This window comes from Maniola jurtina, chromosome 4, assembly GCF_905333055.1.
Source record: "Maniola jurtina chromosome 4, ilManJurt1.1, whole genome shotgun sequence".
NCBI lineage: Eukaryota > Metazoa > Arthropoda > Insecta > Lepidoptera > Nymphalidae > Maniola > Maniola jurtina.
In genome coordinates, this window is record NC_060032.1 from 1,477,445 (window position 1) to 1,765,802 (window position 288,358).

The 288,358-nt window shown below is 36.9% G+C and overlaps 4 protein-coding genes and 2 long non-coding RNA genes across 12 annotated transcripts; 3 read left to right on the top strand and 3 right to left on the bottom strand.

The window, feature by feature from the left end:
- Positions 1-14,634: 14,634 nt before the first annotated feature.
- Positions 14,635-126,957, bottom strand: LOC123864504 (neuroligin-4, Y-linked-like). 3 transcript variants are annotated; one of them, XM_045904987.1, is made up of 11 exons: positions 126,727-126,957; positions 44,158-44,856; positions 43,446-43,663; positions 39,965-40,114; positions 33,014-33,214; positions 25,229-25,721; positions 23,742-23,826; positions 21,491-21,685; positions 19,298-19,449; positions 18,868-18,986; positions 14,635-15,735 (listed from the first exon to the last, which is right to left on the bottom strand). In XM_045904987.1, exons 2-11 carry the CDS (start codon positions 44,775-44,777, stop codon positions 14,777-14,779), a joined length of 3,192 nt encoding a protein of 1,063 aa, XP_045760943.1. In that variant the 5' UTR covers positions 44,778-44,856; positions 126,727-126,957; the 3' UTR covers positions 14,635-14,776. The 3 variants fall into 3 exon arrangements, with proteins under 3 accessions (XP_045760943.1, XP_045760941.1, XP_045760942.1); XM_045904985.1 differs by having other exon boundaries at positions 23,736-23,826; XM_045904986.1 differs by lacking the exon at positions 126,727-126,957 and adding an exon at positions 46,148-46,186 and having other exon boundaries at positions 23,736-23,826.
- On the top strand, positions 57,299-76,947 carry LOC123864521. Its single transcript, XR_006795805.1, has 3 exons — positions 57,299-57,398; positions 60,445-60,446; positions 76,902-76,947. It is a non-coding gene; the product is annotated as an uncharacterized LOC123864521 (long non-coding RNA).
- Positions 126,958-183,596: 56,639 nt separating the features above from the next.
- LOC123864354 lies at positions 183,597-190,683 on the top strand. The gene is made up of 3 exons (XR_006795757.1): positions 183,597-183,612; positions 190,177-190,348; positions 190,588-190,683. It is a non-coding gene; the product is annotated as an uncharacterized LOC123864354 (long non-coding RNA).
- LOC123864352 (inactive ubiquitin carboxyl-terminal hydrolase MINDY-4B) lies at positions 189,322-218,604 on the bottom strand. Of its 5 annotated transcripts, XM_045904714.1 has the most exons (12): positions 218,548-218,604; positions 211,433-211,589; positions 202,661-202,746; positions 202,001-202,230; positions 199,231-199,414; positions 198,459-198,524; positions 195,905-195,975; positions 194,553-194,700; positions 193,642-193,779; positions 193,162-193,241; positions 192,413-192,547; positions 189,322-190,139 (listed from the first exon to the last, which is right to left on the bottom strand). In XM_045904714.1, exons 2-12 carry the CDS (start codon positions 211,539-211,541, stop codon positions 190,076-190,078), a joined length of 1,311 nt encoding a protein of 436 aa, XP_045760670.1. In that variant the 5' UTR covers positions 211,542-211,589; positions 218,548-218,604; the 3' UTR covers positions 189,322-190,075. The 5 variants fall into 5 exon arrangements, with proteins under 5 accessions (XP_045760670.1, XP_045760672.1, XP_045760669.1 ...); XM_045904716.1 differs by lacking the exon at positions 211,433-211,589 and having other exon boundaries at positions 218,408-218,566; XM_045904713.1 differs by lacking the exon at positions 218,548-218,604 and having other exon boundaries at positions 211,433-211,749.
- A 24,937-nt stretch (positions 218,605-243,541) lies between these two features.
- On the bottom strand, positions 243,542-245,336 carry LOC123864224 (U-scoloptoxin(19)-Tl1a-like). Its single transcript, XM_045904510.1, has 3 exons — positions 245,151-245,336; positions 244,415-244,558; positions 243,542-243,677 (listed from the first exon to the last, which is right to left on the bottom strand). Exons 1-3 carry the CDS (start codon positions 245,224-245,226, stop codon positions 243,550-243,552), a joined length of 348 nt encoding a protein of 115 aa, XP_045760466.1. The 5' UTR covers positions 245,227-245,336; the 3' UTR covers positions 243,542-243,549.
- Positions 245,337-274,320: 28,984 nt separating this feature from the next.
- Positions 274,321-287,803, top strand: LOC123864572. The gene is made up of 15 exons (XM_045905122.1): positions 274,321-274,531; positions 275,426-275,553; positions 275,920-276,047; positions 276,427-276,544; positions 277,053-277,217; positions 278,048-278,174; positions 278,420-278,554; positions 279,615-279,695; positions 280,298-280,433; positions 281,623-281,735; positions 283,463-283,588; positions 284,067-284,240; positions 285,584-285,751; positions 285,957-286,046; positions 287,642-287,803. Exons 1-15 carry the CDS (start codon positions 274,376-274,378, stop codon positions 287,792-287,794), a joined length of 1,998 nt encoding a protein of 665 aa, XP_045761078.1. The 5' UTR covers positions 274,321-274,375; the 3' UTR covers positions 287,795-287,803.
- Positions 287,804-288,358: the final 555 nt, after the last annotated feature.

Consider the following 288,358-nt stretch of genomic DNA (forward strand, 5'->3'; position numbering starts at 1 on the left):
AATTGTCTTTTTAAACGACTTTAGACGGTTTTATACATGCCTGTTTGTGATAGGTATTTGTTTATATTTTTATTTATTTATTTGGGACAGTAAACTATTTTATATTATGTATTAAACTATAACTTAAATATATCAAATAAAATTGGCAAATATCTAATCAACTACCTACACTATCAACAGCTTAGCAACAGAACTAGAACCATTCATGGTACTTCTCGAACTATTTATTAGATTTTGATAAATTAAATGTTCATAACTTCGTCTCGTTAGGGGCAACAGATCCAATATTGTATACATAAAAAAAGCCACGAGACTCCTTAGAATCCCAAATTAACGCGGACGAAATCGCAAGCATCTTCTATCATAATATAACTCTTATGAAAGGAAAATAGATCACACTAATATTACAGAGGTTTTAGTACAGATTCATATCTTAGGGCGTTTACGCAGTGCATCTGATCCGAATCCGTGAAAATATGTTCCGACGTAGTCATAGAACTATTTCTATGGAAGCTTACGCACTAGCTCCGACTTCCGTCATCCGAGTTCTCTCCGTCATCCGTGAGAATATCTCGGATGTGCAAAGATGTCCACTGAATTAGTGCGTAAGCAATATTCGAGTTCGGTCCGAGTTTTTCTATCCGTTTTTTCACGGACTCGGATCGTACGAGCGCGTAACCAGTCTTAAGATTAGCGTAGCTGCTACGGAAGTGCTTCATATAACTCACTCGCTATATTATGAAAATATAATGGCTATACATTTTGCTTTGTGCCTGGCAGTGAAGAAGCCACATTTGCCACCAAACGACTTAACGAGCTCACTATCTCAGCGTCGACGTCTCAAAGTGCTTGCCAAGGAAGCATTATTCTAATGCATGTACCATTACATACATGTACATTGTACATTGCAATCGTAAAAGGGATTTGTGGCTCCTTGCTTTTAAAACATCTCGCTCTCTCTGCGTCATATTTCTCATTGTTCATGGTCGTAACCCCTTTCCATTATCATAAAGGTAGGTGTTCCCTAGGGATAATAATGCAGTGGGCCCCGCATACAATTCGACTGAGTAGACAGTATTTTTGCTCTAGGTTTAACGATTACTATTATTTCGTTTTTCATTTATTTGCAAGATCATTACAATCATTTAAAAAAATATTTACGAAGAATGAAATGACGGAAACAACAAAAAATAAAATTAAGTGTAAAAATTAGGTAACCCCCTTACCATTATCATAAAGGTCATCTACCTTTATGATAATTTCCTCGAGATAATAAGACAGTGGGTTCCGCATACAACTCACCGCACCGCTTCAAGTAAACTTGACGGTAAACTTGACCGTGTATAGCCAGCAAGAATCATATTAATTTAGACCACGATTACTTAGTTTGCATTATGAAAGTCATAAGTTACCCACAACGTTTACATACTGTCCGAAACACGGCCGAATTGTAAAAGTCAAAATCGGCGCTTTGAATCGGGCACGCATCTGGTTACCGACATAGGTCAACGTTGCTTACCAGCTAGTTTCTCAATATTTACTCATGTGATAAAGCTTCGAAGAGCTTCAAAACCAACAGGCTAAACAGGCTTTTTGAGGCAACAAGTGTGAATTAAAAATTTATAACACCCCCGACAAGTGAAGGTTACAGTAACTAGAAAAGAGCTGATAACTTTCAAATGGTTGAACCGATTTTCTTGGATTATAGCTAAGAACACTCTCGATCAAGCCACCTTTCAAACAAAAAAACTAAATTAAAATCGGTTCATTAATTTAGGAGCTACGATGCCACAGACAAATCAAATCAAATCAAATCAAATTTCTTTATTGCGAATTTGGGTAAACAGTGGAGATGTTACAAAGATAAAAAAGTACAGCCAAATTCTGCTTATAAGCATGCAATATGTTACATTAAATTAAGATACATTTTTGTCACACAAAAAATAAATAAATAAAAATAATAATTAAATAATAATAGCAAAATGTCCAAAATTAAAATACAGTTATAACTTTTCTGAGAGGTAATCATTAATTGAGTAATATGTATTTTCTAATAATAGTTTTTTCAATTTTCTCTTAAATAAAGGAAGTTCACGGGTCTCAATTATATAGCTGGGCAAGTGATTATACAAAAGTGGCCCAGTGGAGAAAAAACTTTTAGAAAAATGAGCAGTTCTACAAGAGGGGTGCTGTAGTTTATACGCATGTCTTTTACTTTTGAGATTTTTATACAAGTCCAAGTTTTGTTTAATAAAAATGATAGTCTCATAGATATATATACATGGCATAGTCAAAATATTATACTTCTTAAAATAGGGTACACAACTGTCCGTCATTTTTAATCTAAATATTGCCCTTAGACATTTCTTTTGCGCTTTGAATGCAGCCTCTTTTTCAGTAGAATTACCCCAGAATATAATGCAATATCTCAATAGTGAGGCAACATATCCATGATAAACCGTCAATAGTGCTGGTACATTAACCGTTTTACCTAGCATATAAAGTGCAAAGGAGAATTGGTTCAGCTTAGTGCAAATATGAGTTACATGCTCTTTCCAATTTAGGTTACAATTAATATTCAGTCCTAAAAATTTCGTTACATTCACTTCATTGATAGGTTTGCCCTCATAATTTATATCCAAAGCACACGACCTGTTTTCTCTAAGTGCAAAACTCATGAGGTTGGTTTTATCTAAGTTAATTTTAAGTTTGTTACAATGTAGCCAATTTATGATTATATCTAAGGTATGGTTGATATTACTTTTAAGGTCATTTATGTTTTTGTTTGCAAATATAACAGTACTATCATCAGCAAATAATACCATGTCATGCTGAGTCACATGCCTCGGTAGATCATTGATATAGATAATGAATAGTAGAGGACCCAAGATACTACCTTGAGGAACGCCGCGTTGAATCACTCTCGACTGTGAATGATAATTAATTTGCTTTTTATATTTCCAGCAGATTTTAGATATCTGAGTTATTTGTTTTCTATTTGTCAAATATGATTTTATAAGGTCTAATACATTTCCTCTCACACCGTATGCATAAAGTTTATTTAATAATACGTCATGATCGACGAAGTCGAATGCCTTGGTTAAATCCATAAATAAAGCACAAACTGGAATTTTGACGTTTAGATTATGCACAATAGTGTTAAGGAATTTATAAACTGCCATATTTATGGTCTTGTTTTTACGAAACAGTTTAGACAGATACACAGATACATAGATTAAAAAATATTATCAATTGTTTCGTCAGTAAGTAGGTACTAAGATCTGATAAAAACAGAATTGAATATTAATTATTCATTATTATTGGATAAATCAAGATAATAATATTATTGGAAAATTAGTTTCAAGTTTGTTACCACCAGGATATTATGTTTGTGAATTATTAATTTAACAAATAGGTGGCCAAATTATCAGTAATTCAATTTGGGGTTTAGTTCGTAAATTGTTTTAGAATTATGGCAATAGGTAGCTAATTTAAACAAACACGAATTAAGTATCTACACTTAGTTATTGGTAATAAACGATTCATTAGATTTAAATTCCTCCTTGGAACCTGGCGACCTTTGACCTCCCGTTTTTTCCACGCACGTGCGAACTGTGGAACCAACCCCCTTCAGCAGTTTCCACTAAATTTTAACTTGAGTTTATTCAAGGCTTCTCTGGTGCTGCAAATGTTCATGGCCATCAATAATCACTTTATATCAGGTGACCTGCCTGCTCGTTATTTACACAACCTAAGTTCACCACGTAAGTCAAAATTAGCAACTTTGCAGCAGAGAGAAAGAACTTGCTGTTTTCAGAGGTTTGGATTGTGAGATGGATATCCTGCTTTTTATTCATGTTTAGGTTCAATTAGGTATAGATATAGTACGCGACAGGCTGAGATGGCAATCGGGGTATGAGGCGGGCGGACGCCCCGGAAAGCCGTAGCTTGCAGCGTAAGTATAGTGCGCGACAGGTGAAGATGGCAACCAGGTAGGAACGCCCCGCACACCTGCACAGCCCGCGCGCTAACCCACTGCGTGTGTACGCGCGTGTATGTGTGTATATTTTTGTGGGTGTTTGTGTGCGGGTGTGTTTGTGTTTGTGTGTGATATGATATCGCATAGGAACGCATTAAAATATGAAAGGATCATGAGACTGCTCTTACAAGACAACACTTCATATAGAGCCCTACTTATTAGACGTGTATGTGTGAGTGTGCTTCTTCCTTAGTAAAGGAAGAAGTTGTGTGCGGCATCATTCGCTCCAGTTGGCGTAAAAGGGGATTAGAGTGAATGATGGTACGTAGCTCCACCACGCCACGTACGGTGAGCTTCTGCCTTCCCTTGGTATCCCATCGTCATACTGGGACCCTCGATAAATCAAGAGATCAATATGGCACATAAAATACCAATGAACAGTAGCTCCCCCCCCACACACGTCATCATTCAAATAAACAGCGCAGCGTATGCAAGCATACTTTAGGAAGTGGTGCGTTCCACTTATGATCCCACGTTGCAGCCGAAGCTGAAATAGCATTTTTATAGTGGTGCCCTCCCACTACAGACCTGTAATAGGTTTCAAGGACGGGTCAGACTCACTGCGGGAATATCCACAGGCCTTAACCCAACCTTCAGTATATAATATGCATTAGCGTAATTTTGTATGGGTATGTTATTAATATTGAGTAACCACTGCAAGGTGGTTACGCATTCCAACGAATGTCAGAATACAAGCAGAACAGCAGTATTACCTGCCCTCTGTGGTCAGTCTGTTATTAAAGCACATTAGAATCATCTCAGCAAAGGATTCACAAAGCACCTAAGACACTAGGCTCTCCTCAGTTAGGATTTACAAAGCATCAAAGGCACTAGGGTTCTCCCTCGCATAAGTTTCATCCAACGCGCCTGTTATATGTCAGATAGTTAATATCATCGCTAGCCATCTCAAGCAAAGATCACCGAGCATCCGGCGGACATGCGGTTCTCCCCGCCTGAGCAGCCACGTCGTCAACAGTTCAAACATAAATCGCTTTTAGCTCTTAGAAAGTATCGCCCCTATATAACAAATATATCTGTGTAATTAAAGTGGTCCCTTCTATTAGAATATTTGCTTAGAGTGTTTCTCTCCAAGCACCAACTTGGTCCGTGTTATCAACTCAGTATTCTTTAATATAAACTTTATGTATCGCCCCAGTACAGAAGTTAAACAAATTAATTATCTCCGTGCATTACGACGTCCGCGCAGACACCGTCCGCCGACGCAAATGCACGCGGTCCCGCTGTGCGGGTAACGTCGTCCACGTTTTGATTTTGTCTCTGCTCCGAGCGCTAACGCCCGCGCACACATCGTTCGCGACGCAATTCGACCGCGGTCGATCGCGTCTCTGCATCACCGACGTGCCAAACGGTGTTTGCCTCTTTTCGAAAATGCGGACGGCCCACTTTACGATTAAAACATCTAAAGGAATTAATTTTATGTTCGTATGTGTAAGTACATCTCTACAAGTATTCACTGACCTGATTTTGATAAAATTGAAGCAAAAATTTTAATACTATTATTATATAATTTTATAACACTTGGGTGTAAAATCTAGGGTCGTTACATTCAACCCCCTAAATTCTATGAAGAATGCGAAAAGAATACCTTCTATGAAGCATGCTGAATAGAATTTACACTAGGAAATATAAGTCCTGTTTATTTTGCACTTTCAATGGCCATCCCCCCGATCTTATGATTCTATGTTAGCCGAATCTATCTAAAATTTTTATTCTTACACCCAGATCCAAAAGCGATCCATGCTTGACACTTAGTTTGACTATTTATTGAATTTACATCATATATCATTTGTTCTACACACTTCCCTTTCATAACTTACTACTTTATGCTCACTTCTTTGTCATATCATTCATCGTTAATCAATATACATAATATTTACTCACACATTCACTTGACAATATCCTGATAATATTCTCATAATATTCTCTCGTTTCTAAGCAATATTAAATATTTGATCACAGTACTTACGTATTTCCCACTATCCCCTTTTTAATTACCTAAGCGTCAATTCAATAATTCTTGTTTTCCCCTAGTTATGGTGTCTAGTGCTCCATCTATCAATGTTTCCGTTTGTTAAGCTATCTATTCATTTATTACATCTTAAATTTTCACAAACTCTGATTTTATGACTTCTTAATATAAAACTTATTAAGATTTCACGTTATAGCATGTGTTATGCTTTAACATGATTACCCTATAATTCCTCTTAAAATCCACGTCTCCATCACCTATTATCCATCATCGATCAATATATTTAACTCTTTCGCTTCGACAAACTAACTTTCTGTCTTTCGCTCTGTCCACCTTTCATCTATTATTTGTCTTTCGCTCCTTATTCTCTGTCATTTACTCCGTCAATCATCAAACATACCATCTCTTATAACCTTTGCGCCTATATGCTTTAAAACAGGATACGTGTACACTAGCTAACACTCACAATCACGACACACAACCAGCTACCACAACCCCCTGTCAATTAGACAGTTACTACATTCTTACTTCCTTCTCTTCAATCATCTTTTCCCCACAACCCCCTGATAACAAGTCGTTTAAGCCTTTATGAACTCAAAATTTCCTTACTCTTTCCATTTCACGAGCAACAAATTGTAGGCTTTCGCCTACTTTACCCTACTCTAGTTAGCCGTTATGACCAATCCTGGTCACGGCACCAAATTGTAACTGAACTAACGGGGTCCTAAGAAACTCTACCCTATTTTTCCTTCGGATCTTTCTAAAGATTACATTTTAAAACAATTTCTTTAAAGTGGCACGTGTATCGTATAGCGGTAGGACCCCTTGTAATGTTGTGTCCATAATAAACCAAGAACTTTTAGAGCGTCGGAAATAATGAGTTCATCAGACTTAAACGACTTTACGGAGTTCAAGTATTGAAAATGTGTGATTGCGTATAAATATTTATTTAGCATTTGGTATGGTGAGACAAGTGCTAGTTCGAGAATTAAAATGTGTGTTCCGCATAGGAACGCATTAAAATATGAAAGGATCATGAGACTGCTCTTACAAGACAACACTTCATATAGAGCCCTACTTATTAGACGTGTATGTGTGAGTGTGCTTCTTCCTTAGTAAAGGAAGAAGTTGTGTGCGGCATCATTCGCTCCAGTTGGCGTAAAAGGGGATTAGAGTGAATGATGGTACGTAGCTCCACCACGCCACGTACGGTGAGCTTCTGCCTTCCCTTGGTATCCCATCGTCATACTGGGACCCTCGATAAATCAAGAGATCAATATGGCACATAAAATACCAATGAACAGTAGCTCCCCCCCCACACACGTCATCATTCAAATAAACAGCGCAGCGTATGCAAGCATACTTTAGGAAGTGGTGCGTTCCACTTATGATCCCACGTTGCAGCCGAAGCTGAAATAGCATTTTTATAGTGGTGCCCTCCCACTACAGACCTGTAATAGGTTTCAAGGACGGGTCAGACTCACTGCGGGAATATCCACAGGCCTTAACCCAACCTTCAGTATATAATATGCATTAGCGTAATTTTGTATGGGTATGTTATTAATATTGAGTAACCACTGCAAGGTGGTTACGCATTCCAACGAATGTCAGAATACAAGCAGAACAGCAGTATTACCTGCCCTCTGTGGTCAGTCTGTTATTAAAGCACATTAGAATCATCTCAGCAAAGGATTCACAAAGCACCTAAGACACTAGGCTCTCCTCAGTTAGGATTCACAAAGCATCAAAGGCACCAGGGTTCTCCCTCGCATTAGTTTCATCCAACGCGCCTGTTATATGTCAGATAGTTAATATCATCGCTAGCCATCTCAAGCAAAGATCACCGAGCATCCGGCGGACATGCGGTTCTCCCCGCCCGAGCAGCCACGTCGTCAACAGTTCAAACATAAATCGCTTTTAGATCTTAGGAGGTATCGCCCCTATATAACAAATATATCTGTGTAATTAAAGTGGTCCCTTCTATTAGAATATTTGCTTAGAGTGTTTCTCTCCAAGCACCAACTTGGTCCGTGTTATCAACTCAGTATTCTTTAATATAAACTTTATGTATCGCCCCAGTACAGAAGTTAAACAAATTAATTATCTCCGTGCATTACGACGTCCGCGCAGACACCGTCCGCCGACGCAAATGCACGCGGTCCCGCTGTGCGGGTAACGTCGTCCACGTTTTGATTTTGTCTCTGCTCCGAGCGCTAACGCCCGCGCACACATCGTTCGCGACGCAATTCGACCGCGGTCGATCGCGTCTCTGCATCACCGACGTGCCAAACGGTGTTTGCCTCTTTTCGAAAATGCGGACGGCCCACTTTACGATTAAAACATCTAAAGGAATTAATTTTATGTTCGTATGTGTAAGTACATCTCTACAAGTATTCACTGACCTGATTTTGATAAAATTGAAGCAAAAATTTTAATACTATTATTATATAATTTTATAACACTTGGGTGTAAAATCTAGGGTCGTTACACCACTCGATGCAGAATTTTTGGAGACCCCACATTTTTGGATGTAACATTCGTCAGGTCAATTTTTTTCGTATAAAATGTAGCCTATGTCACCCGGACTATAATAACGAATTAATCCACACTTCATTTATCAAAATCGGCTCAGTCGTTTAGGCACTAAGGTGTAACACACATAAATACACACCTACATAATACATACATAGTGGCAGTGGGCAGGCCATGCTTGTCGTAGAGGCGATGGCCGTTGGAGCCGGAAAGTCCTTGAGTGGAGACCGCGTTTAAGCAAACGTAGTGATGGACCGATGATATTAAGCGGCTGGCGGGAAGTGGCTGGATGAGGAAGGCTGAGGACCGGGCGTGGTGGCGCTCTTTAGGGAAGGCCTATGTCCAGCAGTGGACGTCCACAGGCTGATGATGATGATGATGATGATGATAATACATACATCCTACACTGCTAAAATATAACCCTTCCTTTTGGCTTTGCCGTAGTCAGGTATAAATAACCAATAAAATATGTTTATCATGTTAACATAATAATAACCTATGCCTACATTAGTACCCATACCTATTTACTAAGCATTAGCAAATACTCGTAGCTCCCCGTCGGGAAGGGTCGACCGTTGGCCTTGAGCCAGGGAACTACTTTGGCAAAACATTACGTAATGGAAAAGCTAATAATATCACATCTACATCCAGACATCCATGGTTCTGATCACATTAAGTATATTATTCGTTCGAGGTTAATCCATTTCCAATATCTGTACTAACGTTTGCCCCTGATTTTGGGTGGTCATAATATTATAATGCGTAGTAAGCAAGCGTAGTGTGGGACATCCTCCAGCACGATCGACCGACGTAAAAAGAGCCTGGATGAGGAAGGCTGAGGGCCGGGTGTGGACCACCACACCCGGCCCTCAGCCTTCCTCAGAGCACCAGCTCTTAAGGGAAGGCATATGTCCAACAGTGGAAGTCCACAGGCTGATGATGATGATGATATACTAGTGAATAGCCAGTGTATGTTACAACGCAAAAAAAAGTGCCTAATGCATTGGTTAAGTGGTCTTAAACCATTTTCGCCATATTGCCTTTTTCATGACAAAATAATTTAATTGAATTTCTAATTCAATTTTGGTTTCAATGTCCTACACCAAATACCAAAATTCAAAGCTTGTGACTTTTTTTGTATACGAGCTAGAAAACTGTGACACGGGGACAGATAGACAGACAGGGCACTCCGGTTAAACAAAATGAAAATGAACCGACATGAGCTAGTGAGCTTTGAAAGTATGAAATTTCAAAGCAGAATTAGTTAAAGTACACTAAACAGCAAGCTGCAATTTCCTAACAAGCCAGTTTATAAAATGCATCACAATTTACTTTAACATTATATTTCCTACGTAAACTATTATCCCGTCTCCTGTACAAGGCCGTACGGGGACAAAGATTTATCCTCCATTAAAACGTGCTTACCGAGGATATAAACTTTTTCCAGCGAACGCAGCTACTTTCGAACACAGAATTCTCATAGAAGTGGTAAAAATTATCCGTAGAAGAACCGGAGAGACCGACTTAGCTCAAGGAGTAACGAAACTGATGTGTCACGGAATACATAGCTGTTCTGAGAACCGGTAGAAGTTGGGGTGCCAAAGTTATTTTTTAACCCCCGACCCAAAAAGAGGGGTATTATAAGTTTGACGTGTGTATCTGTGTATCTGTCTGTGGCATCGTAGCTGCTAAACTAATGAACCGATTTTAATTTAGTTTTTTTTTTGTTTGAAAGATGGCTTGATCGAGAGTGTTCTTAGCTATAATCCATGAAATACGGTTCAGCCGTTTGAAAGTAATCAGCTCTTTTCTAGTTACTGTAACCTTCACTTGTCGGGGGTGTTAAAATTTTTTAATTTACACTTGTTTAAATTCAGATTGAAACGTCTGTAGGCATTATTGTAAAAAAAGACGTGTTTGCTAAGCTTTAGAGTTGATTTTCAATTATTTTCACCGTAAGGAAACCTGTAGATATGTCTGAGAGTGCTCCGAAAGATGTGTGAAGTCTACCGATCTGAACTTGGCAACTATTCACGTGGACAAAACAATACTCATTCTGAAAGGAGACCCGTGGTATGTAGTGAGCTGCCGATGGGTTGAGATGATGATCAGTTTTTTGAGCTAGAGTTATCTCTATTATTATGTTAACCATGATTATTTCTACCTAGTTAAAATAGGCCACATGCTGCCCTGGTATTAAAGATAGGCAGCATACCATTTCTCTTTTAGAATTCTGTGGTATTGTTATGTCCTACCTATCTTGTTGGAAATTAAAAGAGCCGGTGAACTGGGTAAGGCATTGTTACCAAGTTACCCCCTACTTCCATTCTTACTTACCTTTTTGCGCCATGCATATAATATACTAGAGGATGCCCGCGACTTCGTCCGCGTGGATTTAGATTTTTATAGATCCCGTGGGAACTGTTTGATTTTCCGGGATAAAAAGTTCCCTATTTTGACTACTGGGACGCAAGCTACTTCGGTACCAAATTTCATATAAATCGATTAAGAGGATGGGTCTTTAAGAATCCCGCTTGAACTCTTTGATTTTCCGGGATAAAAAGTAGCCTGTATCCGTCCCCGGGATATAAGCTAACCGTGTACCGAATTTCATCAGAATTAATTACACTGTTGGGCCGTGAAAAGGTAGCAGACAGACAGACAGACAGATAGACAGACAGACACATTTTCGCATTTATAATATTAGTATGGACTATTCAGGATAGAAAGAACACGTACCTACATCAAACAAATACGCTAAAGTAAGCTCACAGTTATCTTATTTCAGGACTATTACTTATTCCGTGACAGCGCTCTCCATTTTCTTAATGCACGTCGCATTATCCTTGAATCCCATATCATTCAAAATGCTAGCAATAACAAGTACACTGGCATCATAATGTCGCGACCTTTATGTTGTGGAATACCGCACGTCGCTATGATAAACTAAAGGCTTTCCTAGGGAGATTATGTTGAACATTTCGTTATGTTTTAGTGTCGTCGCAAATGCTGATATCGAAATGTTTAAGTATTTGTACAGTAAAGGAAAACACAGGGCATGCCTAATAGTTCTAAAAGTTGTATAAGTCTGCCAAACCATACTTTCCCAGCGTGGTGGACTATGGTCTAAGCCCTTCGCAATCTGACAGGAGACGCGAGCGACAGTTCGGTTTAAGGTTGATATGATGATGGTTATCATTGATTTTTTGGTAACATTTAATTCGTCTAAAAAATCTGTATTATTTTATATTAAAATCTGACTGACTGACATCAACATACAGCTCAAATCCTCGAACAGAAATGAAAGACAAATATAGTATGAAAAGGAAAACTAATTGAGTGACGTGTTGATACGTCAGTCAGTTAGTTTTCTAAGGATCTTTAGGGGATTGCAGATGCATTTCGTCACCGTGTTTGTCCATTTGTTTGATTCACTGTTTGCAACCTAGATCTCCATCTCAAACGTTTTTTAGAGCTTCGCTTCAAAAACATTTTATTCCAAGTCCTACATAATATCAAGATTTACATAAAATAAGAAAGATATTATAATATGCTTTCTTTTAAGAATAGTTTCCTCTGAACCTATATTTTCCGTGCAGAAAAGGTTTCCTTTACGCGTATGTAAATATATGGCTACTACAGTGTTTAGGTTATGGCAATAGTACAAGCTCATAACCCCATAAATAGTTTTATCGCAAACATAAAAGCTGACGTCAATCGCTGTTTACGAGTTATATCGCTATCGATAAACTTGTGCTTACCTCGATAGTTTGACATCACTTTGCCATATTGTGTATTCTCAGATCCGAAGGCTATGGACCAAAATTCCTTGAATGCTAGGCCTACGTTTTGTAGCAAGCCTATTTCGTGTGTTAAACACGGGTATGTAAATACTCAAAGATCTGAAGATAAATTAAAGGCTTTCGTCGCTTGTACAGTAGGGTCTTGGACTGTAGTAATAAAATGATATTGTGATGTTTTGTTTAGGGGTAGTTTTTGGGCCTAGAATTCACGGCGTAAACGACAAATGTACGAACGTATGAACGTAATTCCACTATCAGAAGACGTTGGAGGGAGATCCATTATTGCTAATCGAATCTTTGAAGAGCAACCTCCGATTTACTAGTTCTTCTCGCCAGGAAAGGTATTCCGAACCAATGGTAGATGCATTTGACTATTCAAAAGTATGAAAATGTTTCTATTCCTATGCAAGTAAATATTAGTTGCCTAAACAGTGAAGGAAAACATCATGAGGAAATCTTCATGCTTGAGAGTTATCCATAACGTTTTTGAAGATGTATTGTGTGAAGTCTACCCAATCTGCATTTGGCCAGTACAAAGTGCTAGATACTATACCGTACTTATACTATACCGAAGGTCCAACAGTTGTGGGCTCTCAGTCCAATGTTTACAGGTTTGTTTATCTCAGCCCACAAGCAGTTCAAGCAGAATAACTACGTTTAAGTTACCAAAAGTTAAAAAATCGTCACTGAAGAAGCGAGTGATGACGTCGTTATTTCATAAAGATAATTCATTATTATGTTTTTGAAAATCATCAAGCCTTATGTAACTCAACGACAGACCGAATGTGCTATTTTTATATTCCTTTACAATTTCACAACCACGACAAAAAAACAGCACAAAACGTTTTAAAACACAAGTTTAAATTAAAAATGTATAACTTCCCCGACAAGTGAAGTTACTGTAACAGTAACTAGAAAAGAGCTGATAATTTTCAAACGGCTGATCCGATTTTCTTGGATTATAGCTAAGAACACTCTTGATCAAGCCACCTTTCAAACAAAAAAAAAACAAATCAAAATCGGTTCATTAGTTTAGGAGCTACGATGCCACAGATAGATACACAGATACACACGTCAAACTTATAACACCCCTCTTTTGGGTCGGGGGTTAAAAAAGACCGTTGTTTTACTAGAACTAGAGCGTAAATTGCTCGCTAACCCTTAGCTGTATAGTATAAGACATGATAATATTCTGTTATGGCCCTTTGGACATGGTATTTCATGAGCCGTTACTAAATATGGGACACATTTATTACCAGGGAGCGAAAGTACTCTTAACCGTCATAGTTTGCGCCTAATGTGTTGTATGACCAACATATTTTTTAGTCTCGGGCTCAGAGATGAAATATTATTATGTTACTAGAGGATGCCCGCGACTTCGTCCGCGTGGATTTGGATTTTTAAAGATCCCGTGGGAACTGTTTGATTTTCCGGGATAAAAAGTTGCCTATGTCAATTACAGGGACGCAAGCTACCTCGGTACCAAATTTTATACAAATCGGTTAAGCGGATGGGTTTTTGGGAATCGCGTGGGAACTCTTTGATTTTCCGGGATAAAACGTAGCCTTTGTCCGTCCCCGCGATATACCTAAGCTAACCCTGTACCAAATTTCATCAGAATTGGTTAAACTGTTGGGCCGTGAAAAGGTAGCAGACAGACAGACAGACACACTTTCACATTTATAATATTAGTATGGATTAGGTTTGTTATAGAAACAAGTGTAAATTAAAAATTTATAACACCCCCGACAAGTGAAGTTACAGTAACTAGAAAAGACCGAAAATACCTGATAACTTTCAAACGGCTGAACCGATTTTCTTGGACTATTCCTCGCCTACGATCCAAAGTATCAGAGTTTTCCAAAACATAATTTTCAAATAAATAATTATGTATCAAGGCAACGTCCATCTTGACAGCTTGACACTTGTCAATGGACATAATATTATGAACCTAACGGTTATGTAACCTTCTTTTCTACAAGAAAACTAGAAAAGACCTGATAACTCTTAAACGGCTGCACCAATTTTTTTGGATTATAGCTAAGAACACTCTCGATCAAGCCACCTTTCAAACAAAAAAAACTAAATTAAAATCGGTTCATTCGTTTAGGCGCTACGATGCCACAGACAGATACACAGATACACAGATACACAGATACACAGATACACAGATACACAGACACACAGATACACAGATACACAGATACACACGTCAAACTTATAACACCCCTCTTTTTGGGTCGGGGGTTAATAAAAATGCAAGAAAGAAATATATTTGATAATTTATTTAAAAACAGTATTATACTGCGACTGAGAGAATCAATAACGTTCATCCCTAAAAAAACATTCTCATACATTTATTTACACTTCTCGAATTCGATACTTTTAGATAGTCTTAAATTAGTTTAAATGTCACACTCGCATTTCGTCGATTGCCGCCTGAGGGAGATTGGAGGGATGGAGGGATTTCCCTCTTCTTAGAGTCGCGTGAGGGACTCTAGAATTGTCCTCCCTCCCAGGTGAATCAGCCGAGCCGTTTGGAGGATATTTCTGTCTCAAGTCGTGCATCGGCGGTGAATTACTAAATTGGTTCAAATTCTTGGGCAACGTTGCGTAACTCCCCACTTGGGGATAGCTTACATTTGGCAACCTGAAGCTGCTATTACGACTGCCCAATTTACTAGGCAACATCATATTATCTATACTCAGGGTCGGGCTGGGCGATTTTGGACCGTCCAGCGGGCCCTTAAAGTTCAAATTTGACATGCTCGTATCGGCCATCATTTTCTTTCTATTTTGCCGTTCGATGTCCACAACTAAACTCGGGGCGATGTTCGGGTCGATATGATAATGGGAGTGTTTCCCTGATATTGTTTCGAAGTGTTTCTCGTTGAACCGTTGCTGTTTTCCCCGGGAGCGGGACTTGTCCCTTTGGTAGTACACGCCTGCGAATATAAGGACGTTTAGGATAAGTAGGGAGCATCCAATAGCGATCGTTACGCTCAACGCTGTGGAGTACGCCGCATAGCCCGCAGCTTCCAAATTGGCTAGAGTATTATCCGTGGCGTTGAGAGTCTGCAAATCTCTAGTTGGTATGATCGTCGCGCACGTAGCTAATATCGAATCGACGGTGGTGAGAGCTGTATCAGAATAGGCGGTGCCGTTTCGCCTTATCGGATCGTTATCGGTATTCCGTGCTAAGGGATCCGGTCTGACGATTCCTTCGTAAAGATCTTGTTCGTTGTGGTTTCTGAACAGGTTGTGCCGCGCGGCGACGTCTTCCATCCCGGCTCTGTGAAGCTCGGGTACAAGGCGCAACCAGACTGATAGTTGGTGCGCCCGGAAGTGGTTCTTCATTCGTGGTTTCATGCCTGTTGAATAAAATAACAAGTTTAAATTAAATCTTTTGACTATGAGACTGGGTTTATGAAAACAGCAGCACCGAATCTACAATGCGATTTTTTTCGATTGACTTTTAACAATCCCTACTATTAATATTATGAACGCCCAAGTGTCCTGTCTATTACCTTTTCACAGCCCATCCGTTTAACTGAATTTGATTTGGAAACGGATAGACTACTTATTATACCGGAAAACTAAAAATTTACCATGGGATTTTTAAAGAGCCTTCCAAATCTATGCTTTAGAACATTCAGACATCAAGTAATGGCTAATAATTCAATAAGAGCATAATTAATTGATCAATTAGGTTCAATTAGAATAGAATAAATTACAAGTTCATTACTTAGTGTACAACATATTGTCTCCAAAAGGGGTAACTGTGGGTATGTAAATTATTCGAACCTTTATTTTGGTTGTTTTGACATAGCTTTGACCTCACAAAAGAATAAATTTCAAGGGTGGGGTGTAATATTTTCAAAAGACAGTCAGCATTTTGCTCCTGAAAATAAATTTACATTTTAATAGCGCAGCCTTTCTGAAAAATGACTTTGCATAGAAATTACTACCGAGCTGTTGAGATAAATTAGGTATGCTAAGTAGAAATTTAAACATAAAATCCATACTTATAATATACTATAGTTACACATTATGAAAAAGCTGTGATAGCCTAGTGGTTCGCCTGCTAATCGGAGGTCGGGGGTTCGATCCCGGTCACGCACCTCTAACTTTTCGGAGTTGTGTATATTATGTAATTAAATATAATTTGCTATATCGGTGAAGGAAAACATCGTGAGGAAACCTGCATGCCTGAGAGTTCTTCATAATGTACTCAAAGGTCTGTGAAGTCCAATGCGCACTTGTAGAGAGAGAGCCAGTGCGTACCAGACCTTCATTATTTTATAAAAGCTGAAAGTTATTCTGCATATTGTCCCCAACATAGGGAGGAACGATCAGGACGAGGAGGGTGGCTTTGGGAGATAACACGTAAAAAAGGTATAATAAGATTTTTATATTTTCTTCGGAACAGTGTTAGAAATCACTTCATGCGTTGCTAAATATTTATCGTGGCAGCCCTCTGCCAGACATTTTTAAACTTTTAAACTTTAAGGGTCAAGCCAAGATACAAGCTATTTAACTTAAAAAATCTTGCATCTTGGAGACAGATATTGGACTGTTATGCTAGGAAAACAACAAATTTCTAAAGAAATTTAGAAAGTTTCGTAGAAGGGGAAAACTATTAATTTTAATCATTTATAATTCCTAAAAGCAAGGTCCATTTGTGACTGCATCGTCTATAGCCAAGAGAACAGAATCTATTATCAATACAACGCTTATTTATTCAGTTCTCGTCGACATTATGCGATAAGACACGTCTGCACCGCAATATAAACAGTATATAAATAAAACCACAGAATTCAAAATAGGTAAGAATAGAATATACCTACAAAGTAACTTTATAAATACCAAAAGTTAACTAAAAATAACTTTTCTAAAGAATACTGGAAAACTTTTGTTCTACAGCTTTTCACAAAACTTAATATTTTCAATGAAAAAAAAAAACCAAAGTTTTTGTTGTACACTCTGACACTAATAATATATTTAGCTCTGTATTTTTAGCATTAGGTGATCGTTGACCTGGCGGCTAAAAGAAATGATCAATTTTTTTTAAAGTCGCAGGATAAAATATTATTGAGTAAGAATTAGTAATAAAGTTACCCTTTATTTAAAGAAGAATGAAAAGAAAATAGAAGGTGAGAATATGTTGTGCAAAGGCGTAATTTTAAAAGTACACGTATTTGCATAGCGTTACAGTTTAATTCACGTTGCTTCGGACACTAAAGATATTCGAAAATTCTTTCGAATTGATTCTATGACTGAGTGAATTGCTAAAAATTGGCATGACAGCGTCCCGATATTAAAGACAGCAAATACCATTTCTATAACCTAATTTACAATTCTGTGGCAAATGTAACTAGAAAAAAGTATTTTTCCTCGATAGGTATGACATGGTTTTGTATCCTTTCAAGTGAACTGACCTATTTTTCGAACTCTACCACAAAGCTGTAAGCGATTTAAGACTGGAATTATAGACAGACACGGAAAAAGCACAGTAGGACATTGTCGAACTAGGAACTTTAGCGTCACAGTAAAATGGACCTTAAGTTTCTTGTTTTAAAGCATGCATATGCCCAAGCCAAACTAACCTCTTTTTTCCACTACACCTCTTTCAGGTTATCTAAGACCATTGGGAGAGTCTGTTATCAATAAAATGCAGATTTATTCACTCGTCTCAAACGTTCGCACGATAAGGCACGGCTTTTCTACTAAAGTATCGTCATAGTTTAGCAACCGTACAGTTTGGTAACAAGATTTGGTCAGAGAAACGGCAAGTGTGACGATATTGACTTTGTATGTGCCTATTAAATGATTGTTATTATTATAGGTATCTTTCAAAAGTGCTGGGTAAATTCAAAGTATAAAGCACTAAATTAAGAAAACCTATAAAAACGTGAAGAGCCCCGTTGCCTGTAGAGTTAAAAGGTTAATTATTGCTATCGGTATCGTTCAAGGGGAGTGGGAAAATTCAAACTAGGAACAAAATTTAGAAAAAGGAGATATAAATGTGTAGTACACATCAGTGTGAAATATTATTACAACAGATGCATTAGTAACGCTACGACGTTACAGTTATTTTACACACTAGGAACGTAAATCATAATGCACCATTGCTGTTGATAAAAATTTGCAAAACGCTACTGTTCTGGTAATAAAAACTGCAGAAAACAGTTAACTATCTTTGCTCATGACTTTCTCCGCTTGTATTTAAGATAAGATTTCCCATAAGAATTCTATGATTTTCCGGGATAAAAATGTAGCATAAATTCGTCTCTGGGGTGCAACTTATCTAACCAAATTCACAGATAGACAGATACAATATATTGGCATTCATAATATTAATATGGAAGTATTGATTTTTTGGCAATATATTTGGTGCCCTTATGAATTCTATCGCCCTACTGCATTATTGCTAGACTGTGTCTCGACAGGAAAGTATTTTTCTACGGCACGACATCTTTTCATACCCTTTCGAGTGCACTGACCTATTTCTAAGTACTTTTGGTGCGTTGAGTCGTACTCCTCCCAGTTGACGCCTCGGAACTTGTTCCTCTCCCTCGACGCCGGGAGGAACGCTTCTTGACGAGCGTTGTCGTTCGGATTACTGTGGACAATTGTGTTTTTTTTTTAATCTCATTAAAAATTTATAACACCCCCGACAAGTGAAGGTTACAGTAACTAGAAAAGAGCTGATAACTTTCAAACGGCTGAACCGATTTTCTTGGATTATAGCTAAGAACACTCACGATCAAGTCACCTTTCAAACAAAAAACACTAAATTATAATCGGTTCGTTAGTTTAGGAGCTACGATGCCACAGACAGATACACAGATACACAGATAACCCGAAGCTAAAATTGGCCTACAACTATTTGGATAAACAAACAAATCTTACTGATTAAGCTTGTTTACTCACCCGGTCTTCGCAAAGTTGGCCACGAAGAGCATTATGGACTCAGATAATGCAGTTTCAAACTTCGTGTAGTTTTCCGGGAAATGACCAAAGCCGTCCACTAGCGGTGCGCCGAATATGTATGGTAATTCTTCGCCGTGAACCGCTCCCATTCTCTTGAAAGGAAAATGCAAAATTAGGCATTGATATAAACAGCTAACTATTCGATAGCTTTTAAGAAAAAACTTAGTTTTATTGTACACTAGAGGATGCCCGCGACTTGTGCCCGCGAATGTGCGCGTGGATTTCGGTTTTAAAGATCCCTTGGGAACTGTTTGATTTTCCGAGATAAAATGTCAATTGCAGGAACGCAAGTTACCTCGGTTCCAAATTTCATGCAAATCGGTTGAGCGGATGGATATTTAGGAATCCCGTGCGATCTCCCGTCTCTTTGATTTTCCGGTATAAAAATTAGCCTATGTCCATCCCCGGGATATAAGCTAACTCTGTACCAAATTTCGTCAAAATCGGTTAAACTGTTGGGCCGTGAAAAGGTAGCAGACAGACAGACAGACGGACAGACAGACAGACAGACAGAATGGATTAAACAAGAAGAAGTTAAACAGCACTAAACCCCGACTATTACTCGCAAACTGCCGATAGATAGCGATAGCTCGGTGTATTTTAACATTGTACTATATTTATGTTATATTTATGAACTATGTCACTCGGACAATAATAACGAATCTATTGACACCCCATTCATCAAAATCAGCTCAGTAGTTTAGGCGCTAGGGTGGAACGCACATAAATACAAACCTACATACATGCATACACAGACTGCAAAAATCATAACCCTTCTTTTTAGCTTTGCCGTAGTCGGGTCAAAATACCGAACACTAATTAAATAGATCTAACCAGGTCTAACCTACATTCAAACCAAATTGTTAGCTATAACAACTTGGAGCATGTTTTATGTAAGAGTATTTTTAGGACCCAAGCATCCGTTTCGAGACTAATTAAGTTTTCATATCATACGGCGTTATGCTATTAAAAGTTGCCAACATTTTAACGAAATTTTAAATTTAAAATTTTACATCAAGGAAAAATTTTACTCGTTCCTTCATATTTGATTTAAAATTAGAAAACGAGTTATGTGTATTTTTTAACTAAGATACAATTTTTTTCCTTGATTTTTTTAAAATTAATTTATTCATTATAATATGCACAAACTGAATAGGTATATTTCATTTGATAATGTGTTAAGTAATCGTAAATACTAACCCCAATGATAAGTGGTAAGTACCTGTTTTACCGTTTAATTTTGTAGCAAACTAGTGGGAGCTCGTGACTGTCTGCGTGAATACAAAAGAATACTATAGGTATGCCAAATTTCGTGAAAAACGGTTCAGTAGTTGACCCGTGAAAAGGCGACAGGCAGACACTTTCGCATTTATAATAATTTATGGATTTTTCTTACATGACTGTATTAATCAAAATATCTATCCTAATACTAATAATAAATAATTTATCAATGGTTGCAACCATACACAGCATACTTAGTTGTCACCAGGTACTCGTACATTAATATAAGACGATACCGCGATTTAACTCACATCTAACGCCATCTATTGGTAAATGGTGCCAAGCAAAATATTAAGTTACGCCCAGCCGCCTTGTTATGAGATATTAAAAGTTAACAGTCAATTAAGGAATTCAACAGCACCGCCGTGCGACACTAAACGCCGCTTCGAGATCATAATTATCTCATAACTTGAAAACAACTCCCCATTTGCATGTTTCGACGCCTGATTATTAAGAAAATAAACTTTTATTTGGGTAATTTAATAAAACTTTACGGTGAATTTTATTTTTTGTAGTTACAACCGGTGGTTTTTAACAACTACCGGGTACCTCAGAGTTATATGGGGCTATTTGTTTATTTATTTATGTTGAGCTAATAGTAAAATTTTACGACCACTTTGCGGGCTTATTAGGGGAGTTCAGATACTTACAAAAGTAGAACATTTTTTGGGTAAAATACCTAAATGATCGTTTTCATTCTGGAGTAAAACTTCTTTAGAAGCGACTTGAAAGTTCAAACTAATTTAGAAGATAGGTTTTTTTTTTTGATTTTTTTTTGTACTAAAGCTATAAATGCCAGAAAACACAGATGCTGGATTCGGAAAAAGGGAATCTAGGTTTTATTCAATTCACCTGCGGATAAAACCCGTCTCTGGTCTGATAGTCAAACACGTAAAAGAATGTTTTAGTAGGTCTCCCGGGCGCGTCCTCGTCCGTCGCCGTAAGCTTCGGCCCTCCACTCAGCAAATCCCCGCTTTGCATCAGAGGGGCCACGTACTGGGCGTCCGATAAAGCAGACACGGTCGCGTCTCTCGTGTTTATTGGGTTCTGGAATTGAAAAGTACTTTAATGGAAAACATTACGTACGTTTTAAAGTAATTGCAGTGTTACCTAATACCTTAGACCACGGATACATTTATGAGTTTTACTCACGTAAGTAGCTTACGGGATTAACTTACGACAAAACTAATGTAAGCACTCTTATAAGTACATTTACCTTAGTAAGTTTCATCTGTACTTTTTGTGGCACCAAATAAGCACTTTTACTTCTTCTTCTAAAGTTGTCAACTAATCGCGTAAGCTAATTACGTCAGTATTTACCTACTGGTGTAATCTCAGCTTTGTAAATCATCATTTAGGTTACGAGCTAGACTTGTGACACGCGGACAGATAGACGGACAGACAGCGGACCCAAAAAACCAATTCCGCATTCCCAATTGTTCCTTCAACCTTATCAACTAAACTCGAAGCGAAACCATTTCCAAGTTGCTTCAAGTCGGACTAAGAACGTAGATAAATGTTGATAGCTCTAATAAATAACAGCAATCCACCAACTGACGGCTTGATAAAGATCTGTTCCAATATAAACTTAGAAGTGATAACAAATTGGACCGATTCTGCAGCGAGGCTGGTGAAAAAATTACCTGACTTGATAAATATACTGACTCGATATGGGCAATATCACGGGGAGATGGAAAACGTTAAGGATTCAACAGATATAAAGCGAGACGACGCGCACACGCGTTGTGTGTGCCCAAACCCTTAAAGTATCGAAAAAGGCAATAACGCAAGAAGATGGAAAACCTTAATCAAGAATTCGATTATACAAGAAATACTGGTGTATGTGCAAACATAAATAATTGAAGTCTACAATTTTTGTTCCAGAGGTAATCTAATGACATTTTCTATTACGGCTTGCTGTTTCGCCCCGTTACACTGTGTCCAACCATTAAATACATTAGAGAGCCTCTGAATGACTTTGGGAGAAAGGTCTAAAAAGATTTTTTACACATTTATTACCTGTTATCTCCCAAAAGTCTGGCACGCGCTGGCTCTTAGTCCAAGTGTCTTAACAGGGCTCTCTCCGTCACTCGTTTCATACAATCGTAGTTCCAATTTCATTTGAATATTAAGCAACCAAAGTCCATGAAATTTTGCAGACATATTCTAGAAACTAATATCTGTGTCTGTGGTGTTTTAGATTTTTCCAAAAATATGTAGTTTTAAAATTACAGGGGCTCAAAGATTTGTATGAAATTTTTTAAGACCGCGTAACTTTGAAACCGAATATTTTAACAGAAATCTGGAAAACCACAGACATAGATATTAGTTTCTAGAATATGTCTGCAAAATTTCATGGACTTTGGTTGCTTAATATTCAAATGAAATCGGAACTACGATTGTTGTATGAAACGAGTGACGGAGAGAGCCCTCTCAAGTAGGAAATTTACAGTTTATTTTAGAGTGAACAAAAAAACTGAAGTAAAAAGCTCCTCTATTTGTCAAAAAAATCAAAGTAAACTCGAACTTTAGAGTGAAGAAATCCTCTTCACTAAAAAAGTTAGATCTACACTCAAGGAACGGGAAAAGTTTGCGAAAAACTATCTCTTGTAGAGCTATGGCTACATTAGAAAAGGTACTATCTACGCATATAATATATCTAATCTAATAAAAACTCGAAATATTAAAAATGTAATAAAAATAGAAGAATATAAAATTTAGAAATCATCAATTTAGAGCTTTAAATTGAAAAAAATTCATATCAAAAATTATGCTTGGTAAATAAAATTAAATATAAACATTTACATACTACCAAAGTCCAAAACTTATATTCTTGTGTTGTATAACTTGCATAAATAATTATTATGGAAGAATCGGAAAACCCAATACCGACTCACATCAATTACACCAAAAAAACTCATAATTTCTTAACGCATTTGATTTAACTACACGTTTAATATCAAGAAGCAGAGAAAAAGAAAAATAAGTGTACTTAATCGTAGTAAGGTTGTGGAGGAGAAAATGTTGAGGTCCATTTTTGTGCAAAATTTTGGTTGTACACAGAAAATCTACTTAAACTTAATATAACTAAACAAACCTCTACCGTTCTTTCCCAATCGGTGTACTCGTTGACGATCGTGTAAAATATTTCACTCAGGTGGTATGTATAGGAATTCCTTACGTAGGTTCTGTAAAAAAAAAAGATTTCATTAATATTCTTTTATACTTTCTTAAACTTAGCTAACCCGGTGTATGACAACTAGCCCAAGCAGTATCTTTTTAACCCCCGACCCAAAAAGAGGGGTGTTATAAGTTTGACGTGTGTATCGTGTATCTGTCTGTGGCATCGTAGCTCCTAAACTAATGAACTAATTTTAATTTAGTTTTTTTTGTTTGAAAGGTGGCTTGATCGAGAGTGTTCTTAGCTATAATCCAAGAAATTTGGTTCAGCCGTTTGAAAGTTATCAGCTCTTTTCTAGTTACTGTAACTTTCACTTGTCGGGGCTGTTATAAATTTTTAATTTACACTTGTTATCAACATCACATCACGCGCTTAGTATGCGAGTTCTATGAAATACTGGCATGTGACGTCACAATATTTACACTATTGAGCATGGATCTTAGGGTAAATGATAAAGGGATTAAGCCATCGTCACGCACTTTTGAGAATATTATGGATAACTCATAGGGCTTTTCCTCACGATGTTTCCTTCAACTATAAAAAAAAGTCATTTAATTGCTTAAAACATACATAATTCCGGAAATTTGCATATTATAATATGTGGATGAATTTGTGGCATAAACTAGTTACAAATAATTAAGTAACCAAAAAAAAATTCGAAAGATAAAAACAACCATCGCTCGTTATTTGGATCAGCAGTTTTATGTCACACGCAAGCACTATCTTCCCGAAATTATCTTACGAGCAATCGCCCTCCCATTGTTTTATTATCCTTTAGGTTTACGAGATCCGATAAAATATGAATTATGAGTATCACACTGCCTTTAACACATCCCGGAAACGAAATACAGGGAATAAGGAAAAGACGACGACTATATTTGATAACTTCCCTGGCACAGTGGTGAGCGCTCCCGGGTACGATTCCCGGGAAAAATAATTTGATGAGAATGATAGAAATAAATCGATGATAATTAGATGATACCCGCAACGTTACCCGCGTGAAGATTTCAATCCCGCGGGAACTCTTTGATTTTCCAGGATAAAAAGGACTTATGTGTTAAGTCAGGGTATAAGCTTCATTTCAGCCAAATCCATCCAGTAGTTTTTGCTTGAGAGTAACACCACACACACACATACACACACACACACACAAACACACACATACATACTACGGCAGTGGCTAGTTACAACTCTACTGGTAAAGCCGTGCCGCTAAGCGACTTAGCGTTTCGGTACGATGCCGTGTAGAAATCAATGTATTTGGATTTAATAAAACTGCCATACCCCTTCCAACTTAGCCCGCTTCCATCTTAGACTACTTTATCACTTACCATCATGTGAGATTGCAGTCAAGGGCATAACCTATCTAAAGGACATCGTAAATAATCTTAGTAATTTCTATAACTAACCTCAGCATCCGATCTCTTTTTTCAGGTTCAATACCATTTTGAACATCATGCGCCGAAAACTTCCACAGTGCTTCACATGTCACTACACCGAACAACAAATCGTACTTATTTTGAAACAACCGTCTCCCACTATCACTTCTTTTTATATGAAAGTTATTGTGGTTCATGTTATTTAGAGGTCCAAAACTAGGGAAATCTGAACTTGAGTGTATCGTTAAAAAGTCCTTAGCAAAATCTGTTTTTATAACAACGCCATCCACAGATGGTCCAAAGGCTGTTAAAAAGTTCGGTGGAGATATGTCTATTGATAAAAGTTCTTCTATTGTTGCGTCTCGAAGACAGTCTACTATTACTTCGTGGTCTTTGGCGAGGTCCTCGGGTATGGTACAGTTCATGTGTTTTGCTAGTTTTAGAGAATAGTACACTGGGTCGTCGACTATTGCCCATGAGCTTAAAGCTGATCCTGATAAGAGTATGGCGCGGTGGAAAAGACCTGAAAAAGTGGAATGGTTAATAACTATTACTTACATCATCCACAGGTTGTCATTCCTTATAGTATTAGGCCAGAAATGTGGACAGTAGCCCTAAAAGAAAGAAAACCCTTGGGAAACAAACCATCAACTCCCGTTATCATCATGAGAACACGGGTCTCTTCTCAGAGTGAGAAGGGTTAAGGTCATAGTCTGCCACGCTAGCCCAATGCAGATTGGCAGACTTCACACACTTTTGAGTACATGGAGAACTCTTAGGTATGCAGGTTTCCTCACGATGTTTTCCTTCACCGTTAAAGCAAGTGATATTTAATATCTTAAATCGCACTCCGAAAAGTTAGAGGTGCGTGCCGGGGATCGAACCTACGACCTAGGAGGTGGACGTCCTAACTACCTTCTAGTTAAGCGGATGGGTTTTTAGGAATCCCGTGGGACCTCTTTGATTTTCCGGGATAAAAAGTAGCCTATGTCCGTTCCCAGGATATAAGTTAACCCTGTACCAAATTTCGTCAGAATTGGTCAAACTGTTGGGCTGTGAAAAGGTAGCAGACAGACAGACAGACGTTCGTTCGCATTTATAATATTAAGTACTAGAAGATGCCCAGGAATCCGTAAAACTACAGATACAGATATTTATTTTCAGAACGCGCCTACAAAATTTCATTGAGTTTGTTAAGTTAATATTCAAATGAGAATCAAACTACGCTCGTATGGAAAGTGCTGGAAAGTGCGCATTACTTCTCTTAAAGAAAAACTGAACAACAAAATTTTACCTATTAGTATAGATTTGTCATAAGTTAAATTAATGTTTCATATCAAAGGGCGTATTTTAGTAGAATCACATAATCGTATTAATTATAATTAATGAGATTCGATCTTATTCACGTGTAGAAACTAATTACTCCTTCGCAATCTGCTAAGCTAATTAATCTTGTATATTGCTTGAACAAGAATAATACATTTACCAAAACATGTGGAGTACTCGAGCTACTTACATAATGAAGTGATGAAAGTATCTTCTACTTAATTACATTTAAATAAAAAAATCTTTTTAGGGTTTGGTACCTCAAAAGGAAAAACGGATCCCTTATAGGATCACTTTGTTGTCTGTCTGTCTGTCCGTCGTGTCTGTCAAGAAACCTATAGGGTACTTCTCGTTGACCTAGAATCATGAAATTTGGCAGGTAGGTAGGTCTTATAGCACAGATACAGGAATAAATCTGAAAAACGCGAATTAGTGGTTACATCATTAAAAAAAAAAAAAAAAATGTGTTTCAATTTTCAAATAAAGATAATTATACCAAATGGGGTATCATATGAAAGGGCTTTATTTTTACATTCTAAAACAGATTTTTTTTTTATGTGTAATAATTTTTGATTTATCGTGCAAAATGTTGGAAAAGATACCCGAGTACGGAATCCTCAGTGCGCGAGTCTGACTCGCACTTGGACGGTTTTTTTTCTATAATCTAATCCATTAACAGAATTGGGTATCGCAACAGGTTGAAATAGCAATCGGGGAGGAAACACCCCGCACAGTAGCCCCCGTGCTAACCCGTTGCGGGCGAGCGCGGGTGACGTGCGGGTGTACGGGGCGCCCGCGTCCGCCCGCCTCATACTCCGATTGCCATCTCAACCTGTCGCGGACTATACTTTATCATTACACTAAGGGCCTGTTTCAGAACCGCCAGGTTTTTATCTATCAGATAAATTTGATATTTTGACAGATTACCAATACAAAAACTGTCATAATGTCAAAATTCGTTAGTGTTAACAATTAAACTCTCAGATAGTAAAATCAACCCGTATAATGCAATGTAAATCGGTCGGAGCGCAAACAGCAACTGAAGCTTGTCGTTCCACGCCACGTCCTCGCCCTAGCGCCATCTTTTTCGTCTCGATGGAGGGGGCTCTGACGTCACGACCACAGCATAACCACCAACACCAAGCAACACAGAACGTGAGAACGAGGTGTTGCCAACACGGCCATGCTGCATGGTGCCCGCCCCGGGCACCCCACGAGTCGGGATAAAATTACTGCAAAATAAACAACCGTTAACACCTGATTCACATTACCTACTTGTAAGGATCCTTCCTAACTTCCTAAGGAATATTGCCCATTCATTGTCACTTATCACTTCACAATCATACGACAGCTCGCAACTTAACAAGACACCTCCACTATGTACTCGTAAGATCCAGGAATATTGTCCATTCGTTATCACTCATCACAACAACAGCTTTCAATTTAAAGAACAAAACAACCGCATCTAAAGGGACTTTGCCACACTTAGGGGACCAGATTTGTCGTAGTTGAAAACCAACTGCACTTAAAGAGCGTTTCGCTCACTTAAATGCAGCAAGTTGGTCAAGACCACTTGCACTTAAAGAACATTTCGCTCACTTAAGCGTACCAAGTTGGTGAAGACCACTTGAAGATCACTTGCACTTAAAGAACATTTCGCTCACTTAAGTGTACCAAGTTCACCTTCAAGTTCCAAGCATCATAGAAGACCACTTGAAGACCACTTGCACTTAAAGAGCATTTCACTCACTTAAGCGTACCAAGTTCGCCATCAAGTTCTAAGCATTATAGAAGACCACTTGAAGACTACTTGCACTTAAAGAGCATTTCACTCACTTAAGCGTACCAAGTTCGCCATCAAGGTCAAGCATCGTAGAAGATCACTTGAAGACCACTTGCACTTAAAGAGCATTTCACTCACTTAAGCGTACCAAGTTCGCCTTCAAGTTTAAGCATCGTATTCCAATGTGATATTTTATATTCATGGTACAATATTCCCAATTATCTTTCGAATATTTTATCAAAGTTCAAGCTTCGTATCCCAGTGTGATATCTTATATCCATGGTGCAATATTCCAACTAATTAATCTTCCAAAATTTTATCACGGCTCGCTGTATCAATTATGTTGCTATACATACTTAATTTTAAATAGATTACTCAACATAATACACAAGGTAGCCTTGCCAACACGGTTTTTAATACTCCATGAATATTCTTTAAAGAAGCAATGCATTAGCACTCACGATTAAAATCAGATCATACCTCTTTACTAAATCTCAAAATTCTTTACTAAATTCTGAACACATACTCAATGCCATAGCATCGTGCACCCACACAGTGCTCCGACACTATTCATCCACGTATGCAATCACCACACTATCTTTATCTACCGCGCATCCACGCAAGGGATCACCGGTGCATACAATCATATTTGATCTCATCCATTTTATTTTAACTATCAATGATTTATTATTATAAACGGATCATTTGATTGTAAAGCTGGTGCTATCAAAGTTAACTTTAAATAATTATTATCATACTAAAACTATCACTTTTTAAACTAATCAATATCTTAACTGCAATTATATTAATGATTTCACTAGTTCACTGCATTATTAATTACGAGGGTTGGTCACCAAATATAATCTTATAACCCACAAACTATTTTAATTCATGAATTACTCTAGTATCAAACAATAATAATAATTGGTATTTCATATTCCATATATGCAAATATTAATTACGCTATCTCAAATAATTATTAGGTTAATTAAAAATGATAAACAGAGAGTCATGGATTATGAGCGACACCGATGCATGCCACTGCCAAAACCAAGACTTTCTTTTTAACTCATTCATCTGTCCATTCACGCAGGGAATTCATCTACTGCCACTGTATGCTATCGAATATTTCTATTCGCACAATATACTCTTACTGTCACTCTTTATTATTTTCGGCCTGTCCTGATTATAGCACAGAATTGCAGCTGAGAGCATAAAAATGTTGCATTTGTCTACCCTCTCAAGTTAATAATACCCACTTAGCTATCCGGACAAGAATATTTCTTTGTTCAACGCAAATGTGAAGCTTTTACCCAAATTTGTAATATTAGGTATTAACTACCAACATAAATCATAGTTATTTTTTTTTTTAAATATTATTCTAATTTGCATTATTAATGATATACTATGACTTTACAAACTAAATAAAGCTTCATTATCATACTATACACACCACAATCCGTAATTATTATTTGTTTTTGAAGCAGGTACACATCAAATGCAACAAATTTTTGAATTGAACAGACTACAGGCAATAGTTCTAACTCTGAAGAGAAATATTACTTTCATCGTTACTAGTCTGTCTGTGTCTATTTTATTAAAATATAATGTACAATCCTTTTACCTTCGTTCTAGTTCAATCTAATCGACTTGTACATGTATACAAAACGGTTCTCTGTTTGGATGGACAAAAAATAGCTAAAATGCTTTCAGAGGTCAATGTGTATACGAGTCTACTACTACTACATTACTTTTCTCGGGGATAAACCAAATCGGATCACTCTGTTACATTCCGTCCAAGCAAGTTATTACTCCCTAGTACCCAATAGGTACATACCTATAACGTAAAAATAAATTCGCTTAACGCAATTGAATCAAAAGGAATGTTAACACATTTTTTTTTTATTACCCTTTTGTAATTCTGCTAAAAACCCTTGTATCAACAAAAAAATTCAGCTTTATCTTTAAATAGAAACCTTACGTAAAATTATTCATCTTGTATGCCAAAAGTACGCCCTAATATTATAACGATCTAGTCAAACATCATATTGTAATGCATGGTAAATTATTTTGACGATTCAAAAGCATTTGTAAAAGTTTACTTGAATTATTATATCATATTCTATTCTAGTCTAGTCTATTCTATTCTATTGTATATTGAATAGTATATCGAAAAGGGGATGCCTATGTCGATGAGCACGCAGAATATAAAAAATAAAACTTAAACTTCATATGTAAATAATCTTTACTGTAATAATTTAAAGTTATTATCTATCTAATTAATTATTTACTTAGGTAGCACTAAGGTAAACCTGTACAGTACTTATTTAAAACTGCAACAAAGGCTCTTTTTTAAATATTTACTGATTTAAATAACCTGTATAGCAATAATAATAGATAAAACAAAAGAAACATTATTTAAACAAAACTAAAAAAAAATGGCTAATCCAAAAATGTTACTACAGTGTGCATGAACTATTGAATGAATATACCTCAATAATATGATAATACGATATAAGAAGATTGTAATAACTTTGTTAACCACTTTTTATTTGTAAGTACTTTTTTTAAAGTCTGATTAGTTATAATAGGACATAATTTGAAAACTCCCATAATCTTTATTTATATGTGACCTTTTTATTTTATTTTTATTTAATGACCATATAATTAATTCATAATTTTTGCTATTCATATTTCATAAGAATTGTAATATTACCTTTGATTATTTACATATGTTTTACTTTGCAACGCCCCAACGGGGCTTCATGTTGTAATATTATGATATTTTTTTATTTATGATGTAAGACATGAATGCAAATAAAGAAAGAATAAAGAATTACCTCTATAAAGATACGAAAATTCTAAAAATAAGTCACTCGTATGCGCTCCAAACTTGTATTCCTATCAGGAAAATAATAACAGGATATATACACTCCCAATTATGCTTTAAAAGAAGAACAATTACGAAAACTTCCCTAAAAACTAGTATTATAAACGTATGGATGTTATTACTTACCCACACAATTATTCAATGTAGATAATATGAAGTACTAAAATGGATACTTGATATCATGTGCGTAAGTACCTACCATTGTAAATGTAAATAGCTGTAATTCCTGATATCTAAAAGACTGTTATGCTCTTTATTGATAAATAAATGTTTTTAAACTGAAATCCCTTTACTAACGATTTTGATATGCGCGGACAACTACTTCCGGTATCCATAAACGCCTCGTGACATGTATCAAAAATATACACTTTTTAACCCCATATATTATGTAAAATTTACTTACAATTAATATAATAACTTATTATTATAACATTAATATTGACATTTAATTAAGAGACATGTTACCATAGAAATTAATTCACTTTTTGGTCTCATCAGGATTATTTGTACGGATTATTCCTGATGAGTATTAAATATTTGCATGCTTATGAAGTAGAATATGAAGGTCGCTACTTAGTTATAATTTTGAACTCAACAACTGATATTCAGCAAATAAATAAATTTCATTTCATTTCAGTATACGAGTTCGGGATTGGTTATCATGATTTATATCTGAGCTAACATTTCACCTAAGACATTCTTCGATTACTTTTACCACTACCACTATAACATTTTAACTTGTTCGTCACGTATACTACCCACATGTTTAATATTTTTATTATAAAAACTTCTATGTAAATAACTAGCTCAATCGTCACACGTTTTTAAATTATTATCTTCTAAGGACGTATATTACTGATGCTACTATAATAATTGACCCACTATAATTTAAATAATATTTTGTTCGAAAAAAAGTTGAGACAAACGTGAATTTAACATTTAGTTCCAAAATAAAATTCGAACAAACTAAAAGTTAACCATTTTAAAAAACATATTCCTTTGAATTTGGAACTAAAAGACAATTTCGTTTACCGATCACTATTCCCACGAGGACCACTTATAGACTGTACGCAATATTAAATTGTGCCAGACTTTTAGCTGATACCTTCAACTTAGTTTAGTAACGAATTATCTCACCTGACTATACAAAAGTTTGAGAATACGATTTAGTAATTTAAACCATATTCACTTAATCTTTAATAATTATTCAAAGTACTCACAGTTTCGGTATCTTTACGAGATACCTTATTACGTTTCCATCGCGGCCGACGGTGTCCTGGCACTTGAAGACCTCTAGGTGGAAAAGTACGTTTGCGTTTCGACCGATTTTTCCTCAAAGCGTAAGTTACTACACACTTCTGATGTTAACAATTAAACTCTCAGATAGTAAAATCAACCCGTATAATGCAATGTAAATCGGTCGGAGCGCAAACAGCAACTGAAGCTTGTCGTTCCACGCCACGTCCTCGCCCTAGCGCCATCTTTTTCGTCTCGATGGAGGGGGCTCTGACGTCACGACCACAGCATAACCACCAACACCAAGCAACACAGAACGTGAGAACGAGGTGTTGCCAACATTAGCTATGTTAATCATGAATAATATCCCCTTTCCACTACTAAGCGTAAAAATTGTGCTAGGTGTAGGTACGACAATAGTGTAACGGGTGGGGTTTGTACCGCCGACCTTTCGGATTTCAGTCCGCTCCTTAACCGTTGAGCTATTGAGTTTCTATGTATAAGTCAAGGTCAAAGTCAAAATCATTTATTCAAAGTAGGTACTATTGTACTCCTTTTGATGGTTAAAATTGTTAAATACCTGGCATGACAGTCGGTGATATCATCAAGAAGTTGATACAAGCAGCACCAGACCCGTGGCCCATCAGGGTGATGTTCGTAGGGTCACCACCGAATAACGCAACGTTTTGCTGCACCCAATGTAGTGCTGCTATCTGGTCCATTAACCCGTAGTTGGCAACCCTGGCCTTTAGGTGTGGAGAAGGATTCGCGTTGAGGAAACCTGCAATTTATTGCTATGCTATAGAATAAGATCATGGTTATAGGCGTAACGCATACTGAGTAGGTTAATGCGGTAGTGGAGTAGTGGGGGAGGGGTGAGAGAGGGGTGCCTCTCAGAGAGGCAATGCTTAGGTCATAGTCCACTACGCTGGCAAAATGCGGTTCGGCAGTTTTCATACACCACCAGATTATTATGGAGAAAATAATCACGCTGTGAAATTTCGTAGTGCGAGCTTATTCCTATAGTTCCTTTCTAACATTTTAATGCGGAACCCCGAAAATTGGTTTCAGCCGCCGTAAATCACAGAATAATGCACAATGGCAACTTCTTATCTAATTTAATATCCAAATCCTATACATAATAAAGTAGTTCAAGTAATATTTCCTCTCCACACGTACTCGGGTCGAATACCAAATGGAATATCGACGCAGTATTGGCAAGTGAAAAATTTCACCCCCTAACCTCATAATTTACACCGCCCAAACCAAACTTCAGCGTCGCCCGCTACGTAAGTATTGAAAGTGCAAATTACAACATTTTTCTTGATATACGACGTTTCTTGATTTTCTAATTTCTTAAGAGGGGTCTCTCCGTCACTCGCTCCATACAAACGTAGTTCGTCTCTCATTTGAATACAAACCAATCATACTCAATTGAATTTTGTAGAAACGTTCCGGAAACTAATCTTTCTGTTAAAATATTCGGTTTCAAAGTTACGCGGTCTTAAAAATTCACATACAAATCTTTGAGCCCCTGTAATTTTAAAACTACATATTTTTAGAAAAATCTAAAACACCACAGGCAAAGATATTAGTTTCTAGAATATGTCTGCAAAATGTCTGCATTTCATGGACTTGGGTTGCTTAATATACAAATGAAATTGGAACTACGATTGTATGGAGTAAGTGACGGAGAGAGCCCTGTTAACGTATGTCTTTTTTAGTTTGAGGACTTTTTGAGGGCTGATCTTTTGTCGTTCGACAAAATGTCAATTTACATAAATAAAACCAAGTTATACCACCGAGTAGTGAAGTGATAATTATATTAAACCACCCGTGCGAAGCTAGAGTGAGTCAGCTAGAAGGTAATTCAATAAAGAAAATTCCTTGCAATTTTATAAAAATTCTGCTTTATTGAAAGAAAATCTACTCTATTTGTATGAGGTTTTCTGTTTAGAAATACATAGTAGGAAAGCTGACGCATTCGTTTTTCAATAGGGTTAGAACAAGTTTATTTATCTCGACAACGTTGATAGATTTCGAGCATCGAATCATAATAACAATAGCTTGGAAAACAGTAGGTACCTACTACTAATTTGTATATCACAAAATTTCCGATCTAGATTTATAGACATAAACTTGGGCCTGAAAATAAGGAAATTAAGTTTTAACGTCATTTATACACAGTAAACAGATAATATAACAATCGATTACTACAAAAATAGAATTACATAAATTATATACCAAATGAATTGCCAAATATTCTTATAATTATAATAATATTTTCACATTCCGAAAATGTACATTTTGAAATGTATATCTCGAAATCTATCAACGTTATCGAAGTGTGCAAGTTCGTACTAAGCCCACAAGCAAACACCGTGCAAGTTGAAAACCGCCAATCCTGTGAAATTCGATTTCAGAGATCTCCCCCAGTTTACTTATCGAATCACAAGCAACATTGGATTCACTTGCAGTACAGCTTTCAATGGCCATCTCATTTCACGGATAGAAGCCAAGTAATATAATTTAGTGCCTTCGCACATGACTACATTATCACGCGCCGTCCAGGGTCACCTGATGTTAAGTGATTACCGCCACCCATCAACATTTGCAGCACCAGAGGTACCGCCGATGCGTTGCCGGCTTTTCAGGAATGTGTTGGTCCGCCCCTTGAATAACCCCACGTTGTAATCTAGTGGGAATCTGTATTTTATCTTCGGTCATGTATATCAACGGTTTAGTCGTACGCTTTATTAACGTGGATATATTTGCTTTCCAATTTCACCCCTATTTGCATTTATAATATGCGCTCGGATAACTTGTTCAGACGATTCAAAGGGTGCTTTAAGAATCCGTAGCAAACAGAAATTCAATACAAAAACGTAAATGAATAAATAGTAAACTGTGGGGAGATTATAGGTATTGTTTATTAGTTGATGCCCGCGGGCTTCGCCCGTGTGGATTTCGGTTCTGTAAATCCCGTAAGAACTCTTTGATTTTCCGGGAAAGTAGCCTATGTCCTTCCCCGGGATGTATCCCAAGTCTGTACCAAATTTCATTAAAATCGGTTCAGCGGTTGGGACCTGAAAACGTAGCAGACAGACAGACACACTTTCGCATTTATAATATTAAGTATGGATTAGATAAGATGATGCCCGTGACTTCATCCATAATGAGATGGCCTTGCCATCCGTCATACGGTTTTGTGACTGTCGGAAATTTGAAGCCTTGCTCTTAAAAACAAAAATCTCGCACGAAAAGAAATAAATTAGTTAAGATTCTGAGTAATTGTAGGAAAGGAAGTATAAAAAACAAAAGGGCAAAATAAATTGCTCTAAAGCTAAATTGCGTTAGGGTCGGTCATAAATTAGATAAAAGTCGTAAATTTTAACTTAGAAATCTCTACAAGTGTACAAAATTGTAATCACGTGTTATGAGAGTGGTCTAGACAAGGCAAGGGCGTGAGAAAGTAAAAGGTACGGCCCATTAAGGGAAGTTTGAAATACATTTTATTTTCAGCCAATTAGCCATCAGCTAGGGTAATTCTGTGCGCAAGAGTGAACCAATCAGAAACCGAAATTTCGCTGGGTTTTTTTTTTCATTTCAGATCATGGGCGTAGACAAACATATCCGTGTGGACGTTTTAAGTCTACACTGGGAACGAGAGAGGGACATTCGATTGAGGTCTGGCTCAACGTGCAGTAGAGCCTAACAGTGAATATTAAGTGTAGAAATATATTGAAATTGTGTAGTTTAATAATAGTAAATTATAAATAGAATAAAATAGTGTGTATCCGGACCAGCAGAAGCTGATATATGGTGATGTACTAATTTACATTTAATTTTAAACTAGATTATTTGAAAATCAGTTCCAAAAAATCTTGAGTATAGAATTACCTCACAAACTAAACTAGAGATGGTATTTGAGATATTAGGAGGTGTTACAATATTGTGTATAGCTATTAGATTTTGAATCCGAAATTAGAGAAATGGGACATTTCTCTTTGTGGAACTAAGATTCAAATATATCTAGAACAAATAATGAATATATTATAATTTATACATAATGTGTGTTCTTAGACTTTTCTTTGTCATGTGTAGGGTTAGATTCATAGAATAATTAAAATTTATGGCATGTGTGTACCTATTTAGGACATAAGGTTATACATAATATCTAAAGCCGAAAGGGTTTTTCGTTTGAATGTTTGCTTTTCCCTTTCAATAATTAGTATGGCTTAGGAAGCAAATATTCGGCCGGGAATTAATTATTGTAATAAAGTTACTTAATTTCCAGTCTAAATAATAAGTTCAGTTTCTCTTCTTTTTTTTTCTAAATACTCAACTGTATGAGTAAATAAACAATTATTTACCAGAAATAAATGCACTTGGGTATAACTATCATCTTTTATTTTGCTATATTTAGATACATTTCCTAGACATTTAATAATGGAGATTCAATTTGTTTGGAGGCTAGGCTAACATATTATAATATTAACAAAGCCATAGATACAAAGAAACCATGTGTCGAACTAACTCGAACTCCAATATTAAGATTTTCTCATATGACCCATTTACCAATCACAATTCCTACTATTAAGTAAAATTTAGGCTAGTTTTTTTTCAGCAATTCATCTATTTATAATACTAGCTCTTATTCAGCATTAAATAGGGAATAAAATTGAATTAGCAGTCTAATGCAGTCTGATGGAATGACATTTGTCGTTACAATTATTGATTTGGTAGAAAAATTACTCAATAGCTAAAATAAGGTGGTGTGCTATAAACTACTAGCTACCGCGGTATAAACATCGTCTTCATCAACATGAACAGCTTTCACCGGCTCACTACTGAGCGCGGACTTCATAGAGAACTCTCGATCAAGTTTTCCTTCATCATATGGTATTTTATACCATTATGTGAAATTCTCACGATGGTTTTTCCTTATACTTTTATTATCACAAAACGATTAGTACTAATATACCAAGAATGCTCTCCACTACTAAAGATAATAGGGTTGGCTGGGTTCGAATCCCAGGCTAAAGACACCTTAAAGTGAACTTGTCGAGGATACTTTCGAGTAACAGCTAAATTTCATCTACCTACTAAAATACCCTGAACGAGACAATGGAATACACGCTGCCTCCGGAGGACAGATGGCGAGGCAGGTAGGTACCTTTTTTTTTATGGTGTACCGATCTTTCCCATCTTAGTCTTAGATCTTTTAGTTCTTTTTAGGTAACATTATCTGTTAAAACCGACGCCAGCTGAATTTGTGAATCACCGAGTTTTGATAAGATAAAAATACTAGTTTTGCTGTACTTTGTAATTTCTTTGCTTGATATTTTATGGTACATGGTTGATTGGTGACGTACCAACAGCGAGATTCCGGCACAAAGCAAACACGTCATGTCTTTATACAGCTGGACTCTCCGAACTAATAAATTGGCCAATTTATTGACAATCAATCAAACAAATATATAAATATACAAAAATACCATAGTTTTGGGGCGAGCCCAGAGCTCATTGAAAAGAACCTAGGTTTCCGTACCTAGGCAATTGAAAACGCTTCGCAGCGAAAATAGGAGAGTCCAATTGCTGAGCCCCACATAACATGGATCAAGGCTGAATTTCAGCGTAGGTATTTCCCCCGTGCTTAAGGAATGCCGGTTGGTCTCAAACCGATGGCCTAAATAAGGCAAATACACGTATCAACTGATTTTCCACACTAACAGGACGTTCTAAATTAGCAGATCTCTCCACTCATTATATCTATTTTGAGGAACTGAAATATTACATTAATTTTTTTTATAATTCAATCCGTGTAAACCTGTTAGCTGGTTGAGAAGTCTACGTGTTCACCCAACGTACTGTACCAATTAATTACTTGTAAATAACTCATGACTTAAATACCTAGGTGTTTCTATAATTCAGCTGAGTTTATTTCTTATTTTTATCTCCTCATAATGCCTAATCTTAACCACTAGTATAGACGATCACAGCGTACCATCACAATAAGGACCATCTGGGTTTTAAAAATCCCGTCGGATTTATTGATTTCCGAGATAAAAAGTAGTCTACACCTTTCACTTCATTAAATGATTAATTATTTGTGGTATGTTTATTGTGTTTTATATATTATGTGTTGGATCAAAAAATAAATCTTATTCTATTCTATTCTAAATGTGGGATTTAGTCAGCTTCTGCCCTCTTAGAACTTAATATACAGATATGGACTGCAAGCTGACAGCAAAGTTCCAATTGGCTTGCAGTACAAATGCAGTCCGTCTATAAAGACCCAACTGCATCATTACTTTTTAACCCCCGACCCAAAAAGAGGGTTGTTATAAGTTTGACGTGTGTATCTGTGTATCTGTCTGTGGCATCGTAGCTCCTAAACGAATGAACCGATTTTAATTTAGTTTTTTTTTTGTTTGAAAGGCGGCTTGATCGAGAGTGTTCTCAGCTATAATCCAAGAAAATTGGTTCAGCCGTTTGAAAGTTATCAGCTCTTTTCTAGTTACTCTGACCTTCACTTGTCGGGGGTGTTATAAATTTTTAATTTTTACACTTGTTATTCCTTAAATTCGCAGTCATATGCACCGAAAAAATAAATCAAATAACCTGCGTTAAGTTTTTTTTTTAAGTATGGGAAATAAAATATTAATAAAATACGGATTGTGAAAATAAAACGTCTCCTTTGCCAATAAGTTTACAACACGTCCCAGCTCGACTAATGAGTCTGTTCGTTCCCAGAAAATTATCTTAATTAGACCAATTGGGAATATTTTATTCCGAGCCGCAAGTTTATTTCGCTTTGGGAGACAAATTCAGACATTTATTTAATGGGGCTTGACACTTGAAAATTTAATAATACAGTTATTACAGTCGCTCAAAATAATGGGTGGTAGAATAAGATTAGCGAAATTAAAGAGGCCTTTGGGAGGCTGAGTACCTATTTTACTTCTTATCTTAATTGTTCCTACTAATATTTACTGCTTCTTGAAGTTAGTTTAAAATAATAGATTTTTGTATTTCAAATATAGTATCGTGCCCTTAGACCAAAAGAGTTTCAACTCAAAAATCTCGCCTTTTGAGATAATCTCATTTTCTCATTCCTGACTTTATTATTTGTAAGGGAATAAAACTGTGGTAGCTGCATTGGTCTATTTCCAAAACACAACAATTCCTCCCATATCTTTTTTTTTCAACTTTAATATGTAAATTAAGTTTATTTATTTTTTTAAGTGGTTTTTTGAGTTTTTATTTTTGATTTCAGATTTAATTTTTGAAAGTACATCAGAGAAAGGTTTAAATTTAATTATCATATTTTGTAATTTTGTCGTAAAATGAGTTAGTAAGTAAATAAAACAGCATCTGTAGCACTTTTTTGAAACACTTCAATAAAGATGGTGGGCTGAAAAAAGCTGTTCTGTTTTGCGGCTATTTTAAATACGAACGAATGTAAAAACCCAGCGAGTAACTGTCGATATGTATGTCCACAAATATTGGCAGTACTAATTTGACTCACCCAAGACTCCGAGCCTGTAGTTCAACGTGACAACAATGAGGTCGGTATAGCTCGCCAGAACAGCGCCGTCGTACGGGTTGCCCGAACTCAGCGAGTAACTGTCGCCGTGTATGTACACCAATACTGGCAGTGCTAATTTGGTTTCATCCACTGAAATAAAACTTAGTATTAAAATTTCAATAATGGCACATTACACTGATATTATAAAGGTGAAAGGCGTGTTTGTGTGTGTATTTGTGTGTGCATGTGTGTGTTTGTGCATGTGTATGTGCGTATTGGTGCGTGCGTGTGTATGTGTGTGTGTGTGTGTGTGTGTGTTTGTCTAGTTTGTTAGGTAGGTAGTAGGGACTCTTTCACGCAAAAACTACTGGAAGGATTTGGCTTTTGGAACACACAAATTTTGTTTGGTATGATCCATTTTATACGCCCTATAATAATACGCCTAATGGGTCGTACCAAACAAAATGCATGCAAATTGTTAATAACAAGTGTAAATTAAAAATTTATAACACCCCCGACAATCCAAAGTATTTGAGTTTTCCAAAACATCATTTTCAAATAAATAATTATGTATTTAGGCAACGTCCATCTTGACAGCTTGACATTTGTCAATTGACATAATATTAAGAACCTAATGGTTATCTAACCTTCTTTTCTACAAGAAAACTAGAAAAAAGCTGATTACTCTTAAACGGCTGAACCAATTTTTTTGGATTATAGCTAAGAACACTCTCGATCAAGCCACCTTTCAAACAAAAAAAACTAAATTAAAATCGGTTCATTCGTTTAGGCGCTACGATGCCACAGACAGATACACAGATACACAGATACACAGATACACAGATACACAGATACACAGACACACAGATACACAGATACACACGTCAAACATAAACTTATAACACCCCTCTTTTTGGGTCGGGGGTTAATAAACATAGTTTAGAACATGAATGGTGATAATACAATTTTGCATTCAATATTATAATTGAACATGTCGCCACTTTCTCTGTTCGTAAAGGATAGCAATAATTAAATTTATTGGCTCTTGTGACCAACAAATGAGCACAGATAACTTTATCAACATGAATTCTAATTTAATATACAACCATTGGACAAGATTGAATTATAATATAATACACTTTGTATTCCAAAACAAAGTTATTGAACATGTTATACAAACTACAAAGTCGCTTCCTCACAAAGAAAATGCACAAGATACCTGAATCCGTAGCATTTTCAGGTGCTATAAGTCATTCGAGCAATCTTGTTACCTTGCATCTTAGAGCTCATATGACAGTGTTAAACAACTGTACATTATGTATCTATTTAATAACATCTAAATGTAAAAAAAAAATGTTTCTGCAAATAATAATCTTGTATCTTGTATCTGTACCTACTTCTTATAAAATACTAGAGGATGCCCGCGATTTCACCCGCGTGGATGTAGGTTTTTGAAGATCCCGTGGGAACTGTTTAGTTTTCCGGGATAAAAAGTTGACTATGTCAATAACATGGACGCAAGCTACCTCGCTACCTTTCACACAAATCTGTTGAGCGGATGGGTCTTTAGGAATCCCGTGGGAACTTTTTGATTTTCCGGGATAAAAAGTAGCCTTTCTCCGTCCCCGGGATATAAGCTAACTCTGTATCAAATTTCGTCAGAATCGGTTAAAATGTTGGGTCGTGAAAAGGTAGCAGACAGACAGACACACTTTCGCATTTATAATATTAGTATGGATAGTTGGTCATAAGTCTACCTAGTCCCTATCTAAATCATTGATAACCCCTAGTCCCCTTACTATTACTTATTATAAATGCGAAAGTGTGTATATGTGCGATTTACTAGTATCTGACATTTTCATGGCCTAATCTTGAAGTCACTCACACCTTTCATCACTGCTTCGTATTTTATCTGATACTGATACTCCATAAATCCAAATACGTTCAAGTATTTAGAAGTTATGATGGCAGAAAAAAACACATTGATATTACGTCATGAACCTTGAAAACATTACACCTCTTTTTTCGGACAGTCGTGTAATAAGAATCGATTCTAATTTAATCCTTGACGAGATTCGGTATGGAAAATATTGTAGCATACAGACATACTAAGGCTTCTTTAAATTCCAAAAATTATCTACTCCCACGTAGGTATCAATATCAACAGAAAATAATTATAAGAGGCTAAATATGCCAAGCGAACAGCAACATTAGTTCTCAATAAATAAATTATAGAATCCAATTTCAGACTATCGTCACAGAGAAAGGATAGTTATTGTCTATTCCCCATCACTCGCTTTATACGGATTCATGATTTACCCACACTATCTCCCAGACAACCCAATCCTTCATGTCAGCCCATTTCACGTCGGATGACGTCATCTATATTGCTGACGTACTCACAAATTGAACAGGGTCCGATGAGCACCGAAATTGACATAACTGTCAATTCGCTTGAATGATTTAATACTAAACATGTTAATATGGCTTCACTATTGGGAATCGGTAAATGATTTTAGTAAGGCCCATGTCCAGCAGTGGACGTCCACAGGCTGATGGTGATGATAATGAAATGATTCGTTGTATCGCGAATTGTATGGCCGGTGGCAATCGCAATGGTTGGCACGGATCTAGGTTTTTGAAAACCCCACGGGGACTCCTTGTTTTTATGGGATATACTCGTACCTAATACACCACAGGGAGGACTAATTGTTGTCACAGAATGCTTCGTCTGCCAGGTGATTTGCAAAACTTACTTATTTTTATTTCCCTCCCCATTCATTATATACTATATGTATCTATTAATTTATTGAATATTGATAGTGAGTCGTACCATGACTGAAGTGCCCACTTGTGATAAAACTTGTTGAAGTAAGCTTTAGCAACTCATTCGTTACCTGAAAAGTACCTTAAATACTGTGTAAACACTAATGGCAAGATAACTTACTGAAATTGACTTGCTGCAAGTATTCAAACCATGCACGTCATTTCCCAAAGATTTTGAAAAAAATAATTCGCTTTTAGTACAGAAAAATTAAATCAATAGCAAATTCAAATGGTAAATTAAAAAAAAATTAATGTACCTACCTCCAGCTTTACACAAATTGGCTAGATAATTTCGCCTTAAAACTGCGACGAAATAGGCCAGTTATAGACACCTTAATATTATTAAAAGGTAAAAGACAGCATAGCTGAAATATTCTTGATGATATTTTAAACTAAGTTATCTAAGCTTGGAATCTGGAGACCAACATAAGATTCTAAGAACTCCTATAAGATCAATGAGGACGACATCACAGGAAAAGTTTTTAGGTATAATTTATATAGGTTCAAAGGATGAATTCTAAGTTCCAAGAATTTGCTTGAAACTCTCATTTTTCTTAACGTGGGTACGTATAAGATTTATGTTTATTGGTCTGTGGACTTAGATCGAAATTCGTAGAACTTCAGAAACAACCTTTTATAAGCTGTGTATACTTACTTTGCAAAGGAGCAAAAATGTTCAAGTAAAGACAATCTTCGCTTTGATTCTTAAGATAAGGCATCAGTCTTTTCAAATAATCTAATCTGCCCTTAGGCATTTTTTCTAGTAAAATCCTCTCGTCTTCAAGATCCAACAATTTCTGAGGACAGGATGGCCCCGGCAGGTCGGAGACCCGAACACCGTCCCAAGGCGAGGGCGTTCGAGTTGGGCTGAATCTAGAACAATATAAAAGCTAACTTTGTGTTACTTTCGTCAACCTGTGTAAAAAAATAAAAGAAATAAAACTCAATTATATACATCTTAGGTAATTGACCTAACTTAGTAATAAAATAGAAAAGGAATTGAATTTCGAAAACAGAGTCATAAGCATTGAACACAATTTAATTCAGGTCTCCAGGCATATTTTAATGCTTAATATGCTTCGTAATACATGAAGAGGTAGCCACGGATTGAGGAAACGCGTTGACCTAAAGCTACATTCAAGTAGAGTTCATCATCACTCAATCAGTCAATCAAATTTCATTATTGCGAATAGGTATACATCATCATCATTCTTAACCAATGACATAGATAACATAGGTCTTTTATAGGGATTCCCACAAGCACAGTATTGTGCCACCTGAATCCAGAAGTTCCATGCTACTCTCTCTAGTCTCCGACGGCTCCGCTATTCTTCGAATTTATGATTAAATAAATAAAAATATCTCACCTGTTTGACCCAACTGGAGGCGTAGCGTACGGAACACCTAAAAAAACTTCCAGCGGACTCAGATATCTGTGTTCATCCATTGCCAAAACTATCCCCTGTAATTTCCCATATTTAGTCTGTACTATCCTACTGCTTATCCTAAATCTGATATTAGACTTCGGAACTGGGTTTGAAGGGTTCAAATAATATCTCTTGTAATCACCATAGTCACTGTACCCGTTTCTCTCATGATTATAAAAGTTAGTACTATGAGGAAACTCTTCATTGTAATAAGGATTTTTATCAAAATTGACATTTGTATATTTTTCACCGGAATTAATACTATCTTGTTCGTCGTATTCTTCACTCGGTGAATCATTTTGTACACTATTGATATTTACTTTATTTATATTTAGTTTATTTAAATTACCACTGTTTTTATCACTGTGATGGTTCATGTTTGTTGTGTTGGAGTTAGCTGTTTTTAGTGATAGAAAAATAATCAATAGAAAAGAATATAAATTAAAACGTACGAGTGTGTTATTATATGATTTGTTTTTTCTATTATTTTTACTTTTATCATTTTGACGCATTGCCACGTTTTTAGTCCGCGCTTTATGAAACTGTCCATCCGGAAACATATTTCGTCATGTTATCATTTTTGTTTTGGATTTATCACTAGACTCGTCCATTGCAGGCTTCAAATGTTTGGCGTTGGATCTGAAACAAAAATAAATTGCATTTTATATTGGGTCATCTCAGTGTTAAGTTTTGGTTTTTCAATACAAGTGAACAAATGTTTAACTTCCTGTCAAAATATGTACATTTGAAATAAGTCATTATCATCATCATGATGAACCCGTAGCCGGCCCACTACTGAACACAGGTCTCCTCTTAGAATGGGAAGGGATTTAGGCCATAGTCAGCCACACTGGGCCAGTGCGTATTGGTAAACTTCACACACCTTTCAGAATACTATGGAGAACTCTTAGGTATACAGATTTCCTCACGATGCAGATATTTTCCTTCATCGTTAAAGCAAGTGATATTTAATTTTTTAAGACGCTCATACCTATGACTCTAAAAAGTTAGAGGGACGTGCCCGGGATTGAACCTTCAACCTTCCGAACAGGAGGCGGACATCTTGGCCACTAGTCTATCACGGTTTTTTGAAATAATTGTAAGTAGAGATTGGAATAAAACTGCCTTGCTCTATTGAAATAATTATCCTTATTTTGCAAATTCTGATAAATCTTCAAGAATTTTCTTCGTTGGTTAACGAGTCTTTGAGGATAATTCTGGAGGCTTGTTGAAGGTATGAAATTGATGTTTAGGCGTCATTGTAAATAACTTTAATAATATCTTTACCATGAACGTGGCTTTCTCTGGAAACTTTACTTAATAACGAAGGAACTTAAAAGTCTAGTATAGAGTAAGCTTAGTGAAGTTTCCACATATTTCACCTCAAGATGTAAATTAATTTTAAACAATTTTGCAATTTACGTAAGCATAAAGAAAGTGAAACACCTAAGTAGGTTCTAAAACTTTGTCTATAAAGAATTTGAGCGTGGTAGCACTTGGTAGAATTTGAGGGCACTACTAAAAAGTTTTTTTTAACTGGGACAGTATGGGGAAATCCAAAACCATAGGAGATACAGAAAAACTGTCTTAGGAAACTTCAGTTTTTTTGGGAAAACAATTTTGGCATAGTCAATTTTTTGGTCAAGCGTGAGTTGTCCTTAAAATCAATGAAATTGACTAAATTTTTTTAAATGCTGATCGACTCAGTTTCATTTAAAGATCATTTCATTGTATGGAAAGAAAAAAAAAGAGCTGAAGTTTCATAAGACAGTTTTCCTGTGAAGCGTAGATGTGGCCGCAGCTTTAATAAAATATTGTAGCTGCACTTATACGTATTGCTTTCATATTTTTAAATTAATAAAAAAAGCATCATTTTCTTCGCTACAAAACTCATTTACGATATTAAAAACCGGATGAATATTTTACTTACAAGAGAAAATGTGAAGATAAAATTTCTATTGCGAACGTGGAAGGTGTCTACTTGAAGTTTCTTGATGTCGGGAAGATTCAAAGAGCTAATGAAAGAATTCGTTTTATTTGCGTAATCAAAACCTTATTTTACGACGGTGTAGGGTGCTTAAATTTTTATTAGACTCTTAATATAAAAATGTTCTTTAAGAAGCAACTAAGAACGGTTATTAACAGGGAAACGACGGAGTTTTTCGAACGGGATTTTTAAAGGAGTGGTTTTTAACTATAGAATGAGAGCAAGCACGTGCCAGGCCTTCGTTATTTTATAAAAGCTGAAAGTTTCTCGTCATATTGTTCCCACCACAGGGAGGAGCGATCAGCAACTATGAAGTTTGGATCATGGTGGCTATGGGAGATAACAGGCAATAAAGGTCGCTAGTGTTCCAATAAACTTATTGGCTTTAACTGTAATAACATAACATTTAGAAAGTAAACAAGCATCCGAAACAATATTATGTAGGTATCCATACCAAACTAATTTATGTTAGTATTGGAATTATCTACGGAATCCAATTAGTGCAGTGAATAATGAACAATAGTTAATTATAGTCCAAAATTATTTGCACCCTGTGATAACAAAGCTAGATAGCCGAATCAAACTATAATCGATTTGAAGCCAGACTCATTAGAATTATAAGTACGCGACAGGTCAAGATGGCAATCGGGGATGAGGGGGGGGGACGCCCCGCACACCCACGCGTGACCCACGCTAACCTCCGCGCGGGGGCTGGGTGTGTGCGGGGCATCCCCACCCCGATTGCCATCTCGACCTGTCGCGTACTTATAACTATTATTGTAGTATAGACTTTAAGAGTGGTTACGCACTCATCCGATCCGAATCCGTGAAAATACGGATATAAAAACTCGGACCAAACTTGGATATTGCTTACGCACTAATCCGATCTCTGATTCAAATCCAAAATATTCAATGGACATCTTTGACATATTTTCTACGTCATACGTCCGATTTGAATCCGAGGCACGTCCGAGATATTCTTATGAATGACGGAAGTCGGATGTAGTACGTAGGCTACCATACAAATAGTTCTATGACTACTTCGGAACGTATTTTCACGGATTCGGATCGGATGCAGTACGTAATCGCCCTAACAGGATTTCACCCGCCGGCAGCAAGGCAATTTTAGTTTTTTAATTGAGTTTCGAATATAATAATAATTATTAGTACCTACTTTTGGTTTTGAATAATAATTATAATAATTATCGGTTTCTGGTTTTAATTATGAGTTCCAAATCTAATTAGTACTTATATACTTACTTTAGATAATTAGGTAATTATAATTTGTTAAACCTATTCCGTAATAAATATTATTGCAGTGCAAAATTATTTAATTAAAATTTAATCTAATAGAAGTGAAGTTACTGATTCAGTTAAATATTAGCTTATGCCCTGCATATGACTTTGCATCTCAATATTTTTTATTTTTAACTCAATTTTACGCTTGAATTTTTAATAAAGAGCAACGCATAATTACACCGTAAAACTGATATTGCCTGGTAATTATATTCACGTGTGCATAAGCTCTTAATCTGCGCCAATCCCAATATACACGTGTTCCAGGTTAATTTGCTTTAGCATCGGAACTATCCGTGGAATCCAATTAGTGCCGTAGATGACAGGTGATAGTCAATAATTACACTTGGAATTTATTTGCACCTCGCTACAATAATCGGGATTGCCGTCAATTCCAATCCAATTCAAAATGCGGTTGAATACAACTAGGTACGAGTATATAAGGTCTCATTCAGGGAGATGTGAGGCCTAGCGGTGCATTGCTAAATGAAACTTATTTACTTACACAGTTTTCGATATATCATATAACATGACACAAGTGTAAATTAAAAATTTATAACACCCCCGACAAGTTAAGGTTATAGTAACTAGAAAAGAGCTGATAACTTTCAAACGGCTGAACCGATTTTCTTGGATTATAGCTAAGCTCTCGATCAAGCCACCTTTCAAACAAAAAAATAATAATTTAAAATCGGTTCATTAGTTTAGGAGCTACGATGCCACAGACAGATACACAGATACACAAGTCAAACTTATAACACCCCTCTTTTTGGGTGGGGGGTTAAAAATATGGGGTAGTAGTACCGATTAGTTAGTGCCCACTGCCCATAGATTCTTTCGTTGTCTAAAAAAACGGCCCAAATTGAGAACCACCTCCTTTTTGGAAGTCAGTCCGAGGAATCGAATCGCCGACCCCTTGAATAGCAGGTGGACTTAACCACTAGGCTATCCTCGCTTAATGGATTAAATGATACTGGGCTATTTTGATCCCATATTCCCATTCTAGTTATTTGTGTTAAAGTTCATGCCTTTTAAAGGTCACATCTGAAAGTTTGTGAACCGAATGGAGGAAATCGATAAACGTGTGAAGCGCTTTTGTTTTGAATAAGTAGACACAGACAGGTAAACTAAGCACCCAGTACGTATAATAGTCCGCGACAGGTTGGGATGGCAAGAATCGGGGTGTGCAGCGAGCTAGGGGTATGTAGGAGCTACGATGCCACAGACAGATACACAGATACACACGTCAAACTTATAACACCGGGTTATAACACTTTTTGGGTCGGGGTTAAAAATTGCTTATTCAAGTTCTGTTTCAGTGCAGGAAGGTTCAATGAACAAACGAAACTCTTTAATAAATGAAAAGGTAAAAAGTTACCTGTTTGTTCAGAACAAGGGATTAAAATCTAAAACCAATATTGGGAAAATCTGTCCGGTAAAACAAAGTTAATATTTGCCCGGTTCATACAAAATTCATTCCCCGGCAAAAATTTGTTCCCTTGGGGTGAACTCGATTGATACCAGATTAGATTCCACATCGAATATTGGTCATGGATTAAAATAATTATTGTAACTCGTGGAGCGAATCTATCCAATCAAACTAAGTTCAAATCTACAAGGTTTATATAAAATTCATTTATTTACACGCCAATCGAATCAGCAATTTTCTGTTTTCTCACTGAAAATTAGAAATCTGGATCAAAATGTTACTAGGTTTTACGTCAAAACTTGTCATAGAGGACGAAACTAATAATAACAGGTATATTTAAAGACACGTGTGGAAAAATCCAGTAAACCAAAGTTCGAATCTACCCAGTTCATATAAAATTCATTTATACACCAAATTGAATCAGCAATTTATTTCATTGATATATTTTGGAGTACTCTTTATGCATACTCAAATTATAAATACAAAAGTGTAGCTGTCTGTCTGACTATCTATCTGTCTGTCTGTTACATTTTCACGGCCCATTCGTTTAACAGATTTTGATGAAATTTAATATCTTGTATCACGGAGACGGACACAAGCTTCTTTTGATCCCGGAAAATCAAAAAGACATTTACACGTGGATGAAGTTATGGGCTTCTACTTAATAATATTATATTAACAAGTGTAAATTAAAAATTTTCAACACCCCCGACAAATCATTTTCAAATAAATAATTATGTATATCTAGGCAACGTCCATCTTGACAGCTTGACATTTGTCAATTGACACTTGAATATTATGAACCTAAGGGTTATCTAACCTTCTTTTCTACAAGAAAACTAGAAAAGAGCTGATAACTTTTAAACGGCTGAACCGATTTTCTTGGATTATAGCTAAGAACACTCTCGATCAAGCCACCTTTCAAACAAAAAAAAGTAAATTAAAATCGGTTCATTCGTTTAGGCGCTACGATGCCACAGACAGATACACAGATACACAGATACACAGATACACAGACACACAGATACACAGACACACAGATACACAGATACACACGTCAAACTTATAACACCCCTCTTTTTGGGTCGGGGGTTAAAAATAACACGTAAACCCCGTGTAGCAACAAAATTCAAATCTACCCAGTTTATGTAAAATTTATCAGCAATTTGCAGTGAAAATTGAAAAATGATTTTGTGTCTAACACTGGTTACTGGGGATTAAAACTATTTGAACCTCGCGGGCCAAATTCATCCAGTAAAACAAAGTTCACATTTGCCCAGTAGGTTCATATAAAATTCATTCTATAAAAACGTTAAATCAGCAGATTTTACGAATTGACTAACCGAACGGATTCCGTATTCATTTGAATTTTACATCGAGCATTGGAACTAAATTATGTTTATTTGCGTTGAATGTATGAAAAATGTATGCTTACAAGTGCAGAGTAAAGGTTTTTAAATCAAAATATGTAATCTTTATTTTCCCAAAGTAACATAGTTCCCTAACTACGTAGGCTAGTTTGGGTCACTCTTTGCCCACAATCACCGCATTATAAATAAATTATTTTTTATTCAATTCAATTAGACTTTTACAAGTACTTTTGAATCGTCAAATGCATCTACCACTTGTTCGGAATGCCATTCTTACCGAGAAGAACCAGCAAGAAACTTGGAATACTCTGTCTAGATCTTCGTTGGACCTCTATAATACCAGTACCTAATTCTATCCTACTCTGTGCTGTGTGTGGCTGTAGGTCAGCAGAATCAACTGCCAAAAAGCTATCAAAAAACTGCCCAGTTTTTTAATTTCGTCTAAATTGTTTGTTCCGCCTAATAACTTTTATAATTAAGATTATGAAATTTTCAAAGGTTACGTTTGAAATTAAAATTTATTTTTAAGTTTTGAGTGTTTATTTACACACTTAATATAATTACTTCAGTCGTTTTGTTTTATTGGCTTTTAAAAGGAAATATTTTAGATTCTTCTTGTTTTTCTCTTTTTCTTTGTTACATATCATCAAGACTCATTACATTATCTAAATATATAAATGAAAATCTGACTGACTGACTGATCTATTGACGTACAGCTTAAATCCGGCATGCTGGTAGCTATTATGATACTAAAGGTATTCGGTAAGAAGGACTTTTGAAAATTCAATCCCTAAGTGTGTAAAATAGAGGTTTGAAATTGTGGTCCAAGCGCACAAAGTCGCAGGCATAAGCTAGTTGTATTATAAGACCCTTTGGACTATTAAAATAGTTTGCCGTAAACGTTTTAGTACAGATACCGAATACCCGTTTCAGTACAGGTACCGAATACCGACACAAGGATTTTAAGAAAGGTAACTCTATATACCATTGTGTAGATAGCTAACAAAGTCCATTATCAAGGCTGAGCTTGCAGCCCCAGGGTACAGGTGTATTGATCTAAGAGCCCGCGAGGGTCAGACCTTCGTTATTTTATAAAAGCTGAAAATCATCTGCCTATTGTCCCACAGGAAGGAACGATGCGCGACTATGAAGCTTGGATTATGTAGACTTTGGCAGATAACAGGTAACAAAGGTGTAAAAAATCTTACGTCAAAATATAAAGTGCAAGCTTTTTATATTTTCTTCGGAATAGTACTATCACCAATCACGTCATGCATTGCCAGACAGTGTCGTAGCAAACTCCTATCAGACATCTTTAAAATTTAATAAATGTAAAGTTAACGCTAAATGTTATTCGCGGATGTTCCTCCCTGTGTTGAGGACAATGCGCAGATAAACTTTCAGCTTTTATAAAATAATGAAGGTTTGACCCTCACAGGCTCTCTCTCTATATAATGAGTATTCTCTGTTCTAAGCTCATAGCAATACATTCCATTGTAATGCCTAGATGTTATCAGAGAAATCCGATCGAGTGTAATTATAATAGTAATTGAGAATTGCTTTTGATGGCTGACTTCCTAGGATAATAGTGATTAACTGAATAATAATATTATGTCAGTTGACATACAAGTTTTGAAGAAAGATTCATCAATGTATCGGTTAAAGTACACGTTTTTATGAAGGGTTCATAATTTTCTTCTAAGTCCATGAGTAAATGAATGATTTTCAGGGTTGAAATTGAAATAGAAATATGCTTTATTGTACATCATCTTAAAAACAAGCTTAAAAAGAAACAAAAAAATAAAACATTACACAACTAAAATACTAAGTGGTACAATTTGGCGGCCTTATCGCTCCGCACCTCAAAAAGAAAAAGGAACGAAGTTATCCTATAGGATCACTTCGTTGTCTGTCTGTCCGTCGTATCTGTCTAGTCGTATAAAATAGAAAGTACAGCTGATATTCATAAAACATAAAGAATTTTATGTCCTGTACAAAAAAAAAGAAACTTTTGCGGCGGATTCAATCTGCAACGTCAATCATGTCAAATGAGTCGTAAAAGTTTACGAGAGGGATGTTTCAGATGAAACTATTCAGCCGTGATTCCTGATATTGTTATCAGACGTCAAAAAATGACGGGTTTTGTCGAACATTTTATGACTCAATACAATGCGAATCAAACTTGAATAAGAATGCAAATCCATACTTCTGTACTTCTAAATTAATAAATAAATAAGCCTCGATAGCTCAACGGTTGAGGAGCGGACTGGATTCCGAAAGGTCGGCGGTTCAAACCCCACCCGTTGCACTATTGTCGCACCCACTCCTGGCACAAGCTTTACGCTTAATTGGAGGGCAAAGGGGAGTATTAATTATGATTGGCATGACTACTATTCTTTTTTTTTTTAATTGTATAAAAGGACTAGGCTGATGCTCGCGACTCCGTTCGCATGAATTCTATATACCAAAATTGGCTACATATTGGAAACTGAAACCTGCGTACAATTTCAGTTATATCTTGTACTTGAACAACAAATACTAAAATAAGATAAATATTATAAAGAAACGTAATTATGTCATTTTTAACGGGGAACACTATTATTAGTATAACTTCACAATAAATAATAGTGAAGCGAATTTCTTGCGTTATTGCTCTCAACATTTGAACAGGCAAACGTCTTAGATCGTGGCGAACTAATCATATGAATAAGTATGGAATATGAATAGGTACATAAATTTTGTACAAAATATTAATGTGGTTAATTTAAAATGGCTTCATGGATTAATTCCTGTGCTCACAAATATTGTGGTTATTAAACTCTCTGATATCATCATCAGTTATTAATGTGTTTTCATCATATCAATGTTTGCGGTAATCACTGCTTTGTGGAATAATTATAATAAAACTAGGTTATGCCCGCGACTTCTTTTTACCCTCTTAGGGGCTTGGATGAATAAATACTCCTTAGGGGTTGAATTTTCAAAAATCCTTTCTTTGCGAATGTCTACGTCATAGTAGCTATGATGCTAAAGTTCAGCCCGACCCGTCAAGAAGTCTATGCGTTGATAGATCAGTCACTCAGTCAGTCACCTTTTCCTTTTTAACCTCCGACCCAAAAAGATGGGTGTTATAAGTTTGAAGTGTGTATCAGTGTATCTGTCTGTGGTATCGTAGCTCCTAAACTAATGAACCGATTTTAATTTAGTTTTTTTTATTTGAAAGGTGGTTTGATCGAGAGTGCTCTTAGCTATAAGTAATTCAAGAAAATGGGTTCAGACGCTTGAAAGTTATCGGCTCTTTTCTACTTACTGTAACCTTCACTTGTCGGGGGTGTTATAAATTTTTAATTTACACTTGTATATATTATTTAGACTAGATGAACTTCGTTTAAGTGAAATCAGGTTTTAGAAAATCCAGTGGGAACTGTTTAATTTTCCGGGCATGCAAAAATCACGTTGATCCGTTGCGACGTAATTGAAGGACAAACCAACAAACAAACTTAATTTTGCATTTATAACATACCTATAGAGATTATTATGTTCATGGTTTTATAGGAATCAACCATACCCCGCGGCTACGGCTTTTGTGGTTTAACACTACGTTATAATTTAATTACACCATGTCATCCATGAAATCGTTTACAATAATATAGCCTTACTAATTTTATAAATGCGAAAGTGTATTATTTAGTTAGTTGGTGTTTCGTATCGATATTGGATATAGTTAAAGATCTGGAAAGTGATATATTAGGCAACTTTTCATCCTGGTAAATTAAAAAAAATATCAGTAGTTAGTTAGTTTTTTGTTGGGTTCTTGTTTTGTGTGGACAAAACAACAAACCCACACGTTAAACAAATTATTATTAAACTTTGATACGGGTAATACAATTCTAGACTGAAGGTAGGTATGCTCCAAGTTGCCTATCTAGCCTTTCTAGCACATTATTTTGGACAAATCATAATTATTTTCATACTACTGATGCCCGCGACTTCGTTCGCGTGGATGTAGTTTTTTAAAAATCCCGTGGGAACTCTTTAATTTCCCGGGATAAAAAGTAGCCTATGTGCTAATCCAGAGTATAATCTATCTCCATTCTAAATTTCAGCCCAATCCGTCCAGTAGTTTTTGAGTGAAGGAGTAACAAACACACACACACTCACACACACACACACACACACACACACACACACACACACACACACACACACACACACACACACACACACACACACACACACACACACACACACATACAAACTTTCGCCTTTATAATATTAGTGTGATAGTGTGAAATGTGATAGTGTGATTATAACTAATAAATGTTACCTGGGGCTTTGTCCGAGTGGAGTTTTTATTCGAATTCAGGTTTTTAAAAATCCTGTGGGAACTCTTTGATTTTCAGAGACAAAAAGTCATTCTCCAGATCTTTAACTATTAAGTAACTGCTAAAACATGTCACCCCGTTATTCCGTTGCGACGTTATTGAGGCACTAACAAACACACTTTCACATTTAGTATAACATGGGTTGTGATACGTCACAAGAATCTCATTACTGTAAATAATTAGTATAACGTCTCAGGGAAAACTTACATCAACAACTTACAATCTTACTTAGTTCGCAGTAACAAAGCTGCAGTTCGCTAAGTACACAGGCGTATAACTTACCAACTAGCAAGTAACAAGGAACAAAAGCGACAGAAGCGGGACCAATTGTTCCCAACTTAAACTTTGACATGGGTGTATTAATTTGCGACTGTAACAAGAAATTATTATACTTCAAGTTACCTATTGATGCCATATGGATGGCTCATAGCTGTTGAGGCCCAAAGACATTATCACAGAATCCTTAATAGAACTTAACTTCGAGGTAAAGACGGATTACTACGCAAAGATGGTTAAATAAATAACGGCTCTTTGTTATGATGCATTATATTGCAATAGACTATAGAGCTGGCACAGCGCTGCAGTCTAAAATTTAATAAATTGTTCTCTTTCTATAATATAAGCATTTATCTCTCGCTCTCTCTCTATTTTGTGAGAGTGACGTTCCGCACACATAACAGTGAGACGTTACTCTCTTAAGAAAAATATACTTAAGTTTATGCTGTCGGAGACACGCGTCGCTGTAGGATATTTCTCAGGTCACGTGAACAAAAAAAATTTTCAAAAGAAAAATAAAACCGATTTCAAAAACCACAAACACTAAAAAGTAAAAAAAAATACATGTGTAATGTATGTATGAAGTCGAGCGAGCATAATAAAAGAAACTAGAAATCCAAGTGTGATGCTCGCCAAACTTCATACATACATAATATATTATATACACGTGTAGAAACAAAAATTATTTTTAACTTTTTAGTGCTTGTGGTTTTTGAAGTCGGTTTTATTTTTCTTTTGATTTTTTTTATTTCACAGTATTTAGTGGCCTTTTCATCAGATCTTCACCAAAAAATGGGACCACCTGCAAAGTATACCCTTTCAAACAAACAAAAAAATTTCCAAATCGGTCCAGGCGTCTTTGGAGTATTCGGGTAACATACATAAAATAAAAAATAAAAAATATTCCGACGAATTGAGAACCTCCTCCTTTTTTCGAAGTCGGTTAATGAATCTGCCTTTTTAACCCCCGACCCAAAAAGAGGGGTGTTATAAGTTTGACGTGTGTATCTGTGTATCTGTGTATCTGACTGTGGCATCGTAGCGCCTAAACGAATGAACCGATTTTAATTTACTTTTTTTTGTTTGAAAGGTGGCTTGATTGAGAGTGTTCTTAGCTATAATCCAAAAACATTGGTTCAGCCGTTTAAGAGTTATCAGCTTTTTTCTAGTTTTCTTGTAGAAAAGAAGGTTAGATAACCGTTAGGTTCATAATATTAATATGTCAATTGACAAATGTCAAGCTGTCAAGATGGACGTTGCCTTGATACATAATTATTTATTTGAAAATGATGTTTTGGAAAACTCAGATACTTTGGATCGTAGGCGCGGAATAGTCCAAGAAAATCGGTTCAGCCGTTTGAAAGTTATCAGGTCTTTTCTAGTTACTGTAACCTTCACTTTTCGGGGGTGTTATAAATTTTTAATTTACACTTGTATTTATTTTAGTCATTGCCAAGTTAGTCTTGACTGCAATCTTACCTGCTAAGTTTACGATGCAGTCTAAGATGGAAGCGGGCTAACGTGGAATGGGTAAGGCAGTTTAATTAAACCCACACCTCTAATCGGTCTCTACGTAGTGTTCGTACCGGACGCTAAATCGCTTGGCGCTTGGTAAATTTTCCGGCTGGCTGGCATAGTTAGTGTGCCTACCAACCAAATGTAATCCAAAAACTTGTACTGAATGTACTTTCTTTGAAGTGATTCGGCGATGGGTTGAGATATTCCTTCTATAACAAGTGTAAATTAAAAATTTATAACACCCCCGACAAGTGAAGGTTACAGTAACTAGAAAAAAAATATAACTTTCAAACGTTTAACCGTTTTAATAAACCGATTTTCTTGGATTATAGCTAAGAACACTCTCGATCAAACCACCTTTCAAACTAAAAAAACTAAATTGAAATCGGTACATTAGTTTAGGAGCTACGATGCCTCAGACAGATACACAGATACACACGTCAAACTTATAAACTTATAACACCCCTCTGTTTGGGTCGGGGGGTTAAAAATTAGATAAATAGTTGAAATGACGATGACAGGACCAGACTGATTATCTGACTACTTTACCATGGGACCCTAAAAAAAGATATTATCCAAAAATCACACAACAATGATACCCTTTTCATTATTCTTACGATTATCCGGCCATAACTATTTCAAGAGCAAGACCCGGGCAAACATTTCTAACGAAACGATTCTATTATAATGTAAACCTAGATTAAATCGAAATTAGTTTTGTATTGGATACACGTAGATAATAGGCATGTTGAAAAAATAACCATATATCGATATATCGATATTTTTTGGTGATATGATAATTAGTGATTTCTTCAATGTTTCGATCATCATCATCATGATCAACCCATCGCCGGCTCACTACAGAGCACGGGTATCCTCTCAGAGTGAAAGTAGTTTTGGCCATAGTATACCATGCTGGCGTATGGATTGGCAGACAATGTATCGATACATCGATATATATCTGAGACGAGACCCGTAATCAGTGAGTCGGCATCGGTTGATGATGATGATCAATATAAGATATTAAGTATGGATGAAATTGACTTTACCCATATACACTTAGCTTTTAAATCCCGTAGGAATAAATAAATTTTCAAAAAGACAACAGGCAGAAAGATAGACAAACTTTTATATTTATCTCATACTAGCTTATGCCTGTGACTTCATCCCCGTGGACTACATTCAAACCCTAGTTTACCCCTTCAGGGATTGAATTTTCAAAAATCCTTTCTTAGCGGATGTCTACGTCATAATATAGCTATCTGCATGCCAAACAGCCCGATCGGTGCGGTAGTTTTAGCTGTGTGTTGAGAGATCAATCAGTCAGTCAGTCAGCTGTACCTTCTATAAGCACAGATGATCACAGGCCACAGCACTCACCACTGTACCAAGGAGATCGTCAAAAACCTCCAATGTTATTAAAATCTTACTGATATATCGATATTTAATTGTTCGATTATTTATCTATATTACCACAATTACCAGTGTAAATTAAAATTTTTTAACAACCCCGACAAGTGAAGGTCACAGTAACTAGAAAGAACTGATAACATTCAAAGGGCTAAACAGATTTTCTTGGATTATAGCTAAGAACACTCTCAATCAAGCCAGCTTTCAAACAAAAAAATTAAATTAAAATCGGTTCATTAGTTTAGGAGCTACGATGCCACAGACAGATACACAGATACACACGTCCAATTTATAACACCCTTCTTTTTGGGTCGGGGGTTAAAAACATGTCGATACGATATATAACGATACTTTTGGTACTTTCAACATCACTAGTAGATAATTCCTTGGAATACAAATGGCGACCTCTGCTCGAGGCGTATCCCGGGCCTCTGATACCGCAATAGAGATATCGATCAATCCTTTAGCTAATTTGTTAGGCTTGTTGGAGTATTAAACAGGAATAATTGACTTATCGATAGCAAGTACATATCACACATTCCTCCGCCCAACTCATATACTATGTGGCCTCAGCGTTGTTTTTTTTCACTCAGATACAAGTTAGCCCTTGACTGCAATCTCACCTGGTGGTAAGTGATGATGCAGTCTAAGATGGTATGTCCAACGGTGGATATCCACAGGCTACTGATGATGATGATGATAAAGTATATGTACAGAGCCTTTTCTAGCTTCGGTGGTTATAATATAAGTCCAATTGTACTAGTAAGTTTCTTATTATTTAAAAGCCTTAATCTATTTGAACGCGGTATCGTTTCGGCACTTAGCGATATGTTACCGATAGCCTGATAACAAATCCCGAGAAAAGATCGCTTCCTAAATTGGCCCAACCGGAAACCAAATTCGGAAATCCTAGGGAGATCCGTTCTTTCACACGTATCACATTGGATTAAGTTTATCCCGAAACGGGGTAGTTACAAATTCGTTTATAAATTGGACTTATCTAAGAGGGTGAGTAGTTCCCTGAACATAAGCCCTTGAATATAAATTACCTGCGACCTCGGTCGAATAGACCTTAAACCACGTTCACACGGTATTTTTTTTTTTTTTTTGCTTGATGAATCTTACCGAGCCCGCACTCAGCTAAGGAACCGTTCACATGGTTAAAACTGTACGATTTTTACAGAACAAACAATGTATGAATGTTTTAATGGGGGGCGGGGGGAAGGTGACGATCGGCCTAGCTCTCCTCACAAAGTTTGAAAATTGATACATCGTTGTTAATGCCGTGTGAACGGAGTCTCTACCCTGCGATACCATTATGGCTGCTCGATCCATCAAAGTATTTTTGGTTGTCTGTTTTTGTTTTATTTGAATAACAGAAAACAGACTGGATAAATTTTGGTTGAATAAATAAAGAGTGTTTAAACTTATTCAATGGTTTATTTTCGCAAAATAACGGCTGGGAATATTATCTGGTCTTGCTGTGGTAGCGTACGTCAATTATTTGACTGTGTATTTTTTTTTTGTAAAATTTTGGATTACATCGGAATTCTCTCAGAATATGGAGAGTGTGCTAAGGGGTTATCGATCTTGCCCCTCCTTCACATTTTTACCACTGTACCACGAGACGAGTTTCCACCCCTATGTCATCAACATTCCTTCTACGCACACAAAATGCTTTGCGTCATCATTTTTTAAACGTGTGGCTAGGGTTTGGAATAGTCTTCGAGATCAGTGTATCTGTCAGTATGTATCTGTCTATGGCATCGTAGCTCCTAAACGAATGAACCGATTTTAATTTAGTTATCTTTTTGTTTGAAAGATGGCTTGATCAAGAGTGTTCTTAGCTATAATCGAAGAAAATCTGTTCAGCCGTTTAAAAGTTATCAGCTCTTTTCTAGTTTTCTTATAGACGTATTCGTGTCGGTGGTTTTTTAAATTTTGAGTTAAAAATTCTTTATTTGCCACCGTACCACAAGACGCCCGCGCCGGGCGAATTACCACCCCTATGTCGTCAACATTCCTTCTACGCACACGAAATGCTTTGCGTCATCATTCCTTGTACGCATGGCTAGGGTTTGGAACACTCTTCGAGATTAAAAATATAGAAATTTGTACATATTTGAATTCTTGAGACCTTTGAAACTGAACTTTAACGGAAAAGAAACCCGCGCACATAGATATTAGTTCCTAGAAGGTATCAACAAAATTCCATAGAATGAAATTAAACCCTGTTCAAAATACAAGAAACATGCTAGGTACTTACTTCTCAAAAGTGTCAGTACAAAGGAAATTGAATTGGGTAACTTATAACCTAGTTACAAGTTACGGACACTTCATTAGCTGCCGGTAACTTAGTTACAGTTACAAAGGCTTTGGATCAATTGTTTTCAGCTTCAACTCTGACATTGGGACATGAGGCATCCCTCCGATACAAAAATAATCACAGACCAATAAGATACTTTGGGATGTTACTTAGAGAGTTCCAAACTTTGATATAAACAAGCAAAGATACTGTTGAGAATGGTTGATCTGGTCTGGTACGTACCGGCAAAGCAGTGCTGCCAAACGATTTATCGTTCCAGTACGAAGTCGCGAAGAGACCGGTCATCGGTATGGATTTAATGAAATCGCCGTAATTGCCGCTTCCATTATAGACATAAGTAACAGTTTTTAATTTTGTAATTTTCATAGCGGCTATTGTTAAATTTTTATTGTTTGCTGCTACAGTAGCAATCTCTACGTATTAATTACTGTTCATGAGATACAGCGCGCTGACAGATATACAAACGGACGGACAGGCAGATAGACAGAGGAGGTTTGGTAATAGGGTCCCGTAGGCGCCCTTCGGGCACGGAACCCTAAAAATATTTAGAAACTTATTCTTTAGAAATGCATTTATATAGAAGTCGAATACAAGATAACAAGTGTAAATTAAAAAATTTATAAGACCCCCAAAAGTTAAGGTTACAATAACTAGACAAGAGCTGATAACTTTCAAACAGCTGAACCGATTTTCTTGGATTATAGCTAAGAACACTCTCGAGTCACTTTCAAACAAAAAAAAACTAAATTAAAATCGGTTCATTAGTTTAGGAGCTACGATGCCACAGCCAGATACACAGATACACAAGTCAAACTTATAACGCCCCTCTTTTTGGGTCGGGGGTTAAAAATGTGTAAGTACGAATATCTCGATAAAGTTTAAGCTCGAAGCACTAATTTTTCGTAACTTTTCACACGAGCTTCTGAATCTTGACTATACATCAATGGCCCCAACTAACCTATAGCGGGCCTTTGATACCGCATTCTTGATTCTCGAACACGCGAATTTGATTTATAATGCTTTAACACCAAGGTAGATATTTGTTTGATGTAGCGAGTTATTCGGAGCATGTATGGCGAAAGATTGCGTACCGTGACGGGAATGCCTGCAATTTGATCAAATTCTTCTATCCGATGAACCGTGGTATGGCTTTATATTTCGTATCGTTGAGTATTTAATAGTTAAAGTTCACCTGATGTTTCAGCGTTAGATCTTTCATTTATTTGCCTCTTTGCTAAACAATGAATGTTTTTTTGTTTCATTTGTGCTTACAATAGCTCGTTCACACAGGCTGTGTAAGCGTTACGTAAGCGTAGACGTAGCACGTACCATTACGTTGTAATGTATGGAACTGTATGAAACATGTCACACCGCTTGCGTAAAGTGTGGACGTATGCGTAACCCGGTGTGTTAGAAGTTTACGCGCGTCACTACGCACGTGTTACTTGGTGTGAATAGGTCTTAATAATTATTAGTTATCAATTCAATTCAAAGCTTATTTAATTTAAATCTAAATGGGGACTCAGAGCGAAAGAGTTAAAGTTTAATAGTTCACGGGTGTCTGGCAGGGGGTTGCCACGATACTGTCTGGCAATGCATGACTAATACTATTCCGAAGGAAATCTACTTATTAGGCAACTACAAAATGGAACGGTAAACCTAGGTAATTGAATACCGTGCCAATTGATGTGAGTCAGTGCTTAATTTCGCTGATGTAGTTTTGTTAATGAGCAGAAATACCGACTGCAATAATAACCGGACTGTACAGTAATTACTTTGCAATATCATGCCGTTACAGCTACGAGTTTATCCAGATGTGAAAATCATTTTGGTTTGTTCCGATTTCTGTTTACATTGTCGCAAACGTTCTACTTATGGGGCCGTTCGAATGAATAAAAAAACCGGCCAAGTGCGAGTCACACTCGCGCACTGGGGGTTCTGTACTCGGATATTTTTTCCAACATTTTGCTCGATAAATCAAAAACTATTGTGACTGATCGTTCCTCCGTGTTGGGGACAATACGCAGAAAACTTTCAGTTTTTATAAAATTATGAAGGTCTGGCACGCGCTGGCTCTCTCTCTATTAGCAAGCGTTTTATGGACAAATGCAGTACCAACTATAATTTTTTATTGTCCCCAAAGAACAATAACTCCTTCATTTCTCCGTACAAGAGCATTATCGTGCTACTTCGTCGTAATTTATAACTGTCTAAATAGCTGGGAAATTCATATAATTACTAATTTTGGCCCGCTGCCACAACTCGCTGGGCCCCGGCCAAGTGCTGTTTGCTGACATCCAAGTAACATGATTAACGTAGCAAACACTTCCTTGGAATGAAGGTCTACTCAGCATATTTACGGATGGCCTCTCAAGCGTAGAAGTACAAATACAGCGTGTTTGATAAATCATATTATAACACTAGCTGATGCCAACGACTTCGTCCGCGTAGATTCAGGTTTTTCGGAATCTCGTTGGATTTTCCGGGATGGAAAGTAGCCTATGTGCTAATCCAGGATATTATCTATCTCCGTTCCAAATTTCAGTCGTTTTTGCGTGACGGAGTAACAAACTCAGATTTTTTCGTCTTTCATTTGATATCCCGCTCGTCATAATAGCAAAAAAATAATGTATGGGGACCTCCACTTTTCTGGATACAAAGATTTGTATCCATGTTGAATGAAAAAATCTATGGCACCAACTATTTGTTATGTTATATGATTTATAAACTTAAATCGATGGGGTAATCATTGTAATATTTGAACATTACACAGGTTCCCTAGTGTGGAGGCCGAAGGTAAAATTGTTAATTTTCTTAGTCAATAATGATTTTTTCATTTTTTTTTATCAAACACGCTGTATATTACATCAGTTGTGCCGTGTGATCAAAATAATAAGATAAAGGTTTAAAACAAAAATTTGTTATCATGATATTCTTACATCTAAATCTGCATTTTTCTTATTAAACCGATCGCGGGTGTAATAGTCCATTGAAAGGAATTGGGATTTTCTTCATCAGACGGGACTTTTTATTGAAAACTTTATGCAAATTCCTTTTGCCTGAATCAATGGTGAAATTAAATTATTGATACTACGCAAATTTCGCCACCTACAATTTCTTTTTGCGAAATAAAAAATGGATGGAATAAATTATTTCCGCCTAAAAGAGAAATGGGGAGTCAGATTTAATTTAATTGTAAGGTAAGTGTTGAGCTTTTATTCCACTGTAAGCGAAGCGAACTCCACCTTCGCTTGAATATACTCGTAATAGAATATCTGCGTCGAGCATCCAGGTTGATCCTTTGTGCAAAAAACATAGCCAGCCATTTGGTATTGCAGTACCAGAGGAACTGCCAATGTGTTTATGTTCATGGGCGGCAGTAATCACTTAACATCGGGTGACCCGCCTGCTCATTCGCTACTTTTATTAATAAAACCTCCAATGGCTAAATAAAAAGCAAAAGTTTGATCTGAAATGCTATTATTACATTGCTTTTATTAGTTGAAACGTATTATTGAACGTTTCAACTAATTTTTATCTTCAGGAAATGCGCCGCTCCCAACAGAAAAGGATTTTTTTTTTTTAAAAGTCATCACCAATAGCTATGTACAGCTATTGGTGATGATTGATGAACTTAGAACTCAACCATAAAACAGCAAAAAAATGCATCGCCCGCAAAGAAAATATCATTTTCCCAAACTGATTCCTGGAATAAAACTCAGGATGAAATATTCATGCAAACAAAACGCACTAGTCGAGACATCGTCAAATATGTATTCCCCGATTCATTTTCAATATTTCGAAGCCAGACGCGAATAAACGAAACGAGTTACCTCGACGTATAGGAACACAGTTTGTTTGGCTGTTGCACGTCAAATATTTGCGATGCAGTATTGAACAGTGCACTTCCCCAAGTTTCCAGTTCACCGGATAATTTTCAGTGCGGTCCAATTTTGGTTTTGACTACTGACTGGAATCGTAGGAGCATAGAGATCGTTGGTTTTGAGTCCCTGATTCATCTTCTTCTATATTATATCATAAAAGGAAAAGCTGACAGACAGACAGCCTGACGGACTGACTGACTGACTTATCTATAAAACAACTTCTGGATGAATCAAACTTAAATTTGGCAAGCAGATTGCTATTATAACGCTGAGAAAGGATTTTTAAAAATTTAATCCCTTGGGGGTAAAATAGGGGTCTTTTTGTATTGTCTACGCGGATGAAGTCATGGGCATAAGCTAGTTTTCAATATTTTGAAGCCAGTCGCGAATAAACAAAACGAGTTACCTCAACGTATAGGAACACAGTTTGTTTGTCTGTTAAATATTTGCGATGCAGTATTGAACAGTGCACTTCCCCAAGTTTCCAGTTCACCGGATAATTTTCAGTGCGGTCCAATTTTGGTTTTGACTACTGACTGGAATCGTAGGTGCATAGAGATCGTTGGTTTTGAGTCCCTAATTCATCTTCTTCTATATTCTATCATAAAAGGAAAAGCTGACAGACAGACAGCCTGACTAACTGACTGACTTACCTATCAACGTACAACTATTGGATGAATCAGGCTGAAAGGCAAGCAGATAGCTATTATAACGCTGAGAAAGAATTTTAAAAATTTAATCCCTTGGGGGTAAAATAGGGGTCTTTTTGTATTTTCTACGCGGATGAAGTCATGGGCATAAGCTAGTTTTCAATATTTTGAAGCCAGTCGCGAATAAACAAAACGAGTTACCTCAACGTATAGGAACACAGTTTGTTTGTCTGTTAAATATTTGCGATGCAGTATTGAACAGTGCACTTCCCCAAGTTTCCAGTTCACCGGATAATTTTCAGTGCGGTCCAATTTTGGTTTTGACTACTGACTGGAATCGTAGGTGCATAGAGATCGTTGGTTTTGAGTCCCTGATTCATCTTCTTCTATATTATATCATAAAAGGAAAAGCTGACAGACAGACAGCCTGACGGACTGACTGACTGACTTATCTATAAAACAACTTCTGGATGAATCAAACTTAAATTTGGCAAGCAGTTTGCTATTATAACGCTGAGAAAGGATTTTTAAAAATTTAATCCCTTGGGGGTAAAATAGGGGTCTAAATTTTGTATTGCCTACGCGAATGAAGTCATGGGCATAAGCTAGTTTTCAATATTTTGAAGCCAGACGCGAATAAACGAAACGAGTTACCTCGACGTATAGGAACACAGTTTGTTTGTCTGTTAAATATTTGCGATGCAGTATTGAACAGTGCACTTCCCCAAGTTTCTAGTTCACGAGATAATTTTCAGTGCGGTCCAATTTTGGTTTTGACTACTGACTGCGATCGGTTTTGAAATAGGTAGGGATATGTTTTGGGTTTATTTAACGTTCACATTATTAACCCCCGACCTAAAAAGAGGGGTGTTATAAGTTCTACGTGTTTATCTGTGTACCTGTGTATATGTGTATCTGTGTATCTGTCTGTGGCATCGTAGCTCCTAAAATAATGAACCGATTTTAATTTAGTTTTTTTGTTTAGAGGTGGCTTGATCGAGAGTGTTCTTGGCTATAATCCAAGAAAATCGGTTCAGCCGTTTGAAAGTTATCAGCTCTTTTCTAGTTACTGTAACCTTCACTTGTCGGGGGTGTTATAAATTTTTAATTTACATTTGTTTAGGTAAATAATTTTAGTAAAAGTGGGTGACTTAGATCTTCGTCGTAATCGTTAACCAATAATCCAACTCCACGCTTCCGATATTATACGAATGGTATCACCCGGAATAAAGAGAGGCAGCGTTTCAGGGCCAGGGCTGTTACATTTACATATTTTTACGCTTATTTTTAGAGTAGGGGAGCGTAAATAAAACGTTTTCCCTGACTTTTTTCTGATGTCAGGGTTTGCACTTGACTATATTCTTATTATCCCAAGAGAACTCCTAACATTATAGGATAATGGAAAGGGGTTATGACCCTCAGTAATGAGGAATACGACAATAGAGAGATGTTCTTATGGTTCATACACGCAGTTAAAATCTAGTAACTGCCTCGTTGGTCTAGCATAGAACGCGACAGGTCAATATGCATGTACGGCTGCGGATGACTTGGTCCTGGGTTCGATTCGCGGGTCGGGCCAAAAAATTTCTATTCTTCAATACCTTCTTCCCAGAGTTGGGAAGTTGGTGGTGTTTCACCGCCGCGCCTCGGAGAACATGTAATGCCGTCGGTCCTGCGCCTGAACTCTCTCCGGTCGTGTCGGATTTCCGTCCCATCAGGCTATAAGAGTAAGGGAATAGAGAGTGCACCCGTGTTTACGCACATACTAGTACACGTCTAATATCTCCCGCGCAGTTGGCTAATCTCTATGGAGATTTGCCGCCATGGCCGAAATTCGGTCGGAAGGGTATAAGTATTCTAATGCCTACTCTACACTCGCGCGCGAATCGCATTCGTGAATCTCTGTGCGAAATGGTTCTGCAGATGTTCATGGGCGGCGGTAATCACTTAACATCAGGTGTCCCACCTGCTCGCTAATTCGCTATTTTATCATAAAAAATATTTCCCTCAGCAAACTTACAAAGTTTTTAGTCTAATTAAAGCATTCCCACGTGGTTTTCTAAACTTTTGCAGAAAATTCAATCCTAAAAGGATTTTTTTAAGGATTTAAGGATAATGAAGGATTTTTATTATAATATTATTCACTTTTTAATCATCCATGGAAATAAAACTTATCTTATGCGCACGGAATTGCAGACAGCATATTGGAAGAAAAGGGAGAGCTAACAATTTATCTTCAAGAAAAAAGTCATCATAAAATAATAACCCAGTAAAACATCGCTTAAGTAAAGTCGTTATGTCGTTAAAATATGAAAATGTATAAGATGCTTAACAGTAGGTACGTCGTTGCAACTTGGTAAGGGAAGGAATACCGACCAACTTCGGTATAAAATGCTAATTTCACGAGTCAATTCTCTCGTGTTATTTAGCCTGCTTTTTGACTAGCTCTCTAAATTGCCAGCATGAGTGTTCGATTTCGTTGAAGCTCGTCAAAGGATTTCCTTGCAAAATCCTATGTGCTAACATGAAGCGACTGTAATAATAGATACATTGGCTTATAGACTAGGAGCCAGCGAGTACCAGACCTTCGTCATTTTATGAAAGCCAAAAGTTTAGCTACGTATTGTCCCCAACACAGGGAGGAACGATTATCGACTATGAAGTTTGGAAGATAACAGGTAAAAAGGGTGTAAAAATCTTACCTACGTCAAAGTATAAAGTCAATTATTTTTATATTTTTTTTTCGGAATAGTATTACAAATCACGTCATACATTGCCAAACACTTAGTATCGTGGCAACCCCTGCCAGACACCCCTAAACTTTAATCTTTAAGGGCCTCTGGCAAGGGGTTGCCACGACAAAGACAACTTTTCCAGTTTCGGTACACCGTGTCACTATCACCCAGTGCCAGTCCATTACTGAGTACGGGCTTCATTTTCAAATGAGAAGGCCATCGTTCACTACGCTAGCAAAGTGCGGGTGGGCAAAACTCTCACATTTGTGAGCATGTTTCGTTAGCGATGTTCACCGATAAAGCAAGTGATAATAATAACTAGTGGTTAAAACTATTTTACTTTCATCGTATTTGTACGAGCTGTTCTGAAATCCAAAACAGGAAAATATAAGAATGTTCAACGCTAAATCCAGACGGAAACGAGGGGAGAAATTTATTATTTAGGCAAACAGCAGAAAACTCTCAAGCGATATATTTTCCCTTGCTTCGGAACCACGGTTCTGAATTGTAAAATGCGACCGTTGTAGTGAGATTTCGAATTCTCGGGTAAAAGTCGTTCAATTTGCATACAAATACAGAAACCGTATCCATAGCTGCGGCCCAAGCACAATCAACAACGTATTCTCACGGTTTTCTCGTGGGTTTTTCGTTAACACAGCGTGGTGAAAATCGTATATTAGATCCTATGACGCACTGATTTATATTACTTACTAGCCAATGCCCGCGACTTCGCCCGCGTGGATTTAGGTTTTTTGAAATCCCGCGGGAACTCTTTGATTTTCCGGGATAAAAAGTAGCCTATGTGCTAATCCAGGATAAGCCAAATCCGTCTAGTAGTTACAAATTTTCGCCTTTATAATATTAGTGTGATACTACTTATATTACTTACTTATGTTACTTGGGCTGCTGTACATGATAAAGTTCAAAAGTCAACTTTGATCTAATAAAAAATTTTTAACGGAAGAATGTTTTTTTATTCAGTAGTTTTTGAATATCACTGTTCCCCCGCCGCACTGAGTTCGTATTTCAAATCTCTGAAACTACTGTACGACTTTTCATAGGTTTTCTAGGTTTTCATCAATAGAAAGAGGGATTATCTAAAAATGGTTAGGGTTAGGGTCCATTTTTACAAGGGAACCCTAAAAAGCAACCGTTGGTTTGAGGTCTCCAGTGAAAGTCGTTCAATTTGCATACGAATGTGGAAGCTGTACCCATATCTATAAAAGTATTTGTTTCATTTTATTTTTACTCGCTCCCCCTTTCTTCTTTTATTGTTCCCTGTACTACCGTCAAGGCGGTCTGTGGTTACTAAAGCTTGACGCATACAGGCGGAAAGGAGTGGATCAAAGGCGTTTTGATAATATACTCAGCATTGTGTACTTTAACATAGGTTAAATTAGTACAATGAAAACAAAAAGTCGCTTTTATAAAGTAAATAAAGTTTATAATCAGTTTTTTTTTTTAATCTTTATTTTTTTTGGGACTTTTGTCCGACACGGACACGCCAGCCCCATCGTAACCTAAATTACAATTACTATTACATTCTAAATTATTAAGAAAGACGCGCCGCTCAACTCCACTCTACTCTGTGGATGTTCGTTGCGCCTAAGATAGAAATTCTTGTGACTCTCATCACATTGACAATTCAGAAAAGATTCTTACTTCAGATTTGAGCTGTGAACATTAGTTTAATAATTTGGAATCTCTATAAATTAAATGTTCTAATTGCATAATTTATCCTTTAAAGTATATACTTATGGAAATCAATTTTTTTCGGGGATTTTGTACATTTGAGATATACGTCCACGACGCCATGTGCTACGCCAGTTAACAAGCAAATGCTTCTGCAAATGTATCATTGCTCATACCGAAGCAACGACTTACCGATTTGGAATAAGGTAACTTCTAAAAGACTCACAGACAAAGGTTAACTTATCATTGTAATTTATAACACCCCCGACAAGTGAAAGTTACAGTAACTAGAAAAGAGCTGATAACTTTCAAACGGCTGAACCGATTTTCTTGGATTATAGCTAAGGACACTCTCAATCAAGTCACCTTTCAAACAAAAAAAACTAAATTAAAATCGGTTCATTAGTTAAGGAGCTACGATGCCACCGACAGATACACAGATACACACGTCAAACTTATAACACCCCTCTTTTTGGGTCGGGGGTTAAAAAAAGGGATTTAACTGTCTTTTCTTTCCATCAATTCAATATATCAAAGATTTATTTGACGAATAGAAAAAAGCATACTGTCCTTTAAGAGAGACAAAGGAAATAGGCCAAAGCGTAACGGGGCGAATGGGATATTTATTCATCGTTAGGTCCCTAAAGTAGCCATCCTTGGCAAATGGGACGGTACGGTCCAGAGGATGGAACACTGGTATACGAAACCTAAGACAATAGAGCCCATAAATCGAGAAGTAAGGGTACGAACTGAACCCTTATAGGGTCACTTTGTTGTCTGTCTGTCTGTCCGTCCGTCTCTCGTGTCTGTCAAGAAAACCTATAGGGTACTTCCCGTTGGCCTAGAAGCATGAAGTTTGGCAGGTAGGTAGGTCTTATAGCACAAGTAAAGGAAAAAATCTGAAAACCGTGAATTTGTGGTTACATCATTAAAAAAAATTAAAATGTGTTTCAATTTTCAAAGTAAGATAACTATATCAAGTGGGGTATCATATAAAAGGGCTTTACTTGTACATTCTAAAACAGATTTTTATTTATTTTTATGCATAATAAATAGTTTTTGATATATCATGCCAAATGAAAAAAATACCCGAATGCGGAACCCTCGGTGCGCGGACTGACTCGCACTTGGCCGGTTTTTTTATAGGGGTTTGGTCACAGAGTGAACATGTGACCTCTGTCGAATCTAATCTCTATATCTCATCTGCATTCTAGGTTAACTCGTTTCCATTTTTAACTGCATTGTCACACTAATATTATAAAGGCGAAAGTTTGTATGTGTGTGTGTGTGTGTGTGTGTGTGTGTGTGTGTGTATGTTTGTTACTCCTTCACGCAAAAACTACTGGACGGATTTGGCTGAAATTTGGAATGGAGATAGATAATATCCTGGATTAGCACATAGGCTACTTTTTATCCCGGAAAATCAAAGAGTTCCTACGGGATTTCAAAAACCTAAATCCACGCGGGCGAAGTCGCGGGCATCGGCTAGTAACTTAATAACGGAGAGATCGCAGTTATTGTGACATTAAAATAATGTTTAGGTTACGTTTTTTTTTTTTAAATGACAAGTTATCCCTTGACTGGGCATAAGTGACGATGCAGTCAAGATGGAATCGCACTATTTTGGAAGGATTTTATTAGGTACCCATAGCCCAACATTACTACGCGACATCGTACTGGAAAACTCCGTACGTTTTCAAGGAACTCTGTATCTTTGTGATTTTATATCAGTGTATAAAACTGCGAAGTCAGTGATAGAATTGAAAGTGATGCCGGCCTCTGTTATCTATCACAATTTGGGAAGGGCATGTGGAATTTAATAAAACTAGCCTTTCTAGCCTTCAAAAAGGTCATAGAAATGATGCGCTATCAAAATAAGATAGTTTTACGATATTCCATACCAATACTTTCTAATATTACAAGTGTAAATTAATTTATAACACCCCCAACAAGTGAAGGTTACAGTAACTAGAAAGGAGCTGATAACTTTCAAACGGCTGAACCGATTTTGTTGAATTATAGCTAAGAACACTCTTGATCAAGCCACCTTTCAAACAAAAAAAGTAAATTAAAATCGGTTCATTAGTTTAGAAGCAACGATGCCACAGACAGATATACAGATACACGGACAACAACTTGTTAAGTTTCTTGGTAAGTCTTAGTAATATTCAATTACTCTCCCAAATGTACCAATTAAGCAAAATTCATGGTTTTATTGTAATAAGACTTTTATATGAACTATAAAATTTAACAGCACTTTTATTACAGCAATGTCGGAGTATGAGGGACTTGATAGAGCCCCATTGGAATAATAATCGAGCAAGACGTTGCGTTACCTTCTAAAGTAATGGAAATTACGCATTTTTTGACGTGACAACGTCTTATAATTCGATAGAGCCGGCTGCACGCACGAAAAAACATGACTCATGCGGCGTTACCTCGCTCTGAGGCGTTCCATGTAAGGCTTGAAGTGCAAGCGAGAGCGCGGAACGAGCGACAAAGAAGCACAATCGGCCTTTGTTGTCACGTTCAACTATCGTCAGTAAACCGACTTTACAGACAACCAATTTTTTTAAAGAAAGGATGTTGATTTGATTGCCATTGATTCTGTTCTGATGGGAGGCTACGGCTGTGGCTAGTTACCACCCTATAGGTAAAATCGTGTCACCAGGAGAACTAGTGTTCCGGGACGATGCCGTATAGGAACTGATCAGTGCTATAAAAATCTTTCCAAATTAAGCCCCTGCTATCTTAGACTGCATCACCAGCTGAGATCGCAGTCAAGGGCTAACTTATCACACTAATATTATAAAGGCGAAAGTTTGTGTGTGTGTGTGTGTGTGTGTATGTTTGTACTGCTTCACGCAAAAACTACTGGACGGATTTGGCTGAAACTCGGAATGGAGATAGATAATATCCTGGATTAGCACATAGGCTACTTTTTATCCCGGAAAACTAAAGAGTTCCCACGGGATTTCGAAAACCTAAATCCACACGGACGAAGTCGCGGGCGTCAGCTAGTATCGGAATAAAAAAACAACTCATTACCTTCTAAAGTAAGAGCAATTCTTACGCGACACATTTTTAAAAAAATTACCTAATTTTGGTCTGTCTTAACCGATAGGCAGTTACGCACGAGGTATATATAATACACAAGTGTGTGCTAACACAGATGCACTCTCTAATTCCGCATTCTTATAGTACGACAGGACGGCAATCTGACACGACCAGAGCCAATTAAATCAAAACATCTTGTTTTGATTTAATTGAACAACAATCATAAAACTCAGAGTCCCCACGGAATTTTGAAAACCTTATCATCATTATCTAGTAATTTTTGCAAGTAGATAGCTTAAATATTGGCCTTACTTCCGTAATTAAGCTACCTTTGTATGCATAAAGTCTGACGAGAGATGCAGCGACAAAATTGCGTTAAGTCCCTGATACTTTGCACTTTCTCAATTTGACGTCGATTCGCTTCGCTAATTGCAATTAGGTTATGCAAATACGGAATTTCAACTGCGCTTAATTCAATTTTTAATGTTCACCTTGGGAAACTGTATGCTATTCGTTTGGATGAAATATCTGCAAGGACACCACTTAATGTGATTAACAGTTCAAGTTAGCTAGTCGCTAACTATAAGCCTCATAAGAAAGCTAAGTTACTTAGGGGGGAGATGAAGGAATCTATGCTTGGGGTTTCGGTGAATCAGGTGATCCCTAGCAGGACTAGAGAGTAGTAGAGTAACCCACACAGCTCAACGGCTTGCGAAGCTGAAGTGGCAATGGGCATGACATTGGGATACCAAGGTTCTGGAATGATCTCTGGAGTGATCTCGCAAAGGACAGCGCAGTGTTGGAAGACCCCTATTAGATGGACAGATGACATCAAACGAGTTGCAGGGTGTTACTGGATTCAAGCGACGCATGACCGTGGTATATCGAAGTCCCTACCAGAGACCTATATTTAAAAAAAAAAAAGAATATTGGCCATGCTAATCATGACCAATACTCCCCTTTCCCCCTCCAATTAAGCGAAAATCTTGTGCTTGGAGTGGGTACGACAATAGTACAACGGGTGGGGTTGAACCGCCGACCTTACGATATTCTGTCCACTCCTCAACCGTCGAGCTATCGAGGCTCATTATGTCTTATGAATTATATTATATCTTAGCAATGAACGGCTACTTATCTGTTGATGAAAATATCCTGTTGTTTTCCCCGGTTAATTTTGATATCACTAATTAAATTTAATGGTCAGATCAATCGGATAGGTTTTCCTGAAGGAAAGGCGAGGAACGAATAAGTATAGCAGTAAGCCTGTAATTCGTTCCGCAACGTAGCTAGCGAAAGAAGCGGGGAGGCTTTGAACATTTGTAAATACAATTTCCGACGCAATGCAACGACGGGTAGCGCCGTTAAAAATAATTGAGTACATGGCAATTTGATCCTACCCTACCCCAAATCAAGGATATTTATAAGTTAAAAATATTTTAAAATTAGGCATACTTACCCTTTATCAAAATATTTTTGCCAGCGTCATCGAAGTGTGAACCTCAAACTTATTTTCCCTCGTTTTATCACACTAATATTATGAAGGCGAAAGTTTGTGTGTATGTTTGTTACTCCTTCACGCAAAAACTACTAGACGGATTTGGCTGAGGAATGGAAATAAGTAATATCCTGGATAAGCACATAGGCTACTTTTTATCCCGAAAACTCAAAGAGTTCCCACGGGATTTTGAAAAACCTAAATCCACGCGGGCGACTTCGGGGGATCGGCTAGTCTGTTATAATATTCTAGCCTATTTAGATTGTTACAACGTTTTTTTGTCCGGTGCGAGCTCTAATTTTAGCGAAATTGCCTGTTCCCTTCCACATTCAAGGTTATAATTTAGAAGAAATTATTTCAGAGTTGCTGAATAATAAATGTTTAATTTTTGAGCGGTCGGGCTCATAAAATGAATCTTGAATTACTGGTTAATTGCTTCAAAAGGTAGAGTTACGAACAATGTAAGATAACCATCCACTGTAAAATTTAAATAAATCGCCGAGTATAGGTAGAATTATTATGACTTTTCGTTGATATGTATAAAAATCGGCCAAGTGCGAGTCAGACTCGCGCACCGAGGGTCTCGTAGGTATTTTTCCGACATTTTGCACGATAAATCAAAAACTATTATGTTTAAAAATAAATAAAAATCTGTTTTAGAATGTACAAGTAAAGCCCTTTCATATGATACCCCGCGTGGTATATTTTTCAGAGTAAGATAAAGTTATCTTACTTTGAAAATTGAAACACATGTTTTTTTTTTAAATGATGTAACCACAAATTAACAGTTTTCAGATTTATTCCTTTACTTGTACTATAAGACCATACATACTTGCCCATGATCCTAGGTCAACGAGAAGTACCCTATAGGTTTCTTGACAAACAGACGGACAGACAGACAACAAAGTGATCATATAAGGGTTCCATTTTTCCTTATGAGGTACGGAACCCTAAAAATTTTGAGAAATCTTTGAATTTTCAGGATTAAAGTAGCTTATGCCACTTTCCAGATCTTTAAGTATACCTATTACCTACCTATGCAAAAATCACGTCGATCCGTTGCTCCGTTACGACGTGATTGAAGGACAAACCAACAAATCAATAAACCAATTAAAGTAATGATACGATATGGGTAGTAATGTACCAAACACGCTGTAGAACGTAGATGGATACATATAATAGCAATCTAAGTTATATTGATTCCAAACCATGAAATCCAAATAGTCAGTGCACTCTCCAATAGCCAGTATCAGACGTCTAGTATCGCAGCCTGAGGCAGTTTACATACAAATGTTTATTCCACTCGCATCTCTAGTGTCTCTTCAAATCGGTATACTAAATACTTATTGGACTATTAGACAATGGTGTGGTCTAGAGTCTACACTATAGAATGTGAGATAGTATAGGAAATAGTCGATATTGGAAAATAGTTTTATTGATAGAAAGAAAGAAAGACAAAACTTTTGTTTTTGAAAGCTGAGCCACACATTACCAGCCCACCCCAGTTGCCATCTGAACCTGTCGCACACTAAGCTGATAATCCGGACTTTTAATTTCAACAGTTTACTTATTAATGTCCGCGAGTTCGTCTGCGTGGATTTAGGTTTCTAAATATAGTGGGAACTATATGATATCCATCTCTAAGATGCAACTTATCTCGATAGCAAATAGGCATACCTCAGGTTTGTCATATGTGGATATTTTTGATTTTGTGGGATAAAAAGTTGCCTATTTTCTCATTATGGAAGATATTTCTATACTAAATTTCGTCAAAAGATAGCGAGGAGACAGTCAGATATACTTTCGCATTTATTTCCGTGATTTTTTCGGATCGGAATTTCTCACATCTCACAAATGAAATTTAAACTTCTAGTGGAAAATTTCGGTCACTTTATTAAATTACATTTAAACGCTTTGTATTGCTGTAAATTACAAAAAGGCATAAATTAAGTAAAAAAATGTAATTCTGTTTTGAACAGATTAAACTTGCGCGCACAGCCCAGCTTTGCAATCCGTTTTGCAACGCAACTAACTGGAAAGGCGAGAGATTTTAAACACGGGTAAACACGATTTCCTGCTGCATCGTCTGATAAATCATGTCGGTTAGCTACATCGCTGTATTACAGGAGAAAACTAGCATCTATTTTTGCGCTACTCTACGGCCAATTTTTTCACCAAAGACGTTTTTAACCCCCGACCAAGCCCCCGACCTAAAAAAAGTGTTCTTCTTCTTCTCTCTGGGCTGGTTTCCGCACTTAAAAAAAAGAGTGGTGTTATAATTTTGACGTGTGTATCTGTGTATCTGTGTATCTGTCTGTGGCATCGTAGCTCCTAAACTAATGAACCGATTTTAATTTAGTTTTTTGTTTGAAAAGTGGCTTGATCGAGAGTGTTCTTAGCTATAACCCAAGAAAATCGGTTCAGCCGTTTGAAAGTTATGAGCTCTTTTCTAGTTACTGAAACCTTCACTTGTCGGGAGTGTTATAAATTTTTAATTTACACTTGTCAGTTGTTATTCTGTTCAGGCCAATTCAGGGTTCCATACTCGAAAAGTGCCAACGGGACCCTACCAGCCATCGTTCTCCATCCGTTTTTTTGTCAGTGGATTTTCATAGAGTATGTATTTCCCATTGCCACTAAAATAACAAATAATAAAATTTAGATGGCGATTTTCAAAACGGCCACACCATGCACATAAAATGTACGTAGTGTTATAATATCTTGTACGATGGTATGGAACCCTTCTGTGCAAGTACGACTCACCCTTGACTGGATTTTAGGAGTCGAATAACCTTTCCTGTTTGAGTAGGCTATTAAACAGAACAATATAAAACGTAACAAAAATATCATAAAAGAAACACGTGCTTCAAAATAATTCAATGTTTAATTTGAAATATCTTGCTCGTAAAAGAATTCATTTGCCAGCTCTACGCTCTCTTTTTTAAGACACAATAATGGCTATAAAAATAAAATATTTTCTGAAGAAAAACATCTTGTTTTCATTTTGCATACCGAGTAAGTATACAAAATAATTTGTAGAGAAAAAAGAGCAGAAGAAATTTTAACTAGAAATTCTTATCAGAATTCACAAACTAATCACTTCCCATCGCCGCTCCGGCCCACCATAAATGGCAACGGGGCTCCTCTCAAAACGAGAAAAGCTTAGCCAGGCAGTGTGTGGATTGGCAAACTTCACACACCTTTGAGGACATTATATAGAACTCAGTCATGTAGGCGTGGCATGTATGCCTCACAATATTTTCTTTCATTGTTGAAGCCATTATTTACCAATTACTTATAACCCCCGACCTCCCGAATCGAAGGCCGATTTTTTTTTATTTAAAGACTAGCGATTGGCTGCAATCAGACCTGCTGGCAAGTGATGATGCAGCTTAAAATGGGATGCACTTGCCTAGAGGATGCCTATTCTCTCTTGACTTGAAGGTACCTAGTAACCATATTATTAAAAGTGGAGGGGAAAACTGTTTTCAGAAGGAAGTTCTATATCCTAGAGGTTCTTAACCACTAAATCACCGTTGAGATAATAATCGAGGTAAAGTCCAAACCATTATTGTGGTTGCACTGAGTTTGCTTAGCATATCTTATAGCACACTTGGGACTATTTCGCAAATTGCCCCAAATATTCTAACCCCGACCCAAAATGTTGTTTTGATAGCGTTGGTCGATTATTCCGCAATGTATCTTAGCGAGTTTCACAAGGCGTGCTCCTATTTACTAGGAATTAATGTTTGTATTTAGGATCCTCGAACTATCCATACTATCCATTCATACTGATACTTATATTATAAATGAAAAAAGGCGTTTGTCTGTCTGCTAGATTATAATGGCCCATATGTTAAACTGATTTTGACGAAATTTGGTACACTATAGCAAATTTACAATTGCATGAGTACAGATTTCTCTGTTTTATGTTGAATTGTTTGTTTGTGTGTCGGATCATATCAGACCAAGCTTTTATTTTCTTGTATATTATGGGTTTCCACAAGTTATCGCCTGATTCAATACAATTCTATGAATTTTCTCGTTCCTGATATAGGTTTATAGCTTTACTTTTAATAAATACATATCGTATCCCAAGAGAAATTGAATTGTTTGTGTACAGAAAAGGGTGAAAGGGATGAGTTATATCATATTGCATGTTGATTTATGATAAGGATGTAACAAACTTGTATACCTACGTCAAGTAACCCAAGCCTGAGGCGTATTAAGACCTATCTAAACATAATAAGCGAAAGTTTACCGATCTAACATAATCATGTTAAATCGAAGAAACTATATAACTAAAAAACTAACAAAGTTTCGTATGATTTTTTTATTGATTTTCAATAAACATTAGTAATAAACTGTCCTATTATAAAAGTTTATTTGGCGATATCGTTGGCTCTTCGTAGTTCGATTCAACAATTGACAATCACAAAGTTTACCTACAGTACAGTTTTATATGAATAGCGAGCAAACAAGCAGGACATCAATTTGCAGTACCAGTGAAACCGCCGAAACGTCGCATCGATCAAATACCCACGATATTTTCCAAGCTATCGACTAGAATGAACAAAAAAGTTAACCTGAAGTAAATTCCCGGATCACTGGTCTCACAATGAAATACAAATAGACAGTCAGCGATATATATGTGCCACTAGATGTGGCGTCTTAATAATCAACGATGTGCGCAAGGAGTCAATCGTAAACCGCTTAAGACGCAGTCTTTCTATGAACATAGATAAGTTAGAACAGACTAAAGTTACTAAAGCTACCTATTCCTACTCAAATGATAACATGAATATTAATAATTTAGAGTTATCGTCCAAGTTTAATTTTTAATAACGGACTGCGTCTAAAGCGTTTGTTTGACAAAACTCAAACTCTAAACTCAAAATCATTTATTCAAAGTAGGTATTATTGTACACCTTTTGATGGTCAGAATTATTAGGTTTATAAGATGATATAGTGGTGATAATTAATTACGTAGACTTAAAACTAAAGCTACGAGGGTTTCAAACAGACAGGAGTGCCGACACCGATGTTCATTGGAAAATGTTGCAAGCACCGCTCTAGTGTAACAGTTATATCACTGTAGACAGTTCATTTTCCTGCAGGCGATACCAGCCATCTGCTATATCGTGCGTGCTGCAGTTTACATACAAATGTTTGTTTTATTCACGAAGCCTTTTGTGAGCCCTTTAAATTGATACGCAATGTTCTAGATGTGTGCCCGTTCAACCATTGAAAATCACTGAACATGTCGTGTCGAGGAAAACTGACATCATAATGCTTCTTTTATCGCTTTCGCCAAGTTAACGGAGATAAAGGTTTTAGTTTACAATTGTGGGTCCAAATACAAACCGTAACCCCATACTAATCACACTATTATAAAGGCGAAAGTTTGTGTGTATGTTTGTTACTCTTTCGCGCAAAAACTACTGGATGGGTTTAGCTTAAATTCAGAATGGATATAGATAATACCTTGGATTAACACATAGGTTACTTTTTATCCCGGAAAATTAAAGAGTTCCTACAGAATTTTCAAAAAACCTATATCCACGCGACCGAAGTCGCGGGCATCAGCTAGTATTACATACGCACAAGTGTTTCTATTTGTCTGTTACCTTTTTCACAACCATACGCTATATACTATTACAATTAAATTCAATAAGAGGTAACTTTCATTCTGGAGGCAGATAGGCTACTTTTTGTTCCAGAAAATCAAAGAGTTTCGACTGGAATTTTCAAAACATAAATCCACGAGGAAAAGTCGCAGGAATCATCTAGTAACATAATGTTTATACAGAAATAATTTGTAAAAATATGTGTAAAGTCTTATCAAAACACTTTTAAAATGGAAAGGGAAATACTTTTGCTTTTAGCTTGCGAAAAAATATTTTGTACGAAAAAATAGGACTAATTAGCTAGACATAAGAACTTATTTTCTTTAGTAAAATAGTAAAATTTAAGAGCAATACTGTGGTTAGAATCACTTAAAAATACAGATAATGTTTTCTTTTGTCAAAATGGGTTTATGTTACAATCCAATTTATCGACATAAGAAAATCTAACTTACAAACTTTAGCCTGTTTTTATTTATACGCGCAAGCTTCAACTTGAAAAACTTTTTCGAGAGCAAGCCAAGAGCCCTTCTAAAAGATTCATAATAAGGAAATTCGTAGAAAAACCAGTCACCGATGTAGGCCAAATCCGTCATTTTAAGGAATAAATGAAATTCGCTGGCTTTATTTACCCTGTCTGAATATTGCGTCGTATTTCTTGTAGTTTGATATTCGTAGAGAGAGGTTAAAGAGAGTATCTCTTTGGGTGGTATTATAGATAGGTATAGGATATTATATTATAGGTATTGTAGATTTTTATTCAAATAAACTTTTACAAGTGCTTTTGAATCGTCAAATAATTAACCATGAGTCATGACCCCTTTCCTTTAAACATAATGGTTTTTTTTTGGTATAATAACGCGGTGGGTAGGTACTTCATACAACTTGACTAAGAGCACGATATTTCAAATCTGAGGAAAATATTATCAACAACCCATGGCGCACCGGCTCACTACTAGGCACACGGGTCTCCTCTAAGAATGAGAAGGGTTTGACCATAATACGCCATGCTGTCCAAGTGCGGATTGGCAAACTTCACAAATCTTTGAAAAGATTGTGAAGAACTCTCAGGCATGCAGGTTTCCCCACGATATTTTACTTCATTAATGAACTTCTTAAAATGCAAATGACTCAGAAAAGTCAGAAGTGCGTGCCCGGGATTGAACCCTGGACTCCCGGACTAGGAGGCCAACGTTCGAACCTAATAGCCTAATGGCTATCACCGCTTGTATTTTAAGTATTCTGTACTAATATCTAGCGACTACCTAACATGACATGTGCGCTAGTAATTCATCACTCTGTATAAAGAACTAACGTCAAGGATGGATCAATACAACATGCCGCTCCTATTCCAGATAACCGCGTTCCATTTATTAAATAGAACATGTTAATCTACTATCGACTGCTAAGAATCCGTGATAGCATAGTGGTAAAGACTTCGGTTTCTTATTCGGTGGATCGGAGGTTGGATCCTAGGCACGTACTTCTAAATTTTCAGAGTAATGTGCGTTTTAAGCAATTAAATGTAAGGTGAGGAACTAACATCGTGAGGAAATCTGCATTTCTGAGAGTTCTCCATAATGTTCTCAAAGGTGTTTAAAGGCTGCGTTTGGTCAGCGTGGAAGACTATGGCCTAAATCATTCTCATTCTACTATCTATTGCATTATTATTTAATATCCGTCAAACAATTACAACGCCTAATCACAACATATTTTCAAAATACAATAAAAAAACATTTTTACTATTCGGTGATATGATATATATTATCTAGTACTAGCCAATGTGGCATTGAGGATTAAAAATTCCGTAGGAACTCTTTGATTTTCCGGACTAAAAGTTAGCCTATGTCACTTTCCAGGTCTTTAACTATAGCTATGCAAAAAATGTCGTCGACCTGTTTCTCCGTTCCGACGTGTATTGAAATTGAGTTGAAATATGCGTTATTGTACACTATCATAAAAAGAAACACATAAGTAAATAAAACATTACACAACAAAAATATTAGTACAATTTGGCGGCCTTATCGCTTGGAAGCGATCTCTGCCAGGCAACATTTGACGTGACAGAAGGACAAACCAATAAAGTAATACAAACAAACACATTTTCGCATTTATTATATTTAGGCTAGTGATGCAGTATTTGGTGTTGCTTTTAGATGCGATTAGACTTAACTGGGCTATTGCAACATTGCCTCAAGTCGATAATTGGTTGGGAAAGTAAACTTATAGTAGAAGTACTAAGATACTTTGACTTTACAGTTTACACACTCTCCGTGCCTTGAATAACATTTTGAGTCTTAGGAAGTTATTAGAAGTTATTCTAAGCCTGTGATTCCAAGGTCAGATAAACCAATCAGATCAAAAACTGGGAACTAATCAAGGTTCAGGGCTAATTACGTCGGCTATATCGTATTCCCCATTGTTGCGAGTTATAAGCTTTTTTTAATTTTCCATTATGGTAGGAGTTTCCTTGAGATTATAATGCCGTGGCTTCCAAGATTCTCCCTCACAGGGCCGATTTTTCAATCCCCAATAATCATTATCAGACATTATTGACAGAACTATTTTATATTTTGATAGATTTTTAATACAAAATCTGTCAAAACTTGTCCTATTTTTTCTCAGTTTATTTTATCAAATATAAAAACCCTCTTTGAATAATAAGCAATGCGTGACTTCATATCGAAACCATGCAAAGAAAAAAATGTTAATTAAATAATTAAATACAATACAAAATTCGTATGAAGAAAATTTGTAATATTCATATTCATGTAAATGCACATTTTAACAACGGCCTTCAATGTACCAAATTATATTTAATATGTTCCACATTATGTATCCGAGTGCACTGACTCTGCAATGCAAAATGTAATGTTGAAAGTATAATGCCAGATGTTTCACAATTACATACATGGGATTAAAATTTTGCCTGTTTTAATTATTACAAATGCTACAATAAAAGCTATAAAGAAATTAAAAATGTAACTTATAGGTACAACTCAATGATATATAATTTAGATGTATTTTATTTATATTATTGAAAAAGTACACAAAACAGGTTGTAACTAAAAACACTAAATATAAAAACAATAGATCAGGATCTAAGTAACAACCCCTAATAAGTGTACACAACATTACCTAATTAAATATATAATTATATAATCAAATAATAATTTTTCTGAATATCTTTACCTAGGCACATTAATTTCAGAAATATTGCTGGCTTATCAAAATCTTAATTATTGATACAATTAAAAGGAAGCCGATAAATCAAAAATTATACAAACTAATAAAATACAAGCGAACAAAATCCCCTTTTAATTGATCATTATGATCTAAATCTAAATAATCTAATAAGCAAGTAAAAAGAAAAGCTCTGACTCACTCATTGAAGCCGCCGGCGGTCAATGGTAATAAATATTATAAGCATGAAAAATTTAATCATACATTTCCATAAAATTCTACCACGTAAAAGAACTCTATAGGCAAACCTTACAAAAGAAACATTTTCGTTGAATAATTAAGGTCAGCCATCAAAGTAACCTCTTGGGTTGGGGCCGCAATGTTTGGGGCAATTTGCGAAATGGCCCCGAGGGTGCACTAAGTAACCCAGACATCCAACATTCATTGCACTCGAAATGGTTGAAGGCGTTTTGGGGTTATATTCTTAACTAAGCCGGATGATTTGTTTTTAAGGTTCCGTACAATGGAGAAACGTCCAGTTGTGACAGTGCATATCAGTGAATCGCGGTGGTAAAGTTACTTCGATCTAAGTCAGTAGCTGGATGGGTGACCAAGTTTGGAGTATTACGAAGGTACAGACTTTCTAAACGTTGGCTCGTACTAAATGAATGAATTGAATGTATTGAAGTCACTAGTTTTTGATCGGATCAGTATAATAAAGCTATCAGTGAAAGGATTTTCATTGATAGCGTCAAGTATTAGATATCTTCAAAGTAAGAGTGAATAGGCATCTTTTGAAGCAAGCGCGTTATAACCTAGATTTCATCATTGCTTTTTATTATAATGATCGTCGGCAAGCCTATCACACAATAAAAAAACGGGCAAGTGCGAGTCAGACTCACGCACTGAGGGTTCCGTTCTCGGGTATTTTTTCCAACATTTTGCACTGGTATTGTTATCTTACTTTGAAAATTAAAACTCATTTTAATTATTTTTCTGTGATGTAAACACAAATTCACGGTTTTTTAGATTTATTCCTTTACTTGTGCTATAAGACCTACCTACCTGCCAAATTTCATGATTCTAGGTCAACGGGAGGTACCCTATAGGTTTTCTTGACAGACACGACGGACGGACGGACAGACGGACGAACAGACAGACAGACGGAAAACAAAGTGATCCTATAAGGGTTCCGTTTTTCCTTTTGAGGTACGGAACCCTAAAAAACAAACCTTTTTATAATACCACTCTTGGAAAGGCTTTAGCACTCTAGCACTCTATTAAAACTTTATAGAGGTAGAGAGGAACCTAACCAATGAAAAAATAATATGTATCTACATTCTACTAAAAAAATTCTAGTTTGAAAAGAAGAATTACACTAATGCACCTACATTAAAATTTTACAAATGTAAATACGAGTGTACCAGTTCTACGATTCTTGAAATAAACTTTTCGCATGGACAGTTTTAAGGTTAGTACAAGTTACGTCTCGACAACGTTGACGTATTTCGAGTATCGAAACACTACAACCTCGATAGCTCAACAGCTTTATAAAGGAGCGGGCTGAAATCCGAAAGGTCGGCGGTTCAAACCCCACCCGTTACACGTTTGTCGTACCTACTGCTAGCACAAACTTTACAAGTTTTTGAACTCGAGTTCACTACTTCCTATGTTCAAAACGGAAACATCCTAAAACAAAAATCGGTAGAAAAAATATTTTAAAACACGCAAGTATAGGTATCAAAGCTGTGATAGCCTAGTGGTTAGAATGTCCGCCTCCTATTCGGAGGTCGGGGGTTCGATCCCGCCACACACCACTAACTTTCCAGTTATTTGCGTTCTAAGCAATTAAATATCACTTGCTTTAACGGTGAAGGAAAACATCGTGAGGAAACCCGCATGCCTGAGAGTTGTCCATTGTGACGTTGGGGGTCGGTCAGTGGTGAAGAGATTAAAGAAACACCCCAAAGTCAACACAAGAATTTATTTAGTAGTAAGTAGGTAGGGTCGTGAGTTTTCGCTGGCGTCACTACAGTCTCTAAGGCTTGCAGTAGGCGGTACTTCCCTGCTGTGCCGTGCGGTGACGTCCCGGAGGTAGCGGGACCCGGCGAGATGGTCTTCGAGGGAGGTGGAAGATGCGCTGGTTGGTGCTCGGTGGCAGGCCGCCGGCCAGGTGCGGAGAGGTTCGTGGCACCAGAAGAGGGTGCCGCGAGGTGCGCCTGGAGGTTCGTGACACCAGGAGAGGGTGCCACGAGTAAGCGTGCCTGGCGTAGACCAAAGGAGCACAAAGAACTTCGAGGGGTACCGGGAATTTTGAGGGTCACAGTGAAACCTGGAACGCACATTCCAGTGGGTGAGCAAAGTTTCTCACTACGCATCCGATCGTGAACCACGCGGTACAAGCAAGCGGAAGCACAGCGTGAGATGGTAGTATGCGTGGTCACAATCAGACGGAGTTACAAGTAAAAGAGTGAAGCTACGTTAACATACAAAAGAAAAGATCATATTAAATGCGGAAGGCAGCTAGTAATAATTTACAAAGTAGGTAGGTATATTATATTATCAAGGTGAAATACTAACTATTAAAAGGCTATTATAGGTCTAATGTAATTTGAAAAAGATTAAATGATTATTAAACAAAATGAAAGGCTTGCATTGGCTAAATACAGTAAAATAAGATACAATAGTTTTCTAAAGAACAATGCAAGGTCATCCATGACACGTGGGTTAGCTACGAAATAAAACTATCCTACGGCGAATAATTCAGTACTTACCCGTATAACGGGTTTACAAGATCACTGGAGTAGTTGGTAGTGCAGGTAAAGGGATATTGTGTTCCTGTATTCCCAACAGGAACACGTTACCTTTAGATATGTTCACTGCGACGCGTCTGACGTGAAAAAAACGATTCGAGCGTCACCCTAACCATTCCTGCGCACGCGCCGCGCGGCAGAGGTGCCCTCCTGCTTCAAGCGGCCGCACGGGACAACTCGTCTAGGACGTAGTGGTGGCGGGTAACATTGTCCGTCAGTATTATGTCATGCTTTGAATTATTCATTTAAAAAAATGTAACGCCTTCACAACGTTACACCATGTTCTCAAAGGTGTGTGAAGTCTGCCAATCCGCATTGGGCTAGCGTAGCAGACTATGGCCTAAACCCTTCTCATTCTGAGACGAGACCCGTACTCAGTAGTGGGGCGGAAATGGGTTGATCATGATGATGATGAAGTATAGGTCAATTTTACTCTGAATTCATATTTTTTGATGTTCGATGCTCAACTTTGGCGAGATTCACAAAGTCATACTAAGGGTACAGATAAAACTATTTTCAGCCAGAACTCGACTAAAAGCTTAAAACATCACGGAATTTTTCAGCCGAGTGAAAATTTTAAAGCGTTTGAAACGTGAGAAAAACTCGCTTATGGCTTTAATCGCTTTAAGCGAGACGGCTTTTACGTTCCTTTGCGTAGAGAGGAAATATGAAATGTTTAGTTTCACAAAAATTGAACGATTTTGACTATAATAATAAGGTATTGTAATACAATAATATACATATTTTCTTGGTTTTGCCTTCAATATTCAGGTCAAGGGATCTTATACCAAGTAAGAATAGTGGATATCCTAATAATATTATAAATGTGTATGTTTGGATGTTTGTTTCTCCTACTTATTTATTTTACAATGCAAAATCACATTGACAACTTTATCACTCAAAAAAAAAAACTCAATGGATTTTCATATCCATCTGGAGAAGGGGGGTTGAGTAGGTATAATGTATCTAATTGTTGTAAATCACACTTAATATTATAAAGGCGAAAGTTTGTGTGCATGTGTGTGTGTATGTTTGTTACTCCTTCACGCAAAAACTACTGGACGGATTTGGCTAAAATTTAGAATGGAGATAGATAATATCCTGGATTAGCACAAAGGTTACTTTAAATCCCGGAAAATAAAAGAGTTCCCAGGGGATTTTGAAAAACCTAAATTTGGAAATAAGTAGAATTCAAGATCTTTCTATAGATCTGCACAATATGGAATTCATAATTATATACTACCATAATACTAAGTATTTACATAATATTATGTGTAGGTATGACAGTGATTGCCACATTGCGGTGTACCTATCTATAACCACAGAGCTTATAACATTTACACATGATTGTGGTTCATTGTCCATTAAATGCAATTGTCCTGTTGTGACGGCCGGATTCTCTGTTGACATATCTGCTATAGAAATTGGTATACTAGAAACATAACACGGATGAGACTAAAAAACAACTTCAGCAAACGCGACGCTGCCTTTATGGTGAAGAAGTTGTTATCAAGAAAGACGTTAGTAAAATTGGTATGTATTGTAATGTTTTTAACCCTCGACCCAAAAAGAGGGGTGTTATAAGTTTAACGTGTGTATCGGTCTGTGGCATCGTAACTCCTAAACTTATGAACCGGTTTTAATTTAGTTTTTTTTTTGTTTGAAAGATGGCTTGATCGAGAGTGTTCGTAGCTATAATCCAAAAAAATCGGTTTAGCCGTTTGAAAGTTATCAGCTCTTTTCTAGTTATTATTACTGCAACCTTCACTTGTCGGGGGTGTTATAAATTTTTAATTTACACTTGTGTACCTTAGAAATGCTTAGCAACGCCAAAGAAATGTCTACTAGCAAAAAAACTTACTAGATTCAATTTCAAGTTAATTTCTGCAAGTTTTAGACTGAGGCCACACCACTGCAGATTTGAATATACCTACCTACCCAATACATGCTCGTATATACCCACATGGCCACTCCAGCAAAAACTATGGCGTTGCGTGACGCAGCGGCACCCCTCAGCTGCCGCACCGCCTACGTCCAGGCGACATTGAGTAATCGGGGAACGTACATAAAAAATTAAAAAAAAAAGATTCCGACGAATTGAGAATCTCCTCCTTATTTAAGGTCGGTTAAAAATCCATCTTAAATCGGAATCGATATTAAAACATCGGCGCGTCCCCAGGCCCGCAATAAACGCGGCTCCGGCGAAAGTGCGGAACGGTGTTCGTTTGTCACACGAATTACTTACAGCTTGACAGCTGCTCGTAACATTCGCCGCTGTTTTATACAATCTCTATAAATTTCACATTTATACTCTTTCAATACATTTCGCGATACGAAATATCTGCTTTCGCTCACAATTCGGTTTGCTTAAAAATATGACGTTTTATCCAACTACACCATATACAAGTGTAAATTAAAAATTTATAACACCCCCGACAAGTGACGGTTACAGTAACTAGAAAAGAGCTGATAACTTTCAAACGTAAACGGCTGAACCGATTTTCTTGAATAATAGTTAAGAACACTCTTGATCAAGCCACCTTTCAAACAAAAGAAAACTAAATTAAAATCGGTTCATTAGTTTAGGAGCTACGATGCCACAGACATATACACAGATACATAGATACACAGATACACACGTCAAATTTATAACACCCCTCTTTTTGGGTCGGGGGTTAAAAATTTATAACACCCCTTTTTTTGGGTCGGGGGTTTAAAAGGAGGATATGGTTTTTTGGGTACAGTGCCCGGCAAGAAACATTGTATATCGAAATTTAGAAAGAGACATCGCGGGTTTTGTGGAGCGTTTTCTCTGTCGATGAGACCTACAAAACGTCACATAAATGTATGAGTGATAGAAACAACCCGAAATCTCTTTCTACAATATTTCCTGCCAGGCACTGTAAAACATAAACTAGCTGATGCTCGTGACTTCATCCACTCAAATTTAAGTTTTTAAAAAACTCTTTTGGTTTTTCGAGATAAATTAATTAATTAAATAAATAAATTAAAGAGATTAAATAAATAAATTAAAGAGATTAGAGAGATTAAATAAATAAATAAATAAATAAATAAATAAAAACTAAAAGAGTTCCCACAAGAGTTTTTTTGGTTTTTCGAGAGGTTTTTTTGGCGCATTTGGTTTTTCGAGATAAAAACCAAAAGAGCCTATGCCACTTACCAGGTCTTTAACTATTCCCATACAAAAAATCACATTGATCCATTGCTCCAATTCAACGTGAGTTAACAGGGCTCTCTCCGTCACTCGTTTCCACTCGTTTCATACAAACGTAGTTCCAATTTCATTTGAATATTAAGCAGCTAAAGTCCATAAAATTTTGCAGACATATTCTAGAAACTAATATCTGTGTCTGTGGTGTTTTAGATTTTTCTAAAAATATGTAGTTTTAAAATTACAGAGGCTCCAAGATTTGTATGAAAATTTTTAAGACCGCGTAACTTTGAAACCGAATATTTTAACAGAAATCTGGAAAACCACAGACATAGATATTAGTTTCTAGAATATGTCTGCAAAATTTCATGGACTTAGGTTGCTTAATATTCAAATGAAATTGGAACTACGATTGTATGAAACGAGTGGAAACGAGTGACGGAGAGAGCCCTCTTAAGGAGAAACCAACAAACAGACACACTTTCGGATTTATAACATGAGTAGTGATATGGTTAGCGCTTCCTTGCTCAATGTAACAAAGAAACCTTTACGACACCCGTTCTTAAAGTACGCGACGCTTCCTTTACATGGAATAGAATTCAAATTTTATCAGCACTTTGAACTAAGCAGGTGTTGCTCTCAATACAAAAGCAATTTAGAAACACTTACATAATGTCACTCTAAAATGTTATCCAGAGAAAATAATATGGAACACGGCGCCGCGTAAGATGAGGCTTATTTGTTTTTCATAAGGCAACCTTTGGGCGGAAAATTGGCTTTTCTATACGAGTATTAGACGACGAAGCAAACACCTGGTATTTTTCTATGTAATTTACAACAATGCAATCTACCAAAAGTGGTGATAGCCTAGTCAGCCTGCTATGGTCAGAGGGACACGCGCCTCTAATTTTACAGTTACGTACATCTTAAGCAATTAAGAAGATCGTCTAGTAACTAGTTGTTCATTCAAAAAGCCTTAACATTTTTCTCCCCGTAAATTTTATCCAATTTTTATAATTTTTAGAAATGTTGTAGATATAATCAAGAACTATGCTCGTACCGAAATGTGGCTTATGTTGAAAGTTGCTAGCGTCTAAATATCCATATTTTTGACCTAAAAACTTCCTTGAGTATATATTTTTGATTTAAAAAAACTAAAATACTAAAAAAAAAATACCAGGTGTACTGAATCTAAAGAGACCAAAATTGTCTAATTATGCAAACGTAATGGGGGTTTTATCTTTATCACCCGAAACAATATTTCAAGAACAAGTGTAAATTAAAAATTTATAACAAGTGAAGGTTACAGTAACTAGAAAATAGCTGATAACTTTCAAACGGCTGAACCGATTTTCTTGGATTATAGCTAAAAACACTCTCGATCAAGCCACCTTTCAAACAAAAGAACTAAATTAAAATCTGTCCATTAGTTTAGGAGCTACGATGCCAAAGACAGATACACAGATACACACGTCAAACTTATAACACCCCTCTTTTTGGGTCGGGGGTTACTAAAATGTAGGCGAATATGCCTAGTTTTCCATAATATTCTCAAAGGTGTGTAAAGTCTACTAATCTGCCAGCCAGCGTGGTGGACTATGGTCTATAACCCTTTCATTCTGAGAGAAACCTCTACTTAGTAATGAGCTGATGATAATATCTGTTAAAATGATGATGATGGTGATGAACCAAACACATCACTGTCGCAAGCCAATTCGGTACAACCAGGAATTACCCTAACGCATTACACGTACTTGGTCGCAATACATCTCCCGATTCAATTTGCTTAATCCCGCAATTTGATAAGGGATGGCTTACTAGCTAAACTGTTAAATGGTCTGCAAAGGTCAACGGTTAGGCCGGCTGAATTTAGGTCAGCTTACGGTAAATTGGTCAAATGTGGCTTATATACATTGCTTTTTAAACCCCAACCCAAAAAGAGGGGTGTTATAAGTTTGAGGTGGGTATCTGTGTATCTGTCTGTGGCATCGTAGATCCTAAACTAATGAACCGATTTTAATTTAGTTTTTTTTGTTTGAAAGGTAAGCTTGATCGAGAGTGTTCTTAGCTATAATCCAAGAAAATCGGTTCAACCGTTTGAGAGTTATCAGCTCTTTTATAGTTACTGTAACTTTCACTAGTTAAAAATTGTGTTAAAAATGTTTAATTTACACCTGTTGGGTAATTTTTGATGTTTCGGAGTAGGTAAACAGTATCGTACCTACTTCGAGTCTGTCTCCGGGATTCAAACTTTTTGGAAAATATCTCTACCAGAATATTAGGATCAAATAAAATAAATAAATAAAAGTTTATTCAGTGCACCAGAATAAAAATAAAAATGCAATTGATGTTAAGGCAAAATAACAACAATGAACAATATTTTATGTGTGAGCTAAAAGGTAATAGGGTTAGGATAAAACATGCAAAATGCGCCTGATGCAGCCGACTATTGCTATTGACGTAACATGCATTACTGCTGTATACTTGCACCACCTACATGTCTTTTGCACCATTTTGGTTGCCTGAAAGAGATTGCTAGGTAGCGATAAGGCCGCCAAATTATACCTGCCTATATTTTTGTTTTGCTTTGTATGCGTTTTTCCGTATTAATTTAGTGGTGTACAATGAAAGTATATTCATTAGTTCATTGAATGTACCTATGCATCTCTAGCGGCTATTGTAAAACCTTAACCTTATCCTTTCTTAATCGGATGAAAATGAGATTGTTTCCAGAAATCGAGTTTATTCCGATCATTAACAGGGCTCCCTCCGTCACTCGTTTCCACTCGTTTCATACAATCGTAGTTCCAATTTCATTTGAATATTAAGCAACCAAAGTCCATGAAATTTTGCAGACATATTCTAGAAACTAATATCTGTGTCTGTGGGGTTTTAGATTTTTCTAAAAATATGTAGTTTTAAAATTACAGGGGCTCCAAGATTTGTATGAAAATTTTAAGACTGCGTAACTTTGAAACCGAATATTTTAACAGAAATCTGGAAAACCACAGACATAGATATTAGTTTCTAGAATATGTTTGCAAAATTTCATGGACTTAGGTTGCTTAATATTCAAATGAAATTGGAACTACGATTGTATGAAACGAGTGGAAACGAGTGACGGAGGAGCCCTCTTAATCAAATGACATTCCACAGATAGCAATAACAAATGAATTTCTCGGTTTTGAAATTAATAAAGATGTTTATCGCGATTATTTGGCGTCGGAATTATTGGCCGGTCCCTTAGGGACTTAATTAATTATTATTATCTTTACAGATACTATTATTGTGCCTATTGTGATAAGGAACAATTAAGTACAAAGCATAATCCGTGAATATTTAGAACTAGGATTTTTCTTGGGATTTTTATAGATTTTCTAGGCAAATGCATTATATCTTGGGATAGGTCATCACTATAAAACTGTTAGTTGTATTTGTGGTCAAGCGTGTCTATCCATCTCTACTATGATTATAAATGGAAAATGTATCTATATCTGTTTGTTAACTTTTCATGGCTAATCGTTTAACTGAATGTGACGAAAGATACAGAAATAGCTTGCATCCCAGAGACAAGCATAGTCGCTTCCATAGTCGGATAAAAGAGGCTTGTCAAATATTCAAACGGGAAAAATACAAATGAAATATTTGGAGCCTCCGCTCTTATCGTATCTCGTGGCGCACAAATCATTTCGACGTTATTAAATCACAGACGAGTGTGTAGCTCTGAACCGCCTTTTGTTTTGTGCGGCTATAAAATCTTTTTGTTTGATTGATTTTTTTTGTGATGTCACCAACTTGTGGTTTCGGATTATTTCCTTACTTGTGCCATGAGACAGTGTTATCGGCCAAATTTTCATGGGCGGCGATAATCACTTAATATCAGGTGACCCGCTTGTTCGTTTGCTCGCTATTTTTAACCCCCGACCCAAAAAGAGGGGTGTTATAAGTTTGACGTGTGTATCTGTGTATCTGTGTATCTGTGTATCTGTGTATCTGTGTATCTGTGTATCTGTGTATCTGTGTATCTGTGTATCTGTGTATCTGTCTGTGGCCTCGTAGCGCCTAAACGAATGGACCGATTTTAATTTAGTTTTTTTTGTTTGAAAGGTGGCTTGATCGAGAGTGTTCTTAGCTATAATCCAAAAAAATTGGTTCAGCCGTTTGGAAGTTATCAGCTCTTTTCTGGTTTTCTTATTACTTTTATCCCAGGACCACCAGAGGTTACGTATTTTCTGACACAGGAAATATGTACGATTGAGTAGTGTTAGTAAGTACTAAGAAAGCATGCCTAGCCTACGTGCTAGCTTGCTTAGACGGCCAATTTTCAGGTATCTGATAATCAAGGTACATAAAACCATTACTTACCTCACGTAAATTCTCCAAACTGATTTTTACGTATATTTTAGGCAATATCCTTAAAAATATGTCGCCAATACTCCCAGACACTTCCCGCGTCCGGCCGTATTGCTTTGCAGACGCTTTAAAGCTCCCAAAATAAGTAATTACTTAACTGCACGTAAATTCTGATGCTCCATATTTATATATGTCCACCAGACAACTATTTTAAAACCTTTTACAAGAAGACTGACCGATCCAGAGGGCCAATCATCCCCTAAATTCAATTTTAATGCCTCTGTGGGTTTGTGCGCGAGGGCATCATTAACTACGCGCATGAGACTGAGTAAGATATGTATTAGGATATATTGACTTCTCTGTCACTCTCTTATAGTTTACTTATGTCAATTAATTATTAATATTAAAAAAAAACAGCTAAAAATTAAAAAAAATGGAGAATTCACGTGAGGTAAGTAATGTTTTTATGTACCTTGATTACCTGATACCTGAAAATTGGCCGTCTAAGCAAGCTAGCAGGTCTGTAGGCATGCGTTCTTAGTACATACTAGCACTACTCAATCGTCCACATTTCGTTCGTCAGAAAATACGTGACGCCTGGTGGCCCTGGGATCTTTCACTATTGTAACAGAGGTTCATAATATTATGTCAATTGGCAAATGTCAAGCTGTCAAGACGGACGTTGCTTAGATACATAATTATTTATTTGAAAATAATGTTTTGGAAAACTCCGATACTTTGGATCGTACGCGCGGAGTTTCTAATTTATTAAATATTATAATCACAGTTAAACGAGAAAACATCAATTCAATTATAATATCCAACAGACAACCAAAGGCCACGAACAATCAACCCAAACCCAAACCATAGTCAAACTATTTTTAGGGTTCAGTAGGTATCTGTAGAAAAAAAAAGATGTAGCCTCGACTGTTTTAGTCGCGTAGGTGTGCATGGCACCATTAAATATCGTAGGAGGCGATGACCCTCCGCGCGGCTGAGGTTCCCGCATCGTAGTCGCTTTGTCGCGCAGGTTTGGATGATGCATTAGGCGCACCTTCTTTATATTTTATCTGCTTGAACTCAGCTTATTTAGTTTGACAAAATACGTTAAAAATTCATCATCATCAGGATCAACCCATCGCCGGCTTACTACTGAGCACAAGTCTCCTCTCAGAATGAGAAGCTACCACACTGGCCAAGCACGTATTGGCACACCTCACGCACCTTTGAGGGAGCATTATGGCCAACTCTTAAGCATACAGGTTTCCTGACGGTGTTTTCCTTCACCACTTCGTTGTCTGTCTGTGTGTCATCTTTCAAGAGAATCAAAACTTATAAATTGGGTACTTCCCGTTTACGTAGAATCATGAAAGGCAGGTAGCAATATCTTATAGGCCAAGCACTCTACTCCTGTGGCCCAAGTAAACAGAAAAATCCGACAACTGAATTGTCATTACATAAAAAAAAACTTGTACGGAACTCTTCATGTGTGAGGCAGACTCGCACTTGACCGGTTTTTGAAAGTTATGTCAAATAAAAATTTGACATGCAATAACAAACAAAATGAAATACAAGCCACTTTATTCCTTATTTCATCGGGTGAAAGTCGATTTCAATTTAATCGTAGGTATATCTTGAAAAGCGAACTATTATACGACTACGTAAAATGGGTACATTTTTAAAGCAACGACATGTTAGAAACAGATATTTCGTTTTGGTCATGTTATACTATGTGAGTCATTCAGATAATTCTTGATTTAGTGATGTTCGGTCAAAAATATTTCATGGAACGTATAATTAACATAACATTGATGTTACTTTTGAAGAGATATTAGCTGCCTTATTGGATTTATATTATTATAGAAATTGGGTTTTAGAATGGCACAAATAAACGGTAATTTATGAATAAAAGTTTAAAAAGCGTGAAATAAAAATTAAATTAAAAATTTAAAAAACCCCCGACACATAAACCTCTAAAAAGTAAAAAAATAATAGGTAAGTATGTATGGGCCCTTTAAGAATAGTATAAATAGTAAAGTTTTTATCCAAGCGTTCGTTGCGTCGGGGAACCGCTAAAGACTATTCTTTCTACAACAGATGACTTTCATAGTTTATGATAGGTAGCGGTCCCCTGGCGCAACGAGCGCTTGGATAAAAACTTTACTATTTATACTATTCTTAAAGGGCCCATACATACTTACCTATTATTTTTTTACTTTTTAGAGGTTTATGTGTCGGGGGTTTTTTAAATTTTTAATTTAATTTTTATATTATAAAAAAAAAATCTAGGTCAACGGGAAGTATCCTATAGGATAAACCGTGAATTTGTGGTCATATCACAAAAAAAATTAAAAAGTATTTAAATTTTCAAAGTAAGATAACAGCTATACCAAGTGGGGTATCATATGAAAGAACTTTACCTGTACATTCTAAAAGAGAGTTTTATTTATTTTTATGCATAATAGTTTTTAATTTATCGTGCAAAATGATCTCGATATCGTGCAGAATGAATCGGAAAAATACCCTCGGTATAAAAGTGCGGAACCCTCAGTGCGCGAGTCTGACTCGCACTTGGTCGGTTTTTTTTCCTTCACTCTTCTAAGTTCTTAAAATTGAGATAGTACTAATTGCCAGTTTAATCGATATCTTATCACATTTTTTAATTAAAATGCAGTCAAAGACTAATGTAATAAATAGAGGGCAAACTATTTATAAGAAAATTAATAAATAGGGATAGTAAAATTATGAATGTTTTTCACAGCAAATATTTTGAACAAAGTCAAAGTCAAAATCATTTATTCAAAGTAGGTACAATTGTACTCCTTTTAATGGTCGAAATTGTTAAATTTGTACGATATAGTGGTTATAATTAATTACGTAACTTAAAACTAAAGCTACGAGGGTTCCGAACGCGCCCAAGTCTGAGAAGAGCCTACCTACCTAATATTACTTCACACAGAACTAAATAAAACACGCCAAGTAACACCTAGCGAGTAATATGTAAATCGCAGCCAAGTTAGCAACATAACTCCTTGGCAACGCGAATACAAAATGGAATATTCGCCTGACGTGTGCTTATCAGGAGACTCGCGGCTCACAAATCATTTCTGCGTTATTAAATCAAGAGGTACTCCAAACAGCTTTCAAGATACCGTTATATTTGTTACGAGAGGATATCAGTATATTTACCTTATTCAAAACGAATATAGTATACCTACTACTTTAAGGTGCATGAGACGGGTCAGCCGTGAAATTGAAATTTAATTTGGTTTTCTGCAATTTGTAAATTAATGCGATAAAGTATGCTTATGGCATTCTAATTCCGACATTGGCAGTATCATTTTCACAGGATTACATAAAAATCTTTACTTGAAAGTGGTCAGTTTAAGAAATTAGTCAAAATAATGAATTTAACATGAGTCACTCACAAATTAGTCGATACTATAACTAATTTCTTAAACTGGACCCTTTCATATATTATTTATATATACAATTTTACAATTTTATATAAACCTGTAAGAATGATACTGCCATTGGCGCAATTAAAGTGCCATAAGCCCACTTTGTCGTATTAGTTTCCAAAATGCGAAAAATCAAATTAAATTAGAATTTCGTGGGCAGACCCGTCACATGCACCTAAACGGTGAAGAAAAATATCTTGAGGTAACCTGTATGCCTCAGAGTTTTCAAAGGTGTGTGAAGTCTTCCAATGCACACTTGGAAAGCAAGAAAAGACTCACCCTTCTCATTGTGCATTGCTATGGCCATACCATTTTCATTCTGAGAGGAGACCGGACTTCAGTAGTGACCCAGCGATGAATAATGATAGTGATATTGAAAGTAATAATATGTAAATCACAGCCAAGTTAGCAACAGCACTCCTTGGCAACGCGAATACAAAATGAAATATTCGCCTTCGCGGCTCACAAATCATTCAAGACTATAATTTGAAGAGATTTGAAGATGCCATTATAAATGTATTTTTACTATAGAATATCAATATATTAATTACCTTTGTTCGAGACATTACGACGTATTGTACTACGTCATAATGATGCGTAGGATTTTAGGATTACGTAACTAATAAGGAAACTTCGCTGTTTGTCTGTCTATCAAGACACATTTTCTCAGGAAAGCGTGGAAGTTTTGAGTTGAAACTGATATGAAATACTCAGGCCTACAATCCCTTGTAGCTGTAAAATAAATCAAACTTCTTAATTAACGCAATCAAAAGATATGGCCGTTTAAATATGACGCACATTTTGACACTCGCAAGGAGATCAAAACCTCGGTAGGTACATGCTTCCCATCGACCTAGAATCATAAATGAAGAAGTACACTTAAGAGGGGTCTCTCCGTCGCTCGCTCCATACAAACGTAGTTCGTCTATCGTTGGAATACTAACCAATCATACTCTATGGAATTTTGTAGAAACGTTCCGGGAATTAATATCTATGCCTGTAGTGTTCCAGATTTCGGTTAAAATATTCGGTTTCAAAGTTACGCGGTCTTAAAAATTCACATACAAATCTTTGAGCCCCTGTAATTTTAAAACTACATATTAAAAAAAAATTAAAACACCACAGGCGCAGATATTAGATTCTAGAATATGTCTGCAAAATTTCATGGACTTTGGTTGCTTAATATTCAAATGAAATTGGGGCTACGATTGTATGGAGTAAGTGACGGAGAGAGCCCTGTTAAGTAAGCAGTTCACTTTGTTAACAAGAGCATAATACTATAAACACCAGCGCGTGGTTAACACGTTTATGTGGCATAATTTATGCTCTACCTTCGTAATAACTTTAGGGCTTTTCATTGTATTATCAACTTGAATACAAGGTTTACGTCTCTCCAAACTTCTCCATTTCGCATGACCAAAATCGTACGTTGATGATTTATAAGTAATTATAATAATTACTAATCTCACTAATATTGTGTGTGTGTGTGGGTGTGTGTGTATGTTTGTTATTTTTTAACGCAAAAACTACTAGACAGAATTTAGCTAGGAGTAGAGATATCACTTAGGCCAGAACCACCACCAGAAAATTAGTCTCCACGGGATTTTTCAAAACCTTATATCCACGCGAACGAAGTCGCAGGCTTCGGCTGGTAATTAATATACTAATTAATATGTCTTTTTATTACTGTGAACAATTAAAAGAATTGAACGAGAGTGGAAAGAGAAAACCCCATAATTTACCTTATGTAAAAATACATCATTCGAATCATTCACGGAAACTCGAGTAATTTACTGATGCTCGTTCATTTGTCAAATTTCAATAGAAATGGCAATACAGGGCGGGGGTTGAATAATTACGATCATTAGGATGTATCGGATGTTTTTCAATTCATTGAATTATATAATTTCTGTTGGAATTTATACGAATACGAAAGTGTATCTGTCTGATACATTTTCTCGACCCATTAATTTTTGACCAATTTTGACGAAAGGCACACAAACAGGCATTATTATTGGGTCGCCTATTTTTATCGCAAGCATCATTGCAGGCTTGTATCCTAGAGATGAACAAAGGTTACTTCTTATCCCAGCAAATCAAAGAGTTCCCATGGGAACACATCCTGCTTATGACATTTTTTAAGAGACCCAAACCCCTCATACTCGTACTAAGTCGTGGATTTCATTTATTATTAAATAGTGCAATAAAATAATTTAACTCTCATAATTTCGCATAATGATACCATCAGAAGTTATGACCTTAACAATATAGGGCGGAGATTTCGGTGCAATTCTAGCAAATCACAGAGTTCCTATGGGAACATATCCCATGGCATTTTTAAAAGACCCAAACCCTCTTAGGCGAATTCGTGGCCTTCATCTATTATTAAATAATGTAATAAAATAATTTAACTCTCATAATTTCGCATAATGATCCCATCAGAAGTTATGAACGCAACAAAAGGACGGAAATTTCGTTCGGCGCAATTCTTCAATTAACCCCGTCTACGCAAATTCACGCTTTTGTCGAGTGGCCATTGTGCCAGCTCGTAATTTCGTCATGTCGAAACTTGTTTTCGTCTATTGTTAGATATTCCGTAGTCTGAATATTATATTTTTTGATGAATACCTTTTTTGAATCTAGGGATCGTTTTATTATTATTTATTTCTATTAATCATTTTATATCTCTAGGTAGGTAAAGTTCGTACAATTTTTTATTATAAAACGACTTGCACATGAAGGGTTCCGTACAAGAGATAGCACTTTTTTTCTATTTGAAATTTTCATGGCAGCTATTTCTAAAAAAATATTTTTTTCCTGTTAGAGCGGCAATTCACACACATACACAGATTCTGTGTATATTTCAATTTGTCAATATTTATTACGGTTCACGAGATACAGCCCGCTAACAGACAGACGGATAGATGGACGGACGGATGTCCAGTAGAGGCATAGTAAGTAGGGTCCAATTGGCACCCTTCGGGTACGGAAGCCTACCAAAAAGGCAAATCCCAAGCAAGTATATTTACGCGGAACAAGAAAGATAGGGATTATTTTGAAAATATTTATCCAAATAATTCCCCGAAAACCAAAGCGCATGCATGACAAATGACATCCGCACCTGGCGACCGCAAAAATACTTACAAAATATTATAGAGAATTCGAAATGAAGTGTCACAAACAGAGTACAACTGAAACCTCTCTCTTTAATACGATTATGGCTGTTTCATCATCGCTACTAGCTTTCCTCAACTTAACATAAGAATAAAGTATGTACTTACCTAATTGATATTGGACGCAAATAACAAAAAACCAAGAAATTTCAGAGATTACTAAAGCCTACAAACTTGAAAGTAAAATAAGTTCCATCTCCTTCTAGGGCGTAAGCTGTTTGTATCAGCAAAGAAGTACTACACTATATTTAGAAGAGGGGTGTTATAAGTTTGACGTGTGTATCTGTGTATCTGTCTGTGGCATCGTAGCTCCTAAACTAATGAACCGATTTTAATTTAGTTTTTTTTTTTTGTTTGAAAGGTGGCTTGATCGAAAGTGTTCTTGGCTATAATCCAAGAAAATCGGTTCAGCCGTTTGAAAGTTATCAGCTCTTTTCTAGTTACTGTAACCTTCACTTGTCGGAGGTGTTATAAATTTTTAATTTTACACTTGTAATATTGATCAGCAAGCAGGAAACGCAACGTTTATTTATAATATTGACCGATAAGCAGGAAACACAATAAGATTGCGATTTTATTTTATTACTTAATCAATATTGTTGAAGCAATCTGAAAACCAAAGCTAAGCATTGCTATGAATGCTCGGCTATGCTGAGTTTGCGAGTTGCGACTCATTGTTTATTGTTAGCTTTAGATATAAGTTATAACTCACGGCATATATTATATGCAGACTACTAACTAGCAAGAATGAAGCAATAAAGCATCAAAAAAATGAAAATAAACTGAATCATTTCCCGTTTGTAGCAAGGAAAAGCTAATTGAAATAAATCATAACCCCGAACGAACATTAAAAGAAGAAATAAGGCCCGAGACCCAAAACGACAGCCGACAACCGGCGTCATTCGCACCTGGTGGCCGCAAAAAATAATAAATCTGGCGTAATCCCAGTTAAAGGCCTTTAAACTGCCAACTTTGGGGGAGCACTTATCACAGGCTTAGCTTGGCGTAATTATGGGTGTTTTTATCATTATAACGGTGAGTATCGTTGATAATGTACAACTGGCCTAATTCGGTTGCATATACTACCTTTAAACTGTTTAGGTAGTCTGGAATCAGTGCAATCTTTCTGCAGAATACATTATAAAGCTACGGCCATACCTGCGCGTTATGAACGTGGATATGGGACGCGAAATCTATACGTAAACATCTGCGGGACTGTTGTAGTCGCGTAGTGACATTAACTCATTAAATATCCTCCTAGTTTTCTGCTGGTTCTTCTCGGTAGAAATGGCATTCTGAACTAGTGGTAGAGTAATTATTTCAAAAGTTTATTTGACTAAAAACTTCTTTAATAACAAAATAATATTATAATAATGAATAGTCGATTAATCACATTACCTATCTTTTCTTTGATTCGCGGTTCTTAAGTAAAGATTAGCCAACAGAAAATAGTTAACCATTCGCAAATTATATAAAATAATGGGAGCATGATATCATCTGTATATTTGGCAGAAACGTAATTACCCAAAGAAAATTATTTTCCCTTTATCGTTGTGAATGTAGAAATAATATAATGCTCCAATAATATTTCCTCATACCACGCTCATTAGACGTTGTTTATCGTAATAATACAGAATTGTATGTATGTACTACAATCATATTATTACCTGCTTATTATAATACTAACTTTTGTCCGTGATTTCGTCCTGTGTCCGTCCTAGAATGAGTTTTCAAAAATCCCATGGGTACTTTTTGATTTTCCGGCTCAAAATCGGTAGGTAATGACTAACGGGCTGTGAAAAGGTTACAGACAGACTGACACACTTTTTATAATATCAGTATGGACGTGTCTTTTTACAATCGACAATGGAGTTGGTTCTATCACGTGGAGAGTGACTAATTCTCTTGTAGGCTATAAATCTAGTGCTATTCTTTCCGCAGGGTGTTTTATGAAAGGGATAGCAGAATTAGCAACATTATTTTATCATTTTATGTATGGAACAATACCTATAACTCCATACACATCTTATATTCTCTATATAATATAAAAGACATTCGTTCTTCTGACCGCTGCCAAAATCCCACCCTGTATATTTTATTCGGACTATATTTATATTTATGGCCCCAAATAATATAATTTCATGTCCCTTATTTACTGCGCCGGCCCTTTTGCCAGATGTGTCCATATTTTCTATGGGCCTAAATGACATGAGAAAAATAACAGAATTTCCTGTTGGTAATTTCATCCAGAGTTTTCTTTACATGGTATGTATTATAATATAAATTTCTTCTCTTTTTCTGTACTAGAAATAAATACTAATATGTATCAGAAATGCTTCACCAATTAAAAATGTCGTACAGATCAGAAAATCAGAAAATTTCTCACGGTATTAAAAAATCCACGCATATAAAGTCGCGGGGATCCTCTAGTCTAACGAATCGAGAAAATTTCTACCGTTACATAAATATGCCTTAATAACTCAAAATACGAAATGAAAATATTCAAAGCACGTGAAACTCCTCTTAATAAAACCCACCAATCATTCCTACATTATTAAACCAAAACATTATTCGTTATATAAATAAAGACACAAGAATGTGCCTTAACAGGGCTCTCTCCGTCACTTACTCCATACAATCGTAGTTCCAATTTCATTTAAATATTAAGCAACCAAAGTCCATGAAATTTTGCAGACATATTCTAGAAACTAATATCTGTGTCTGTGGTGTTTTAGATTTTTCTAAAAATATGTAGTTTTAAAAGTACAGGGGCTACAAGATTTGTATGTGATTTTTTTTAAGACCGCGTAACTTTGAAACCAAATATTTTAACAGAAATCTGGAAAACCACAGGCACAGGAATATTAGTTTCTAGAATATGTCTGCAAAATTTCATGGACTATAGTTGCTTAATATTGAAATGAAATTTGAACTACGTTTGTATGGAGCGAGTGACGCAGAGACCCCTCTTGACTCTTTGAAAACACGATGTATTTCATTATTCGTATAAAACATGTGTTTATTATAGCAGCACGTAAATTTCTGCCGCATACCATTTATATTCGCAAGCGAAATGTCGCATTGTGGTGCTCCTCCACCGTGCATGATATCGCGAACCATCCCATTCCATGAGAACACAGATTTTTAAAAATCCCGTGAGAACTTTTTAATTTTCCAGGACAAAAAAGTATAGTTTTAGTGTATAGTGATATTTTTCCCGTGATGAAAAATATCACTATACACTAAAATCGTCAAAATAAATTCAACAGATAAGCCGTGAAAAGCTAACAGACAGACATACCGACAGACAGATGATAGACAGACAGGTAAACAAACAGATAGAAGACACAATTTAGCATTAATTATAAGGTTAGTATATGTAGTAGGTATAGTAAGCCCCTACAATAAAAAATTTAATGAATTTTTGCCTGATACCAATTTGTATTCGCAAGCAAAATGGCGCCTTATGGTGCACCTCCACCGTGCGGGATATCACGAACCATCCCATCCCATAACAACACAGGAGGTATCGGACTCATAAAATTTATCATACCTATGTACTTAACAACATCATAACGTGTTATTTTTAGTATGTTATAAAGATTAGGTACTAGCTGACGCCCGCGGCTCGACCATCAGGATTTACCAAGATCAGGATAATCAGGGATTTAGGTTTTCGAGAACTCTTCGATTTTCTGGGATAAAAAGTAATCTATGTCCTTCCCCGGGATACAAGCTATTACTGATATAGTCTACACCAAATTTTGTCAAAATCGATTTAACGGATGGACCGTGAGAAACTAACAGACAAACAGACAGACATACTTCCACATTTATAACATTAGTATGGAGAATAAATACATATATAATGCATACCATCTCTGTACCAAACTTTATCAAAATCGGTTTAACGGATGAGCCGTCAGTCATATTTTCTTAGTGATGATTGTGGTCAAGCGCAAGCCTATCACGAAAATAAAAAATACTTTCTTACACTATACTGTTCAACAAAACTTTTTAAATGAAAACCAAACAAGGATCGCAGATTTTCAAGATGGCGCTTATTTGCTTTTCATAAGAAGCTTTCGCAAAGAAAATTGGTTTTCCCGTTCAAATATTTTGGGCACACCTGCTTCTTGGTGTAAATAAACTACTTAATTCTGAATTTTCAGGAAAATATCGCTTTTACCCAAATTGTGGTTATACAAGAAAAATAAGTTTTATGCATCGAAAAAGTCTTAGCACAGAATTAAGTCAAAGTAAGGAGTGTTATGTTTTCAGGGTTCATGTATAGGCACGTGTATGTGAGTTTTTTATTCCATCATAACTTCCAAATGCCTTCAAACAGATTTGAATTTACCTACGTTGGCATTTTTAGGGTCAAAAGGAAATACGGAACCCTTATATCACTTTGTTGTCTGTCTGTCTGTCTGTCTGTATGTCCGTCCATCCATCGGGTCTGTCAAGAAAACCTATAGGCTACTACTCCGTTGACCTAGTATCGTCCTGAGTGACAGTAGCTAAAATTTTTCTGAATAGGTACTTTAATAATTGTTTTTATATTTTGATCTTTATAAAAGTGATTGATTTGAAGCAAAGTTATATATTACTACCAGAATAATAATGTCTGCAACTTTAACCGTGTTGATTTAGGTTTTTAAAAATGCCGTGGTAGCTCTGTGATTGTCCGGGATAAAAATTAGTCTAATATCAATCCAGGTCTTTGATTAATACGACGTACTTACTTATACGTATTTCTGCAAAAAAATTCGTTGGTCTGTTGATCCGTTGTTACTCAGTGGTTGTACTATAATTGCTACTTTCTGAACTTAATTTAATGGCATGAACTGAAACCGAAAAATCGTAATTACCTTTTTTTTTATATCGTTGGAAAATTTATTAAAATTCTTTTCAACATTACTCTTGATGAACAAACACTACCAATTTTAATTGTTTGTTTTCCATTAAAAGTAAAGTCGGTTTTTGCTTTACCTTGTAGTGTTGTGCGGATAATTTAATTAACTTTCAATGATAGGTACTTTAAATATTGATAACTAGCCGATACCCGCGACTTTGCCCACGTGGACTAAACAGACAAACCTCTATTATACCCTTTTAGGAGTTTCTAAAAATCCTTTCTTAGAGAATGTCTACGTCATAATAGCTATCTGCATGCCTTTCAGCCCGATCCATTCAACAGTTTGAGCTGTGAAATATCAGTCAGTCAGTCACTTTTTTAACCCTCGACCCAAAAAGAGGGGTGTTATAAGTTTGACGTGTGTATCTGTGTATCTGTCTGTGGCATCGTAGCTCCTAAACTAATGAACCGATTTTAATTTAGTTTTTTTTTTTGTTTGAAAGGTGGCTTGATCGAGAGTGTTCTTAGCTATAATCCAAGAAAATCGGTTCAGCCGTTTGAAAGTTATCAGCTCTTTTCTAGTTACTGTAACCTTCACTTGTCGGGGGTGTTATAAATTTTTAATTTACACTTGTCCTATTACACGTATATTTAGATAAGGTTTTGCAAAATTATTTTCTTTTTAACAAAATCTTGACCAGATTTGACCTAAAATCTAATATACACTGGGCTCAGATGTTTTCGGCCCTAATAAGGGTATTAAAGGGTTAAGAGGTGTTTAATACCACAATTTATCGTCCAAAGTGTTATTGTCTTTGATCGTGTTTAATCGGATTATTCAAATTTAACACAAATGGAGTCTAATGAGTGCCGCCAAAGGGAATTGAGATACTCGTATTAATTTTGTTAGCAAGGATGTTTGATAGTACAAGAGACGTTGGAATTTTTTTAGGTAATACTTGATAAAAGCTGAAATTTTGTGATAAATAAATAACCTTCTTACCTGAAACAGTGGTTAAGAGTTTAGCCTGCAATTGAGGGGTACAGGGTTGTAAGCAACTCAAATTTCGCTTCCTTTTTAACGGTAAACGTAACAATGTGAAGCAACCTGCATGCCTCGAGTTATCCATATTTTTTTTTTAAATATTCAACAAATATTCAATCAGTCAGCATGGTGGATGGTCTATGTTTTTCTGACTCTGCAATTACTTACATACTTACATATTGCTTCACACTGGTAGCTTATTACAATTTTCATATGAATCTAGTCTTTCTATGATTCAGTAGTTTTTGACCCTATCCATTACAAAGAAATCTCTCCTCTTTATAATATTAGACAAGTACCTCACTAAATTTTTCCATCAGCTCTTTGACCACGTACATAATATATAAGTAAGTTGCTTACGCACCCAAGAGAAATAATTTATGCATCACCTTTAAAATAACTTCGCTTAGTATTACAAATGTTGGGGTAAATTGAATTAAAACTTTACGACACAAGTGTTTTAATGGTATTAATATTTGAGTTTATTACAGAAAAGTTGGATTATTTTGATATGCAGAAGGAAACCCCGCAAAGATGTATAAACAAATGGCGGCAATATTATAATGAGATTTAGCCCACGTAGTAAGTACAGCGGCCTAAAATTTAATACACGTTTCTCTATCACGGAAACTCATATCTCTTATGTTCTCTCTTTTTTCTTTCTACTGAAATTATTTTTGCTGAAACGTTCAGGTACAACTCTAGTCTAGGCCACATATATTTTCGAAATTGACATCAATAATAAATTGACAATCAGCAGCATGGGGCCTATAAAAACGGTACATTTTGACCACATTACATTTAGACGAACAAGGAACGCCAAAAACGCCTAATTCCAAAAGATGTAAGGTGGAACGCAGAATACCTATAGCCAAGATACTCGTAACTATGTAGATATTATCAAGATTGTAATCAAAAAAAGGTCAAAGATCAAAAAATGCTGATGACAAAATCAGAATCTCGAAGTTTAATTGCGATATATAAGCGAAAGGTCAAACACTCGACATGCGGAAAATACGTTCTTTCTTACTGATTCTGATGGCAACTAAATTTTAGACTATTCCCATCTTTTTCTTACCAATATAATAAGAAAAGGACATGTAAACTTAGAACTGTCAAACCTTGTGACTTTAGGCAGAATGAGGGAGCCCTCGGCTTGATCCTGTATTGATATCTGTGAATTATTAGATTTTTGAGCACTAGGGGACAAGTAAAATCAAAGATTTACATATATTATGGTACTTAGAAATCTTTTCCATGCTGTCATGTCATATTCGTACTTAGCCGTTTCGTGTCATTCCTAGTCAAATCTTTGACAGAATGTCAATTCAGCAACAAAACCGAGAGTTTCCTCACTCTTGTTAAAAAGAAAAAGATGCAGATACCTATTCTAAAAGTTAACAGAAGAACACCAGAATCGGCGCCATTGTGGAAAACACGTTTTTCCTCACCATGTCGAACTGAAGTTGAAAATACGTGAAAGTGAAACAACTTCGTTGGGGTCATGACCTTTTTGACACACTTTTTTCGCCGGCGCCGTAACTTCAATTTTTTTGTTTTTTTTTTTTTCGCTGCGATCTTTTCACAGTAACTCTTGTTTGTTTTTTTATAAGTAGACTTAATATTTTATTCGCAAGGAAGATGAATGGTTTTTGCCTTTTAATAAAATAAGGCCTAACAACTATTGTTATAAGGTCCAATATATTTTTCATTTTCATCATCGTCTTCTCAACTTATCGCCTGGCCTAATACTTTTTAGGGTTCCATACGTCAAAAGAAAAATAGGAACCCTTATAGGATCATTTAGTTGTCTGTCTGTATATCCGTCTATCGTATCTGTCAACAAAACCTATAGGGTACTTCCCATTGACTAGAATCATGAAATTTGGCAAATAGGTAGGTATTATAACGTGAACGAAAACGAAAACCGTGAATTTGTGGTAATATTACACAAAAAAAAAATGTGTTGACGAAAAAATTAATTTACTAAATCACATATTATAAATAACTATTCACGCTTAACTTAAAGGTACCTAAATTAAAAGTGGACGGGAAAACTGATGCCGTAAAAGCGTTCCTAGCGGTTCGAATTAGAAACGAGGAAGCAAATCGGTTCGTACGTGTCCGTGAAATTTCAACGTACAAACTAAACACGAATGACAAAAGACTTTTTTAAACTATGCTCCATCCATGCACGCTACAGCCTAATCAAAAATCGACCCAAACTGCAATCAAAGGCCTTTGGAAATATCCAACGCTGTGAATCGTGTTAGTTCTTCTAACATTTTATGAGCAGTTTTTTAGTTTCATTTATAAAAGGAGAAAAACAGTATGAACTCGTAAAGATAAAAAATAATATTATAATCAATTTTGATATCTGTACGGCCAATTTTTTGTACCATCACTCAGAAATAAACTACCTTTAATAAATAAATTATTAATCCTAAATCATTTCTAAAAATTCGGACCAGTAAATTGTTAACAATAACTTAAAAGTTTTTTAATGTCTAAGCAAACAAGTAAGTATAAGTTTTGATTAAGAAATTTAAAAAAAAAGTGAGATTTCCGGTTGTAGTTAAACGAAATGGAACACCTGGTCCGTATTGTCGATTTTATTAAAATGCGCCAGATTTCGTTTCCTTGCGCCTTATTTCCGGGACTCGGAACCTTTCTGCCAATGTGAGCACTGGCCATTTTTTTTAGCTCTCATTGCTTTAAGGAAAAATAGGGTTGGATTATTTCTGAATATTGATGCGTGCCATGGCATGATTCTACTTTGACTTAGGTTGGTTCAAAGATTTATAGTATAACTGGAGGATGCCCGTGACGTGGACGAACCACGTGGATTTAGGTTTTTAAAGATCCCGTGGGCACTGTTTAATTTTCCGGGATAAAAAGTCATAACCAAAACAGAGTTAGAAAAACTTTTCAAAATTAATATTTTCCCCAATATTGTCATGTTAACCGGTCTCACACGATTTGGGGCTTTTTTGGGTCAGGTCATAACGGGAATATTAGGCGCCAGGGACTAATACAATTTAAAGTTTCGGGTGTGAAATACTAAACTAGTTTTGTTTTTAGTTTATTATTCATTCAGTACTATTAAATTTTGTTTGACAACGGTAAAATGTAGTTTGTTTGATAAAATCCCTTGCGCTGTGGTAACCTAAAAACAAGTTTCAAGACGAAACCATTTTATGACACGGCGCAAAGATTATTGTTATTTTGATATTACTGTCAAAATACTAAGTGGGCTCTACACTAGCGGCGCGAACGGCCGCGGAAGCCCGCGACAACTGCGAATCACGAGTGTAGATGTTGTTCCCCGATCAGTGTCGGTTTTTGGTCCGCGACAAAGGGTTTGCGGCGCGAACGTGAACGCATCGTCAATGCGAGTGTGGAGGGACACAGTTCACGCATACATTCACGGCGTGAAATAACGGCGCGACTTCGCGTGCGAGTGTAGAGCCGGCTTTATAACTTTTTACGTTTAATTAAAAATAATTTTATCGTGCTTCTGCTTATTATGGTTTGTAAAATAAACTTTAAATTAGTCTGCAACATTTACATCAGCCAAAAATTCCAACAAAGTTAATTACTTTGTAGCAGAGCACATGCAAAATCAAGTTGGACATACGAGAGTCTCTATGAAAATATTATTAAAATATTATGAACTCCCTAGCTTAGTTAAGAGGAGTTTATTCGTACTGCACTATATTCAAGCGCATTTTCTTTCTCATTTGTATCTCATTCAATCAAACTCCTATTAGTATAAATACGCGTTCTATAAATTAATACATGATGTGTTTAATGTAATATAGGCTCAAATATTTACATAAAAATCTTTGAGCCCGTGTTACTTTCAAACTACACAATATTTTTACGAAATAAATACATTTTTTTTAAATTCAATTAAACTTTTACAAATACTTTTGAATCGTCAAATGCATCTACCACTGATTTGGAATGCCTTTTTTACCGAGAAGAACCAGCAAGGAACTCGGCGGTTGCTCTTTTCAAAGATTTGATGTACAATATTATGCCATGTATAAAAGTAATTACAGTCCCGCGCATTCCTGGAACGAGCTGCGGGTCAAATCCACGCTCTTTTTTCATTTACATAATCGTCGATTGTGTAATATGCTTTTTCAGGACCATACTTATAACAGATTTTTTTAAATTGTGTAAAGGCAAGACCAAAATAGATTGCGGAAGTTTGTTAAATCTGGTAAACCCTACGAATAACAAACTAGTTAATATTCATAGGGTAAACCACAGTTACGGATATTTGTTTCTAAACCGTGTTTACAAACTTTTATACAGTTTGATTGTTTAATATTCAAATTAGAACCAAACCACGTTTGCTTACAACTTGCTACAAATAAACTCCTCTTAAAATATGAACTTCCAACGCTTAGTTAACAATTTTCGCAGCGCAGTTTAGAATTTAGTTGCTAATTTCAAATAGAAAACTTAAATAAACGATACTCATATGAGTTTATGCACACAGCTGCTTTGTATAACGATTTTCAAACTTCAAACATAAACTATTATTTTAAGCTGTAGTAATAATTTTAACTTATTTTTTCTTTCTGGTGAAGGATTGCCTGGAATAGATTTCTGCAGTAATAAAGATGTTTTTGGCATGCGACGTTGGAAGTTTCTTTTGAAACCAGACAGACAGAAACCTACAGACCCCAGGTTTCTTGACAAACACGACAGACGTACAGACAGACAGAAAAATACAAACCCTGAAGTTTTTGCGACAGACACGACACCATACAGACAGACAGACAGACAACGAAGTGATCCTATAAGGGTTCCTTTTTTCTTTTGACCTATACAAGAAATCCTACTAATCAAATTTTAGTTCTAAATAAAAAGTTTAGATTTCACCAGTTTTAAGCTCTCATCATTCGTGCAAAAAATTCTGCCAGTATTTTTTTTTTCACGAGATTCAAATGTTAATAAAGGTGCGAATTTTTTTAGGTAAATCTGAAAAATTATCATTGGTGTCATTTCGGCCCCACGCCGCAGGGTACGGGTTATAAAGTACGATGGTACGAGCTTAAAAAGGGTTGCGGTGTAAAACCTTTTAAAGGAAGTAGGTCAGCTTCCATTATGACATAGCTATGACTGTGTTCTGCCGTTTGCGGTCTTCTGCATAATCTCTGTAATGCGTGATATATCCACGCTGTTACGCATAGAAAAGTATATATATACATTACTAGCTGATGCCCGCGACTTCGTTCGCGTGGATGTAGATTTTTAAAAAACCCGTGGGAACTCTTTGATTTTCCGGTATAAAAATTAGCCTATGTGCTAATCCAGAGTATAATCTATCTCCATTCTGAATTTCAGCCCAATCCGTCCAGAAGTTATTGCGTGAAAGAGTAACAAACATACACACACACTCACACACACACACACACACACACACACACACATACAAACTTTCGCCTTTATAATATTAGTGTGATACAAGTGTAAATTAAAAAAATACAACACCCCCGACAAGTGAAGGTTACAGTTATTAGAAAAGAGCTGATAACTTTCAAACGGCTGAACTGATTTACTTGAATTGTAGCTAAGAACACTCTCGATTAAGCCACCTTTCAAACACAAAAAACTAAATTAAAATCGGTTCATTAGTTTAGGAGCTACGATGCCACAGACACACAGATACACGTCAAACTTATAACACCCCTCTTTTTGGGTCGGGGTTAATAATCTTAATCTAAATAATATCTAAAAAAAAGGTGACTGACTGTCCACTGAATAGCTTGGATTTGGATCAGAGATCGGATTAGTGCGTAAGCAATATCCGAATTCGGTCCGAGTTTTTCATATCCGTATTTTCACGGATTCAGATCGGATGAATGCGTAACCGCTCTAATGGGGTAGAATAGGGGTTTAAAAGGGGTTGTAGTCCACGCGGACGAAGTCGCGGGCGAGCTTTATGCTTTTCATCTGATTCATCATAATCATCATTATCTACCCGTTGCTGGCCAACTACTGAGCACCGGTTCAGAATGAGAAGGCATTTTTGTACTCTCTCTTCCCCTTACTGCGGGATCTACGTATGTGGGCATACGCGCTGCCCAGTCAATTAAGTGCGTTTGATCACCGTGTTTGGCTGTACGTCTTATAAGAATGAAAGAAAAACATTTATTTTTTGAAAACTCTGAAGAATATTCATCATCATCATCATGATCAACGCATTTCCGCCCCACTACTGAGTACGGGTCTCCTCTCAGAATGAGAAGGGTTCAGGCCATAGTCTGCCACGCTGGCCCAATGCGGATTGGCAGACTTCACACGCCTTTGAGAACATTCGCTTTAAAAGTGAAGCTTTCGTGAAGAATATTCGCTTTAAAATTTCTCCTGCAAAAATATATTCCCGATTCCCGAATATAGAATAAGACCTGCAGCAGAGCTGTGCATACATCTCCGATACTATTAGCATAAAATACAAAGGCTTGTAAAAATAGGAGTTCTGGAGCACCTCACTCACAAAGAGGTGTCGATCGCCTTTTAATAAAAAAGCAATTTCCTTTTTACACTTGGAATTGCGAGGAATTTTCTTAATTCTGCATATTTCACACATAAATTAAACTTTTGACATTTAAAATCGTGAATAAAATATTTTTCGAAATTGAAAATGCAATGCAATAAAGTGCGACTGAAAATTATTATTTTTATAACGCACTCCGTCCGCGCGGATTTAGGTTTATTTAAAAATCCCGTGGGAACTCTTTGCTTTTCGGGGATAAAAAGTTGCCGAAGTTAATATCCGGGACGTAAGCTACCTCTGTACCAAAATATAAATCGGTAAAACGGATAGATTCTTAAGAGTCTCGTAGGAACTCTTTGATTTTCCGGGATAAAAAGTAGCCTATGTCCGTCCCCGGGATATAAGCTAACTCTGTTCCAAATTTCATTAAAATCGGTTCAGTGGTTGAGCCGTGAAAACGTAGCAGACAGACAGAAAGACACACTTTCGCATTTATAATATTAAGTATGGATTTTGCCCGACAACCTGAAATTTTAACAATTTATTGAAGTTTATCCGTTGGAGGGTTACCACGACACTAACAATGGAATACATAGCCAAGCGGTACATAACAAATCATGTCATATCGTGTCATATTCAACCTTTATGCAATGCACTCATGTTATCTGAATTGTCCCCTAAAAAAGTCCCCATCTCGACTATGAATTCCAGTTAAGTGTCTGGCAATGCATGACGCGATTTCGTGAAAATATAAAAAATTACACTATACTTTGAGGAAAGATTTTATACATCTTTATTACTGGTTACCTGGTGGTACCTGGTTTATCTGCCAAAACCACGATGATTAAAACTTCATAGTCGTTGCTCATTTTTCCCTGTGTTGAAGACAATGCGCAGAGAAACATTCAGCTTTTATGAAATAACGAAGGTCTAGCCCTCACAGACTCTCTCTTTATAACATGTCTATTGTCTGTGGTATAATCAATAATCTCATCATTGGATATACCCTGCTATCTATATCTATTTAATTTTATTTCATTAATAATGACGTCACAAGTAAGTTATTTTAACTACTAGTAAGTTATTTTAACTAGGCAGCTGGTATTTTGTGAAACAAAAATATTTTCAAACGTTGAAATTATCATAATAAAATAAGACGAGTATTCTTGAACTTGTGAAGAAGGTCTCTTCAATTTTAATAAACACATTTCTGGCAAAATACGAGTTTCTTTATTAAATAACTGGAATGTTAAATTGCGCTACCATTATCGCCTCGAGAAATGAATTTATCAAATGGAGTAGCGACTTCAAAAGTGTTTCCTAGAATCCAATGAAATTCTCACGATACAATGATTTATTTAGCGTTATCAAATTATCTCGCCCAGTAGGCAAAAATGAGTAATTTAATATTGCTTTGAATACTAAAGATAATAAGTGCTTTCAAGTTATTTAAAACTGCAACTCACTATCCTAATATAAAATCACACCAAATATCATTTCATTTCGATCTCTACGTTTGCGTTTGCGTCTCGCGCTTCTAGTTTTTATATATTTTTTATAAACTGTCTGAAAAATATAAATTTAAATGTTATATGGATTCTGCTTATTTAAATATTTTGTTGTTTACATTTACCCAAAGTATTGCTTAGATACAAAAAAAAAACAAAGCAATTCAACTTGTTTACATAATACTTTAACCAAATCCCCTTTGCCGAACCGCTCGATGTTAAACACAGTTTAGTTAACATACAGTTGGGTAGCAAAATACATTCGAGTCATTTTTGAAAATCCTAAAAAAGAAATGGGGGGATCTACGTCATACAGAAAGCTATATGCAAAGTCAGTGACCTAACTCACCCCTTCTTGGCGATCGTACAAAAATCGAAAACATAGCACATGACCCATTATAAAGCGTCTACCAGGCGGGCCGAATCAGGCTGCATTGCAACACAAATATTTCCCTGCTACATTTTGTATAAACTCCGTATTTTAGAGGCGCGTCCAATGGACGCAGTACCAAAAAAAACATACAGTCGAATAGAGAACCTCCTCCTTTTTTGAAGTCGGTTAAAATGCTTGCCAGACCGTTGTGTCCCGTCTTTACGACCCATTTCTAGTGGACGCATTAACTGTATGATAGCTAAACTGTGATGTTGTTACGAATAAAACGTCTGCTCCAAATAATTAGAAACATCGGTACGCTGGTGGTACCGATTTCACGCGTCGACAATTTTTAATTAAAAGTAAAGCAACCCCGCGTAGCGATTGCCTGCTAGGCTGTTATTGACTTCGCGATCTCTTTTAGATAGTGTTTGCGTATGATCCAGAGCAAATAACACATTGGAAATGGGGTTTACATTTGAATTTACCTATAAAATCACAAGTCAAGGATGTCATAACGCACATTTTTAACCCCCGACCATGCAGGTTTCCTCACGATGCTTTCATTCACCGTTAAAGCAAGCGATATTTACTTACATACAAAGAGACTGATAAAATGGTCCAACTTAATCATAGCAGTTTTAATAAACGAAATACTTTGAACCACACATTAAATTAACAAAAGGTAACGTTAGTCACCCCCACGAGTAGTTAAACTGTTACACAAATGAAGTAAATGTTAAAAACAAACATATTCCAACTAACATTGCCGCGAGAACATTTCATTAAGCTTAGATTTAATCCTGCATAGAGGAATTCGCACGAGAGTAAGTCTAACTTAAATGTTACCTGCTAACAAACCCTCCCCCTCCTCGAGGGCTTCCCATAACGTCACATACCATTGAGAACATAATATGGAGAACTCTCAGGCATGTTGATTCCGACGATGTATCTCTGCACCTTTGATTGTTCAAAATGTTTAAAAACTTAAAATAGCAACATATATTTTATCATACAACGTGACACCAGTACGATACTGCCTTAATTATTTGCAAAATCACCCACATCTCGAAACTTTTAATCCCGAAATTAATAATTTAATAACTTGTAAGTACTTAGATAATAAACTTTGTTTATTAAGCTGTACTTAGTCATAAAATGAATTTGGGGCTTTTTAGGTCAGGTCATAACGGGGCAAATTGGGCAGCTTGGGGCAACTTTAATTTGGATTGCGTGTCAAAGTTTTGGGTAAATCGCAACTAATTTAGTTTTGTCATTTAATTAGAGTTCCGTACCTTTACAAAAGGTTTATACCGTTACTTTCCACTTTCAACTCACGGTTTCAGTGGAGCTCATTTGTAGGGCGCTCTATACAAACGTATTTTGGCTTTTATTTGAATACTAAGCATTTAAACTCAATAAAAATTGATAGACACGTTCTTGGATCTATTATTAGGTTAGTAAATGTGTTTGCCTAATTTCTGTTATATATCTGATCTCAATTTTTTTTTGAATATTAAAAATATAGCCTCTCAAGAATTATGTAGCTTTCTACTGGTGAAAGAAGTTACAATATCGGTTCAGTAGTTCCAGAGGTTACTCCCTTCAAACTAACTTACATACTTAACCATTTTATAATATAAGTATAGCTTTGATAAAATAAACTTATTAATGCCTTTTTACATGCAAGCTTATTGGATAAGAAGTTACTGTGACGGAACAAAAAATTTGAAACAAAACGTCACTAGTAAGTTAAACCTTATGCTAAAACTCCCAAGTTCCGTTCATTATTGTTCACCATATAAAACGCAAACTTGGGTATTTAGTGTTAAAGTTTTAATGGATTGGGCTCGAAATTGAAATAGTCCACAAGTTAAAATTCTTTGACGTTCGAATTTAATTGTTCGCCATTAGAGCGGAACAAATACTTTACTCTTTAAGATTTTAATGACTAGAGCTTTCAAAGAAGCACTGTAACATGTATTTAGGATACCTAGAGTTATCTCACTTAGCAGCCCCGCCACGTCTTCACATTATATAAGATCTTGGCGCGTATTATTTGCCCGAGCAAACTACTTGTGTTATGCGAAGCGCCTTTGTTACGGAAACTCCGTGCATGTGGGATCAGTTTCATTGCACCCGCATGGGAAACGGGGCTGTCTCTTATTATTTCCAACTAGCTTATACCCACGACTTTGTCCGCGCGGGAAATATTATAGTGCAAAAGTGTGTGTACAAACAGATGCACTCTCTATTTTCTCACTTGCATAGCCCGAAGGGACGGAAACCCAACACAACCGGAGATAGATAACGCTCAGGACCGACAACTTTATGCGCTCTCTGATGTACGGGGATGAATTACTGCCAATTTCCTAACTACGGGCTGGTACTGACAGAAAAATCCAATACATATTTTTAGCTCCACTCAGGAATCAAACCCAGGGCCTCGTATTCTGTAGTCAAACATGCTAACCATAAGACCAACCAGCAGGTATTGCCATAAATCCAATATCGGACGTGATATTGATCATATTGCTTACTTAACTATAGCCGAATGACCAGCATTTCTTCATGATTTTTTTGAAGATTTCAGTGCTAAATCTCTGAGCCATTGAGGTTCTTATATATCATCTACATGTCCATTATTCTCACACTTAGCAGCCCCGCCATGTCTTCACATAATATGAGATCTTGGCGCGTATTATTTGCACGAGCAAACTACTCGTGTTATGCGAAGCGCCTTTGTTACGGAAACTCCGTGCATGTGGGATCAGTTTCATTGCACCCGCACGGAAAACGGGGCTGTCTCTTATTATTTCCAACTAGCTCCTTCCCACGACTTCGTTCGCGCAGGATATTATAGTGCACAAGACGTGTGTGTGCAAACATAGATGCACTCTCTATTTTCTCACTAGCATAGCGCGATGGGACGGAAATCCAACACAACCGGAGATAGATAACGCTCAGGACCGACAACTTTATACGCTCTCTGATGTACGGGGATGAATTACTGCCAATTTCCTAACTACGGGCTGGTACTGACAGAAAAATCCAATACATATTTTTAGCTCCACTCTGGAATCAAACCCAGGGCCTCGTATTCTGTAGTCAAACATGCTAAGCACAAGACCAACCAGCAGGTATTGCCATAAATCCAATATCGGACGTGATATTGATCATTTTGCTTACTTAACTATACCCGAATGATCAGCATTTCTTCATGATTTTTTTGAAGATTTCAGGCTAAATCTCTGAGCCATTGAGGTTCTTACATATAATCTACATGTCCATTATTCTCACACTTAGCAGCCTCGCCACGTCTTCACATAATATGAGATCTTGGCGCGTATTATTTGCACGAGCAAACTACTTGTGTTATGCGAAGCGCCTTTGTTACGGAAACTCCGTGCATGTGGGATCAGTTTCATTGCACCCGCACGGAAAACGGGGCTGTCTCTTATTATTTCCAACTAGCTCCTTCCCACGACTTCGTTCGCGCAGGATATTATAGTGCACAAGACGTGTGTGTGCAAACATAGATGCACTCTCTATTTTCTCACTAGCATAGCCCGATGGGACGGAAATCCAACACAACCGGAGATAGATAACGCTCAGGACCGACAACTTTATACGCTCTCTGATGTACGGGGATGAATTACTGCCAATTTCTTAACTACGGGCTGGTACTGACAGAAAAATCCAATACATATTTTTAGCTCCACTCTGGAATCAAACCCAGGGCCTCGTATTCTGTAGTCAAACATGCTAAGCACAAGACCAACTAGCAGGTATTGCCATAAATCCAATATCGGACGTGATATTGATCATTTTGCTTACTTAACTATACCCGAATGACCAGCATTTCTTCATGATTTTTTTGAAGATTTCAGGCTAAATCTCTGAGCCATTGAGGTTCTTACATATAATCTACATGTCCATTATTCTCACACTTAGCAGCCTCGCCACGTCTTCACATAATATGAGATCTTGGCGCGTATTATTTGTCTGAGCAAACTACATACTTGTTATGCGAAAAGCCTTTGTGACGGAAACTCCGTGCATGTGGGATCAGTTTCATTGCACTCGCACGGGAAACGGGGCTGTCTCTTATTATTTCCAACTAGCTTATGCCCACGACTACGCCCGCACGGGAGATATTACAGGGCATAAGTGTGTGTGTGTGTGTGTGTAAACCCAGGTGCACTCTCTATTTCCTCACTGTCATAAACCGATGGGACGAAAATCCAACACCAACTTAAGTGGTAAATTATTTGACGATTCAAAAGCACTTGTAAAAGTTTACTTGAATAAAAATATATTATATTCTATTCTAATCACTTTTGTTAACGAACCACAAAACTAACTTTGTTTGTAGAGGTTATTGTTAATACTTATAAAAAAAACGATGATAGTTAAGTTAAAGTCATAGTTTTGTTTTTTCTGTAAAATATACATAAAGTTCTATTGACCTTAATTATTTTCGATTTTTCGATTGGTAAACTTCGGAGATAAGGGGGGAGGAACGGTTTTTTTTAAGACATTTTGCTCGATAAATCAAAGACTGTTGCGTAAAAGTAAATAAAACCTGTTTTAGAATGTATAGCTAAAGCCCTTCCATATGAAACCCCATTTGTTATTAACAAATGCCTTAAAAATCTTCAGTCGAACAATGTGAGACCCCAAATTATTTTTTTGGTACAAGTGTAAATTAAAAATTTATAACACCCCCGACAAGTGAAGGTTACAGTAACTAGAAAAGACCGAAAAGACCTGATAACTTTCAACCGGCTGAACTGATTTTCTTGGACTATTCCGCGCCTACTATCTAAAGTATCTGAGTTTTCCAAAACATCATTTTCAAATTAATAATTATATATGTAGGCAACGTCCATCTTGACAGCTTGACATTTGTCAATTGACATAATATTATGAACCTAACGGTTATCTAACCTTCTTTTCTACAAGAAAACTAGAAAAGAGCTGATAACTCTTAAACGGCTGAACTAATTTTTTTGGATTATAGCTAAGAACACTCTCGATCAAGCCACCTTTCAAACAAAAAAAAGTGAATTAAAATCGGTTCATTCGTTTAGGCGCTACGATGCCACAGACAGATACACAGATACACAAATACACACGTCAAACTTATAACAGCCCTCTTTTTAGGTCGGGGGTTAAAAATTAAAAATAAACAAAACTGCTATAAAACGTTTTATAAAGAAAAACGATTTATTGAAAACTAGCTGATACCCGCGACTTCGTTCGCGTGGATGCAGGTTTTTAAAATTCCCGTGGGAACTCTTTGATTTTCCGGGATAAAAAGTAGCCTATGTGCTAATCCAGGATATAATCTATCTCCATTCTTTTCAGCCCAATCCGTCCAGTAGTTTTTGCGTGAAGGAGTAACAAACATACACACACACACACACACATATACAAACTTTCGCCTTTATAATATTAGTGTGATTAGTGTGATCTACGTTGAAATTAAGAATAATAAAAATATATTTGGCGCAGCCCTACACTAACTTTGCTAAACTTAAACCCCTGTAGTCGGTAAGTTTCATAAACTAGAAGTGTTATGACGGAAGTTTTACTTTGTCCGTGACTGTAAATATCGTCGTACCATTTCTTGATTGGAAAAATTGTTTTGTTGTTGTCCAAATCTGCTGTACACAAAACTGTGTTGACTAAGCAGTATTCCTTTTACTCTACTTCTTTTTTAACCCCCGACCCAAAAAGAGGGGTGTTATAAGTTTGGCGGTGTATCGTAGCTGTCTGTGGCATCGAAGCTCCTAAACTAATGAACCGATTTTAATTTAGTTCCTTTCATTTGAAAGGTGGCTTGATCGAGAGTGCTCTTAGCTATAATCCAAGAAAATCGGTTCAGCCGTTTGAAAGTTATCAGCTCTTTTCTAGTTACTGTAACCTTCACTTGTCGGGGGTGTTATAAATTTTTAATTTACACTTGTTCATCTATTCTCTTAGATAATAATTTATATGTGTATATGTTTGTGTATGGGTGTGAGTGTAATTGCTTAAAACGAACATCTAACTAAAACTCACGCTGGTTCAAAAAGCAGTTTTTTTTCCATATCTCTATGCAAGCTTGGAGCTAAAAGTCACATTTTCTCTTCAAATTACACCCAAAGCAAACGATTCTCTATTGTACAGCGCTCTTCGTCGTCCCGTACATTAAACCAAAAAACGAAGGTCTAAATTTTCGCCAGCAAGCACAAAGGTCCTTTAAGGCTGTCTTTCCACCAGAGCTGTGCTTGTGTATTAAATTGTGTGTGTGTATGTGTGTGTGTGTGTGTGTGTGTGTGTGTGTTGTTGATGAGCCAACAGGTCGCATTGCGTCGCTTAGCTTGGTTCTGCTAGAAAGGATTCAACCAAGCTAAGTTTTTGCGAACTAGTTGAAGGGAGGGATGTGTTTTTACACGAACTAAGGATGCGAGCTAGGGATGCGAGCTAGGGATACGAGCTAGGGATGCGAGCTAAGGATGTAAGTGGTCCCTTTTTGCTAGACATAATCACATAGGTATTAGTATAGTCTTGGTGTAAAATGCTAATATTGTGTATTACACTAATAGCTACCCGCCCTGGCTTCACAGGTGCTTGAAAGTAATAGGTATTTATTATGCAAGGCTGCAAAGTTGTTACTTTGTCGCGAGAGTTTGTAGAATTCCGAGCCAACAAAGGACTCACGAGCGAAGCGAGTATTTCAAAAATAGAATCATGAGCGTAGCGCGGAATTCAAAGGCTCGAGTGCAAATATGTATTTACATCCGTACGAAATACACAACTTTTCATCTCACTCACACGCGAGGAAAACACTGCATGCTTGATACAAGACGCGTAGAGTTTCCCTATAGCCTCTATCACTCAGGAAGAATATAGCTTGCTTTTGGTGAAATAAATTTAAAAATCAGTTCAGTAGCTCCAGACAATATTTCCTATAAACAAACTTACAAAACTTTTACCTATAATATTAGTGTAGATATACGTATCACTGCGTGTTATAGTGTGTAAGTTATGTAGTAAATGTATATTTAAGTGTACCTTATAAAATAAATGAAATAAAAAAATAACTTAGATTTAACCACGCTCAACTTAGCTAAGTACTTTACTTACATCGCCCATGTCTGGTGGAAAGGCAGCCTAATACAGGGCGTGACATTTGCTCTATTTTCCCTTATTACCATCCCCTTTTAAGGTTATGGGGACGTCTAAGAGATTCAGAAAGGATCAACCCTTACTACTATTTGATGTTTGATTTGTTTCCAACATTTCCCAAGTCCCTTTGTTATTCCTTTACAACCAACTTCAAAACAAGAAGGGTTTTTCGGCCGAATTCATGTGATTTTTACATGATGACAGCAAAAGATCTGGAGAGTGATATACCTAATACCTAAGTTATTTTTTTATCCTGGAAAAACTTTCTGTTTCTATGGAATTGTATGCCATTTTTCAAGCATTTGTCCAACAATTACGCAGCAACAGATTAACGAATTCGCATGATTTTTTCCAATGTGATATAGTCACATACCTGGAGAGTAACAGAGATTACTTTTATTCCAGAAATAAACGATTCCCACGGGGCCAAAAAAAACTTAGAGGACAATGTTGTGGGCATCATCTTGTCCTATCATCCTATCCTTCATATCCTTTCCTTATTCCTTGCCCATTATCTAGACCTATGCTTGTGTCAAAAACAGTTATTGATACTCTCTTTATTCTTAAACTTCTTTCCAGTATTCGACCAAGAGTAATTAAATTTGTTACTTGCTAAGAGTAAATAACTACACAACACAAGTGTAAATTAAAAATTTACAACACCCCTGAAAAATGAAGGTTACAGTGACTAGAAAAGAGCTGATAACTTTCAAACGGCTGAACCGATTTTCTTGGATTATAGCTAAGAACACTCTCGATCAAGCCACCTTTCAAACAAAAAAGACTAAATTAAAATCGGTTCATTTGTTTATGAGCTACGATGTCACAGACAGATACACAGATACACACGTCAAACTTATAACACTCCTTTTTTTGGGTCGGGGGTTATAAGGCTATATTAACAAGAACAACATCATGTTATATAAGCAAGCAACTTTCTTACCTCAACGTGTAAAAACAAACATGTTAACATGTTAAGCCACGAACGTACAAACCTACTCACTGTTAATATTGTGGTTGCTACGACCAAAAAAGTTCGGAGTTAATTTTGGCTTGCCATGGCGTGTTCGTACAGGGTAAACAGTTTTTTTTTTTTGTTGTTTTTAAAATCAGTGATTTCACACTAAGGGTTTTTTGTTTTTAACCCCCGACCCAAAAAGAAGGGTGTTATAAGTTTGACGTGTGTATCTGTGTATCTGTCTGTGGCATCGTAGCTCCTAAACTAATGAACCGATTTTAATTTAGTTTTTTTGTTTGATATAAACAATGCACTTCCGATCAAGCCACCTTTCAAACAAAAAAAAAATTAAATTAAAATCGGTTCATTAGTTTAGGAGCTACAATGCCACAGACAGATACACACACGATACACACCTCAAACCTATAACACCCCTCTTTTTGGGTCGGGGGTAAAAATATGTCACATTGTTTCTATAAGTTAGGTTTGTGGTTAGTAATTAAAAAGAAATCAGGATTTCAGAGAGAGCCGGGTAAAAGTATACCTACTACTTTTACGGATTCACGTTATTATGTTATTCTGCTAATGAAAGCGCGGTATTATTTTTCCATTTCCTCTGAAACCCGCCGGAACAATTCCGTGTTTCCTGGGGCTTAATTATTTTTCATTTTGCGGCGAAAGTTTTGAAAAACACTTTCTCATCTAGTGTGTTCTGAATTTTTTTCAAATTCTGTTCTGTATTTTTCAAGTGAAAACTTATTTAGGCGTTTTGGCGATTTACGGACGGGTAATAACTTAAAGGATCAACATGCTTATTAGCTTATGAGATTTGTTTCTTTACGCAACCTAGGAGGTGTCAAGTAGGTATGCTTTCGGTAGTCGGAATACGTCGTAACCGCATATTTTACCGTCTCCATAAGGTGATTTAAGGCTCGATGACACTGGGCTAATTTACGAGCTGCTAGTCGGCGAGTTTAAAAGCTAGCGAGTGAGCGAGTAAGACACACAAACATTCCACTCGCTCAGTAGCCAACTAGCTAGCGTGTTTTGAGCATTCCATCTACCATCTGCAGTAACGCATCAAATTTGGAACTGTTTAGTCTCAACATATTTCTATAAGCCATAGGATCGTCGTCCTTCAACTCTCTCAATAAACCACTGGAAGCACCATATTCATCGCGTTTTTCTATCCACGATCTTACCCATTTTCTTTTCTGTTTCAAGTTTTTTTTTAGTTTTCGTTGTAAATCATTCTTGATAATATGAGCTAAAATAACTACTCCCGCATGAACTACTTCTCTTGACATTTTAGCTTTAACTGCCAAAACGCAGATGCTCGCAACTAGTTTACTAGCAGTGATGATGACACGTGGCTAGTTAACTAGCTTACAGGCCAACACGCCAGCGAATGGCGAGTAAATTAGCCCGGCTTTCTATTTTTCAAGCAGCGTTTTTACAATCTGATAATCAAAAGCAGATTGTGAAAAAGCTCGATGACACGTGGCGAGTTTACAAGTTACAAGGCAGCGAGTTCGCTAGCAGCTTGCAAACTCGCCCCGTGTCATCGAGGCTTAACTAACTAATATCAACGCGCAGGTCAAACTACGGATCGTGTTGGAATTTGGCAGTAGCCCGAACCGCGTTAGTAATCAATCATCAGTCAGTTAGTCAGCTTTTCCTTTTTATGTATATTCCTAGTTGACCCGCCCCGGCTTCGCATGGGGAGCCTACCAATTCATGTGTCTGTCCGTCTGTCTGACTGTCTGTTGGCAGGTTGGTAGGTTTATAGCACGAAGAAATCTGAAAACCGTGAATTTGTGGTTACATCACAGAAAAAAATGTGTTTTAATTTTCAAAGTAAGATAACTATACCAAGTGGGGTATCATATGAAAAGGCTTTAGTTGTACATTCTAAAACAGGTTTTTATTTATTTTTAAGCATGATAGTTCTTGATTTATCGTCAAAATGGCGGAAAAATACCCGAGTACGGAACCCTCGGTGCACGAATCTGAATCGCACTTGGCCGGTTTTTTTAAAAATTTGCTCAAAATATCGACTACGACATAAAAAAACAAACAAACAAGGATGAATCCGCAAAAACAACGAATAACTAAATGAAAAGCGTACATTTTTTATCCTGCTCTAGCATGACGATCTCTACAAGACAATTAAAACTTAGGTACAAACGTAAGTGGTTCCACAATGGACCTCTTCCCTCCCTCGTACCTTTCACCGCGATGCGTTGGATGAATAAAAGATTCGCCCCATGTACGGTATTGTTAGATGGAACACAATATCACAATGTACACTAACAGACCCTACACTACACTACAAGATAATGGAAAGCAAACACTAAGGAAACGTGTTGTAGGTTCCAAGTGGCGATATTGTTGAAGAGGGAAATCATTTGTATGCCATTTGGATACTATTAGGGCTGTAATAATGGCAGTTCTTTTTACTTACTAAGAATATAGCAATGGAAAGGTTATGTATACAGTTTATCAGTTTTTGTGTGACAGATAGACGGACAAAACTTCAAAAAATAAATGTTTTTAGATCTATATCTTTAGTTATGTTTCCTCCGATTTAAATTTTCAAAATATATTTAATGTACAAAAATCGTCCAGTTATAGTTTTATTGTACCTACTAGTAAATATACTCGTAGATTGTACCGAATGGATTAATTCATACAATCACTATAAAACTCTCTCATTTTCTGCATCCAAAATGAGGGCACTTAAGAGGGCTCTCTCCGTCACTCGTTTCATACAATCGTAGTTCCAATTTCATTTGAATATTAAGCAACCAAAGTCCATGAAATTTTGCAGACATATTCTAGAAACTAATATCTGTGTCTGTGGTGTTTTAGATTTTTCTAAAAATATGTAGTTTTAAAATTACAGGGGCTCAAATATTTGTATGAAAATTTTTAAGACCGCTTAACTTTGAAACCGAATATTTTAATAGAAATCTAGAAAACCACGGACTTCTAGAATATGTCTGCAAAATTTCATGGACTTTGGTTACTTAATATTCCAATGAAATTGGAACTACGATTGTATGAAACGAGTGACGGAGAGAGCCCTGTTAAATTTTTCCACTGGGAAATAAACGTTGTACGGAAAAAAATAGATAAAAATATTTATGCAGTGCGATTTTATATACTTTTTAATCTGTTACTGAGACATATAAAAGATAAAAACACTGACTGAAATATAAAGGTACTAGCTGATGCACTCGACTTCGTTCCCTGGATATAGTTTTTCAAAAATCCCGTGGGAACTCATTGAATTTCTGGGATAAAAGTAGCCTATGTGTTAATCCAGGGTATAATCTATCTCCATTCCAAATTAAAGCCAAAAAGTTTTTAAGAATAACCAACATCCATCCATACATACAAACTTTCGCGTTTATAGTATTACTAGAGGATGCCCGCGACTTCGTCCGCGTGGATTCACGTTTTGCAAAATCCCGCGGGAACTCTTTGACTTTCCAGGAAAAAAAGTAGCCTATGTGTTAATCCAGGGTATAATCTATCTCCATTCTAAATTTCAGCCCAATCCGTCCAGTAGTTTTTGCGTGAAGGAGTAACAAACATACACACACACACACACATACAAACTTTCTCCTTTATAATATTAGTGTGATAAGTAGTAGGATAGCAAAACCTACACTTAAATCTTAAGTTTCTAGACGTGATCGAAGATAGCCGTGTTCTATGGCTTTTATAATGGGACTCCTCTGAAGAGCCGTTTGACCTCATTCCACCCTGCTTTGTATCCTCCACCACCTGGGTGTCTGATGAACTTCGACCACTCGTTGTGTCAGATCCTTTTTTGTCCACGCATATGCAAACTGTGGAACCAACTCCCTTCGGCGATTAGGGTTATTTAAGAGGCGGGCCAACAAATTCTGTGTCAATCATAAAATAAAATATATAAATAAATTAATATTAATTTTCTTTTATGTTTCATGTTGTGTTACAGAATTATAAAGTCTAAAACACATTTTAACAAAAAGTAAATATTTCAAATAATAAAATAAAGAGTTAAAAAAAATTGTCGAAATAAAATGTATGGGGTATGCAATGTTATATACGACATTTCCGAACGTTTCTTGTGACGATGAATTGAAGAAATGCCAATCCAAAACCTTCTAAATACAAAACACTTTTTCTCACTCCAGTGAGCAAAAACGAGTTTTTCTCACTGGTTTTGGGCAGCAAAGGCGCCCTGTTTGAGCTAGAGAGGTAAAAAGAAGTGAAAAGAAGAAAGAAGAATGCCGATTGGTTGTTATATTGCAGCGTGACCAACCAACAAACAAACGCACTTTCGCATGTATACTATTATGGGTAGGGTACTTTGTACAGTTAAAAATGTAACATTGTAATTTAATGTTCTCTAAATATATACATTTTATAGATATTAGAATCTAATCGTTATCTCAAATAAATTGAAATCCCTCTTTGGATCGTCATGCAATCCAAAGAAAATCAAATCATACTACCCTAATAAAGCTGTTTAAATTTAATTTAGCAGCTATTCAGAGTAGTTATTGTATCAAAAAGTTCGAGATCTCAATTTCCTTTCATAGCAGAGATTAAAATTCATCGCTCATCCACCCTTAGCTTTAGCAAATTTAAAAGTCACCTAATTAAAATTTTCAAAGCACTTGCCTCCGCTGGATAAGGCATCGCAAAACGACGGCTTCATCAAAGGCTTAATGCATGCAATTTAATTAAAAAAAACCATTAAAGTTGAATCTTAAAAGCGTAAAACATAAATACCTTTGGAGTAACATTTGGTCTCACTTAACCACTTCAAACGTAACATGTCGTAGGCTCACATTAAAACAATTCTTTACTCTTTGGAACACAAAATGTAGAGTCACTTAACACAAAAAAACTACACAACTCACAACGTTATCGTTAAGAGATGTCCATAGATTTTTATAGAACGAAATTTTATCAATTTGAATTTCGTTCTTTAACACTCTCCACACGTCCGCTCGCGTCCACGATCAGACGGCAACTGAAGTCTGAAATGTGATACGTTATTCGAACCTAATTTCACGGGGCGGGAATTGGCGACTCGATTGCAGCCTTCAAAGTTGATATGTTTAATGGAGGGTAGATGGCGTTGTTTAGAAAGGCTCGGGATACGAATTAGGAAATAGGTTAGCAGGTTAGCGAGTATCCTATTTTTATTTACTTTTAAAATATGTAAGCCTCGTATAAACCATTGCGAAAAAGTTTTAGGGTAAACTTGCTGATATCCCATTTCAGAAAGCTTATTTTTAACCCCCGATCCAAAAAGAGGGGTGTTATAAGTTTGACGTGTGTATCTGTGTATCTGTATATCTGTATGTGGCATCGTAGCTCCGAAACTAATGAACCGATTTTAATTTAGTTTTTTTTTTGTTTGAAAGGTGGCTTGATCGAGAGTGTTCTTAGCTATACCTAATCCAAGAAAATCGATTCAGCCATTTGAAAGTTATCAGCTGTTTTCTAGTTACTGTAACCTTCACTTGTCGGGGGTGTTATAAATTTTTAATTTACACTTGTTATTAACCCCCGACCCAAAAAGAGGGGTGTTATAAGTTTGACGTGTGTATCTGTGTGTCTGTGTATCTGTGTATCTGTGTATCTGTCTGTGGCATCGTAGCGCCTAAACGAATGAACCGATTTTAATTTAGTTTTTTTTGTTTGAAAGGTGGCTTGATCGAGAGTGTTCTTAGCTATAATCCAAGAAAATTGGTGCAGCCGTTTAAGAGTTATCAGCTCTTTTCTAGTTTTCTTGTAGAAAAGAAGGTTACATAACCGTTAGGTTCATAATATTATGTCAATAGACAAATGTCAAGCTGTCAAGATGGACGTTGCCTTGATAAATAATTATTTATTTGAAAATGATGTTTTGGAAAACTCTGATACTTTGGATCGTAAGCGCGGAATAGTGCAAGAAAATCGGTTCAGCCGTTTGAAAGTTATCAGGTATTTTCGGTCTTTTCTAGTTACTGTAACCTTCACTTGTCGGGGGTGTTATAAATTTTTAATTTACACTTGTTAACAATGTTATTCTATCCATATCGTTCGTCGTAGCTGCTACCGTAGAAGCTACTTATATTATTGTAACTGCGTAGCGTTCGCGTAGATGCAATCGTAGCTTTGTAGAACGTACTGTATCGAATACCGAGTTTCTTATTGTTTTTCTCGTCGAATGTAGAAAAGCAATTGTTTCCGAACTCAATTTTAAACTGATTTGTAATGGCGAAGATCTAAGAAGATAGTGGAATCGATATTACATTTTAAAGAATAAGTTGGTACTCAGTAATATTAAATTGTGATGTAGAGTTAACTAAAACTGGTTTTTTTTTTAAAATTCAAACATAAGATCGCACAAGCAGAGCATGTCTGCCATTTTGGTTAAGAGATTGGGTAAGCACAAACGATACAAGTGTAAATTAAAAATTTATAACACCCCGACAAGTGAAGGTTACACTAACTAGAAAAGAGCTGATAACTTTCAAACGGCTGAACTGATTTTCTTGAATTATAGCTAAGAACACTCTCGATCAAGCCACCTTTCAAACAAAAAAAAAACTAAATTAAAATCGGTTTATTACTTTAGGAGCTACGATGCCACAGACAGATAGGTACACAGATACACACGTCAAACTTATAACACCCCTCTTTTTGGGTGGGGGGTTAAAAAGAAAGCGTGTTACTTGGGCCATAAAATCAATCGAATACGGCCTTCATTTGTTTACACAATATATAAAGGCTTTTTGGGCATGAAATTCCTTCTAGCCCTTCTTATATTAAACTGAGGCTTGGCTATGGCGGGTCGGAAATTACCTTAATCATTATTCCATTTTTAGAGGTCTGCTCAGTAAAGGAGTAAACTAAACTTAATTTCCCCTTTAACATACATTTCTTTGAAATAGTTGTACTAAACTGAAATAAAAAATAAAATATTTATCTTTATTTACATAAATATTCACCCGGGTATCCTTGTTACGCATGTAGATTATATTATACAGTAATCTTTTCCAAGAACTCTACGTCTCTATACTCTACTCATAAACATACAGACAGACGGACAGGCAAGATGCGCTGGACACCATAAGTATTCTTTATTTCACTACGGAACCCTAGAAAGTAAGACGAGAATCTTGACTGTGTTATTTTTTCTGGCCTTTTACTTCCGCAATTTGAAATGCTTGTAAAATTAAATTTACCTTTTGTTGTTACAACGACCCTATTTAAATGTAAATCAAGGTGCGCTCGATTAATACCAATATCTTATTACGAGAATGAAAATAATTTATTGAGGGAAAATATTAAATCGGCTCAAGGCGATCTCTTGTTTTTTTACCCGACTGCGGCATGGCCCAAAGGAGGGTTATGTGTTTGACCTGTATTTGTGTATGTATGTCCGTTTTTATGTCGGCTTGTAACTACTGAACGGCTCAAGCGATTTTGATCAAGCAAGGGGCAAAAGAAAGAATAAGAAATCATTTCGTTTGAAATCCACGCAGATGAAGTTACGGGCATCTGTTAATTAAAACTAAAATGCAAGTAGCCTAGGTATAATATATGAATTTATTCCGAATTGGTAAGCGCAGTGTGGGACGACCTCCTGCCCGCTGGATCGTTGACCTGAAGAAGGTGACGGGGAGCGGGTGGATGAGGAAGGCGGAGGACCGTGTTTGGTGGCGCGCTCTTGGAAAGGCCTATGTCCAGCGGTAGACGTATACAGGCTGATGGATGGATGGATCGATTTATTCCGAAATCTTTACATCAATATCATATGGCTCCCTTCATTCCATAAAAGATCTTAGATAACATTGATAGGCTCGACGGCTTAATCCACGTGTAATCTATTCCCCGACACACGGCGACGTGAATATGTTAACATGGATATTACAATTTGTTCATGTTTATATAACGTACTGATTTTACATAACAAAGTGTCACGTTTTCACATAACAAAGACGCGGATAAAGTCGTGGACATCAACTTATCTGAATTTATAAAGGAAAAGCTGACTGACTCACTGACTGACTGACTGAACGCACAGCTCAAACTACTAGACGGAGCCATGCAGATAACTATTATGACACAGACATCTGCTTAGAAAGGATTGGGGGTTTGAAAATTGTAATGTACATCAATATCATACGCCTCCCTTCACCCCATAAAAGGTCTTAGATAACACTGATAGGCTCGACGGCTTAATCCACGTGTAATCTATACACCAACGCACGGCGACATGAATATGTTAACATGGATATTACAATTTGTTCATGTTTACCATATAACGGACTGATTTTACATAACAAAGTGTCACGTTTTTACATAACAAAGATCCATGCGGATAAAGTCGTGGACATCTAGTCTATTCTGACTAATCATCATCAACTAATCTGAATTTATAAAGGAAAAGCTGACTGACTCACTGACTGACTGATATATCAACGCACAGCTCAAACTACTAGACGGAGCAATGCAGATAACTATTATGACACAGATTATTGTTAGAAAGGATTGGGGGTTTGAAAATTGTAATCTATTCACCGACACTCGGCGACATGAATATGTTAACATGGATATTACAATTTGTTCATGTTTATATTATAACGTATTGATTTTACATAACAAAGTGTTGCGAGTACTTTTTTATAACGTTTTTACATAACAAAGGCTTTTAACCATATTTGTGTGTTAATCCCGCGGGAATTCTTTGATTTTCCGAGATAAAAAGTTGTCTATGTGTTAAGTCAGGGTATTAGATCTCCATTCCTTTCAGCTAAATCCGTGCAGCAGTTCCTCTTTTTTGCGCGTAATAGTAACAAACATACACACACACGCGTACAGACAAACTTTCACCTTTTTAATGTTTATGTGATCTGGTTATACACTTTCGAAATATGTATAACAATACATACATATTATGTAAAGTGGTGATAGCATTGTATTTAAGACGTTGACCTCCTATTCAAGGAGAATGCATCCCTGGCGAAGTGGTAAGCACTGTGGTCCTATTAGTGGGAGGTCCCGGGTTCGATTCCCGTAAGGGGTTTAGAATTATATAATTTCTAAATATCTGGTCTGGTATGGTGGGAGGCATCGGCCGTGGCTAGTTACCACCCTACCGGCAAAGCCGTGCCGCCAAGCGATTTAGCGTTCCGGTACGGTGCCGTGTAGAAACCAAAGAAGTATGGGTATAACGAAAACTGCCATACACCTTCCAGATTAGCCCTCTTTCATCTTAGACTGCATCATCTCTTACCACCAGGTGATATTGCAGTCAAGGGCTAACTTGTGTCTCAATAAAAAAAGCGGAGCTTTGATCCCGGGAACACACCTCTTTTTTTTCGGAGCTATGTGTGTTTTAAGTACTTAATTAATATATAAATATCACTTTAACGGTGAAAAAATCATCATAAAGAAACCAGAAACCTGAGACTTCACCACAATGTTCTTAAATGGGTGAAAAGTTTGCTAATTAAAGCCTAAAAACCCTTCTCATATTAAACACACTGCAACGGAATTTCCATTTTATTTTATTCCATAGAAAGAAACCAACAAAGGGAAAATCTTAGTAAACTTTCTAATTGGAATAAAAGAAAGTCAGTTTAAATTAACAATATAAGCTACCACCCGTACTATTGTTCCTTGAACGTTAAACAAAAGAGACTGACTAGGGCAAAGATTTTAACAAAGAACTGAATTCAGTGAATACACTAAGAGTTGCATTCCATTTGCAAGGAATCAGAATAATCACGGTTTAGCAAACAAACGTTAGGGTTATGATCTTGAGTAAAGCAACGGCACGGATTTAAAAAATCCGGTCAACTGCGAGTCAGACTCGTATACGAAGGGTTCCGTACCATCAAGCTTCCGTTCGCAAGGTACCAAATTTGGTACCTTGCGAAGTACTACAAGACTCTTAATGAAGACACTCTTACGTTTGCTACTATAATACTAGAGACACCAAATACAAGTGTAAATTAAAAATTTATAACACCCCCGACAAGTGAAGGTTACAGTAACTAGAAAAGAGCTGATAACTTTCAAACGGCTGAACCGATTTTCTTGAATTATAGCTAAGAACACTCTCGATCAAGCCACCTTTCAAACGAAAAAAAAAACTAAATTAAAATCGGTTCATAAGTTTAGGAGCTACGATGCCACAGACAGATTCACAGATACACATGTCAAACTTATAATACCCCTCTTCTTGGGTCGGGGGTTAAAAATACAAGGCAGTTATCGAACTATATGATTGCTAAGCTGCGTCATAATATATATAGTTCAAGGGGGGAAAGCACTCCAATCCCTTTCAAAGTCCAGCGATAAATAAGTGAAGCCGGCCAGACGAGTCCGAATGGAGAGTAGCGAGCCTTGAAAAGATTTTAAACATCACTTGAAACGATTAGGTTTCTTTCCCTTTTCTTGTCCATCATAAACTGGCTATAAAATTCGAAATTCAAAAAAAAAAATCAAAATATTTTTATTCAATTAAACTTTTACAAGTGCTTTTGAATCGTCAAAATAATCTACCACTGGTACGGAATGCTGTTTTTACCGAGAAGAACCATCAAGAAACTCGGCGGTTGCTCTTTTCAAGTATTCAATTTACAATAATATGCAACTTGAACTGTCGAAAACTTTTGAGAAACAAGCTCATTGCAGAGTACTTTTGGAGCCACATATCTACATAGAAACCACGGGTTAAACAAAAAGTCGTGAGGTATTGTGGGACACCTAATACTTAGAAGTTATGTGGCGCTCCAAAATCGATGGAAGCTATACTCTCTCTCGTTTACTCACATGGGAATTGCCTTATGGGTTGACAGATACGCTGCCAACCCATGCACTTGCTCTTCGAATCTTTTGCTTTTCTTTTTGCCAGTTAGGGTCCCACGAAAACAAAATAAAAGTAATTAGGACTATTTTTTTTCAATCATTCACCAACGAATAATGGTATTTGCATTGCCGTTCAAAAGCTTGTTTTTCAAGTTTCTCTATAAGAAGCGGATGAAAACTTTTCGTCAACAGCTGATATAGGTTCTAAGGAACACTGTGTGATCTTACTTATATGCTATTTTTAACCCCCGACCCAAAAAGAGGGGTGTAATAAGTTTGTATCTATGTATCTGTATGTCTGTCTGTGGCATTGTAGCTCCTAATTGAGTGAACCGATTTTAATTTAGTTTGTTTTTGTTTGAAAGGTGGCTTGATCGAGAGTGTTCTTAGCTATAATCGAAGAAAATCGGTTCAGCCGTTTGAAAGTTATCAACTCTTTTCTAGTTATTGTAAACTTCACTTGTCGGGGGTGTTATAAATTTTTAATTTACACTTGTACTAGGATTCATTGCAAAGCCGGCAATTTCAATGCTATAAAATTGCATCTAGAAATTGCCGTAAAACTATCCCGTTTATATGCATTTTAAGTACAGCATTGAATGTTTAATTTTATTCTTTCGTGTCGGCATTGTCTGACGAATAGAGATTGTACCTACTTTGCAGCCTTTGTTTTCAACAAATTAAAATACTTTGAGCTTGAATCGTTGATTAAAATAAAACAACGGGTCACAAAGTCTTAAAGTCTTATGTCTATGGTGCAACATTTATAATGGTAGATTGTTTAAGAAAACTCTTCATAGAAGTTTTCTTCGAAGATTGGAGTGGGTTTTGTCCTAAAATGCGTCAAGAAACTCAGTGGTTTCACAAGTTTATAATATTCTTGCTTCTTTTTGCCGCAATGTTAGCTGCGAAAGCAACAAAATCAACCACAAACTTGTCTGTGGTAAATGCCTTAATTAAAGCACTTTAAGAAACCAAATATTTGTTTACACGCAAACGTGATTTGACCTTCATGGACGGAGAGAAAACAAAATCAAATATCACAAGTCATCTTCGGCATTACCTACTTGTGAAATGTCCCCACTGTATGAATGTATTATGCTACTAGCTGATGCCCGCGACTTCGTTCGCGTGGATGTAGTTTTTTAAAAATCCCGTTTGAATTCTTTGATTTTCTGGGATAAAAAGTAGCCTATGTGCTAATCCAGAGTATAATCTATCTCCATTCTAAATTTCAGCCCAATCCGTCCAGTAGTTTTTGCGTGAAGGAGTAACAAACTACACACACACACACACATACAAACTTTCGCCTTTATAATATTAGTGTGATATAGTGTGATGCCTAGTTCAAAACCTACTGCTTACTAAGCAATTACACTTATCGTGAGCAAAATACTCTTATCCATTGAGGAGTTTTGGTCTCCACCTCCGAAGATATTCATCAGATCATAACCATAAATATGAGACCACCTGGAAAGTATACCCTTTCAAACAAAAAAAAACCAAATCGGTCCAGGCGTCTTCAAATAATCGGAGAACATACATAAGAAAAAGAATCGGATGAATTGAGAACGTTTTCCTTTCTTGAAGTCGGTTAAAAAGGGCTGGAAGATAATATTGTTAAGTATTTTGTGCCACTAATCTTTATAAGGTAAACGTGGGCACATTATATTATATTTAACAAAATAAACTCCCGCTTTTGGTACCAATTTCCCTGTAAAAGTGTACAAAAGATATACCATCAAAGGAAACTATTTTCATCACGAAAGGTCCTTTTTTTATTAACCTCTCTTAAAATCATCTTACCACACTACACGATCAAGTATTTTTGTCTAAGCGACAAACAGTCACTATTGGACATAATGTAATTAAAAAATACCGGCCAAGTGCGAGCCAGACTCGTGCACCGAGGGTTCCGTACTCGGGTATTTTTCTGAAATTTTGCAAGATAAATCAAAAATTAAACAAAAATCTGTTTTAGAATAAAAGGTAACAGGTAAAGCTCTCATATTATGATACCCTTCTTGGTATTGTTATCTTACTCTTTCGTTTACTTGTGCTATAAGATCTAAATACCTGCCAAGTTTCATGATATGAGAGTCATCTAGCACTTATATGAAAATGACAGATTTACATATATATATTTACGTATATTGATATTATTTTAGATTGTTTACTAAAAGGATGGTGACAAGACAAAAAAATTAACAACAAAAAGTCGTTAGTTTGATCCTACATTAATAATAATAATCTCTCCTATAATAATCCATCAATCCTGGAACCTATTTTCACACAATATCCGAAGGCTGTCGTGTTTTGAAGCGGGCTGAAAAATGTTTCCTCCCAAATAATCTTGGATCAGCGAGTTTCCAGCGCCGTAAATCAAAGTTCAACAATAAGATAGAAGTCTCCCTTTGGGATGGAGCTGAGCTGTCGAGGAATTTACGAGATGTTGGACCTTGGAGCAAGTCAGATGATATTAGCGTACATTACTGTATGATGCCACACAGACACGTATGAAGCGATTTGATTCCTTGGTTCTTATTCTAGCCGCTATGATATGGAATGCCCTTCCAGCAACAGTTTTCTCCTCGAATTCCCCATAAAAATAAATATCTTAGGCTACGTCATCACTTGCCAGCAAATCTGATTGCGGCAAATTGCTAGTTTAAAAAAAAACTAGTTTAATAATGAGACAAGTGTAAATTAAAAATTTATAACACCCCCGACAAGTGAAGGTTACAGTAACTAAAAAAGAGCTGATAACTTTCAAACGGCTGAACCGATTTTCTTGGTTTATAGCTAAGAATACTCTCAATCAAGCCACCTTTCAAACAAAAAATCTTAAATTAAAATCGGTTCATTAGTTTAGGAGCTACGATGCCACAGACAGATACACACGTCAAACTTATAACACCCCTCTTTTTGGGTTGGGGGTTAAAAACTAGGTCTCCATTGTTCCACTAATGTACTTACTACTTTTCGAAAAAATCATACATTCCATACAGCTCATCCCATAAAATGTACCACACTAACACCATTTTAAAAGCAACAAAGCAATGCAGCATAATAATTCTTGTAGCTCTAAAAATAAATATGAAGTAAAATGCAACATCAGCCTTGCTTTATCAGCATAAAATATTTATTATTGATAGAGAAAGAGCCTGTGAGAGCCAGACCTTTGTTATTTTATAAAAACTGAAAGTTTTCCTTCGCATTGTCCCCAACACAGGGAGGAACCACCTGCACCTGCCAGACACTCTTAGAATTTAATAAATTGTTGAAGTTCAAGGGTGTCTGGCAGAAGATTGCCACGATGTATCTGGCAATGTATGGCGTGATTTCTAATACTATTCCAATCCAAAGAAAATATAAAAACACTAGAGGATGCCCGTGGCTTCGTCCGGCTTTCGTTTTTTAATCCTGTAAGAACTCTAATTTTCCGGGATAAAAATAGCCTATGTCCTTCCCCGGGATGTATCCCAAATCTGTATCAAACATTTAAATCGGTTGAGCGGTTGGGCCGTGAAAACGTAGCAGACAGATAGACAGACAGACACACTTTCGCATTTCTAATATTAGTATGGATAAGACTTTATACATTGAAGAAAGATTTTATACTCCTTGTTACCTATTATCTGCCAAAACCACCATGACCCAAACTTCATAGTTGAAAGAAAGAAAGAAAAACGTTTATTTTTGAAAGCTGTGCCACACATCACCAGTTGATCGTTCCTCTCTGTTTTGGGGACAATGCGCAGATAAACTCAACTTTTATAAAATAACGGAACTCTGGCCGTCACAGGCTCTTACTCCATGAGGTTTTTAAAAGGCACTGGTAGGATTGGCTGTCAGCGATGGGAACAATATTATTTTAGTATTAATGCAGAAAATATGGAATTCATTTACAACTGAAATGGCTTACCGCAGAGCTCAACGCAAATTCTGTTGCAAAAGTCAAATGTTGAATTTATGCAAAATCTACAGAATATAGAGAAAGATAGATGGCAAACGAATAGTTAGAAATTGAAGCTAACCAAATGAGAAAAATCGGTCAAGTGCGAGCCAGCACTGCGCACTGAGGGTTCCGTACTCGGGTGTTTTACCGACATTTTGCACGATGAATCGAAAACTATTATGCATAAAAATTAATGAAAGTCTGTTGTAGAATATGCAGGTAAAGCTCTTTTATATGATACCCCACCTGGTATAGTTATCTTACTTTGAAAATTGAAACACATTTTAATTTTTTTTCTGTGATGTTACCACAAATTCACAGTTTTCGGATTTATTCCTTTACTTGTGCTATAAGACCTACCTATCTGACAAACATGATCCTAGGTCAACGGGAAGTATCCTATAGGTTTTCTTGACAGACACGACGGACGGACGGACGGACGGAGAGACAGATAGACAGATAACAAAGTGATCCTCCGTTTTTACTTTTGAGGTACGGAACCCTAAAAATATCTATGAGTACTAAGTTCGTTATAATAGTGTTTGCGTCGGCTAAGGGCGAATTTTGAATTACTATAGTCTGAAATCTGGTTAACAAAAAGAAACGTCTTTTTTGATGCACTTTCTGTCTAATGCTGAGATCTATAGAGCGTACTATGACTTTGCTCAGACTTAGGATTCAGTTAAAACGAGATGGATTTATTAACCCCCGACCCAAAAAGAGGGGTGTTATAAGTTTGACGAGTGTATCTGTGTATCTGTCTGTGGCATTATAGCTCCTAAACTAATGAACCGATTTTGATTTAGTTTTTTTTGTTTGAAAGGTGGCTTGATCGAGAGTGTTCTTAGCTAAGTATAATCCAAGAAAATCGGTTCAGCCGTTTGAAAGTTATCAGCTCTTTTCTGGTTACTGTAACATTCACTTTTCGGGGCCGTTATAAATTTTTAATTCACATTTGTGTCAGCGATATAATGCCAGTTCGGCCTTAATTATCCGTATAGTAGTTAAGACTTCAGCCTTCTTCAATCAATGAGTTCAATCCCGTGCACGGACCTCTCGCTTTTCAAAGTTATTAAATGTTTTAGAGGTGCAGGAAAACATCGTGTGGAAATTCGTAAGCCTGAGATTTTTTCATGTTCTCAAAGATGGAAGTCTGTCAATCTATACTTGGTAGTGTGGAAGACTATGATATAACCTCTCATTTTGAAAGGAAATTCGTTCTCAGTAGTGAGCCAGCGATGGGCTGAAATGGGTCTCCATAAGTGGCTTCAATTCAATTAACACGCTATTTATTTGCGAGGGCTCCGTCTATGTTTTATTCGAGTCTGTGACCATGTCATACAATTTTACACTCCGGTGTGTTTATTTAAAGTCGGGTCATGAATTTTGTGGTAAGGCCATGTTTTTAACGAAGTCTCCCCGTAATGGCCGACGTATATGCTGATGAGCAAAATGATTTCGACTTGTTGATCTGTGTAAATTACAAAGCAACACAAACTCAAGCTTGAGATATTGCCTGTAAATTTTTAACCGATCTCAAAAAAGGAGGACTTCTCCAATTCAACTGTGTTTTTTTTTTCGTCTATTTGCAACGCGATTACTCCGCCAATTAGGTATGAACCGATTTTGATATTTCTTTTTTTGATTGGTAGGCCATACTTCAGAAATGACCCCATTTCAATTTGATTGAATTGAATTTGAAGATCTGATGAATATCTTCAACGATGGAGAACGATTTTACGAGGAGAAGAACCTTTCAAGGTCAATAAATTCTATTTCCCTCGATTGCCCCTATGCTTAAATGTTTTAATTTTTTTACAGTAATTTCTCAAAATTTCACTACAAGTACCTAATTATTTTATTTGTTAATTTTTAATGGGTTAAGTACCTACTTTTATTGTTATTTTTGAATTTATAAGGCTAAGACTATTTACACATAGACCGACAGACAAAGCACGAGTTATATTTAGCTTAGTTAATTTATATAAATTATAAACTTCGCTCTATAAACCATAAAATCTACTATAATTACCTGCACTTAGTCTCAACTACAAATAAGCACGCTATCAATAATTCATCCATTATTATTGGTTTACTTCACACTAGAAACACTAGAATTTCTATCTACCCTCTAAGTTAACAACTCTATTTGTTATTAGAAAAACGATTCTAATTAGTCGACTATAAAATTCATTTTCCATTGCATTTTCCTGATTGTGTGTTACATTTAGTTTCAACACCAAAATCTCAGGCGATTGTAGCACTTCGTGCACGGTAATAAAGTCTGTTTTGATTTGCAAAAAAATCATGTATTGCTAAGTTTAATTGGCATTTTGCTATTAAGAAGTGATCCGCAAACCATTAACCTGAATTTTGTGGTTGTATTTTCGTACTAATCTATTTTTGGCATCAACGCCTACCAACTTTATTTACCTACTAGCTGATGCTTGCAGCCTGGGGGGGGGGGGGCATTAACCTCGAATGTGTACGCTATACATCTGTCACTAAAACTACAAGATAAGGTTATTAGCATTGGATTGTGTTTAGATACTATAATAATAACGCTAAGTTTTTGGTAGCGTTCTGGTTACACAATATAATTGAAAATGGCGGATGCATACACCGTTCAGCTCTATTTATCAGTGAGTTAATCTAACTGATTGCTGGCTGTAAATCTCGAAACGTGATTCATCCCGACGCTTTAAAGGCAACCGTACACCGAAACGTAATAAAATTAACTTTTTAGTTAGCTACTTTGAATGGATTACAATTTCCTTTAAACATTTATCTTAAACTACCTTATGCAACTTCGTCCGCGTGTACTTACCTACTACACAAATTTCAAACCCCTGTTTTACCCCTTTAGGAGTTGAATTTTCAAAATTTCAAAATTTTCTTAGCGAATGTCTTTGTTATACTATCTGCATCCAAATTTCAGCTCGATCCGCCCAGTAGTTTGAGCTGTGCGTTGATATATCAGTCAGTCAATCAGTCAGACAGCTTTTCATTTTATCGATTTAGACTAGAACATGTCGCAACAGGGCAATTGATTTATGTGACATAATTATAGTATAAGACCTGAGGTGTGGACACGGAAAATCAAAGAGTTTCCACAGGATTTTTTAATAAAATAAATCAATGCGAATGAAGTCGTGGGCATCAGCTAGTTTTTATTATAAAACCATGTTGTTCTTAGGGTCCCGTTTATGCAAATACAATCACGAAGCTACAAATTCATTAAAAGTAACCCGCGCAAATCCTATCACGTTTCAGCGAGCGGTTGTTCAGCACACAAATAAATTGCGCTTTGAGATTTATTGCCACCAGCCGTTTTGATTATCTCGGGACTGAAAAACATTGCTTATAACTTTTTTGGTTAGGTACCAGCCCTATTAAAAATATCTGAAATATGTTTCTGCTAGTTGCAAAGTCCTAACCAGTGTTAGGTAGTCGAAACTAACAGTTACCAACCAATTAAAATTACTAAATCTTTCAAGTAACAAAATAAAAACAACAAATAATAAAATAAAAATGTAAAAATCGTTTTTATTACAAAACCAAGTTGTTCTTTGGGTCCCGTTTATGTAAATACAATCACGAAGCTACAAATTCATTAAAAGTAACCCGCGCAAATCCTATCACGTTTCAGCGAGCGGTTGTTCAGCACACAAATAAATTACGCTTCGAGATTTATTGCCACCAGCCGTTTTGATTATCTCGGGACTGTAAAACATTGCTTATAACTTTTTTGGTTAGGTACCGGCCTTATTAAAAATATCTGAAATATGTTTCTGCTAGTTGCAAAGTCCTAACCAGTGTTAGGTAGTCGAAACTGACAGTTACCAACCAATTAAAGTTACTAAATCTTTCAAGTAACAAAATAAAAAACAACAAATAATAAAATAAAAAAATGTAAATACCGTTTTACTATAAAACCACATTGTTCTTTGGATCCCATTTTATGTAAATACAATGACGGTAACCCGCACAAATCCTATCACGTTTCAGCGAGGGGTTGTTCAGCACACAAATAAATTGTGCATCGAGATTTATTGCCACCAGCCGTTTTGATAGCTCGCCGGTAAATGCAATACCACTTTTACGGGGTGCAATAGCTTTAAAAACTGCTTGGGGGGTTCTTTTATTTCATTACACAAAACCCTTGACTGCGATCTCACCTTTTGGTGACTCCCGCTTCCATCTTAGATTACATCTGATGATCATCAGATGTAGTCTAAGATGCACGCGGGCTAACTTGAAAGGGGTATAGCTGTGTCACTAACCCTATACCCCTTATCGGTTTCTACATGGTATCGTACACTTTATCTTCGTAATCCGTTGAGCTCTGTGCGTTACTCTGATTTGATCACGTAGAGATATCCAAGCATAACTTTCTCCATCGCTCGCTGAGGGAGTCTTAGATTTTTTATGAAACCCATAATAAATCATGTCTGGGATCCATATACCATTACTGGCAACACACGCTGTTCGAAGACTTTTATCTTCAAGGAGTTAGGATTTTTGGATGAAAAGACATCTCGAAGCTACGCGAACGTTTCGAATCATAATATTATGTAGAAGCCAACCATATTATCTACTAGCTGATGCCCGCGACTTTAATTTCCGCGCGCGGGTTTTTTAAATTCCCGTGGGAACTCTTTGATTTTCCGGGATAAAAAGTAACCTATGTGCTAATCCAGGGTATAATCTATCTCCATTCTAAATTTCAGCCCAATCCGTCCAGTAGTTTTTGCGTGAAGGAGTAACAAACACACACACACACACACACACACACACACACACACACACACACACACACACACACACACACACACACATACACACACACACACACACACACACACACACACACACACACACACACACACACACACACACACACACACACACACACACATACAAACTTTCTCCTTTATAATATTAGTGTGATAGTGTGACTATCACAAAAAACCCTTACTATTATTGAAATAGTTCACGACCTTAGCAATGAGAGGTGAATGACTCAGAGGGAAAGAGAGAGACATAGGTTATTATGATTTTAGCCGTGTAAAAGTACCGGATTTATTACGCCGTACAAAACACCCAAAGCAAAGAAGATAACGTCGTGTTATACTGACTTCCCACGGTGCGTAATTCTGCGGATTATCACGCACGGCCTACGACCACAGATAGCAACGCCAGATGTAGCGTCGATAGCTCAACGGTTAAAGGAGTAAAGGAGTTCAAACCCCATCCGATGCACTATTGTCCTACTTACTCATAGCATAAGCTTTACGCAGAATTGGAAGAGAAAAGGGAATATTAGTCATAAAGATGATAAACCTCGCTAATATTCTGTATTAAAAAAAAAAGGTTGTCTGTAAAGTCGGTTTACTGACGATAGTTGAACGTGACAACGCTTTCGCTTGCACTTCAAGCCTTACATGGGACGCCTCAGAGCGAGGTAACGCCGCATGACTCATGTTTTTTCGTGCGTGCAGCCGGCTCTATCGAATTATAAGACGTTGTCACGTCAAAAATCGAACAACACTCAGACAACGACGACGATGACGTGTCTGTGCTACGATACTCTTCCCAAGTACGTCGGTGCGGGCTGGTAAGCGTCCGTCCGCAATATCCTGCACCGTGGGAAACCGGTATAAGCCATCACGTCGTAGTAACAAAGCTCTGTGATCCAATTAAAAGTAACAATTGCGCTACACATTTATTTGAATTAACTTGTTTGTTTAACCGTGTAGAAGCGTTGAAACTAGTGACTCTTTAAGTAACTTTAAGTTAGTGTTTAAGTTGATTAATGTTTTTAATTGAAATTGACATCAACATAAGAGTTTTTCTTTTATATAAAATAAACTTACATCTAAATTAAAACTAAAAACAAATAAGAATAAATAAATTCAATTAAAAATTAAAATTAACTAAATTAAATCTAATACCTTATTGAGACCACCGCAGCGAGGCATTGTACCCAAGTAGCTGGCAGCATTACCCCTTTTGATGGCCAAACTAATTCTTTGCTAAGTTTATGCTAGGAGGTATATTTTTATTATAAATGCACCTGTAATTGGCAACCATCATCATCATCATTATAAACTGACAGACCATGGCTGGGCATAGGTCTCTTGCAGACACTTTAACACACCATGGTCTAGCGTCGCCAGAATCCAGCGGCACCCTGAGACTGGTATGATATCGGCTGTCCACCCACTAGGTGTACTGTACTAAATGTGTGTAGGTGTACTGTAGTAAATTTGAAACTCACGCGCATCTATATTGTAGTCCGTGCCGCTATGTGTAGGTACGTAAATTTAATTATAATAGAAAATTTAATAGAAAAAGTAATGTTAAAATTAAATATTTGATTAATATAAAAAAATATTTAATGTATAAAATAAAAAGCATATAATTCTAATTTAAGAAATATAGAGGGGAAAAAAAATTATTCGTTAATTTTGGTCTACGTGTGGCACATTAGCGTACGAATTTGTTTTATGTATGAGCATAATTATAGTCCTGCTTATTCTCATGTTGATAACGATTGCTTCGAAATAATTTAAATTACTCCCAAAACAAATAAAATACTTGGTAAATTAATCCGTTTCAATAAAAAATTGTTTGAATTAGCCGCTACGGTGGAACACACAGAATCTGGATACAAACATACATACACACACCCATATATACATACACACATACATACATACATAGACTACTAAAATCGTAACCCTTCCTTTCGGCATCGCCGTAGTCGAGTAAAAATAAAATTGGAATGTTTTGAACAAAATCCTTTTACAAAATTAAAAGTAGCTACATAGTAACGTCGATGTTTAGCACATTAGTGATAGCTGGTTTACTCGTGAAAATCTCTTTAGTGGAATTTTCCTTTGAAAATACTTCTTAATGTTTGAAATCGTTCAATAGACAAAAAGAAATCGGGCAAATGCGAGTCGGACTGGCACATGAAAGGTTCCGTGCTGTATATTATATATCACTATAATTTACATGGCGGCCATTTTGAAATTCGTCATCATGGTTTTTTAATATTTTATCGTTATAGCGGCAATAGAAATACACACACTGAGAAAATTTCAACTCTGTACCAATTACGGTTCATGAGCTGATACATCCCACTGACAGCGGCGACCGAGGACCTAGTAGGGTCAGTAGTAGGATCACGTTCGCACCCTTCGATACGGAACCCTAAAAAACTAAGAACGTTAAAAACGTTTGCGAGCTTCAGATTTAAAATAAAACTTCAGTTCGGATTACAGATCCCGATGGGTTTGAAATCTTGTTATACAATTTTTACGGCGAAAATTTAAATATCACGTTGTTTTAGAACTGTGCCACTGAATGCAGAATCGGTATGATAGAAGTGCTAAAGAACGTAAACTTTTCGCTGCGCCCATGACTGAACGATTCAATGCAAAGTTGAGCTTGTCTAAGCTGAAATGACGCGCCCCACTACATAATGTGTAGATGTGTAAATTGCGGTAGTGGGGCGCGTCATTTCAAAATAGACAAGCTCTACCTACTATTATATATTCTGAAGCCCATTCCAGTTCCATTTTCAGCGACGCCTGTAATACGTATATAGAGTTTGGTGTATAGGCGTAATTATTTCCTTATAATAATACTGAAGAACGCCCACAATTTCGTCTACGTAGAGACGTAAGAGTTTCCACGGTTTCAAATCTAAAATTATGTATTTCCCAGGATAAAAAGTAGCTCCTCCAAGCTGCAAGTTATCTATGCACCAAATAGATGCTGCCCACAGCTTCATCCAGTTGTATTTAGATTATTTACAAATCCCGTAGGAACCCATTGATTTTTCGGGGTAAAACGTATTATTTGTCCCGAGATAATGAGCTATCTTTGCATCAAATTTCATCAAAATCGGTAAAATAAATGGATGCGAAAAGCTAGGAAATAGACAGACACACTTTTGTATTTATTACATTAGTTTGGATTAGCATCGATGTGAATTGCTTTTCCAGCCCAGCAATAATAATGAATCGGTTACCATTTCTATTACCTTATTTAGTAATCTGTGATAATATATTCTAATCAACAAAGACTATAGTTCTATGTATACCTTTCGTTCCAGTAATCGTACGTAAAGAGAATAATAAACTACAGAAAACGGTCGGCGCTATTCTTCTAAAAACCGGTTCAATTGGACACTTTGATTTAAAATCGCTGCGAAGTTGCTCTTGACAATGTAAAAAGACCAATTGGAACTGTTACGAACAGCGCTCGAGTCTCTAGTTTTTCAATGAATAAAACTTTTAATTAACGCTACGGATTTGTGGCACAATTTACTAGATAAAACCGAGGATGGTTCGAGATTTGTTTGGACGGTTGGACTACGGTTCACGTATTACTGGGTTATAGACGTTACTAGGTTACTAGGTATAGGTTACGTATATTACTAGGTTATGCCCGTAACTTCGTACGCGCAAGTTTCGGAAACTCTTTGATCACATCACACTATCACACTAATATTATAAAGGCGAAAGTTTGTATGTGTGTGTGTGTGTGTGTATGTTTGTTACTCCTTCACGCAAAAACTACTGGACGGATTTGGCTGAAATTCGGAATGGAGATAGATAATATCCTGGATTAGCACATAGGCTACTTTTTATCCCGGAAAACTAAAGAGTTCCCACGGGATTTCGAAAAACCTAAATCCACGCGGACGAAGTCGCGGGCGTCAGCTAGTTTTAAATAAAATCTAATCCATTTACGTAAAATATTTAACGTAACGTATTTGCGTCCCCGTTCTTACCTCTTCACCAAAATTAGTTACAGAGAACTTACTACACTTACAATTTAACTAAAATTTCACTTTGCAATAATTGTGCTTTGTGGAGTCTTGTCTCCTGACTATACTCCAGTGACAAAGTGGAACTTATGTTAACAGGGCTCTCTCCGTCACTCGTTTCCACTCGTTTCATACAATCGTAGTTCCAATTTCATTTGAATATTAAGCAACCAAAGTCCATGAAATTTTGCAGACATATTCTAGAAACTAATATCTGTGTCTGTGGTGTTTTAGATTTTTCTAAAAATATGTAGTTTTAAAATTACAGGGGCTCAAAGATTTTTATGTAAATTTTAAAGACCGCGTAACTTTGAAACCGAATATTTTAACAGAAATCTGGAAAACCACAGACATAGATATTAGTTTCTAGAATATGTCTGCAAAATTTCATGGACTTTGGTTGCTTAATATTCAAATGAAATTGGAACTACGATTGTATGAAACGAGAGACGGAGAGAGCCCTCTTAAGCGTGTCCTAAAAGATTTGTAATGTGTTATGTTAGCATGTATTGCTTGCTTTTCTGCTTATTTAGTAGTGGGAGGGCGGGCGGTGCATATTGCAACGTGGTGCCATATAGATTTATTTGTCTTTTATGGCGAATCAAGCTGATTAAATTAAGTGTATTACCAAAGGTACCAAAGTTTAATATTCCTGCAACATTAATCGTAAAACTTTTGCAATTAAAAATTATTACACGAATTGAATCGATTGAAAAACGCCACAAAATCGTACTTTTCCAATTTTGCGGCAAAAATAACAATTGGGACCGTAATCAAGTCTCTGGGTTAACGAATAAAAGTTTTAATTAACGACGCGAAAAAATAGTTTAGTTTCGTTTGCCCATATAAATTACCATCGATTTAATCTGGTTTAAAATTCCATTATAAGTTAACCTTTGGACGGACAACGGAGGCTTGTATTTTTTAATTCTGATTCAAGTTAGCCCTTGTGTGCATCTCACGTAGTGGTAAGTGATAATGCAGTCTAAGGTAGATGCGAACGGGTGCGGCAGTTTTTATTAAATCCTTACCTAAGTTATCGGTTTGTAGGTGTCGTCGAAACATGGTATATGCCATATTATTTATAATTTTTTATGGTAGTGCTCCCACACTCAAAAATTACCACTACAATAAATAGTACGCATGCATGTAAATAATGTATTTAAATAATTTTTAAGTAGGTATCGGGTCATACACTTAAAAATTATTTATATACATGCCACATTTTGAATCCTGCTTAGTGAACACCTACGAGGTCTTGGTTGACAGTTGGCACCTTGGTTGTCAAAAAGTGACATTTAAACTAGGCTCTGTGCCATTTATTAAGCCGTAATTGTCACTAATTGTAACAGGCTTTGACGCCAAAAAAACAGGCCGGTGCGAAATTCAAACACGAAATTGAGGTTAATGGCCTGTGGATCACGTCTTAATAGCAAAACGCCAATTAGCATCAGTAATGCATCATTGCTTACACGTTAAAAAAGACTTTACTCCCTCAAACTTAACGAGTATAATTGCTTGACACTTAAAACGTTTCACACTAAATGCCACATCAATTGAAAAGTTGCTTGTGTAGAACAAACTTTAGTTAAATGAGTTAAGGTTGATAATTGCGTGGATGGGTGTTCGGTGTAAATTAGTAAAGTGCTACGGTGCTACGCCGTAGCTCGTAGAAGTCTAGCGTTTGTAGCAGTTGAACAATATATAGGTTGTATGAAGGTGTATGGGTACAGTAGATAGCCAGCTTAAGTGCTGTTGCGAGTGTGAAGTGCCATTGTAGATTGTTAAAGGGTGGTACACATGACGTGAAGCGTAATAGTATTATTGTTTAGAAGAGTACTATATACTAGCGATCGTAGTCACTTAAACTAATCCATACTTATATTAAAAACCGGTCAAGTGCGAGTCGCACTTGGACTCGAAGTGTTACGTGCCATCGTATCGTATAAGATAATAACTCTCTGTGCTATTTAATTTTTTATCAGTTTCATAGCGGCCATTTTAAATTTAGATTAAAATGGCAGCAATAGAAATACACACTGCGAAAATTTCAACTCTCTAGGTACCTGTTACGGTTAATGAGATTCAGCCCTGTGACGACAGTAGACGGACGGACATTTTGTTTATTATTTATTTATCGTCTTGTCCTATCAATGATTGTCAATTTTTCAATCATAATATATCATAATTTGTTTTGGCCATTGTTATGTACTATAAGGCATAATACTACACTCGGAAAAGCAATGTTTGTTTGATGCAATAAATGACTTTGATTTTGACTTTGACAGAAGGTCGGATACGGGAGTAAGCCTTCCGTGTTCGACCTTCTGTCAAAGTCAATAGGCATCCGTCGGGTATAGAGTTGAATAAGAGTTCAGTAAAGCGCCTGATTAAAAATAATAGCAATCTACATAATTACGTGTTGAGAACAATAACGTGAAGGCAAAAGGTATCGTTTGCAGGCACCTTAACCAGCTAATGCAAGCACGAAATAGATAATGTAGGTGAGGCTGACATTTGGGTCGGAAAAGATAGTGAAATCCGTTTTCCCCTCGCTGCCATAATATACAGACTCAAATCATATTTTTATCTCCACATTGTGAACGAGCAGACGACTGCTTTTAGCTAAAATAGATTTTTATACGATTAACATCAACTTCAGTTAACCCCAGGTCGATCGCGCCTATTTTTGAAAGATCGTCGAGTCTTACTTGATCACGTATAGTCTGTTCACTAAGATGGTGTCGCTACACATGCAGGCACTATTGTTATTTTCCTTTAAAAAAATTAGAGATCTCTACTAAAATTGTAATAAGCTACGTAGTATAAATTTCAACTACTTACAGTTCTAAAACATTCAGCAAAGCCCATGTTAAAACGATGGCAAAACTTTTTCTTTTAAATTATCTAAATGATGCAAAACGCCCTAACTGCTGTAATGGTGTTAAGCCTTGCAAAACTGTATCGTCCGTGCTATGAAAATTTCCAGCCTGGAGGTTTACGCAGAATATTTTGTGAAAAACTCTTGGAAAAATATAAAATCTATTTCGAATTTGATAATCCGAATGTACACGTATTTATTTTTTAATTTTTATCGCCTAAAAACCTTTTGGTAACATTTATTTTGTGAATTGATTTGTGTATTAAAAAAGAGTAGTATAAATTTCCTTTAATAAAAGTTTATATACCTATACTTATAATAAGTTGTATATCATTTTTATTAATTGAAGATATGGTTGACACATTATTTTTTGATTTTAATATTCTATTACTGTATCAACATAATATAGGTAGTCAATTTGTGTTCAGTAGGCATTAGCCTAGTAGCTAAGTAAGCAGTCATAGTTTAGTGATTGATAAATAAAAACGCATTGGCCCTCCTATTTGGCTCAGGGTTTGATCTCAGGCACGCACCTATAAATTTTCGAAGATATAATAAGTTTCCACATGTTTTTAAATAATCGTTTTTTTGTTAAACGGCTCTCTTTTTCAATAATAATATATTTAGTGGTAAATCTACAAAAAGAAACAAAAACAATTTAAAAATGCATGACCCTGCTCTTTTAGTATTTATGAACACGAAAGCACTCGAAGTGCAGCGCCGGATTTCATAGGAAAGTTTTAAGCCAGAGTGCGGCTTTATTACAGATGACACGGAAATTATGTGGGGGCCACAGCTTAAGCCGCTGAGCCTCCCCGGACACGCGAGATTAATGCTTGCCCACACGTTATATGTCGAGCGTGATATTTTCTTATTTTGGTGGATTTTGCGCTCTTTCACTGGGTATAGTAAGTTTTGCGATAAAATATACCATCCTCCATTGTTGGATAGTGTTAAGCTCCAACGAGATAAACTGTAACATACTGTGCTGATTTAATTCATTGAATTCAAAATTATTTATTCAAAGTAGGTACTATTGTACACCTTTTGTTGGTTAGATTTGTTAGATTTGAAAGATGATATAATGGTGATAATAATTACTTAAAACTAAAGCTACTAGGATATGGAACCCTGAATTCCTTATTGAAGGACACCCTTTACGTCTGAAGTTAAGACATCCCCTGAGGTTCCTAGGTGATCATAAAAGTTCACCTTTTACAAAAATATTTTAAACTGGATGATGCCTGTGACTTAGTCTCTCTCTTCAATTTTCTGGCATAAAAAGTAGCTTATATGCTAAGTCAGGTTATGAGCTTACACTTTTCCAAACAGCCAAATCAGTTGAGTTGTTTTGGCATTAAGGACTAATAAGTATTCAAACTTTAACATTTTTAATACTCTTTACCCGGATACTTTGGATACCCGGTGTGTACTACTACGCAAAGAAAATAATGTGTCATTACATAATTTTAGTGGTCTAAAACCATCTTCGCTTTATTGCCTTTCTAATGAAATCATTTGGGAACCATAACGAACAGAGATAGAACATTTTTGGTTTTTAGGATTAGCATTAAAATTAATAGAATTAAAATACTTCTGTAACGTAAACTGGAACGTCGTCGCGTCCCTTCACCGCTCTCGTTCTGACAGGTCTATGGCCGTCAACTACTATCTGTGGCTAAGTTAACACTCAACGTGCCAACGTAGTGAATAAATTCTCTTTGCAACATACATTGTTTTCTAATTTTTGTGTATCGGTCTCTCTCTGTATCTGTGCGCTCTTTACAAAGGTGTTTGAAAGGCGCATTTGGAACCCTAGTACCTTTTAAGTTTACAAAATCAACTTACACTTCCTGTTTCCCAAAAACCAAAAGTAATATTTCAGAAATAATATTATATTATTCTATGCCTGTGGAATCCTGATAAAAATACTTTGACAAACAAACAAGGAGAGTGTTACCAAAAGTATTATCCTACTGCAGGATATTTTTATATATTTTATGGTAAAGCCAAAAAATGGGGCATTATATTGTTGCGAAATAACGCCCTTTGAAGAGAGCATAAAGCGTATTAAATTACCGGAACCTTCGGCGAACTCGAATTTTTTCCTCTTACAATTTATCTGAAAGGGTAAAATAGTTATCCGATAGTATAGTCCTTTTAAAATTATTTTTGAAAATTACTGCGCCTGCAGGATTTAATCCGCAACACAATTTTGGATCGTATTGCGGAAAATAAAATTATATTTATAACTAGCTGATGCCCGCAGCTTCGCCCGCGTGGATTGGTCAGATCCCCTGCAGCATCAGGATTGAGGAGTTGGAATCCAAATTTTTTATGAAACAATGTCGCAAAGATCCTCTATCGATTAAAAAAGAAATGACGCAAATCGGTTCAGAAATCTCGGAGATTTCGGTGTACATAGGTAGAAAAACACAACTCCCTTCTTGAAAGTCGGTTAAAAAAGTAGCCTATGTTACACCCTGGTCAATCCTCTACTTGTATGTGAAAATCCCGTTAAAATCGGTTCAGCCGTTCCGAAGATTAGCCTTTTCAAACAGACAGACAGACAGGCAGACAGACAGACAGACAAAAATTTTAAAAACGTGTGATTCAGTTATGGTATCGTTCAAATAACCATATGACCTTAATATGTGGTAGTTATTTCGAAATTACAGACAGACACTCCAATTTTATTTATTAGTATAGATGGACTTGTTGATACTCGTGATTTCGTCTGCGTGGATTAAGTTTATTCAAAATCCCGTGTGAACTCTTGGACTTTCTTGGCATAAAATGTAGTCTATATAAATTACTCACCATCTTACCTAACGTCGATCGGTTGCTTCGTTGCATCGTGATTGTAAGACAAATCAAGTAACAAACACACTTTCGCATTTATAAAATAACTAGAGGATGCCCGCGACTTCGTCCGCGTAGATTTAGGTTTTTAAAGATCCCGTGGGAACTGTTTGGTTTTCCGGGATAAAAAGTGACCTATGTCCATCCTCGGGATATAAGCTAACTCTATACCGAGTTTCGTCAGAATCAGTTAAACTGTTGGGCCGTGAAAAGGTAGCAGACAGACAGACAGACACACTTTCGCATCTATACTAATAAATAAAATTGGAGTGTCTGTCTGTAATTTCGAAATAACTACCACATATTAAGGTCACATGGTTATTTGAACGACACCATAACTGAATCACACGTTTTTTAAATTTTTGTCTGTCTGTCTGTCTGTCTGTCTGTCTGTCTGTCTGTCTGTCTGTTTGAAAAGGCTAATCTTCGGAACGGCTGAACCGATTTTAACGGGATTTTCACATACAAGTAGAGGATTGACCAGGGTGTAACATAGGCTACTTTTTTAACCGACTTTCAAGAAGGGAGTTGTGTTTTTCTACCTACGTACACCGAAATCTCCGAGATTTCTGAACCGATTTGCGTCATTTCTATTTTAATCGATAGAGGAACTTTGCGACATTGTTTCATAAATAATTTGGATTCCAACTCCTCAATCCTGATGCTGCTGGTCTGACCAATCCACGCGGGCGAAGCTGCGGGCATCAGCTAGTTTATAATATTACTATAGTATGTATTTTATGGGTATTAGCGTTTTTAAAACGTCGACAGCGGGTTTTTCGAAAGCTGCGTTTCCCAATGTAGAGTTTCCATCCCAGCACTTTAGGACACAAACGTCCATAGGTCCACCAAACTCAACTGTTGTCACTTCAGAGGCCGTAGTGAAACTTTCAAGTTCCCTGTGCATATTGATCTACCATTTATATACCCGGGAAAGGAACAGAAAAGTTAGTTCTACGACTTGCCGATAACATTTACGTGAAAACTAAAAGTAGAGCCAAAAAGAAAGAAAAATGTTTGGTTTCCATTGGGAACCAAATTTTGAAATATCATGCCACTCAGAATGGAGGTGGAATATCCAGTTGTGCTCTGAATATCCGTGGGGACTCAGTCGAAACATTGGTTGGAATAAAAACACAACCTTTTAGATCCCGAGTACTTTTGGTGTCCAGAGAGATATGATTGTAAATCGAATTGAATCGATGTATTCACAAGGGACATCGATATGTATCGGTCTTTATCTATCAAAATACCTATATATATCTATCATTAGATATGACAACGGTTTGATATTATAAACCGTTTTATCACACAATTTTACAAGCTTTTATTTAACTTGCCGTGTTAGTATGTAGTCAAATTTTGTTTTGGTGATTCGCTCAATCTACCAATTAAGTAATCATCACTGATTACGAAAATTCATTCCAATCACTGGTTGAAAAATTTAAGAGATTGCTTGGTAACGATAAGGCCGCCAAATTGAACCTGCCTATATTTTTTTGCTTGTGTGTTTTTGTTGTAATAAGTTTGCAATAAAAGTAGGTATTTATTCATTCATTCAATAAAAGCCACCAAGCCCATTTGACATTACCATACAATATGATTTATAGTTTATCCAGGCGCTTCTTTTGCTTGAGGCCTTTTGACTTTAATGCTCAAGTATTAGAGGCGTCGGAATAACCTAACCCGTAGATATGGCTGGTAATGTGTGGCTCAGCTTCCAAAAATAAGAGTTTTTCTTTTTTTCTTTAAGATTATCAAGTCATTTTGAGGCTTTTTCAATATTAGGTCAAGGATATATCCATACTAATATTATAAATGCGAAAGTGTGTCTGTCTGTCTGTCTGCTACGTTTTCACGGCCCAACCGGTTAACCGATTTTAATGAAATTTGGTATAGTCTTGGGGTACATCCCGGGGAAGGACACAGGTTACTTTTTATCCCGAAAAATCGAAGAGTTCCTACAGGATTTAAAAAAACCGAAATCCACGCGGGCGAAGCCGCGGGCATCCTCTAGTTTTGGCAAAAATGTTACTATGTTTGTAAAAAGCAGTCTACGTATGTCGCACTCGATGACAAACTATAGGTCATTAAAAAGGGTCCGAGGGTAGTATATAATGGATTTCGTAAAAGGTTTTCACAGAAGTACGAGGGCCATTTGCTTAACCTATTTAGTTACCTAGCTTTTACCCCTGGGATTTAAAGTTTCGGTATCATTTCGGCCTCTTGATAAATTTTGCTTTTGATTAATACAATTCTTTCTATAAAGGTTACTAGATGATGCCCGCGACTTCGTCCGCGTGGATTTAGGTTTTTAAAAATCTCTTGGGAACTCTTTGAATTTCCGGGATAAAAAGTTGCCTATAACCTGCCCCGGGATGTAGTAAGCAGTAGGTTTTTAACTAGGTATCACACTATCATCACACTATCACACTTCACACTATTATTATAAAAGCGAAAGTTTGTATGTGTGTGTGTGTGTGTGTGTGTGTGTGTGTGTGTGAGTGGGTGTATGTTTGTTACTCCTTCACGCAAAAACTACTAGACGGATCTGGCTGAAATTGAGAATGGAGATAGATAATATCCTGGATTAGCACATAGGCTACTTTTTATCCCGGAAAATCAGAGTTCCCGCGGGATTTTAAAAAACCTAAATCCACGCGGGCGAAGTCGCGGGCATCGGCTAGTTTATAATACTAAGTATAGATCTCAGAATTCACAGTTATTTATTACTACTTAGTTGATGTCTGTCACTTCATCCACGTAGTTTTAAGTTTTACTTAACTAATAACATCACATTTAACTGAAAGCATGATCTGTTTATGCCCGAATACTTTGTCAAGATTTGCATAAGTTATTCTGCATATCCTGTTTCAGCAAAAAAAAGAAGAAATTTCCAGCATAATTTAACTTATCAGATAAAATTTTAGAAAGGTTTAACTTTGCACAGTAACGTTATAAATGGCTGCTCTTAGGCCTCTCGAGGCATGTGAAAGATAAAAAAACCTGCAACGCTTTACCTCCAAGACTGTTCAGTATTCACGTACGTGAAACTTTTTAAAACTTAAGCTCGAATACAGATGGAAAAAGTTATTTCCAAGAAGAAAATACGTGCCACATTTCAAATTTAATTTTAGCAATTTGCCGTCACATGAAACAGCTTAAGACGAGCTAGTTTTCAAGCTATTCCTAACTGATGCGATTTGTTGAGTTCGAATATTACCGTTTGAGCTTGATTTCTGGACAAACATACTGAGAAAACCTGCATGCCTAAAAACAGAGGTAGCTGGCGTCCCGGCAATTGACATAGCCAACTTTTTATTCCGGAAAACAGAGTTCCCACGGGATTTAATAAATCTTAATCCATGCGGATGTAAACGCGAGTATCGTCTAGTACTAAATACTTGATTTTGCTTCAAACAAGTGAAGGTTACACTAACTAGAAAAGATCTGATAACTTTCAAACGGCTGAACCGATTTTCTTGGATTATAGCTAAGAACAATCTCGATCAAGCCACCTTTCAAACAAAAAAAAATTAAATTAAAATCGGTTCATTAGTTTAGGAGCTACGATGCCACAGACAGATACACAGATGCACACATCAAACTTATAACACTTATAACTTTTTGGGTCGGGGGTTAAAAAAAATATATTTTTCACCACAAAATCAAGCGTGCCAAACAAGTGCGTGTCACTTGCTCACCAAATAAAGAGCGTAAATAACAAAGGGGGCGTTTTCAAGAGCACGCAGCCTTTGTCCGCTCCCTCTTGTTAGGACTCATTGTATTTCATTTTCGCGCCAAAAAAGTGGGGCTTTATTGTTACGGTATTACGTCCTTTGTAGGCTGAGGATGAATATTAAATTATTTTTTGCTTTGACCAAGCTAGCCGAGCTATAAGATATCACGTCTTAACAGGGCTATCTCCGTCACTTACTCCATACAATTGTAGTTCCAATTTCATTTGAATACTAGCTGATGCCCGTAGCTTCGCCCGCGTGGATTGGTCAGATCCCCTGCAGCATCAGGATTGAGGAGTTGGACTCTAAATTTTTTAGGAAACAATGTCGCAAAGTTCCTCTATCGATTAAAAAAGAAATGACACAAATCGGTTCAGAAATCTCGGAGATTTCGGTGTACATAGGTAGAAAAACACAACTCCCTTTTTGAAAGTCGGGTAAAAAAGTAGCCTATGTTACTCCCTGGTCAATTCTCTACTTGTCTCTGAAAATCCCGTCAAAATCGGTTCAGCCGTTCCCAAGATTAGCCTTTTCAAACAGACAGACAGACAGACAGACAGACAGACAGACAGACGGACGGACGGACGGACGGACGGACGGACGGACGGACGGACGGACGGACGGACGGACGGACGGACGGACGGACGGACGGACGGACGGACAGACAGACAGACAGACAGACAAAAATTTTAAAAACGTGTGATTCAGTTATAGTATCGTTCAAATAACCATATGACCTTAATATGCGGTAGTTATTTCGAAATTAAAGACAGACACTCCAATTTTACTTATTAGTATAGATTAAGCAACCAAAGTCCATGAACTTTTGCAGACATACCTATTTTAGAAACTAATATCTATGTCTGTGGTTTTCCAGATTTCTGTTAAAATATTCGGTTTCAAAGTTACGCGGTCTTAAAACTTCACATAAAAATCTTTGAGCCCCTGTAATTTTAAAACTACATATTTTTAGAAAAATTTAAAACACGACAAGCATAGATATTAGTTTCTAGAATATGTCTGCAAAATTTCATGAACTTTGGTTGCTTAATATTCAAATGAAATTGGAACTACGATAGTATGGAGCAAGTGACGGAGAGAGCCCTGTTATAGACCGAGTGACACAGTTTCGAGTTATATTTTTACATAATGCACTACAAATAACTATAGGACGCGAAAGGTCGACATGGCAATCGGGGCGTCCCCCTGCCTCATATAATAGAACTACATCAACTCTTGTGTACATAATATATTTAATAATAAATTAAATTATTCTTTACTTTTTTAACCCTCAACCCCTAAAAGAGGGTTGTTATAAGTTTTACCTGTGTATCTATGTATCTGTCTGTGGCATCGTAGCTCCTAAACGAATGAACCGATTTTAATTTAGTTTTTTTGTTTGAAAGGTGGCTTGATCGAGAGTGTTCTTAGCTATAATCGAAGAAAATCGGTTCAGCCGTTTGAAAGTTATCAGCTCTTTTCTAGTTTTCTTATAGAGGTTTTGTGTCGGGGGTTTTTTAAATTTTGAGTTATAGTGTTTGTGGTTATTGAAGTCGGTTTTTATTATTTTTTTGTTTTTTTTTGTGACTATTTCAAAATATAAGATTAACTGTTAAAATATATATCACTTTTCTTTGCAATGTCGGTTAAAAATAGCAAAGAAAAGAAAACCCCTCAAAAGACTCGCGCCCTGATCCTATTAAATATGAACATGAATCTCGTTTTCGCGCCAAAATGAGCTTTATTATTACGAAATTACGCTCTTTATGAGGAAAATGGCCGTATTAAGTCATACAAAAAGAGGCTTAGGTCATTTGTATCATTCTATTTTATGATAATCTACCTAGATTTAATTCATGTCATTATCACACTATCACAAAATCCATCCTAATCCATTCTCTTTCTCCTTGCGTCGCTCCCTCATTACAGAATATCGTGGTTCTTTCTGAAAACACGGCCAAGTGGGAGTCAGACTCGAACGCCGAGGGTTCCGTACTTGGATATTTTTTCCAACATTTTGCACGATAAATCAAAAATGATTATTGCATACAAAGAAATAAAAATCTGTTTTAGAATGTACACTGTACAGGTAAAGGCCTTTCATATGATACCCTACTTTGTATAATTATCTTACTTTGAAAATTGAAAATATTAATGATTTGTTCATGAACACATTTTTTTTTGTGATGTAACCACAAATTCACGGGTTTCGGTTTTTTTCTTTGCTTGTGTTATAAGACCCTACATACCTACTAAATTTCATGATTCTAGGTCAACGGGAAGTACCCTATAGGTTTTCTTGACAGACACGACAGACTAGTACTATCAATTTCCGAAATAAGATAAACTATACCAAGTGGGGTAATATAATAGGAAACGGTTTTTTACTTGTATATTGTTAAACTGATTTTCATTTATTTATATACATAACAGTTTTTGATTTATCGTGCAAAATGCCAAAAAAAATACCTGAGCACGGAACCCTTGGTGCGCGAGTCTGACTCGCACTTGGCCGGTTTTTTCCTGCAGGTTTACCCAGGTTTTATTACTACACCATTAAAACGAATCACTTAAAACACATAGACTACAGGCCCATGTTTAAAAATGGGTGGGTCATATGAACCACCAGGTGACGTATACAGGACGATATAAGAGCATAAAATAATAAGTTTCAGCACTATGCCGTCACTTGTAAGCTGTCCAACAGAGTGCTGGTGAGAATTGAAAAGTGCAGGTAGAGTGAGTACATTTTGGTCATATATTTTTGTACGGCATTTTTACCATCGATAGATCCATGAAAAATAATAAGAAAGCGCGCAGTGCCGTAAAAAAATGGTGCGCCACAAAGTCAGTAAATGACTTCTCAGGAAATTGAAATCAGGAGGAATGAGGAGTCAGGAAATGATTTTCTGACAATTTCCGGGGTAAATTTGGTCATTTAATTCTGTACGGCACTAGTTTCATACTGTTTCAATACAGCCTCTAATCCATTATTCCGCAACGCCGTACAAAAATCATGCGACAAGGGGAAAAAATTGAGGGTAGCAACCCCCTCTCTTTCCGTGGTCCGGGGGGTGATTTGAAACAACATAAAATTAATTTATTTTGAAAGTGTTTTATGCATAGATAATATTTTTTTACATGCCGTACATTTTCGTTGGTCCAAAGGTTTGTAGGGGATGTGGATATTATATACACACCCGTTCACTTCAGTTAGACGGCATAGTGATTTTATCATATTATCAATTGTTCTCTTCAAAAATATGTTAATGCCGTACAGTATCAGATGGCCATAAAGTACTACCCTTAAAATGGTAGCGTCATTTTCATCAGCCTAAAAGATATGGTCTGCATTAAAATGTACGGCATAATTTTTTCCTAATTTATTTATCTTAATACTATTTAAAACAAGGGAAAAGCGTAGAAAATTGCTATATTTTATTAATCTATGAATATTTAAACTTTTGCAATAATTTGAAAAATTTCAGTTTTTGTATTTATCTATAATTTTTTTTAGAACAGTTTCTTTTGAACGGCAATACTATATAACAATAGTATTTTACACTATCATGTTAAAAAAAAAGTTGCCGTACAGAGTCAAATGATTTTACAGCTTTAAAAATTAAGTATACCATGAAATTAAGATAATTATTGATACACATTCAAATGAACACTAATTTTTTTACGGCATTATTTTTAATAGTACTTTTGAGTGCTAGATAATGTTTTGGAACCAAAGCCGTACTTTCTCAAATCACCCCCCGGACCACGGAAAGAGAGGGGGTTGCTACCCTCAATTTTTTCCCCTTGTCGCATGATTTTTGTACGGCGTTGCGGAATAATGGATTAGAGGCTGTATTGAAACAGTATGAAACTAGTGCCGTACAGAATTAAATGACCAAATTTACCCCGGAAATTGTCAGAAAATCAAAACATTTACTGACTTTGTGGCGCACCATTTTTTTACGGCACTGCGCGCTTTCTTATTATTTTTCATGGATCTATCGATGGTAAAAATGCCGTACAAAAATATATGACCAAAATGTACTCACTCTACCTGCACTTTTCAATTCTCACCAGCACTCTGTTGGACAGCTTACAAGTGACGGCATAGTGCTGAAACTTATTATTTTGTGCTCTTATATCATCCTGTATACGTCACCTGGTGGTTCATATGACCCACCCATTTTTAAACATGGGCCTGTAGTCTAACACATATCTCCGTTAACTAAGAGGTGCGTGTCCGGAATTCGAACCCTGGTCTCCCTGAATAAGTGACCGATCTAACCTTTAGGCTATCATGGCTCTTAAATATCTTTTAAAATCTTTTATCAATATTTACCCATAAGATAATTTCAAATATAACTCCAAATGTTTAACAGCTACTTCAGGCATCTATACTAATAAATAAAATTGGAGTGTCTGTCTGTAATTTCGAAATAAATACCACATATTAAGGTCATATGGTTATTTACGATACCATAACTGAATCACACGTTTTTAAAATTTTTGTCTGTCTGTCTGTCTGTCTGTCTGTCTGTCTGTCTGTCTGTCTGTCTGTCTGTCTGTTTGAAAAGGCTAATCTTCGGAACGGCTGAACCGATTTTAACGGGATTTTCACATACAAGTAGAGGATTGACCAGGGTGTAACATAGGCTACTTTTTTAACCGACTTTCAAGAAGGGAGTTGTGTTTTTCTACCTATGTACACCGAAATCTCCGAGATTTCTGAACCGATTTGCGTCATTTCTTTTTTAATCGATAGAGGAACTTTGCGACATTGTTTCATAATCTATACTATTAATAAATAAAATTGGAGTGTCTGTCTGTAATTTCGAAATAACTACCGCATATTAAGGTCATATGGTTATTTGAACGATACTATAACCGAATCACACGTTTTTAAAATTTTTGTCTGTCTGTCTGTCTGTCTGTCTGTTTGAAAAGGCTAATCTTGGGAACGGCTGAACCGATTTTGACGAGATTTTCACAGACAAGTAGAGAATTGACCAGGGAGTAACATAGGCTACTTTTTTAACCGACTTTCAAAAAGGGAGTTGTGTTTTTCTACCTATGTACACCGAAATCTCCGAGATTTCTGAACCGATTTACGTCATTTCTTTTTTAATCGATAGAGGAACTTTGCGACATTGTTTCATAAAAAATTTGGAATCCAACTCCTCAATCCTGATGCTGCAGGGGATCTGACCAATCCACGCGGGCGAAGCTGCGGGCATCAGCTAGTTTTAAATATAATTCAGTTCGAAATAACTTTATTAACTCGTGCCAATAAAAATTGCAATCTAATTACCTATAAAGAAAGCTCAAAATTGCACGCATTACCGTGCTGTTCCGAAGATTTTTAGATATAAATCATGAACTTTAATGCCCGGTAATAAGATCCTGGACGTTTTTACTGACAAGCCTAGAGACGACACAATTTCACCGTCGAGTAAGCAAAATTGAATCTTTCTCTATTAGATTTAGAATTTATTTTAGATTGGATATTAGCGCGAAGGTGTTTTTAGATCCAGGCCAATGTACGGGTCACTAATTGCCGTATACGTTAAAGCTACAGGACATTTGGGGCGGAAAACGTGAAGTATTGAGGCACTAGTATAATGGAAACGATTTGTTTTTCCGACGGCCTTCTATTGCATTCGCTTTTGGGCGGACAATGGACATGGAAATGGAATTGGAAATTTACAATTTCTAAATTACTGTCTTTGGTCTGATCTGGTGGGCGGCTACGGCCGTGGCTAGTTGCCACTCGACCGGCTAAACCGTGCCGCCAAGCGATTTGGCGTTCCAGTACGATACCGCGTAGAAACCGTTAAGGGGTACGGGTTTAATACCGCTTCCAATTTGGACTATCATCACTTACCACCAAATGAGGTTGCAGTCAAGGGCTAATTTGTAATGGAGTAAAAATCTATTAGCAATAGAAAGATAGGATTAGTGGGCGTGTCACGTTTACAGAGAGGATGACCGATGGGGCTGGGGATGGTGTTCTAGAGTTTATATCAATTTATCGCCAGCCCACTACTGAGGACTCCTCAGGAGGCCTGATTCTGAGAGGAGGGTCTCCTCTTAGAATCTAGGAAGGACCTAGGCCACTCTAGACCTGAGAACTCTCAGGCATGCAGGTTCCTCACGATGTTTTCCTTTACCGATAAGGCAAATGATATTTAATTGCTTAAAACGTACATAAAATAGGAAGAGATATAATAACAAGTGTAAATTAAAAATTTATAACACCCCCGACGATCCAAAGTATCTGAGTTTTCCAAAACATCATTTTCAATTAATAAATAATTATGTATTTAGGCAACGTCCATCTTGACAGCTTGACATTTGTCTATTGACATAATATTATGAACCTAACGGTTATCTAACCTTCTTTTCTACAAGAAAACTAGAAAAGAGCTGATAACTCTTAAACGGCTGAACCATTTTTTTTAGATTATAGCTAAGAACACTCTCGATCAAGCCACCTTTCAAACAAAAAAAAATTAATTAAAATCGGTTCATTCGTTTAGGCGCTACGATGCCACAGATAGATACACAGATACACAGATACACAGACACACAGATACACACGTCAAACTTATAACACCCCTCTTTTTGAGTCGGGGGTTAAAAATTAGATAGTGATAAATAATATCTATTTTTATTCTACTTACCTTAGCTCTCAATTCACAGATAAATAATTTAAAAAGGTCCACTCTTAAAAATTAGGTCCAATAGAGTCGCAATTCAATAATTAATTATTGTAAAAACCAGTCAAGTGCGAGTTGGACTCGTAGACGAAGGGTTCCGTACCATCGAACAAGCTGTTATGGCTCAGAGTGAAAAGTACACAGTGTGTTAACACTTTGCTTTACAGTTTTTTATTTTTTTTACTATTTTCTGCATTAGCGACAATAAAAATACACACTCTGTGAAAACTTCAACACTGCTTTCTTTATTTTTCTTTCTCTTCTATTCTTCTCTCTTATTCACTCTTCCTTCTTTAACTTTACCTTAAGGTTCATGATATACTGTCCGCTGCTAGACAGACAAACATACGGACGGACGGTCAGACGAACGTATACCGGAGGCTTAGTAATAGGGTTCCGCTGGCACCCTTGAATCTTCAGGTACAGAACCTTAAAAAAGTCTATTCTTAAAGGTCAGGTTAATTATTACAGCAAAAAGTGTATAATTTCAAGTGCCTCTTACTTGCTATAATTATGTCCATTTGCCTCACTTAGGATACTTACTTATTTAATTTCCGAAATAGAGCCGTTTCTTTTGCACTTGAAAAGTAAAGGTTGAAGCACACAAAACGCGTAATGGAAACTGCTTTATAATAATAGCTTTTGTGCGTGACTTCGCACGCAAGATTTTATAACTTAGTATGACCTAGACTGACGGGGATTTCACTATACATTGTTTTTGTGTAACGTTAACCACAGAATTCTTGTTTGTACCCATCTTAACTGTGAAACCTATGCCCTACGGTTTAATTTCTTCCCATTAGATTTCAACAAGGGGTTATCAAGGAGCGGGTCCACAAATTCCTGAAATGGTTCACCGATAAACTAGCAAGTAGCCAACTTGTGACGGTGATCAAGACTATAAAGTTTCACCAAAGGTGATGAATCTTCGCCTAACAGTCTCTTAGCTTGACGAGTCATCATCATCATCATCATCATCAACCGGTATACGTCCACTGTTGGGCGTAGATCTTTTGTAAGGACTTCCACACGCCATGGTTTTCTGCAACTCATTTGATGTCGTCTCTCCACATGGACACAGAAAGGTGGATAATTTAAACGCTTCTCATTAAGAAGAGTCTTGTTCTCATCAGTAAGCAGGCAATGGGTTGAGAATATTGATTATGCTTTCCCAGCTTCTAGGAGCTGAGTTGATCACGCTCGTCGCGCCCGCTCCGTTATGCCGTCCCACGTTCTTTTTGTTTCAGCCTCAATAAAAGGAGGTGCTTTCTTGTTATATTCAAGTACCCACCTACTTGTAAGGGTGTAAAGTGAGCACTTTGTACTGTCTTCAAAAGGAATTTGTAGTCAAACGAAATTAATATGTAATTCCCATCTGAAAATAATTCAAGAGCAAAACCTACGTCCCCTCGCTTGATGATATTAAATTCTGTGTACCACAGAATATATAGGTACTTTACTATAATTAATGTAAGCTTGGCCCATATTAATTATCTATAAACGTGTAGAAGTTACTGATTAAATAGTCGGCGCCACTCAAATCATAACAAATCATAACATCATATTAGAAGGCGTCATTGATTGGCTGAAGTTGTTCAACATCTGATCGATAAACGTACTGTATATAAAATTCTTATAGTTTTTAGTTGATGAATTGTAGCATAATAAAGGATAATATTTGTAATCAATATATAAGATGAAAACATCTTTATTACTTAGATGATTTGTTAAACGAGCTTGATGATTTGTATATTAGTCACTAAGTTTATTCATTGTACAATTTGGATTGGCCGATAACGATAAGATAAAAAGGGGAGTGGCTAATAAACGTGGAGAGGTTACCTGTAAGAGTGGTTTTAAAACGACGACATTCGAAAATATACTAACGTAAGAGGAACAACATTTATTTGACACAAATGTAAAAGTTAATAAATTTAAATATGAAATAAAAGTATAATAATTTATCATAAAGATTGTGTTTGTGATTTCGTCAGACCTTACCCAAAAGGTCAGAAGAGGGACATCAAGAAAATATAATATTTTCTTGTCACGCTCACGACTCAGAGAAACAAGTGGAAATATACAGAGGAACGAGAAAGAAGTGGAGGTCTAGTAGACCACAGACATTTTGGAGCACAAGGCCAATATTTGGGCCTCAATATATCAAAGTACCTAGTCATGGCATCAAAGGATTTCTGGATAAACGGGTAGGATCTTTCCATGATTTTATTTTTATTGATACCTATTAATGGTATTTTTTTTTTTTTATTTGTGTGGGTTTTCGTTTTGTTTGTTCTACATTTAGTTATCATTTTGTTAAAAAGCTTTGCTCCGAGTTGGAATGGAAATTATATAACGTTATGATACCTAGAATTACCCACATGTTTATAATTCATCTTGTATATTGGTTATACAAATGCGATCGACCTTCAAATTGTGGTTTAAATAACATTGAGGTATTTAGAAGGCTTATTTTACAATGAAAAATGAAAAATGTTTATTTATAAAATACAGTCTTGTACAATTTTCCTGTGTCTGGTGGTACCCGCACTAGGTTATCCTGTATCGTGGGTACAATGGAATAGATAGTGAACATAGTGTTAAACAATATAAAAAGTGTGGTTTACTTAATGATGGGCGTTATTGTTACTTTTAAATAGTTTTCAGGATGTATCTACTATGTCCTGCCGGGGTTTTATTTCTCATTAAATGATTTCACAGGTGAATATCTCACGGAACGTGGTATTTAAATCTTCACACTTGTATTCGTGTGCCGAATTAGTTTGGTTAAGAGTTACGATAGGGATTTATTTCACATAGTGGTTTTGTTTTACGGAAGGTGAATTTCTGGATTTAGGTTCAATCGTTTGCTGCATTCATTGTATAGATAGATGTTTTCCTTTTTCTAGCACACAGTGACGCGATATTATCACACAGCACTCATTGGGCATCTTGAATGTTGTTTTGTGAAATTATTATTTTTTGTAAACCGCTTTGGGTTAAGGTAGAAAAAGTTACATGAAATAGCTTTTCGTTTTACGCCTGCCAGTGAAATAATCCGTCTCTACTTGTAATGGTTACTAAGTGATTGGGGATATAAAATGTTAATTGATAAAAATGAAGGTGATCCGTTGTAATAAAGTAATAGTGACCAGGGTTAATAAATTGAGCATTTTGAGAAATATAAATCCTAAAATGGGTGTAAAAGTAGGTTTATCTTATCTGGTTATTCTTTAACTAAATTTAAAATTATGGTAGGTAGGTAGTCAGATAGTTTTAAATACGGGGTGCATAAATAAGTGTTTTTTTTACAAAAGTGAGGAGAAATGTTTTCATTTATCTATTTTTACCACTTGAAACGCGTAATGTTTGAGTTTCAAACATAACTTTGCTGATAACAGCTCACCATGAACAACCCATGGCCGGCCCACTACTGAGCAACAAGTGTCTCCTCACAGAATGAGAAGGGTTTAGGCCGTAGTCTACCACGCTAGATAACAGCTAATTTACTTTTAATACTGGCACAATAATTTGAGTACTACGAGTAGTAGGTAGGTATAGTATATGGGCAGCGGGGGTTTTTTTTTTTTTTTTTGTTTACCTGTATTCACGCAATTAACTGTGTACTGCCGCATTTAAATGCAATATGATTTTGTTTTTATTGGATTAACATCGCTTGGCGGGTTAAATTCCTGGCAAATGTTCTATTAAAATTAGAGTAAGTTTTTTTTAATGGTAATATACCTACAGTACTGCCCTTAGGGCAGGGCGCGATAATAAGTACCTACTACCAAAATACTATTTTCTTTGTTGTACGAAAGAAATTTTAGGCAAATATCTTTGCACTACGCTCGCGTTTGTGGCATGACATTATCCCAGAAATATGTTTAAAAAAAAATTTCACGCTCGCTTGACTCGCTTCGCGATAGTTCAGTTTCGATATGCATTTAGTTAACGAAACTCTCAGGAAACCACGTTTGTTGTGCTCTCAAAATTGATCAGTCTGTTTGATAAAATCGAAATGCGGTGCCTTATAAATTTCGCTTAGGAGCGCCGGTAGTATCTCATGATAATATGAATATTGATCATAATTTTTTTTTTTTTAGGCTGATTAAGCATTGAAGGTTTTTCGGCTGGTCTGGCATTTCGCCTGATTTTATGTTTTTGCTTATTTAGCGCGTTCAGGAAAGCTTTGACAACGTTTTATAACATGAGTATATATATATTTTTTTGTTTTAGTTACCGAAACAGAAAAAAAAACATTAAAGATGTGGGACCGAGGGATAAATCTAGTGTGATTTTTGGTTGGATTATGAAGTTGTAGTTAGAGTATTTAAAATAGAAAGATTTCAATTGTAGGAAATGATGTAAAACATGTTGAGGATAAGTTGTGTAATAAAGTCGATAATTCACTTGTTGGATGTCACGCGATCTCATTGCGAGGAGGAATCTTTTTCTTGTCTCTTTTTTATAAATACGGTGTTCTGACGGGTTTTTATTTACGTCTCGGATTATTGAATACTTTCGGTGTTTGATTGGACGGTTAGAGGTTGCAAAAGCAATCGCCCTCTAATTAAAACATTTATTTAGGCATTAGTTCAATTTGGATTAAATCTCGCGAAAAGCCACGGTGGCTGTCTCTCGCGCGTCTGGGAAAGACATTCCTAATGCCTGTTTTTCTGAGGGAGGGATGCATTATCAAGTGAGATGGGCTGCAATGTTTGCGGCTGATTATTTTGGAAAATTTGCAATCGTGGCAAGTGGAGTAAAGTTTGACTAAACTATTTAATGAACTAAGTATATAATGGATTTGGTGAATGGTTATATTATATAACATTTTGATAAATGGATGAATTTGAAGAGTGTATGTATGTGGTTAATGCACATTTGTTTCATATTTTTACTTAAGTTATAAAGTATTACATTTGGTGAGTAGTTATTTATATTTGGTAGGGTAGGTTTGATAAACAGGTAGTTATCTTGATTAATAAGTGAGTTATCATTTTATAAATGCGTACTTTAATGTTTGATGAACTGGTATACTTGATAAATGTGCATATTTTCATACTTCAAAGACAAGTTGTACCTATTAGTTTCTTCAAGCTTTTAGTTGCTGATAATTATATTAACATTCTTTAGAGCGCATGTCCTATGGACGAAATCGTTTATACATACTTTCACTGTTTGAAATGTTACAATCATAAAGATATAGTTATGACTAGAGGGGGTCATAGCTTGTTGCCGCTCTTGTACATCCATGTGTCAACTAGGTATTGTTATCTCAGTATATTTCAGGGAACCTCCGTTCGGGTGAAAGCGATAGCTGTTGGATAAATGCTTGTTGGGTTATCAGAAGACCGTGTAGTCTTCGATGAGGTTACTTGTAAATATTATAGCGAAATAGTAAGTTTAAAAATAGAATGAGGCTAAACTAAAAAAATGAGACAAAGATAAAAATAATAATTTAAAGCATTGAAACAGCATAAAGTGAAATAGTAACTTACAAACTATACATACATATTTACGAATTATGTAGATAGATATAGTATTACTGGATTACGTATATCAAATAAGAATACTGTCAGCTCATGTTTTGTTTTCGGCGTGGTAATTTTACGCTTAAAACTCATAAGAGATATCATGAGGTTCGCTTTCTGTAAAAGTTATTAGCTTTAACAGTTAATTGATTTATTACATTATTTATTTATTATACACTCAACAAGTAAAAGTATTTTGTTTTGACAAAATCCAAAGAAGTACCTATTGGATTAATAAGGCAAGGTACGAAGCATTGGCTGGATTTTACAACATTTAAAGTTTCCTGTTCATTTTTATCATTGAGTTAATTTGAGGCGGAAGGATCCTCTTGAAAATTTTTAAGATTAAGTTATTAGTAAGAAAGTATATTTTGCTTAGGTTAGTTTAAAATGTACAGCCGGTAATTTAAAAAAAAAATATATATATATTTAATTTTACATAATAGGTGAAGCTGGTTGATGCACCAAAAATCGAATTATCATAGGAATTTAATTAAGCTAACATTTTTATTTATTATCAACTTCAAATATACAGTAGCAAACTGATTAGTTGGAATACATGCAGTGATTGGAATATTTAAGTTCCGATAGAAGAATCTATATCGTGGCTTGTTCCTTTATGGACAAGAATATTTTTTTTGACTCGTGGGACCACTTACACAAAATATCAACGTTCGGTTTGGAGGTCTTCCATGGCTATTCCTACAGTTTCATGACGTATTGAAGAGGTTAACACTTTGTCGCTCATCACATCAACCAGCACGGCATTTGGGTATGATGGATGGATGTAGATAGGTACACATTTGATGGGGGGGGGGGGGGGTTTAGGGGTTTGTATCAATAGGAACCAGGGGTTGAATGAGGAAGGCTGAGGACAGTACGTGTGGTGCTTACTAGGGAAGGTTTATGTTCAACAGTGACCTTATGATGATGACGATGTAGATGACGATGATGATGATGATGGACGTACGAGGATGAATCTTTTACGAAACGAATAAAGGAAAATCGAACAGATGCGGGTCATTACGGTTAACATATAAAATAATGTATAAGGTACCTACTTTCTTCTAATCTTTATGATCGATCAGCTTGTGATAGAGATCTTGATGTCGTAGAGAATAGAGATGTATCGAACGGAATATTTATTTCATTTTTTTTCCTGCTATTATGTTGATATCGCTTTTCTCTATGAAAAGGAATTAATGATAAATTAATAGGTATCATTCGGCGGCGAGTCGCGACTGTGTCGTTCCCAGGGTCGAATTTGGTAGTTCTGCTTATGTTACTCGAAACGACAAAGTACGCCATATGGTGCATATTATGGCTAAAATAAAATATATAAGTATCATGTGAAATTATAAATCAAAGATTCTTTTTGCATGTAGATATTATATGGTTAAGAGGCACAAGTGACGCAACTACTGTACCCTGGCGTTTGTTTAACATTGTCCATTAGTACTTCAGAATGTGGATTTTGCTAGGAAAAAAAAAAAAACAATAGGTAATTGTAAGAAATATGGGAAGCGTAATCTGCATTAAAAGAAAAAGTTTGAATTGGAAGCAACCAGGCATAGGATTTTCATACATCCGTAATCACGTTCCTTTCAACTCTCTATCTATCACGGTTCACGATACGCCGTTCACGGTTCAGGCCGTGACGCACGTGCAGACGGACAGACGGACGGAGAGCAGAGGTTTAGAAAATAGGGTCTCGTAGGCACCCTTCGAGGGGTACGGAACTGGAGAAAACTAAATTATAATAATGATAATAGGTTTTCTAGGTTACCAAGTAAAATTACTCCTCTTAGGTCGGATTGTATTATGATATGGATGCTTATGAAACAAAATTAAATGAACGGTCTACTCAAAGTGTTTTATGTTTGCAGGATCCAAGGATGTTGGAAATGAACAAATGAGGGAAAGGATGACCCAAAACTAGGTATGGGTCAGGGACACAAAGTCCCAAGGAAGGAAAAGACGAAAAAGAAAGCCCCGAGGTTACGGGCTATGGACAAAAAGTCCTATAGGAGGAAGGAGGTGGACCCTAGGATAAGGGTCATTAAAAATTTGGATCTGGAGGGAAAGGACCCTAGGATAAGGGTCATTAAAAATTTGGATCTGGAGGGAAAGGACCCTAGGATAAGGGTCATTAAAAATTTGGATCTGGAGGGAAATAAGGACAATCATATATGTAGAAGAGAGACGCGCCAAGGCTCGGAATCCGCGATTTTCCAATAAGAAGGGAAGAAGAAAATATGTGCGTAAAACTATTGCGTTGAAAGTGTATGAAAATGTTTTGTGATTTAAATCGAGAACTGGCGGCGATTAACTTTAAGTTTAGAGAGTTTATTTTATCAAAAGGACAAGAAGTTCACTTACACATATTCATATTAAGAATCGCTCCCGATTCTAAATATAAATATAGAAGAAAACATAATCTTTAAAGGTATGGTGACTATACAATAATATAAAAAGTCAAAACACGTTATATTCGTTAACAAACTATACCTACATCTAGCTAAGATATCTATGGTGTTTGACACTGTTTGATTAAACTTTAAACTTTGTAAAAGATTTTTCCTCCAGCATGAGTTTCGGCAAGTACATTATGTAGTAGAGCTAGGTAGTTTACATACCATAATTAGTCCTAGCTTTATGTAATTGTAACATAATAGGTATGTTCGTTTTGTGTACCATATTTATGAGATTTAGCTTTAAAGTGATGCGTGTATGTACGGACTTTAATAGTATTTTCCTAACAAATAGACATATTTTGAATTTGTATAATTGACTTATATAATATAGTTCATCAGTTTTCTTATATAATTCTTTAGTGGGAAGGAGAGTCTAGTTGGAACAGAACTTTTAACAATTTATTTTGAGATACTTGAAACCCTTTAAAGTAGTTTTTAGTAATTAGTTTTACATGCTCATCCCCAAATCTCTATTGAGTGTTCCTGTAAAATATTGGCTTGTGAGTTATAATTGATACTTCGGTCTTTATGCATATACCTACCTTCTTTGATTAAATTGAGGCCTCCTTTAGTTGCTACTGGTCTCGCAATTTTTGATATCTTTATGATTTTTGAAAAATTATTTATAAATTTAGAGTGTCTGCATCTTTTTATTTTAATATTAGCGGAAGAGAACAGAAAAATGAATTTTAGATTAAAGGCTAAATTTGAGTGCTACTGTAGACTGGCAGGTAAAGTTGCGAGGGTAAATAGTTTGGAATTGAATTGAGTTTATCTGCTATTTTCTAATTATATCGGATGGAAAGGGTTGCTGCGAGTGCTCTAAAATTAAGTTGCAATCATAATCAATACCAATGTATCAATAAAACTGTATATTCCTTCTAGTTAAGGTTAGCAAGAATATTAATTTAATTAATTACTATCTTAATTTTTTTTTGTTTTGTTGAACTAAGTCTTTGTCATTTTGGTTGTGAAGTTTACATGTTACTTAAGTTTTAATTTTTTTTTAAAAAGCGATGAGACTCGCTTAAAACAGGATGGCCGAGCTGTAAGCTTGGCCCATATTAATTATCTATAAACGTGTAGAAGTTACTGATTAAATAGTCGGCGCCACTCAAATCATAACAAATCATAACATCATATTAGAAGGCGTCATTGATTGGCTGAAGTTGTTCAACATCTGATCGATAAACGTACTGTATATAAAATTCTTATAGTTTTTAGTTGATGAATTGTAGCATAATAAAGGATAATATTTGTAATCAATATATAAGATGAAAACATCTTTATTACTTAGATGATTTGTTAAACGAGCTTGATGATTTGTATATTAGTCACTAAGTTTATTCATTGTACAATTTGGATTGGCCGATAACGATAAGATAAAAAGGGGAGTGGCTAATAAACGTGGAGAGGTTACCTGTAAGAGTGGTTTTAAAACGACGACATTCGAAAATATACTAACGTAAGAGGAACAACATTTATTTGACACAAATGTAAAAGTTAATAAATTTAAATATGAAATAAAAGTATAATAATTTATCATAAAGATTGTGTTTGTGATTTCGTCAGACCTTACCCAAAATTAATATATACTCGTAATACTAGCTTTTGCCTGCGACTTTGTTCAACGTCATGTATGTTTGCAGAGGAGCGGACTGATGACTTATTAGCAATAATGTGTAGGAAGTCATCATCACTGCTGAGAAGGCTGTGCTCAAGTACCAACCGCATCCCGAACATGTTTGCGAGCAAGTTGGACCCAACAATGCTTGAACACATTGTTCAAGTGTTGGTGAGGCTACATTTGTAAGTGTAAATTTTTTAAACTGTCTTTTTGCACAGAATAATAACTACTATCTTTTTGCCACAACACAGTTTTTAAGAACTAACTAACATTGGTTTTTAAGAAGTGAGTCTATCTGCTACCAAATGAGTCCCAGTTGCTTCGAATAAAAAGATTTCATTATTATTTATTTTTATTGTTTGTCTGCTTGGAATTAGTTTCTTAAAAAAATCCCTGTAGTCTATATCATTTCTAGTTATAATTCTGTGAAAGTCTCATTAAATTTTCTCTTACCGGTCCAATAAAATTTTCTGAAATCCTGAAATATCTACTTACCCCTTATATCTTTGTTTCTAACCGAAAGCCATAATACCACGTTGCCTAAATATAATTTAATGGAAAAATGATGAACTTTCATCCCCCTTTTTTCCGTAAGAAAAATCCGTCATTTTCTGAACATTGTGGAACACAATTTCAACCGAAAACCTAAGTACCAATTTTCATGAATTACCTACTTAAATCTAAATCTGGATTAGTATGAAAGCTACACAAGATAAAGTTGAAAGCTAAAACCCCACTGCGATCGTCTTAATAAACGCTGAAATATTATAGTAAAATTGTTTTTCTGTCGCTTGGTATATTTTAATGTTGTAGTACACTGTACACTTATATTTATAAACTCAGAATTTTTTCCTTTTTCATTTGACACCCCACTCGATACAATAACAAAAAAAAATTTTGGAGAGCCCCACTTTTTTCATGTAACATGCGTTAGGTCAATTTTTTCGTATAAAAGTAGCCTATGTCACCCGGACCTTTACGACGAATTTATTGACACCTCATTCATCAAAATCGGCCCAGTAGTTTAGGCGCTGCGGTGGAACACACAGAATCTGGATACAAACATACACACACATACATACACACATACATGCATACATAGACTGCTAAAATCATAAATAACCCTTCCTTTTGGCTTTGCCGTAGTCGGGTAATAAAATAAAACTCTATTCGTATGGACGGGTGTGAGCAAAGAATTAATCTTGCACTTCTCGACTTAGCGGCTTAAACTTCGGCTTAACGACATAATTTACGTGTCATCCGTAATAAAAGCCACGCTCGGCCGGCTCAGCTGGCTTAAAATGCTTAAAACTTTGTCCGAAAATTTCCGGAGACCTGTCACAGTTTTCGCGAACAAGAGATTAAAATTCAATTGGAATATGAATAAATAATTAACTGTGGTACTGTAGCTGTTAGCCACAACTTTTCGAAGTTTACAATTAATTAATATCAAGCGATGATTACCTAGTGGTTAAGAGGGGTCTCTACGTCACTCGCTCCATACAAACGTAGTTCCAATTTCATTTGAATATTAAGCAACCAAAGTCCATGAAATCTTGCAAACATATTCTAGAAACTAATATCTATGCCTGTGGTTTTCCAGATTTCTGTTAAAATATTCCGTTTCAAAGTTACGCGGTTTTAAAAAATTTTATACAAATCTTTGAGCCCCTGTAATTTTAAAACTACATCTTTTTAGAAAAATCTAAAACACCACAGGCACAGATATTAGTTTCTAGAATATGTCTGCATTTTTTCATAGACTTTGGTTGCTTAATATACAAATGAAATTGGAACTACGATTGTATGGAGTAAGTGACGGAGATAGCCCTGTTAAGATGTCGGTCTTCTAGTCAGGGAGGTCCTAGCTTCGATCCCGGGCACGCATCTCTAACTTTTCAGAGTTATGTGAATTTAACCCGACTACGGCAAAGCCAAACGGAAGGGTTATGATTTTAGCAGTCTTTGTATGTACGTTTGTATTAGATTCTGTGTGTTCCATCATAGCATCTAAATTACTGGGCCGATTTTAATGAATAAGGTGTCAATCAAATCGTTATTATAGTCCGGGTGACATATGCTACATTTTCTACGAAAAAAAATCGATCTGGCGGATGTTAGGTACATCCAAAAAAATACGGATTTTTTTTTGCTATTGTATCGAGTGGGATATAAATTCATTAAAAACCAATTTTGGCTTTTGACATTAGAACGGTAATTAGGTACAATGTTAAAAATACACTGAGCGACAGAAAAACAATTTTACTATAATATCTATCACTGTGTAGCTACTTATCGGCAGTTCTCGGGTAGGTATAGGTAGTCGGGTTGTGCTGTATTTTGGCTGTATAATTACTTTTGAGGAACTAAATAGGTATTTATTACTTGCTCTATTAGTGAAGGAAAACTTTGTGAGGAAACCTGAAGTCTGCCAATCTGCATTTGCAGATCCTTGACTTGAATCTTTGGGCTCAGTAGTTGGCCGGTGATAGGTTGAGATAGTGATGATGAATAGGAACATTTTTATGAATAAATGTTTTTTTCATTGGATCGCGATTCAATAGCAATATAGTAACACTGACTGGTTTGTTTAAATGTATTTTTGTCGAATACGAGTTGGGTTTGAAAATAAGTATAAAAACAAGAATTATTATCCACCCAAAAATTAGATGAAACAAATACGATTAAAAAAATATGTTATAAAAAAAATATAAAACTTATACTGCCATCTGTAAGCTTATTATGAAACTGCTTTCAGCTATAAAAGACCTCAGTTGAAACAGAACCTGAAGAAAATTATTTTCAACGTAGTTATAGCCTTATCTGATAGGTGGCGTTGTAATAAATTATTAATGTTCAAAAAAGTTGGTTTACAATAATATATTCCTTTACTTTATTAATGAAATAAAAAAAATTACAATTGTAAATTAAAAAATTATATCACCCCCGACAAGTGAAGGTTACAGTAACTAGAAACTTATAACACCCCTCTTTTTGGGTCGGGGGTTACAAAATATCTTTTTCGTTCGTTCTTTGTCATTTGAGTTTTCATTTTTTTTTGAATTACGCACTGTTTACTTTATTCGAAATCGAAATTTTGAAGTAGGTAAAGAAGATAGCTGTTCCATCCAATAATAAACATATCTATGAATAATAATAATAATTATTATGGGTGTTTAAATTAAAATGATTCGGGTTGTATGGGTCAGATCGGACAGATTACCGAACTTTACAGGGATAAATTACACAAGTTTCATAATCGAATAAAATTTTATTGGCACCAATCTTGTGCTATAGACCAGTCCGAGTAATTAGCGATTGTTATGGTTTTGTCACAGAGTAGCTTGTATACAGACACTAACTTTCATATAAATTTACAACCCTCGTAACGGGGCGCCAATATTTGAACCAAGCCAGGTGTCAAAAGTTACGTGAATCCCGCACCAATATCTATGCAATGTGTATCGCTAACGCGTCACGTCAATTTAAGCTACGTTCTGGCTAAAATTCTAGCTTCTTTGTCCGCATAGTCTACACATATTTTTAAGTTCCTATTTTCATTCCCGCATAGGGGTTGAGTTTTCAAAAATTCTTTCTTAGCGTATATCTACGTCATCTGCATGCCAAATTTCATCCAATTCAGACCGATCTATCCAGTATGAAAGGTCACTTAGGTAGTCATCTTTTTCTTTTATATTATTTATCAAAATGCACTTGTTTAATAATGTAACAACACATTATTTACAAAACCTTTGGATATTTCAGAGAAACATTTTACTAATTTCTCGGATACCACAGATCTTTAGATAGAATCCCATATTACTGACTTATCTCTAAATACGACTCTATTTCTATAATTGAAGGAAGTCTCTGTTTATTCACTATCTGTGCGCAACATTTACAGACAAATTCCATGAATGGTAGCACTTTGCTCGGACTATAGTGATTTATGGCAGAAGGCGGCCATTTGGCTATTGTTCCCAGCAATTATTTGTATCATTTGGACGCTTGTGACGTGTCTTGGAGCAAACATTGGCTCAACGTTGGGAATTCGCTGTCTTGGACCAAATGTTGGCAGTTGGCGTTACGAAGTTACTTGACTGTAGTAAGTATAGACTTTAGCAGTGTGTTAGAATATTATTCATCCAAGAATATTATTTTATTGTACACCGGAAAATGAAAGAGTTCCTACAGGATTTTCAATACCTCACTACTCATAGTATTGTAAATGCAAACGTTTTGTTTTTTGGTTCATTTATTTGTCCTTCAATCACGCCGCAACGGAGCAAAGGATGGACGTGATTGTTTTGCATAGGTATAGCTGTTAATGACATAAGCCACTTTTTATCCCGCATAATCAAAGAGTTCTCAGTTCTCACGGAATTTTCAAAAACCTAAATCTACGCGGACAAAGTTGCGAGCATCAGTTAGTTCACAAGTAAGTTTTTTATTAGGGCTACGTAATGGCGGTGGTTTTCTCGGCTGAAATGCATGTGTGTCTGTCTGTCTGTCTGTCCATTTGTCTGTCTGTCTGCTACCTTTTCACGGCCCAACAGTTTAACCGATTCTAACGAAATTTGGTACAGGGTTAGCTTATATCCCGGGGACGGACATTGGCTACTTTTTATCCTGGAAAATCAGAGAGTTCCCACGGGATTCCTAAAAACCCACCCGCTTAACCGATTTGTATGAAATTTGGTACCGAGGTAGCTTGCGTCCCTGAAATTTACATAGACGACTTTTTATCCCGGAAAATCAAACAGTTCCCACGGGATCTTTAAAAACCTAAATCCACGCGGACGAAGTCGCGGGCATCCTTTAGTATTTAGATATTTAAGTTTATTTGTAAGTTTTTGTATTTTTTTTCTCTGAATGTTCCTGTGTTTTATTCGGTAAACTGTGTTTGAGCTGTGGTCCCAAATTAAAGAATACTTATTTTATTTTATTTATTAAGCATATTATTAGTAGTACTTAGTAGTTAGTAGGTACCTATTTCGTTTCATTACAGTGTAATGAAAGGACCAGAACAGAGCTAGCACGTATCGTGCCTTTTGGTAGCTTTCAGAATAGATCTCCCAAATCGATATACGGTACAGCAAATACGGCCGTAGGCTTTAATGGCATTCAGGATGATTATCACGTACCATTTCCAGTAACTTCTGCATTGTTACATCTACCACAAAGTTCTAGACCTTGTTCTTGATGCGGTAGAGTCTATTTTACATTGATGGTGAATTTTTAAAGTTTATGTTAAGGTATATTCACATCACATAAAATTTGAACCGAGAAAATAAAGCTTTTTTTTTCATTTATTCGTCATTGTTAACACGTTTGTTACAGTAAAAATTCTTCTCTAATCAAAACGAAATTTAACTAAAAAAAACTGTCTAAATTAACTAACTAACTGTCTAAAAAAACTGTCTGTCAGTTAGTCAAAAGTAGTTAGATATTTGTACTGCCCGTACAGTGTTTTTTTGTAAAGTGCGAAGCCAAGAAGCTCTGTGTAAAGTGGCGAGCGAAGTGAGCAAGGTCGCCATTTGCACCTTGGGATCCCAACGTCTACCCTTGTTCGAACTTATGTGCCAATTGCCACATATTTGTATGCCATTGTCAGATTCGCAACCCGCTGTTGTTCCAGGGTCAAACAGCCTTAATAATTTTTAGTCTAGACTCTAGAGAGATTTGTATTCGTACAATGTGACCTAGGGTTTAGGAATGCAAGATGCCTCACGGGGCAATATGTACGGGTCAGATAGTATTTTATTGCAAACGGTCAACGATGACATATCAAATCTCGGAACTCGGAATTTTGTTCAGATTCGTTTGATGTTAGCTCTCCACTTAGTGAGGGGTCTTCCAGAGTTGCGCTATCCGGTGCAAGGTCACCATTCTAGAACCTAGAGACCCTACGTCTACCCTTTTTTAACTATGTGCCCTGCCAATTGCCACTTCAGCTTCGCAAACCACTGTTGTTGTTCCAGCGTAAAACAGCCTTAATAATTTCTAGCCTAGAGGGGCGATTCATACAATGTGACCTAGGGTTTAGGAACGCAAGCTGTCGCTCGGGGCAATATGTGCGGGTCAGATAGCATCTGATAGTGCTATTTTATTGCGAACGGTCAACGCTGAGATATCAAATCTCGGTTCTCAGAATTTTGTTCAGTTTAGATAGCGTTTTAGTGTGTATGTATTTTGATTTATACTAAAGAGGGTTAGTAAATCTATACAATGTTATGATAGATCACGTTTTTTAGGGTTCCGTGGTAAGCATTATGCTTATGTACAGTAAGGGACCATTATATTTTCGCGTCAATTGTATACTTTATGCGTTTTTCAGGAGTAGGTCATATTTGACTAGTTTTATTGAAGAACTAGCCGATGCCCGCGACTTCGCCCGCGTGGATTTAGGTTTTTTGAAATCCCGTGGGAACTCTTTGATTTTCCGGGATAAAAAGTAGCCTATGTGCTAATCCAGGATATTATCTATCCCTATTCCAAATTTCAGCCAAATCCGTCTAGTAGTTTTTACGTGAAGGAGTAACAAACACACACACACACACACACATACAAACTTTCGCCTTTATAATATTATAGTGTGATTTTAGTGCAATCTTCGAGCAGCGATAGGTACAAGGAATACGAATCCTGAAGATGCTCCTGTGGCAGGGCGAAACGTGCATGGAGTGGTTTTGGGATTTGTGTGGTGCTGCGTGGTAGTGGTGCGTATTGCTTACTTGGAGCTTGTCTTTTCCTGCATGTTTAGCAGTGGGAGGGCGGGCGGTGCATATCGCATACTGCATGTTGCACCATACAAATCTATCTAGTTTAGCGGATTATAGTAAATTAAGCTTTTGGTTCCTTGTATATCATGAACTTCCGCAAAGTAATGCCTGCTTCTATAATCTACCCAATTATTTTGTTTGTTAAATTCAAGGTTAAATTATAATATTATTACAGCAAGCGATGTTGTTTCAGTAGTTTGCGTACGATTTAGTTTCTACCCTGAATAAACCAATGTAGGTAGGTACCTAATTTGTAATGCTAACTTTAGTCTAAATTCCCTTCACGAGGGAATATCAAATACACACTGATTTATTATGCAACCGGTACACCGTGTCAAGTGAGATTTAGATCGCTTCCAGGCATTGCTTTGATTCTCTAAGCAACTATAAACGTAGATATAGCGATACGATTTATTTCACCTGTGATTGAAGCTATTTATCCATTCTTTTTAGGCGTTCGAACATACCCGAAGGGTGCCAACGAAACCCTATTACTAAGCTTCCGCTGTCCGTCTGTCTGTTTGTCTGTTTGTCCGCAGGCTGTACCTCATGTACCGTAATTGGTAGAGAGAGTAAAAATTTTAACAGCGTGTATTTCTATTGCAGCTTTAACAAAAATTTAATGATAAAAAGCTTTGATAAAATTAGAAGTACATAGTTTTCATAGACTTCACACACCTATAAGAACACTATGAAAAACGCACTGTAAAAGCAAGTGATATTTAATTGCCTAAAACATAGTCTTAAACATTAGGCTATCACTTTGCGGCATACATCGCACAACATTGTGCAGCACTAGTCACACACATATATTTCGCCTGCGAACTCAACGACGAGTCAAGAGATTTAGAGAATAGGCCTGCACTTGTACGAGATAGAGGGTGAGGTCATAACGCGTCAACGGAATTTAATGTTTTAGATATTTGTCAGTTGCATCGATTGCTAATATATCTTCTATTGTGTGTTGGAGTGGGTGGAACTCACGCAATTTATAGTTGAACGATACAGGGTGAAGAGAGATGACTAAATTGGCATCTATTGTGTCCTCAGAAATAATTTCAAATAGAAACATGTCTCTTAGTGAACAAGTCGTAAATAAAAATTATCACACTTAATATTATAAAGGCGAAAGTTTGTATGTGTGTGTGTGTGTGTGTGTGTGTGTGTGTGTGTGTGTGTATGTTTGTTACTCCTTCACGCAAAAACTACTGGACGGATTAGGCTGAAATTTTGAATGAAGATAGATAATATCCTGGATTAGCACATAGGCTACTTTTTATCCCGGAAAATCAAAGAGTTCCCACGGGATTTCGAAAAACCTAAATCCACGCGGGTGAAGTCGCGGGCACCGGCTAGTGTATTATAAAAATGCCCTGTTAAAAAAGTACTAAAAAGTATTTGATAAGTGTAAATTAAAAATTTATAGCACCCCCGACAAGTGAAGGTTACAGTAATAACTAGAAAAGTGCTGATAACTTTCAAACGGCCGAACCGATTTTCTTGGATTATAGCTAAGAACACTCTCGATCAAGCCACCTTTCAAACAAAAAAAATACTACTACTAACTAAATTAAAATCGGTTCATTAGTTTAGGAGCTACGATGCCACAGACAGATACACACGTCAAACTTATAACACGTCTCTTTTTGGGTTAAGGGTTAAAAAGTATTTGTCATAGGTATTTGAAAATAGCACCATAAAGCCGCCATGTAGAATGTAAAAAAAAAATTATCGCCAGTGTAACTCGGGATGGTGTAAGTATTTTTTTAAATTTCTTATGGTAACCTAATATGGACCCGAACCTGGCCATTTCCAACAGAGAGCAGCTCCAAAGCATTAGGGACCAAAGACCCAAATTTCTTATTGCCAACAGCTCATAATTTGTAAGCACATAAGTTACAAGCTACTTTGGACCATGGGGGAGTTTCACTCATAATTCCGCTACACATAAACAAACCTCGCAAGTGAGATCCCGGCGATTCCCCGGACTCGCTGCGATGAAATTACACCTCCCTCATTTCATAGTTTATTAGCTGGATGTTTCGCATAGCGGCGTCCAATTATAATATCCTGCACATTTTTATGAATTCTTAGGCTTAGCATAATCAAATTTTTGGTATAGATACGTAGGAAGATCATTTTTTATCAAGCATTTAAGGATAACGTTGATTTTATAAACAAATTGGATGATGCCAGCGACTTCATCCGCTTAGACTTAGGATTTTTATAATCCTGTAGGAACTGTGCTTTTCCGGGATAAAAATTAGTCCATGTGTTTTTGATTAATTATAGGAACACGCTTGATCACTTGTGGTCCATTTATTAGTTTAAGCTGTTACTAAATAGTAAACTTAGCGTTATTATTATACTACCAAAACACAATCTGATGCCAGTAACCTCATAAATCGCCTTATTTTTTAGTTTTAGTAATTTAGTATTTTTCAAACCTGCATTGTATACCTAGTGAGCAAAACTCGGATCAACGCCCCACCTACGATGCGGCATTGACTTCGAGTGACCTATTTACGGAACGTTCGTTGACCTCAAGCGTTAATCAGATGTTTTATTAGCAATATATTGTGAACTTCAAAAAAAAAAATACCAGATTTTTCAAGTTTTTTTCTGTTTTTTTTTTGTGGTATCTTATCAGTAATCATTAGTACTATCACCTGTCTTCATTTTTGCTAGCGTTCTGGTTACACTCTGTAGGTACTTATATAGATTTTCATCTTATCTTTACATAGTTTAGAATAGACTAGAATAGAATAGATTTTTATTCAAATAAACTTTTACAAGTGCTTTTGAATATTCAAATAATTTACCACTGGTTCGGAATGCCGTTCCTACCGAGAAAAACCAGCAAGAAACTCGGCGGTTGCTCGATGCTCGGGGGTTTAAACGTATAAACGAAATTAGTCCATCGACGTCAATATTACAGAATGCGGTGCGTATAAACCATCAGGATACTTCGTCGACGCTCGCCCGCAGCAGTAAGCGTGCCCCGGGGATGGCCGATAAAAAATTACGATACTACGTGGGTCGTGGTCTCTTACACACTCGACGTTCCCTTTTTTTCCGCTGGTAAAAATGCAATTAAGCATCAACTTCAATTACTTTTAAACATGGCATTGTGTTGTATAAATCAAATCTTTTAATAGAGCAACCGCCGAGTTTCTTGTTGGTTCTTCTCGGTAGGAAAGGCATTCCGAACAAGTGGTAGATGCTTTTGACGATTCAAAAGTACTTGTAAAAGTTTCATTGCATAAAAGTATTTTGAATTTTTTTTTTTTTGAAATTTGATAATAAGGGTAGGTAGTGATGGATACTGATGCGGTACATTTTGTCAACATTGTCTAAACTAGATAAGCTTTTTAGGTCCAAAAATTTGGACTGAGTGGTGATGAATGTAAGGTTATTTTTAAAAATTGATTTGAGTTGTCAAAAATAATATAAAATTATTGTGGTAGACATGTTAAAACGTGCCGCGTTCGTCCACCGTTGCCATGACAACCAGCCCCCGGTCGCTAAGGCGCTTAGTAACCGCAGCCCGCCGTCGCCGCCCGCGCGCCTAGTTAGTCTGACTCGCGCCTAGCTACGATATGTACGCGTCCCGCGACTGTGCACGGGCATTTTTCATATGCATTATAGTTTTCATCGTGGAACCCTAAGTATGTGTTTTCATTTCAAAGAAACCTGACTACATTATTAATTTATCTAATGCAGGTAGTTTGATAAAATCGATATTTGGCTCATTCGATGTCATACAATCTGTTGCTAGGAGGCCAACAAGATTGAACTTGCATAAATACGGGTGTTTCGAAGGTTTTAGTTTAGTCTCCTTCTGAGATTCGGAGCGATATCGCATATTTTCGGTATTTGGATTGTGAACTGAATAATTAGATGTTGTGATAGCAATCACGCTCTAATTAAATTATGTATTTTGGCATTAGTTTGTTTAGATTAAAACTCTCGGATAACCTCTACACATTTAACTTGTGTTTTTTGTGTTGGTTATGGAAGGACATTCCAATAATTCGATAAAAATATTTAAATAATACCTGCTTTTCTGAGTGACGCCAATATGAAGGAGTGAGTAGGGAATATTCTTTTTCTTTTTTATATACCTAGATATAGATCACTAAAAATGCTAGTGAATGTGTAATAAACCTTCAAAAAGTCCGTTGGAGAATTCAATCGAGAAATTCTAGTCTTTTTTCGCAGCGCGTCCCGGCTAAAGCCAATTTGTAAAAAACGGCCGGAATTTTGAATAGCAGAGTCGATAGTGCTTGTGGCTTCGCCGAACGAATTTGAAGATTTGGTTTTCAAATTAATAAACGGAGAGGAATATACTCGTAGCTATGACAGCGGAAACGGATTACGGAGTGTGTTTTGATTGAAAAAAAACTAGTTTTGAATTTAGTATTTTTATTTCATGTAAAATCCCGTACAAAAAATAGGGGATGGTATTTTTAGTACGGGATTTTCCTTTTCGACGAAAAGGAATTTTATCAATTCAAATATTATTATGTAAAAATATACTGGTATTTGTAAACGAGTTCTAAAAACGTGGTTCTATTTATTTGATAACGTCTAAAAATCTCAAAAAATGTTAAAGGCCCGCGGTATAATTTTTTTGTTAAATATTCGAAAATACATTTTGACGAAGATACTACCTACATAAATAATAACTATTATTAATATATTGAGTTCTCACGCGCCATTTTAACTTTATTTTAAACGTGTACGACCTCCAACCCGCTGGACTGATGACCTCAAGAAGATAGCGGGAAGTGGGTGGACCTGTGGCCAATGGCAAACAGGTGGATTGATTGATTGAAGCTTATCTTGTAATTTTTCATCAAAGCTTATTTCATCAAGCAAGAAAAAATAAGTTCATAAAAGCCGTTCATCATAGTATAATCCAGGTGAACGTTTTATAATTTTTGCAACATTTTCCGTAAAGAAACCGTATTTTGTGGAGGAAGTTGTGAAGCCTCTACATCAATTACAAGCCGTCTGACACTAAATCGCGCGTTCCGCGAACATGGTTCTGTATTCCAACTTTAGCAATTACGTTAGTCGAGATTAAAGTTCAGGCGGGAACTTTCAAAATGGGATGGATGGGTAGAACTGTGTCTAGGAGAACATACGGCCTCCGTGTACTTCTGTACTCCTAGTAATTTTTCATTTAATTTTTATTTAAGAAAAATTACAGATTCTACAGGAAGAAGTTAACAGGGCTCCCTCCGTCACTTACTCCATACAATCGTAGTTCCAATTTAATTTGAATATTAAGCAACCAAAGTACACGAAATTTTGCAGACATATTCTAGAAATTAATATCTGTGCCTGTGGTGTTTTAGATTTTTTTTTTAAATATGTAGTTTTAAAGTTACAGGGGCTCAAAGATTTGTATGTGAATTTTTAAGACCGCGTAACTTTGAAACGGAATATTTTAACAGAAATCTGGAAAACCACAGGCATAGATATCAGTTTCTAGGATATGTCTGCAAAATTTCATGGACTTTGGATGCTTAATAGTCAAATGAAATTGGAACTACGATTGTATGAAGCGAGTGACGGAGAGAGCCCTGTTAAGGTGCTGAATCCTCTTTAACTTTATATGCAAATATTTTAAATCTGCCTAGTAGAAAAGGGTATGAGTAAAATCTAAGGTTCAAGGATTAATGTTTCCTTCACACAAAACACATTTTTAGAAAGTGAGCTTAGAATCAGTAAAAATTTATGCAAAAAATAAAGCATTCTTTAAAACAAAGAGGCAAACTAGAGTTAGAGTGCATCGGAAGCTCACACTGGACGGATTTGGAATGCAAATGAAAGGATTTATGCAAACGTGGATGGACAGAATAATACAAAATATCCTCAATAGTTAGTTTTAAGGTGATCGCATACGATCGCGTGACTTGCAAAAGCTAGAGGGGGGATGTGCTTCTATCTATTTGAATGTAGGAAGGATACTATATTTTGAAAAGTCATGTCTATATCTCATTACTCACAAAGGAAAATCCTAACTTAGCCCAACGTACTCAGGCTCAATTAATTAAGATTACGTCAACCACCAACATAAATTACACTTAGCTTACATTAAACATGATTATTATCATAACGCCGGGTCCCTTCCTTGGGGAATTGACCCATGAATGTCAAAGGGATCCTTGAAAAGTAACAAGGGTCGTCGCATACGGCGCGTTTTATTTTAATTTTATAAGCCTTTGTTTAACCGACGACCTCCCTGGCGCGGTGGTGAATAGAATAGAATAGAATCGAGTAGAGTAGAGTAGAGTAGAGTAGAATAGAATTATATTTTTTTTCAAGTGAAGTGAGCGCTGTGGTCCTATAAGTGGGAAGTCCTGGCAGAGAAATTTTTGGATTTCATAATTTCTAAATTTTCTCTGGTCTGGTCTGGTAGAAGGCAACGAGGCTAGTTACCACACTACCGACATAGCCGTGCCGCCAAGCCATATAGCATTCCCGTACGATTCCGTATAGAAACCAGCCAGCTTCCATCTTAGACTGCATCACCTCATACCACCAGATAACATTGCAGTCAAGGGCTAACATTTATCTGAATTTAAAAATAAATCCATACTTAATATTATAAATGCGAAAGTGTGTCTGCCTGTCTGTCTGTCTGCTACGCTTTCACGGCTCAACCGCTGAACCGATTTTATTGAAATTTTGTACAGACTTAGAATACATTCCGGGGAAGGACATAGGCTACTTTTTATCCCGGAAAAACAAACAGTTCCCGCGGGATTCCTAAATACTCATCCGCTTGATCGATTCGTATGAAAGGTACCGAGGTAGCTTGCGTCCCTGTAATTGACATAGGCAACTTTTCATCCCGAAAAATCAAACAATTCCCACGGGATCTTTAAAAACCTAAATCCACGCGGACGAAGTCGCGGGCATCCTCTAGTTTAAAATAATTGCCCCATGAATGTCAAAGGGATCCTTGAAAATTAACAAGGGTCACCGCATACGCTACGTTTTATCTTTCGGAATGCTTTTCCTACCGAGAAGAACCCGCAAGAAACTCGGCGGTTGCTCTTTTCAAAGATTTGATATAATACAATATTATTATTGTTTATTTGGAGAAAAAGCGGTGATAGCCTACCTAGTGGTTAAGACGCCGGTCTCCTATTTGGGAGGTCGGGAGTTCGATTCCCGGCAAGATTAACTTTTCAGAGTTAAGTGCGTTTTAAGCAATTATATATCACTTGATTTAATAATGGTGAAGGAAAACATCGTGAGGAAAAACGTCGTACCTGAGAGTTCTCCATAATGTTCACAAAGTTGTGCCAATACACACTGAGCCAGCGTGGTGGACTATGGCCTTCTCATTCTGAGAAAAGACCCATGCTCAGTAGTGAGTCGACGATGGTTGATGATGATCACACTAATATTATAAAGGCGAAAGTTTGTATGAGTGTGTGTGTGTGTGTGTGTGTGTGTATGTATGTTTGTTACTCCTTCACGCAAAAACCACTTGACGGATTTGGCTGAAATTCAGAATAGAGATAGATAATATCCTGGATTAGCACATAGGCTAATTTTTATCCCGGAAAATCAAAGAGTTCCCATGGGATTTTGAAAAACCTAAATCCACGCGGATGAAGTCGCGGGGGTCAGCTAGTAATGAAATCAAACTTTGATCAGCTTATTTACCAGCGCATGTGAAAGCGTCCTTAGATAATTATACTTTAAGAAAATTACAAGCAAATTCAAGACAGAGATTTTAGATACAAAATTACATAATGGCTTTATATCTCGGCAACTTTTAATTAATTAAAAACGTATTTCGGCTAAAATATACAATTATTTATATATACTAGAAATTAATTAGTAAGGTAGTTAATTACTAAGTAATTTGCTAGATTTAGGATAGTATCTACGAGTTGTAATAATTAAAGTGAGCCTAAATTAAAATTCCGAATATTAAGCCTCCACTCTCCGGTAATCTGTCTGGCAGTCTGTCTATTAGAGGGTTTTATCTCATGAACAGTAATAGATAGAGTGTTGGATTTTTCACAGAATGGGTGCTATTGCCGCTATAACAAGAATAATAAAATATCAAAATGGCCGCCATGAAAATTCATGGTAATATAATACAATTATTGACCCGAACAGCCGCCACATTAACCCGTTGCGGGACAGCATGGGTGACGTACTTGTGTGCGGGGCGTCCCCCGATTGCCATGTCAACCTGTCGCGAACTATAGTTTGGAACAAACATTTGAAAAGGGCGTAATTTAGTATAGGTACTAGAAGGCTTCACTTATTTAGCTGAAGGAAACAATAATTCATCATATAAAGTTGTTAAAATTGAGTGTTAAGTTGAGATGCTATTTCTATTACCTAAAAATTTTGAATTCTGTGATAGCCATACCCTTGCATATTATATTACAGCGAGTTAGCAAGTAAAAAGTATAAAAAGACCGTATGACCGCAAACATCTTTTATGTTTCATTTAAAATATACTTTAATTTCCCAAACGTAGCGTAAAAATACCGAAAAAAAAAAGTTTATTCTTTTTTCAATTAAGTCGACCGTTTCCATCGATTCCCAATTGGTTTCGCCTGAAAATGCTTTCGCTAGCTCGCGTCCCATATCTGATTACCATATCCCCCTCCCTTTTCTCCCAGGTACATAGGAGAGGGACGGGGTGTATCCAATTTGATAAATTATTCATACGACCGATCGTGATAGGCCGTTAATTAATCTTATATTCATTGAGAACGGTTAGCTTCGGGTACCAATGTATCAGCGATTATGTGCGTGAAGATTCTCTTATTAACTAACGAGAAGGATGGGTGTAAACCTTTTTATTCGGTTCCAAGGTAATTGCAATTTTCACAGTGACCTCTACACATCAACAACACATAAGTACGCTGGACTTGCTATTAATCGCATCGTACCTACCATCTTACAGGTTTAATTTTCATAGCGGCCATTCTTAAATTTTTACTATTTGTTACAGCCGCAATACAAGTCTAAATTCTGTATAAATTCCAATTTGCTACCTATTACTACTATTATTACCTATTACAGTTCACGAGATATATCCCGCTGACAGACGGACGGACGGAAGGACGGACGGACGGACAGCGATGGTTTTGTGATAGGGTCCCGTAGGTACTCTTCGGGTACGGAACCCTACAAGATCCTGCGCCTCCGTTCCGCTCCGTTCTATGGGTGTATTTTAATTCTCTACCTATTAAGGTTCACGAGATACAGTGACAGACAGACAGACGGACGGACAGGGGAGGCTTAATTATAGGGTCCCATCGGCACCTTTCGGGTACCTTCGGACACCTAAAAACTGACGTTTAGCTAGTAAGTCGGTCATTAGCTCATTGAACAAGTATTGTCACAAAAGTTAAGCTAGTTGGAAATTGAAGGCCCAAACGCACTGCCGCTGCGCTGCGCGACGCGACGCGGTGCGACGCGGCACGTCAATAGTTTATGTGAGTTTATACGGAACAAAGCGTTAATAAGAGAAGCGTTAACTTGAGCGACGCGGCGCGGCGAATACAAACTGTGGAATCAACTTTCATCGGCGGTGTTCCCACTAGATTATAACATGGGGTGGACCAACAAATTCCTGAAGGGCCGGCAACGCATCGGCGGTTCCTCTGGTGCTGCAAATGTTCGTGGGCGGCGGTAATCACTTAACATCAGGTGATCCGCCAGCTCGTTTGGTCGCTATTTTTTATTTAAAAAAAAAATGAGTTTGTATTGAGCAAAGCACTGCCTTGTCGCGCACTATAAGTGCGTTTGGACCTCAGGGTGGCTCTCTTCTAAAATCATTTGGTTTTGGTTTGGACCATTAGAATAAAATTAGGCAGCAAAAAATTCTTCAGCTCTTTCCATTCACCCTGCAATCCGCCGCTTACGTAACTTACCCGGTTAGCGGTAACTCGTTATCACCCGGATGGGAAATACCAAATAGTGCTCCGAAAATGCAGAATAGATTAGAGAAAAATTCGCGCGGAACATTTTCAAATCCCTGCGGTCACTAAACAAGTGTACAATTTATCATGGCCGAGCCTAATCCTCGGATTTAATCCTTTTTCAATTTGGACAACATTCGGTAAACCATTAAAGGCGGAGTCGCCATCAATCATATCTTGGGATTAAAGCGGATAAAACGACGGAAAGAATATTATATCATCGATGACCATAGGTACATAAAACACAGGATATACAAAATCTGCCTTCATCTCTCTGGGCTGGTTTCTACACTTAAACTTTACGTCTGTTGTGCGTATAATATAATGAATCTGCCTTCTATATCTACGTCTTCCATGGACCCTGTTATCACAGGGTTGACTCATTGATACAGAACAGACAGATCACAAACAAAATTAAAATATCGCTCAAATGGTCAAGTTAAAATTTTCAGTAGAATTTGTTGTGATTTTAAGAAGTCATTTTACTAAGGAACTGTGTATCCTCGTTTTCTTATATCAACGGCAGGGAAACGTCGTGAGTGCGGAAACGTTTGGATTGACGCAAGTTATGATAAATGACGTTTTGTTGCGTCGAGGGGGCTCATCCATCATTATTAGGTAGGTATTAGCAGTAATTGATAGACACCGTGTCTACATAAATACTTATGGAAAATACGTACTTTACAAAAGTGTAAAAAAATCCATTAAAAGTATGCTCCTGGCAAAAGCTTATTACACAATCGAAGATTATGTAAATGATAAAAAGCATGGGTTTGACTCGCTCCAGCAATGCGCGGGGCTGCAATTGCTTGTATAGTATGAAATATTATTGTAAATTGAACAGTTGAAAAGAGCAACCGCCGAGTTTCTTGCTGGTTCTTCTCGGTAGGAACGGCATTCCGAACCAGTGGTTATTTAACGATTCAAAAGCACTTGTAAAAGTTTATTTGAATAAAAATCTATTCCATTCTATTGTATTCTATGCTTTTTTTTGGGCTGAGAAACTGGCACTTGATTGCTGCATGGAATTAATTAATGAAAAAGGAAGAGGAAATAAAAAAATTCGTGCTACTGAAAATTGTTTATTTGGCTAATATTTTCTAAACAAAATCATTTTAATCACGTACATTGTATGGGCGTTTATATTAGAAAGAATACTTATAGTTCGCGACAGGTAGACATGACAATCGGGGTATGAGGCGGGGGGACGCCCCGCACACCGGCACGTCACCTGCGCTATTCGGCACTGGGTTAGTGCAAGGACTGTGCGAGTGTGTGGGGCGTCTTGTCGATTGTCAAGTCGACCTGTCGCGAACTACACATGCTAAATTTCAAGTTTCTAGAACCAGCGGTTTAAGTTTATTCATACTAAAAGCAAAGCAGCAATATTTTCACGCACTATCAACGCGTGTTTTGCGAAGTCGACCGGTCACAAATCTCCGTTATCACAATATTATGTCAAACCCAGTTTCTACCAAAGCTAAGCAGTGAGGAGATATGGAAATAACTATACATCTGATTGGCAATTTACAAAACATCTCGTCTCTTCTCTGCTCCTTTTTGCTTTAATGGAAACCCGCGCTTAAACAGACTGGCGCGCTAGCAGCTTGTTTTATTTAAGCATTATTTACATTACGTCGTTAGGTGGTAGGTAAACGTCTAATTTCACAATGCAAGTATTGCAAATGACACTAATTTCGTGATGTAAATTCCGCTGACGCGTTTCAACTGCACTTGAAAGTGTTGCCGTGTGCGGAGACCCTAACATATTACAGTGAAGGTAGGTACTTAACTTCTAGTAATTCTAAGCAATACAGTTGGAGATCTATCTAAACCCAGCCATAACTAAAGCAATTAGACCCCGAGCCGTTAGTTCGGCGAGTCGCCCGCAAAGGGCACCGCGCCAGACCAGGTTATCTTGGCTTCCTGCCACCTGAAACAAACAGGTAGCAATTAGAGCTTGCGCTAAGTATACAGGGTGTAGCCAGAACGCTAGCACAAACGAAGACAGGTGATAGTACTAAACATTACTGATATAAGATACCTCCCATAAAATAAACTACGAAAAAGAAATTTTGAAATAGCCTTTATTTTTAAAAGTTTACAATATATTGCAAATAAAACATCTGACTAACGCTAGAGGTCATCAAATGTTCCGTAAATAGGTCACTCGAAGTCAATACCGCATCGTAGGTGGAGCATTGACCTGAGTTTTGCACGTTTTACCACGTGTAACCAGAACGCTAGCAAGAACGAAGACAGGTGATAGTACTGATGATTACTGATAAAAAACAAAAAAAATATATAAAAAAACTTTAAAATCTTGTACTTTTTAAAAGTTCACAATATATTGCAAATAAAACATCTGACTAACGCTAGAGGTCAACGAACGTTCCGTAAATAGGTCACTCGAAGTCAATGCCGCGTCGTAGGTGGGGCATTTACCCAAGTTTTGCACGACAAGATAAGGCAAATGGTTATTGGCATTGGATTGTGTTAAGGACGTTAAGGTAGTATAATAATAACGCTGAGCTTTTGCTAGCGTTCTGGTTACAATCTGTATAATACGCAGTTTTTTAAGTCTTTTTACATAAATCAGGAACTTTTCGATCTTATTCCCCCCCTTCACCTTTTTACCACCATACCGCAAGACGTCGGGTGAGTTCCCATTTTTGTCTCTGAGATAAAGGTGGCGTCGCAGACGTGGCGTAGCATCCCTGGAGCAGTACTAAGCGGCGTGGTCTTATTAGTGGCAGGTCCCCAAGGCAATGTCCCCAAATGGCAGGTCAAGTGGCAGGGTTCGATTCGCGGCAGGGGTTTGGAATTTTATAGTTTCTAAAGTAATCTGGTCTATCCTATTAGCAAAGCTTTGCCGCCAAGCAATTAAGCGTTCCGGTACGCATGTAGTAATCAAGGGAGTATGTGTTTAATGAAAACTACCATACCCCTTCCAGGTTAGCCCGCTTCCATCTTAGACTGCATCATCACTTACCATCAGGTGAGATTGCAGTCAAGGGCTAACTTGTATCTGAATTTAAAAAAATCACGAATACTTTGGTAGCGATATAGATTATTTTCTATTTCTTGCTTTGGTGATATCTTCATTTATTTTTCGGACATAGTAATCAAGCGTTTTGGCTGAGAAGCACGTTACTTTACTAGCCTCGTACAAAATTTAAAACAATACTTTCGGGAGGCATTTAAAGGAGTCTCTAGTAAGGGCACGGCTTCAGCCAAGTATCGCTGGCTCATTGCCACTTAAACTTGCCAAGATGTTTGCGAAACTACAAAAGTTACTTTAATAATTCCTGCAATTGTGAAATGTTAACTGATTCTTTACTTACGACTCTGGGTGCCTACGCCAAATTCTTTAAAGTGTTTAGTAGGGTTCCCTAGCAAAACTAGAAAACCCTAAGGCTCTTTGCATACTGCATCCGATCCGAAACTGATCCTAATTCGAGATCCCTCGATCTGAAGTAACCGTAGATAGTAATCTGTACTATTTGAATTAAGGGGTGGCGCACTAGTTCGTTAAAAGCCTTATAGCTTCATCCAATCTATCTGTCCGTCTGTCCGTCTCTTCGTCTGTCCATCTGTCTGTGTATTTCCACCATTCTAAAAATAACGTATAAGAGCTATAAAGTTGAAAGAAACCAACTACTGCTATAGAAGCACATTTAAATTTTGAAAAATATACATTTTAATGAATTTTGAATGAATATTTAAATTTTTATATATACCTACCTAGTCGGGAATTGTCTTTTTATATAAGTACTAGCTATGCCCTTAATTTGGTCCAAGTGGACTAAACAAATTTCAAACCTATTTTACCCCCTTAGGGTTTGAATTTTCAAAAAATGCTTTCTTAGTGGATGTCTATGTGGTAATAACCTGTATGCAAAATGTCAGCCCGATCCGTCTAGTAGTTTGAGCTCTGCGTTGATGGAGCATTCAGTCAGCTTTTACTTCTATATAGATTACTAGAGGATGCCCGCGACTTCGTCCGCGTGGATTTAGATATTTTCCGGGATAAAAAAGTAGCATAATAAATGTCCGTCCCCGGGATATAAGCTGATCCTGTACCAAAATTCGTTAGAATCGGCTAAACTATTGGGCCGAGAAAAGGTAGCAGACAGACAGACAGACACACTTTCGCATTTATAATAATATTTAGTATGGATTTAAAATGCATACAGATGGTCTTACTTTGTGTGGATAAGTTTCTCCAGTGGAGTGGCAGTGATGTCGTCATTTCTCATCGGCACCAGGTCTTCGTGAGCTCGTGTGTCCACGTTGAGGAGAACGTGACATCCGCCGCACGTGTAGTAGTGGATATCGAACCTTAGGTCAAAGGGACTAGGGTTAAAAGTACAATGGCAGAAAACGTCGGTTAGGACGGAAAGCGGCGGTGACATTTTTACAGCCTTTATATTTTAGTTTATATTTCAGTATTTCATTGTTTAGATTACGTTAGGTTTATACAATGAGAACAAAAATAGCTATTTTTAACGCAATTTTAGTCTCACCAACCTTTTTAACTAGTGTAGGGGCTGACTAAGCAGAAACGCATCGCATGACTTGTGGGCCGATGCGCGACGCTAGCCAGTCCCTACCTACCGGCCGTGGGTCGAACACGTAGTCGTCAATAAAGGAAACACAAGTTCAACAAGTTTTTAATTACCAACCCTGAACCTTAACCCCACACTAGCATCGGTTGTGTAATTAAAAATGTAATTAATTATACCTAAACTTAATACTTATGTTGGTAGGTACGAATAGGTACATTGGATTGTTCATTCCTATTTTTTTTCGGGCAGCAACTAAGTAAATAAATAGCCTTTGAAATGATTTCAAATATTGATTGTTACAACTTGATGGCCAGTGTTTTTAATATATTAACAAGATTCTATCTGTTCTAAATAGCCGTTCTATACATTTAATTCAATAGTAATTACCTTCTTTCAGCGTGATAATTTCGCAAAAGTTCACGATTTGTATTGAATAGGACGCCGTAGTGTCCTGAACAGCATGTCACCTAAAAAATAAGAAAAATAATATAAATGATCTGTGCCTGCTAAACAATCAAACTTACAAAATGGCTGAAGCAAATTGCATGCGAATTTCGGAGTAAATACTAACAACTATTTCAACGATTAACAAGTGTAAATTAAAAATTTATGACACCCCCGAAAAGTGTTACAGTAACGAGAAAAGAGCTGATAACTTTCAAAGGGCTAAACCGATTTTCTTGGATTATAGCTAAGAACACTCTCGATCAAGCCACCTTTCAAACAAAAAAAAAAAAAAACTAAATTAAAATCGGTTCATTACTTTAGGAGTTACGATGCCACAGACAGATACACAGATACACACTTCAAACTTATAACATACCTCTATTTGGGTCGGGGGTTAAAAATAATTAAGTTTTACTAAACCCAAATAGGTAGAGCTGGTGTCTTCAGGCGGGACCCTGGATTCTGCTTGGAGATGTTCTTGGAGATGCCATCACCAGTGCCGTACCACACCAGAAGACCGACAGAGCTTCGGGACAGGACGCCGAATTGTGGCATAGCCTGTGAATAAATCAAGATCAAACAAAAAGAAGCTGTATAGAAGCTGGAATTACTTTACGGAAGTTCATGATATACAATGAAACAGCTAAGCTCAATTTGCTAAAATCTGCTGAAAAAGACTTTTATGGTGCAACATGCAGTATGCGATATGCACCGTCTGCCCTCCCACTGCTAAACATGCAGGAAAAGCCAGACACCAATCAAGCAATACCCATCCACACCCACGTATCCCCATTGGCGGGGACGCCGGTTGCCATATCAATACTCGACGCACTTTTCGCTCCGACACCGGAGCACCCTCAGGAAATGTAGACCTTAAATTGCAATTGCAACGTGCGTCGAATGTTTTATTCTAAACTTCTTAAATACAAGATGATGCCTACGACTTCATCCGTATAAAATTAGTTGTTTCAATCCCGTGGGAACTCTGATTTTGCGGTCCCCGGAATGTTAGCTAACTCTGTACCAAATTTCATCAAAATCGGTTAAACTGTTGGGCCGTGAAAAGCTAGTAAACAGACAGACAGACTTTCGCATCACACTAATATTATAAAGGTGAAAGTTTGTATGTATGTGTGTGTGTACGTTTGTTATTCCTTCACAAAAAACTATTGGACAGATTTGGCTGAAGTTTGGAATGGAGATATATTGTACCCTGGATTACACAAGATACTTTTTATCCCGAAAAATCATAGAGTTCCCACGAGATTAAAAAAAAAGTCGCAGGCATCAGCTAGTTTATAATATTAGTATGGAATTATGGGTATAGGTACATAATGGTCTTCATCCCCGACATACTGCACCCCGTTGTGCAGATACGGTGTCGCCCGTCCTGTCAGGAGCAGAGTGGTCACATTGAGAGACCCTTCCACTTGTGTCGAGACGAGGTACGTGAGTTTCCCGTCCAGATCTTTTATCACACTGGAAACAGAAAAATAGGCATGTATCACACTAATATTATAAAGGCGAAAGTTTGTATGTGTGTGTGTGTGTGTGTGTGTGTGTGTGTGTGTGTGTGTGTGTGTGTGTGTGTGTGTGTGTGTGTGTTTGTTACTCCTTCACGCAAAAACTACTGGACGGATTTCGCTGAAATTCGGAATGGAGATAGATAATATCCTGGATTAGCACATAGGCTACTTTTTATCCCGGAAAACCAAAGAGTTCCCACGGGATTTCGAAAAACCTAAATCCACGCGGGCGAAGTCGCGGGCATCGGCTAGTTTACACTAAAGATACGCTTTCAATTCAATTCATTTATTCATTCACTTTAGTGTTAGCAACAATCTGATTTGATTGTCTTGTTCTAGCTAAGCTAAAATCATGTTTCACATAATGTACGTCAAAGACCCTACAGCACCAAATCACAGCTCAAGCTAAGATGTCACCTTATAAAATGCTGTTTTTTTGTTCCGTTATAAGTTAGCTTGAGTGGAATCCCACCTGCTGGCAAGTGATGATGCAGTCTAAGATGGAAGCGGGGTCTTGGAAGGGGTATGGCAAGTGATGATGCAGTCTAAGATGGAAGCGGGGTCTTGGAAGGGGTATGGCAAGTGATGATGCAGTCTAAGATGGAAGCGGGGTCTTGGAAGGGGTATGGCAAGTGATGATGCAGTCTAAGATGGAAGCGGGGTCTTGGAAGGGGTATGGCAAGTGATGATGCAGTCTAAGATGGAAGCGGGGTCTTGGAAGGGGTATGGCAAGTGATGATGCAGTCTAAGATGGAAGCGGGGTCTTGGAAGGGGTATGGCAAGTGATGATGCAGTCTAAGATGGAAGCGGGGTCTTGGAAGGGGTATGGCAAGTGATGATGCAGTCTAAGATGGAAGCGGGGTCTTGGAAGGGGTATGGCAAGTGATGATGCAGTCTAAGATGGAAGCGGGGTCTTGGAAGGGGTATGGCAGTTTTTATCAAACCCCATTGGTTTCTACACGATATCGTACTGGAACATTAAATCGCTTGGCAGCACAGCTTTTCTTAAATATGTGAACTTGTTTAAAAGATACCCGGATTATAAATAAAACAAAAGTAAATATATGCATCTTCCAGGTAAATGCTGCCACATTAACACTTTCCATCTGGTATGATTGTGGTCAAGCGTGTGCCCATAACGAATAAAAAAAACTTACTTGTCGCAGCCTCGAGACAGGATACAAGCGTACAAAAGCAGCAACGAGCCCGAGCCGTCTTCCGTCTGGAACTAATTACAAACTGGTCACAAACTAATTAGTGATTATCCACTCCGTTGCGCGACCAACTTTTATGTCTGTTATAAGTTTATGGCAGTTGTATTTCAATGAAAAACAACTTTTATAAACTAGAACGAGTTATGCAGAAAACAGCCAGGCGAGGAAAATTACAAATAGAATTATGAGCTTTATTAGAACATGTCTATCTGTCTGTCCATCTGTCCGACCGTCTGTCCGTCCATCCCTCTGTCTGTTTGTCTGTCTGTCGTCACTCTATAAATGTGTGTGAAACCGTCTAACTTACCTACGCGATATCACACTTGAATCTACATAATACACAAGTATTTAACTTCCACAATCAATTTTAGACTTGCCTTTACACAAGTTTAAAAAATCTATTAAAAGTATGCTCCTGAAAAAAGCTTATTATACAATCGAAGATTATTTAAATGACAAAAAAGCTTGGATTTGATGCGCTCCAGCAATACACGGCGCTGCAATTGCTTGTATACAGTATGGCATATTATTGTAAATTGTACATTTGAAAAGAGCAACCGCCGAGTTTCTTGCTGGTTCTTCTCGGTAGGAACAGCATTCCGAACCAGTGGTAGATTATTTTGACGATTCAAAAGCACTTGTAAAAGTTTAATTGAATAAAAATAATTTGAATTTGAATTTGAATTTGAACTTCAAAGAAATTACCTTACATTTACGGTAATGCGGTAATCGTCTTGATATAGAGCAAGTTAAGGAAACCCAAACTTCACACGAAAAATCACATACATACAGTAAATCCGCGAAGCTTCTTAGAAGCGGAGGCTTAAGTCTTAAGACTTTCGCATTGTCGACTTGCTTAGAACTTTAGCCATTAGGAAGCGTTCAAACCGAAAACAACCGCCCTTGAAGTGGAGACGTTACAGTTCTCCTCTTTGCCAAAGAGCTGGACCACTGGGTCAGAAAAATATGGCGTGGGAGCGTCACCGATGAATCTATGCTTAGTTCAGGGTTGGCTCGAGGGTGGTGTGAGGGATGTGACATTTCTCCTTCATCAATGCATAGAACCGCAACAGGCACTGTTACAAGGAGGGTACTGAAACGTTCTAAAAATGGCTCCCCTCGTGGGCAACATTATAAAAGATTTTGCAATCGCTTAGCTCGCACTTTTTGAACTCACAGTTAATTTCTTTGTCTTATGACAGAAAAGCTGGCGTGTTTTACTGCGCATGTAGACATGCAGGCACAGTATTCTTCCACGCGGGCGTTATTTGTACAGAAATTAAATAGTAGCAATTTTTAAACTTCCTTTCACAAAGTATGCTAAGGGGACCCTATTACTAAACCTCCACTGTTTGACGATCTGTCTGTCAGTGGGCTGCATCTCATGAACTGTAATACGTATATCTTTGGCACAAGCAAACATTTTATTACATAAACTAAAAGCATTTGAAATTATTATGAAGAATGGTGTGACATGACGCTGCCAATTTTTCCATTTTATAGCTGCTAATATTATAGTTTATTTACGCACGAAATTACCCCAAAACTTGTCTTAAATATAGATTTTTCAAGGGTCATAACTATTAAAATAAATACAAATTTAGTTTAAAGCATAGATAGTGGAGAGATAAATCGATATTATGGTTTAGTTATAGATCTAGAAATACAAAGAACAGAATAATAGGCGTAAAAGTTTGTATGTAGAAGCGCGTAAGAAGTACACTTAAGCTGTGCTGTTTCATTAAGTAAGGACTTAAGAACTGTCTTGCTTTGCGATGTAGCTTTAAAAACTTTGACAAAGCAATATTACTTTACTTAAACTTTTAAACGTTAACTTTAATTATACGGTATAGACGTTTAATACAAAAACCCATGATATAAACAACCGAAAGTTTTGTCCTTATAACGCTCGCAGTCTGAAACTAATTAAAGAGAAGTTAAACTAATTTTGCGCTGAAACGCTGAAAAGTGCTGTCTTCACTCTCACAGTACTTAGCAACTTAATTAAGTGCTGTTTAAAACAAGTATCACCTGGATTGTTCTATTATTTAGTAGATTCGATTATACTTAATTAAAAAAGTTAAATACTGAAACCCGACTACCCCTCTTAATAAACGCTAAAAATAGAAAAAAATATGTTTTTCGCTTGGTATATTTTAATATTGTTTTATATTTATATCTATAAAATCAAAATTTTCTCCTCTTTCATTTGACATCCCATTCAATACAGTAACAAAAACAAAAAAATTTGGAGACCCCTACATTTTAGATATAATAACATCTGTCGGATTGATTTTATTCGTATAAAATGTAGCCTCTGTCACCCGGACCATAATAACGAATCGATTGACATCTCACTCATCAAAATCAGCTCAGTAGCTAAGGCGCTATGGTGGAACACATATAAATACAAACTTACATACATAGTCCAAATCGCAAAAAAATTGGAAACGAAGAAAATATTTGTCCAATAATAAGAAAGATTGTTCCTACTTACCAAGTACAAATACCGTTTCAAAAATATCTGCAGATCCTCCAAAGATTTGAATTCAAAGAAATGCAGCTTGAAACCAATTCAACAAATTAATACTTATACCTGGAAAAAATATTCTCTAGTTACGAATAGGTATCAGCGTCAAAAATTAAAAGGTAAAAGTCTTTGTTCATAATGACGCAACAATATGAAAACAGTTTTCTTAATTATTTTAAAATTAGTCATTATAAACAACCAACGACCATATCACAACACCTGACAATACCAAAATGGTCATAACGCTATACCTCAATACTTTCTCTCGTCTTATATCTAGAAGCTACAGGCACTTACAGTGTTAACACTTGTAAGGCTTACCATTTGATCCTTGTAATACTGAGAGATTTATTGTACGTATATTGTGAGTGCTGGTAGTGCAACAGTATCTCGCGCTTTTGTTTGAGAAATGAATTCGTCGCCACAACACAATATCGTTCAATGCAACGAATCTCCATAACTTTGTTTCATCATACATATACAGGCTGTAACCAAAACGCTAGCAAAAACGAAGACGGGTTATAGTATCTACTGATGATAACTGATAAAATACAATAAAAACAACTTCGATTATTTCTTATTGCAAATAAAACATCTGACTAACGCTAGAGGTCAACGAACGTTTCGTAGACAGTCCCGAGTTTTGCGCGCTATACGATGCGAGTTTGTATAATAACGCTGAGTTATTGCTAGTGTTGTGGTTACAACCTATTTATAAATGAAATATAATAATGCTTACCATTTCAGTAATCCCATCCTGGTAGTACTGAGGGTTATGTTGCACGTAGATTGTGGGGGTTGGCAGTGCAACAGTGACCTTCGCTTCTGTTTGGGAAGAGGACCCGTCGCCGCAACGCCATATCACTTCGCTGCAAGCACGCCATAAGGCTTCTTCTTGGCGATCTTCGGAGGGGCGTAAGTAACTGAGAATCAAAAAAAATAATTTAATAATATTCTAGTAAACATTATTGTACATTCTGACGATTTTCGAGTAGCAAGTAGTTGAACGAAACGAATTTTAGAATTCTATTGTATTATGAAATCTCATAAACCTCGCACATTTCCCCGCGTCAAATCGTCCGAATCGGAGGAAGATTTTCATATACAGAATTCTAAATTTGGTTTCGTTCGACTCGTTCGGCGCGTTCGTCTCGGATAAGTGTGTGTTCACCTTTATAGAGAATGCAGATACCCACACAACTTCGAAAAGTTAGAGATGCATGTCCGGAATCAAACCCCGGACCTTTGGTATAGAGGATTGATGTCATAACCACTGGGCTATAACCGATTTGTTATAGTTTAGAATAAACTAATAGGTAAGATAATGAGGTTAATTTTAAGTGAAATAAATATACCTGAAAAGCAAATAAAAAAATTGGTTGTCTGTAAAGTCGGTTTACTGACGATAGTTGAACGTGTTACGTGACAACAAAGGCCGATTGTGCTTCTTTGTCGCTCGTTCCGCGCTCTCGCTTGCACTTCAAGCCTTACATGGAACGCCTCAGAGCGAGGTAACGCCGCATGAGTCATGTTTTTTCGTGCGTGCAGCCGGCTCTATCGAATTATAAGACGTTGTCACGTCAAAAAGTTATTTCATAAAGCAGCTTGAAGCGCTAGTTTCCCATTATGATATAAAGCATATTGGCTTTGATCGCGAAAGCCGATATAAAGCGTTATAGCGCTGTAAATTTGCAGTGAAGTGAAGATGTGCCGGCGAAAATTGTGACTTGGCTCCTATAAATTTGCCGGACTTAAAATTTAATATACTGCTCGCTAGCTTTGTCATTGTTTATTGAATGTGAGAATTTATTTTTGTGTTGGTACACTTTTAGTGCGACGTTTTAGTGTTGGGACAATAAACATTGCATTATGTTATTTTAAGAAAGTAACGTTGAATCACAAAATTACTACGATAATGGTACCGATTCTGAGCACAACTAAATTTTAGAGTATTTCCATCCTCTTTTTACTAATGTAATATGAAAAGGACAGACACAGTTTAACAATTTTAAATTTCATTTAGAGTAATTTTTTGAACTAGAAAGGAGCTGATAACTTTCAAACGGCTGAACCGATTTTCTTGGATTATAGCTAAGAACACTCTCGATCAAGCCACCTTTCAAACAAAAAAACTAAATTAAAATTGGTTCATTAGTTTAGGAGCTACGATGCCACAGATATATACACAGATACGCAGATACACAGATACGCAGATACACAGATACACCAGTCAAACTTATAACACCCCTCTTTTTGGGTCGTGGGTTAAAAATCTATCAAAGCCTGCTTAAGGCCGCGATTACACCTGTAAGTTTTACTTATGTTAGTAGCCTACACGGTTATTAGTTTACAACTTTACTTAAAAGATTGTTTACATTACTTTTGTCATAAGTTAAACACGTAAGCTACTTACGAGTACGCGAGGAACACTTACAGGACGTAATCCTAACCTACTGTCTCTAAATATAGGTATTATATTATCTGTTAGGAAATAAACTTTTCCTGTACGAAAATATCTCATCTCCATTATATTATATCGAATCCCGTAAAATCATGGAGGATGTAGAATCCATGTGCGAATTAGCGCTATTTTGTCGGAAAATGCCGATGGAATTGAATAGGCTTACAAAAGTATAGTACGAACATTCCTATTGTAGAGGTGTGAACCCTATCACAATATATTCAGGAGCTTTGTCATGTAAATGAAATGATAATGTTGCTGTACAAAGGAATGTTTCGCAGACGAAACCATGGAATAAATGTAGTTCTTTAAAAATAAATTGTTCTTTGGCAAAACATTACAGTAGAAGGCCCCTCAATTTAAATTTCCTGTATGATATTACAATGATAGCGTTGTGGTTAATGCTCCAATTTCCTGTTAAAGGTTCAAGGTTTGACCCCGGGAACGCACTCTGACTTTTCAGAATCATTAAATAGTTCCATCAATCAATCAATCATATACATCAATCGGTGTATATGGTATCCGTACATTAGCACCATCATCCACCATTTTTTTTGATTTTGATCATCACAATCCTTTGCCAGCCCACAATTCAGCATAGGGTTTCTCTTAAAGAAGGGTTGAGGCCATGGTACACTGTGCTGGCCAAGTGCAAATTGGCAGATTTCAAACAATTATGAGAACATGAGAACATTATGGAGAACTAACAGACATGCAAGTGCATCATCACTGTCATCAACCTAGCTCCTGAGCTCGGGTTTCCTCTCAGAGTTGGAAGGGTTTGGCTATAGTCCTCCAAGCTGGCCAAGTGATTTGCATACCCAAAAAAGATAACTGGAAGGTCGCATGACCAGAGGAGTAGTACAGACCTGTCTGGTGGTTCCACAGACTTATTATTCTTCGTCATAGGCCTCGAATCGAACAGCAACCACTTGATGATATGAGCTTAGAGAGCAGAGAGAAGAGACCTGGTGCCGCTCCTTTGAGCTGCCAGTCAGTATCCTAAGGGCTGATTGGAAGGTCTCATGATCAGAGGAGTAGTACAGACCTATCTGGTGGTTCCACAGACTTATTATCCTTCGTCATAGGCCTCGAATCGAACAGCAACCACTTGATGATATGAGCTTGAAGAGCAGATAGAAGAGATCTGGTGCCATTCCGTTGAGCTGCCAGTCCATATCCTAGAGGCTGATCAGAAGGTCTCATGACAAGTGGAGTATGGATCCATTCACCTCGCGGAGGACATGAAGCTGTTCCAAAGGCGGTTACACGAAGTTTCTGTTAGAAGATAAGAAAACATGAATATTGTGTGACTATTGAAAATAGAAACTGCTGAGTTTCTTGCCGGCTCTTGGTAGAATGACACTTTAGGGATTTATTATTTTTATTAAAATGATAAAAGAAACTAGAATTAATCTAAGTGTGAAGCTCGGCCGAGTTCATACATATATTACATGTGTAGAAACAAAAATTATTTTTTTCTTTTTAGTGTTTTAGGGTTTTTAAGGTCGGTTTTAATTTTTTTTATTTTTTTTTATTTCACAATAGTTTCCAGTGATGTTATGAGATGGGGACAGCACAAAGAATACCCCGCTGAGTTTTTTGTAGGCTGTTTCTCAAACCAGAGCGCCTATGAAACTCTCGTACCTTGAGTTGGCGTAGTAATTAACACCATCACGTCCCTAGAAAATATTCGGAAAGAACTTACGATCGCTAATTCTTCTGTTATAGGAGTTCCCCCGACCACCGCAGGTCTCGCCCCTGGTTGTCGATTTCTTGCGTACAGCACACGTTCTGTGAGATCAGTTTATAATCAAAATTAAGAAAAACCTTATTTAGCTAACGAATAATGTTATCATCCGTTTGGTTATTTAGGAGAAGAAACTTACTGACTGATATTATGTCAATGTAAAACTCAAACGGCAAGATCTAGAAAAATGAGATATCGCATGTAGGTTTCCTCTATACCTATCGCAGACCCCTATCAAGTAATTGAAGATTTTTAGAATATTGACCCAAATTATGCGGGCAGGTTAATTAGTAAATGCATATTATTATAAGTATTTTTGAAATAATGCCAAAAAAGAGTTCTGAAGTAGGTACCTAGTGCAGAAAGTCCCGAACCGAATATTATTTCCTCTTGCGATGTTCCTAATGCGTGTTTCCTAATCATTCCTTTAATTTGTTGATGATGAAAAAATAATAATTAAAAAAGACAACTAATATTTTGTAATAGTCATAAGAAGACTTATTTAAATAAATAAAGAGAGTTTTAGTAGTTAATGAAGCTAATGCACTAAAAACACGAAAAGTAATTAATTAAGTTAGATACTTATTAAAAAATGTAGATAAAAGTTTAGCTATTAGTGAATGCACCAAAAGACGCGTATGTGACGATATGTGAATGCACCAAGTTTCCGAACCCCACTGGTACCCTCGCATTTCCGAAGGCGATATTGAAACAAAACGATACGGAATTGATTCCAAGCGAATAAACCAAAGCAGAAGTAGGTGTGTGCGAACGTGAAATGTGAGGCTTGTAGTAATTGCATTCGTGTCACGATACAAAATTGTGGGCTAAAGTGTTTATTCTGACCTAGACCCAGATCACAGAATTTCAAATCTAGAAATGATGACAGTATAGGGTTAACCGCACTTCGGATGCAGCTGACCCTACGCTACGCATTTGACTCGTGCGAAAACACACGACCACGCATGAACAATCTCGACCTTCCAAGTTCCAGAGGAGCACGCAGACAGGGCGTGAGGCCGTACTTATTACCTTATTCTAGATCAGGGAGCCTTATCTCGGGCACGCATCTAGGCAACTTTTCGGAATTATTATATTGTGTGTTTTAAGCAATTAAGGGCTGATTTTTCAATCGTCAAATAACTTTTATCAGAGGAATGTTTTTGACAGTTTTTGTATAGAAAATCTGTCAAAACATCAAATGTATTCGTTAGGTAAAAGTCATCTGACAATTGAAAAATCGGCCCTAGATATCGTTTGTTTTAACAGTTTGGAAAACATCGCGAGAAAACCTGCGTGCTTAGGAGCTCTTCATAAAGTTGTGTGAATTTTGCTAATCTTAAACACTTCTTATTCCATTCCAGATGAGCCACGTTCTGTAGCCGATGATTAATTGAGATAAAGTATAGAATAAATAGTCTATGATTTATGCGAACCCACCAAGTTTTAAGCATCATGGGTCCATAGAAAACAGCTACTATTATGATAAATAGAAATAAGAGGGAGAAAGAGCACATTATACCATTTCTATTTTCATTCTTACAAATCATTCTGTGGTTTATTTTGACTCAGAATAGAATTTATTAACCAGAGAAATGTGGCAAATTTCCAAAAATATTTAAAAAAAAATTTAAATCAATTATCATGAATATTATTCGAAACTGATTAAAATTAATGAATTCCAATAAATTTTTGCCCTTTAAACTTAATAATAAACTAAAGGGAGATTGTACAAATCTTATCAAGTAAAAGCGTAAGAGCGGTTACGCACTCACCCTATCCGAGTCCGTGAAAATACGGATATAAGAAACTCGGACCAAACTCGGTTATAGCTTACGTACTTATCGATCTCTGATGCAAATCCAAGCTATTCAGTGGACATCTTTGACATATCTACGTCATACATCCGATTTGAATCCGAGGCTCGTCCGAGATATTCTCATGGATGACGAAAGTCGGAGCTAGTGTGTAAACTACCATTCAAATAGTTCTATGACTACTTTGGAACGTTTTTTCACAGATTCGGATCGGATGCAGTGCGTAATCGCCCTAAGAACCTACCTTCCACGTGCAAAATATTTTCTGCAACACTTCGAAGCATATTGGAGAGTTAAAAAAATATCAAGGTCTTAAAACACCTTTTCTTGCTCCACACTGCAGTAAATCTAATAGCCTGAAAACGATTTCGTTCAAGAATCCAGTAGGTATCACTCGCACGGTGGTCACAAATTGTGATTAAAGTAAAAACCAATTTAACCTGATAGCTGTTTTACGCGAAAATGACTCGAATGACTTGGTAGATAAGGATATTACAACTGTACAAAGGTTGGTGTTAGAACACGTCACACCAGAGTCGGTAGTTGATATCAAATGGATGCATTTACGGTGCAATCCATCGGTGTAACACGTAGGAAAGCTTTTAACATTGAGCAATCAATTTCAAGGTTTTGTTAGGTGTAGGCGAGGGTGGAGATTGTTGTGCCTCAGTGCATGTAAGTTTCGTTCATTGTAAATTTATGTATGAAAGTTTTGACGGTATGATGTTCGGGTTGGCATCACAATTGGTGCCTAAGGGCTAATGCAAACAGACGTAGTAGACTCAAGCCTTTTTATAACGACTTTATTTATTTTGACATGCCGTTGTTTTGTATACTGAAAACTAATTCAAACAAAATCTTACAATCCTATTTTACTTTGTAAATTTTACACGCTTATGGTCAGTGTGTGAACTAAAAACTTGTATCGACCAGGTTGTCTATGGCTGTGATTTGCCAGACTTCCATAAAAAACTAATTCTAAAGTTACACGGGCTTAAAGATTTGCATGTAAATTCTTGAGACCATTTAACTTTGAAACTGAATATTTTAACAGAAATCTGTAAAATCATAGACAGTTAATTATTTCCTAGAACCTATCTATATTTCATCGAGTTTGACTATTTAGTATTTAAATGGGAGCTAAACTACTTTTGCTTGGAGCGTGGACGAAGCGATTTGCCTCCTCGTTTCTAATTCGAACCGCTAGGATATGGAACGCCCTTCGTTTTCCCTCCAATTATAATGTGGGTACCTACACTTACCAGCAAGTCTGATTGTGGTCAAGTACTACTCTATAAATTAAAAAAAAAACTCACACTCTAGTCTTAGATGGCAATAGTTTCGTAAACAAATCAGAAACACGCAAGCGAAGAAGCAATAAGCAGTTCAATAAAATGCAATAACTAGAAGATTCCAATTTAATCTGAAGCAAAATCTAATATCCCTCGTATAGTGGCTTCAAGCTTTGCCACCTAACATACCTTATAGGAAATTAATCTTTTATTTTTAGAAGCGATCGTGCTCGCTCTTCGTGCGCTAAAGCAATATAAACCGCGGCCATATTTCAAAATGGCGCCGGCTGATTTTAAAAAGACCGTTACGTTGGTACACGATTTATTTACCTAAAGTGCTATATATGATTTTTCAAATCGGCCATTTTTAGTTTGTTTGTATCACTAAAAATAATAGTTTAAATGATTTTTTTGTATGCACTTTTTTTTATAAATATTTCAAACTCTATTTCAAATGCTCTGGCTGGTTTACATTATCCTAGTCCAGTTATTTAATTCAGTGCTATTTTGCTAACAAAATATTGCAAACGGCGTTTTAAAATCAGTGTAGTAAAACCAGTAAGAAAATCTATTCCGGAAACTGATTGGCAAACTAATTTTAAAAACTAAAATGCTAGTGCACCGGGAAATAACCGGGTTCCGCACGTCTCATCAAAATATGTTAATCAAAGGGAGAATGGCTGGTCTATAAGGTACCTTTAATACAAGATCTCGATAACTGATGATTATACATCTTAAAGTAGAGCCTGCCTAGAAGACACCTATTCAATATGATCATTCGTTTTTGAAGGTTGGACCAATAGAGAAACTTTATTTACAGGTAGGTACTACACATGCTAGATGCCATCTATTTTTAACCCCCGACCCAAAAAGAGGGGTGTTATAAGTTTGACGTGTGTATCTGTGTATCTGTCTGTGGCATCGTAGCTCCTAAACTAATGAACCGATTTTAATTTAGTTTTTTTTTTTGTTTGAAAGGTGGCTTGATCGAGAGCGGTCTTACCTATAATTCAAGAAAATCGGTTCAGCCGTTTGAAAGTTTGAGCTCTTTTCTAGTTACTGTAACCTTCACTTGTCGGGGGTGTTATACATTTTTAATTTACACGTGTACTTCGCTAGAGTTAACTTACTGGAACCTGCGACTGGAATAATGTGAACCGGCTGAAAATAGAAGTTGGTCCAAAATGACCTTTCTGATTGCTCGCAGTTGTTTTATTGCGTGAACTGTATAAAATACAAATATTTAATTTAATTTTTGTGCACAACACGCATTTTATGATATACGTGCCTATAAAAAAATTCTGCATTGTTTGCAGTAGGTACCGAGCGTTTTTTGAGCAAATGTTTTATGTTTTTCACCAGATGTGGCGTTTATTAATTTGTTTATAATATAAAAAAGAAAAAAAAATATAAATAAAATAAAAATATTTAATAAATTCAAAAAAGAAATTCATCAACTTTTTTCGTAACATTCTTCTTTCATCTTTATTTTTTATTTAAATACTGTTCGTATATATATAAGATTTAATTTCTATGCATATTTGTCATTTAAATACCTAATCTCATGTAGTAACCACTTTATATTGTAAATATTATTGTAAATTTTTATTAAGCCTTCATGTTAAAAATTCTGTGTATATCTTGTGTAATGTATATTTTATTTAGGTATAGTATTGCTGTGTACACCTATTAGGGGTTGTCACTTAGATTAGGATCTTTTGTTTTTATGTTTGGACCATTTTTAGTTACAACCTGTTTGTGTGTACCTTTGAATAAATAAATAAATAAATAAATAAATAAAAAGACCCTGTACTGACTATGATCTATCAACTCACTAGGGCTAGACATTTTATTTGGACAGTAGGTTCCTTATAATATGACTTAGGTAGATACTTACTAAGAAAGGATATTTGAAATTCTTTGAGGTATGGATAGGAGCCGAACATTCGTAAGATAAATAATAATCTGTCATCATTATTTTCATGAAAATTTATGTCTTCTGAAACACGATTTTTATGACTTTTGAAAATATCACCCCCAAAAATAATGAAAAATCATTTACATGATAATACATAATTTTTAAAGCTATGTAGCTATTAATGCTATTGAACCGTTTCGGTAAAAATGAAGAAATACGTGTTTCAGGATTTATGAAAATTTTACATTCTCACCGATTTTTAAGCCCCATTCGAATGAATTTAGCATCAGCTGCTAGGTTTGTAATTAAAAACCGGAATGGTACTCTACGTCTGTTAGGCATGTAATATTTATTTTAATTTTTATAACTGCACGTATTATTTATATATATTTTAAAATCGACGAGTACGTACGGCGGTTACATACCTTTTGGTTTCCAATCTAAGTGATCTTCATCCATTTTGACTTGTAACTTAAAGAACAAACTAATTAAACACCTACTTTCACTTTTTATTTTGTAATAAAATACTTGCTCTGTAAAATTTTTAAGACAGCTTTTCCTATTTCATATCATTCAACATTTTATTCAGTCTACATTACTGTTCGGTTTCTTGTAGAGAAGTGTTATATGAGTGAGCCTCCAATTACCGACTAAAGCCTATGACTTAACTTCAGCGATTTTTAGATGCCCCATACAAGTTATAAGCGAAAGACGAAACTCCAAAATTAAAAGGCAGTTTAAGAGTATGGTATGGTATGGTATGGTATGGTATACACCTAGATGGAGATTTAGCCGGTCTTAGTGCTAGAATGGTGACTTCACTTTAAAAATCCGGCCAAGTGCGAGTTAGACTCGCGTACCGAGGGTTCCGTACTCGGGTAATTTTTTTTTGACATTTTGCACGATAAATCGAAAACTATTATGCATAAAAATAAATAAAATCTGTTTTAGAATGTACAGGTAAAGCTCTTTTATACGATACCCCACTTTGATATAGTTATCTTACTTTGAAAATTTAAACACATTTTTTTTTAAATGATGTAACCAAAACTTCACGGTTTTTGAATTGATTCCTTTACTGCTATAAGAGCTGCCAAATTCCATGATTCTAGGTCAACGGGAAGTACCCTATAGGTTTTCTTGACAGACACGACGGACGGACGGACAGACAGACAACAAAGTGATCCCATAAAAGTTCCGTTTTTCCTTTTGAGGTACGGAACCCTAAAAAATGAAGCGTTGGAAGACTTTCACTGGGTGGACAGATGATATCAAAATATTAGAGAGCGGGTGGAAGTCGCTACAAGAAACCTAGGTATGTCTAGCAGTGGGCGTCTATCGGTTGATAGTGATAATAATGCCCGTGACTTTGTCCACGTAAATTTTTAGGGTTCCATTGGCACCCTTCGCGTACGGAACCCTAAAAATTACATTAAAAACCTCTGTACAGTTTCCAGTTGTCGATAAAGAACAGAATGGCGTGTTACAATTCTTTATGAGTGTTCGACTCTTGCGGTTACTGTTCTCACAGTTTATGGAGGTCTGAATCCAATGGCTTGCCCATAAAAATGACACAATGTCTTTTAGCACTTAAAACTAAGTTTATTTGATAAGTTTGTATTAAAGGTGGTTGAAACAACTTGGTTGTAAAACTATATTATGTAACTATAATGACTGAAACATAGTTTTACAAGTTGTTAAATGATAAAATCGTAGTTTTAGTGATAAGCAAATCTTGTTGACATACTTACAATACTACTAGCTGATGCCCGCGACTTCGTTCGCGTGGATGTAGTTTTTTAAAAATCCCGTAGAAACTCTTTGATTTTCCGGGATAAAAAGTAGCCTATGTGCTAATCCAGAGTTTAATCTATCTCCATTCTAAATTTCAGCCCAATCCGTCTAGTAGTTTTAGCGTGAAGGAGTAACAAACATACACACACATCACACATACAGTGTGATGTGATAGGGTAGGTAACCAGATTTTTGTCGTCGTTGTCCCAACTCACAGACGTCCACAGTTGGACAAATCTTGCAAATGCATCGAACTTTAGAAAGGGATTTTGGCTTCACAGAGTGTTGTCTCTGTCATTCATACCTGTGTGACATTTTGTCGGTATCAACGATAGAGACAACGCTATACGAAACTGCTGTCTCTTTCTAAAGGTCGATGTACAATATTTTCTGCCGGGTTATTACTTACGTTTAAGTGGGGAATGTTAAAGAAAACCTTGACTTTAGAGACTAAAACAACAGTAAGCCTTAAATGTGACTATTTTCAACTCTAGAAATGGTATTAACGAAAAAAAGAATGCGTCTGTAGTTTGTACCACAAACGATATTATGCTTCCATCAAACTAATCTACACGATAAGCAGCATGTAATTGCACCATGGAGGTACTTTTAGCTGCGCTTATTTGCCAGTGTATTTTGCATGCGGTATGGCCTCTTAACATTATATGAACTACTAGCGACCCGCCCCGGCTTCGCACGGGTGGCCATTTAGGCAGCGTTCGCGAGAATCGTTAACGTACGGCAGTTTTTTCGACGCCTTACTCCACAATTTTCACTACCACGAAAAATCCTATCTATTTTCCGGGATAAAATATAGCCTATACGGATCCGGAAGAATCCCTCTAAGTAATGGTAAAAGAAATTTTGAAATTGGTCCAGTAGTTTTTGAGACTATTCAATACGAACATACAAAAATACAAAAATACAAAGGTTTCCTCTTTATAATATTAGTATAGACTAGCTGATGCCTGCGACTTGTCCGCGTGGATTAAGGTTTTCAAAATCCCCTGAGACCTCTTTGATTTTCCGGAAAGTAAAGTATCATATGTCACTTTCCAGGTCTTTAACCAAACCATGCAAAGAATCACGTCGATCAATTGCCCTTTACGATGTGATTAAGAACAAACCAGCAAACAAATGCACTTATGCAATATGCATATTATATAATATGGGTAGTGACTAGTTAATGATGAGTATAGGCAGAGCACCTGTTTGCACACAGGTGTACCATAATATAATTTGTTAGGTTTTATTGCAGCGGCATCTCAGACTACTATGGCTTTACAATAAGTTTCAATGATAGTAATTAATTAGAACACTCAAAAGATAAAAGATTAAATATTACACTTAATCGAAACAATTTTAAAATTGATTCAAAAATTGCAGAACCGGCAAGATTTGAACCTGCGTAAGTAAACCTCGGTACCGGAATCCGAGCGCCTTTGAGCACTAGGTCACGGTTAATATGCCGAAAGAGATACCTACAAATGTATTTTTCATTCAGTAGGTACTTAAGCAACTGGTAAAAAACCGGCCAAGTGCGAGTCAGACTCGCGCACTGGGCGCACGTACTCGGGTATTTTTTCCATCGTTTTGCACGATAAATCAAAAACTATTATACATAACAATCAATAAAAATCTGTTTTAGAATGTACAGGTAAAGCCCTTTCATGTTATATCCCTCTTGGTAAAGTTAACTTACTTTGAAAATTGAAACACGTTTTAATTTTTTTTTTTAATGATGTAACCACTTTGCAGTATTCAGATTTATTCCTGTACTTGACAGACAGAGAGATAACGAAGTGGTCCTATAAGGGTTCCGTTTTTCCTTTTGAGGTACGGAACCCTAAAAAAAACCTTGAATCGTAGATAAAAACACTTTCATAAAGTTTATAAATATTACACTTACCGTCAGACATTCTTCCAAGATCTGGTGATAACAGCAGTAGCCTCTTATCAACTTCTCCTCCTTTCTCCTTCTGTTGCTTTTTCTCTGTTCTCATAGCTTCATAGTTCATACTATACTTGGATATAGGTATCTTGTTGTACACGAGAAATCTCGTTAACTGATCCATTGCAAAGTTCTTACTACTTGTGCCAAATGTTATTTACAACGTCGGTACTATATTTGTAGGTGGATTTAATAAAGTGAATGACGAAGTATAGATTACTATCGGAGATAATTATGTTAAGTGTAAAGATACTCAAAACTTAATAAAGGAGAAACGAAAACTAACTTAAAAACGTAATTAAAATTATTATTGCTAAAGTTAACTCGATTGCACGCAGTGATTTAGAAAATTTTAATAGAAGAAAAGAGACAAGCGATTGAGTTAATTCTGAAACATCTAATTAAATTCAATATTGATAAAAAGGAATTATTTCATTATACTTTAAACATGTGCTTGAAATGGATGGAGAACAAAAGATAGGCGTTACAACTGAATCAGTAAAAATAACTTATATTAGTGAAGATAAAAAATATTGTTACATAGTTAAAAGATCTTGTTGAAATAAACAAAATGGTCAGAATTAGGACTATGGAATTGTTATCATGGATAAGTAGTCAGTATAAAGGTAATATGATATTGAAAATGAATATTCGGTGAACAAGTATTTTGATCAGGTGATGTATGTAGGTGTTTTGATCGATTTTCGCAAATATGCTTGTTACGTGAAGGTGAAAATACTTTGTGCCGCTCGATTCCGCAAATTTAAACAGAGGCCATAAAGATAAAACAATGTGCAGGTGCGAACGCCGCAAATGGCGGAATAATTCTGTGAACACCAAACACAATGTGGCGCAGAATGCTTATGCAAATCACAATTTGCGTTATTCGTATGTGTGGCAAGGATTTTGTCTACTCTTTAATGTAGAGTGGTCAGAGAACAATTAAATACAGCATAATCAAGAACGTTGGTCTTGGCGTGGACAGACTGATCGAAACTTTCAGTGACGTTCGACAAATATAAGATACTGCCATTGCAGTCGTTTAGACTAAAAAATTCTTCATTATAAGTAACTAGCCGATGCCCGCGACTTCGCCCGCGTGGATTTAGGTTTTTTGAAATCCCGTGGGAACTCTTTGATTTTCCGGGATAAAAAGTAGCCTATGTGCTAATCCAGGATATTATCTATCTCCATTCTAAATTTCAGCCAAATCCGTCCAGTAGTTTTTGCGTGAAGGAGTAACAAACATACACACACACACACACACACACATACAAACTTTCGCCTTTATAATATTAGTGTGATAAGCCACAATAAAGTTTTTTTTTTTCAATCAGTTATAAGTTAGCCTTTGACTGCACTCTCACCTGGTTGTAAGTGATGATGCAGTCGAAGATGGAAGCGGGTTAACCTGGAAGGGGTACGGCAGTTTTCATTAAAGCCATACTCCTTTGGTTTCTAAACGGCATCCTACCGGAACGCTAAATCGCTCGGCGACACGGTTTTACCGGTAGGGTGGTAACTAGCCACGGCCGAAGCCTTCCACCCGACAAACGTATTTTATGTCGAAAATAATTAAAATTTGGGTGTGATACACTTTTGTCTATTCCTTCAGGGAAAACCGTCAACCTATATTAAGCTCGTAATATGTAAGTACTCCTATATAGGTACTCTAGTAACAAACCTATCTCCAGGCGGGCGAAACCGTAGGCGCAGCTAGTCTTACAAAAAGTTGATATCAATAAGACTCTAATACACTCCTATCCATCAGCCCTAAGATGCACTTTTTTCCTTGACTTTGTCCTATCTATCGTCGATATAAAGTTTAAATATCATCGTATTGGACTACTTAAATATTCAGTTTTGCACGTGGAAATGGCAGGACTGTCGACGTTACAAATTGATATTTTTTCGCATTCGCTGCGACTTTGACAAAGGTTTTTACTCGCTTCATAGTTTAAAAGTTTTAGGAATTTATTCAATGTTCAGTGTTCACTGTATGTAACTCAAATTAAAAAAAAACCCAAAACAAAAACATCTATAAGAAAACTAGAAAAGAGCTGACAACTTTCAAACGGCTGAACCGATTTTCTTCAATTATAGCTAAAAACACTCTCAATCAAGCCACCTTTTAAACAAAAAAAAATTAAATTAAAAAATTTTTAGTGGCCCCACTGTACTATAATATGCTATGCCCAGTCAAAACCCTACTGTTTACTAAGCTATTACACTGATCGCGAGCAATTTGCTCCTATCCATTGAGGAGTTCTGTTCTCCATCTCCAAAGATATTCATCAGATCTTCACCAAATTTATATGGGACCACCTGCACAGTATACCCTTTCAAACAAAAAAAAAATTTGCCAAATCGGTCCAGGGGTCTTTGAGTAATCGGGGAACATACATAAAAAAAAAATAAAAAAAAAAATAAAAAATAAAAAAAAGATTCCGACGAATTGAGAACCTCCTCCTTTTTTGGAAGTCGGTTAAAAATCGGTTCATTCGGTTAGGAGCTACGATGCCACAGACAGTCTTTTTTGGGTCGGGGTTAATAACGGTACGTGTTATTCTATTTTTTTATGTGATAACTCGAAGGCACTATTATTTTCATCAAAATCGATTTTTTTATCCTTTCTTGTTTACTAACTGGACACTGATGGCCTGATATTCATAATATAATACTATGTTATTTCCGAGGCTAGCGATAAATTATTATATACCGCAGACGAAGTTACGGGAAAAAGTTATTTAGTTCAATTAATGTACTCAAATCCAAAAAAAACATATCCTTTGTATCTCCTATAAATTCAAAAAGAAGTAAAAAGAATATTACAAGTAGTTACACGTAACGAGCGAAACATACTGTTGATGTTAGTTATTTATTTGCCCGTGGGATAATACAGGGATATCCCATAATCGTATCTATTTAGACCCTTCGCGGCCTTTTTTCACTGATATAAAAAACCCAAGATATAGTTTCGGGTGAATTTTTTGTATTCTAAATACAATAAAGTCTAACCCTCAATACAATCATAACAAGATTTCCATAATTTCGTTCAGATCAGCATAGTGGTTGGGCTGTGAAAAGTTAACAAACAGACAGACAGAGTTACTTTCATTTATTTGTATAGTGTTACATACATACATTACATTTCATTGTGCAATATAAAAGTTCTTCAGTGATTTTTATTACAAAATCGAAAATTACCTGCCTATTTTGTGACTGTATCTTTGGTTTTATATGTCAGTGTATTTCTTACAAGGAAAAATACTATCGAGTGACGTCCAATTTCAGCCACCATTTCTTATCTGGTGGCCTTTTTTTGGAGATCTCTTTTTACGTATAAATTAGTGCTATTTGTTAGACTACCCTTTATCATGAAACTCCCCGATAATTGGCCGCTATTTTTTGACGCACACTTGTGACTGTCTGTCTGTCTATCTGGCTGTCTGTCTGTCTATCTGGCTGTCTGTCTGTCTGTTTGTCCGTCTGTCTATCTGTCTGTCTGTCCGTCTGTCCGTCATTCGTGTCTGGCAAGAAAACCTATAGGGTACTTCCCGTTGAATTAGAATTATGAATTTGGCAGGTAGAAAGACTTTTGTAGCACAAGTGAAGGAATAAATCTGAAAACTGGGAGTTTTGGTTACATCACCAAAAAAAATTAAAATGTGTGTTCAATTTTCAAAGTAAGATAACTATACCAAGTGGGGTACCCTATAAAAGTGCTTTACTCTTTACATTCTAAAACAGATTGTTACTTATTTTAGGCATAATAATTTTTGATTTATCGTGCAAAATGTTGGAAAAAATACCCGAGCTGGCGATGGGTTGATCATGATGATGATAGCTTGTATTCTGAATTCCGTACTCTTTCTGCTATCAAAACACAGGTCTATGCTAAATAGGCTGCGACATGCGGTAGTTAATCTGTGTCCATAAAGCCTTATCTACACATATTGCTTCCTACGCGAATTGCCCTACGTTACTACTGTTTAGGTAATGGTAATAGGTTAGTGATTAGAGCGTCGGTTTTCTTTTCGGGGGTTAGGGGTTCGATTCCGGGTTTCTAACTATTCGGAGCTCTGTGCGTTTTAAGCAATTATATACTTATCACTTGCTTTAACGGTGAAGGAAAATATCGTGAGAAAATCTGCATGCATCTGTGAGTTCTCCATGTCTTTAAAGGTCTGTGAAAACTGCCAATCCGCACTGGGCCAGCGTGGCAGACTATGGTCTTAAACCTTCTCATCTTGAGAGGAGCTCTGTGCTCAGTAGTGGGCCATGGATTCATAATGCTGAACTGAATCGTCATTTTCCATAATTTAATCAAATTATTGCGTTGGGATCTCTACATTTATATTAGTTTAATGCATGTCACTTTCATGTTATTAACACGAAAGTATTGCTTAATAATCGTTAAAAGTATAAAATATAAATTTATAGGTATACCACGACCTAATTGCCTATTTACTTCGCGGTTTATTGAAAATTACGCATTTTAAACATCGATATAAAACAATAGATACGCATATCGTTTGGTTTTCTTAGACATCTTTAAAAAAAATATGATTACACTAGACTAGTTGATGTCCGCGATTTTATCTGCGTTGAATTAGGGCCTTATATGCTATGGAAACTCTTTTAATTTCCGAGATAAAAGTCTCCGTCTTCAGGATGTAAACTAAGTATCTCTGTAGTCTATACCTATCAAGTAGATGGTGTTCGCATTTTCGTCCACGTGCATTTAAGTTTTTAAGCATCCCATGGGAGCTCTTTAATTTTGCGTGATATAAGTCTACTAACCATCTTATACTATATACATGCATAAGTTATAACAATCCAATGCACTGTTGCAGTGTGATTGAAGGATAAACTAACAAACTAATACACTTTGATATTTATAAGATGAATACTGATATTTAATCGACCTTTGAAGTAAGAATTGTTATAGTAGGTACCTAATATGTAGACATGGGATTATTATAGTGATTATATTTTTATTTGTGAGTAAGTCATAATGTCATATGTATCCTATGGGTAATAGAATTAAAGAAGGACAAGTAAAAGTTAAGTTTTTTGTGGGCTCTTCTCAGACCTGAGCGCGTTTGGAACCCTCGTAGCTTTAGTTTTAAGTTTACGTAAAATACGTACGTAACAATTAATTATTATTATTATCATCTAACAAATCTAACAATTCAGACGATCAAAAGGCGTACAATAAGTACTTACTTTGAATAAATGATTTTGATTTAGATTTTTGAATGAAGTGCAGGTATATCTAGATTTCTGTACATCATTGACTTTAACATAAATTCAATTAGCGACAATATACGGCAGGAAACATTTTGTGTTATACGAAATTCAATTAATTTGATCCAATAAATGTTTATTGGGATAATTTGTATCTATACAATAAAACTTAATAGAGTTTAGGCTAATTAGCATTTTGATATGAATTATTATTATATTAGTTAGAGGATTAGCAACGAGAGCTAATTTGTTGTTGAATAAATGCAAGCGCAAAAACTTATTATCAAAATTCGATTAAAATTGAAATCAATATTGATATATTATTATGAGAAATCACACTCACACACAAATCGTGTGTGGACAGGACAGATAGGTGTTGCGGTAGTAGTAGTAATAAAATCAGTTTGCTTGTATGGAGTATTGGGGGGGGGGGGGGGGGGGGGGATGTTGAGATTCTCTGATGTCATGATTTCATTCTTTACTATGTTGTGGTTATCTAACCATCAGTTTGTTTGTAAGAAGTAATCTCTGGAACCACTGAATCGATTTCCAAAATTCGTTCATCATCTAGGAAAATACATTATTCTTGAGTGATACTATATTTTATTCTCGATTTAATGAGAGATCCTTACGACAATTGTAATACCTCAGCTACCCGTGCGAAGCCAGGGCGGGTCGCTAGTGGAAAATAATCAGGAAATTCTTATTTGCGTGTTGCTGTGGTTAAACTAGATGTACAGTTAAGTAAGTGGATTGTATAAGGCCAGATACGCACTTATCCGATCCGAGTCCGTGAAAATACGTTCCGAAGTAATCATGGAACTATTTGTATGGTAGCTTACGCATTAGATCCGACTTCCATCATCCAAATTCTCTCCACAATCCTTAAGAATATGTCGGATGTGCCTCGGATTTAAATCGGATGTATGACGTAGATATGTTAAAGATGTCCACTGAATAGCTTGGATTTGGATCAGAGATCGGATTAGTGCGTAAGCCATAACCGAGTTTGGCCCGAGGTTTTAACATCCGTATTTTCACGGGTGAGTACGGATTCGGATCGGATGAGTGCGTAATCGCCCTTAGTGTATCGTTGTTGATATTCAAGACGTTGGCAATCTACGTGAGGAAAATTTTATCTTGCCTGTTAGAACTTTTATAATTAAACGCGTCAAACAAGACTAATCTCTATAACTACGGTTCGTAAGCTTCATATTTGTGTGCGCAAAGGCTTGGATGAAATGCGTAAGGAAATTTCTAATTATAAACAATCCAATTGGTACAAAGAAACATGTTCTTATATTTCATCCATTAATAGGTAATAGGAGCTTCTTAAAGACATTGTAATAAACCACCCTTGTGCTGATGGAACTGTTAAGGCTGGTTATCAGTTTTTCCCAAAAATCTCAAAAACTGTAGGTTCTAACACAAAATTTTCCGTGAAAAAATTAAACTACATTAAATTCCCTACAAGAACATATCATAAATTGTTTCTATACAATTAATAAATTAGGAGATAATAATATGAAAGCTTGAGGATTTGAAAAATTACACGTTTTTCATATATATTTATTGTTAGAAATGAACACGTGTGTTGTTAACGCACAAAAGTAGGGATATATTAAGACGTCATAAAGAGTACGACTATAGTATGTATAAAAGCAGATTTAAAGGTCCACTTACCTCTATTATTCTTAAGGTAATTATGTAATTTGCAATCTTTAGTCTGCGCCACATTTTGTTTCAGGTTTTTCCAGTTACTACTCATATCAGTGCAATGTACATTGTTAGTGTAACTAAAACTAATCTATTTCACTCCTTACTAAGTGAGTCAGTCTACTGTCTTTCACAGTTTAGGTGTGAATAAACTGTCAGATCAAAGTTCGTGGTGTTTTGTAGCTAGTTTTACATGAGGCGCTAAAAATTCTTCTTTTCTTTTGCGTTACACTTTGCTTGACAAGTTTTGATACTTTCGCAGTTAATTAATACCAGTAAAATAAAAAAAAATAAAAAAATCCGTCTTGTTGTGACCTTTATATAACTAACACTTTGATGAAAGGCACGATAGTATCCTTACGTAAAGAAAGTAGTGCAATGTTATTGCTATACCTAAAGGATAAAGATATCATACACTTAATAGTATAATATCATAATAAATATAGTAAAATTTGAATTTAAAAATCAATATCTATTCTGTGGGTCTATTAAAGGTAACCGATAGACAGACAATATTTTTAAAACAAGCATAACTCATCAATTGAATTGTAATTTTATACGATAGTTGTTGATATGTATAGTATAGTAAATATGTATAGTAAATAGGTAGGTAGTGCATTGCAACTCATGCCGGGCATTAGCTAATCATCAAAATCTTTCTTTCAACCTTTGAATTTAAAGTGAATTTCAATATTCAGATACTTTAAGTACATTCCGAAAATATTTCTGTTTACCGTTCACTCACTGAATGAATGCAAATTTTATTTCTGTTTGTATTTACTTATTCAATATTCAGTCGCTCATTTTATAGCAATATATTTTTGAAGTAATTTCGATTAATCTTCGAATAATCTTTTTTGAATGCCTATTGTTTATTGAAATTATTTACTAATGGAGGTTTTACAGAGGCTTTGATCATGGCTAGCATCTTACCCTGAAAAAGAAACCGTGAAGCGATTTAGCGGTCCAGTACCATCCTGCATATAGATGATCCAGTGTATACTGGATTAGAGTTATTAGGGTTATTATCACATTTCCACTGAATCGGAGCGGGACGGAGACGTGTGCTTTCAACCAGTTAAATGATTGTGATAGGATGTGATAAAATTATCACGCCATCCAACAATAACCTGATTGGTTGAGCAGTGCACTATTCTATTTCAGTGGAAACGCATCATTAAAATGCTAAAAAAAATCTAGATTCAAGGAGTATCACATTAATTGACTGATGTAAATATAATAATATCACCGAATACCAAAGTTTGGACACCCAATCAGTTACCGATCTAGTGGTAAATTCTAACTTGCGACAAGGGCAATTAACTGAAAGTGGAAAAGCCTTTATTGAGGAAGTGCATCTATTTAGGAAGCGGCTCTCAATAGAAGCATTTGTGTAAATTAAAACGATCAAGGGTGTCTCAATCCCACCACAAATCGACCTGAGTGTCGTATAAGGGGTTTGTAGTCACATTTCAAGGCCGCGCCATTATGGCGACCGAATTGACTCGGCTGGAGTGCTCCAGTCATTAGTCGAACAATCGTGAAATGAGTTTTGCATTTGGTTCTATAATGGGTATATGGAGTGCTAATGCACTCTTTATTCATCGGGCTAAATTAGGGTTTTTACATTCTTGTTTCTGTTACGGTATTGTATTAGTCTGTGATATTAGTCTGTGTAATATCCTAATGTCATCTGTCACTTGTCACATACTTGTCACCTATCGCTGTCTTGATACAATGTCTGCCTGTGTCGTGTGAATGGAAATAAAATCAAATCCAAGAGCATCCATCTTTTATTTGTAACACACCAATGAAATATGGTGCCAGAACAGGGATCACAATAAAGAAAAACAATGCAGGACGAAGATTTTGTGAACACAAAGCCTAGAAGACCACCAGGTCACAGCGAGTCGTCAACCAGCCACGCCATGACGCCATTGCCAGTAGGCATGACCCTGCCGCCGTTCATCGTTGAAGGTAACAACGTCCCATTGCTATGGAAAAAATGGCTCACACGACTGAAAGTCTATTTAAAGGCAAATAATTTAGATGAAGCCGAAGATGCACGTAAAACAGCCATTCTCTTGCAATTCATCGGATCAGATTGTCTGGAAATTTTTTACTCATTTGACCTAGATATCGAAAAAGTTAGTTTTGGCGATCTCTGTAACAAATTTACACAGTATTTCACTCCGAAAATAAACGTCACGATAGAAAGGCATAAATTATTTAGCAGGAAACAACTACCAAATGAATCTATAGACACCTATGTCACGGATCTAAAAAATTTAAGTCACACTTGTGAATTTGGTGACATACGTGAAAGCTTGCTCAGAGACATATTTAGCTGGAACTGCAACAACACTTACTATAAAGAAAGGATTCTAATTGAAAAACCGAACACCCTAGAGGAGGCAATAAACATAGCCAAGCGCTGTGAGTCTACTAAACAACAAGCAAAAGCATTGGAAGACGCATCATTACATTTCATAGGACGCGTGTCAAGATCACCAAGTCGCAGAGACTCTTCCCATAGAAACAGGTCCAGACACCAGTCACAGCAAACACGTCAACGCACACCATCAACGTCAAGTCAGAGGAATACATCATGTGGTCGGTGCGGTCAGGTACATAGATTCAAGTGCCCAGCTCAAGGTGTCAAGTGCAGAAAGTGTAATAAGTCCAATCATTTCGCTCAGTTTTGCCGTTCACATCAAGTAAAAGTAGTCAATTGTGAAAATCAGTCTGTAAATAATGAATCTTTGTTTTATGTTGGTTCTGTCTATTGTATACAGGATGATAAGTCTAATTTGTCAAAACCTTGGAATATTGATCTATGTATAAACCAAATACAGGTAAATTTTTTATTAGACACTGGAGCAGACACAAATATTCTATCCATTCACACATACAACTCATTAAATCTGCCACTTTCCAACATACACAAAAGTAAGAACACACTTTCTACATACAGTGGAGAAATTATCCCTCTGGTAGGTCAATGCAATTTGTCAGTGATTCATAAAAATAAGTCATATACAGTTAACTTTCATATTGTCGACATGAAAAGTCAAAATATTATAGGTAGGGATACCTGTAAAACTTTAAATTTAATAAGAAAAATTAATAGTGTTTCTTTCCAGAATTTAACATGTCAAGATATAGTTGATACAAATAAGGACTTGTTTGAAGGTTTAGGTTGTCTAACAGATTTTCAATGCGAACTAACCTTGAAGCCTAATGCAACTCCATCTATAGAGGCATGCAGAAGGGTTCCATTCCGTCTTCATCAACCACTAAAACAAGAGCTAGAATCTATGGAAAAAAGTGGAGTCATACAACGAGTTGAAGAGCCTACTGAATGGGTAAGCGCTCTAGTCTTAACGTCAAAAAAGAATGGTAAATTACGTCTGTGTATTGATCCTAGAAAGCTAAATCAGTCAATTTTAAGATCACATTTCCAATTTCCAACCTTAGATGAAATTAAATCTAGTCTTGCTGGAGCTCAGTATTTTTCAACATTAGATGCCAATAAAGGCTATTGGATGCTCAAGTTGTCAGAAGCTTCTTCTAAGCTCTGTACATTTATTACACCTTTTGGACGATATAGATTCACTAGGTTACCCTTTGGTATTAATGCAGCTCCAGAAATATTTCATAGAGAAATGATAAAAAGATTTGGTGATATTGAAGGTGTTAAAATTATGATGGATGATTTTCTTATTTATGGTAGAACTGTAGAAGAACATAATCAACGGTTACAAAAAGTCTTAGAAAGAGCACGTCAAATTAATGTAAAATTTAACAAAGAAAAGTCTGTGTTTTGTCAAAAAGAAGTCAAATATTTAGGCCATATATTTAGTAAAGAAGGTGTACAAGTTGATAAGTCTAGAGTAAAAGCTATTTGTAACATGCCAAGTCCTAAAAATATAACAGATCTTCAAAGATTCCTAGGTATGATCAATTATCTTAGTCCATTTATTAAAAATTTGTCACAGCAAATAAGTCATTTGCGAGCACTTTTATCAAAAAATACTGAATGGTATTGGTCAGAGCACCATGAGTCCCAATTTAATAATATTAAAAAAGTTATTTGTTCAACACCTGTCTTAACATACTATGACCCTAAAAAGGAAATAATTTTATCTGTAGACGCATCGAAGGATGCCATGGGTGCAGTGTTATCCCATGACAAGCAACCCATTGCATATGCATCTGCTTCTCTAAGTAAAATACAACAGTCCTACTCGCAGATAGAGAAAGAACTACTAGCTGTCCTCTTTGGTTGTACTAAGTACCACCAATACATATATGGTCATAACATAACAGTGGAGACAGACCACAAACCTCTCATAACTCTTTTCAAAAAAGCTCTATATGACATTCCCCCAAGATTGCAAAGAATCATGCTTAGATTGCAGCCGTATGATCTAACTGTTGTATACAAGCCTGGTCGTTACTTATATATTGCAGATACTTTGTCTAGAGCAGCATTAAGTGAAACTTGTTTGTCAGAAGTTGATCAAGATATAGATTTACATGTTAATATAATAATGTCTAATTTGTCAGTCAGTCCAGAGAAATTAAAAGAAATTCAAGAGTCTACAGTCCAAGATCAAACATTAAGTCAAATAATTCAATATTGTCACAACGGATGGCCTGAACATAAGCGTTCAGTTAGTCAGTCAGTCAAATCTTATTATAGTCTCAAAGATCAAATATATGTCATTGATAACGTTGTCTTCAAATCTAACTGCATTATAATCCCAGAGTCAATGAGAGAGTATATATTAAAACTAATTCATTCTGCCCATCAAGGTATAAACAGCTCAATCCGTCTAGCAAAAACTACAGTCTTTTGGCCAAATATGCAAAATGACATAGAAAAATATATAGGTCAATGTAACATTTGTCTATCTTACCGTCGAAATAATAGTAAAGAACCAATTATGCAACATGAGTATGAAAACATACCATGGTACAAAATTGGTATAGATATTTTTGAATTTGAACGAACTAAATACTTAATGGTAGTTGACTATTATTCAAAGTATATAGAACTTGCCAAGTTAACATCAGGCTATTCAGCTAGCCAAGTAATTACACATTTAAAGTCAATATTGGCCCGTCATGGAATTTGCAGGATTGCAATAACAGACAATGGCCCCCCGTTTAATAGCAAAGAGTTTAAGTTATTCACTCAAGAATGGGACATAGAACACATAACTTCTAGTCCATATTTAAGTAGATCAAATGGTTTAGTTGAAAGGACTATTGGAACTATAAAAAATATGTTAATTAAGTGTAAAACTGACAAATCTGATATGTATTTAGCATTACTTTTGTACAGAAATACCCCTAAACAAAGTCAATATTCACCAGCAGAGCTGTGTATGTCTAGACAACTGCGTACAGTAGTTCCTACTGGAAAAGAAAACTTGCTACCTAAGCTTTGTGATATGAATAAAATAAAGAAATTAAATGAAAAACAAAAGTCATACACAAAATTTTATTATAATAAACATACAAAAATTCTTAAACCATTGCATGTAGGTGATAAAATCTTATTTAAACACAAACCTGAACACAAAAAATGGGTTCCTGGAGTTATTATCCAGATAGGTCCTGAACCTAGAAGTTATCTAATAAATAGTGAACTAGGACAGTTTAGGAGAAACCGTCAGTTTATCATTAAACAGTCAGTACACACATAATATCATTTTCCACAGCACACAACACAGTCAGTATACCTATAAAGATGTAAACAAAATGAAATTGTTATTTGTTAGTAAGTTTGTTAGTATTTCAATTATTTAAAGATGTAAACAAAATGTTAGTACATAATATTTCAATTATTTTTCAGGAAAGGTAAAGGTTCAAAAAACAAATGTCAATTTTAGTAGTAGTCTGTCAATGTATCGAGAAAGGCAAAGGTTGTAAACCATGCAGCCTGGATAGTCATAAGTGATTTTCTTGTGGTGTTATAATAAATAATGTTGTACTTGTACTATGTATGTATATACTTGTGTTTATAAAATATAAAAAATCTGTCGTTGTCATAATAATAAAATTGTTAACAGTAAGTACCTAGTGTAAAAAAAAAAAAAAAAGGGAGATGTTACGGTATTGTATTAGTCTGTGATATTAGTCTGTGTAATATCCTAATGTCATCTGTCACTTGTCACATACTTGTCACCTATCGCTGTCTTGATACAATGTCTGCCTGTGTCGTGTGAATGGAAATAAAATCAAATCCAAGAGCATCCATCTTTTATTTGTAACACACCAATGAAATAGTTTCTTTTTAATTTACTTGAAATACTATGAGTCTAAAGGTACGAACTAGGGATTGCAATGCTGGATCCGCAATCCAGCAATCCAGCTGGATCCAGCACGTTTTTAGGGCTTGCTGGATCCAGCATCTGACGCTGGATCCAGCGATGCGGATCCGCAATCAGCTAAAATCAAGTAACTAACTTTCTTTTCGCGCAAAAACCAAAGAATGCTTTTCAGAAAAACAAAAAAGAACTGTAACAGAAATGATTGGACTCTCAAGTCTGAAATTATACTATAACTTCAGCTTCCATTAAGATTTTATAAGTGGGAATTGGGATAGGCTACGCAATTTTATTTCGAAAATTAGTGATACTGGGACACTGAGAACCCTACAAAGTTAGTAAAACAAGTACCTATGAATAGCTACTTATTTCAGATTAATGATGAGTATAAGGGAAGTTACTGTAAAAAGAAACCAAGGTACGTTTTTGGGTTCAATGTTTTCGTTCTGGAAATTATTTTGACCTGCGCAACAAACCCCTTGACAGTGAAGTATTAAAAGAGGATTGTGGAAGCGCAAAGCACGTCAGAGTTAGTGGTACACTAACGTTAGCGCTAGCACTTGTGAGTGATAAAACTATTTTAATTCACTAATAACAAATTGGTAAAGTGCAAAAGCTCGAGAAATGGGTACTGCATGAATTAAGTGAAGCACAATAAACCAAAAAACACGCTTTGGGTGCTGCGTTACAGTACTCAGTCGTCACAATAATGAGGGAATTTTGCATCGTATTGTTACTTGTAACGTAAAATGGATCTGCAAGTACGTCAATCAGAAACGCTCATCACAGTGGTTGAACCCAGCAGAACCCGGCCAAATCCTGTCCCAAGCGAAAGTTGACTCAGAAAAAGCTATTTTTGAGTGTTTGGTGGACCAGTACTGACATCATACACTACAGCTTTCCAAGATCTAGCCAGACGATTTCGACAGATATTTATTGTCATTAATTGCAAACCTCGATAGAAAAGCTAGCCGTTAAACAACTGAGACTGGTCAATAATTGCTCTAGTCCAATGCTGCTTCAGGATAACGCCTCATATATCACGACAACACCTTCCATACTCCCCGAACATTGCTCCATCAAACACTTTTTCGGAACTTAGGCAATTTCTGGCAAAGAAAAAAATTCAATTTCGATTCAGTTCAAAGGTTCTATTACCTCCAAAGATTTTATTAATTCTCGCTTCCACAATTTTTGCAGCAATGGAATCAATGATTACCTATAAAATGGCGATAGTGAATAAATAATGAATGGTACATACTTCGATTGATTAAATACATACCTAATTTCATTAAAAAAAAAGTTTTTTTGCCATATAAAACGCTTTTTTTCATAGATAAGAATCTCATATTATAACTACAAACAAATATAGGTAGAAAGTTATTAAAGTTTATACGGTTAAAATAAAATAAAAAGTTGCATTTCTTTGAAAAATCAATAAGTGCTGGATCCGCGCTGGATCCAGCTGGATTTGCTTCAATCCAGCAAAAATCCAGCTGGATTGAAAATGCCGCTGGATTGCAATCCCTAGTACGAACACACCTGCGCGTCATGGACGCAAGATGCGATGCGGGAGCGTCCACGGCATGAACCTACGAGTATGTGTATGATCGGCTTCAAATTCGAGTAGCAGTTCAGCGTAACTATTGCTTCAAAAACCAGTTGCACATATGACCTTTTTATATAAACACGCCACACACAAATTGTGCGCTTTTAAACAGCGCATAACCGTGCCACGCGAATAATATGCCAGGGTATTGGAAATTTATAATTTCTAAACTTCTGGTCTGGTTGCTAGTTAGCACCCTACTGGAAAAGCCGCGACGCCAAGCGATTAAGCGTTCCAGTACGATGCCGTGAAGAAACCAAAGGGGTATGGGTTTAATAAAAAGTGCCGAAAAACCCGGTGGGGGATATATCCCAGGATCACCCACTAGATTTCTTTCAGGGATCATAAAGACTTTTTGATAAAGCTTGGAACGTTTTAATTATAAAATCCATCAAGCTTTCCATTCTAAGTAAACAATGAGCAATCGTTTTCTTAGAAAGTGAGAACCGATCAACTGCGTAGAATAAAGTTTATAAGCACATGCCAATCAGAAGTCTACCTACCTTCTCTTTATAGGGTAAACACGCTTCTAGTGAACTTGGAATTAATTGCCTGAAGCCAAGGTCGTTCGCCTCATGATAAGCTTGATGTATCTAAGCTATTAACAAACTAGCTGTTGCCCGTGGTTTGGGTTTGGGTTTTTGTTGCTTTGTGTAAAGACAATGAAGTAAACTGATACGAACGACCTGTATCTAGATGTAGTACGAGTAGTTACTTGTTTTTCTTCATTAAAAATCGCGTGCAAACGAGTAGGCGGGTCACCTGGTGTTAAGTGATTACCGCCGCCCATGGATATTTGCAGCATCAGAGGTTTATCTCCACCAGAGGTAGAGGTGTTGTTTATTGGAGTTACACAACTTAAGTTTTGGAGAGTATGCCGCAAAATAACTCGTAACGTTTTTGTCTAAAATCCAGATCTAACTCGATTCTGAATTATGCATTAAAATGGCTTTAGGCAAACAAGTACAATCCTATGTACCTACTATATCCACGCTCAGGTAAATCTGTCGATAAATCCGTGGCACTGACGTTGATCGACTCAACGCATTTACTACGGCGCCCTGGATCGCGCTCACGTACGGTACAGTTTATTAGTTACCGTGAAAAATTGGGTGTCTTTAACGTTAGCGATACGTTAATTTCACCATGTTTTTAGGGTTCCGTACCCCAAAATGCATAAAGTTGAAAACTAAAACCCGACTGCGATCGTCTTAATAAACGCTGAAATATTATAGTACAAGTGTAAATTAAAAATTTATAACACCCCCGACAAGTGAAGGTTACAGTAACTAAAAAAGAGCTGATAACTTTCAAACGGCTGAACCGATTTTCTTGAATTATAGCTAAGAACACTCTCGATCAAGCCACCTTTCAAACAAAAAAAAACTAAATTAAAATCGGTTCATTAGTTTAGGCGCTACGGTGCCACAGACAGATACACAGATACACAGACACACAGATACACACGTCAAACTTATAACACCCCTCTTTTTGGGTCGGGGGTTAAAAATTGTCACTCACTTGGTATATTGTAATTTTGTAGTACATTTATATTTATGAACTGAGTATTTTCTCCTCTTTCTTGACATCTCACTCGATACAATAGCAACAAAAATTTTTTGGAGACCCCCACTTTTTTCATGTAACATCCGTTAGGTCAATTTTTTTCGTATAAAATGTAGTCTATGCTATCCGCACCTTTATGACGAATCGATTGACAACTCATTCATCAAAATCGGCCCAGTAGTTTAGGCGCTACGGTGGAACACACAGAATTTGGATACAAACATACATACATAGACTGCTAACATCATAACCCTTCCTTTTGGCTTTGCCGCAGTCGGGTAAAAAGGAACTTTTATAAGATCACTTTGCAGCTTTGTTGTCGGTCTGTCTGTCTGCTTTTGCAGCGGGCTAATCGTTTTCTACAGACTAAACGAAATTGCTTGTAAATTAAATATTTCCATTCAATTCAAAATGTGTAAACACTCTACAAGAATTGCCTTTTCATCAAACACTCAGAAAATTCACTCGATAGCCGTTTCTGAGAACACTCTTAACCTGAATTATCTTGGATGCTTAATTACGACAGGGTTGAGGACAGTCCGAATAAAATTTTATAAAACACCTTTTTGGCCTGAACTCAGTGGGCGACAGAGATAGCTATATTTATCTGCCTGTAGTTTCTCTATGTGGTCCAATCAGAAATGACGAAATTCGTAGAAGAACCGTAGACGAATTCGTAGAATTCGTAACCGACGTAGTGAAACTGAAGTGACAATTGGCAGGGCATTTAGTTTGAAAAACCGGCCAAGTGCAAGTCAGACTCGCGCACTGAGGGTTCCGTACTCGGGTATTTTTTGCAACATTTTGCACGATAAATCAAAAACTATTATACATAAAAATAAATAAAAATCTGTTTTAGAATGCACAGGTAAAGCCCTTTCATATGATACCCCACTTGGTATAGTTATCTTACTTTGAAAATGGAAACATTTTTTTTTAAATGATGTGACCACAAATTCGCGGTTTCCAAATTTATTCCTGTACTTGTGCTATAAGACCTACCAACTTGCCAAATTTTATGATTCTAGGTCAACGGGAAGTACCCTATAGGGTTTCTAGACACGACGGACGGACGGACAGACAGACAGACAGACAACAAAGTGATCCTATAAGGGTTCGTTTTCCTTTTGAGGTACGGAACCCTAAAAACCAAAAATCGTTGTGGTTTCAAGGTGCTGAAACGGCGTCCTTATACCAGAAAGCGCAGCGTTAGACTTCCCAATAGACAAGCTACGTCAAAAGAGTCACAGGGAGTCGTTGGATCTACTCGACGTAATAACTTGGCATGTGGAAGTCTTTACAAGAGACCTAAGTCCAGCAGTGGACGTCTATAATAGGTTAACGATGATGATTATGATCATGAAATACTTACACTGTGAAATGTGGAAATCCCAAATCCCAACTTCATGAGTCACTTAACATCAGGTGACCTGCGTGCTCGATTGCTTGGTATTTTTAACCCCCAACCCAAAAAGAGGGGTGTTATAAGTTTGACGTGTGTGACGAAGTGTATCTGTGTATCTGTCTGTGGCATCGTAGCTCCTAAACTAATAAACCGATTTTAATTTAGTTTTTTTTTGTTTGAAAGGTGGCTTGATCGAGAGTTATCTTAGCTATAATCCAAGAAAATCGGTTCAGCCGTTTGAAAGTTATCAGCTCTTTTCTAGTTACTGTAACCTTCACTTGTCGGGGGTGTTATAAATTTTTAATTTACACTTGTTACTAAAAAAACAGGCAGTGGAGGTCCAGCGGTAGAGACGATGCAAGTAAATCTCTATTAAATACATGACTTCAGTCAAATACACGATGAAATACGAACCAATTCTCACCTACTCGTTCGTCCTAGGTTAAATCATACCCTTTGATCCCATTGGGATCGTTCCCATACATTATACATGAACTAGCCCGCCTAGCCTTGTCGAGCTCCGAGTGTTTACCAGTGTACGTAGGTAGGTATGAGTAACTTTGAACTTTGATGTTCTTAGTAGAAGTCTTGAAAACTGCCTCGTTTTACAACAATTTAGAAATTATAAATTCCCAAATTGCCTCTGCTAGGAATCGAACCCGGGACTTCCCCTTATATAACCACTAGCTGACGCCCGCGACTTCGTCCGCGTGGATTTAGGTTTTTCGAAATCCCGTGGGAACTCTTTGGTTTTCCGGGATAAAAAGTAGCCTGTGTGCTAATCCAAGATATTATCTATCTCCATTCTGAATTTGAGCCAAATCCGTCCAGTAGTTTTTGCGTGAAGGAGTAACAAACATACACACACACACACACACACACACACATACAAACTTTCGCCTTTATAATATTAGTGTGATGTACAGGCCTTACCACTGCATCAGGGTAATCATTCAATCAGCAGCGTTGACATTAAGTTTTAGGACGCATCTGATATGGCTGAATCGTTGTTGCCTTCTCTGCAGGATTTTCTGATCATGCGCCTTTTAAGGGGCGTCTCGAATAGACAAGAATAGAATAGAAATATTAAGTACTTTTGGATCGTCAAGTGCATCAGTTACCGCTGGTTTGGAATGCCTTTCCTACCGAAAAGAACCAGAAAGAAACTCGGTGGTTGCTCTTTTCAAAGAATTTATTCCATGAATACACGACATAATCACAATCCTGCGCGTTGCTGGCTCGTAGCATAAAATCACTATAAAAGTACTTATTGATGTGAAAAATAATAATTTTAAGAATTGAATACAAAATGGCGGTCGAAAGAAGGAGTGAAACATGAAAGGGCGTGACTTAAAAGAACCGAGGTTAAATCATCGTCGAGTTACTTTAGTGAGCGGAATAACTATGAGCCAAGTAATTTTGGATATGCAATATATTTTTAACCCCCGACCCAAAAACAGGGGTGTTATAAGTGTGACGTGTGTATCTGTGTATCTGTCTGTGGCACGTAGCTCCTAAACCAATGAACCGATTTTAATTTAGTTTTTTTGTTTGAAAGGTGGCTTAATCGAGAGTGTTCTTAGCTATGATCCAAGAAAATCGGTTAAGCCGTTTGAAAGTTATCAGCTCTTTTCTAGTTACTATAACCTTCACTTGTCGGGGGTGTTGTAAATTTGTAATCTATACTTGTCAATTATTATTCTGCAAAGAATTGTACATTTTAGTCAACATTTTATTTATTTAATTTTATAAATTTATATTTTATTTAATATTTGAAATAGGTGTGTTTTGAATGGGGTATAATAGGATACGTTACTTACGAATACCTACCATCTGCACTAGGAAAACCTATATTACAGAAAATAGTTAATTCCAGGGATACGAAGTTTTCTTACACTTTAAGCACTTATAACCTAATCACGACTAGCAAGCTTGAATTAAATAAATTCATTTCAAACTTTCATAGTCACCCACATACCTTCAAATCAAAATTGAATAGGTATCTTAGGCCGCATCATCACTTGCCAGCAGGTCCGATTGTAGCCAAGTGGTAGTAGTTTTATTGTTAGGGGAAGATGTCAGTACCATATCCAAACAAAATAAACCCTTTCTCACCTCCCAACCATTCGCTAGCATATTTTGCGAATGCTAAGCGAAAATGCGGGTTCTTTGTTTCAAAATAAATGAGTTGTGAAGACGCCGAGATTTGAGGAAACAGCAATTCTGGCTCGGAACTATTTCTGTTTTACGTAACCCTGAAAGTGCATTTTTCTCAATGCAAATGTAGTGTGCTATTCTTTATTTGTTTAAAATCTGAAATCGTTGTACCTATGATGTTAAAGATGCCATTTATTTTCATTTTTACGCGTAGGTAGGTACCTACAGTATTTTATTGTTAAAATGTCTTTTATTTATGTATTTAGAAATCTTTATTTCACACATAATTCATATCTAACAGAATAACAATACAAGATACGGAAGAAACTATATTATATATATAGCAATCTCTTACAGGCAACCTTTGGTGAAAGGTTATTTATTTTATTAAAATCAAATGGAATTATGTGTAAGACGGCAATAGAAACGCTTACACATTCTGTGAAAATTTCAACTCTCTACCTATTACGGTTCACGAGATACAGCTCACTGACAGACAGATGACGGACAGACGGACTGACAGCGGTGGCTTAGTACTAGGGTTCCGTTGGCACCCTTCAGGTATAAAACCAAAAACACTTACCTCGGTCTCTTTGCCTGAAATCAGGTTAAAAAAAACCGGCCAAGTGCCAGTCAGACTCGCGCACTGAGGGTCCCGTACTCGAGTATTTTTTTAACATTTTGCACGATAAATCAAAACTTACTATGCATAAAATAAATGAAATCTGTTTTAGCATGTATAAACAAAGCCTTTTCATATGATACCCCACTTGGTTTAGTTATCCTACTTTGAAAATTTAAACTTTTTTTTAAAATGATGTGACCACAAATTCGCGGTTTTTTGATTCATTCCTGTAGTTGTGCTATAAGACCTACCTACCCGCCAAATTTCATGATTCTAGGACAACGAGAAGTACCCTATAGGTTTCTTGACAGACAGACAACAAAATGATCCTATAAGGGTTCCGTTTTTCCTTTTGAGGTACGGAACCCTAAAAACTTTATGCACCGGTCTTCGTTGTTTATCGTCTACATAAGCACATACCTCGGCTCTAAATTTCGCCCAAGAACACTATAGCATCAGACGATACATATTTGAAGCCTAGCAAAATTACTCTCTAGGCACTCACAAATTCGACATTCACCCTCCGAGTAACATATTTTCTCGTGCGATGTAGGTAACTCAGAGTGATCTTACTAAATATCTCGGTAGTTTCACTTTTTTAACCCCCGACCCAAAAAGAGGGGTGTTATAAGTTTGAGGTGTGTATCTGTGTATCTGTCTGTGGCATCGTAGCTCCTAAACTAGTGAACCGATTTTAATTTAGTTTTTTTTTTTTGTTTAAAAGGTGGCATTGATCGAGAGTGTTCTTAGCTATAATCCAAGAAAATAATCACTGTATATAATATGTAATAATCACATGATCACTGTATTAATTGTTTAATTTAAGAAATAAAAACCCATACTCAGCCGACAATCCATCATAAGAGCCTCGTAACTGGGGTAATTGCGGCCCTCGGACGTCGTAAAAGGGAATTTATATCTCCAAATCGTCCCATTACAAACTTTGCCACTATTTCATGGCTACCCCTTTGTGGTGGCAAGGATTTGAATACAGGGGTAATTCCGTCACTGGTCAGTGGGATGAAAACTGAAATTTCCACTTTTCATGCGACCCTGGGGGATGGGGCTAAAAATATAGGTTACTATGTTAAACAAAATAGGTACATTTTTGTTTTTTATTCCGATACAAGTTAGTCCTTGTCTGCTACCTTACCTGGTCGTAAGTGATGATGCAGTCTAAGATGGAAGCGGGTTAACTTGGAAGGGTATGTAGTACTAACAAGCATCTATAACGAACAGACAGACAGACAAAACTATAAGTTTTACGATTTACTACAAAATTACTATCTTAATAAACTAAAATCGATTATTATCACCAGCGATCTGCTCCAAACAATAATAATTTTTGATGCTAGTTGAAACTTTTGCTTGATACTCATATCTACAGTGACAAAGAAAGAAACAAGAAATTTCTAAGGGGTAAAATCAGTCCAATTATTCAGTTTCATAGCGCGATACTATTTATTCTTTTTCTTTACGAATCTAATATTTTTGTAACATACAATGCGTTTAAATGCAGCAATGTAGGCATATAGACAACAACAGTTTCTCTATTTCACTTTACATACCTATTTGAACCCCAGGAGTTTGCCATAAAGAGAACTCTTATTACACTAGCGCATATACAGCTGCAATAGTCATATTTTCATTAAACGTATAACATAATAAGCTTTATGAGAAGAAATGTAAGAAAATGTAATGCAATTGCAGTTTTAGTGCCATGCATGCCGTGCGAATGAGTTTACTGTTTCACCTGGGATAATAGCCTACTTTGCGTTTAAATAGCACATTGTTGTATATTTATCCAACTGTGGAGAGTTTTGTGTTTTACTGTCTATGTTGTCTATGTGTTTGTTATTCGGTTTTTTTTAAATTGCCAAAATAACGGGGCTCTCTCCGTCACTTACTCCATACAATCGTTGTCCCAATTTAATTTGAATATTAAGCAACCAAAGTCCATGTCCATGTTTTGCAGACATATTCTAGAGACTAATATCTGTGCCTGTAGTGTTTTAGATTTTTCTAAAAATATATAGTTTTAAAATTACAGGGGCTCAAAGTGTATGTGTAGGGGTATGTGAATTTTTAAGACCGCGTAACTTTGAAACCGAATATTTTAACGGAAATCTGGAAAACAAAGGCATTAGATATTGTAACTGAACTAACGGGGTCCTAAAAAACTCTACCCTATTTTTCCTTCGGATCTTTCTAAAGATTATATTTTAAAACAATTTCTTTAAAGTGGCACGTGTATCGTATAGTGGTAGGACCCCTTGCGATGTTGTGTCCATAATAAACCAAGAACTTTTAGAGTGTCGGAAATAATGAGTTCATCAGACTCAAACGACTTTACGGAGTTCAAGTATTGAAAATGTGTGTTTGCGTATGAATATTTATTTAGCATTTGGTATGGTGAGACAAGTGCTAGTTCGAGAATTAAAATGTGTGTTCCGCATAGGAACGCATTAAAATATGAAAGGATCATGAGACTGCTCTTACAAGACAACACTTCATATAGAGCCCTACTTAATAGACGTGTGTGTGTGTGAGTGTGCTGCTTCCTTCGTAAAGGAGGAAGTTGTGTGCGGCATCATTCACTCCAGTTGGCGTAAAAGGGGTTTAGAGTGAATGATGGTACGTAGCTCCACCACGCCACGTACGGTGAGCTTCTGCCTTCCCTTGGTATCCCATCGACATACTGGGACCCTCGATAAATCAAGAGATCAATATGGCACATAAAATACCAAAGAACAGTAGCTCCCCCCCCACACACGTCATCATCCAAATAAACAGCGCAGCGTATGCAAGCATACTTTAGGAAGTGGTGCGTGCCACTTATGATCCCACGTTGCAGCCGAAGCTGAAATAGCATTTTTATAGTGGTGCTCTCCCACTACAGACCTGTAATAGGTTTCAAGGACGGGTCAGACTCACTGCGGGAATATCCACAGGCCTTAACCCAACCTTCAGTATATATGCATTTGCGTAATTTTGTATGGGTATGTTATTAATATTGGGTAACCACCACAAGGCGGTTAAGTATTCCAACAAATGTCAGAATACAAACAGAACAGCAGCGTTGCCTGCCCTCTGTGGTCAGTCTGTTATTAAAGCACATTAGAATCATCTCAGCAAAAGATTCACAAAGCGCCTAAGACACTAGGGCTCTCCTTAGTTAGGATTGACAAAGCTCAAAGGCACCAGGGTTCTCCCTCGCATAAGTTTCTTCCAACGCGCTCTGTCCTATGTCAGATAGTTAGTTAATATCACCGAAAGCCATCTCAAGCAAAGATCACCGAACATCCGGAGGACACACGGTTCCCCCCGCCTGAGCAGCCACGTCGTCAACAGTTCAAACATAAATCGCTTTTAGATCTTAGGAGGTATCGCTTTTAGATCTTAGGAGGTATCGCCCCTATATAACAAATATATCTGTGTAATTAAAGTGGTCCCTTCTATTAGAATATTTGCTTAGAGTGTTTCTCTCCAAGCACCAACTTGGTCCGTGTTCAGTATTCTTTAATATAAACTTTATGTATCGCCCCAGTACAGAAGTTAAACAAATTGATTATCTCCGTGCGTTACGACGTCCACACAGACACCGCCGCCGATGCAAACGCACGCGGTCCCGCCGTGGGGTTACGTCGTTCACGTTTTGATTTCGACTCTCGAGCACTAACGCCCGCGCACACATCGTTCGCGACGCAATTCGACCGCGGTCGATCGCGCCGCTGCATCACCGACATGCCAAACGGTGTTTGCCTCTTTTCGAAAATGCGGACGGCCCACATTAAGATTAAAACGTCTAAAAGAATTAATTTTAGGTTCGTATGTGTAAGTACATCTCTACAAGTATTCACTGACCTGATTTTGATAAAATTGAAGCAAAAATTTTAATATTATTTTTATATAATTTTATAACACTTTGGTGTAAAATCTAGGGTCGTTACAATATTAGTTCCCGGTACGTTTCTACAAAATTCCATTGAGCATGATTGGTTAGTTTTCCAATGAGAGACGAACTACGTTTGTATGGAGCGAGTGACGGAGAGGTTTTTTAATTTCAAATAAAATTCGTAAAAAATGAGTTAAGTGTAATATAGTCCCAAATATCAATACTGACTGACAAACAGAGCCCAAACTGTAGGGTCTAGAAATTTGAAATTTTGCATGTATGTAGGTAGGTAGGTAAGTTTTTTCGAGAATGTAAGAAAATCTACCCATTTAAGAAAAAAACAGATGTACAATCTCACCTGCTGATAAGTGATGATACAGTCTAAGATAGAAGCGTGTTAACTCAGGTTTACCCTAACAGTATGGCAGATAGTTGTAACCGATCGTTCATAGTGCTTTTAAGAGTGATTGTGGAATTTCAGTTACAAACTTACTTTATCTTGTTTAAGAGGGCTCTCTCCGTCACTCATTTCATACAATCGTAGTTCCAATTTCATTTGAATATTAAGCAACCAAAGTTCATGAAATTTTGCAGACATAATTTTTGGGTAAGGTCTGACGAAATCACAAACACAATCTTTATGATAAATTATTATACTTTTATTTCATATTTAAATTTATTAACTTTTACATTTGTCAAATAAATGTTGTTTCTCTTACGTTAGTATATTTTCGAATGTCGTAGTTTTAAAACCACTCTTACAGGTAACCTCTCCACGTTTATTAGCCACTCCCCTTTTTATCTTATCGTTATCGGCCAATCCAAATTGTACAATGAATAAACTTAGTGACTAATATACAAATCATCAAGCTCGTTTAACAAATCATCTAAGTAATAAAGATGTTTTCATCTTATATATTGATTACAAATATTATCCTTTATTATGCTACAATTCATCAACTAAAAACTATAAGAATTTTATATACAGTACGTTTATCGATCAGATGTTGAACAACTTCAGCCAATCAATGACGCCTTCTAATATGATGTTATGATTTGTTATGATTTGAGTGGCGCCAACTATTTAATCAGTAACTTCTACACGTTTATAGATAATTAATATGGGCCAAGCTTACATAATATTCTAGAAACTAATATCTATGTCTGTGGTTTCCCAGATTTCTGTTAAAATATTCGGGTTCAAAGTTACGCGGTCTTAAAAATTGTCATACAAATCTTTGAGACCTTGTAATTTTAAAACTACATATTTTTAGAAAAATCTAAAACACCACAGACATAGATATTAGTTTCTAGAATATGTCTGCAAAATTTCATGGACTTTGGTTGCTTAATATTCAAATGAAATTGGAACTACGATTGTATGAAACGAGTGACGGAGAGAGCCCTGTTAAATAAGAATCCTCAGAAACGTGCCTATAGAATAGTCACATAAATCCCAAAATGATTATCAGATTTAAGACTGACTCAGCATCTGTATATCTTACTAATCTGGAGTAATGGAAATACATGAGCACTTTATCTTATGTCTTATTTTGTAACAAAACAAATAAGTGGGATTATGGTAGACAGTCTTGTAATAATACACGAGTATTAGGTGGAATTAGTTAGCAGATCTGTAACATTGTCGTTCCTTTTATAGGTACGTAACCTTAAAAAATAGTTTTTAACCCCCCACCCAAAAAAAGAGGGGTGTTTTAAGTTTGACGTGTGTATCTGTGTATCTGTGTATCTGTCTGTGGCATCGTAGCTCCTAAACTAATGAATCGATTTTAATTTAATTTTTTTTTTGTTTGAAAGATGGCTTGATGTTCTTAGCTATAAACGAAGAAAATCGGTTCAGCTGTTTGAAAATTATCAGCTCTTTTCTAGTTTTCTTATAGAGGTTTTTGTGTCGGGGGTTTTTTAAATTTTGAGTTATAGGGTTCCGTATCTAAAATGGGCCAACGGGAGCTTCCGTTTTGCTTAAGTCTCCGCTGTCCGTCCGTCTGTCAATCCTGTCTGTCAGCGAGCAGTATCTCATAAACCGTAATAGGTACTTTGTAGAGAGTTAAATGTAGAGAAAAAATCTTTCGGCAATTTTTATGAACGATATGAGAAATGAGAATGTATTGAAGACAAGAGTTGCTAGTGTGTGCACGCCCTAAGCGATACATAAAGTAGTTATTCGTAAGTAATCCCTTACTTGAGGTAATGTACGTGTAGCACAGTAATAGGTGGGTAAATATAAAAAAATCACCAGTGTCAACACACAGACCCCTAATCCGTATTTATTTTATTTAGCGCCTAACAAGAACTAATGCCTTCCTGAGATACACGGGATTATCGTACGACGCGTTGTGGTTAAGTTTGCTCTAAGCTTCAGAGAAATATTTTCGTTGGAACCTATGCACGCGATATCTTTTTCACCTCATAAGATGCTATTTTACCAGCACCATTTTTTAGGGTTCCGTACCTCAAAAGGAAAAAAGAACCCTTGCAGGATCACTTTGTTATCTGTCGGTCTGTTCGACTGTCGTGTCTGTCAAAAAAACCTATAGGGTATTTCCCGTTGACCTAGAATCACCAAATTTGGCCAGTAGGTAGGTCTTAAACCGTTAATTTGTGGTGCGTGAAACGTTTTTATAAATTCCGCTAGCTGATGTCCGCGTAGATTAAGGGTTTTAAAATCCCGTGGGAACTCTTTGATTTTTCGGAAAAAGGAGCCTTGCCCCATGTCCTTAACTACCGATATCCATGCAAAAAATTACGCCAATCCGTTGCTCTGTTGCGGGGTAATTGAACAAACCAACAAACAAACACACTTTCACATTTACAATATGGGTAGTGAAGTATAATGTTTGTTGCAATAAAGCTTTAGGTATAAATATATTACAACCAATCTTCATTTATGAGCTTACTGCTATCTACTCTACATTTAGATTACCTCTAGCAAGTTCTCAGCTGTCAAAATGCCATGTTAAAATTACAACCAAGTAAAACCAAAACTACAAACTCTCATCAGTACACTTGCTTGCAAAATATTGCCTCCGGCGCGATTCCTGTTATTTCAGCCAGTTTGTTTACAAAACACTGATATTAGTTCTGGGAGATGCGCCGCCCACCGTTGAGTTATAGACCATAGAGATGCATTTCATACATCGAGCATCAAAAAAGCGCCGCTATTTGTACAACTTTATGAAATGGAATGGAACTAATAAGTGTACGAGTTATATTGTCTTTTTCTTTTCCTATTGTAAAAAATATATAAGACAACTCTTATGATATGATGATAACATGATGATAAAGATAGTAATATTATTGTCAGACAGAGTAAAAGCAGAGTAGAATCCACACAGTGAGTTATTTCTAATATTGATTCAATTCGATCCATAAATTATCTAAGGTTAATTTTTTTGACGTAAATAAGTGTTTATCGTATTCGCCGTATTGAATTTGTCATGCCATCATAATATTTATTTTTATTTTGTAAACCATAAACCAAGAAACAAATTAATAAGTACACAAAAACATATCTGCCAAACACTGTACTCCACCATAAAGCCTCGTACCATCAAGTAAAATACTGGTCCTCTTGTCACCAGTCATGGAACGCTGTTTTGCGAAACATTTGCACCTCTTGTATGTGACAACTCTATGCCACCCGCCTCCACGATGGCTGTTATTTATTTATCCTGCACTTACTGGATTGAAAACTGTACGTGGAAAGTTGGCTGCGTTTTTGTATACACACTAGAGACTAGAGACCCTTTTGTTGACATTTGTATCAAATATTGTGGCTAAGGGTCAGCGCAAACAGAGGGAGTGGAGTTGAGCCAAATCTTTTTGCTAACAACTTAAACTCAGCTTTATTGACTTTTACTACCGTTGAAATTGGTATAGCTACTTGAAATACGTAAATAACAGAGCCAATATAGAAATTATGAATTTTCAAATTGTCCCTGCTTATAGTCGAAATTGGAACCTCTAACTAACAAACTACAGGGCTCACCAAAATTTCCAAAATCCCATCTTTTCTTATTCATATACAAGTGTAAATTAAAAATTTATAACACCCCCGACATGTGAAGGTTATAGTAACTAGAAAAGAGCTGATAATTTTCAAACGGCTGAACCGATTTTCTTGGATTATAGCTAAGAACACTCTCGATCAAGCCATCTTTGTAAAAAAAAATTAATTACAATCGGTTCATTAGTTTAGGAGCTACGATTTTAAATTTTACTAAATTGCCAGTACATTGCAACTTTGTTTTATACTGTTTACAGAAGAAATGTAACACTAAGACGCTGAATAAAGTACCTATCAAGGAACTTTATTACGCGAAAGTGTTGATAAAGTTGGCGTTACTAGCACTGAAGACGGAATTTGTGATATTTTTAGGGTTATCTTAATCGTAAAACCAGTAATTACTATGGAAGAGACGCGTTTATTTTCCGCCTTCAAGCTTACAGTACCTACCTAATGGTAGTATAAGTTACAAGAAAAATCATTGTTGGCACATTTTTAAATTCAGTGTTTTTAACCACCGACCCAAAAAGAGGGGTGTTATAAGTTTGGCGTGTGTATCTGAGCATCTGTCAGAGGCATCGTAGCTCCTAAACTAATGAACCGATTTTAATCTAGTTTTTTTTTGTTTGAAAGGTGGCTTGATCGAGAGTGTTTTGTGAGTGTGAACCTTCACTTGTCGGGGGTGTTATAAATTTTTAATTTACACTTGTGAATGTAGGAAATCGCTTATCTCCTATAACTCACAACATTATTGTCTTTGTAAGATATCATCTATCTTTGGGGGTAAGACGCATTGGAGGGTACCTTTATCTCACCCTTTGTAAACGTATGCGGGCTACGTAATACGTTTTAATTATTCAAAAGCACGCGTGTTTATTGCGTGATAATTTTTAGGGTTCCGTACCTCAAAAGGAAAAAAGAAACCTGTATAGGATCACTTCATTGTCTGTCTGTCAAATCCCGTCAAGACAATCAAAACCTATAGGTATAGGGTACTAATTTTATTATTGACCTCTTTGACCTAGAATCATGAAATTTGGCAGGTAGCAATGTGTTTTTTTTTTTGCTGAATATCAGTTACACAATATAGCAGCAATAAAAAAATCAAGAACCGTTGTTAATTCACAAAAAAAAAATAAGTAAGGTTTGTGTTTCCGGCGAAATCACGTTAAGATGGCGCTGTCCGGCATTAACTTGCAAATTTTTTATTATACTGGTTTGAGATTTCTTGCACGATGGTGCGGAATCCTTCGTGTGTGAAAACCAACTCGCACTTGACCGGTTTTTAGCTATCCCATCTTATCAGCTTCATAAGCTTCTATGCCCAGAGGCTTGTGGGTTATAGGTGTGCAATGTAGAACCTTGCAAGAGAGGTCCTGGGTTCAAGTCCTGACTGGATCAATTTTCCGCAGCTTGTTTGAGTGAGAGCATTCGGGCCTGCCAGTACCAGCAAATAAAGTCAAAGTCAAAGGCATTCATTCAAAACCAGCCACAGAATGTTCAGCAAGTTTGCGTTTTATGAAAACTTTGAACTTGTTCAGAGACAGCTTCAATATGTCTTCTAGAAGCTAAAATATATCCTACTAGATGACGTCTGCGACTTCGTCCGCGTGGATTTAAGTTTTTCGAAATCCCGTGGGAACTCTTTGAATTTCTGGGATAAAAAGTAGCTTATGTGCTAATCCTGGATATTATCTATCTTCATTCCAAATTTCAGTCAAATCCGTCCAGTAGTTTTTGCGTGAAGGAGTAACAAACACACACAAACACACACTACACACACACACATACACACAAACTTTCGCCTTTATAATATTAGTGTGATCTTCATTCCAAATTTCAGCCAAATCCGTCCAGTAGTTTTTGCGTGAAGGAGTAACAAACATACACACACAAACACACACTACGCACACACACACACACACACAAACTTTCGCCTTTATAATATTAGTGTGAAGTGTGATCACAACTCTGCTGAAAAAACTGGACGATATTTTTCTTTGCCAAAAAATCGTGTGACTTACACTGCCGCCATAAAAAAAGAACCGAATTTATTAACGTAGGGAAATTAAAAAACATATTTACGGTCAGGGCTAAATCCGTCTGAGGAGAAATTAGCTTTAAATTATTTAGTACCTAGTACCGGCTTACTTACACTAACATTTGCTACAAAAATGTTATATTTTCAAATCTTTTGTAATGTATGAAACTGGAACTGAGCTCTAAAGGTGCCGTTACACTTGGACTAAGAACCACTATCTAAACAAGTGTAAATTAAATAATTATAACACCCCCGACAAGTGAAGGTTACAGTAACTAGAAAAGAGCTGATAACTTTCAAACGACTAAACCGATTTTCTTGGATTATAGTTAAGAACATTTTCGATCAAGCCACCTTTCAAACGAAAAAAACTGAATTAAAATCGGTTCATTAGTTTAGGAGCTATGATGCCACAGACAGACACACAGATACACTCGTCAAACTTATAACACTCCTCTTTTTGGGTCGGGGATTATTAATCAACATTGTTGGATCTCGAACTCAAGGTCTCAGTGCCCCAAATATTTGGACCTGTCTAAAAGGCACCACAACAATACCTAGTGTACAATCTCTGTTACACTCAAGTTATGAAGGTCTTTTAAATTTATATTCCGTCCCTCTCCCACCCCACGCTCAATCTTACTTATGTGTTGACTTTAGGAAACGTAAATAGAAATGCAAGTATTAATTCAGCAAATTCGTTCCATTTTTCCCCTTCACTCCCCAACGATCCGTTCATTACAATTCTCTATGTAACTTTGTAACTTTTACCCCCGACCCAAAAAAGGGGTGTTATAAGTTTGACGTGTGTATCTGTGTGTCTGTGGCATCGTAGCTCCTAAACGAATGAACCGATTTTAATTTAGTTTTTTTTTGTTTCAAAGGTAACTTGATCGAGAGTGTTCTTAGCTATAATCGAAGAAAATCGGTTCAGCTGTTTGAAAGTTATCAGTTCTGTTCTAGTTTTCTTCAGAGGTTTTTGTGTCGGGGGTTTTTTAAATTTTGAGTTATTCTATTCATTTACAGTTAGTAAAGGTGTTAGCCTGTAGATTTAGGCCTGCTATTCAGAAGGTCCGTGGTCCCTATAATTTTTTGGAGTTAGTGCGTTTTAAGTAATTTTTCACTTGTTTAACGGTGCAAGAAAATATCATGAGAAAATCTGCATGCCTGAGAGTTCTACATAATGTTCTGAAAGATTTCTGAAGTTTGCAGAATCGCACTTGACCAGTGTGGTGAATTAATTAGGCCGTATTCCTTCTCATTCTGATAGAAGACTCGTTGGCCGTAATGTACTTTGTATATCTGTCATATTATGCATTTTAAGGATAATCTTTAAGTGTCCGTCTGTCTGTCTCAAGTCTCTGTGTCTATCAAGACCGATAATATACTTACTCTGATTTCTATGGGATAGAGATCAAGTAAAACAAAGTGATATTCAGGACGGATTTAATTTACTAATATACAGCAGTGTTCATTTTCGGCGCAGTCGTCTGCTCTGTTCCTAATGGCACATGAGTAGGACCTTACAAAGCATTGGCCTCCCTGAGCACGGCAACTGGTGGCTGATAATGGGACTGAAACAGAGAAAAAAGAGTTTGAAATATAAAGATAAAGCTAAACAAGCCTTAAACCCCGGCTACTACCCGAACTGCCGATAGAATATAGTAAATCGTCGCTCGGCGTATTTTAACATTGTACTATATTATGCATTTATATTTAGAAACTCAGATTTTTTTCTGCTTTTACTAGATATCCCACTCGATACAAGAGATTTTTTTCGTATAAAATGTAGCCTATTTCACCCGGACCATAATAACCAATTGATTGACACCTGATTCATCAAAATCGGCTCAGTAATGTAGGCGCTACGGTGGAACACACATAAATACATAGACTAAAATCATAACTCTTCCTTTTGGCTTTTCCGTAGTCGGGTAAAAATAAAAGTTTCAATGCAATGCAAAGCCAATTAATGTTTTGGACTTTTCTCTCTAGATTTAGGAATGACTTATTTTTCACCTAGCAGACAATACAATTATTACTAGGTAGAATCACTACCCATATTATTTTAATTGTGAAAGTGTGTTTGTTTGTTGTTTTGTCCTTCAATCACAATAAAACAGAGCGACGGATCGACGTGATTTTTTGTATGATATAGGCTACTTTTATCCTGATTTTCCCAAAGAGTTCCCATGGGATTTTAAAATCCTCAATCCACGTGATAGGAGTCGCGGGCATCAGCTAATAAAAAAAAAACAATATTTCTGAACTGATTTGGAATAAAAAATTACGGTTTGAGCACTTTACTTACGACCATAACAGCATTCTGAGGGCTGGTTCGGTCCACTGGGGCACAAGCCTTGCATCTTCTCAAGGTTCCCCAGGGGACAATCCCCCGCTTGCACGCAGGTACCACCTTTGCTTAGACAGGGGAGCTCTTGTTCGGAATAAGGTACTGAAAAGTATAAAATACAAAGGTTTAGCCTTACTATCATACGATTATTGTAATTGTTTGATTTTTTCGGTCAAGAAACTAAACATTGAATCATTTGGAACGACTTTGCCACTGGGGTAGTAACTGGTCTGGTTTAATGGGAGGCTTCGGATGACTTAATCCATCGACGGCCCCATACTGAACACGGGTTTCCTTTAACTTCTTTCTTCATTAATTGGCCATATCGACCAATTTCCGGAGAGATTAGCCAACTGCGCGGGCGATATTAAATGCACGAGATGTGTGTGCGCAAACAAAGGCGCACTTTCTATTCCCTCACTCTTATAACCCGATGGGACAGAAATCCGACACAATCGGAGAGAGATCAGGCACAGTACCGACGGCTTCACGTGCTCTCCGAGGCACGTGGTTGCAACACAGCCAACTTCGTAACTCTGGGCTACTAGGGTAGGTACAGAGTATTTCTGAAAAGAAAACTCCAATACCAAACAATTTTTTGTCCAACCCGGGAATTGAACCCAGGCTATCATTTCCTAGTAGAACATGCTAACCACAAGACCAATGAGGCCAAAAGTAAAACAAATACACTAACCTTCACGCCCCACTTTCACATAACATGTGACGAGTACGACACACATTACAAAACAAATTAAACATTTTCCAATCATATCCAGTTACTCAACGTCCACACGTCCACAATGTACCAAGAACTGAGGCAGAGCGTTCTAGTAAACGTTGACGGAGGTGTTGCCACACTTATATGAAAACACCCGCATCATTTGCATGCTAATGCCTCTATAGAAAGAGATAATGCTGTTTTTCGCACCGATACCGTATCACATCCGTTACTATCAAATCGGGTTACAGTTTAAATACATTTTTATAGTTCACGAATTTGTTTTAGTGTATTAATTAAATGAAATTACCCCATTAAAAAAATGTACCTTTTGACATGGTGTTGTGGTAGGTAATGTAGTAGTCGTTCGGGGTAAGAGGACGCAGTGGGTAAAAGTATGCGGTGCTGATTTTTTCGTGAAGGATGAAGGAGCTTGGTCGACGGGCGAGCATATAGTCAAACTACCTGAGCGATGCGCGCAGCGTGTGGTAAATTATGAGTAAAAATATGTATGTCATATTAAGGCTATCGTTGTCAACGATCCCCCGTCGATTTCCTACGTATGATATTATTGTTCTTATCTCTATCTGCCCTGGTTCGTGCATTCTCGGTTCCTAGATCGGTACATTTGTGATAACCAATTCAAATTGCTGTGATTGGCTGAATTTACCATGTTCTTGCTGCGACAGTGAGTTTGAGCCACTAGCGGAACAATGTTAGCCGGTCAGAAGTGATTGCAATTAGTCAACCTGTTTGACGTCCGTGTTCTGTTTTCGATTACAAAAAAGAAAAAATTGTTGTTGCAATCATCAATTTTAGCAAATAGTGAAAGAGAGTCGGCCAATCAGAGGTCACAACTACCGTCACACTTTCTGTCACACTATGGCAGTAGGCATACCGAGTAATGAAAACAATTTTTCATTCTGTCTAGGAAGTAGTAGGGTTGCCACCTGCCTCTTTTTGATTTACAGGCTACCACCATCAAAAATACGGGGTTTATATTTGAAGATATTTGAAAATTTGAAGTATTTGAAGAAATAGGCGGTGGTTCTCTCTGAAATGCATGGAAAGCCTATTTAGATATTTCAGTTTATTTGTAATTTGTTTGTTTTGTATTTTTTCTCTGTATGTTGCCGTGTCTTGATTGGTGAACTGTGTTTGCAATGTGGTTTTAAATAAAAGATTTATTTATTTAAATAGCTGTTAAAAATTCTTAGTTTTGTAAAGCAAAATGTTATACATTTCATGCATACAATCTTTTCAATTTAACTTAAAATTACATTTAATTTGTAATTCCACCTTCACAGTATCAATACTATGGCCGTAGCCAGGAATCGATTGCGGGAGAGGTTTTATCAGGGCCGGAAATGAATCCTGTCATGAGGAAAAAAACATTCGCTCAACTTTATGGGCTAATTACCTGGTTAGTGGAATTTCACCTTTCAATTTGACAGTGAGATAAAATACAACAATAAAAAAGCGCGAGCGCAGTGAGCGTAAGTGTTTTTGGTTCAATACAGAAAAAATTAAAGTGAAAGGGAAACGAGTTTAGCCATAGCAAGATTTTATTTTTAAAGCTTCCTATCCATACTAATATTACGAATACGACAGTATATCTATTTGCCTATCTATTTGTTACCCTTTCACGGCCCATCTTATCATTTATCAGAGGTAACTTGCATCCCAGACATTTTTTTTTTGGCGGCTTTTTAGCCCGGAAAATCCCCCACGGAATTTTTAAAAATCTAAATTCATGCAAACGAAATTGCGGGGTTTACACCAAGTAATAGAAATTCAAAGCGCGAGTGAAGTGAGCGCGAAATGTTTGATATATTTCCAAAAAAAAATTGGTAAGCAAATGCAAGAAATATAGTGTAAGTATTATTTTAGGCTTAGGTTTTTGACGGCTTCCCAGGCGCAGTCGCCATTTCTAAATTTCTGGTCTGGTGGGAGGCTTCGGTCATGGCTAGTTATATGGTTAGTATGGCCCTAACGGGCAAGAAATTAGACTGCATCATCACTTACCTTGTATAAAAAAAGACTTATATCCTCAAACCAAGTCCCGCCGCCTTGGCTACGACCATGATCAATATCGAGTGGGTTTCGGCTACGCATTGCCGCAAAAGGAAAATATTCTTTCTACTGGAAATAACGTCAGTGTTTGATTTCGACAGCCAGCTCCTGCTGAATTTGTAAAAAACTGGCCAAGTGCGAGTCAGACCCACGCACCGAGGGTTCCGTATTCGGGTATTTTTTCCGACATTTTACTCAAGAAATCAAAAACTGTTATGCATTAAAAAAATATGTATAAAAATAAATAAAAATCTGTTTTAGAATGAACAGGTAAAGCCCTTTCTTATGATAACCCACTTGATATATGTAGTTATCTTACTTTGAAAATTGAAAATACTAATATTTGTTCATGAACACATGACAGACGGATAGAAGGACAGATGGACAGACGGACAGACGGAAAGACTGACAGACTGACAGACAACGAAGTGATTCTATAAGAGTTCTTTTTTGCTTTTGAGTTACGGAACCCTAAAAATATTTAATTTTATTTGCCCCGTATTTTATTTTCATAATTACAGGTTTCTGTATCCTGAAATACGGGGTAACCAGTAAAATACGGGGCCTCTGGCAACCCTATTCGGAAAACACTGTCACATTCAAGTTAATGTCAAATATTTTGTTTTCAATTACAGAAAGCTGCATCAATCATTATTATAATATTTTCTTTGTTGTGATTGGCTGAATTTTTGAGTTTCAGCCAATAAACAGACTGTTTGCCAATTAAACGTCATAACAATATAAATGCCAGAAAGTTTAACCAAATAAAACAAACTTAATGAGAACCTAGTGAGAATGCAAACGGCACACAATTTATAATACATATTATGTTAGTCGTATATACTCGTAATAGATATTATAGTAGTCGTTCACTTTGGTAATAGTCAGATTGTCATCAGTAAAATTGATATTGGTTGATGTATCGTAAATTATTGTTTCGGTGACAAATATTTTTATTATCTATTTATCTTTGAACAGAATGGAATAGAATGAAATGGAATGGAATACAATGATAAATTTTTATTCCTGTAAACTTTTAGATAAACTTCAAAGTGTTTTTGGATGGTCAGAAAAATTTACCACTGGTTCGGAATGCCGTTCCTACGTTTTCTAGGGTTTCGTACCTCAAAATGAAAAACGGAACTCTTATAGGATCACTTTGTTGTCTATCTGTCTGTCTGTCGTGTGTGTCAAGAAAACCTCTAGGGTACTTCCCGTTGACTCAAAACCATGAAATTTGGCAGGTAACCTAGTTAGGTTACCTGCCAAATTTCATGGTTTTTAGATAATTTTAGGTAGTTTTTTAATCGATAAAGAAAGTTTGCGACATTGTTCAATAAAAAATTTGGATTCCAACTCCTCAATCCTGATGTTGCAGGGGACCTGACTACTAAAGCTAATGGGATTTAAAAAGTGTCGATTATTAATTGATATTGAAGGTATCTATACCAAGTAAACGTTCCATAGAAGCTTTGCATCTAACGTTATACCGAGAAACACGGGGTTCTCCTTTATTTTCAACATATGATTATTTATCAATGAATTTATGTCATTTAAGGTCCTGGTATTGGGCAGTGTGAATTCAACACACTTAGATTTCTTTGCATTTGGAATTGATTTGGAAGTAAATTGTTAGCAATAAATCAGAGAGTGACCTGTGATATGGCATTACATATAGTATACATTGTCAAAAATTATAATATTAAAGCTGTGCGTATTGCGTGAGGAATAGGTTGCAAGAGAGTTGCAACTTGCAGGGTTTGATGCATGCGCTATTGCCAGCAAACATGAGACATATTTTTATCTACAGGCAACTTCTGAGTAGGTAACGCATACGTCTAACGCAAGTTGAAATGTACCAGTGTATTTAGTTAGACCTATCGACAAGTTTGGAGTCGGGTGCAGTCTAAATGTGGCCCGTGTGTTAAGACTGTCAGTTTCTGTCAGTTTCACGTGTCGTCCCCCGCACTTCACCACCCCGCTTGCACAAATCGAGACAGCACGAAATTTTCAAGATTTCTGGGTGTAATTTCTGGTTTTCGTAGTTCCCACATAATTATAACAATATAAAATATATAACGATAATTTTTTTACTACATAGTATTCATTAAATTTTCTAGGTCTGTGGTTTTTCCAAATTTCATTAAATTGCTTCGTTGTCTAGAAAAACGAGCACAAAGTTGGGCCTTTTTTTAACGAAAAATACAAATCTTTGAGCCCCTGTAATTTTAAAACTACATATTTTTAGAAAAATCTAAAACACCACAGACACAGATATTAGTTTCTAGACTATGTCTGCAAAATTTCATGGACTTTGGTTGTTTAATATTCAAATGAAATGGGAACTACGATTGTATGGAGTAAGTGACGGAGAGAGCCCTGTTAAGGTGAAGATGACTATTAGTATTCACGTTATTTGCGTTATATGGGTAAGTTTGTGACATCCTGTTTTATATTGTTTTCAAGGTAAGTTTCTTTTATTTATTTATTTATTTATTACTTGTATCAGAAAGTTGTAACAATAAAAATAAAAAGAAAGAAAAAGTAGACAGGGAAGCACTTATCTCTATAAGAGATCTCTACCAGTGACCCTTGGCAGTGCGAGAGGTTGTAAAGGGAGTAGAATAGGTACAACAAAAGTAGACAGTAATTATGAAAAAAGCTTAGTAGATATAATGTTTTATTGATTTTATACAGCTTTTGAACGATTTATTTCAAAAAATCTCACTAACTTAAAATTATTGGATTTTGTAATAGTGCTGGTTGTTTTCTTTACCAGTCAAGTGGGGTAAAAGTACGGGGTTAATTGTACGCACGCGGACTTTTACCCAATTTATCATTTATGTACATATAGTATATAGATAATAGATATAATGTAGATAATAGATAAGTATATTTTTTATGTAAATACCAAAAAAAAATTAGTGGAAAAGGAAAGAAATTTATGGATTTTGTCCCTAGGATGTCTAAAGCCATGTGTCGTTCCATACTCCATTGTAGCATTTAAACTTTGGCGAATGTATTATTATTTCAGTGCAACTTTGTCTCCGCTCAGGCTAACACTAGACATTTTTTATATAGACTAATGTATACCAGCTGACACGTTCCAGTTTTACATATATTGTGTGGCTTGCATTAATATGTAAAAGCACTTTATCCGAGAGACTCATGAAGTCTTGAACAACATCCGTTCACCACTTTTTGAGATTAGCGCTTAGAAACAGACATATGACTTAAAACTGAGGAAAGTTCCTTCCGTGCCAGCCGTGAATCAACCTTATGGTCCACTTGTGAGATCAAAACTTTAAAACCGTGCATTTACATATTCGTCTTCGCATCCAAGACCAAATCAAAGGAGCCCGTGCTCTAAATTTTTGCGACACCTTCCGTATGGTCTCAGTGATGGGACTCAGTGGAGGCAGAGGCGTACTCTCCGTTATATCTATCAGGACTGGGGAGAGAAAGAGTGAGATCCAAGTGCAAACTGAAAATATTCGCACGAGTAGTGAGAAAACAGTATAATAGTGTGTATACCTTGGTATGCCTTTACCCTTACTTTTACTACATTCAGTGTACCTTCAAATCAATCAGTTTGCGTCCACTGCTGGACACAGGCCTTCCCAAGAGCGCGCCACCACACACGATTCTCCGCCTTCCTCATCCACCCACTTCCCGCTATCTTCTTAAGGTCGTCAGCGGGTTGGAGGTCGTCGCACACTGCGCGCAGAACACGTCTGCCCCAGCGGCCATCAGTTCTGCGGCAGACGTGGCCTGCCCACTACCACTTCAGCTGGCTAATTCGCTGAGCTACGTTTCTCTGCACTCCGGTTTCTCCTACGGATTTCCTCGTAACAGATTTTGTGCCTCAGAGAGATCCCCAACATAGCCCAATCCATATCACACTGAGCGACTTTGTGGACAAGGCCAACTGTCCGTGTCCACGTTTCAGTGCCATACGTCATCACAGGTAGGACACACCTTTATTTGGTACTAGCCGATGCCCGCGACTTCGCCCGCGTGGTTTAGGTTTTTCGAAATCCCGTGGGAACTCTTTGATTTTCCGGAATAAAAAGTAGCCTATGTGCTAATCCAGGATATTATCTATCTCCATTCCAAATTTCAGCCAAATCCGTCCAGTAGTTTTTGCGTGAAGGAGTAACAAACATACACACACACACACACACACACACACACACACACACACACACATACAAACTTTCGCCTTTATAATATTAGTGTGATCTGTTTGCCTGAATAGAGAAGGCATATTCCAGTAGCCTGTACTAAATATAATTATTAATTACTGTACAATATGTTTTGAAATAGTCACAGACGTCATCCATCAAACGCCATCCCATAGCTTTCAATCAGGCATGTTGTACAGACAGCATGTGCATAATATTATACGTATATGGACTAAGTAGATAATAGTATGACGTAGCTTGATGCAATGTTCCTGTACTCAGCCGATATTGGCAGTAATTGTCTTATCAGAACCAATCAATCTTGCGTATAATATTAATTGCGTATGGTAGGTATCTATAATAACGTTCACTGGTCTTTGAAATTGCTAATTTTAATTAAACTTCAATTTAATTATACTAGGTATTTATCTCTTAATTAAAGTACATTTCCAGATTTTCACGCTTTCCTCACTCATGCTTTTAAATTAACTAAATCAAGAAAACCTCATTAACCAGAATCTAGTGGTTATTTTGGGAGTTAAGAGCCAATAGAAAAACTTAAGCAAACCAAAACATACAATCAGCTTTATCATTCACTTTGAAGTAGGATAACAGTACCAGGTAAAAGGGTCAAAGAGAAGTAATTAAAAATTAGAGCAGATCATTAGAATAATGAATGTTACGAAGCACGCAATGCGAATATTATTTGAGCTTCATTACAACATTATACTCTTTCTAATGAGTTCATTACAGTACGAAACGATCCCTTACCATTGTTCACTAACTCAAAGGAATGCTAGCACTTACCACAAACTCCGTTTATAACATTTATTTGATGACAAACTAGCTCTTGGCAAAAAAAATGGAAGTGGGCGATCCTAATGAACTAAATCCCTAATCGGTTTCAATCCGACCGCGTACCGGAACGCTAAATCTCTGAGCAGTACGTATTTGCTGGTGAGGTGGTAATAGTAACTAGCCACAGCTGAAGTTACTTGGGACAAAAGCAGACCTGAACCAATTTTGTAGTTAGAAATTCTCAAGTTGCCCTTGTTAAGAATCGAACTCTTAATTTCTTATATGGTACGACTCACCACTGTAGGAAGCTCAACAAGAAAGTCGACATGGAGGTAATTATAAATTAAAGCAAATCATTAGTGTAATAAATGAATGTTGCGGAGTACGCAATGTAAATATTATTTGAGCTTCTCAGGTGATAACTAATCACAACCGAAGTTACTTGGGACAAAGATAGGCCTGAGTTGGACTTATGAAAAATCATACCCGGGAATTCCCACTTTTTAACCCCCGACCCAAAAGAGGGGTGTTATAAGTTTGACGTGTGTATCTGTGTATCTGTCTGTGGCATCGTAGCTCCTAACCTAATGAACCAATTTTAATTTAGTTTGTTTTTGTTTGAAAGGTGGCTTGATCGAGAGTATTCTTAGCTATAATTCAAGAAAATCGGTTCAGCCGTTTGAAAGTTATCAGCTCTTTTCTAGTTACTGTAACCTTCACTTGTCGGGGGTGTTATAAATTTTTAATTTACACTTGTAAGCCACTAGGTTGCTCTCGCCAAGAAGGTCGTCAGGGGTAATTAGAAATTAAAGCGGATCATAAAATTTAGTGTAATGAATGTTGCGGGGCACGCAATGTGAATATTATTTGAGCTTCATTACAGCATTGTTGTCGCTCTAATGAGTCCATTACGGTGCGAAGGGATCCCCTACTATTGTTCACTAACTCAAAGGAATGCCGGCAACTCTCCCTTCATGAATTTAATTTATATTATAAATTTTTGTTTCCGTGTCTACGATGCCTGCTACAAAACTAAATTTAATGGTTTGTCCTTCAATCACGTCAAAATTATTCATAACGAAGATTCGAATCAACGCGATTTTTTTGCATGTATAGTTAAAGACCTGCAGAGCTACAGGCTACTTTAATGGTGATGATTTTTTAACCCCCGACCCAAAAAGAGGGGTGTTATAAGTTTGACGTGTGTATCTGTGTATCTGTCTGTGGCATCGTAGCTCCTAAACTAATGAACCAATTTTAATTTAGTTTTTTTTGTTTAAAAGGTGGCTTAATCGAGAGTGTTCTTAGCTATAATCCAAAAAAAACGGTTGAAAGTTATCAGCTCTTTTCTAGTTACTGTAACCTTCACTTGTCGGGGGTGTTATAAATTTTTCATTTACACTGGTTTGTTCAAATAAACTTTAACAAGCACTTTTGAATCGTCAAATGCATCCGCCACTGCCTGGTTTGGAATGCCAAATATAGTTTACATTCTGCAAACGGGCATACACAAGGCATACACCACTTTTTATCACGGCAAATCAAAAAATTCTCACAGGATTTTGAAAACCTAAACCAGGTAGACAAAGTCGCGGGTATCATCTAGTCTTTACATAAAGTTAAACCAGTTTCATCAGGATCATAAATTAAACAAAAAGTTGAACTAACGAAGCAAAAGTACACTAACTATGGTAATTGAAATTAATGTTGTATTAGATTTTTAGAGCTCGCTTTGAAGTTCTACTTCCCGGTAGCTATTTATCAAGCTGCAAATACGTTTCCTTGGAGCTTCAGGAAATAAGAAAACTAGCATTGCACTCGAATTAAAATCTTTAGCGACGGGGTTGTTTGTTTTTTTTTCCTTGATCTGTGCTTCGATACGATGTTGTGTAGGAGCCAAATTGTTCGGTAAAAATTGAAATTTATTTTTATGCCAAAAAAATGTACGAAAATGATTTTATGTATGAAAGCCTCAATAGCTCAAAAGTTGAGGAGCGGACTGAATTCCGAAAGGTCGCCGGTTCAAACCCCACCCGTTTCACTATTGTCGTTCCCACTCCTGGCACAAGCTTTACGCTTAATTGGAGGGGAAAGGGGAACATAGTCTTGTTTAGCAAAAAAAATTAAAAGAAAAATGTCTCATGAATAATTCCTTTAAATCAGTACCTAGCCGGAAAAATAAGTTTTAGCCTAGTGGTTTAAACGGTTCAGTGAAGCGGGCGAAACGTTTCACATCAAATACCAAAATTTCAGGTTACTCATTTCGTCTTCGAGCTAGGACCCGTGACACGCAGATGGACATACAGAGAGCAGAGTGATATTAATAGGGCTCCGTTTATACGTTTTGGGTACGGAACCCTAAAAAACAGACATAAATATTACTCACTTAGAGGTGCGTACCCAGGGTTGAACTCCCGACCTTCCGAATAGGAAACCGACGGCGTCTTATCCACTAGGGTAATACAACGATTTATATTCAACTATAGGATGCCCGCGGCTTCGTCCGCGTGGATTTCGGTTTTTTTAAATCAAATAGGAACACTTTGATTTTCCGGGATAAAAATGCCTTCCCCGGGATGTATCCTAAGTCTGTACCTTTTAATCAAATCGGTCCAGCGGTTGGGACGTGAAAACGTAGCAGACAGACAGACACACTTTCGCATTTATAATATTAGTATAGATATTAGTATGGACTAGAGTCTAGACCAGGGGTTCCCAACCTTTTTTTGTCTACTGCCCACTTTAAGAATAAATTATTTTTTAACGCCCCCCTTTTTAAACATACTTAAAAACCGCTAAGTACTTATAACTGATTATTGAAACGCAAATTTATAGTATTCGGACAGAGTATCTTTTATTGAAAATAAAACAAACATAATCAATTCTTATATAAAAACTAATGTGAAGGTTGAATCTGATGCTGTTCAATAAGTTTGTTGATATCAGGTTCCAATTTACTCAAAAACAGCCGCAAGTCGCCACGTTCGGTAACACGCAAACGATTTCTCTTTTTAGTAAGCAGCGTTGCCACAGCACTAAATCCACGTTCACACAAATATGACGATGGGAATGCTATCAAAAATCGTTGAACAACTGACCACAATCCAGGGTACAATTGCGGGATCGGTTTTTGTAGCCAAAATTCTTGATATCCATTTTTGAACTTGATTTTTATTTCTTCGTTGGTTGTCAATTCTATAAGTTCTTCTTCCGGCTGAGGCTCAGTCGGTGTCTAAGAGTCTTCCTAGCTAGGTAGATGAAATTATAAATCGACCCCAAAGCCCTACACAATGCCACCTTTTTTTTCTGGGTCTCTTACCGCCCCCCTTTAGGCCTGCAGCGCCCACAAGGGGGCGTTATCGCCCACGTTGGGAAAGACTGGTCTAGACGATGCCTGCGACTTCATTTGCGTGGATTTAGGTTTTTCCATATCCCGTGTGAACTCTATGATTTTCCGGGATAAAAAGTAGCATGTCTGTTAATCCAAGGCACAATCTATCTCCATCCCAATTTTCAGTCAAATCTGTCCAGTATTTTTGAAAGAGCGTGAAGGAGTAACAAACATACACACACACATACATGCACACAAACTTTCACCTTCATACTTATTAGAGTGATTTAATTCAATCTAATTAACACCGTGAACACCAATACTTGCGAACTGTAGTTTATCAAAGTCCACAGACAACAAAAAAAAAAAAAACTCCAGCGCCGCTAAGATTTTAATTCGAGTAAAATGCTAGTTTTCTTATTCCTCTACAACTGAGATGCTGTTCAGCTTGATTAATAGTGATCTAGGAGATGGTCAACTGTTTTTTGAAGTTTTTTTAATTCTGATTCTCACATGGTGGTAAGTGATGATGCAGTCTAAGATGGAAGCGGACTAACCTGGAAGGGGTATGGTAGTGATCATTAAACCCATACTCCAAAGTTAAAACTTTTTTACTTTTTTATTCACAGATTGAACTCTCAGCGATGCAGGTTTCATCACGATGTTTTCCTTCACCGTAGCAAGTGATACATTTTAATCTATACTAATATTACTGTGTGTCTGTCTGTCTACTTTTTATCCGGGAAAATCAAAGAGTTCCCAAGGGAATTCTTAAAGGTTCCATCCGTTTAACCGATTTATATGGATACAGAGATAGCTTACATACCGAAAATTTACATAGGCTACTTTTCATCCCGGGAAATAAACGTTCCCATGAGATTTTTAAAAAAGTATTCAATAATTGTAATACTACTTTTAATCGAATAAAAAAATACTTGAAATAAAGGCTGTGCAAATGAGTACTTACGGAAAATCTTACGCCCGCCAGCTCTTGAACGGGCTACTGGTAGATAAAAAACGATCCTCAAAGATCTAAAAAACAACCACTACAACGTTAGTTTCAATTTGGTATCGTTAGTGCTTCTTATTTTTAATCCATTTGGCGATCCGCTCTCTTGTTGTTACTTTCCGATCTTCAAGGATTTTATTGTATTTTGTTTGTTTTCTTACACTGGAATTCATATACAAGATAGGAGCTTCTTTAGGGACTAAGATCCAGCGCGTGCCAGGCCTTTGGTATTTTATAAAAGCTGAAAGTTTCTCTGCGGATTGTTCCAACTCAGGGAGAAACGAACAGTGACTGTTTATTTAGTTTTGATCATGGTGGCTTTAGGAGATAACAGGTGTAAGAGGTGTAAAAAAATCTTACGTCAATTTTTTCGTATATACTTATATTTATATTATTATAATATATTTGTATAGTATTAGAAATCACGTCATGCGTGGCAACCCCCTGACAGACGCCCTTAAACTTTAACAATTTGATCGTTCCTCCCTGTGTTGGGGATTGTACGCTTAGAAACTTTCAGCTTTTATAAAACAACGAAGGTCTGGCATGCGTTGGCTCTCTCCCTATTAGCTGACTATTCAAATGGCATGTGTCCATATTCAAACTTTATGCAATGCATTAAGGTTGAATATGACACAATATTCCGTCTGAATGGTCCCTTAAAGAAACCCCTATCTACACTATGAATTCTAGTGTTAGTGCACGAATTTAACATCAAACATGACCGATTTTTTTTCTGGATTGGGATGTAGCCAGTGAATAGCCAGTTACCCATGTTCTTGTACTGTTATTCTTAGACGGAGAGCCGTCAAAGTAAAAGCTATTCAGGCCTAAGCTCGTATTATTTTGAAACGGTCGGTTTTGCAGCGAGTGTGCCAGTATTAGTCTTATGAAAACTGTCTCCAAAGTGTAAGCCCGAGTGGAGACAAAGTTGCAAGCTGAAATAATACACTTCCCCAAGTTTATCCCGAACTTTAAATGCTTACAATAGCGCTCGGAAAGTTTATACAATATTTTTGTGGGGAAAATATGAGTATAAATAAGTTTTAAAAATATCTCTGGCGCTACCCTGCTTGGATCCTAGTAGCGGGAAGTTACAGATTAAACTAGGTAGGCCAATAATTTGGTTTAAGTTTTGGCTTAAAGGTGCCCACGCACCACAACTGCACTGCAGCGGAACTGCGCGTCGCGTCAGCGCCCCGCACGATATTCTCTCCAGCCGCGCCGGCCGGCAGTGACGTACGCGCGTCGCGGCTGGAGAGAATATCGTGCGGGGCGCTGACGCGACGCGCAGTTCCGCTGCAGTGCGGTTGTGGTGCGTGGGCACCTTAAGTCTGTTTTGTGGAAGTTTTGGCGGTTACTAGTTACCACCATTCAACAAAATTATAATTCCAAGTGATTAACGTTCCAGTACAGTATCATAATGATCAACCATAGACGCCCATTGCTGGACATAAGTAGGTCTCTTGTGGGGTCTTCCACATGCCACGGTCTTGCGCCGCCTGAATCCAGCGGCTCCGTGCGACTCGTTTGATGTCGTCTGTCCATGTCTAGCTCTTCAAAATCAAACGAGGTCTTCCGACGCCGCTTTTCGAAGCGAGGCCACTATTCCAGAACCTTGGGAGTTGAGACCCAACATTTATCGGTTTTTCGAACTATGCGCTCTCCCATTGCCACCTCAGCTTCGCATACCGCTGAACTGTATTGTCTCTCAGATTAGAGCAATTCGATTTGACAACTATAATTAATAAAGAGTTAATACGTCTGTCTGAAAACATTTTCTCGAGAAATGCGTCAGTAATAAAATATTTTAAATCCTATAAGAAAATAAAGTGTCCATACCGAGAGGCAAGTTAAAAATATTGAAAAATAATTTTCTTCTTTTCTTTCTTGCTTCAAGAGGAGGAGGTTCAATCCGAACCACTGGTTGATTGATTCACGTGATGATTCGAAAGCACTTTGTTAAAGTCTAAATTGAAAAAGCTCTTCCATCTATTTTTTTTAATAGAAAAGATGGATAAGTCAATAACAAGTGTAAATTAAAAATTTATAACACCCCCGACAAGTGAAGGTTTACAGTAACTAGAAAAGAGCTGATAACTTTCAAACGGCTGAACCGATTTTCTTGGATTATAGCTAAGAACACTCTCGATCAAGCCACCTTTCAAACAAAAAAAACTAAATTAAAATCGGTTCATTAGTTTAGGCGCTACGGTGCCACAGACAGATACACTGATACACAGACACACAGATACACAGATACACACGTCAAACTTATAACACCCCTCTTTTTGGGTCGGGGGTTAAAAATGAATAAGTTCAGTTAAAGTTACAATTTCGCAGTCTTTAATAAAATACTTGCAAGTTGTCAGTTGTATGATTTATAAGCTAATATATTCTGAAAGCCAGTGCAAGATAGCGAAAAGTCCTTTCTAGCTTCGATCATCATAGTTCTAGATAATATGCTACTCTTATTTCTTTATTTTTCGCAGAATAAAAAAACAGAATACATTTTCAAACTACTATAAACCTCAAAGTATGTGTAATACTTTGTATTTTATAACTATACAAATTATTTACAACTTTGAACTTTTAAATTACATTGTAGCAGCAAGAGACGTGTTTGCATCAGATTTATCACTAGCAAACTGTCCTTCTTATATAATTACTAGAGGATGCCCGCGACTTCGTTTGCGTGGATTTAGGTTTTTAAAGATCCCGTCGGAACTGTTTGATTTTTCGGGATAAAAAGTAGCCTATATGCTAAACCAGGATATTATCCATCTCCATTTCAAATTTCAGACAAATCCGTCCAGTAGTTTTGCGTGAAGGAGTAAAAAACATACACACACATACGCACACACACACACACACATACACACAAACTTTCGCCTTTATAATATTAGTATGATAGTGTGATTATAAATACAAAAATATGTTTGTTTGTTGGTTTGTTTTCCAATAATGCTGAAAAGGAGCAACCTATTTGCATCATTTTTGCGTAAATAGAGTAAAGGACTTCGAGAGTGACATATATACTAATATTCCCGAGAAATCAAAAACTCCTATGAGATGTTTAGAAACATAACTCAAGCTAATGGATCGCTGACATGATCTAGTTGAACAAGTGTAAATTAAAAATTTATAACACCCCCGACAAGTGAAGGTTACAGTAACTAGAAAAGAGCTGATAACTTTCAAACGGCTGAACCGATTTTCTTGAATTATAACTAAGAACACTCTCGATCAAGCCACCTTTCAAACAAAAAAAACTAAATTAAAATCGGTTCATTCGTTTAGGCGCTACGATGCCACAGACAGATACACAGATACACAGATACACAGATACACACGTCAAACTTATAACACCCCTCTTTTTGGGTCGGGGGTTAAAAACATAACTCAAGCTGATGGATCGCTGACATGATCTAGTTGAAAAATAAGTACCTACGTAATAATAGGTGAGTACTAATTGTTGACGATAGCATATCTTATACTTTAATGATCAAAGCGCTCTATAGTAATTGTCTGCACTGACTCTTACCCCTTTTTCACACATTATTCCGCGATAAAACGCTTCGAGTTCCGAGATAAATGTGTAGTCAGCGAGTGAAGTGAATACGTGATAGGGTTGGCAATTGCCATTATTGTATAAATCATCTTCAAAGTCAAAAAGGTTTATTTAACATTGACATTGATTTGATTTAAACATGCTGAATAGGCATTTTAGAGGATGTGATGAGATTTTGGTTGTTCTCATTTTTGAGAAACATTATGCCTGACCCAATGGATTGACGCTGGTTCCATATAGTAACGGGGACGGGACGCAATATGCTTTGACCACGTGTCATATCAGAAAGACAGCGTCAAGACCGGGAGCTGCAGCAGAAATGGCCGAATACTGTAAGCGGCGCAAGTAGGCCTCTCTTATCGAGAGTTACCTTTTTGTTTCATTTGCCGTAGAGACCCTAGGATCATGGAGTCTTAGTGCCAAAAATATTACCGTGATAATTGCGTCATCTGGTGACAGAAGGGCTGGCTCATTTTTTGCACAAAAGTTGTGCAACGCAGAATTGCAGCCAGTATTTTTGGCACCATTCCACACGGAAATGATTTGTACAGTAATTAGATAAGGCTAGAGTATAATTTTATTGTAATATTTTCGATAAAAAAAATTAAATTATCGACAACCCTGGATGTTCTATGCAAGAATGCAGTGCGGGGCTGCAGTGCGAAGGAAGTAAGTTAATGTGACGCTACATTATCAAGTTGGTTCTACATTTAAAAGTATTTTCATTCTCTCTTTTTTTTTCATATTATAATGAAGATTTTTATATCTGGAATACAGCAGAGTGAACTAGAGTGAAACTATCGGTTTGATTCTGGATCGAAATCTGCAAATTTTACTAACCCCCGACCCAAAAAGAGGAGTGTTATAAGTTTGACGAGTGTATCTGTGTATCAGTGTATCTGTCTGTGGCATCGCAGGTCCTAAACTAATGAACCGATTTTAATTTAGTTTTTTTTTGTTTGAAAGGTGGGCTTGATCGAGAGTGCTCTTAGCTATAATCCAAAAAAATCGGTTCAGCCGTTTGAAAGTTATCAGCTCTTTTCTAGTTACTGTAACCTTCACTTGTCGGGGGTGTTATAAATTTTTAACTTACACTTGTATTAGGGTGTCGATAGTTTCGTATAAAGATTTATTTAGCGGTTTATTCGTAAAGAAGTTACAAACAGACAGAAAAACTTCTATATTTAAATTTTATAGCATTGGTATTAAAGTAAGGATGTTATGATAAGGAAGGAATAATCCTACCCTTGTAAATCATACCCGTTTCAAACGACGCAATTTTGAAGATTAGCTAGAAATCAACAAAATCGCGGATTAGCTGACATAACGGCGTATTCCGTAATCTCGCAGATTTGCACAACGTGGCACTACGTGTTGCGAAATAAGCAAAATTATTTTCGTATATTGTTTACTAGCCGATGCCCGCGACTTCGCCCGCGTTGATTTAGGTTTTTTGAAATCCCGTGGAAACTCTTTGATTTTCCGGGATAAAAATTAGCCTATGTGCTAATCCAGGATATTATCTATCTCCATTCCAAATTTCAGCCAAATCCGTCCAGTAGTTTTTGCGTGAAGGAGTAACAAATATACACACACACACACACACACACACACACACATACAAACTTTCGCCTTTATAATATTAGTGTGATTCAAAGGGTATTAAATGGTTCTTGAGATGATCCTATCGCAAAATAAAGGAAGAGTATATCAATGAAACTGCCGGGTCCATAATCCTGAGATTTTGAATACTATGTAGGTAGTTCCCCCTCAACTTTTAATATAGGTGCCTTCAAGGGTAGAGTGAATAAGCATCTTTTATCCCCAACTTCTCTCCATGAAACCCTCGATAACCTGGGCGGTCTACTCGTCTTCTGGAGTGAGCTTGGATGGCTGGAGTGAAGACTTCGACGGGGAGGGGCAAAGCACGTACAACAGACGGAAACGTTTAACGGCGAGAACCAGCCCATAGAAGAGAAGAGAAGAAGGCCTCTTCTAGGTAAGCGCAAGGCTTTTAACCTCTAATATTTACAAAGGTAGCTAAAGTAACCTTTTGCCCTCTCATTTTCAATAAATCAAAATTTAAAAACCCCCGACACAAAAATCTCTATAAGTAAACTAGAAAAGAGCTGATAACTTTCAAACGGTTGAACCAATTTTCTTCGATTATAGCTAAGAACACTCTCGATCAAGCCATCTTTCAAACAAAAAAAACTAAATTAAAATCGGTTCATTCGCTTAGGAGCTACGATGCCACAGACAGATACACAGATAAACACGTCAAACTTATAACACCCCTCTTTTTGGGTCGGGGGTTAAAAATAGAATCCCCACTATTTTTTAAGACTAGGTACTTGAGCGAAGTTGGGGCACAGCAAGGCGAGTCAACTAGTTGTATAAAATCGTAAATAGTAATAAATGAGTCTTGTCACAAGCTATACAGTACATCGGGCCTCGCGGGAAATAGCTCGGAGCTAAAGCGGGAGCGCCGCGCGTGGCCTTGCTTCGAAGTGAACACTCCCCAAGGCACGTTTTCTGACTATAATTCTATTCATTAATTTTAGTTTGCCCCTGCTAAGCTTGATAGGTTGAAACACAGACTATCTTACAAAGCTTTCATATTAATATTACAGATAGCAGATACTGGTTCATCGTCACTAGTTTACTGAGTATTCTTTCCATTTATTTTAGTTTGCCCCCTGTTAAACATGATAGCTTGCAACATAGATTTACATATAGACTTGAGTATCGTCAAGTAAAAAGAAGTTGTTCAGAGTTGGAAAGTTGATGATATATGTATATACCCGTACCTGAAGGAGAAAATAAAGTGGTTGGTCATGAGCTTAATCTCTTTTTGGTCGTGTTGAATTACCATCCCATCTGTCTGTGACAGTATAAGAGAAAATTGAGTGCACCTGTGCTTAAGTAAGTTTTATAAAGCCACTAGTGAGAAGCCAGGGTAGTCAAGTAGGTGTATAAAAGCAGTAAATAGTAATAAATGAGTCTTGTCAGAAGCTATACAGTACATCGGGCCTCGGAGCTAAAGCGGGAGCGCCTCGCGTGGCCTTGCTGCGAAGTGAGCACTCCCCAAGGCACGTTTGCTGACTATAATTCTATCCATTAATTTTAGTTTGCCCCTGCTAAACTTGATACTTGCAACACTGAATTATAGACCATAGAGTTATCTCAAGCTTCCGGTTCAATTACGCACCTAATCGCTGGTGGTTTTTAAAAATGGAATGTGGACGGAAGTAACGCCTATTTAAAATGGCCACCTAATAAAACACCTGCTTTGATGCCGCCATCTTTATTATTTTAAAGTACAAAGTATTAAGTGTTAAAGCTGATACAAGCTCTGTTTTTTAGCACTCCCCAAGGAACGTTTGCTGACTATATAATTCTATCCATTAATTTTAGTTTGCAACACTGAGTTATATTATGCTAAAGGGATATCTCAAGCTTCCGGTCGAATATACACTATCGATCGCTAGTTTAGAAACCAAAACATCAAAAAATCTGTCATTGTACATATTTAAGTACTTTCACGTACTTTTCTTATTTGCTGTCATATAAAATGACCAAAGTACGTTTGCTAAGTATAGTTTTATCCATATCATAATGTTTGTCCTACGAAATAATATAACAAGTCTATGTCGCCCTATGGGGCACAAGAATAAAAAGTAGCTCTTATCCTGCCCCGGGATAAAAGCTATCTCTACCAAATTTCGTCAAAATTGGCTGTTAAAATATATCAGATAGAGAGTCAAACACGCACACTTCCCATTTATAAATATTGTAAACGGAAAGTATGGAAAAGTTTAGAGTTGTAAATCTGTCAGTGAAATTTAACACCGATCCCGTATAACATCTGCCCAGTCGGTTGGCGAGTTTCGTGCGAAAATGCCTTTCTGAAAATTCCCGCCCGTCTGTAAATAGCGCCACGTCACTACACTTGATATAATTTTAATTAAACTCCGTTCTGAAATGTGAGGGGATAGAAAAGAAGGACTATGTTCATTTTTCACGGTTAACTACAATTTTTTTCAACCCCCGACCCAAAAAGAGGGGTGTTATAAGATTGACGTGTGTATCTGTGTATCTACCGATTTTAATTTAGTTTTTTTTGTTTGAATTTTGGCTTAATCAAGAGTGTTCTCTCTTTTCTAGTTACTGTAACCTTCACTAATTGTCGGGAGTGTTATAAATTTTTAATTTACACTTGTTCAAAAAGCCGATTTCAATTTGCACTTCAATGCATGAAAATATTTTAATAGTAGGTATTCTTAATTTTGACAGTTGAAAAATCATTGTTTCTTATTATTTGAAAATGTTTAGGTAAGTGAAGTTCACTTAATATGTTGTAGTCGCAGATGTTTAGTCAAAATTATTACTGACCTGCTACGACTTTGCTCAAGAGAATATTTGAAAATCTTTTTTTTGTGGGCGTCAACGTTACACAAAACCTATACACAAACTTTATAGTTTCTAGACCTAGCCCACTGCTGATGTGTAGTAATTCAGTTTTGATAAATAAAAAACCCTCAATAGCTCAACGGTTGAAGAGCGGACTGAATTCCGAAAGGTCGGCGGTTCAAACCCCACCCGTTGCGCGTTGTACTATTGTCGTACCCACTCCCGGCACAAGCTTTACGCTTAATTGTAGGGGAAAGAGGAGTATTAGTCATGATTAGCGAAAACACTACTATTCATGAAACATTTTGAGAGCTAGAAAATAAAGTTGTACCTACCTACAAAATTAACGAGACTAGTCAGTAAATAGAATTGAAAATTTTATGTACACTCGTAAATATTCTTTACGTGCCGAGGACACGGAAAAGCGGAAAAAATCTTTGTTGAATCGCGCCGCATTCAAGTCGCGAGTCACATAAAAACATTCTTATTTCTCCCCTTATCAAAGCCGGGTGTGGTACAAGCCATAAGCATATTAGGCGAGTATAAATACTGCTACTATGCTTTCTCGCAGTTTTTGCAATGCTTTGAAGAAGAAACTTAGAGCGTTTGCACACCACGTTTTTTAAACGCGCCGTTGACGCGCGTTTGTAGCGATACAGTCGCGATATGCACGCGAGTCAGACGCAACCTATAGACCTTTGCACACCTGTATAAATTCTAACACGCGTTTGAATCGATACAGACGCGCGTGTGTAGCGATACAGATGCGATGCAAACGCGCGTGTGTAGCGAAACAGACGCGCCAGTGTCGCACGTTTTAATCAATACAAACGCGATGCTAACGTGCGTGTATATCGATTCAAATGACAACAAACTGCTCTGTAGGATAAAAGCGCGCCGTCAATGCACGTTTCTAAAACGCGCGTCAACGGCGCGTTTAGAAAACGTGGTGTGCAAAGGCCCTTAGGTTTTCAAAAAGTTTAATTTAAAGTTTTCTGTGATAAAAAGTAGCCTATGTCATTTTTCTAGTCTTTAACTATACCACTGATATGCTCTCTGGGGCACTGAAAGAGTCCAAATTCAGATCTAGAAAATTAGTCACCCATCTAATGACCGACTTTGTTAAAGTTGTTTAACATCGCAATCGATTTATTTGAGTTTCAAAACTAGGTCATCCATTTAAAGGCCCATCTACGCTATTTGAATATTTACGAGTATTTTAGTCCGTCGCATGCTCCGTTTGTACTGAGTTTTTGAATGTCTATCCACTCACAAATTGCACCGCCACGTAAATCGTAATCAAGGGGCGCGATAAATCCCGTCTTATGTGATAGTGGAACGGATTCAGACGCGGTCGCCCCCGCCGCTGAAATTCTTATTTATGTCCACGGCTACATGGCCGCCGCGTTACTACAACAATGGCATTTTGAGTTATTCTGGTGATACACGTACGTGCTTCTCTAACTGGGGAAAAATTATTTCGTAAAGCTCTTTACAGCTTAGAGATGAAACCCTGCTTAGAACCATAGAACTCTTATTCGAATAGTAACGTAGTTCTAAGTAAGTTACTTATGTCCACGGCTACGTGGTCGCAGCATTACAACAATGGCGTTTTGAGTTATTCTGGCGATACACGTACGTGCTTCTCTATTTGGAGAAAAAATATTCCGTATAGCTCTTTACAGCTTAGATATAAAACCCTGCTTAGAACCATAGAACTCTTATTCGAATAGTAACGTAGTTCTAAGTAAGTTACTTATGTCCACGGCTACGTGGTCGCAGCATTACAACAATGGCGTTTTGAGTTATTCTGGCGATACACGTACGTGCTTCTCTATTTGGAGAAAAAATATTCCGTATAGCTCTTTACAGCTTAGATATAAAACCCTGCTTAGAACCATAGAACTCTTATTCGAATAGTAACGTAGTAACGTAAGTTACTTATGTTCACGGCTACATGGTCGCAGCATTACAACAATGGCGTTTTGAGTTATTCTGGCGATACACGTACGTGCTTCTCTAACTGGAGAAAAATTATTTCGTAAAGCTCTTTACAGCTTAGAGATGAAACCCTACTTAGAACTATGAAGTTTTATTCGAATAGTAAAGTAGTTCTAAGTAAGTTACTTATGTCCAAGCCTACATGGTCGCAGCATTACAACAATGGCGTTTTGAGTTATTCTGGCGATACACGTACGTGCTTCTCTAACTGGAGAAAAATTATTTCGTAAAGCTCTTTATGACTTAGTGATACCTGCTTAGAAACATAGAACTCTGATACGAATAGTAATTATTAATTACTAGCTGATGCCCGCAGCTTCGCCCGCGTGGATTGGTCAGATCCCCTGCAGCATCAGGATTGAGGAGTTGGACTCCAATTTTTTTATGAAACAATGTCGCAAAGTTCCTCTATCGATTAAAAAAGAAATGACGCAAATCGGTTCAGAAATCTCGGAGATTTCGGTGTACATAGGTAGAAAAACACAACTCCCTTTTTGAAAGTCGGTTAAAAAAGTAGCCTATGTTACTCCCTGGTCAATTCTCTACTTGTTTGTGAAAACCCCGTCAAAATCGGTCCAGCCGTTCCGAAGATTAGCCCTTTCAAACAGACAGACAGACAGACAGACAGACAGACAGACAGACAAAAATTTTAAAAACGTGTGATTCAGTGTTGGTATCGTTCAAATAACCATATGAGCTTAATATGAGGTAGTTATTTCGAAATTACAGACAGACACTTCAATTTTATTTATTAGTGTAACGTGGTGAAGCAGTCGATGGTTCGTCGGCTACTCCGCCACGTACATTGATTAGGATTTACCCTATCGAGGTTTCGGGGAACGGGGGTTTCGAGGAATAAAACCCGGATTACTATCTAACGTGCTTATTTATTTACAACCTTAACCTATTTTGCTACAGGCTAGTTTTATTTACACTCGTTATCGAACACGCGGGTATATCGGCACGGCGATCCGAAATGCTACAGTACGGAACCTACCACCCTTCTAGCGGTGCGGAACTCTAACGTGTCGCGGGACTCTAATCAACGGACGACCGAGGGTGGGTGTCGCGCGCGCGAGGGGAGAGACGGCGGAGCTGGTTACGGGGCAACGGGTTGCCGCGTACTCCAACACCTCCAGCGTCTATCCTGTGGTGGCGTCTGCCCGAGTTCCCACGAGCCGACCCAGTGTCCACAGAACGACTGACTGCAGTCGGCGGCCGCGGGCGTTATATACCCGCCCGCGGGTGTCGGTCGGCGGGAGAGCGGCGCGGTGTCGTCGACGGATCACGCATTCGCGGCGTGACTGGAATTTTCCATCATATCTCATCGGTGCGGGTACTTCGTGCTTGCTTCGCTACAGGCGGATCATGCATTTGCTGTGTGGCTGGAATTTTCCATCATATCTCGTCGGTGCGGGTACTTCGTGCTTGCTTCGCTACATCCTCCTCCCGGGAATGGAGACTTTTACCTGTAAAAGTCACAGTTATAAAAGCAGAATTTTTTGATACGGGTAGTTTCTGATTTACTTCTTGTGGCCAGTGATCTACTTTTCCACTGGACGGGTTGTTTCGGTTATGATCCCTGTTTTTTGTTCTTTTCGCGTTCACTATTCTTCATATTTTCGGTTTTTCGGTGTGTGGGTGTTTTCTACCCTTTTATAGTGGACGGATCTTAGCGTATAACACGGTGTTTCCCCCTTTCTTCTGATGTATTCGGTGTCCATTTTGATTAACGGCGTGGTAGTTCCATTGTACTGATTTATTTTGTTGCATATCATGCGTTGAACGGTTTAATATCTTTTATATGAGCGGTCACTGCTTTGCCGGTTTCCTCGTGCTTCAGTAAAAATATTACGGGCGATTTTCGTTCCGTAATTCTATATGGGCCTATGAACTTAGGTGCTAGTTTCGCGCAAAAGTATTTGCTTGCGTTCGAGAGAGGATAGTCCTTCTTTAGAACTCGGTCATTTATGCTCGGTATCCACTCTCGTCTTTTTTTGTCATAATTTATTTTCTGTTGTGTTGAGGCTCCACTTTGGTTGTTCCTCACTATTTGGTAGATTTCCTCTAATTTTTGTTTCTCTCTTAAGGCGGGTGTGGGAAATGGGTTGTTATCGTGTATATTCCGTAATTCTCTTCCGAATAGTAGGAATGCCGGAGTATATTTGGTGGATTCTTGGACCGAAGTATTTAAGGCGAAGTTAAATTCGTGTAAATACTCGTCCCATTTTCTGTGGTTTTTTTCTATGAACGCTGCTATCATTGTTTCGAGTGTTCTGTTCACTCGCTCGGTTGGGTTGCATTGTGGTGTATACGGGGCGGTTAACTTATGTTCGATTCCGTACTTCCTTAAGGTATCTTCGAACTGTTTTCTCGTAAACGTTTTTGCGTTGTCGGTTAATAAGGTTTTTATTCCCCCATATCTTGTTAAAATGCATTCTTTTAGGGCGTTGACTACCCCGCTCGTCGTTGCAGTCCTCAAGGCTTTTACTTCTGACCATTTTGTGAATTTGTCGTGAAAAACGATGATCCACTGGTGTCCCTTTGAGGAACGTGGTAGTGGGCCGACGAGGTCTGTTGTGACTCCCTCCCACGGCTCTTTCGCATTTTTTTATGTGTCCCGGTCTTTTGTTTTGTGTACTTTTGTGTTTCTGACATGTTTCACAACGGTTTACGTATTTCTTTACGTCTCTAAAAATCCCGGGCCAATAATAGCGTTGTGCTATTTTCTTAAACGTCTTTGACGTTCCTAAGTGTTCGGTATTTGGTTCGTTATGGTTATATTTTAAAATGTTTTCTTTATCGGAATGTTTTATGCATAACTTCCATTCGGTTGATGGATCTAGGTACCCTCCGTATCGTGGGTTTCTTATTCGCCTATATAGCTTGCCGTTACGTATGCAGTAATCGGTTTGTGACTCGGGTGTCTTCGTAACCTTTGCTAGCTTTTTTGTGTACCAATCCTTCTCTTCTACTGTCGCTGTGCATACGTGGTTTCGTGACGCTTCGTTGGCTTTTGTGTTTTTTCTTTTTGACCTTGTTCTCTTTGCTTGTTCGAACGACGTCTTCCATCCTATTGTGAGTCCTAGCCTCTTCAGTAGGTCCATGCCCATGATCATGACCGTCGTCGATGGCAAATATACAACCTGATGTGACAAGACTTTTCCGTTTACCTCTAAATCTATGTTTATGGCTTTGTCTGTCGTTATTTGGGATCCGTCTGCCAACTTTATCGTTGTTTTCTTATTGAATATTCCCTGGCTGTATTCTTTAACCTGGTCTATAATTTCCTTATTGATCCGCAGCGGCTACAGAATATAACCTGTTTGTTTCTGCATTCTTTTGATGTGTGGTTTTTCTTTCCGCATTTCCAGCAACAGTTTGTTGGGTCATAGTACGGATTTATCATTTTCCCTTCGGTTTTATGCTCTTCAGGTCTTGGACTTGTTGCTTTTCGTTCCCCTTGTTCTGGTGGGTTGTATCTGCGTTGGTATGTTTGTTTCCCTTCGTCACCCTTGTATCGGTCTGTGTTTATTTTCTCGTAGTCTCCCGCCAACTGTATGAGTTCTGTTATTGTATCAAAGTCCTTCCTTTTGATGTAATATTGATAGTTGGGTTTCATGTTGTCGTATATCCGTTCTAGTTGTTGTTCCGCGGATAGTTTTCCGTGTCGCCTCATCAGTGTCTGTATGTCGGTCAGGTATTCTACAAAGGTTTCCCTGTGTTGTTGGCGTCTTTTTATAATCGTCTCCAGCAGGTTTTTATCGTAGTTCCTTGGGTAGTGGTATAGCTTGAAACAATCTGCAAAGTCGTTCCACGATTGCCAGTATTGGTTGTTATTCCTGTACCACAACGAAGCTTTTCCTTGCAGGCATCTTGGCATTACGTGTATTATCTTGTCTTTGTTTACTTTCAGCGTCTCGGCTAATTCTTCTACCCTTTCGAGGAATTCTACTGGGTCTCCCGATGAGTCAAACCTAATATTCCAGCGGGATATCGCTTTATCGAATTCTTTTGTTTCGTTTTCTTTTGCCATGGTGTCGTCCTGATAATATGTTTCGTCCTCTGTTCTTATTAATTGTGCTAACTGTCTCCGTAATTCCTCGACCGTGCTCGTGGCCGATACTTGGGTGTCTCTCTTGTCTAGTTCTTCGAGTAATTTCTGTTTAGTTAATGTGTATATCCAAGATGTTGGCATCCTACTTGCCCAATTTGTCTTACTTTTGACGAGTTTTCCTCGTGTGTAAGATTTAGGTTATAATATGTTCTTTCAGAGCTATTCGTTTGTCAGTATGTCGGACGTTTTGTTAGATGCGGACGGACTTTATTTTATTTTTCTAGGGTACGGAACTTAATTTATATTTATTTCCCTTACACGGTACGGAATTTATTTTCTATTTATTTATTTTTAACGGAACGGAACTTGATATAAATTACACGGTACGGGGTTCCTTTGTCTCCCGACTATTGTGTATCTGTGTTTTTGTGTCTGTCTCCCCTTTCTGCGTGTTATCCCTTCGGTAGGATGCTTGTTCTTGATTATATCTGCCCGAATTGCCACGTGACCGACTGACCAAGAACTTGCATCCGATTCGCGCTAACTTTTGTTAAGATAGTGTCCTATGTTTTCCGGTCGGATATTCACCCTTGTCGTCTGCCCGAATTTCCACGAGCCGACCTTTGCAAGAGCTTGTATCCGTAGTTATTTTCAAATTCCCGGTTACTATTGCTTTCCCCGTGTAACTAATGTTTCTGTTTCAATTTATTTTATACGGAACCCGGATGGCTGATATTTTAAATTTTATACGGAACCTTGACGCGTGCTACTTCGCGACGCGGAACCCGGACGGCCAGGTGGGTTATTTACGTGGGCGCCAAATGTAACGTGGTGAAGCAGTCGATGGTTCGTCGGCTACTCCGCCACGTACATTGATTAGGATTTACCCTATCGAGGTTTCGGGGAACGGGGGTTTCGAGGAATAAAACCCGGATTACTATCTAACGTGCTTATTTATTTACAACCTTAACCTATTTTGCTACAGGCTAGTTTTATTTACACTCGTTATCGAACACGCGGGTATATCGGCACGGCGATCCGAAATGCTACAGTACGGAACCTACCACCCTTCTAGCGGTGCGGAACTCTAACGTGTCGCGGGACTCTAATCAACGGACGACCGAGGGTGGGTGTCGCGCGCGCGAGGGGAGAGACGGCGGAGCTGGTTACGGGGCAACGGGTTGCCGCGTACTCCAACACCTCCAGCGTCTATCCTGTGGTGGCGTCTGCCCGAGTTCCCACGAGCCGACCCAGTGTCCACAGAACGACTGACTGCAGTCGGCGGCCGCGGGCGTTATATACCCGCCCGCGGGTGTCGGTCGGCGGGAGAGCGGCGCGGTGTCGTCGACGGATCACGCATTCGCGGCGTGACTGGAATTTTCCATCATATCTCATCGGTGCGGGTACTTCGTGCTTGCTTCGCTACAGGCGGATCATGCATTTGCTGTGTGGCTGGAATTTTCCATCATATCTCGTCGGTGCGGGTACTTCGTGCTTGCTTCGCTACATTAGTATAGATGGTGCCTAGGTGCAAAACTGTATAATGGACAGAGTTAGTGTATATTAACGAAGTTTTTCCAAATAATCTTCTAAATATATAAAAGGACTAGAGGATGCCCGCGACTTCGTCCACGTGGATTTAGGTTTTTAAAGATCCCGTGGGAACTGTTTGGATTTCCGGGATAAAATGCCTATGTCAATTACAGGGACGCAAGCTACCTCGGTACCAAATTTCATACAAATCGGTTAAGCGGATGGGTTTTCTAGGAATCCCGTGGGAACTCTTTGATTTTCCGGGATAAAACTCTGTACCAAATTTCGTCAGAATCGGTTAAACTGTTGGGCCGTGAAAAGGTAGCAGACAGACAGACACACTTTCGCATTTATAATATTAGTGTGGATAAGTGACTGAGTGATCAATCAACTTACAGCTCAAACTACTGGACGGATCGAGCTGTTTGGCCTAGTTTGTAATAAAACTCAATTATTTTTTCAACAGTATCATGTATTTATATAATTAAACAAAACAATAGAATACACCATGTAACTTTAATTTACTTCTATGCTACAAAATATAATAGGTATTGTAGAGCGAGATCAAAGTAAACAGTTCCAAGCAACTCGGTATTGAATATCAAGACTCGTGGTTCCGGAACAACAATTTTATTGTGTTTGTTATATCCAAGTTGTAATTCTCTTACACTTTAACTGTCTTGTATAGTTCAGATTGTTAAACTTTATCTCTGGCGCACTAAACGGGTCTAACCGCGAAATTCAAATTTAATTTGGTTTTTCGCAATTTTTAAATTAATACGACAAAGTAGACTTATGGCATTCTAATTCCACCAATGGCAGTATCATCTTCACAGGATTACATAAAAATCTTTACTTAAAAGTGTTGAATTTAAGAAATTAGTCAAAATAATGAGTTTGACATGAGTTACTCACAAATTAGTCGATACTATAACTAATTTCTTTAACTGGACCCTTTCAAGTACAGATTTTTATATAAACCTATGAAGATGATACTGCCTGCCATTGGTGCTATTAAAATTCCATAAGTCTACTTAATCGTATTAGTTTACAAATTACCAAAAACCAAATTAAATTTGAATTTCTCGGGCAGGTTCATTACGATTGGCCGTGATAGTCTAGTGGTTCACATGGTAACATTTCCTTAATCCCTTGCACCGTTTTGTGGCATGACTGAAAAATAAACCATGAAGCAAACAAACACACTTCTGCATTTATAAAAATGAGGATAGGTACTAGGTAATAATTTTTATTCGAAAAATAAAGCATTCTCTTGCAGTGGTATTTTTAGAGTTGGTTTTTACTCTTTTGAACTTCATCTCGTTTAAACTTAGTCGTATGTATGTAATTTTCTTTCTCAAGTTTTATTCGACTTGTATGTTCAATTTGGTGGAATATTTTCACACAGATGGAAGCAACTGTTACAACTTTTAGTATCACGTAATAAGCTGAATATTGTGTAATCCGTTGGCAACCCAGACTTGAAGTTTCACCAGTTGAGACGGGTAATTCGTAACATTTAAGAACATTGTAGCCAGCTGGGCTATAAGCCAGCTATAGTCCTAGCATGTTCTTGATATATTTTATGAGGTTGTGTGTTTGATTCTTCCAGATTTCGCATTTGTGTGCCCGTACAATGCTCGACTAAGTAGGTAGGTATATAAATATTGTGTTGATAAACTAGAGTCCCAGGTTCAATCCTAGATACTCATAATATGTAACTTTTCGGAGTTATGTGCGTTATAAGCAAAAATATCACTCGCTTTAACGGTGAACGAAAATATTGTGAGAAAACTTGTATGGTTGAGAGTTATCCATAATATAATATTCTCAAAAGTGTGCGAAGTAGGTATGCCGATCTTTATCACCTAAGCCTATTCATATTGTTAGTGCTCGGTAGTGGGATGGCGAAGGATTGAGATGATAATATGGTGATGATGAGACAGATAATAGTTATTTCAATACTTACCTACTTTGTACAACACTTTGTCATAAAAAAGAAACAAAGCCTACTAATCTTACAACTTCTTACAGTGTCAAAAAATAATACCATAATAATCGTAAGCTGATAAAATATAAAAATACCTGAGGAAAGATATCTTTTCATAAACATCACAAAGAAAAATACGTTATATTATACTAGTTTACTTAATATTCAAAGAAATTGTCAAGTTCATTCACAATTCAACGTTAAGTTATTCTTAAGCTTCTTTTTGAGCTAAGCAATCAGTATGGAGAATACTTTGGGATTTGAGGAGGAAAGTTTGGCAGAGGATGAATGGCCGACCGGGGAGAGCGTCGCATCTTTGGCGGCTTTACGGGTATACCAGAAGCAAGGTGACTCACGAGAGCAGTTGAATCAGCCGAATTTAGTAGTTAAACTACAGGTAAGTTTCTGATATGAACCGGTAAGGGTGCCTTTCCACCAGAGATGTGCTATGCAGCTATGCTACGAAGACGTGAAATCTACGCTACGAAAATATGTGACCGTTTCCACCAATACTAAGCTATGTAGCTGTGCGAGGATGATGCGCTATGAAGATGCGCCGCCGCAAAGTAGCTGCGCGAGAAAGATGCGCAGCTCGAGCTATGCGATGTATCGATAGTAGGGACGCGAAGAGAGCGACACGGTGAGGAGAGAGGCGCTCATACGTCCTGCTGTGCCTGCACAAGGTACACCACTCGCGACGGCCCATAGCACGCATCCATAGCACGCATCCTTCCATATAAAAAACATATCTTAGTTGAATCCGTTTCCACCAGTGCCTAGCTATGTGCACCAATAAATATGATTGGTGGATATCAAACGCATCCATAGAAACGTAGCATAGCACATCTCTGATGGAAAAGCAGCCTTAGATGTAGAATCTCTTCCGGCATCCGTGTTTCAAGTATAATCTGAACACGGTTTCTCAGCCATGATTGTCGTAGTAAAACTACTTCTGCTTAAGGAAGAAGAATAAGTGCCTTATAAGGGCCTTAGCGTCAATACCCATAATATTATGGTGTGGATGTCGGAGTAACCTGTTTAAGGTACAACTAATGCGAAAGTGTGTTTGTTTGTTTGTGTATTGGTTTGTATTTCAATCACGTTGCCATTGAGCAACGGATTGAACTTTTTTGCATGGATGAGAGCGACATGGCTATTTTTTATCCTGGAAAATTAAAGAGTTCCCATGGAGTTTTCAAAACCTAAATTCACGTGGATGAAGTCGCGAGCATCAGCTAGTTTACAAATAAACGTTTTTCTTTCAATAATTCATAGTGTCTTGTCATTACAGCAAAGAATACACACAGACAGACCGATCATTCCAGCAACGCTAATGGAAAAACTGGCATACTACAGAGCGTTTACATCTTCGTCAAGTAAGATAGAGATGCTGTGCATGCAGCAGAATAATGTTAATAGGTACAACACTTATATATTTATCTACTATACTCACTATAACCGTAGGGTATGTGATATGTGATATGTGGCTGTGGCAATGAATATAGCAGGAATAACCCACTCAATACAATAGCAAAAAAAATATTGGAGACCCCTACTTTTTCATCAGATTGATTTTTTTTCGTATATAATGTAGCCTATGCCACACACAACGCATCGGTTGATACCTCATTCATCAAAATTGGCTCAGTAGTTTAGGTGCTACGGTGGAACACACATAAACACAGACCTACATACATACATAGACTCTTAAAATCATAACCCTTCCTTTTGCCGTACTTGCCGGCTTTGCCGTAGTCGGGTAAAAATAATATCCTTTTTTTACAGGTTCACATGGTTTTACATATCCAATGCTCTCTGCAAAAGTCTTTCCATGACATACGTTTATATTTTCCTAAGCGCCTACGCACCCGATCATCATTTATTTGTGCCGAAAATGGTGCCTATATTTTATGGTAAGTTTTTTTATAGCTTAGTGAGCTGCAATAGAATAGACGTCCCCACCTTTCAATTCGGAAGGTCAGAGTTTAAATGGTGGGTACGCACCTCTTTGGAGGTATGTGCGTTTTAAGTAATTAAATATCACTCGACTTTAACGGTGAAGGAAAACACTGTGGGGAAACCTGCATGCCTGAAAGATTAAGAAGTAAAGATAAATACCAACAAAAAAAAAAGATTTTAACGATAGATACTCATAAAAATAGAGATAGAGGAAAAGATAAAGATGATTTTATTTTTTCGAACAAGTGTACAAAACAAAAGGGTACCGTATTGATCAATGATCAGTTGCAATATATTATTCTACTCCTAAGAATGATAATTATTATGTTCCAGGTTTAAACTGGATTAACGTAATCAGTGCTGGATTCCTTCTGCAAACCATGTCGTATGACACGGCTCTTCATTTTTACTATGCCATAGTTGGAGTGATTTTCAAAGCTCCCTGGAATAGGTAATAAATATTAGAAGTCTCAAATTAAGTAGGTAATCGAGTGGGTTTACCAACAGCGAAATTTACACGGCATGCTTATTCAACACGTTGTCCCGGCACCTAGTGGAGACAATGAAGCATTTTCGTCGGAAGTCCTCAGAAACAGCTCCGATTTTGATGACTTTGCAATTGTGTATCATGGAGTCTACATCTCCTGAGGATGACGAGTAAAACGTACGAGAAGGCACGAGTACGTTGAGTGTGTTCTGGAAGATTTGTTTGGTGTTGTGTCTTAATGGTTCGTAGGTATCGCATGAGACATGTTTTACAGTTTTGTCTGTTTGACGAAATTTAGAAAATTATGCTTGTAGTTCCTTGTACATCATGAAATTCCGCTAAGCGCCGCCTACTTCTATCCAACACTTCACAATGGAGCACGATGGAGCACGACTTTTTGAATATTATTAAGTCGTCAAACCACTAAATAAGCCCATGCCGCTACTTCACGACTTTTTTTTACATTTTACAGGTGTTTTCAGAGAATACTCCAGATGCCAGGTGGTCTGAACTACACTTGTATGGAATTGGAGGAGTTCGCAGCACAATTTGTAAACAAAACCATCACATTTGACGAACTTTTCTATGTAACTCCTAATGGGGAGTTATTTTCTGTAGCCCAAATAGAATATATTGAGTAAGTTGTTCTACCATTTTGAGTGCTCAACCTTTCAGTCCCTCAGTGGTCTCGCATCAGTGTGGTTAATATGAGACTATACATCTCAACATTGATAGAATTGGAGCGTCAGAATACTTCAGTCTTAAAGTAAAATGGCCTTTTTAGGGTTCCGTACCTCAAAAGGAAAATGGAACCCTTATAGGATCACTTTGTTGTCTGTCTGTCCGTCTGTCTGTCTGTCAAGAAAACCTAGAGAGTACTTCCTATTGACCTAGAACTATGATATTGGGCAGGTAGGTAGCTCTTATAGCACGAGTTACATCACAGAAATAAAAAAGTTAAAATGTGTTTTGATTTTCAAAGTAAGAAAACTATACCAAGTGGGGTGTCATATTATGAAAGAACTTAACTTGTACATTCTAAAACAGATTTTTATTTATTTTTAAGCATAATAGTTTTTGATATATCGTGCAAAATGTCCGAAAAAAACCTCAGTGCGAGTCTGACTCGCACTTGGCCGGTTTTTTGGATTGAATGTTCTGCGTAAACCCTACCCTTCACCTAGGGGTGAGCCTTAGGGTTCGGAGAAATAATTGGAGAGGTCGGGGGCAACATTCTCTAAAGAACGCCTCCTGCGAGGCTTGGACCTTAGGATAACGTTGAGTTGTATGGGTTGGTTGGGTTAGTCCATCCACCCCTGAGGCCGTTGTGTAAGTTCTCGTCCAAATGACGTTAGAAATCGTAAAGAGGTTGAATTTCTGTGTTGTTCTAAAATATATGGTGTATAAATAGCAGCTATGTTTAACATACCTTTTCTACTTTAAAAAATATTTAGCCTCTGATTTCAGTTCAATTAACTCACAAATGACTTACAAGGAACTCGGGTTTAACTGTTTTTTTTCCGTAATCAATATTTTAATATGGATCATAGCTGCCGGCCTGTATAACCAACTCTTCAAGGGCTACATTTGGAAGGTAAGGAGCGATTAGTTTTTTTTAAGAAGCCTTCTCAAGAGCGCGCCACCACACACAATCCTCCACCTTCCTCATCCACCCACTTCCCGCTACTTTGCTACACACGCACACTACGCTTGCTGATAATACGTGGTCTCTACTCCAGAACACGTCTGCCCCAGCGGCCAACTTGTGGACAGGGCTGTCAGTATCCACATTTAAATAATACAGTAATAGATAAAATTATTATAATTTTGCCTTTGCAGATACTACACTATGCCCAGATTGCGCTATTTGCCTTGCTACTTTTGATTTTCTTTCATTTAATCGTGTCTTATGAGGATAAGGAGATTCAATACATAGAGGCTGGAGAGTCTGAAGCGCATCGCAGCATTTTAATGGTAGGCTTCAACCTTCAGTTTTCCCTCTATTTTTAATGTAGTCAAAGGAGAAGAGGCATCTTCTTGACAAGCGTGCTCCATCTTGGGCTGCATCATCACTTGCTAGCAGGGCTGGTTACAGCCAAGCGCTAGTCTATAATTTAAAACAAGATAAAGTTGAAAACTAAAACCCGACTGCGATCGTCTTAATAAATGCTGAAATAACATACTCGTACTAAAATTGTTTTTCTATCGCTTGGTATATTTTAATGTTGTAGTAAGTACATTTATATTCATGAACGCAGAATTTTCTCCTCTTTCGTTTGACATCTCACTCGATACAATAACAAAAAAAAATTGAAGACCCCCACTCTTTTGAATATCCGTTATTTTTTTTCGTATAAATTGTAACCTATATCACTCGGACCTTTACAACGAATCAATTGACACCTCATTCATCAAAATCGCTTCAGTACTTTAAGCGCTACGATGGAACATACAGAATCTGATTGTGTGTTCCACAATGACTGTGGTCAAGCGCTTACGTATAGTGAATAAAAAAAATCTGGATACAAACATACCGCAGTCGGTTAAAAAGTAAGGTCATCGCCGTCGTCGTCACTAACACTTACGTACGACATTCACACGCCAGGGCCTTGCACCGCCTGAATCCTGCGGCTTCCTGCGACTCATTTGATGTCATCTTAACTTAATGGAGCGTCTTCTTCTTTCTGGGTTGGTTTCTGTACTTAAACGTTTCCGTCTGTTGTGCGTGCGTTGTCCCTCCCCGCTTAAGTCTTCACTCCAGCCATCCAAGCTCGCTCCAGAAACCGAGTAGACCGCCCAGGTTGCCGAGGGTAGTGGAGGGTCTATTAACGCTGTACTTTCCGGTGCGAAGTTATCATTTGTAATACGTGGAACTGTAAAGTTTTAATAAATGTAAGGGGTTCAATAAAAGTATGTCATTAACAATGTATTCGTGATTTCGTCACACCTTACCCAAATTGTGCTTACTACGATCCCCTAAAAATGGGTTATTGAGCTTTTGATAATTTTTTGTTATGATGTTTTTTTTTTTCAGTCTGGGGATTATGATATGTTGGCCGAAACAATGACAGCACCACCCGTAGCTCACATCCTGAGCGCTAGAACAACGTCAGAGGTATTTTAAACTGAACTTCGTTAGGGTAGTTTTTTTAATTATTTATTACTAGAGGATGCCCGCGACTTCGTCCGCGTGGATTTAGGTTTTTAAAGACCCCGTGGAAACTGTTTGATTTTCCGGGATAAAATGCCTATGTCAATTACAGGGACGCAAGCTACCTCGGTACCAAATTTCATACAAATCGGTTAAGGGGATGGGTTTTAGGAATCCCGTGGGAGCTCTTTGATTTTCCGGGATAAAAAGTAGCCTATGTCCGTCCCCGGGATATAAGCTAACCCTGTACGAAATTTCGTTAGAATCGGTTGAACTGTTGGGCCGTGAAAAGGTAGCAGACAGACAGACAGACAGACACACTTTCGCATTTATAATATTAAAGTATGGATTATCGTCATCTCAATCCAATTGGCCCACTAATAAGAACTCGTCTCCTATCATGATGAAAAGCGTTTATAGTAGGTATATTATCAGCGCTTATCACTATGCCAGTGAGGTCGTTAAGACAGTGCGTGGGTGATATTCTAACGAATATGCGAATTCTATTCGTGACGGTATAAAATACCTAAATAAGTGATTAAACTTTATTTATTTTATGATTTTAGATAAAACCGAGCCTGAACAGTGCCGTGATTGTGATATCAAACGGAGTTTACTACATTTTCAAAGCTTTGACTTCGTTTTTAATGAAAAAGCACTGCGAGAGATGGGTCAATGCGTCTATTATTCACTGGAATTTTGGTAAAATACTTATCATACCTACTTATATTATTATATTTTCATATATATTATGTCTAAAACAGTGGTTTGAAATTTGTGTAGTCCGTGCGGACGAAGTCACGGGCATAAGCTAGTTATATTAAGTTATAAGACTTGCCCTGACTTGCGATCTACGAGTATGAACGCACAGCCTTTTTTTAAAAAAGTAGCGAGCAAACGAGCAGATGTAACCTTATTTTAATTTATAGGTCCACAGCCTTAAGGGGTATGAGACGGGTCTGTCCGCGAAATTCAAATTTGATTTGGTTTTTCGCAATTTGCAAACTAATACGACAACGTAGGCTTGTGGCATTTTAATTGCGCCAGTGGCAGTATCATCCTCACAGGTTTATATAAAAATCTAATTTGTGAGTTATAGTCGATACTAGAGCAAATTTCTTAAACTGGACCCCTTTCAAGTAAAGATTTTTATATAAACCTGTGAGGATGATACTGCCATTGGCGCAATTAAATTGCCACAAGCCGACGTTGTCGTATTAGTTTGCAAATTGGGAAAAACCAAATTAAAGAATTTCGCGGTCAGACCCGTCGCATCCACCTTAACCCACTGAGGTTAGAAACTTGATGGCAGTAAGTAGATTCTTTTTTAACCCCCGACCCAAAAACCTCTTTTTGGGTCGGGGGTTATAAAAAATATGTTATAAGATAAGAGTGTTATAAGTTTGACGTGTGTATCTGTGTATCTGTGTGTCTGTGTATCTGTGTATCTGTCTGTGGCATCGTAGCGCCTAAACGAATGAACCGATTTTAATTTAGTTTTTTTTGTTTGAAAGGTGGCTTGATCGAGAGTGTTCTTAGCTATAATCTAAAAAAATCGGTTCAGCCGTTTAAGAGTTATCAGCTCTTTTCTAGTTTTCTTGTAGAAAAGAAGGTTAGATAACCGTTAGGTTCATAATATTATGTCAATAGACAAATGTCAAGCTGTCAAGATGGACGTTGCCTAAATACATAATTATTTATTTGAAAATGATGTTTTGGAAAACTCAAATACTTTGGATCGTCGGGGGTGTTATAAATTTTTAATTTACACTTGTTAAACATAGGCACTAACTAAAAACAGAATTTTATAAATTTCACCCGTACTTTAGTAGGGATAGTAATTTCTTGCTTGATTCACCATAAAATAACCTCATAAAATGATAATTTTCAGGCAGCAGATCGATTTTCTATTTCTGGCCGATTTACTTCGCAACACTCAATTATGGCTCTGTTATTGCAGTTATATTCTTTGCTCTCAACGCAATCGTCGATTGCTGTATGTTTGTAAGTGTCATTTTAACTTCCGGCGCAAAAAAGAGAGGTATTTTTTAACCCCCGACCCAAAAAGAGGGGTGTTATAAGTTTGACGTGTGTATCTGTGTATCTGTCTGTGGCATCGTAGCGCCTAAACGAATGAACCGATTTTAATTTACTTTTTTTTGTTTGAAAGGTGGCTTGATCGAGAGTGTTCTTAGCTATAATCCAAAAAAATTGGTTCAGCCATTTAAGAGTTATCAGCTCTTTTCTAGTTTTCTTGTAGAGAAGAAGGTTAGATAACCGTTAGGTTCATAATATTATGTCAATTGACAAATGTCAAGCTGTCAAGATGGACGTTGCCTTGATACACAATTATTTATTTAAAAATAATGTTTTGGAAAGCTCAGATACTTTGTCGGGGGTGTTATAAATTTTTAATTTACACTTGTTTGGAATCGTAATGAGGTGGGGTAAATCCATTCGCATACGACTTGGCTAAGAGAACAACATTTCTAGTCGCCCGGCAACTCGGTTGACGCGACCGTAAGAATCTGTGATTTGTATGTAGGTAAGTCACCGTGTCTATGCGTACGGAGTTGCGGCAACTCCGCTCGGCGATTTCCATATAAATTACAGTTCAGTATATGAGTTGCCCGTCGACTCGAAAGCTGTAAAAAATCTGACGTCAATGTATAAAGTCCATTTTTTTTTATATTTTCTTCGGAAAAGAATAAGAAATCAGGTCATGCATTGCACGGCACTTAGTGTCGTGGCAATCCCCTGCCCGACGCCCTTAAAGTTTAAAAGTTTAAGCGTGTCTGGCAGGTAGTTGCCACGATACTGTCTGGCAAGAAGTTGTGTCTGGCAATGGAAGACGTGATTCCGTGAAGAAAATATAAAAAAATAGGCTTTGTAACTACTATAGTACTTACTTTATACTGACGTAAGATTTGTTACACGTATGTTACCTGTTATCTCCCAAAGTAACCATGATCCAAAATTAATAGTCGCTGATCGTTCCTCCCTGTGTTGGGGACAATACTCCGAGAAACTTTCAGCTTTTATAAAATAACGATGGTCTGGCACGCGTTGGCTCTCAGGTTGTGATCTATAGAGAGCACTTTGACTTTGCTTAGACTTAAGACACTGTTAAAACAAGACAGCGCTATACTGCTGACATAAAACCGTCTCTTTTTAACTGATTAAGCTTAAGTCTGAGCAAAGTATGCCCTATAGATTTCAGCCTTAGCCCATTATTTCCTTTAAAAGCCGATTCACACCAAGCACGTACAGTTGCACATGACACGCGTGAATCCGTAAACATAACTGCACGCATTACGTCTACACCACGCAAGCGGTATGCCATGTCTCATACAGTTCCATACATTACAAAGCAATGGTACGCGCTACGTCTACACTTACGCGACGCATACGCTTCACCATTATATTAATATGAATTCTTCATCATCACTGCTGGCAAGACTGCGCTGAGAAGGTACCAACCGCATCCTGAACATGTTTGCGAGATGGACTCACCAAAGCTTAAACACATTGTTCAAGCGTTGGTGATACCAACGCGTAAATGGAAGTCTTTCTGCTACGAATTTAGTAATAGGTGTACTAACATTAGTTTTAAGCGCCTGTCCTCTAACAAATTGAGCCCTGGTTGCTTCAAATTAAAAAATAAATAAAAAAATACCTAATGACCCCTTTATAGTGAACTAATACTTTACTCTTGACTTTATTGTTTACAGATAATCACTTTCCAATGCCTCATAGAAGTGGTGAAATACGAATGGAGTTGGCTTAAACCTTGGTGCCTGTCGGTCATTATGATCGTCCTCGCCATTATTGAAATCACTATTCACGTGAACGTTGATGTACTCTATTAACAATTCTATATTATTTTGTTGAGGTTCCGTTCCTCAAAAGGAAAAATGGAACCCTTATAGGATCACTTTGTTGTCTGTCTGTCTGTCTGTCCGTTTGTCGTGTCTGTCAAGAAAACCTATAGGGTACTTCCCGTTGACCTAGAATCACAAAATTTGCCACGTAGGTAGTTACATAGATAGTAACATACTTTCACATTCTTAATATGGACCTAGTGATTTGCTCTTAATTGATATTTGGAAATTTTTTGCCTTCATATCCAAAGGAGCTTAAGACCCAGGAAGGTTGTTTAATTTTTTTAATTTTTTAATTTTGATTTTTTTGTGAAAAATTTAACTAGCTACTTAAAACTGTAGACTCTTGTGATAGACAGACGGACAGACAGACAGCTTAGGCTTAGAAATAAGCAATTATAGGTTTTCGTTAGGGTAACCTTTTGGTATGGATCTTAACAAATAACACTTTCAGTTTTCAGCAAATTCCTATATCTTTTACACTAGTCTTTCAAGTCTGGCTGAAATTTTGATTATTTTTTGGATATACCCACGCGGACGTTTTCTAGATGATATAACATTCCACTTCGGAGTACCACCAACTAGACTTCGAAGATGGACCTTTTGTTTTCTTCCTTGGTTTTATTTGGTGAGTTATAGTACACTAGAGGATGCCCGCGACTTCGTCCGCGTGGATTTAGGGTTTTAAAGATCCCGTGGGAACTGTTTGACTTTCCGGGATAAAAAGTTGATGTCAATAACAGGGACGCAAGCTACCTCGGTAGCAAATTTCATACAAATCGATCAAGCGGATGAGTATTTAGAAATCCCGCGGGAACTCTTTGTTTTTCCGGGATAAAAGTAGCCTATGTCCTTCCCCGGAATGTATCCTAAGTCTGTACGAATTTTCATTAAAATTGGTTCAGTGGTTGAGCCGTGAAAGCGTAGCAGACAGACAGACAGACAGACAGACAGACACACTTTCGCATTTATAATATTAGTAAGCATTAATGACTAACTAAACGCTCATAAGAAAGCTCAAAGTCACTCGGCGGGCGATGGAGAGAACTATGCTTGAAATTTCTCTACGTGATCAAATTAGAAATGGGAAGATCTGTAGGAGAACCAGAGTAAGAGCTGCGAAGCTGACGTTGGGGCTTTGTTGGGAATATTTTGACTTATTATAAACAAGTGTAAATTAAAAATTTATAACACCCCCGCACCCCCAACGATCCAAAGTATTTGAGATTTCCAAAACATCATTTTCAAATAAATAATTATGTATTTAGGCAACGTCCATATTGACAGCTTGACATTTGTCTATTGACAATATTATGAACCTAACGGTTATCTAACCTTCTTTTCTACAAGAAAACTAGAAAAGAGCTGATAACTCTTAAACGGCTGAACCAATTTTTTTAGATTATAGCTAAGAACACTCTCGATCAAGCCACCTTTTAAACAAAAAAAACTAAATTAAAATCGGTTCATTCGTTTAGGCGCTACGATGCCACAGAGAGATACACAGATACACAGATACACAGATACACAGATACACAGATACACAGATACACAGATACACAGACACACAGATACACAGATACACACGTTAAACTTATAACACCCCTCTTTGTGGGTCGGGGGTTAAAAAAGAAACTGTTCACAAAATTTTAAAAAGTTGACGTCTTTTTTAAATTCTATGCTGTTGGATCGACTTTTTTTTCATGGCGGTAATTTTGAAATTTTTAACGGAAATAGGAATACACATTCTGTGAAAATTTTTCGTTTCTACCTATTACGGTTCACAAGATACAGCCCGCTGAGAGACAGACGGACGGACAGACTGCAGAGTCTTAGTAATAGGGTCCCGTTAGTACCCTTCAAGTACGGAACCCTAAAAATACTCGCCGAGTAATGAACGTGTCATGAAATAAACTAAAGGATTTTCACTTCTACCGCATGTACGGAACGATATTTTTTTCCTTGTTACAGTGGAAGGTCTTCATAATGCTAATCCTGTTCTATACATTTACTACTACAACCACCAGCTTTATTTTCAAAGCACTGCACACGACGCGCTATGCACCCACTTGCATTATGATACTATTTGCTGTTGGAGCTGTCTATGCCTTCTATGATCATGTCCTTATAGGGAAAAGGGTAATTAAGTTTTTAAGTAATCCATACCAATATAATGACTAGGTGCGAAAATTATTCAAAAAAAACTTTAATTTTTTTTTAAAGTGGGTCTGTCTGTTTGTCTGTAGAACTTCACTGACGATAAGCTATCCCGGAAAAAAGTTCTCCCCGGGATAGCATGTGCTACATGGAGGAAGACGTTTGATAAAACCCGATTCTATTTCAGGGGTTTAGTCAACTATTCAAGCCTGTACCCGAATGGGGTCCTAAGGATTTTCGATTAAGACAACTTAGGAAAAAATTTGACAGCCGTCAGGTAACATCCAAAACAATGAAAAACATGATAATAATTTATCATCGTCATCCTCAACAATAAGCCATCACTGGTTCGCTTAACTAACCATCGGGTCTCCTCTCAGAATGAGAAAGGTTCGACCTTTGTCTACCAAACAGACCAATGTGGATTGGCAGACTTCACACACCTTTGGGAATATAATGGAGAAATGAAAATATTTCATTTATAATATTGTATGCAGGTGTAAGTCCAAGATAAACAAAAAATCAAAAGCTTAATCACACTAATATTATAAAGGAGAAAGTTTGTATGTGTGTGTGTGTGTGTGTGTGTGTGTGTGTGTGTGTGTGTGTATGTTTGTTACTCCTTCACGTAAAAACTACTGGACGGATTGGGCTGAAATTTAGAATGGAGATAGATTATACCATGGATTAGCACATAGGCTGCTTTTTATCCCGGAAAATCAAAGAGTTCCCACGGGAATTTTAAAAAACCTACATCCACGCGAACGAAGTCGCGGGTATCAGCTAGTTTGCTATAATCCACTGAAAAAGGCAAATCTGTATAGTACAACAGAGTACAACATGCAGCATGCGACATGCACCACCCGCCCTCCCACTGCTAAGCATGCAGGAAAATCCAGCCACCAAGCAAGCCCCAAGTATAGCAAAGCACAAGTTCAGCAGAACACACTCGACACACGTTTTGCTCGGACACTGGAGCATCCTCAGGAGATGTAGACCTTACAATGCACAATTGCAAAGTTTTTATATTGTGCTTAAAGCGGTGGAATGTATGTGAAGTCTGCCAATCCGCACTCGGCCAGCCTTAGACTATGGCCAAACCATTCGAGTCCTGAGAGGAGACCCGTGCTCTCATAACATAATGATGCGTTAATTCGCGTGGCGTTTTGTAAATATGTTTCTATAGCATAAGCTATAAGGATAAGCATTTCCAATGTCACTTAATTTATTATTACTTAGTAAGTACAATTTTGGTACATCACACTTCACACTAATATTATAAAGGCGAAAGTTTGTGTGTGTGTGTGTGTGTGTGTGTGTGTGTGTGTTTGTTACTCCTTTACGCAAAAACTACTGGACGGATTTGGCTGAAATTTGGAATGGAGATAGATAATATCCTGGATTAGCACATAGGCTACTTTTTATCCCGGAAAATCAAAGAGTTCCCACGGGATTTTGAAAAACCTAAATCCGAGCGGACGAAGTCGCGGGCGTCAGCTAGTAAGCTATAAGGATAAGCATTTCCAATGACACTTAATTTATTATTACTTAGTAAGTACAATTTTGGTACATCACACTTCACACTAATATAATATTATAAAGGCGAAAGTTTGTATGTGTGTGTGTGCGTGTGTGTGCTTGTGTGTGTGTGTGTGTGTGTGTGTGTGTGTTTGTTACTCCTTCACGCAAAAACTACTGGACGGATTTGACTGAAATTTGGAATGGAGATAGATAATATCCTGGATTAGCACATAGGCTACTTTTTATCCCGGAAAATCAAAGAGTTCCCACGGGATTTCAAAAAACCTAAATCCACGCGGGTGAAGTCACGGGCATAAATAAAGTACTTAAATAAAATAAAATAAATTCCAGTACATCGTATCTCAAGCACCAAGAGATCTCAGCAGATATCTGATAGAAAAGTCCGGTTTGGTGTCCTATCAACTGGACGTGGTTTACGACGCGGTCAAGCCGAGGTCGACTGTACGTGGAAATGGAAAAGATGCAAGGGAAAAGGAACATTAATTAGACTTATTCCGCAACTGCATTGTTATGTTTTAACAATTTTTGTGTTAACTGTAAGTGGTTATAGAATTATTACTATGCAAATGGATTTAAATTAATAGATAATTCAAAATGGTTGTATTAATCGTGGTACGTAGTACTTACCCATTACTTACAGTATAATGATCATCATCATCATGATAACCCATCGCCAGCTCACTACAGAGCACGGGTCTGCTCCACTAGGTCATAGTCCACCACGCTACCCAAGTGCGGACTTCACACACCAAACAAAAAAGATATTTAATTGCTTAAAAGATAAAGGTCCGGAATCGAATCGCCGTCCTTCCGAATAGTAGGTAGCCGTCTTAACCACTAGGCTATCACCGCTAGGCAGTGGACTATCATCAAGAATGGATTTTGAAAAATTCTAATGTGACCTTTAAAAAAAACCGGCCAATCGCCAGTCATACTCGCGCACTGAGGGTTCCGTACTCGGACATTTTTTCCAACATTTTACACGATAAATCAAAAGCTTACATAAAAATAAATAAAAATCTATTTTAGAATGAACAGGTAAAGCCC

Coding starts and splice junctions, on each gene's coding strand:
- LOC123864504 (XM_045904985.1), bottom strand. CDS start 44,777: ATGTTTCCGGATGGACAGTTTCATAAAGCGCGGACTAAAAACGTGGCA. Junction 40,115..43,445: donor CATTTTTGCTCCTTTGCAAA/GTAAGTATACAC, acceptor GTTTTATTTCAG/TGGATGAAACCAAATTAGCA. Junction 25,722..33,013: donor ATCACCGACTGTCATGCCAG/GTATTTAACAAT, acceptor CCACTTTTTCAG/GTCTTTTCCACCGCGCCATA.
- LOC123864352 (XM_045904713.1), bottom strand. CDS start 211,598: ATGGATCAGTTAACGAGATTTCTCGTGTACAACAAGATACCTATATCC. Junction 202,231..202,660: donor TAACAGAAGAATTAGCGATC/GTAAGTTCTTTC, acceptor ATCTTCTAACAG/AAACTTCGTGTAACCGCCTT. Junction 190,140..192,412: donor GAGAAACTTATCCACACAAA/GTAAGACCATCT, acceptor TGTTTGTTTCAG/GTGGCAGGAAGCCAAGATAA.
- LOC123864224 (XM_045904510.1), bottom strand. CDS start 245,226: ATGATTGGAAAATGTTTAATTTGTTTTGTAATGTGTGTCGTACTCGTC. Junction 244,559..245,150: donor TGTGAAAGTGGGGCGTGAAG/GTTAGTGTATTT, acceptor TATACTTTTCAG/TACCTTATTCCGAACAAGAG. Junction 243,678..244,414: donor CTCAGAATGCTGTTATGGTC/GTAAGTAAAGTG, acceptor TCTCTGTTTCAG/TCCCATTATCAGCCACCAGT.
- LOC123864572 (XM_045905122.1), top strand. CDS start 274,376: ATGGAGAATACTTTGGGATTTGAGGAGGAAAGTTTGGCAGAGGATGAA. Junction 280,434..281,622: donor TATTATTCACTGGAATTTTG/GTAAAATACTTA, acceptor GATAATTTTCAG/GCAGCAGATCGATTTTCTAT. Junction 281,736..283,462: donor TCGTCGATTGCTGTATGTTT/GTAAGTGTCATT, acceptor TATTGTTTACAG/ATAATCACTTTCCAATGCCT.